The following is a 246863-nucleotide window of genomic DNA, read 5'->3' on the forward strand; positions in this document are numbered from 1 at the left end:
ATGGTAAACTACAGCTCCCAGGATTCTTTGGGGGAAAGCTGTGTGCTTTAAATGCGTGTGAACTATAGTATGGTGCATATACGTGTCTAACTGGGGTCTATTCACTTGAATGGGCTTACTCAGTAAAACCTAGTTGGATACAACCCAATGTGTCTACTTTAAGCAGGGGTCACATTGCCTACAACCCATTATCTTGACTCTCTTTAGTATGTTGGTGGGCAAGGCACTCTGTACTTGCTCAGAGGCACCGTTGCCGCCGGTTGGAAGGCGATGCCCTGGCTGACCTTGGCGCTCTGCCACGCGTTCCTCTTTCTCCCTTTCTAAAAATACCCGCCCCGGGCTCTTTAATGGCCCCACCCGAGGCTGGCGGGGGGGGGGGGTTGTTCAGTCGCTTTGATTGACGCCCCCGGGGGCCACTGGGGGGAGCGAGGGCGGGGCTGGGCTGGGGCAGGCTGTGGAGGGCAGCCGGTGCGGCTCAGTGGCCACCTGTGGGACCAGCGGCAGGGAAGACAGAAGCGAGGCGCGGGACAGGAGTACTTTGCCCCGGAGCTGCCACTCCGCGTCGGGCGAGATGCTGCGCGATCGGACGCTCCGGCTGCACTACGGGACTCGCATCGAGGTCGTCTGCGTGGTGGGCACCTTCCTCTCCACCGACGTCTACGGGTGAGGTCGCCGCTCCCGCTCCGCTTCCTCCCTTCCCCAAAAAGGCTTTGAGTCATCTGAGGAACAGAACCCCCCATTTTTAGGGGGCCCTCCTGTGGGGACCCCCTCCCCAAATACCAAACCCTCCCCAAAGGCACGCTCCTTTGGCCCTCCCTCTCGATTGCCTAGATTTGGGCAGGTTACCCCCCTTTCTGTTAATCCTCAATTGCAAACATTGCACACCATACCTTTAAAGCACCTGCCTCCCCCCCCCAAAAAAAAGAAGATCGTGGGGACTGCCCTTAACGGGTGCTGGGAACTGTACCTCTGTGAGGGGTAAGCTAGAGTTCCCAGGATTTCTTGGGGGAAGTCATGTGCTTTAAATAGACTGAGCCCTTCAGAATTAGTTCTTTATCTGCCCCTAGCAAGGCATCAAGTCTTTCAAAGCAGCCCCCTCCTCCATTACCCCTCCAGGACCCTAATTTATTTTTATTTTTGCTGGTTCATTTGCTAACCTCCAATATTGCCTGAGCACATCTCACACCTGGAACTCATGTTCCTTTAGATGTGGCAGCGCCCCCTTTCTACAACACACGCACACAGAACTTCACACTTTGTCTTTGCAGATATTGACACCCACTCTCTTCATTTCCCCACATTTTGGAGCCCCCCTCAGCGCACCTGCCCGCCTTCATTGCATCCCCCATATTTCTGTAGTCTCCTATGCTTTTTCCTCCAGAGAAACTCCCTGCTAGAGAGTAAGGGAGGGCCGAAGCTCAGTTGCAGAACACCTGCTTTGCATGCAGAAGATCCCAGGGTTCAATCCCCAATGACAGCATCTCCAGGCAGAGCTCGGAGAGACCCCCTGCCTGAAACCCTAAAGAGCCGCTGCCGGTCAGTGTAAACAGAACTGAGTTAGATGAACTGATGGTCTGACTCAGCAGCTTCCTATGTTGCAAAAGGGGGTGCGTTGCCACTGGACCCCCCCCCCTTTGGGAGTGGTGGCTTTAAGACCTGGACCTTCTCTTACTGTACGTTGACTTCAAATATATTTTATCAGCACCTTCGCCAATGAATTGGGTTTAGTGGGGTTGAAGGATTGATTTCTGTTGGCGAAGCGGTGCGTAAGGTTTTGAGCTACACAGCACTCTTTGTTGCATGGAACCTGGAAGCGGCTCTTGAGCTTGGGAAAGCCTGTAGCTTTTAAATGAGTTCGCTTGTAAATGGAAAGGGGGCTCAGGTCTGTGTGACCCCCTTGCTGTGTCCGTATGAGACCCAGTGTGGTGCAGTGGTTAAAGTATCAGGCTAGGACCTGGGTTCAAATCCCAACTCATCCATATGAAGTTCACTGGGTGACCTTGGGCCAGTCGCCATGTGTCAGCCTCGCCTACCTCACAGGGTTGTTGTGAGGATTCAAATGGGGAGGGGAACCTTATTAGCTCTTTGGAGGAAAGGTGGGCTATAAATGCAACTATAATGATTTAAACGACTAAATAAATACAGTGCCTTGCCACATCTGATGCATGTGCACAGTGGTCACTTTCTCACTGGGCTTGATGCTGTGTTCTGTGTGACATGCAACTCTGCGGAGTCCTCGACCGACTGCTAATCAAAGATATCGCCTACTGTGTTTTTCTACCATGGTGTGGGCTTTCCTGAGGCCGGAGACAGCGTTGCTGTGGATTCTAGAGCCAACAAATCTCCCTAGCCTGAAATAGGATAACCCAGCTTGCCTTTTGAATTGGCCGGCTGCAGGACCCTTCAGCTGTTGATCTTTTGGCGCTGGGACAGCTCCCAGCCTGGCATGGGTCTACACTTTTGACACCCCTCTTGCTGTCATTACCTACATTTAATTACTCCCACCATGAGACAGCAGCTCTGTGCCCCCACCCCCACCCCTGCTCAACCTCCCCAAGCAGGCGTCAAGATTAAACCTTGATCCTGGCCTTCTTGCCCAAGCCAGGGCTTCTCAGCTTTGTGCGCCGGGTGCTGGAGATGGAGTGACTTGTCAGGCCCTGGCGCTGATAGGGGAGAGCTGTCTTCACTCTGAAGGTTTCACTCTGAAGGTTTCAAGGATCCCAAGGGTTTACCCCTGCTAGTCTTGTTGAGACTCCAGGTGTCTTTTTGCCATCGCGCTCTGCCGCCATTGTGGCTCTCTCAGCACACCTGTCAGTCCCATAGTCCCAGGTGTGTGAGGGCCAGTGGGGAAAGGGAAACACTCTGTGCATGCTCAGAGGCCCACCTTCTTTAGGATATAAAGGAGCAGAGCCTTGTTGATGGTGAGTTCCGTTGCTAAATGCTAGCAAGTCAAAGAGCACAATCCTGTACACATTAAGTCTGCTGGACACAGTGGGATTAATTCTTACCCCCAGGAAAGTGTGCACAGGAAGGCACCTTGAATTCAGATTTCAGGGCAGTTACGCAAGCAAGAGGTACTCCTTTCAAACCAAATTTGTCTTCGTCAAAAAGGAGGAGACAAACAGCTTAAAGGGGGGGGTAGTGCCCTCCAGGTGTTGTAGGACTCCAACTGCCACTCCAACTGCCATCACCCCTGACCAATTTGGCCATGCTGGCTGATGGGAGTCCAACAACACCTGAAGGGCCACACTCGTTCCCCTTCCTTGAACTAGATCGTCACTTGCCTTCACTGCCCCTAGAGACCTCCATCCCTACTCTGCCTTTTTTTAATGCAGGGATGCATAACCTGTGGCCCTCCAGACGTTACTGGACTCGAACTCCCATCATCCCTAATTACCATTGGCCAGGCTGGCTGATGGGAGTTTCTGGAGAGCCTCCCAAAGGCTCCCCACCCCTGGTTTAAGGCAGAACCTTTTTTCTAAGGGCAGATCCACGCCATACGTTTAAAGCACAGGACTTCCCCCAAAGGATTCTGGGAACTGTGGCTTCTGCCTGTTAGAGCTACAGATTCCCAGCAGCCTTGACAAGTGACAGTTTCCATGATTGTTTGGGTGAAGGCAGCAGCTTTCGAAGCCTCTTTTGCTGAATTCCTGACTGGGGAGAGACGTTGGGGCTCAAGTGTACCTCCAAACCTCAGCTCTCTAAACCTCTTACCCCAAATCCTAGACATAGAAGCTGGTAGTGGTTCCTTGTTGGTAAAGAACACCAGGCAGTCTGCACATGCTCAGAGATTATGGCATCTTTCAAGACCCAGCTCTGGAGTTAAACTGTATTGAGTCGCAACTCTTTGGTTGCCTCCTTTGCCTATTCCTATAGGGCTGTGTGTACTTTTAAATGCTCATCCATCCAGAGAGAGCGAGAGAGCACAGTAATCCTGTGTGAGCCTCTCCTGTCACAGCAAATGCTTCTTTACAGCTGATTGTTCATTGTCTGCTCCCTGAATGAGGCATTGATGCCATGCTCTGTGCCAGGGAATCTGGAGATGCCGCGGTCCTGCACCTATTGTGTTGTGTGTAAGAGAGCTGTGTGTGTGTTTTTTAAGCAGCAGAGTGTGCAAGTCAGTAAAGTCCCGGGAAGCTGAGTTTAAAGAGCTTTATGAAATGTTTGCCTCGGTGGGATGAATTCACTCCTTCCTCCCTCTGAAATGACCTGACTTTGCCAGGCTTACCTTTATTATCGTTTCCTAGCCACACGGAGAGCTGCAGCTCAGTGTCAAAGCATCTGCCTTGCGTCCGCAAGGCCCCAGATTCAATCCCCAGCAGCTTCACCAGGTAGGGCTGAGGGGGAATCCTGAGTCTGGAACAGAGTGGCTGTTGGCCAGTGTAGACAATACCGAACTAGATGGGCCAATGGTCTGACTCTGTATAAGGCAGCTTCCTGGTTAATTCAGCCCTTTATTCAGAACCAGGAGGACTAGAAATTTAGTTGTTTTTTTTAAGGGAAGGGCAGAGCACATGCTTTGCATGGCGAAGGTTCCAAGTTCCCTGGAGGTTTCCAGGGAGCCCCTGCCAGTCAGTGTGGACAATACCAAGCTACATGGCCTGACTCTGCATAAGGCAACTTCCTTTGTTCCTAACTTTATTGTTATTGAAACCCAGCTTGTCTCTCCCCCAGTCCTTGCAGCTCTCATGGTGAATCTCTTTACCAACATGAGTTTTAGTTATTTATTTATAAATATATTTCTATACCACTATATTTCATTTCAAAAAACCTCAACAAATGAAAACCTTACAATAAAAACCTTTCAAATACAAGGTGAGCTGTTGCAACGAGACAACTGCCTGCATAAAGCCTGACGGAACAGTACTTGCATAGCTCAGATCTTGGGTTAAGCAAGGAGCTGCTTAGATTAGAATTTGCAAGCAGATTAGACCTTTCCATCTCCAATTTAAGAATTTTTAAAAATATGTTTTGCTTTTTGGATGTTTAGGAATGTAGTCCCACTGAACAGACTTGTTGAAATTAATGAACCCAATCATGCCCATTCAGTTCAGTGGGTCTGGTCTGAGTAGGGCTGGCACTGGATATAACCCTCAGGGGTATGGTTGACATGGCACTTAAAAATAGATGTGGGAAGCTTAGGGCTGTTATGCAATGACTCCCGAAAGGGTGAAGTGGGTGGGCCAGCCTGCCGCTGGTAATCCAAAAGAGATTACTCCCTCTGACCTTGAAGCCCACAGCAGCACTGGAAAGTAGCCCTGAGGGGAGAAATCAGGAGACTTACCATAATATTTTCATTCACTGGAAATCATGTTTTGTTAATCTGCATTGTCTGTAGCTACTCAGGTCCAACAAAGCTTATCCTGCAGATCTGAGGTCCTAGCTTTGAACTTGCAGCTCTAGATGTTCTAGATGTAGCTGAGATCTTGGAAGTCTTGAAAGGGGACTCTGCAGGCTGTGCCTAGCTGAGAATGTACCCGAGGAGGAGATAAACACAGTTAAAGTAACTCACATATTTCTGAGCTTTACAGAGAAGAGTACATTTATGAAGGAGCATACTAGACTTCCGTTCATGTTTACGAACATGGCTGTTTTGCATGGACGTATTAATACAGAGGCACAAGTCTGCTGTTGGCACTTGCCGTGGTGGGTTGTAATTGCAATGACTTCACAGCATTATTGCAAACACCTTTTCCTTTTTTAAGAAAAGTTTTTTAAACCTTTTAAAAAAATGGACCTGGTGCTCTAAAGTGATGCACCATGCAAGGTGGCTGCAACGCCTTCTTAATTTTCCCAGAATGCTTCTGGAGCTCAACGTAGGGCCCAAAAGCATTCTGGGGAAATTTAAGAAAATGTTGCTGCCTTGCTCAATGCTTCTTTTCTGAGTGCTGGGAGATGCATGTTGCCACCCGCCCTCTGCATGCACAGTCACGCACTTTGAGAAGCACAGACCCCTGGGTAAGCTGGTAGGGGATCACTAGGACAGCACGGGGGGGGGGAGGGAAGACAGATGTCACCTGGTCCAGGGCCCCCTAAAACCCAGAGGGTGTGTTTGAGTAAACTGTAGTTAGACAAAATTCTGTTATAAAGGGGGCCGGCTGTTTTAATTGTTTTGCATTTTATTATACTGTGATTAAGAAATGAGCTGATTTGTTTAATCTATTATGTTTTAAAATAAGCTTGTTTTAACTTGTTTTATTTGTTTTGTTTTTCCTTGAAATTTAGGGAATATTCTGTTTACATTATTAATGTTATGAGTCTTTCCTTGTATTTTTTGTACTTAATTTTATATACAATGTTTTTATTATGTTGATACTAAAGGGGATGTAGTGTTCAGTTCATCGTATTTTATTGATTGTTTTTTGTAGTTGCTTTAAGATGTTTTTATTTGTTGTACACCACTTAGAGTTTTATTTAAATACAGTATAAGCAGTATATAAATGGTCTAAATAAATAAATTACAGGGCAGCCTTGAGAGAGGGAGAGAGGGAGGGAGGGAGGGAGGGAGAGAGAGAGCACCCTTGGTTGGTGGTGCTGGCTTTATTGTGCACGTTGGGGGGCTGGATTCGAGGGACTTCAAACTCAGGGCTGAAGTCTGCATGTCTGTCTGTCTTGAACCTTCAGAAGCTTCCAGGTATATAAGAGAGAGAGAGAGAGAGAGAGAGAGAGAGAGAGAGAGAGAGAGAGAGAGAGAGAGAACGTGCAAGGCAGGAGATGGCAGCCATCCCCGGGATGCTAAGCACTCTAATGCAGCTGTGGCAGCAGTAAATCGCTCCAGCTAAGAGAGACATCTTTGGAAGCCGACTGGCTGTCCCAGCACAGGGTCTTTTTGAGCGCATGTGGATTGCTCTCGGTCTCTCTGGATTGATTTCCCCCAGTGTGGGACTGCTGAGTGGCACGCTGTACAGCGGGCAAAGCCGGCAAAGGAACAAGCAAGTAAGACTGGGATGTCCAGAATGTGGGGAAGGGGCGTAGCTCAGTGGCAGGGCCCCTGCTGTGCATGCAAAAGGTCCCAGGTTCAATCCCTGGCGGTGTCTTCTGATTGGGGTGAGAGAGACTTCTGCCTGGAACCCTGGTGAGTCACTACTAGTCAGTGTAGACAATATGGAGCTAGGTGGACGAATGGTCTCACTCGGTATAAGGCAGCTTCTTTATTTAAACCAGCCCTTTATTCAGAACAATGAGGACTAGCATCTTATTTTATTTTGAGGGGAAGTGCCATGGCTCAGCTGCAGAGCCACTGCCTTGGAAGCAGAAGGTCCCAGGTCCAATCCCCGGCAGCATCTCCAGGTAAGGCTGGGATTGTCTCCCTGGCCTGGAACCTTGGAGAGTTGCTGCCAGTCAGTGTAGACAGGCAGCACTGTGCCAGATGGGCCTGACTTGGTGTAAGTCAGCTTCGTATGCAGCTCAGAAAATATTGTCTGGATCAGAGAAGTGCCGGCAGCATTGCCAGATTAGTCTTCTGTGCCTCGCCGAAGTTCCGAGGCAGCCAGAAAAGACATAACCGCTGTCTTTCATGGGGATGATGAACCCACTCCAGAGGAGCCTAGTTCACCAACGCCAGCTGTTGTGGCTGACTTGCTGTGTGCCTAAGTTGACGTTGTTGGGGTTTGCATTGTTGAATGATCCTCCATCGAAATACATGTAGAAAACTCACACATCAGGAAGAAGATTTCTAGCCTAGCCCCGACATGCTAGTTTTCTGTGTCCGGGGATTTATTTCCTTTGTTTGTTTGTTTTTATTGTTTTTAAGCTCTCCCTTTTGTAACGAATAAACAAATCTTTGTGTCCTGGGATGATCTTCCTCCTCTGCATTTCTTTGTACATAAGGGTGACTGTGCAAAGATGGAGTTTTAATTTTGTTTTTTTAAATGTTTGATGTCTAAGCGCCAGCATCAACATTTTTTTTAAGTACTGGGAAATCATTTCTGGGTGGCCGGATATTTTTCTTGTTTGCTGTTCTAGGCACGGAACCAGCAGCAGCAAAGCAAGACCGCACAAGGGTAGATTGTATGCTCTCTGGGGCAGAGACTGTGAGACTTCGGTGTTCTGTCCAACACCTTCTTTTAAGGTCGATGGTGTCTCTCTGTACATACATCACCGACCTCCTTCATTCCTCTTTCTTACAGAGCAGCTCCTGTCGAAGCAGTAACCTTCGGTGTGAAGCACTCGGATGATGTTGAAGTGGAAGTCATTAGCAACGACCAGTCGGAGTATGCGCCAACAAATGGTGGGAAGCGATGGCCCCTGGACCCCAAGACGATCCTGAGGATCAAAATGACCTGTCCCAGCACTGAAAGCAATGATAATAAAGTGAGGCGCATTTTAAGCTCGCTTTTCCCCTGAGCATTTGGGAAGCTTGAGTCCCTTTCCAAATATCAAGACTTGTAGGATAATTATGTCCAAATGTACAGGTTGATCAGGCAGGCAGTATCAGGACTTATGGCATAACTATATCCAAATGTACAGGTTGATCAGGCTGGGCAGGCACATGGAGAGGCAGGGATGATCTTTAAAGCCGCGTTGATCCCCCTGACACAGCAGCATACCCAGGATAGGGCTGGCAAACCTGTGTGGCCCTCGAGACTATGTTGGACTCCCAATTCCCATCAGCCCCTGAAGCCAGCATGGTCAGGGATGATGGGAGTTGTCATCCAGAAACATCTGGAGGGCCCCAGGTTTCCCTCTCTGCATTAGAAGAAGGCAGAGTTGTGATGGGGGGATAGGTAGGGAAAGTAAAGGCAAAGTGTGGTCTGATTCAGGAATGAGGAACCTGTGATCCTCCAGATGTGGTTGGACTCCAGCTTTGCTCCGTTGCAGCAGCCAGCATGGCCAATGGTCAGGGATGATGATGGGAGTCAGAGACCAGCAACTCTTGGAGGGTCACAAGTTCCCCATCCCTGCACTGGGTATGCTGCTGCTTCAGGGGAACTGCTTCTGCTTCAGTCAAACTTCAGTCCTACTGGGAGGAAGGGCGGGATATAAATTTATTTAATAAATAAATAAAATCTCTCAGCATCACTAAAAAGGCCCTGGCTTGGGAAGGTGTGCAGCTTTATTCAGGGGAAAGCAGATGCAGACCCTTCCCTTACACCTAAAGGCATCTCCCCTAAAAATTAAGTCTGCTGTTTTGACAGTTACTTTACCAGCATAGATTGGAAAGCTCCGAGGTTGGCCTGATCAATGTATAGTAATGCTGACCGCTGTCTGGCACAATGTGTCTTCTAGTCCCTTTTTTATTTTCCTTTGGCTTTTCAAAGCTTTCTCCCAGCCATGTGTATTTTTTTCCTTCCCCAGGTGACCGTAGGCTATTTTGATGAGAACGGAGGTCACCACATTGACCAAGCTGGCGTTTTCCTGACTGGCATTGGTAAGTGTGGGTACACTGTCCCTGCCTGCCTTTTTTCCTGGAAAGGGAGACCCACAATAATCCTGTTTGATCTCTGCTTTCTATTGCAAATTACTACAGCTCTCATGGGCTACTTAAAAACAATCAGACAAGATCTCTGAGCTTTTCAGCTTTGCGATGTGATGAGAGAAGCTTCTTAACTGTCTCAGACAACTGGGTGGGGAGAAAAAAGCTGCTTCTTTGGCAGAGCCTGGCATACTTGTCACCCTCAACCCTCTGCCATATTAAATGTTTTATTAAAGTCACCAGGATGCAGTGTGCGGAGGAGCAAATTGGCAGAGTCTTCTGGCCATCTTCCCTGTCCATTTTCAGCTTTCTTAAGTTACAGGCCCTGAAACATGCACATGGCACATTGTCTCTGAACATGGGCAGAGTGCTTTTTTCCTTTCACCATAAGAGTAACCACAGCCAGCTCCCTGCAACTGGGGTGGCAGGTCTGAGCGTCCTTGACTGCTGTTCCTAGAGTAGCATGTTCTTGGGAGGGTATGGGGTCTCATCTAGTTAACATTCCTCAAGAGCTGGATTAAGAACATAAGGAGAGACCTGCTAGATTGGACTGGAAGGCCCATCTAAACCAGGATCCTGTCTCCCTCAGTGGCCAACCAGGCACCTCTGAGAAGCCAACACAAGCAGAGCCTAAGGGCAGTATTCCTGGCTGCATCCAGAAGGGCCGCAGCTCATTGGCAGAGCCCCTGCTTGGCATGCGGAAGGTCCCAGGTTCAGTCCCCAATGGCAGCATCTCCAGGCAGGGCTGGAGAGACCCCCTGCCTGAAACCCTGGAGAGCTGCTGCCAGTCAGTGTAGACAACACTGGGCTAGATGGACCCAGGATCTGACTCGGCATAAGGGAGGCTCCTGTGCTCCCGTGGTGGTGGCACTTTTATCTTTTTATCTCTCATTTTGCTCCTGCTGTTTTTCGAAAGCTGGGAGCTGGGCGCCGCAGCTTCTTCCGCCCCAGCTGTGCTAGTTTGTGTGACAGTCACTCCAGAGAAATCCTAGACGTGCATGTTGTTCCTCCCGTCGCCAAGGCAGCGGCAAAAAACAGTTTTCTAGCAGTGCAGGGACTGCCTCACGTGATGGACCCGAATGCCAGCAGGAAACTCGATAGTCGGCCCTCCTTGGATGGGGGATGTTGCTCGGTTCATGAATCAGGCTGGCAAGGGCTGTCCTTAGAAATGTTGCTCTTCTGGCCTTCTCCCCCCCCCCTTGACACAGCCCTCGGTGCTTCTACCCTTGAGGCACTGCTTTTCTGCATTTGGGGTGGGAGGGTAAGGTTAAAACGGGGGCTCTTGAAGCATTTTAATACAGCACTCAATAGGAATAGAGAGGAAATCTGTTCACATGTAAAGCCAAATCAAGTTTGCATTTTCCACAACAAGGGGAGAACCGAAACGCAGCCGTCCCTCGAAATTTGCACTTCTTCAAATGTTGCAGGGCAGTTCTCCAGCCCGGTCAGGTGTAAGACATGCATATCTCGGGGTAAAATATCTGCAAAAATGCATATATTCATAAAAATAGCATATCAAAAATGTATAATGCATAATATTAGGCAAAAACTCCATTGCATTGACACGTGTGGATAATACAGTATGAGACATCCATATTAAAATGCTAATGACTTTTTAAAAAAATCCACGAACTGATGTGGAAATGAACAGAACTGAGCTGAAGATAGGGCAAAACGAGAAACCAAAATGGACAGATTCGTCCATCCCCAACCATAATCCGGCTGGTCTCTCTGCCACGCGGCTGTTCAACGGCACAGGAGAATCCTTGGCTGGGCCGCAGAGTAAGAAGCGCTTGCTCATCAGGCTTGTGTACTTTTCTAGTGATTTCACTGGACGTTGATGCAGACCGTGACGGAGTGGTGGAGAAGAACCACCCAAAGAAGGTGAATTGTTTCTATATTTTAAAAGGGTTTCGCTCAGCAGCAATAGTTAAAATGTGGTGAAGGGGTTTGGGTGGGAACAGGAGGCAACCAGCTTGGAATCCCTTCTCGGCTTTCACCAACTGGGCGGCCTCCCACTGTTTGGGATGACAACTCCCATCATCCAGAAACGCTGGCCGTGCTGGCTTGGGGCTGGTGGGAGCTGCAGTCCTGAGCAGTTGGGGGCTGCAAGGTTGGCCAAGGCTGCGCTGAGGTTGCTTGCTGGCCCTGGCACCTGGTTGGCCACTGTGAGAACAGGATGCTGGACTAGATGGGCCACTGGCCTGATCCAGCAGGCTCTTCTTATGTTCTTATGTTCTTATGTTCTTATGAGAGCTGGGCCTTGCTTCCTAAGAGGAAGGACTGGGGGAGAAATGTTGGGATATATGGGGTTCAACTCCAACTTGTGGGTTGAGGCTGCATGGGGCTAAAGGCGTAGCTAGAGAGAAGACCTCTTGGTTACTAGCCTATACTTGTCCTTTGATCTCCTGCTGTCTCTTCCTTCCTGCTAGACTGATATGCAGAGGATGTTGATCCCAGTTCCTTCCCTCCTTCCAGCAGTCTTTCTTCTTTCTCGAGAGGGGAGCAGACATCTTTCCTTTGTCTCTCCTCTCAACTAGCATGAGGGCAGACCCTGGGATCAGAGTCTGCTGCTCCAGCATAGCTAGTTAGCTAGATATAGAACTCTTTCCTGTCAAGCATGTACTTCCAGAATAAAGTAGTTATTTCTTATTTTAAAGCTTAAAGCCTCTGTCCGACTAATTTGCAGGGAAGGTAGAATCTTAGCAAAGATTCAAACACACACACACAAGCTCGCTCAAAACTCTCCGTTCCGCTACGCAACTCTGCAGGGTCCTACAGGACATTGGGCCCAGCCTCTTATAAGAAATGTGACGCAGTTTGCATTTAAAGCCCAGTCTACCAAATCCACATCTCTCTGAAGCAATATGGGAACCGAAATGCAGCCATCCTTCGAACCTGCTCTTATCCAGATTCTGGATATGTTAAGGGCACCTATCAAGAGGAAATGTGCATTTAAGCAAATGTATTTGTGAAGGTCCTAGATACGGTCCCAAGCATTTCTAGGTAGGACTGGGAGAGACTTCTGGTCTGAAACCCAGAATAGCCCCTGCCGGTCAGAGTGGGCAAAACTGAGCTGCATGGACCCCTGGTCTGACTCAGTAGAGGGCAGCTTCCTCTGTTCCTAAGTGTCCGTCCACACCACCTGATCCCAGTCGGGTGCTTCCATCTCCAAGGCCTCGGTGAAAAGATAGCTTTCCTCTAAACCAATGGTCAGGGCAGGCGGGCAGAGAACCAAGTCAACTGGGGTCAGCCCTTGGAGCCTGCAAGGCATTTACATTACCAGGGGATGCCCTCTCCTTGGGAAGGACTGGGACACTGTACGAAAGGGATGCCTCTTTGTGCCCCTCAGTCCGTCCTTTGACACAGAGGTCTCCGTTCCCGGCGTTCCTCCAGGCTCCCCTGCTGGGCCGGTGATCCCTCTCTTGGCCACTGTTATCCACTGACGGAGCCTCTTACTCCCCTGGGCCAACCGGTGTATAGCGTTCTGCAGGGCTGAGCTTGCAAAGAGGAGCCTTCGCTGGAATCCAGTTTTGAGATGCCACCAAGGTGCTTTTTCAACATCAAACGTTCCAGCCATTATTTAGAGTTTGTGTTTTCCAGAGGGAGGGGGTGGAGTAACACCCTCTGATTAAAACTGGATGAACTGATTGATCAGTAAGCAGCCTTCAATAATAATAACATTAGTATTAGTACTAGTATTTATTAAATTATATCCTACCCTTCCTCCCAGAGGAAAAAAACAAGGGACAAAACACTAAGAACATCTTAAAAACAAAACATCTTGAAAAATATCTTTTTTTAAAAACTCTTTGAGGTCAGACCCTTGGCCCAACCAGCTCAGTATTGTCTGCACTAACTGGCAGCAACTCTCCAAACCAGGTACATTCCTGGGCCTACCCAGAGATGCTGGGGACTGAGCCTGGGACCTTCTGCATGCAGAGCAGATGTTCTGCTACTAAGCTATGGCCGTTTCCTTAAGACACGGCAATGCAGGAAGCTGCCTTAGACTGAGACACCATTGGTCTCTCTAGCTCAGTATTTTGTATGCTGACTGGCCTCAGTTATCCAGGATTTCAAGCAGGGGAGATGGCCAGCCCTACCTGAACATGCCGCGACAAACGGCAGCAAAAGGGTAAATCTGCCTGCTCAACTCAAGTGTTGCAATTCCAGGCAACGTGGACATGGGGTCCGGATGGGCAGGGCGCCATCCTGCTGGTGAACTGCGATAAGGAAAATCCATACGTTGGCGTGGAGGACTGCAAAGATGACAAAGTGTTCTGCAAGGAAGGTACACAGGATCCACCCCCTGATTTTTAAAATCCCATGGCATGCATGAAATTAATACTGTAGCCTTTGTCAGTCACCTTGCATCGCATGTCACTGATGCTTAACCCAGCTTTAAAAGGTCCTAGAATGGCCTTTCCTGAGGTTCTGCATGCTTTTGTTCGAGAATAAGCCATCTTGTTTCCCACCTCCCAGGGAGCCCTGGGAACTGTAGTCATGTTGGTGGGAGGGCAGGGAGCCCTGGGAACTGTAGTCATGCTGGGGGGAGGGCAGGGAGGCCTGGGAACTGAAGTGGTGTTGGGGGAGGTCTGGGAGCCCTGGGAACTATAGTCATGTTGGAGGAAGGGCAGGGCCCTCTAAGAGAATTCTCAGCACTTTTACCGAATGACTGTTCCCAGGATTCTTGGGAGGAAGCCGCAACTGGTGTAAAACCAATATACAGGTGTGTGGTAATACATCCTGAGCCTAGAGCAAAGGTAGCCAACATGGTGCCCTCTTCCAGAAGTTGTGGACTCCAGCTCCCAGCAGCCAACATGGCCAATGGTCTGGGATGATGATGGGAGCCGTCCTCCAGCAGCACCTGGCCAGCACTACATTGCCTGGCACGGCCTAGAGCATCTTTTCCCAACCTAGCGCCCTCCAGGTGTTCTTGGCCATGCTGGCCAGAGCTGATGGGATTCGTAGTCCGATACAACATCTGGGGAGCATCCGGTTGGGGAAGTCTGTCCTTGAGGAAGGATCGTGAAGAGGGTGCTCTCCCTATTTGCCGGGAACGGGATGAGGAGTGATAGATTGTGAGATAGTTTGAGGAGAGGATCAGTCGCAGAGGAGGAGAAGTACTTGAGGGGCTTCCAGGAAAATGGGGGCTTGAGGCAAAATGAGCTTGAGGGAGGTCTGAGAAGAGGCCATTACTTAGCATTGGGCTGGTGGGAGAGAGAAATCCGACTGAGTTTGCATTTAAAGGCAAACCTACTAACTTGCGCTTTCCGAAACCACATGTGAACCGAAACACAACCCTCCTTTGAAATTCAAAATTATCTGCGTTTTGCAATGTAGTTTTGCCAGCAGAGTGATGTGTACAAAAGGGCATATTCTCAGGGAAAGTAGGCATTTTAAAAAAAGTAGATTAGAGATGGCATACCACATTGCATGATACTGTGGTTTGCAAAAATATGTATATGAGAAGAAATTGGCACTAAAACGCTGAAGGATTTGCATGAGAATTTTAAAAACATTAAATCAAAATGTCTAGATGTGGAGGACTGAACTTAATGGACAAGTGAGAACAAGAAGTTGACAGGCCCCCCCCCCCATTGTCTAGTTGTGTTAGGGACACCATTTTGAGGTGATGATGGTTCCTGTGTAAAGATGTCAAGGCCCGGGAGGGGGGGAAGTAGAAAGAATGGGGGGGGGATCTGTTTTCTCCCTGGTTTTCCCTGTTTCCTCTCCAATTTTTCCAATGTTTCTGGGAGAAAAACAGAAAAATCTGGTAAAAAAAAATTTCTGAATTTTTCATTTTTCCCGGGCGTTCACATCTCTGGTGCTGTGACTCCCACACTTATGGTCCTACCCTTGACCAGCTTGGCCACTGGCACAGCCTCTTGTGGGCTGTGAGTGCCTCGCGTGCTGACCCCAGTCAAAGCTTTTTGTCTGGAAATGCCCTCGAGAGACGGCTCTGGATCCCAAACCCTGATGCGTATTTCTCTTCTCTTTCTCTCTCCTCTCCTTTCTTTTCATTTCCTGGCATCAAATGTCCAGACCTGGAAGACATGTCCCGCATGATCTTGAGGACGAAAGGACCCGACAGGCTCCCTCCCGGCTACGAAATGGTCCTCTACATTCCTGTCTCTGACTCCGACAAAGTGGGGGTCTTTTACCTGCAGAGTAAGTGGGGTGTTTCCTTCCTCCTCCCACCCATTGTGATGTTTCTTGGCTGCTGCAAGTGGTTTTCACACTCCCTGGCTCTTTCTCTCCACCACCCCCATTTTTTCCTTTGATGTTTGCTGTGAACAGGGCTGGCGCCAGCACCTGCACTCAGTGGGCAGCTGTCAGGGCTTCTGCATTGTTGCAGGGCCCACTGTTCATGTCTGCTGTCTTTTCTTTACTTTTTTCCCCCTGCCCTGGCATTCAGGATAGTTCTGGGGGGGGCAACTCTAAGACCCTTTTTAATTCCTACTATGCCCCTGTCTTCTCCTTGGGTTGCCATCACTGCCAGATCAGCCCACCGACAGAGAAAAGGGTCATTCCCCCCCACAAGGCCCGCTCAAGCCTAGAGCCAGCCCTGGCTGTGTGAATCTATCCTACAGCAAACTGTTACCCTGAACTGATTGAATTAAATGAAAGGTAGTGTGGCTGGTGCACTGGCTAGAGGAGGAAGTCCTGGGTCCAAATTCTTATCCAGCTATGAAGCTCCTGGAGTGACTTACCTTAGCCTGGCCTTCCTTGCAAGCAGTAGTGGCGACATGTCAGTGTGGCAGTGGAAACCACTTTGGGTTTTAGTCCAAACTTTCAAGGAACTGTCCGAGGTACTGAAACCTTTTCCAGGCATCCATATGAAATACGCTCCAATGCAGCCAGGCTAGCGAGGACTGAGGAGAACAGGCACGCCCGAGTTTTCCACATGGCAAAGCTTTTGCCATGTTGGAATGTCTCTGTGTGTTGTGATGACTTCTTTTGCTTGCCTGGATGGGGAGATGAGTAGAAACCTCTGACTTTCCCTTGCCTGGAATGTAGTTTCCTGTGCAAATGTAAGAGTCACAGACATTGCTTCTGTCTCTAACCCATCACTGCCCTGCGGCTCCTGGAAGATTCCCATGAGGCAATGTGGCGCTCATGCTGAAAATAAAAGGTTCTCCAGCCCTGGCTTTAGGGAGTATGAGCAAGATTCTAATGTGGACCCTGGAGTCACACTGATCCCCCTTCTCTTTTTTTGTCTGGGGGGCGGAAGACAGAAGGAAGAAAGGAGTGGTGGCTGCATCCCCATCTTTTCGGGGCCCCACAAGGATGGGGCTGGTCTATCTCTTCCTTCCTTCTCCCACCAGAAACAACAAGGGCACCTTCTGGCTCATCTCTGCTCCTTAGTGAGTTGATGTGCTGTTTTTAACCAATCCCTCCCCCCTCCACCAGTGCGCACGTGTCACATTAATTCTGCCACCAGTGGCTCATTTGTAGCAACAGTCAACTTGGGAATAAGTAGCATTAGGTCTGATGAGTCGTCAACACATCTAATTAGAAAGGACCCTGGTGTCTGCACCATTCTGGGCGCTTAATTGGCACCTGGGGATGGACCCACCGACAACTCGCCAAAAAAGCAGCCGATGCAATTAGAGCTGGCAGAAGGAAAGGGGCGGCATTTTCTGCCAGGGGCTGCAGAGGGACATGTCACTCAGCTGCACTCGCTCTCTCCATCAGGAGCAACTCTCTGAGAGATCCTGGGGAGACGGCCAAAGCCAGCGCCCAGGCTTACCTCTAGGGGACCTCTGTAGGAAGGAGGCTGGTCAGTTGCTTTCCTGTGCAATGGAAGGAGCAATTTAGGCAAAGCCTCGTCAGGGGCTCCTAAAATCTCCGATGGTGGAGGGCAATCTGACGTTAAGCAAAGCAGGAAGGAATGCTGTGAAAGTGTTTCGCGCCCTCCCAGCTCGAGGCTTGCTAGCCAGCATTTCCATTGATACTTTCCTAACTCCAGGTGTGTCCAAAGCCTAGGGAACAAAGGATCTCGTTTAAGCAAAAATTGGTGCTCAGTGTGGATGTGTGCATGGGTTAAGCCACAAATGGCTAGCTGAAATTGTCAAGGGCTTCATTACTTTTGTGAACTCCCTTGCAAAGCTGGCTTTAGAGACAGAGGTGTAGCTTAGTAGCAGAGTGCCTGCTTTGCACTCTTAAGGTCCTGGGTTCAACTCTTGGCATGTTTTGATTAAGAAAGGACTTTGGAGAGCAGACAGTGCAAAAGGCCTCCTTCATGCCTGAGACCCTGGAGAGGTGCTGCCAGTCAGAGTTGACAGCACTGCTCTAGAGGTGGACAGATAATTTGATCTGGCAATCTGTTTTTCAAACAGACTTTTCTGAAAAACTATTTGGGTCTGTTCTGCCTCCAGTCTCAGAGGTACATGGCAGAGAAGTGCCGCATTTGAGATGTTGTTGCTTAATAGGGCAGAAGGAGAAATTTGGTGCAGGTCTTATTTGCCGGCAAACCTACCCAATTTGGCACTTTCCGAAACAATACACAGCCATCCTTTGAAATTTGCACCCCTCCAAATTTTGCAGTGCAGTTTTCCAGCCGAGAAATGTGTGCAGAAATGCATATGGTAGGGTAATGTGTGCATACAAATGTGTATATTAATGAAAGCTTACAGAAATACACTAAAATTAGGGGAAACTGTACTGAAAAGCATGCATTAGGAGAAATTTGCTGATGAGTTTTCATGAGGACTTTTTGTTAAAATTGCAAAGCAAAGTGGAAATGTCCAGCACTGAACTTAAGACAGGAAAAATGAAAGACTGAAACTGCATCATAACAAAGTTGCTCTGTAATTTTACCACCGAGACTTAAGATTCAGACACAAAATTGTTTTTTTAATGTTTTTAGCCCAGATGGGGCCCAGGGAAGCAAACTAGAAAGACAAGGAGGAGGACTGCAGAGGCCAAGGTTGCCTCTGGAAATTTAGAGATTCTGAATCTGTCTTGGAACTGGGTGTTAAACATCTGAAGGTCAACTTTTCAAGGTTTTTCAGTGGGGAGCGTTTGGCTCTTCAACAGAGCTGCAAGGGTGGGTGGGTGATGCCCTCCCAGATAAGCCAACTTTGGGCACGACATCATTTTACAGCAGCAACAAGACACCCCATTTCCTGCATTTTGAGGGTCCCAAGGTCATGGTGTCATCATTTCATTTGGCCTTCTTAATCCTCCAGAGACGTCTCTGCCTGCTGGTGTGCTTGTTCTGTCTTTATTGCCGATCATAAAAACTGGATTTGGTTACAATGAGGAGTGTCAGGGGTCAGTGGAGAGGGTGGGGGGTGAAGAGGACCGCCCGTGTTGGAGAGAGAACGCTAGGATATTTGGCAGGCAGGCTGGAGGGCGGTAGCTGACGTTCCCCGTCACAAATGGAACTGCTGCTTTGAAGCAAGGCTGAGCAGGACGCAGATTGTGCAGATCATTTGGCAGCAGATTGGCAAGGGTTTTTTTACTCCTGGTTGCTTAGCAAAAGTCTCAGCTAAAAGGCTGTTTTTCTTTTTCTAAAGTTGGTTAATGAAATTAAAGTCATGTCCACACTGTGCACTTAAAGCACTCTTATGCCACTGTTCAACAGCCATGGCTGTCCCCCCAAAGTACCCTGGGATCTGTAGTTTGTTGCGGGTGCTGAGAGTTGTTAGGAGACCCCTTGTTGAGCTGCAGTTCGCAGCATCCTTAACAAAGTACTGCTCCCAGGATTGTTTTGGGGAAGCCAGGACTGTTTAAGGTGGTGTAAGAGTACTTTCAATGTGTATGGCATGGACGTGACCCAAGAAATCTTGCAGTGGGGAGGGAACTAGGTGTGGATTTTTGAGTGAAAGGATTGGGAGCTCAGTTCTGGTACCAGACGCTCTTCTCTGGACTGAGCACACGCTTTTGAGTGTGTGACTGCCACCACCAAAGCCCCACACTGCTCTTCTGCACCTGGCTCCAGCTGTGGATTTTGGGGTTCTCATAAAAAGCAAAGTGGACCCCACAAGCCCAAGCTCTCTGATGTAAAGGAACTGTAATGAAAAGAACTTCTGCTAGGCGGCCAGAAGGGGCCCTCCACTTTCAGAGTTTGAGGCTGGGGGAAGGGTTTCATCTTTGCCCGGGGCTCATAAGACCTCTGGGTGGGCCACTGCTTCGGAAATCTGGCAGTCACAAACAATAAACACGTATTTTTAAAAAGACTGTGATCCTCCCCATACCATGCCAGCCAAAGGCCCCTGGTTGCTAATAACAGTAGTAATAGCTGCTGATTCATAGCATTGCCACAATAAGTCATAATCGACTTGAAAGCACATAACAACGATTATTATTATTAATAACAACAACAACAATAATAATGCTTTTCCCCATTAGTAATAGCAGCAAAAGCAATTGTCCACAGTGGACAAATATGTGCAGATTCTCTGCATGTCCACAGTTCATGCAGGTACCAGAATTCAGGGGGTTTTTTTGAAGCTGTAGTATTATAATTATTTATTATTTCCATTTCTTCTCTACCCTTCACCCTAATATCTCAGGGCAGGTTACAGCAATTTAAAAATACAGTATATAAAAAAGGTTTAAACAAATTACAATCACAAGAATGAGGGGGGATCCCCCTAAACTGGGTTCACCTGAATGCAAAATGCTGGGGGGGGGATAAACCTTTTTAAACACGCACGGCCCTGTCGCTCCAGTTTCCTTTCAAAGAGCCCTACCTGGCTTTCTACCTGGGCTTACAGACTCCGTTTGTTTTGAGTCTTGAGGCCCAATTCTTCGCCTTCTCTCAAGGGCATTGGAGAGATTGGCAACCGGGTGAAATCTAAGACCCTGTCTTGGCCAGCTTGCCAAATACTTCTTCCCCTGGATTTAGTTATAGGACCTTGGCCCACTCTGGACATTCTCGTTTCTGAGCCAGCCGTTCAATTAATGTGTTAATTAGCTGGGCTAGGGGAAGCTGTTGCCTTCACCTCCTCAGTGCACATCCTGGATATCTGGGGGGAAACGCTCCTTTCAAATATGTAGATCTGAGTCCCAGCCTCTCTTGAACCATACCCCAGTCTTTTTTTAAAATGCCAGAGAATTATTAATATTAATATTATAATATTAATATTAAAAGAAAATTAGTCACTTGTTGCCTTAAGGTCTCCAAGCAACTCACAACGTTATAAACAAAAATAAATATATAAAAACAAAGCAACAGAACAACAGCAACCTCCCCCTGCAGCCGCAGGAAGTGTCAGCAGCATACTAATAACAGACGACCGTCATCTCAGCCTATCAAATGCCTGGGGGAAAAGGTATGTCTTTACCTGGTGCAGAAAAGATGTCAATGAAGGCGCCAGGCAGACCCCACTGGGGAGGAGCCACGATCGAAAAGGCCTTGTCCCTTGTCTCCACCCTCCGAGGGGGATCCTGGAGAAGGGTCTCACAAGAAGATCTAAGGGTCCTGATAGGTTCATATCAGGAGAGGCGTTCCAGAAGATGTCAGGGTCCTGAGAAGGGATCCACAGTTGAGCTGTGCTTTCCCTAACCGTGTTTCTCCCTGCTTTCCTCTGCCTGCAGATCCCTTCTTTGGCCAGCGCTACATCCACGTCCTTGGCCGGGGGAAGCTCTACCACGTTGTGAAATACACGGGGGGCTCTGCTGAGATGGAGTTCTTCGTTGAGGGCCTCCGCTTCCCGGATGACACTTTTGACGGACTCGTCACCATCCATGCCAGCCTCCTAGAGCCGGTCACTGAGGTTTGGCCAGGAGCAAGGGGGAGAGGTTGGGCGGGTGGGGGTGGTGAGGAATGGGGAGGCGCTTTCATCCTGGAAGAGGGTGTTTAAGATTATCCTTCATAAACCACTCAGTGGGATGTATCCAACTAAGGCCTACTGTGAGAAGCCCCATTGGAATTAACGGGACTCAGTTAGCCATGCCCATTAATTGCAATGGGCCTACTCTGAGTAGGGGACTAGCATTGGTTACAACCCAATGACAGGCCCCACTGAGCTCAATGCACCAAGGTGTAAAGGACCATGGGGCAGGAGTTTAGGCTAGGGGGTCCCCCTTTGACCTGAGATCCCAGTGGGGGGAAGCTTTGCTATTCCACTAAGCCTAGGGGTCCTGTCTCTCAACAAGAGCGTAAGACGTTGTTTTACGCCAAGTCAGATATTGGTCCGTCAAGGTCATATGTGGGGAACCTTTGGCCCTCCTCCGGATGCTGCTGAACTACAACCCCCGTCCTGCCTGGCCACTGGCTGTGCTTGCTGGAGCTGATGGGAGTTGGCATTGAGCAATATCTGGAGGGACATCTAGAGGTTCCCCACACTGCATCTCGCTTGTCTGCGCTGACTGGCAGGCGACGCTCCCAGCCTTGCCTGGAGATGCCATTTGGGATCGAACCGCAGATCTTCTGCATGCAAAGCAGGCGCTCGACTGCTGAACTGCGGCCCTTCCCTATAGCTCAGTGGCGCAGCGTCTGCTTAGCACGCAGAAGAAGCTTGAGGGAGACGGACGTCACTGCTGCAGTGCTCATTAACTATAGTTCAAAGCCCTAACGAGGTTGTAGACCAGCCTTGGCCAACCTGGTCCCTTTCAGATACCTTGGACTCCATTTCCCATCAGCCCCAGCATCATATAGCTGTGCTGGCCGGGTCTGGTGGGAGCTGGAGTCCAAAGCATCTGCAGGGTACCAGGTCAGGCAAGGCTGTTGCAGAAGATTATTTGGGCACGCACTTACGGCTGCGAATCTGACCAGTCCAAAACGGTTTGGTCAATGGGCCTGTCGAGCATTGGCCAAACGTTGTCAAACAACGATCAAGCATTTTTAAAACACTAACTTTATTATAACCACAACAAAAGCACATTGCTCATCAACAGTTGTGATACTTAATGCTAATAGCAAGTATAAATTAATGAACGTCTTGCAGGGTAATGTCACTATTTTTTTAAAAAATGAATTATTTGGATTTTTTTTAAAGGGTTAGGTAAGGTTTCCAGGTAAAGTTCCCATTAGGTCTGGGCTAGCTTTATTTATTTATTTGTTTGTTTCTATACCACCCCATAGCCGAAGCTCTCTGGGTGGTTTACAGCAACTAAAAACATCATTATCATTATCTTTATCATTACATTTTTAATGACATATATGTCCTTGATTTTAAGCTTCAAAGTGTTGGCCACAGAATGTTGACCAACAGTGCAGTTCCGTGAGGGAAGTGAAAGGTCTGTGTGGGTAAGGAAGCTAGTGATGGAGCCCATCTAGAAAGTATGATGTGTATTAATCAAATATATGCAGCCCAGTGAGCAGATGGCTATTAGAAGCTATGTTTTTATGCTGCAACACAGCCAGCAAGCAGTGCACATTAATCAGTAAGTCAGTGTTACTGCACTGCTCCCACTGTGCCTGGGGTAGTGCGTGCATTCCCTCCCTCCCCTTCCTCTGGCAACTGGTCTGGGTTTAACTGCAGAAAGAACTGCTGGTATTCAGCTCGACACTTCACTTCACACTCCTAACGTGCCAGTTCTCAGTTGGCAGGTGACGTTTGCTTTCAAGTCCCCTCTCTCTTTGTTTGCTCTTCAGCCACAAAGGGCCTACTTGATGTGTGCCTGCCTCCTTTTTTTTCCCCAGGGCAATATAAATTGTGGGCCAGTGAAAGAAAAGTCTGGTTTTAAATTAAGCCAGGTGGCCTTCTCATGTTCTCTTGCCTGCTGAAATGCCATGCATGACTCTCATGGGGCATGGCTTTATTGCTGCATAAAAATATAACTTCTGTTAGCCATCTGCTGATTTGGTTTCGTATCTCTAATGGTTCTCAGGGCCACCTGCCGCTTCCTTGGCAGCCTTCTTACCCATACAGACCTTTCACTTCTCTCACAGAAACTGTGCTGTTGGTCAACGTTCTGTTGCTGACTCCCCCCCCCCAAACAGTCAATTTTTTAAATTCTCCCACATATGGTTACAACATTTATTTATAAACTAATTAAGGCCCCCTCCAGACCGATTTTTCTTCTGCAAACATGTTATTGATACAGTAAGAGTGCACTCGGGGTTAGGGGTAAGTGAGAAATTCAATTCAGTTCACATTTCAAGCCAAATCTATCAAATTCACAGTTTACAAAACAATATGAGAACCAAAACAGAACCATCTTTCAAAATTCACACTTATTTGAATTTTGCAATATAATTCGCCAACTAAACAGTGTTTACAAGCATGCATATATCAGGGGAAAGTGTGCACAAAAATGAATATATGATGGAAAATAAGATACAAAAATGCATTATATGACAAGAAATGGTTTGCAAATTTGTGTCCATTAGTCAAATTTACCTACAAAAATCTGTTTATTAGGAGAAATTCTCACTAAAATGCTGGAGAATTTTCATGAGGATTTTTTTAAAAGCAAATTGCTGCAGAAATGTGAAGGACTGAATTTAAGATTAAAATAATGAGACACAGAGAATCAAAATTGACAGATCTTTTCATCGCTAATTAAGGGTGGATTTATACTGGACCACCCACACTTTGTTCCACTTTATTAGTTGTTTAGCAATGCTTTCTCAGTGCTTTTGCATTATTGCCATCTGGAGGGACGCTCTTGTAGCACAACATAAGCAGGACAAAAAATAAACCAGAACATTTGTGTTGTAAACAGTTATAGGATTTCAGCAGGAAACTCAGGGACTTGCACTGATTGGAAAGGAAGTGGAAGGTCCACCACAAAAACGTGGCGGGCACAAACAGTATTGCACGCAGGAGTGCTTATAACCACCCTGATATTATCATGAGTGCAAGTCATCATGAATGCATAATAAATAAATAAAAGGATGTTTGCGGGGGGGCCTGTCTGTGTAGGCTGGAATCCTGCCAATTGGGGGCTGATTTAGCCCACTCCTCTTTCCCTGCCAAACAGCTGATCAGGGGGCTTCTTGCTTTTTTTTTTTTTAAGGATCAGTCCTGGCTATTGCACAAACTGTTTGTTGGATTGAGACCCCAAGGTGTGCCTGCTAATTGAGGCATTACCACTGTACATTTTAAAGCTATATGCATTTTTTAAAAAATCCTTGCAGGGTATTTCACCAACCCCAATTTTCACTGACACTGTAGTCTTCCGGGTTGCTCCGTGGATCATGACCCCAAACACCTTGGCACCGGTCAACGTTTTTGTCTGCAGGTAAGGACCTAGAAAGGGTGGCGATGAAGTTTGGCAGAGGTGGCCCCCAACGAGGAACTTAACAGGAGGCATTTTTTTGAAGGGAGGCAGGATCTTAAAAACATCCAGTGTTTGTTTTCATTTTTAAGTAGCTTTTGCGTTCTAAAACAGGGCTGGATTTTAGGTTTTGCGTGTGTGGCAGTTTGGAAATGATTTGGGGAGGGCAGATTTCTTTTCTTTTCCCGGAAGCAAAGCACAACAGGGGAGATGTGACAACCTGCATCTGCAACTGATGGCATATAATGAAAACAATTTTATAATTATTATAGTTAATGTTTAATTTGAACAATAGGAACACAGGAACTTGAATGCTTAATTTTGAGTGCTGTTAATGACATTTTACAAGGTACAAGGGTGCAGGTCCTCACCTCAACTGACATAGCATCTAACATTTGTCACAGATAAGGCAATGAAGGAGCGAGAAGGACCATTGGTCGAGCATGGGCACTTTTTTAGGGTTGGCTGCAGGAGATATGGGGAATGGAAGAGGCATCCCTAGGCATGTGGGGGAAACTGGATGGAGCTCACAATAAAAGGCGAACCTCTCCAATCTGCACTTTCCGAAACAACACACAGACCGGAACGCAGCCATCCTTTGAAATTCACGCTTCTCCAAATTTTGCAGCACAGTTCTCCAGCCAAGAAACGCGTACAGGACTGCATATATTAGGGGAAAGTGCACAAGCAAGGGCGTATATCGGAGAAAATAAACATGCAAACATGTGCTACAGCTAGGGGAATGTGCTTTGCCAAACTTGGTATATTAGGGAAGGCTGCAAGACATCTCTGCTAACCATGGTACCACCTTGTCCTCCCTATCAGTGTGAAGGATAACTATCTTTTCCTGAAGGAGATCAACAACTTGGTCAGCAAAGCCAACTGTACGATAAGCGTCTGCTCAAGGTACATGAACCGCGGAGACCGGTGGATGCAGGTGAGCGGCTTGCCGGGGATGGCGGTTGGGGGCCGGGGGGCCGAGAGGCCGCAGCTGAGAGGCAGGTCTCTGCATGCAGAAGTCTTTTTGTCCCCCCCCCCTTTATTTCTGCCCTGCATTTTAGGACAAGCCCTCACCATGTAGCTTATCATTAAAAAGAAAAAAAGTTAAAGCCCCACGCCCCACTGCCAGCTAAAAGTTCCCAGGCACCATGGCTATTTTAATAGCTGTTTCATTACTTTAAAAATAAAGAGAAAGGTGAGTCAGTGTTTTCATTCAGATGACAAGTAAAAGATGCACCCTTTGCCCCTGGATTTCAGGGGTGGATGGAGTGCATGGTGCTCTTTCCTTTCCCTTCTGTTGCCTGGTTTGTTTGTGATTATTTGTTCATTTCATTCTAAAATTTTGATATTAGTTGTGATTTTAATGTTGTTGGCTGCCTTAGAACTCCTGAGAGGAGTGCAGAGTATAAATAACTCAAATGAACGAATGGAATTAAAGACTCTGCCCTCATGCCCCTGCCCCGCATCCCAGGTGGGAAAATAAACTGACATGGAGCAATTCACAGAGAGGCTATTCAACAGGCAATTCATCACTAACCAATAGAAAGAAACAGAACCTTTGAACGCTTAACTTTTATTCAAAATTGCCAGAGATCAATTTCAGAGGGTCAGAGACAGCATGCCTCTGAATACCAGTTGCTGGGGAATGACAGGCATAGGTCCCATCCACACCGTAAACTTAAAGCACATTTAACATGCATTTAATGCCCGTGGCTTCCCCCCAAGGAATCCTGGGAACTGTTATTTGTTAAGGGTGCTGGCTATTGTAGGTTTGTGAGGAATAAACTACAGTTCCCAGGACTCTTTGGAGGAAGCCATGTGCATTAAATGTGCTTCAGATGTATGGTGCCAATGTGGTCAGAGAGGGCCGCTGTAGGACAAGATGCTGCACTAGATGGGCTCTCTTCGGCCTGATCCAACTGCAGAGCTGCTCTTAGGATCTTAGGGCCTTTTTGCTGAATGGAACTTATGGAATAGACCTTGCAGAAGTCTCCTGGCTGTGGGGAAAGGCACTGCAAGTTAATGCAGCTCACTATTAAGTGACATGACATGACATGTTAAAAACCCCATTTTAATTATGCTTCCAGCTAATTGTGGAAAAGCAATACCTCAAGGGCTGTTGTTATAAAATAGTCCCTTGTTACATAGGGGCAGGGAAGAAATTTGGTTTGGTTTAATGAAAATCTACCAGATTTGCACTTTGTTAAACAACATGTGGATTGAAACACAGCAGAGTTTCAAAACTTGTACCTCTCCAAAGTTTGCTGTGCAGTCCTCTGACTCAAAAGTCGTGTGTGAGAATATGTGTGTATTAAGGAGGAATGTGCATTAAAATAGAGAATTTATTTCATGTTGGCGGGGGAAATTGTTGGTGACTTTTTGCCTACAACAATTAGAGAAAGGCACACTAAAATGCCAATTTTAGGTGAGGACCTTTTTTAAAAAAAAATTATCACAAACTGATGCAGAAATTGTGGCATCTGATTGGAAAAAAATGAGATGTGGAGAGCAACCATTGCTAGCAAGGAAAGATACGCGTCTGTGGTGCACGGGACACATTGGTAGTCTTTGTTGATTCTCCTTTCCTCCTCAGGATGAAATTGAATTTGGCTACATTCATGCACCTCACAAGGGCTTCCCAGTGGTCCTGGACTCTCCGCGGGACGGAGGCCTTAAACATTTCGCCGTCAAAGAGATTTTGGTAAGAGGAGCCTTTTTTTATTTTCTCATGTGTGAAGGAAGGTTGAAAGCGGCCTCCCCACCCCATACACTTTTATTTACAGTATTGAGTAAACTGATATACCACCCTCCCTCCTAAAGAGGCCCTGGTCAGCAGACACAATTAAAACAAATTTTTAAAATGTCAAAGCATCTTTTCAATAAAATTGTAAAATGCTTCTAGCCTCTGTGTCTCTGGGTAACCTGTTCCTCTGGTCTCAGTGTGGCATCACACAGGCATGAGGAGCATCCGCGGCCCTCCAGATGTTGCTGAACTCCTCCATTTTCCAGCATCCCTGGCCGTTGCCCATGCTGGTTGCTAGGGGGCTGATGGGAGTTGGAGTCCAGCAACACCTGGAGAGCATCATGCTGGCTACCCATCCTCTAGGCACAAAGGACCTGGCTCTGCAGCCTCAGGTGTTTGGCAGCAGGTGGCAATACGTGAACATTGACCCCACATGATGGAGGCCGAGCCCCACTCGTCTCCCCAGAGCCCCTGTGCAGTTTTCATTGGAGGAGTCACCTCTCCCAGCCCTACCTGGAGATGCTGCCACTGGGGATTGAACCTTCCGCATGCAAAGCAGGGGCTCTGCCATGGAACTATAATCCTTTTCCTAAAAAACAAAGCATGCTTATAGCCCTCATGATTCTGAACGAAGGGCTGACTTAAACAGGATAGGCAGCTGCCTTGCACTGAGTCAGACCTTTGGTCCATCTAGCTCAGTGTTGTCCACACTGACTGGCAGGGGCTCTCCAGGGTTTCAGACAGGTTTCTCTCCTAGTCCGACCTGGAGATGCTGCTGAGGGCTGAACATGGAACCTTGTGCATGCAAAGCTTGTGTTCTGCTACAGAGCTGTGACCCTTGCCCTTTGGATCCACGGCAGCTTAGAAGGGCTACCCAGACTTTCTCACTTGAGGGATAGGACATCCTAGAGTTGGAGCATCAAGAACAAGTCAGGGGTCTAAGCCTTCTCCCTGTAGCTGGACCCAGTAGCTTGCATCAGGCAATGTCAGCCAAGGACAGGCAGAAGCCCTTGCCAGCAGTCTGATCAGAGAAGCCTCCAGACTGGGGGGCAGCCCTTGGCAGCCCTTAGCCTCCTTTGCCCCAAGTAAGGATTCATGCTGTGGGATGCAGAGCTGCCCCCACCCGCTTGAACCTCTCGTGAGATCTCTGTGCCCCTAAAATTTGGGGGAGAGCCAGCATTTGGCCGGTGCCACTCCTTGCTGCTTCCGCGGCGTTGCTGGTAACTGGAGACACTGTTGGCACCGACTCCTTTACCGTACGTGTCCACATCGGAGAAGGTTAATCACTTTTAAATGTGGCAAAATCTGTCATTTATCATGCCTCGAGTGAGAACAAGCAGTCCCAGATTTGTCATGCAGGAAAGGAACACCACATTGATCTCTTTGCTCTTTCTTTCCAAAGAGAAGATAGTTATTCTTCTATCTCGCCCCTCTAAACAACAACAAAATTAATAGCATTTAGAAGAGCAGTTTCAGACTCTGGAGTGGCTAAGCATATTATATTCCAGTCGTTTTGCTTTGAAGCCTCTTCTAATCCCCCTCCTGTCTTTTCCAATCTCATTTTCCAGAAGGGACACTTTAGCCAAACTTCCCTCCTCCACTCCTTTTCACTAGCAAAGCGTGTGTCTCTCTGTAAGCCTTTGGGGGCCAGCTTAATGGAAAATGAGATGCGGGAGAATTAATTTATTTGCGTAGGAAGACTTGGCTGAAGCCCGTGGAGCAACCGGTTCTCCTGCGATGGTCGAGCTGGAAGAGGGAACTGGACCTTTTTGTTTTTAAGGTTGTTTCCTAGAAATTCCAGGTCTTAATTCGGCTGCTTATCCCTTGTGCCCTAGAGAGAATTGATCTCTTGGAGGGCAACAGCAAAGGAAGAAAAGTCAAACAGTGCCAATGAAAAGTCCTTTCCCCTGCCTCCGTTCAAAGCTGGAAGCATGGCTGCCATTTTGTATTGGAGGAATGTAGCTCTCCAGTTGAATTTACATTCATATGTAGGACGCATCATGGAAATAACTGCTATATACCAAGTGAGGGCCCTTGACATTTCCTTTGCTCTCTGTGGACTTTGAAATGAGGCTCCAAGTAGTTTCTTTCTAAAAACTGTATCCCCAAAATTATATCATACAAGGCGGCCTTTTAGAAGAGAAAAACTGCATTTCAGCTAGGCTGTCCCCAAGAAATATGGATGGTCAGTTGCCAATCTCTTCATTGCCACACAAAGTTTTAAAATATTGACCACGAAAACAAATTTCTCCTTTTGAGGAGTAGCCCTGCTTTGCATCTTCCTTGAGTGTGTTTGCTAGAGTCCTTGAACTCTGATAGTGTCTCTTGCGTGCCTGGACGGAGAGGGATGTGCGAGCGTGTGTAAAAACTAGCCTACTGTACTATGGTAACATTTGCATACATTGCTCCACCCACTTTTGCCTCTGGGCTCTGCCCATCCCTGGCAGGTAGTGTGGCCCTTGTTCTATAAGAACTTAGAGGAGGAGCACCTTAAACTGCTGGTAACAGTTCAGGTTTTCCTCAACCAAAACAAGCTGGATGAAAATGCCAGGGTGAGATTTTGGAGCTAGTGGAACTCTGCTTTACTTGAGGCAGAAGATTTCATAGGCCTGTCCACAAAAGCCTTCTGCTGCCACGATAAAACCTTTGTCTTTTTTAAAGCAGTGTTTTTGTAACTTTGCTGATCCTTTTCGCCACCTCGTGGGGTTCATCATGAGCTCGTATGGGTCTCTTGCAATATCTGAATGCATGTATCTACAAGCCTCTAACTATCAGAGATATTATGGATTTGGTGTGAGATGGTGCAAGAGGAAGTCTCCTCCGCTGGGCCTCGGAAGCAGTCGGTCGTGAGGGAAGGCAGGAAGAGGAACTGCAGAGTGATATGCAAAGAAGGCTCCGTTCTCGCACCTCCCAGAGTTAATTGCACCTCCAACATTTAGGAGAAGTAAGCAGAAGCCAAAGCGCTAACCCAAGACATCCTCATTCCTGCATAAATCATTTTTATGACAGTGTTGCTCTTCCCACTGCGCCAACCAGAAATTGTGCCATCTGCCTGCACCAAAGAATGCCCCTCTTTTTTCCTTTTTTTGCCAAGTGCATTCCAAGTGCAGCATAAACAAGATGGAAACGTGGCCTGTGATGACCCAGAGAGCTGCCACAAGAGGCAGGAGACCAGGTACCTGCCTCATTCAAACAAGTGGCACCCAGCTCCATGTGGCAATTCCTTTCTCCTGTCCTGTTGGATCTCGCAACATGGGTGAATGGAACAGCCAACTACTTTTGCTTTCCTTTTAAAAAAAAATATGCATGTAATGCCTGATTCTGTGACTTCTTGAGAAAGCACCTAGAAAAGTAAAAGAGAATGGTCTGGACCATGAGGGTCCATCAAGCTCAATATTGTCACCACTGACTAGCAGCAGCTGTCCAGGATTTCAGGCAGGCAGTTTTCCTGGCCTTGCATGGAGATGTTGGCCCTCCCCTTCCCCCAAAAAAATATTTAAACAATTTGTAAGACTATGAAACTATAATAAGTTTAAAAATAAAAAGCAACTCTCAGGCAGTGCAATTACTTCTTCAGCCAAGTATTGTGTAAAACAAAGGATGTACTGGGGTGAAGTGTGCTTATAAATGCATTAAGGAAACTAACATACAAACAGGCATTATATTAGGGGAGATTGCTTTGCAAAAATGTGTAAATTAGGCAAGATTGCATGCAAACCTGTGCAGATTAGGGAAATGGGCACTAAAAATGCTGATGGGTTTTCAAGAGGAGGTGTGTGTGTGTGTGTTTCAAATTGCAAACTGATGTGGAAACCTGAATTTAAGGTTGGAAAAATGAGAGACAGACAAGCTGAAACTGACAGACTTGCCCATCCCTACAAATCCACTTTAAAACAACAACAAGAAGTGTGGAATAAACTGTTGATTAACAAGAAGAGGTGTAAGCACTGCACAAACAAATCAGGATGGATGCTCATTGTCGTATAATCTTCCCACAAAACAGATCAGGATGAATGCTCAATAAACTCTGGATAAAATCTAGTCTCTGCATAAGGACTGGGCAAGCAAATCAGGATGAAGGCTCAGTAAACAGATTGTCTGATGAGGCCCCAAATCTCACCTAGACAATTGATAAAATGTCCATTTTTTAAAAAAAACACCACCCAATTCTCCCCTGGTAAATCCCTTTTCGGCAAGATATCAAGGTGCTGTCTTCTCCTTCAGAATAATTACAGAAATGCACTTGTCACACTGGTCCCTTCTGCAGTCTCCATACCATGAATTCACAAGAACACATCACGATTGGTGTCAGACACAAGGCCGCCCTAGATATCCTTGAATGAGAAGAGCAGACCTGCCGCTGCCTCGTTGGGTGTTGGGTCAGGATTACTGAATGACGAAGGATTAAGGCACTGAAATGAATATACTGAGTCATTCTGAAATCTATTTGTGAGTTAGAGGTGGGAAGAATTCATGTGGGGAGCTATTGTAACGTTATCCAAGCAAGGCTCCTCCTTTTTCCAATGGCTTCCTGACCACATGGCGTTCCAAGCCCACAAGATCTTTAAGGAAAAATAAATGTTTTGCCCAAGGAACAGGGCGTTGGGAGGCACACAGTTCCTTCCTGGCTGCTGGATGAAGACGTCAAGCTGCCATCTGCTGCTCCTTGGCTGGTTGGCGCAATCTCCAAAGTATCTTCTGGCAGAAGAACAGGGCCCTTCCAAGATGCCCTTCACTTCACCGTCCAGTAACTTAATCATGGAGATGGGATTACGTCTTGCAAAGTGGGTTCAAACAGCCTAATTTACTGCCAGGCCATTTTCCCCCAGTGCATTCTCCTTTTAACCTGGATCCTTTTTGAATTTTCTCTGGTGTCCTTCCCACAAGCCTATCTTAAATCTTTCCTGCCCTGATCATTATTTGCCTTTCTCCAGCCTCTGCATTGACCCATAATTTGGGGATATTTAAATTGTTTGGGGGATGAGGCACCTGGCAGGTGTGGGAAGAGATTCATGGCCATTACAGGCCAGTGGCTCTTAAACCAAGAGCAACCTCTCCTCTTCTCTCATATCACAATGCAAACCCTGCAATGGTCTTTGCATGTCCTGTTCCACCACTAGAGATGCAGAAGAACTTTGCTTCTCATTTCAATGCAAACCTACCTAATTCACCCTTCCCAGAACACTACACAAATTGGAATGCAGCCATCCTTCGAGATTCACCCTTCTGCAAATTTTACGGTGGAGTTCTTCGACCAAAACAGGTGGACAACAGTGCGCATGTTTGGGGAGAAGTGTGTAGTAAGAAGATGCATATGTGAATGAAAATAACCACTTCCACGCTCTGTAAAAAATGGAAGTCTTTTTTATATAAACAATATGAACCTCTATATCTGAAATTATGAACCTCTAAGTGTTTTTGTCCCTTTTTGAGCAGGGATTTTTAAATGACTAAATGGCTTGTTCCCGTTCTGCCACTTGCATATCTTTCTGGCGTTCACTTGAACCTGTGACATCTTATCCATGCAAGACAGGTGCTCCTTCTTCCCAGCAGTTGCTGGTGACGAGCTTTCAGCACAGGTTCTGTGCTCATTCTTTCCACCACGCCCAAGATCGAGGCAGGAGCCATTTGGGTCCTCTCTCGGGCAAGAGAGAGTAGGCTGCCTGGAGTGATTTCCTTGGGTGCTGAAACATTTTTTTAATTGGTGGCTTCTATGGGAAGTTTGTGGAAGGGCCATAGCTTGGGTGCAGAGCACCTGCTTTGCATGAAGAAGGCTGGGATGGGTGAGGAATTTGATTCAGTTCACATTTCAGGCTGAATCTAGCAGATCTGCACTTTCTGAAACAGTATGAGAACGGAAACACAGCCCTCCTTTGATATCCGCACTTATCCAAATTTTGCAATGCGGATTGGCAACCAATGTTTACAACAATGCATATTTAGAGGAAGGTGTGCATAAAAATGAATACAGGAGTGAAAACAACATACAGAAATGCATGATTTGAAGAGAAACGTCTTGCCAAAATGTGCAATTAAGCAAAACTGCCTACAAAATTGTATTTGTTAGGAGAAAATTGCACTAAAATGATGGAGAATTTTCATGAATATTTTTTTTAATTGCAAATTGCTGCAGAAATGCAGAGAACAGAACATAAGATTGGGATAATGAGAAACTGAGAGAGAACCAAACTTGGCGGATCTTCCCATCCCTAGCAGGAAGCCACAGATTCAATCCCCAACATCTCCGGGTAGAGCTAGGAAGGTCTCCTGCCTGAAACCCTGCCAAGCCACTGCCAGTCAGTGTAGGCAGTACCAAGCTAGAAGGACCAATTGTCTGACTTGGTATACAGCAGTTTCCTATATTCCGGCTTAAACCAGTCTTATATTCAGAGCCATGAGGACTGGAGTCTTGCTTTACTTCTAGCAATGGTAGAGCACCTGCTTTGCATGCAGAAGTTCCCAGGTTCAGTCTCCGACAGCGTCTCCAGGGAGGGTTGGGGAAAGACTGAAACCTTGGAGAGCAGCTGCTAGTCAGTGCAGACAACACTAAGCTAGATGGGTCAAGGGTCTGGTATAAGGAATCCTAGAATAGTAGAGTTGGAAGGGGCCTATAAGGCCATCAAGTCCAACCCCCTGCTCAGTGCAGGAATCCAAATCAAAGCTTCTTATGTCTTAAGGGAAGGGCCACAGCTCAGTGGCAGAGCATCTGCCTGGCATGCAGAAGGTCCCAGGTTCAATCCCCAGCAGAATCTCCAGGTAAGGCAGGGAAACATTCCCTGTCTGAAATGCTGGAAAGCTGCTGCCGGTCAGTGTATTATTATTATTTATTACATTTCTACCCCACCTTTCTTTCCATGAGAGAAACCCAAGGCAGCTTTACATATGGTTCCCAGGCGGTCTCCCATCCAGGCACTGACCAGACCTGACCCTGCTTAGCTTCAGCAGGGAGCTGGCCTCAAGTGCCTTCAGACCATTGCCTGGGACCACTGTTATAGGCCCTTGCAAGTTCTCCCAGCCACTGGGTGCAGCTTGGTGGGTGGCTGGCCTTGAGCACTGTTTGCAGTAGACTCTCTGTGACTGGGTGCATGAATTCTTGTCTGTTTCCCCCACACGCAGGGCCCAGATTTTGGCTATGTGACCAGGGAGCCCCTGTTCGAAGTGGTCACCAGTCTGGACTCCTTTGGAAATTTGGAAGTCAGCCCGCCGGTGACTGTCAATGGAAAGGAGTACCCTTTGGGGAGGATCCTCATTGGAAGCAGCTTCCCCTTGTAAGAGATTTGAGGAAACCCATTCAGAAAATAGGGGCTGTATCCAGCTACATCCTACTTGGAGTAGACCCATTAAAATTAATGGACCTAAGATAGTTAGGTCCTCTGAGTAGGGCTAGCATTGGATGCAGCCCTAGACAACCTGAATGTCTGGTTAAAAAAAAAAATTAGCACCTACATCATTGACCGTGATCCTCTATGACAATGGCAGGGAAGCTTTTTCCAGCCCGAGGGCCGTGTTCCCTTTTCAGGAGCATTCTGGGGGCCACCTGCCAGCAGTGGATGGGGAAGAGGCAGCTGTGTGTGGAAATAACTGACAAAAATATGAAAGACCAATATGCAAGGCCAGCCCAGACATGGTCCTGCAAAGGACAAGATGCCCCCTCGCTCCATTCAGTGTACCGAAGCTGGCTAGACAAGCAGTTGAGCCTCACTTGGACACAGCAGTGGGAATAGAGTCCTCCACCCCTCCTTGAGGACAGTAGGCTAATTTAAGGGGGTCAGGGATGAGCATGTGGCAGACGTGGCTCTGAACCCCAACTGAGGGGAATGGCGGGGGGGAGCGGTGGCTGCCGCCCTCTAATATCTCCCACTTGCAGCAAATGCCTCGCTCTGCCGAATTATAGAGGTGGCCATATAATTATGTTTCCAATTTTGCACACCCCAGTGGTCCCCAGACTTTTTTCTCTCCCACAGACCACTTGAAAATCACTGAGGGGTCTTTGGCAGAGCTCTTCCATGATTTTTCTGCCTGTTGCGGCAACTGTAAGGCACTGTACGCTTTTCAAATTGCATTTTTATTGCTTCTTTCATTTCTTGAATCTTTTTTAAATTGTATTGCAGCCATTTGCATTCCGTAGGAGTCAAAAGGTGATGCAACAAAACACGATTGTAAAAAACACAAGAAGCAAATCGAAACTAGTATGAACCTTTGATGCCAACCACCAGAAAGAAGCTTGCTCAGCACAGTTGGGGAACCCCTGCTTTAACACACCATTCCCCCCCTCTTCCTCCTCCTTTTATGGGGGAATGTAACCCTTTTCAGGTCGGGGGGGCGAAGGATGACCAAAGTGGTCCGGGACTTCCTCTATGCCCAGCAAGTCCAGGCGCCGGTAGAGCTCTACTCGGATTGGCTGACCGTGGGCCACATGGACGAGATTGTGACCTTTGTTCCCGTCCCTGGCAAAAAGGTGGGCAGCTCCGTGGATTTATTGTCAGGATTTTATTTGGGGGGCTGAGCAACAGTCATTTAGAGCAAAAAAGGAGGGGCTGAGCTGGAGGAGCCAAATTGCACATGCTCTTTTGTATCTTTACATACTCTTGTTCACTGCTTAGATATTCTATATCAAGTAGTTTCTAAATTCTTGCAAAAATGCTTACTGTGTCTCCTAGTAAACGTGCAGGAAAACATAACCCATTACAGCCTTCACCAACCTGGTGCCCTTCAAGCGTTTTGGACTTCAGTTCCCACCAGCTTCAGCCAGCACCGCTGAGGTTTAGTTCAGGGAGAGAGAGATGACAGATGCATGACGATTATATATGTGATTTTATCACTGTTTTCCCCCTTCTCTTCCCTGTTTCTTTTCTCTCCAAGTAATATTTATTTATTTAGAAACGTATGTATATAAAACACCAGGGTTCTGCAAAACAACATTGTATGCTGTGCATTGGGTTGTATTCAACTAAGTCCTGCTCAGGGTCGACCCACTGAAGTTAATGGACCTAAGTTAGCCATGTGAGCCATCTGAGCAGGAGTAGCACTGGATATTATTATCTGAACAAATATTTTTTCCATGCTGGCTCACAGAGAAGGGAGTTCTGAATTGGTCCATAATAACAATAATAGTGTTGTTGTTCATAATAATAATGGTTATTACATTATATACATTAAATAATTTAATTAAATAATTACAGTTATAGACATTAAATAATTATATACATTAAATAATCTTTATATACATTATTATTATTAACATCATCATTATCATTATTATTATTGGTCTTCACATGTACTCCGGCCCCCATTCTGAAATTTACCTGGTCCCTTCCACCCTTTTTCTCCTCCCAGCAATTCCGCATGCTGATGGCGAGCCCCTTTGCCTGCTACAAGCTCTTCCGGCAAAAGCAGAAGGAAGGTCATGGGGAAGCCATCATGTTCAAAGGTACGGAACTGAGTCTTGCCTTCTTGCCAGGGGTGGGGGAGGAATTCAGGGTGGTTCACTTTTTACAGGCGAACGTCCCTGATTTGCATTTTCAGAAACAATCCACGAACCAAAATGCAGCCGTCCTTTGAAATTTGCCCTTTGAATATTGCGATGCATTTCTCTCGCCGAGCAAAAATGCATTTAAAGTGTGCATAAAAATGAATATATTGATGAAAATAATGTACAAAAAATGCATTACGTTATGGAAAATTGCTTGCAAAGATGTATTCATTAGTCAGAATTGTATACAAAAAAGTGTTTATTAGATGAAATTCACACTAAAAAGCTGACAAATTTTTCCTGAGGATCTAAAAAAAACACCCCAAATTGCTACAGAAATGCAGGGAACTGAATTTAAGATTGGAAAAAATGAGAAATTGAGAGAACTGATGATGACCTCTCCATCCCTATCTCTGCTTGTAGAGTTTTGCCCCTGCAGACACACCTGGCGGATCATGTCACCAATTTGCCAGCTTGGGGGTGGGGAGAGGATTGAGACAGAGATGTCTCAAAGACGGCTGCTGCGGTCATCTTACATCCTAAGGAACGGAGAGGAAGGGCCCATAGTTTGGATGCTTGTGGTGGCGGTAGGCCTTGTGGGTACTGGCTGTAAATCATCCAGCCACCTCATATGGGAGAATCGGATCTCCCTGCTGTATCAAGCCCCACAAGGGGACCACCTGCCAAGTGCGAAATGCATCCCCCAGACACTAGGAGCTGTGCACGTTAACAGTGGCGGCATTACAGAAGTACCAGGATCTCCCCTCCCCACACGGTCGGCATTTTGGTGGATCTACCCAAGCAGGTGATCTACCATGCTCATCTAGACTGTAGAGACTGGGCGCCTTGAACACCAGACTTCTACTTCCTCAACTGTCTGGAGCCACCAGGGCGTGTCTTGAGGTTCAGAGCATTCTCCCCAATGTGGTTCATTTTGTAGCTCTAGACTCTGGTGCCTGGCACACCTCGACAACACGAACGATTCCCATGGATTTCAGGCGTGCTTTAAGGGACCAAGGGACCCTGCATTCATGGAGGCGAACTTTGCCCCAGGCGCCAGGCTCTGGCTGCAGCAGCCGGAGAGTCAAGATCTCTCACGAGCTTCCCAACGCCTTCACATCCTGTGAATGTTTTTACTGTCTTAACAGCTGCACCGCCTCTCCTTTTTTTTTTTTTTTAAAAAAAAGAGAGACGAAGGCTCAGCATGGCCAGCTTGGAATAAATCATGACACTTTCCAAGCCATTAAGGGAGGTGGACAACCTTCTTTCAGAGCCTGCAGGTCCTGGCTGCTGTCTGGGACTGGCTCCTTAGTTCTGGGAAGCGCTGTGCACCTTCTTTGCAGGCAGAAGGTCCCAGGTTCAGTCCCCGGCATCTAAGCGCAGGGCTGGGACTGCCCCTGTCTTGAAACTCTGGAGCGCTGCTGCCAGCCAGTGTCGACTGTAGTAAGCTAGATGGATCAATGGCCAGACACCATTTGTGAGTTTCCTGTTGAACAGGATTACTGGACTAGATGGGCCGTTGGCCTGACCCAGCAGGCTCTGCTTACGTTCTATTTAAACTCAGAACCATTGAGGACGACAATCTTTCTTTTGGGGGGAAGGACCGTAGCTCCGTGGCAGAACACTTGCTTTGCATGCAGAAGGTCCCAGGTTCAATCCTCAACAACACCTTCAGTCAGCGCGGGAGGGCTGAAACCCCAGAGAGCTGCTGCCACTCAGTATCAATGATACCAATTTTGTAGACTCCAGTTATCTGCTTGGAAGCCCTTGCCTCCCTCTGTAGATGATCCATAGCCCCCCATAACATCCCCCCCAAAAAATACCCCTTTACCTTCTGCTGTGAGATACTGTTTTTTCCCCTTGTGTTGCCATGACACCTATTTCTTGTGCTGGAAGCATTTCTGGTCCAAGATGCCCTGTTTTCTGGGGGCGGACGATTGCAATAACATTAGGGGACTTTCTCCCCAAAACGGAAGCAGTGACACCACTGCACCCAGCCCCACGAGCGGCTTTTGGGAGTGAGGTATGTGTTGTTTTTTCCTCTGCCTTTTGTCCTTTCAGGGTACACCGGCACAGATACAAAACGCGTCACCATCAACAAGGTCCTCTCCAATGAGATTATGATGCAAGAGAATCAGTATGTACAGGTACGTCCTTGTCAAAATAAATAAATAAATAAAATCAAAGCGTACTTAAATCTGGTGTCCTTAATATACTCTACATCGGGGCTTGCCTGTGAGGTCATGGTGCCTGTGAGGTCTCCCCTTAGTGTACACAAAGCCTCTGAGACCCCTTGGCCGTTAGGTGTTTGTAACAGATACATTGTTCTCCCTTGAAAAATACATAGAGCTGAAGGATGAAGTTGGGAAGAGGGGTGCTCTTTCCCACTTCCTCTTTCAGCTCTATGTACTTTTCAGGACTTCGATTAATTTTGCAGGATCTGACTTTTACCTAGATGCCTTGAAAAAGCAAAGTGTATGTCTGCCCTCACAGTCTCTGTCCTTTTTGGGGAGGGGCGCAAGGTGAAGGAAGTGAACAGGAGGGGTGGCAATAGAAGTGGAAACCATCTCTGGTGGTGGGGGAGGCAGGGAGGGAGGAGGAAGGTGGGTTGCAATGAAATGCTGGTGCAAACTTTCTGCTTCCTGCAATGCCAGTAATCTGAGGTCACTAAATCTGCACCTGTTCCCTCCTGAACTTTCCCCAGCGATGCATCGACTGGAACAGAGACATCCTTAAGAAGGAGCTGGGTGTGGAAGAGAAGCATATCATCGACCTTCCAGCCCTCTTCAGGATAGACAAGCAAGGCAAAGCCATGGCTTACTTCCCCAACATGGTGAGAATCTTCTTCTCTCTCCCCCACCTCCCGGCTTCCTAGTGCCTGGCTGAGTCGGTGCCCTGTCATGCCGTGCTGCGTGACACCGTGCAAAAGTTTTGAGAGCACATGAAGACCCTGAATCAGCTTTTCCCCGACCTGCGAATGGATGGGAGTTGTCTGAAACAGCTGGAGGGGCACCTGGTTGAGAAAGCCTGAAATGGACCAAATATCTGAAAGGTTGCCTCCTTCCCTGCAGACCCTCTCAAGTGTTAAGATCAGCAGGAGGGGGGCTCTTGGTAGTTCCACCGCCCTCACAAGCTTGGGGTGGTGTTGGTGGCCCAGGAGATGGCATTCTTTGTCGCAGCTCCAAGCTTGTGGCACTCCCGCCCCACAGAGGTGCGCCTGGCACCTTCACTGCACAGATTCCATCATAAGCTGAAGACACACCTCTGCACCTTGTCCTTTGACACTTGAGATTTGTGTTTTCAGGACCCACCCTATTCCTGTGACCCTAGTTTGTTATACCTTTTGTTAATACTGTATTTTTAAATTGTTTTCTGGAGCCTCATTGTGAAAAGCGGGTAAGAAATCTCATAAATAATAAAACACTGCTAATGATAATATTATTACAACTCTGAACTTAGAAGATCTGAACAGGGTGGTTCATGACAGATACTTTTGGAGGTCGCTGATTCATAGGGTCACCATAAGTCGTAATTGACTTGAAGGCACATAACAACAACAACAACAACAATAGATTGTATCCAACTACTGTTCTACTCAGAGGGGTCTACTCGGTCAGACACCTTGGACACAACCTAATTATTATATGTCATCATTATTTATTAATAATGGTTTGCACAGTCTCTAGGGAAATATCTTTGCTCAGTGGTTGGGCACACATGCTTTGCATGCAAGAGGTCGCCATCTCAATCCCTGGCAAATCTCTAGTTTTTTGCCCATGGTCAGAGTAGACCAGCCTGGGCTGGATAAACCAATGGTTAGACCTGGGCAGAAGGCCTCTTTACTGACAGCATTTGGGTCCCTTCCAGATCTAGTTTCCAAAATGTTGGGTCAATTCTATCACTATGGAATCCTGTTTTCCTGTGTATGTATTCTGAAGCCTGAGGGTGCCTCTAGACCAGGAGCAGGGAACCTTTGGCCCTCCTCCAGAAGTTGCCGAACTACAACTCCCATTTGCCACAGGGATGATTATGGGAGTTGTAGTTCAGCAACATCTGGAGGGCCAAAGGTTCTCCACACCTAAACTGTTGCTATTTTGCGAGACAGATTCGAACACATACTTGAACTTCAGGTTGGCACAATAAAGCGGATTAAAGCGCTCTGTTGCCTCAGCTTAGCAAATCTTTTTACTTTTCGCACTTTGGAAAGTGGTGGAGAGATGGACTGACAAGTGTTGGACGAGCACATGATAAAATGGGAAGACATGTGAATACCCTCCAGGCAAATTGGGGTGAATATGGGATGAAGGCTCACTATACCTAGAATTGCCCCCCAAATAACTTGGAATGAATGTAATAAATAATAAATTTAATTTCTGTGTCGCCTATCTGGCCAAAGGCCACTCTAGGCGATGTACAAAACAGTTAAAACACAATGAGATAAAATACAATAATACAATAAAAAACAGTATGAGAATAATACAGCAGCAACAATATTAAAACAGGGTAGGAGGCATTTCAGTCACAGTAATTAACCCTCCCCGGAGATCCCAAAGGCCTGTTGAAAGAGCCAGGTCTTTAAGGCTTTACGGAATACATTTAGGGAAGAGGCATGCCGGAGATCTTGTGGGAGGGAGTTCCAGAGAGTGGGGGCCGCCACTGAGAATGCCCTCTCTCTTGTACCCGCCAATCTAGCTGTTTTTGTCGGCAGGATTGAGAGAAGGCCTTGAGTGGCTGATCTTGCCGGGCGGCATAATTGGTGGCATTGAAGGCGCTCCGTAAGATAAACTGGGCCGAGACCGTATAGGGATTTAAAGGTTAATACCAACACCTTGAATTGGGCCCGGAAAACAACTGGAAGCCAGTGTAGATCGAACAATGTGCAGGAAAGAGCAGACACGGGGTTGTATCCAAAGTTCGTCCAACTCAGAATAAGCCAATTAAAATTAATGGGCGTGACTAAGTAAGGTCCATTCATTTCAGTCCGTCTACTCTGAGTAGAACCTAGTGGGACACAACTTCTAGTCTAACGTCCGTAGAAGTTTGTGCAAACTAATCAGGATCCATGCTGGATGACCAGGTTGTCTGGAGAAGCCCTGAATTGTTATTTTTTTCAAATAAAAGATCCATTCTTGCCTTTCCCTAAAACAATCCTTCCCACCCTCTTCTCCCTCCTGCGTGTAGGTGAACATGATTGTGCTGTCCAGGGACCTGGGCGTCCCGAAGCCGTTTGGGCCAATCATTGAGGAGGAGTGTTGCCTGGAGCAGCACGTCAACACCCTGCTGGAGCCCTTGGGGCTGGCGTGCACCTTCATCGACGACATTTCCTCCTACCACAAGCAGCTGGGAGAGGTCCACTGTGGCACCAACGTCCAGCGGAAGCCCTCGGCTTTCAAATGGTGGAATGTTCTGCCCTAAACAGAGGGTGCTTGGCTGGTTTGGTTTGGGGCAGGGGGGAGGCAACTGTTCATCTGAATCTTCCAAGGGTAGCTTCTTTTTCCTGTCATTTTATATTTCTTTGTTTCGCTTGGGGAATTAATTGATCAGGTTACTTTTTTTTTTTTTTTTAGCGTGTTAGGAAGCATCCCGATGCATTTGTGGGGTTTTCTTGTTCGCTAATAACTTTGCGAGTGCTGTGTGTGTGTTTTTCCCCCCTCTTTTGCCCACTCGTCACCTTCAGTAAAATGCCATCCTCCTTTCTCTGCACATGCAAGAGACCCAAAGCCCATTCCATACTCTGTGTGTGCGCGTGCATGTATGACAGCCATTTGGGAGTTATGGCAGCTGGAGATCGTGGTTTATATCCAGCCAAGTCTGACTCAGAGTAGGCCCATTGACATGAATAGACTTAAGTTAACCATGTCTCTTTATGTCAATGGGTCTGCTCTGAGTAGGGCAAACATTGGATGCAACCCACTGTGTATCTGGTTTGGGGCATTATATATACATTTTAAAAAGGATTATAAGAAATGGAAGCCACTCTCTTCTAAGTGGAGGGTGATTTGAAATGTGCTAATAAAAATGAGGAAAAGGCTTTTGTTGGTTCTTTTTAAATATATAGAGATGGATTGATTGATTTGATTTTTGCAGAGCAGTCCATCACTTTTGGTGGTTCTTTCTGGTTCCACATTGCATGCACTTAAGGTATTAAGCAGCCTTCCCCAACCTGGTGCCCTCCTAAAGTTGCTTGACTATGGCTGTGCACATGCCAAACATTTAAAGCACATCCCACCCAGCCCCTCCCTGGCAAAGAATCCTGGCACTGTGCTTTGCTCCCCTCACAAATCTACAATTCCCAGGATTCTTTGGGCATGGAGGAGCATCTGTTGATGTGCTTTAAATGTATGGTGTGGGCACGGCCTCCAGTTCCCGTCATCCCTGACCATTTCATTTGTTGGCTAATGGGAGTTGAGAGTCCAAAAGATCTGGTGTCCTCCAGACTGGGGAAGGCTGGTAGGCAAAATGTTCTGCCATGCAGTTTCCTGCCACCTAGGGTTGCATTACACTGTACCTTTTCTCTAAAACTTCCTTTCAGTAACTCCCTTTTGAATATACATAGTCACGGTGTAGTGGTTGCTAGTTCACAATATTCGAGTTAAACTTTATCCCCCTGGTTTTTTTTCAGGCCTGACTGCTTTTATTAAGAAGTGTTGATTACTATTTTTGCATTTGCAGCAGTAGCTGGCTACTGACGATTGGCAAGATGCTTTTTTAAAGGGCTACTGTTTCTTTAATCAAAAGCTTCCTGCTTTGTAGGATCTCTTCCTTTTTATTGTTTCCTGTGCAGCAAAGATGAGGGTTAGTGATAGCCAGCTGCTGCTCACTGTTCCGGTTCATTTCCTCACCCCTCCTGTTCCCCCCCCCCACTCTATAACAGAATAGCACTATTTCTCTACAAAGAAAGGCAAGTAGACTGGAAGCAAGCCACTAGTTAAGTAGTGTGCATGTATAAAAGCTGACTGCTGAAGGAGTGATTCATCCCTACCTCCCCAGCCATGCTGCACAGGAAGCTTTTAATTACCATTGCAAGAAATCTGTGCTGAATGGAGACTTACTTGTGAGGTTCCCCTGGTGAACAAGGGAAAAGGCATGGGTGCAATGTAAAATGCCATGTGAAACCTCTATTTGAATTCAGTTTCTAGCTGATTGGAGAAAAGCGCTAAGGAGGTCCTACTGTAGAAGCAATCCTCTGACACAGAAAGTAGAAACGCACATGGTCCTTTGCAGAAAGACCTGTGCATTTGACCCTATCAATATGAAGTTTATCTGATGGAGATCAGATGGGCCAGTCCCCCACCTCTCAGGGCAAAAAAGTACACCTTCCCACAAAGAGAGGTGATGGAGCGTGTGAATGTGTCCTCTTCTCACAGGAATTATTTGTATGCCTCATGTGATTATCTCGATATGACACACGGAGACGAGGCCACCTCCAGAGGCCCTGGCGGGAGTATTAAATTAAATGAATGAGGGAGATCAGATCAGATGGCTGGAGTCGAGGGGTGATCTGAGAAGGGTCCCCAGCTGCCATAAAAAATAAATGCCGCCCAGGCACTTGAGCAGCACCGATGACAGTAATGTCACTCAGCACTGAGTGATGGAATCAAATTTAGTCCCTTTTCTTTCCAGTGATGATAAACTGCTTTCATAGATCCCCCCTTCTTCCCTCACTCTCCCCCTCCCCACAGCCACTACATGTGAGGCCCACTGGTTGGCAGAGTTTGCAGATTGTGATGACCTGGCTGTCTCTCCTGTGCAAGCGCCAGCTCTGTGAAATTGAGATGGCAGCCTGGAGATGGAGCGCATAACTCGGTGGAGCCGAGGTTTGGGGGGGAAGAGGATAGGGTTATCCACCACTAGCTGGAGTTGCAGCAGCTGAGTTTGACTCCTCTAGTGATCTATACAAAGCTCAGCCCAAATGAGGGGGGGCTGCTGTCTTGCTTCAGAGCCAGTGGGGCAAGACCAGTGCTGCCCCCTTCTGCAATGTGCATGCTAATCCCAGAAGCCGCCCCCTGGCTTTATTGACACAAAACATTTCTTCCAAATGAACAGTCTTCATGATGCCTGTCAAGGCATGCAAAATATTGGCAGAGGACTCTGGCCAAGCGAGGAGGGGGCAGAGCCGGACTTGCACAGATGAAGAGGGGGAGGTTGCACCCTCTCATGAGCCGCAGAGTCCTGTTTTTTGATACTGCAATCTCACAGCTCCCCTGTCACGGTGGAAGAGGGCGTGCAGGAGCCCGCAAGCACTGGAAAAAATGGGAAGGACCAGAGTACTTGCTTTGCATGCCAAAGGTCCTGTGTTCAGTCCCCAGATAGGCCTGGGAATGTTCCCTACCTGGAGAGCCTCTATCAGTCAGTGCAGACAGTCTGAGCTAGAGGGACCAAGGGCAGCGTCTTATGTTCCTAGTTAAATCAGCCTTTTATTCAGAACCATCAGGACTAGAAGCTTGCTTTATTTTTTAAAGAAAGGCCTACAGCAGCCTTTCCCAACCTTTGGGTGCCCAGATGTTGCTGAACTACAGTTCCCATAATTCCTGACCATTGGCCGTGCTGGCTGGGGCTGAGGGGAGTTGTAGTCCAGCAACATCTGGGGACCCAAAGGTTGGGAGAGGCCAGCCTACAGCTCACCTGCTTTGCATGCAGAGGGTTCAATCATTGGCACTGCCAGGCCATTACGAAACATTTTGCGCGCACACAAAAAAGCATTTCCCATTTCAGCACGAGCATCTTGCAAGACCCGCTCACCTCTATTGCACGTCAAGACAGCCTTGCTGAACTCAAGCCTTTGCGTAGCTTAGCTACTGAGCTCTTTTGAGATCCGTTGCAGTTTATGGTGTCTACGTTGCAAGCCACAGCTCGAGCGGAGCCAGCCAAGTTGCTGCCGTCCACATTTGCTGTTGGACTCCCAGCAGCCAGCGTGGCCAGTTGCCAGGGATGATGGGTGTTTGAGTCCAGCAACATCTGAACGGTTGGTTGCAGGTTCCCTATACCGGCACTAAAAGAAGGCAGCGTTGCAATGGCAGTCGTTGGGACAGTAAAGGCAAGTGACGGTCTAGTTGAATGGATGGGGAGCATGTGGTCCTCCTGGTGTTGCTGGACTCCAACTCCCAGCAGCTCCAGCATGGCCAACGGGCAAGGATGATGGCGATGACCAGGTCCAGCAACGCCTGGGTGACAGTGTGGCGTAGTGGTCAGAGTGTTGGACTAAGACCTGGGAGACCAAGGTTCAAATCCCCACTTGGTCATGAAGCTCACTGGGTTGACCTTGGGGGGGGCAGTCGCTGCCTCTCAGCCTAACCTACCTCACAGGGTTGTTGTGGAGATTAAATGAGGAAGGGGAGAACCGGGTATGCCACCTTGAGCTCCTTGGAGGAAGGATAGGATAGAAATGCAATAATAAAATAAAATAAAAAATAAATACTGGCAGCCCCCAAACTAGAGAAAAATACAGCAAAGCCTTCACTCTGCTGCTGCGTGAATCGTCACCGGGTGTTTTGGCATGTCTAGCCAAATGATCAAAACAGAGATGCTTCACAGCCCTCGGAGACACATCTCTCTCCTCGTCTCTCCAGTTTAATTGCTCCCTTCGTTTCAGAGGCAAGCAGCTGGCCAATGGCACTAATTAGGCAAACACTGCCCTCTTGTGGCCAGCTTGGGCAATGAGGTGCAGGGGTTAGCGAAAGGGAGTTAGCCTTTTCACTGCACATGGAAAGCTTGGACCACCCTCACCCCCTGCTGCTTGCAGTTGTCCAGAGTTGCTGGAGGCATTCCTCTGGCTACCACATCTGCTTGTTAAAATTAAGGGTGGGCTCACTTCGCCACTGAGCCGTAACGTCCTAGCAGATGGCAGGCAGGCAGGAGGGAGGCAGGGGAGAGAGAGGAGAGGCTGGAGCTGATCTTGTTCTTGCTTCTGAAGTACACCTCAGCAGAACCCTGCTGGATCAGACCTAGCTAAGGCTTTCTGGGGCTAGGAAGGACTCCCCGCCTCAAATCCTGGACAGCTGCTGCCAGTCAGTGTAGACAATACTAAACAAGATGGACCAAGCATCTGATTCAGTAGAGGGCAGCGTCCTAGGTCTTAAGCTAGGAAGAGAGGGGCAGGTGACCACCACAAAAGCAAAGTCCTTTTTCATTACTGCAGAGCCATTAAACCAGAAGTGGGGGGCATCTGCGGCCCTCCAGATGTTGCTAGACGCCAACCCCCACCATCTTCCCTTGATGTTTGGCCAGGCCAGCAGCTGCTGGGGCTGGTGGGAGTTGTAGTCCAACAATATCTAGGCCACCAGGCTCCGTGTCCCTGAAGTGGACTGTCACTTACCTTCAGTGCCCCTAGCCACCTCCATCACAACTCTGCCGCTTTTTAATGCAGGAATGGAGGACCTTTGGCAAGACTTGGCTAGGTTTCTCAATGGTCTGACTCACTCTTCCTAATTATTATACCTGGGCTCCTACTGGGAGGAACGGCAGGAGAGAAAATTAATAAATAAATACAACTTCAAGGGCCTTGGCCTAGCATACATGTTCATTCAACTCATTCTCATGATTCTCGCAACAGCACTGTGAGGCGGGTGGCGCTGAGAGGTTACAATTGCCCTACAGTTGCCCCCATGGCAGGGGAGGGGAACAGGGGTGATTTGAACCCAGGTTCCCCTAGTTTGAATGACCCTTGAAATACTCAACGACTCCACACTGTCATTCTGCACCCCCCACAAAGCATCGAACGATGATTTGGGATCCAAACGGTCCATTTATTGCGCGGTTTCTTGGTTTCCTTCACCCCCACCTATTTTCCCCCTGGCCTCCAAACCAGGAAATCAGACCAATTAATCAAAGTCTGTACAGACACACACAGAACTCATTCCCATTTAAACCAATGGGGGGGGGAGGTGAGCTTTTGTTTTGATACATGCACGCACACACGTGTAGCCCTGGAATCTGTGCCATGCGGATTTTTGCCGGCTTGGTGGGAAGACGTGTCTGCAGCTCTGTTCCCTTGCAAAAGTGCCCCAGCCAGCCCACAGAACCATCACCAACTACACCATAAAGCTGCATGGGTTGAGGCAGACCCAGAAACGTCATAAACTCCCAAGCGAGAGCTCAAGTCTCATTTTCCAGAGAGGTTGTTCTAGCTCTCCGCTCTGTGTCCTGGGTGGAAAACCCCGCTCTTCAGGGTACCCCCAAAAGGAACCCTCTGCTCTCACCCGCTCCCCTCGATAGCTCCAGATAGTCAACGATAGCCACGCTCCTAACGGCACCATCCCCAGTTCCTCACCCAAGGGTGAGAAGGACGACCCCTTAAATGCGGACGGTGTTGATTCGGAGTGGCTGCACGTTTTTCCCGTTGGCGTGGCTCTGCCCGGGGCTGAAGTATGAGCAGAGCTTGCCAGGGAACCTCTCCCGGAAGGTGTAAAGCCAGGACATGTCGTCGGCATTGTAGAAGATCAAGAGCCCCTTGTCATAGTCCAAGAAGACCCCCACCTTCTCCAGCTTGCTCTTGACGTTCAGCCGAGTCCAAGGTTCCGTGCAGGCGCTGTACTGGTTGCCGTCGTGCATGACGATGCAGTAGAAGCCGCGGCTGGGCTGGATTTGGATGCTGCCCTTGCGGGTGACGGCTTCGTGCGCCAGGCCAATCATCCACTGCGTCTTCTCTGAGACCACCACCTCCCAGTAGTGCACCCCGCCCCCAAAGGCCTCCAAGCCCAGGACCGACACCTCCACATCAAAGCGCTTTGGGGAGTCCTGGAGCGGCTGCGGGTGCAGGTTGCCGTAGGCCACGATGGTGCAATCGTCGGACAGGATGAGGCGCTGGTGAGCTGTGGAGGGGTCCAGCGTGAGAGTGGCGGGCACTGTGGGAAGAGGAGAGAACAGTTCAGAACAGGCACTAAGGACAGTCCCTATGCCCAACTTCCAGCCATTCCTGGACTACGATAGCCTATTCTCAGTTACCCAAACTCTAATAAACTACGGTCTAAACTACTTCCAACATGCTATACATGGGGCTGTCCTTGATGACTGTCACAGAGCTGGTGCAGAATGCTGATGCCCAGTTATCATGTGAGGCAGCAAGAGGGGAATCGCACCACCCCAATCCTTAGAGCACTGCACTGGCTGCCTGTGAGATACCAGACCCAATTCAAGGCATCGCTACCAGTTTGCAAAGCCCTGAATTGACTCGGAACCCAAGTGGGAATGCAAAGCTCTGAAAGTGTGGCCAACATATCAAAGAACATCTTGCTGGCTGGGCAGGGGTTCCACACACACACAAAAAAGACAACAGAGAGAGAAGACTATCGAACAATATTCACAGGTGCCGTAGACAGATTCTCTGGCAGATTTACACTAGATCTAACAACAGTGTGACTTTTTCCACAGGAATCAATATTGACAACAAACTCCTAGATTCACCATGAGGTCAGAGGTAAACCTCCTATTCTTTAATTCTACGTCTTCCAGCACCCAACTCTGATAATCATGTCCATTAACTTCAACGGGTCTGCTCTGAGTAGGACAAGCACAGGATTCAACCCCTTTCAAGCCATTTAAAGTGAGATATTTTGTCCCAGACTGTATCTGCTACAGCCTTGAAATTGTTTTTATTTTTAAATATGGTTTTATTCTGGATTTTTTATAGGTAAATTAATGTGGGATGTTTTATATAAAACAAACTAACCCACTCACCTGGGTGGATGTCCTGGAAAAGAGATTTCCAGATGGTATACTGCAAGGGTCCCATGTACTTGGAGGTGGGGAAGTCCTCGTATGTCAGGTTTGTTTCATGGATCTTGCCCTTGAGTCTTGGAGAGGAAGAAGGCCAGCGGTTAGCCACAAGAGCTTGTTTTGTTCATTGCTTTGCCACATTCTGCACTCACCCAAACCTGAACTGCTGTAATCTGGATTGCCTGCCTTCCACCCTGTCCACAAGTGACCTCCACTTAGCCATCTCTATAGCCCAGCCTTCCCCCATCCTGGTGCCCTCCAGGTGTTTTGAACTACAACTCCCATCATCCCCAGCAAGCACAGCTATGCTGCCATCACCCCCAGCAAAATACAGGTGTGTTGGCTGTTCTAGTCCAATGGGAATTATCTGGGGAAGTCTGTTCTAACCCAGGTCATTTAAACTTCCACCGCTGTCACTCATCCCTGCGCTCCTGCATACCTCTCTGACAATGATGCGATGCCAGCCAGGAAGGCGTGCTTATCCACCTCGGCCAGCCGCTCCTGGAGGATCTGGCTGCCCTCCTGCACTTTGCGCAGCTGCTGACTATAGCGCTGCATCTTCTGCTCGATGTCCGTCAGGGTCCGGGCAGTGTCAGCCTCCAGCTCCTCCAACATAGCCTTCTGGCGCTCACGCAGCAGGCGATGCAGCCGCTCAAATGCCTCCCCAATTGTGGCCCGCAGGCTCTTGGCAGAGGACTGAGAGGAGGGGAGGGAGGGAGAGAAACACAGGCAGGTCACAGATGGGGCTTGACTCCCATGACAAAGTCCCAAACTAACTAGCTCCTATTCTGACTACTGCAGTGGCAACAGACAAAGCGGTGCTAAAACGGATCTAAAACAGCCACAGTTGCTGTTAACCCCACTTGGGGGGGAGACTATACAAGCAGCAGCACTATTCCTCTAGCACAGCCTCCCCCAACCTGGTGCCCTCCAGATGTTGTTGGACTACAGCTCCCATCATCCTTGATTGTTGGCCATGATTGGCGATGATGATAAGGACTGGAAGAGACCTCCTGCCTGAAGCCCTGGAGAGCCACTACCAGTCAGAGTCGACAGCACTGAGCTGCAAGGACCGACTTAGGGGCAGAGGAGCCTGCCTTCCATTATCATCTAAGAGCCAGGCACGGGCTTGTGACTGGCCACTCCAACCAAAGCCCAAACCGCCCTCGTAATGCCCCAGCCATACCTTGGTCTCAGCCAGTTGGCGCTTCAAGAGGGCCAGGGCCTCCGTGTGGCCACGCTCACTATCCCGCAGCGTCTGAAGCTGCTCCTTCAGTTCCCGCTGAAAGAGACGCGCGACAGCAGACCTGATCAGTCACGGGCAGTGGCAACAGCCTCCCCATAGGGACGGGACACCCCAACCCTTCCTTGCTTGAGCCCTCCCAGCACAGGGCAAAATCTGGGTGTGTCAGCTGGGAAAGGCCTTATCCAGGAACACAGCCTGACTTGGCCAAGATGGCAACTTCTTCCGCTTGGAGAAGATGCAGCTGTGAGTGAAGAAGCCCAGCCGCGCTGCCCTAGGAGAAGCCCCACAATTTCCCTCCAGGTCCAGGGAGTGGGAGAAGTACAGAGGCCACCTTCTCCGTACAGCATGCAGTTAAACTACAGGACTCCCCACCACAAGGCACGGTGATGGCAGCGCCAACATGGGCGGCATCAATGAAGCGGGAGAAGGCGATCAATGGCTACTAGCCATGATGGCTGTGTTCTGCCTTGTGCTTCTGAAAACCAGCTGCTGGGTCCCACAAATGGGGAGAGTTGCTTTTGCACTCAGGTCCTGCTTATAAGCTTCCCTTTGGGGGCATCTCATTGGTCACTGTAACAACAGGAGGCTGGACTAGATGGGCCCCTTTTGGCGTGATCCAGCACTGCAGGGCTCTTCTGATGGAAGCTGCAGTATATAAGCCCCCAACCGCAACCCACACACTTTGAGGACCTGTACAGAAGAAGACGCACAGGAGCAACAAAAAGGCAGATTCACAGGAATGAAATGAAGAATAATATTGGCAGAAGGTACCAAAACAACCAAGGCCACCTGAATAATAACAAACACAAATGCAGGCCGAGATCTCTGTTGGAATTCTATTGAGCAGCGTAGTGGAATGAAGAGTACTGAGGGAGCTTACGTGTGTGTGTTTGAATCTTTGCTAAGAGTCTACCTTCCCTGCAAATTAGTCAGACAGAGGCTTTCAGCTGTAAAATAAGGAACTACTACTTTATTCTGGAAGTACATGCTTGATAGGAAAGAGTCCTATATCTAGCTAACTAGCTATGTTGGAGCAGTCTGCACTGGTCCCAGTGCAGCTCTCATGCTGGTTGAGAGGGAGAGACAACGGAAAGATGTCTGCTCCCCTCTCGAGAGAGAAGAAGGAACTGGAACTGGGAAGGTGGGGAGGAACTGGGATCAACATCCTTTGCATATCAGTCTAGCAGGAAGGGAGGGACGGCAAGGATCAAAGGACAGGTATAGCCTGACAACGAGGAGGTCTCCTCCCTAGCTACCCTTTTTAACCCCATGCAGCCTCAACCCACCAAGTTGGAGTTGAACCTCATACATTCCAACCATCTCCAGGATTCGAAGCAACAAAAAGAGTTTCAGCCCCGGAGGCCTCGTCCTGTGTTTACTGGAGAATTGTTCTGTTATCTACGTCCGCTGTACTGTTTGGTTATTTTCAGCGCTGTGTATACAGTATTCCTGTTTGTCATCATTTTGTTATCCAGCGGCCTTGGTTTGTTTGGTTCATTCTTCCAAGGGTACTCCTCATTCGGCTGCTGTGGTGTTGCCTTTTTAGTTGCACACACTGGGAACTTCTGTTTTTGTCGTAAAACCTACACCAGGTTAAGCCAAAGGCTCTTTCAGGCCGGCGTCCCTCTTTCTCACAGCTAACTGTGAGAGGCAGGGCATGAGGGCAGGAGCCCCCCCCCGCCCGCCAGGGCCTACACACACAGAGGGAAGCAGCTGGCATTTTGAGACAGATGGGTCTTTGAACCTGGAGGTCCCATCGGCGGTCACGGCTAACAGCCACAGCCAGACCTCTGTGCAAACCTGTGGCATCCTTTTCGAAAAACAGGCAAGCCCCTGACCATTGCAAGGATCCCGGTCTGGGACTTAACAGTGTGCCTGCTGGTGCAAGCCCCTCCTTCGTGGGTATGACAGCTTCCTCCCACAGCTTAATTCAGAGGCACAACAGGCACTCCCCTCCACTTCCTTCAGGGGCACAACAGGCACCTTCTCGGGCTCCTACGTGGCCGCACCGGGGCCCTCCTCCTCCTCCCGGAGCCTCTTCTGGTATGCAACACAGCCACCCCCTCCCCCGGGGGCACGGCGAGCAGGCTCGCCCTCCTCTCCCCGCCGCCGGCCGGCGTGCGCGCGCACCTGGAGCTCCTCGAAGGCGTCGTCGAGGCTGGTGACCTGGTGCTGCTCGTGGACGGCGGGCTCGTCGCAGAAGAAGCAGACGACGGCGCGGTCGGTGAGGCAGAAGAGCTTGACCTTGGCGTGCTCCTTGGCGCAGGCGAAGGCGGCGGCGGCAGCGCCGCGCTGCTGAGCGCTGAGGATGGCGTCGAGCGGGAAGGCGGCGTAGCGCTCGACGATGTTGGCCAGCTTGAGGCTGGGCGCCAGGGCCGGCTCGGCGAAGGTGCGCCGGCACTCGGGGCAGTCGCGGGCGGGCGCCGCCTGCGCCTCCTGCCGGCTCCAGTGCTCCGTGATGCACCGGCGGCAGAAGTAGTGCTCGCAGCCGAAGCTCACCGGGTCCTGGTAGATGCTCAGGCAGATGGAGCACAGCAGCTCGTCCTTCAGGCTGCATGACGGGCCCGACGCCATGGCGCGCCCGCAGGAGCCGCGTCCCCCTCCGACAGGCGGCCTCGCCTCTGATGCGCAGAGGAGGAGGCGGCGGCGCGGGCGCTCGGCTGGGCCTCCTGCAGGGCGAGAGGGATGGAGAGGTGGCTTCGCCTTCGTCGCCGCTTCGGCTTCCTCCTCCTCCTCTCCACCTTCGGCTCCTCCCTGCGCCCAGCAGCGGCTGGAAAAGGAGGAGGACGGAGGTGATGCTACTAGTGAGCGCGGGCGGGCCGGCGGGCGCTCCGCCTTCCTTGGCGGACAAAGCGACCCCTCCCCTGCCGGCCGGGATAACAGGCTAAGGACAGGGACCGGGCGCGCGCGGGGGAGGGAACCTGCGTGTCCCTCCAGATGGCGCTGAACTGCAGCTCCCATTCGCGTCGCTCCTCACCCTTTCAGCCCTTGCTGGATGGATGCCAGGATAGCCACAGGCTCCCCGACCGCGAACTAGACCGTCACTTGCCTTTACTGCCCCTAGCTATCTCCATCACTCCTCGGCCTTCTTCTGATGCGGGGATGGGGAACCTGCGCCTAATACTGGACCCCAAGTCCCATCATCATCCCAGACTATGGGCTGTGCTGGCTGTGGCTGATGGGAGTTGGAGCCCAGCAACGCCTGGAGGGCCACAGGTTCCCCCATGCCTGAGCTAGACCATCACTTGCCTTTAATGAAAGTAAATAAAATACATTGTATTACATGTATTTTAAAGTCTGTTTTTATGATGTTTTAAAGTGTTTTTAGTGCAATTAATATTCTGGCCACTACCACCAACGCTAGCCAAGACCAACAGGAAGCAATAAAACTGGCAGGACTTGTAAACAGGAAAATGTTAACTAACACTGGAAAGTTTCTTGCTGAATAGGACCTGATTCTTCTGAGCAGGGCCAGCTCCAATGCTGAGCTAACACCACATAGCCAAACCCAACTCAAAAAACCCGCAGGCGGAAGCACAGCAGTTCTCACCATCAGTCTTCAGCAGAAACAGGGTCCTAGGGGCAAATTTATTTGGAAGGAAATGCTTCTCGTGCCACATTTGTCTTCCCTCCTCATCCTTTTTTCCTTTTGTGTCATGTCTTTTTAGATGGGAAGTCTGAGGGCTTGTTTGTTTTTTACTTGATATTTACGTAAGCCGATCTGGGAGCATTTCCAGCTGAAGTGCATGGCATAAATGCTTTCAGTAAAGGGATAACGGGAGTTGTAGTTCAGCAACATCTGGAGTGCCAAAGGCTCCCCACATCTGCTTTAAGTAAATGCTAATAACAACATTAAATCCGGTCAGCCACTGTGGGAAACATGATGCTGGAGTAGATAGGCCGTTGGTCTGATCCAGCAGAACTGTCCTGATGTCCCTACACAGGGGTCCACTACTCTTCCCTTGTGACACGATAGCCAGGGGAGGGGGGTATGCTACCAGCGTGAGCCGCCCCAGTGCATAACTGCTGTCTACCAACCTCTGATTTGCCACACACCATTGGCTGTCTCAGAGCAGCTGCATCTGTGGAAATACCAGAACCAGATGCATAAAGTGCTGGTTATGACCCCATACCTTGCTTGACAGAAAGAACGTCTGCCCTTTTAGGGCACATCAGAATAGCAATGGAGTCTGATATGCAGTGTGCGTTGGTGGAGCATCGCTAATCCCAAGGGATACCCAGGCCACCAATCAGGGCAAAGGCTACGGGTTTGTTATGGGATGCTGAATCCATCCAGCTGCCCTGGTGAATAGTACCTTCACTGTTTTGAGGGGCCGAGGGACACATTACCCCAGTGGAAAGCAGTTGGAGGCCGCATTCTGGCAATAGGTGGGGCCAAGCCCCAAAGTGGCCAGGGCCAGATGTACACACAAATCGCAGGCACCTATGCAGTTAACACACACAAACAAAGAGCAAGACTAGGGCTTGGGAGTTGGGGGGTGGGCAGAGAAAGGAAAGAGTGTTTACAGAAAACAATCAGCCTGCCCATGGAAAATGCAGAAGTGACCCCTGAAAGCAACAAGGGTGCAAATGGCAGCAAAACCAAGGATCCCTGCTCCTTCTACCTTTGTATAAACATTTGTGGTATATATTGTTTGTAAACAAATAAAAGTGCTGCCTGAATTCAAGTCAATGCAGCAGAGGAGCGGAGTTGAGAGAACTGGCTCTTGCTGCAAACTGCATGTGGGGGGGTGATATTCAGGCTGGGAATTCAAGGACAGACTCTGATGTGCGATATTGACAGCAGGCTACATTGCAGGTTTGTTGTGAGCTATTCCCTCAGCCCAATCCCTAACTTTCAACAGGGGTAATTATACAACTGGAATACACTTGCAGGATTGTTGTAAGCTCTCTTTAAGACTCAGTCTGACCCCATGGTTGGCAATATTTACAGTGAACTACACAGCAGGGCCATCGTAAGCCATTCTAAGTTAGGAAGTGCATCTGTCTTTTGTTAGAGGTGGGGGGCAGGAAGACACTCATTTTCCATTGAGATTCAATCTATGAACGTGGGAGATTTAGAAATGGTTTTTCCAAAGTGAACCAGAAATCCCCAGGCCAGGTGTTGAACCATGTCACTCTTCAATTTTTTATCTCTGACAGCCCCAGCTCTCTGTTTAGGACGGTGTTCACGCGCCCCTTCCGTTAGAATCTCTATGGTTCTTGGCGCATGCGCCGCGCGGCACTCTGCCTGTAGCTCGGTCGCTACATGGATTCAGGCGGCCCCGCCCCGCCCCCCATAGAGATGCGGGGAGGGCGATGAGTAGAGCGACCACCGCGCGTGGAAAGAAAGCTCCTTCTTCTCTATGCTACTTAACCCCTGCGCATGCGCCGTTTTCGGCTCGGCGGCCATCTTCCTTCGCGGGAGGAGGAGGAAAATGGAGCCCGGCGGGGTCCGCCGTGAGAAGGTGCCGCCGCTCCCGCCGCCGCAGCAGGCGACCCCGCCCAAGATCAAGGACGGGCCCAGCAGCCGCCTTGAGAAGGCCAAGCAACGCGCGGCTCAGCAGGAGCTGAAGCAGCGGCAGCGGGCCGAGGTGGGCGGGGACGGGGGCGGGGCTATGCTAATAGAGACCTGGCGACCGTTTCTCAACTGCTCTGCTGTCGCGAGAACTGACGAGAAGCAAGAGGGAGGGGATTCCTCCGTTCTGCGTCATTGCGGCCCGAGGGACCCCCTGCCACTATTGTTACTGTCAGGATCATAACAGAACACATAGACGTTGATGTTGTTTTAGTTTATTGTTGCTTTAATCGTTTTTTAAGTGTTTTTAATTATTATTATTATTTATTAAATTTATATCCCACCCTTCCTCCCAGAAGCAGCCCAGGAGGGCAGACAAAAACACTAAAAACACTCCAAGACATAAAGGCAGACTTCAAAATATATTTAAACAAAACAACTTTAAAAACATCTTAAAAAGCAATTCCAGCAGACATAGACTGGGATAAGGTCTATACTTACTGAAACTGTTTTAACATTTTTTATTGATAACTTTAATGTTTCTTAGCGGGTGTGTTTTTTTACAATCAAGCAGTATATAAATGTTTTAAATTTTAAAAAACGATTATTATTATTTATTGGACATTAGTCACTTGTCACTCAAAGGTCTCCAAGCCAATTACCAAAAACAAACACAAATATATTAAGCCATTTAAAAAGTTATTACCATTGAGGGCTGGTTTTGTGTATATATGTGTGAATGAGTGGAAAGGGGAGGCTTCTGATTTTCATTTCCAGGAAGGGTGTGTTAGGTCCAAACCCAACCAGGTGTGAGCTGAAGGGGTGGAAGCCAAGCTATGTTAACACCCCACTGAGGTGTGTTTGGCATCTTCATCGTACAGTTTTCGGCAAGTGCTGAAAATGCACCTCTCCATCCTGGCCTGTGACACCTGAGGTGTATGTTTTCAGGACCTGCCCTATTCCTGTGATTGTAGTTGTTTTAACATTGAATTTTAAACTGTTGTAACCAGCCCTGGGACCTGCTGGTGAAAGGTTATTTTTATTAATAATTATTTTTATTAATAATAATAAAAATTTATCTAGTAATTTGCATGCCACTTCGTGCCAAAACAGGCTTCTAATTCGTATGCAAGCAAAAAAATCCAATGACACAGACACAGAAACTGTTCTTGTTTGGCCGGCAGATCTACGCCCTCAACCGGGTGATGACTGAACTGGAGCAACAGCAGTTTGACGCCTTCTGCAAGCAGATGCAAGCTTCCAGTGACTGAGGGCGAGCCACACTCCAGACAGGCCGGTCATTTATGTCCCATGTGTGGCTTCCCTCAAGGACCAGCACTTCTGCACCCTGGGCCACAGTCAGTGGCCTGGCAGAATGGGCCACCCAGGAACAGGGGGAACTGGCCAGCCTCTGCTCCCACCAGCTGACTGCCTTTAGCCACCATCTACAGCTTCCCCGACAAACCCTCTTTTCTTGAACTACTGGCCTGTCTTTGTTAAAATGGAGTTCCGTTTTATAATTATATTTATTACTTTGGTTTGAAAAATGAAGTTATTGTGTTTTTTAAAAAATAAAGCCTGCCTCTATGAGTTTTATAGCTGGTGCCTTCTGTTTTGGACTACGACTCCTATCAGTCCCAGCCAGCAGTTGTAAAAATGCTTGTTCTGAGGGGAACACAGCCATGGCTAGCTAGGTCTGATGGGAGTTGTAGCTCGATACACCTGGAGAGTACGAGGCTGAGAAACGGCGGTGTTTCGAAATATGAGGAGCCCCTTTCATCTTTGGTTAAGGCCATAGTGAGCCTATCTAGTCCTATACCCTCTAGCCAGTAATCGTGACCAATCAGGTGTCTCCAGGCAGCCCACAACAAGGACGCCCACCTAAAAACTTGGAATTCTGAGGTACACAGTTCTATGAAACTGTTGTGGCCATTAGGCATGAGAATGGACTATCGCACAGCAGCATTAGGTAGAATGTCAATAGCCAAAACGGAACTGAGCCAGATCGGGCTGCCCTCTGCCGTGATGTTCTTTCTGGAGGCAGAGAAAGTGGCCTATCAGTGGCCCTCGGTCACCTGACTAGTGGCAGACCCCTTGCTTGTTTTGGTTGCCCATTTTTGCACCTTTCCCACAATACATGTTTTTAAAAGGATATCGCTGCATCATTCCGTAGAATCTCACGAAGTTGTATCCAGTGGTAGTCCTACTCAGAGTAGACCCATTGAAGTTAATGCACATTGCCTAGCTTACGATTATGTATAATTGCATAGATGCTGTTGGAGGTCGATTCATAGGGTCCCCATAAGTCGTAATGGACTTAAGGCACTTAACAACAAAGAATCTTGGGGCCATCCTACGCTTTTATTCTGTTCTTCCTCCACCCTTCCTGGCTGCTGGCCAATCCTGTCATTTCTCCTTCAACATCCTTTGTGCCAAGGTGTCTGTACTCCGAACATGTGCAGTGCTGTTTGCTACGCCCTTATCGGCCTTGCCTTCTACAATTTCTATTGTCCATTCAGACCATTTTTTATTTTGTGCACACCCAGACACATGCCTAAGTCATAGAATTTTGGAGCTGCAGGGGACCTTGGAGGTCTTCTGATCTGACCCCTTTACAGGAATCTTGCAACTAGCATCCATAAAAGATGGCTGCCCAGCCTCCAGGGAAGGAACACCTGCCTGCTCCTGAGACAGACTGTTAAATCTGTATATAATCTCCCATCAGATTCTGAAACAAACTGGTTTAAATTTCTTCCATGTGGCCCAGACGCTCTACTCTGGGAGGGCCTATATGGCTCTCTTCCTCCCCCTCTCCCATAATCCTCCCATTTCCCTCTTGAGAGCCACTTTGCAGCGCTACTCCCAAGGAACCCCTTTCTACCCAAAGCACGGGGGGGGGGGAAGAAAACCAGGAAATGATCCTCATGGTTTATTAAAAAAATTATTCCCTCCCCCAAAAACCCAAAATTAGTTTCAGATGAACATTTCCAACAAACACAAAGTAATATTCAAACAACTATACAAGGTTCCCAAGTATTATTTCAGTGCCATGATCAATTAAAAATAAACATCAGCAGTGCTCCCTGGCAGAATTTGAAACTCTGGTTTTGCAACAGCACATCTAAGATCCATACAGATAATTTGACAGGGGTTCAGCCTGTTGTAAAAGCTATTAATTTTTAGACCACCAAGCCTTTCCATGAATGAAAGAGGTGACTATTCTGCGGGAACAACTGGCCGATCTGTTAAGCACAGCAACAGTCTCTGACATGTCTTGTGTCTCTGATGGTGGTTCGAATCATTCTGGTCCCTGCTCAGACTTCTGAGAACAGCAGAGATCCACACACAAAGTACCTCTGTGCAGTCAGAGACTGTACTGTTGTGACATGTCTGCTGTTGGCCTGCAAACTGAAGATGCCAGAATACTGCATCCTGCTCCTCAAAAGGTAACATTTGTTCGGCCCTAAAACCTGCCACCCAATTTGACTTGCCTGCTGAAGGGGCTCGTCTGCAACAAACAGCGGCTGAACCCCACGGTGACAGGGAAGTTGGCTGGAATCTTATCTGCTGAAAGCAAACAAATGCTTCCCCAGGCCCGAGACTCTGGCTGACTCCCCCCCACCTTCAACTTACTTATCAATAAAAGTATTTATATGCCGCCCTCTTGCAAAACACATCAGAATGGTGTACAGCAGCATAAAAATATGTAAAAGTGATATTTCTATGTAAGTCGAGGAACAGGAGCCAGAATTGAGAGCCTGGGCCACGCCTGGTTGTGCAAGCCATGAAGGACATTTTTTGTGGAGCTGACTTCCCCCCTCTTCAGATGGCTTGCTTAGGTGCTCTTTTTGTACAAGAAACATTAAATACTAAGGGGCTACTTCAATTGCCAATTTAAAGCAGCCATATAGCTCCACTGTTGGAGGCAGGATGCCTTGGATACCAGCTGATGGCAAAATGCAGGCAGGCAGAGTGCTGTTGCGCTCAGGTTCTGCTTGCAGGGTTCCCTTAACGGCCACTGTCAGAAGAGAATGTTGGACTAGAATGGGCCTTTGGCCTCATCCAACAGGGGCTCTTGTGAAGTTCTTGTGAGACCATTTAGAATCAAAACCCGTGAATACCCCGATTCTCCTCTTATCCTGCCTGCCTTTGGTCGTTCGGTGATCAGAAGACTCACCACTATATCGCAAGGAACCCAAATCGCCAGAGAGCCCCTTCCAAAAGGAGAGTCACACACAAGGGTCTCTTGAGGAAGCCCTCTGCTCCCAACCTGAAGACACTTAGGAAGGGCAAAGAAGTCACTGCTTTCTCATCAGACAAGCAGAACATTTTGGCCCCTGGGGGAGGGAGGAGAGGGGTCAGTGTGACAGCGCTCCCCCTTCCCTCGGGGCCAGATTTGTTCCCACGAGCAGTAAGATTTGATTCTGTAGCACTGCATCAAGGCTCTCGAATTAAAAGCTGCAAATCCCAACTAGTTTATACAGTACAAATCCAGACACTTCCTTTAAGAAGACTTCCTGGCAAGGATGCCAGTGAAGAGGGCAACGATCTGCCCTGGATTAGTCCACAGTGAGATCAGGGGAAGCCCAAAAGGGAACAGGTGAAGAGATTTGGAAGCCAAGTCCCTTAAAAATAAAATAATAACATGTAAATCATGGACTAAAAAAATAAAAATCTAAAAAACAAATTTATCCTCTTCAAATCTATACATACATACAGATATATATATATACAGCATGCATATAAAGAATCTGTATATTCATATCTACATCAAAGTTGAGGCTCGGAGTGTTAACCAAATCAACCGTTGTGCTTGTGATGTTCCTACTTATAGTGTAAATATGGTAAGCGCTGGGAGTCGTCTTGCTACAAGAGGGAGGAGGCACCAGACATCCAGTGGCGTATCTTAGTCGCAAGCTGACATCGAGGGAGAAGAATTATTCTTCGGTCCAAAAGGAGTGCCTAGCAGTCGTGTGGGGACTGAGCAAGTTGCGCCCATACGTGTGGGGACGAAGATTTACAGTGACAACGGATCATCGAGCATTGTTATGGTTACAGACTAAATCATAACACTATGCTGCAGAGGTGGTCCTGGGCTCTACAAGATTACCAGGTGGACTTCAAGTTCATAAAAGGCAAGGACAACGTATTGGCCGATGGACTTTCAAGGCAGGTGGCCAGGACTGCAGTGACGTGACCCAGACGTGGGTGCAAAAAAGACGTTTTCCCCAAAGAGACTTGTTTTTTATTGTTAACGTGTCGTATGAATCCTAGAGCAGGAATAACACTTTGCTGTTATTTTAAGGGGGGGGAATGTGATGTTCCTGCTTATAGTGTAAATATGGTAAGTGCTGTTTGTATAGAAGATACATGGTAAGTGGAGTGAAAGAGGAGGGGGGAGTACATGAGCAGTAGAATGCTGGATGATTGGCTGAGCGTTTGAATGGCTGGGAGTATAAATGGAAGAATGACAGTTGAATCTAGGTGGATGTTGGGAGTGTGAAGAAAGAGGTGTTTGAGGGTGAAGGTCAGGAGTGTGGAGAAAGGGAGTTGGAGTTCTGATTAATAATAAGTCAAGTACAAAACAGGAATAGATGAAACCATACGCTTGTGAAACATTCTAAAACTAATCTTGTTATTTCTGATATTTAATAAATACTTATTTGGTTTACCAAAGGCCTGATCCTTGGCTGGGGGATATACATACCAGAAGGGAGGGCAAGGTAATTACCAAGGCTGAACAGAAACAGTATCTAATGGTGGCAGCGGTGAAGGGAGGAATAATAACAATTCAAGTATCCAGAGCAACCCAAAGTTGTATGCGTTATCTATAAAGATACAAGGGGGTTGGGAACAGCATAAGCACACAGTCACAAAAGTAACCAGCTAGAGAGAGACTCAGGCAAAGTCTCTGGGAGTATTGGTTATAGGACGTGACTGGTGGTGCTGCCTAGCAGGGGGATCTAGTGAGATCTGTGCTAGAGCAGAGTGAGAAACCATATAAAGGATGGTCCAGACTGGTGGTATCCCTGGTGGTGCCTAGTGAAAGGCAGTAGCCACAAGCAGGTGGGAACCTGACAGGGAGAACCAGGGAAGGACGCCACAGTGCTCCCCAGGAACCCAAGTCTGCCCAGGATGGAAATCGCAACTGCAGAGACCTCACAACCATTACGTTTGAGTCAGGGTGATGGAAAGCTTTAGTAAGGCTTTAAGCAACGCACGGAGGTTAACACTGGCTTCCACCAGTTTCAGCTCCCTGGAAGGGCTGGCCTGGGCGAGCGGCTGCAGCGTGGCGTAAAGCTGTTGTCAATCCACGCACAAGACCACACGGGCGAGGTTAGACTTTATGGCTCCACAGGGCCGTAGGAAAGAAGATGTACGATGTGGACCAAATCAGATAGTATAGCGAAGCAAAGTGGGAGGCAGAAAACATCACCATCAGAATTCCTGGAATGACAGAAAGAGATTTGGACGAAGGAGTATTACTATTGCTGCTGCTGCTGCTGCTTCCACCACCTCTCACCACGCCCAGGCCAGCAAACACATCAACAAAACATTTTCGCAAACAAATTAAAAAAAACACATTCTAAAAATAGTTAAGAATGTTCTAAAAAACTGTTACAGTTAAGTATCCTATGATTCTATGATTCATCCTAAAAAAAATTGCAGATGAAAACATTCTTCTGTCCAGTGATGCAACAACACACGATTCTTCCCAAAAACCACCAAAAATACACAGGGTGGTATTCAGTGTTAGCCCTACTCAGAGGAGATCCATTGGAATTAGTGGCCGTGACTAACTTTGGTCCATTCAATGGGTTTACTGCAAAGGATTTAAGTTAGATGTAAACTCATGTTTCCCGTCTTTGTTGCTGTTATGTGCCTTCAAGTCAATTACGACTTATGGCGACCCTATGAATCAGTGACCTCCAAGAGCATCTGTCGTGAACCACCCTGTTCAGATCTTATAAGTTCAGGTCTGTAGTTTCCTTGATGGAATCAATCCATCTCCTTCCTCTTTTTCTACTCCCTTCTGTTTTCCCCAGCATTATTGTCTTTTCTAGTGAATCATGTCTTCTCATGATGTGTCCAAAGTATGATAACCTCAGTTTCATCGTTTTAGCTTCTAGTGACAGTTCTGGGTTAATTTGTTCTAACACCCAATTATTTGTCTTTTTCGCAGTCCATGGTATCCGCAAAGCTCTCCTCCACCACATTTCAAATGAGTTGATTTTTCTCTTATCCACTTTTTTCACTGTCCTGCTTTCACATCCATACCTAGAGATCGGGAATAGCATGGTCTGAATGATCCTGACTTTGGTGTTCAGTGACACATCTTTGCATTTGAGGACCTTTTCTAGTTCTCTCATAGCTGCCCACACCAGTCCTAGCCTTCTTCTGATTTCTTGACTATTGTCTCCATTTTGGTTAATGACTGTGCCGGGGTATTGATAATCCTTGACAAGTTCCCATCTTTGTTTATCTTTATTTGGGTTTTTTTGGGGGGGGTGACACTGTTTTTCACCAAAGGGCCCAAAGTGGTTTCCAACGATTAAAATACAGATTAAAACCACATACAATTTTTTTAAAAATAGAGTATATAAATAATACACTCAGTACAAAAAAACAGCATCCAACGTTAGCCTTACTTAGACTCACTATCGCAGCCCACGTTTTTGGGTTCTTAACCGTTTTGGGGCCACAGACCCGCTTTGAGAATCTGATGAAAGCTAGGAACCCCTATAAATAAATAAATAAAATTCATTTCCTTGCACTGGAAATTGGGGTGGGTTTCTTTTTCTTTTTACACCCGATTCACAAAGCTCCTGAAACCCATCCTGGCACCCCCTGGCGCCACAGGTTAAGAACTCCCACTTTAGACACACCAGCCTTTGATATTACACGGTAGGTCTACAGCCTTCCGGCTTTGAGGGCTATTCCTCCCCTGTGTAATTCACAATTTACACAGACGGGGGACAACAACTAACTTCTGGGTTTGCTGGGACAGCCCTCTTGCCTTATCGCCTTCCCGGAGCTCAGCTGCTTCACCTGGGATGAATCTCTACTTAAAAGACTTGTTGAAAGAGGGACGTCTTCAGTAGGCATCAAAAAGAAGACAGAGATGGCACCTGTCTAATATTTGAGAGTTATAAATTTATATCCTTCCCTTCCTCCCAGAGAAGCCCAGAACTGGGGTCTGGAGGGCCACAAGTTCACCACTCCTGCTCTAACCACTACACCACACTGTCTCTTGAAACTTGAAATGCAAAAGAAAAACACAAGGGGTGGTGATCTGCCAGGGAGCCTCGGCTCTGCACTCACCTCCTGCAAAGATGGCTTTCTTCCAAGACTGGGACTCCAGCACCTTGTCGTGAGGGTAGAAGCCCTGGTCCACCATGAACAGAATCATCACCATGGCAATGATGCGCATCACCACCAGGTTGCCCCCAGTTAGGAGGTAGGTGGCCGCCAGCACAGATGCTCCGTAAGGGCAGGGCAGCCCCCGATACATGAAAGGGATCCCTACGGGTGAGGAAAAGGGAGACAGTGAATCAACTCTGCAAGGAGATCCAGGGGGGACATAGCGGTTGTTAGCACTCGTGCACAGGAGTCGCTGAAGGGGTGACGTGCAAAAATATATCTATACAGGACCCAGGAGGTGAAAATGTGCCGTTCTGGAGCTCAGCACTATATCCACAGCGAGAGGCCGCAGACTCCGATCCTTCAAAGGCCCATTAGAATATGCACATGGCTATTTGCAGCTGGAGCACCCAGATTCCGAAAAGGTGGACAAATTATTCTGGCAGGGTTTGAGTGTATGCAGAATCCAGAATCTCAGTGGTGGCTGAGGACTCCAATGTCAGTGGGGCAGTGGAATCCACTGCAGGTTTTAGTCTGAACTTTCAAGACACTGTCCAAGGTACTGAAGCAGTTTTGAAAGTCTGGACTAAAACCCAGAGCAGATTCCACCGCCCTACTGACCGGAGCCGCCAGTCGCCACTGCAGCATCTTCTGGAAAGCTTCTGACTTGCTGGCACAACAGAAACGCAAACACACGCACAGAGTTGGTTGTTTCTCATACACCCTTCTGCACAGCTAGCACATTTCTAATTTGGGGAAAAAATACATAGCTCATCTGAATGTCCCTTATACCTGCATGCTCATTTTGCCCCTACAGAGAACTGGTGCAATTAAAATTAAGAAGTTCTTGTAATTAAGATCTTGAAGTTTGCTTCTTTCCACCTTGCTCTTTCTGTTTTTCCTTTTGTGTTTTTTTGGACTGCAAATCCAAGGGCAGTAACGAACAGTAAGCTCTTGTGAGACCCTTTTGTTATTGTTGAAGAAGTAGCATTTCTTGTAAAAAAAACCTAAATAAACAAAATGTTTTGACCGCATGGCAGATTATTTACTTAAAATCAGAGTTTGGAAAATTTGCTTTTTAAAAAAACGAAAACAAAATAGACACACAACACAAGCTGCAGCCCTCTAGGAGCTAGTTCCAGGCACTGAAATCATGGCTGCGGACAGCCTTCATTCAGGGCCCTACAGCCAGATGCAATGTGGCCAGTCTTGATGCCAGCTGTGGCCGAGAACTCACCGCTGGAGAAGAAGCACAGGCGCGTGAAGACAGCCAGCACGTACACGATCACCAGCAGCCCGTCGAGGATTCCATGGGCTTGTAGGAGGAGGGCGGTGGCCAGGCCAAATGAGGTAAAGTCAGCGAAATCATCCAGCTTGGCACCTGCAGAATGTCAAGAGACAGGCACCAGTTAGGCCTAGATGGGATGAGGCCAAACAATGTCGGAATGCTCCTAGTTACACATCTGAGAGGCATCCAATTAGCAAATTTATTTGTTATGAATATTTGTGACTCCCTCCCTCACCCACACTTCAGAAGAAGTCCCAGGGAGGGGTACAAGATGAAGAAGGACAGAGTCACGTCTACAATGAAAAAATGCATAAAACACCAGTCCAATACAACCAATATGGCATCAGATACAGAAACTGAGGGCCTGAGCGCAACAGCAGGACTTTCCCCACTTGCGATTCCCAGCAACTGATACACAGAGGCATACTACCTCCAACCATGGAGGGCAATATATTTATTTACTAGCTGCCTCATACTAAGCATTGCTTGGGAATTCTAAGGAACCAAAAACAAATCAGGGCAGTTTTGTAAGATTCAGTCTGTTATCTTGTTTAAAACTGGTGTCCAACCATAGGCCAAAACCTGTTCCTCTGTCTCAAGGACCAGCCTGCAAAATTGGGTTACGATCCCTTAAGAGGTATCCACGTGCACAGTGGACAGCTTTCCAAAACACAGAGTAGAGATTTAAGGAATCCGTCCCTAGCTTTCCACCAAGTTTTACTGTAAAAATAAAACATACAATCTCCAAAATTTAACACACAGATGAAAACGCCAGAAATACGACAGCAGCATTCACAGTGCAAAGACCTCCTGAAATAAAAGCTTTAACCAGGCACCTGAAATTTAACAGGGATGGTGCTGGCCTGATTCCTAATGGATGTAAAGCCATCATGGCTAGCAGCCATTGAGAGCCTTCCATGCAAATTTCTCTTATTAACACCCTCTTAAGTTGGTGGACATCACTTCCTCCTGCTGTAGTGAATTCCAGAGTTTTAACTATGCGCTGCATGTGCGCAGATCCTCGTTCACTTGCTAAGCAAAGCGGTCAAGAGCTGATGTGTGAAGGTTGCAAAGAGGAGGGGACTCACCCAAAGCAGAACAAGCATTCAGCTGCCTGGCAACAGCACCATCTGCAAGGTCAAGCAGGAATCCAATCAGGACCAGCCAGCACGCATAATGATATTGCCTGGAGGGAGGGATAGAGAGAGTCCTGTTAAGCATTGCCATGGCTACCACACTCAGCAACCAGAGGCTGCCTTGCCATTCCCAAAGCCGCCAGGCAAGAGGTCAGCACACAAGGTGGAGATCAGAGCCACCGTTGTGCTTGCCCCCTTGCCCAGCTCATGCTCAGTGGCGCATGACTGCACAGAGGAAAAGTGTGTGCATGCATGCATGCCTCCTCATCCTGCTGGAACAGGGCTTCCTAAACACATGTCTGCGCCCTCCATGCCTGATACAGAAAGGCCTGTCTGTTAAAAATAAAACCAAAACAAAGCCAGATTATCATGCCTGCAAAAAGGGCAAATCCAGAGAGATCCTGCTGTAGCTCCGTGGTAGAGCCACTGCTTTGCACGCAGAAGGTCCCAGGTTCAATCCCCAGCATCTTCAGGGTGAGACTGGGAATATCCCCTGCCTGAAACCCAGGAGAATTGCTGCCAATCAGTGTAGACAATACTGAGCTTCTTGTTGTTATGTGCCTCCAAGTCGATTACGACTTATGGCGACCCTATGAATCAGCGACCTCCAGGAGCATCTGTCATGAACCACCCTGTTCAGATCTTGTAAGTTCAGGTCTGTGGCTTCCTTTATGGAATCAACCCATCTCTTCTTTGGCCTTCCTCTTTTCCTACTCCCTGTTTTCCCCAGCATTATTGTTTTTTCTACTGAATCATGTCTTCTCATGATGCGTCCAAAGTATGCTAACCTCAGTTTCATCATTTTAGCTTCTAGTGATAGTTCTGGTTTAATTTGTTCTAACACCCAATTATTTACAACAGTCTGACTCAATCTAAGGCAGTTGTATATATTCTTATAAAGGACTGCTTTCTGAGGCTTGCCCAACAGACATAGTAGATGAGCAGTGACTCTGCCGTGGAGCTTTCTAACAGAGGGGGGGAAATCCCAGCTTCAATCTCTGGTGTCTCCACACAAAAGAGAGACAGGGTGGCAAGACTTGTTATGATTTATTACATTTATACCCCACTCTTCCTCCCAAAGGTAGCCAGGGTGGCAAATGCACAAGCAATAAAACAATTAAAACATCTAAAAACAGGTACAAACGCAGACTGGGATAAGGTCTCTACTTAAAAGGCTTGTTGGAATAAGAGGAAGGTCTTCAGGAGATGCCAAAAAGACAACGGAGATGGTGCCTGTCTAATATTTAAGGGGAGGGAATTCCAAAGTTTCGGTGCCACAACACTAAAGGCCCGCTTCCTATGTTGTGCGGAACCGACCTCCTGATAAGATGGTATCTGCAGGAGGCCCTCACCTGCACAGTGCAGTGATCATAAGGGGTGAGACGATATTTCAGGTATCCCGGTCCCAAGCTGCGTAGGGCTTTTCCTCAAACGCTCCAGGAAGCAGCAACCGGTTAGAGCAGACGAGGAAGCCTATATCAGCAAGTGCAAAACTGCACCTTGGCCAAAGGCACCTCTTGCCACAAAGAAAAAGTGTCCTTGCAAGGCTGTGGCCACTCAATGGGACTCTAAAATCTTTCCAAAAGAGGTTCTGGACTCCGACTTACCCATTCAGGCTACAGAGGACAGAGGAGAGGCCCATAACGAGGTTGGCCATGGAGATGGAATTGGCGACATTCTTGCGCATGAACTCCACCACCTGCGCCCGGCCAGCCTGCTCACTCAGGAACAGCTTCTTGGTGTACTGATATATACCTGCAAGGTGACACAAGAGGGCATGAGGGGGGGAAAGCAGGGGAAATCCCAGTCGAGAGGCTTCCCCCGTGCCAAGCAGAAGATATTTAAAGGCATAGTAGGTCCTGAAGAGAGGGAGGCAGACCAACGGATCAGCATGGAGGCTGCGGTAGTTCCACCCCGCCGGCTCTCGGCCAATCCTTTAGAGGGGCAGTTGGAAACAGGCCAATGGGGAGCTGAGCAGAGGGGCTGCAAAGAAGCCTGCCCCAGAACACAGACTTTCCGGTTGGGGGGGTGAAACAGAGGGACAATGCTGTTCGTTCCTGTGGCTGGCTAAATAAAGCAGAGATCTGCCTGGCCTTAAGAGCTAAAACTCTATTCTTAGCTTGGCCCTTTGAATATTTTTTTTTTCGGTCAGCCCAAAAAGGCAGGAGAGGAAGGAAGAACCGGTGGATGTTTCGCTTGCTGGAGCCTCTGCGTCAGCCACCAAGCAGCCTCCAGTTTTGGATGGTGTTAGGTGCTTCCATGATCTCAGGCGCTCCCGTTTTCTGGCTCCCCTTAACAGCTAGGCATGCTCAACCTACCTCCGTGGCTGCATCTTTCCTGGGCAACACCACCCCTGTGAGGCTGGGTGTGATTTAAATTCTTTTTATGCTTTTTCTTATATATATTTATATATATATAAATATAAAATAGCACACAGCCTGCTGAGAGCTTCTTGCAACCCTAGCTATCCCATCTCCTTGGTCACTGGGCCTTGCAAGTCTTTGGCCATTGCCTCTTCTCCCTGGGCATCCGTTGGCAAGCACCGTACTGGTGAATCTCGCTTTCTAGGTGCCTGCTTGCCACTAGCATTACCCTCTCCTAGGGAACCCTTTCAGAGCCAGGAAAGGCCCACGGCGGCAAGACACTATGCAGAGTTGCAAAACCACAGAGGCCCCAGGAGGTGGGATTTCCCCAAATGCACCAAGCCTCTGGTGCCAAGCTGGCTTTATGCTGACCTGTCGCAAGAAGCATTTAAGGCTTTGCAGAAGACAAGGAGGCAGCAAGATGAGTGGCAGGCAGGCCACATGCAACAGCATGGCTTTACTCGTGGTCCCTCCATCCCACTCTCAGCCCATCCCACTAGCTTCTGTTTCCCCCACACCGTGACAATTCCATACAGACAGACATGTTGTTTGCATTTTAAAAAAGCACCTTATTCTTAATAATGCTTCTACTCTTAGGCTGCATCTATACCATACATTTAAAGCACATTCTCCTCTCCCCCAGGTCAAATCCTCCTGGAGCTACATTTCCCAGCACTCTTAAGAAGACTATAGTTCTCTGGATTCTTTTTTGGGAGGGTGCTTTAAACATGCATTAAATATATGGGGTGTATGCAGCCTTATTCTCCCCCCAACCACCCGCACCCCATTACCATAAAATTTACACTGATTTTTTAAAAAAAGAAAAAAACCCAAACACAATTTTTTAAAAAATAAAAAACTGACAGCCCCACTCCTTAAAACTACAATTAGCTTATTTTATAAACCCTAGGAAAAGGGCTACTCTTGAGAAAGTGTGAGAAGGGACATGTCCTACTAGTGTGTTTTGCACCCTGCCCTGGTCGTGTTTCCAAATCCCGGAAAGTTCGCGAAATTCTTCATCTGAAAGAAAACAGCAGATCAGAGCAAAAAATAAAAAAAATCCCCCATCAACGTGAAATCTGGGCTGACCAAACACACACACAGGCACGTGCACGCACACACACACTCCTCCCTCTCCCACCCCCAGGCGCCCAGTCGCATGGAAGCATCTCCATCCTGCCTCTGTCCAAAGTCAGCCCAATGAAAACGCGGGGACCACGTTTTGCTCCTTCAAGAGCTGTGCAATTGTGTCTGCTCGTGCGTGTGTCTTTTGGTCAGCCATCACCTTTCTTTCTTCCTTTAAAAAGCAACAGTCCAGGCTCTTGAATAATAGCGACCCATCAACTCAGAGCATCATGCTCACCACCCCAGACCATGATGGCTTTTAGGGGCAGACTGCAGGCTGTCTCCAACACCAGCCCTACTCAGAGAAGACCCATTGGAGTTGACGGACATGGCCGACGTAGGTCCTTTCATTTCAAGGGCTCTACTCTGAGGACTTAGCTGGAGACAACGTGAGGTAGAGCCCCTGCTTTGAACGCAGAAGGTCCCCTGGTTCAACGTCCAGCGCCTCCAGGTAGGGCTAGGAAGGACTCCCCGCCTGAAATCCTGGGGCTGCTACCAGTCAAGGTAGGCAATACTGAACAAGATGGACCAAGCGTCTGATTCAGTAGAGGGCAGCTTCCTAGGTTGTAAGGCAGGAAAGGGGGTAGCAGGTGACCACCACAAAAGCAAAGACCTCTTTTCATTACTGCAGAGCCATTAAACCAGAACTGGGGGACATCTGTGGCCCTCCAGATGTTGCTAGACGCCAACCCCCATCATCCTCCATGACTTTTGGCCATGCCGGCTGCCAGGGCTGATGGGAGTTGTAGTCCAGCAATATCTGGACAGTCACCAGGTTCCCCATCCCTGAGCTTGACCATCACTTGCCTTCACTGCCCCTGGCTACCTCCACCACAACTCTGACGCCTTGTTATGCAGGGATGGGGAACCTGCAGCCCTCCCGTTGTTGCTGGACTCCAACCTCCATCATTATCCCCGAACGATGCTGACTTCTAATGGAGCCCAACCACATCTGGAGAGCCATATTAAAGAACTGGGGGCCGGGAGAGGTTCAACCAAAGGTTCTTTGCTGTGTTCCTTCCCCATCATCTCCTGCCTTGGAAGCCCATTTTGCAAATCAAATGTTTAAACGCAGCCCACTCCAAAAACGTTTCGTTATATTCAGCTAAATTTTATTTATAGTAGTCCCACTGGACTAAAGCTACTCATGTTCATTAATTTCAATAGGCTTATCCTGAGCAGGGCTAACACTGGGTGCAGCCCTTTGTGATCCAAATCTGTCTGGTAGAGAATGACCAGCAGTGCTGCTTGACTTGCAAGAGCTGGCGCTTAATGCAACACTAGCCAGCTCTAGTTTGACTGATCAGCTTCTTCTGAGCTCAAAGCTCTCTCGCTCACTCGCGACGGGGAGGGCGCTTCCAAATGACCTGTTTATTGAGCATTCACCCCGATTTGTTTGCAGGGAGATTAGATGATGTTGGCTATTTATTTATTTCAAGATTTCTGACCCACCCTCCACCATAAGACCCAAGCTATAGAAAACACAGTTATAAAAACAGATAAAATCTTTACAGTTAAAAAACGCACAAAACCTTCCCAACAGGAGCCAAGCAATACAGTTTGATTTAGGGCAGATGGGATTGTGGGGTCCAACTGCACCTGGACAACTGCTGCCCCATCTGTGGCTTATGCTGTGGGGGCTGGTGCTTCAGCCTAGCGTATCATAACAGCACAGCGTCTACACGTTTGTTGTCGGCAGACGGCATTCCCAGCCCTACCCTGGAGACGTCAGGGTCTGAACCAAGGATCTTCTGCAGGCAAAGCATGTTGTCTTCCACTAAATAATAGTGTTTCCTCTGGTTGGGGAGAGATCCTAACTCAGTGTCAGGGCCCTTGCTGTGCATGCAGAAGGTCCCAGGCTTGGCTCCAGGTAGACCAAGGGTCTGGCTCAGTGCAAGATGGCGTCCTGTGTTCCTACGATCGCAGGGTCCATCTGCTGGGAATGGCCTCTCGGAGACGGTGGGGAGCCGCTGCCAGTCCCAGGTAGGCACCACAGGACTAGAGTGGCCCACGATCTGATCTGCACAAGGCAAGCTTGCTATGTTCCGCCTTGCATTTGCAAGGACTCGTGGAGGGAGGGTGAGCACTCTTGACATGAGCTCATCGCTAATGTGTCACATGCAAGCCTGACCCACCCGTTTGATGGGCCGAACCCTGAAGACCAATTTCATGTTACTAAGCAGTGACTCAGAGAGCCACATGCCTGGATTGCAGACCGTTCCACATCCTCTAGCATTGCACAGATGAATACGAGGACGTTTGTGTGGTCAATTGCCACAAGCCCTGTTCTCTCAACAGAGATTGCTGCTTGAATGCCGCGTCACCCACCCTGCAACCCAAAAGGACACCACCCTACACTGCTCTCCACCCTTCCCAGCCTGGGCTATAACTCCTACCACTGATGGGAATTGTAGTCAAAAACAGCCAGAGAGCACCAGGTTGGGAGAGGCTGCTGTAATCATTTACTCTGCAATCATCTATCCCACACTAACTCCAAAAACAAGGGGTATTTGCAAAGTGCAGTTATTTTATATTATTATTATTAATAATAATAATAATAATATTTATTATTATTATTATTATTATTATTATTATTATTATTATTATTATTATTATTATTATTATTATTATTATTTAAGATGTATAACCTTTTTTTCTCAGCTTTCTTTCTAAGGCCTAGAATCAGTTATATTTGCACCCGGACTATGCAGTCAAAGTGCTTTGCATGCACTTTCTCTCACTGTAAACCTTACAAGCAACTCTGTAAGGGAGGCCAGTACTTGTATGCCTAGATTACAGGAGGCCAAGGCTGACAGAGAAGGAGTAATGGGAACAGCAAGATTCAAACCAGGGACATACTGGTTTGGAATCTGATCAATATGCAATATAATGGCTCTCACTGTTGGTTTAGAAGTTCAAAAATATTCAGCTAAGTTTACCGTCTCAGCAGGCATTTATGATGTTCTTCAATGGGTGGGTGGGGGTCAAATCCAGGTAGGATGTATGTGCACCTGCTGATCCCCTCCCACCCCCCAATAAATTATCCCCAACAAACACAAAGGAAGGACAGGATTAAATTGGGATTCTCCCTGATAAACAGAGGTAGTTGGAATAGATATTGCTCAAGTATATATTTAAAAAAACCCACAGAGATTGAAGGTGCTAGGAGGAGCCCGCAGCACAAATTGTTATACATATATGACCCACCTGCATTACCTCTCCCCCCCCTTTCCCCAAATGCTTCACTATCTGCTTATTTATAACTGCACTGGAACAATTAAAATTCAAAAATGCACCTGCATGCTGTTATTTTATTTATTTTAAGCCCCAACCACAGACAAACCGGACCACACCAGGCATTACTTTGGAAGGAGCTCTAGGATTTTTGTGCAATAAATAAATGGATTTATAGGGTTTCCCTCCACAACATGGAACAAAGTTGGGTCCAAACTCATGCCATTTGTGGAGAACTTCAGTATTGATATTATGCTGCATTGCAGGCATGGAGAACCTTTGGACCTCTAGATGCTGCTAAACTGCAACTCCCATCATTCCTGGCCGTTGGCCATGCTGCCTGGCACTGGGGGAAGTTTTAGTTCAGCAACATCTGGAGGGCCAAAGGTTCCCCACTTCTGCTCTGTCATATTTTGTCTATGGGGCTAACAGGCATTTAGAAAGTGAAACAGTCATTAAAAAATAATCATCATCATAAGTCAGTTCAGATTCGTTCAAGCTCAGAAGAATGATTTTTTGCCCAGGATCACAGAGCTCCATGGGAAACCTTCAAGAACAGAGGGAGGGAGGATTGCGGGGGACCAGAGAGGAATAGATTTGGCACAGAAGGGTGTTCTCAACTGCTTTATCTTCCTGCCTTTGCAGGAAAAAAATACCCACCCAGATTAGCTTGGCTCAAAACAGCATTTGCAACAAATGGATGCTTGCCTTTCCTACTGGCGAAAGGGATTTTGCCTTTTCCAGACCACACAGTAAACCCTGGAATTATAGGGCGGTGTCCAACTAAGTCTTACTCAAGAGTATACCCATTGAAATGAATGACCCTTAGTCAGCCAGATCCATTAATTTCAATGGTTCTACTCTGAGTAGGACTGACATTTGATGCAACCCACATTCCTGAAGCGCTTGCTTTTCCCAACGCATACATTAAAATCCAGACGCAGAGACTGCCCTGAATCAAAATCTATCCATTGTTGTTAATTATTAATTTATCATTAATATTATTAATAATCAGATTTCTCACCCCTTCCCCTTCATCACAGGGTGGGTTACAACCATTTAAAACTACAAAATTAAAACCAGTTTCAAACTAAGTGCAATCAAGAGAACAGAGTGGATCCTAAAGGCCACGGTGAAGAGGTGCATCTTCACCATATGACAAAAACGGCACAATGAAGGTACCAGGCACATCTGCGTGAACACCACCACTCAGGGGCTGCCACACTTGACTTCTCATAAATCAAGGCGCAAGACTCTTGTTTTTGCCACAACCATCTTAACACGGCTGGCTCTGTCTCTCTCTGGAACATTTGGTTCCTCTCTGGTTCCCAAGCTGGGTGAGGGGATGCCAGGAAGGGGTTATTCCATCCATTAAAAACCATCCAAGAGTAAGGAGCAGCCCAGAAAGGGTGATATGGGGGGGATGACTCATTTATACGTGACACTCACCAGAGGGGGGAGACACGATCCACATCTTTGCTAGATTTCAAGAGGATGTTGCACTCCTTTGAAACTGTTGAGACAGAGGGAGGAGGTTAGCAATCTGCAGCTCTTATCGTGAAGGATTCCAGAGGATGTAGAAGCACATTTAAAGCACTTCCTCTTAGAATAATAATAAGAATAATAAACAAAGGGCAACACACCAAACATATGCCATTAAAACAACAACAATACAATATCAATCCTGGGAACTGTAGTTTTACCCCTTGCAGAACTACAGTTCCCAGTACCCGTCATAAACTGCAGTACCCAGGATTCTTCTCTTTTTCAGGGGGGTGGGTGGGGCTCTAAATGCATTTTAAACATGTGGTGTGTATGCAGCCAAACAACCACCGAAACACACATACTCACACCAGGGTAGGTTTCTGTGTATTAGTAGACAAAGGAGGAGATGCACCACCCTTGCCCCAGAGAAGTTCAGAAGACGGGCAACTGGAATCATCCTGGCTGTAAAGACCAGTCATTGGCGGAGACGCGATCTCCAAGCCCTGATCCAAGCCCCTCAATACGGCAGAGCACTCGTGTGGTCAAAGAGAAGCACTTGCCACACACACCTTCCCATCTCCAAATTCCTTCCCTAAGACACATCGGAAGTCACATGACATTGCAGCAGAGGGTATGTGTTGGGGGGGGAGAGCAGAGAGAGACGGCCAAGGGACAAGGCCACCCACGGCATCCCAATGCACCTCCCGACCGTTTGTCACCCATATCACATTTCTGAAACCCCGGTTAAGAACATAAGAACATAAGAAGAGCCTGCTGGATCAGGCCAGTGGCCCATCTAGTCCAGCATCCTGTTCTCACAGTGGCCAACCAGGTGCCTGGGGGAAGCCTGCAAGCAGGACCCGAGTGCAAGAACACTCTCCCCTCCTGAGGCTTCCGGCAACTGGTTTTCAGAAACATGCTGCCTCTGACTAGGGTGGCAGAGCACAGCCATCATGGCTAGTAGCCATTGATAGCCCTGTCCTCCATGAATTTGTCTAATCTTCTTTGAAAGCCGTCCAAGCTGGTGGCCATTACTGCATCTTGTGGGAGCAAATTCCATAGTTTAACTATGCGCTGAGTAAAGAAGTACTTCCTTTTGTCTGTCCTGAATCTTCCAACATTCAGCTTCTTGGAATGTCCACGAGTTCTAGTATTATGAGAGAGGGAGAAGAACTTTTCTCTATCGACTTTCTCAATGCCATGCATAATTTGATACACTTCTATCATGTCTCCTCTGACCCGCCTTTTCTCTAAACTAAAAAGCCCCAAATGCTGCAACCTTTCCTCGTAAGGGAGTCGCTCCATCCCCTTGATCATTCTGGTTGCCCTCTTCTGAACCTTTTCCAACTCTATAATATCCTTTTTGAGATGAGGCGACCAGAACTGTACACAGTATTCCAAATGCGGCCGCACCATAGATTTATACAACAGCATTATGATATCGGCTGTTTTATTTTCAATACCTTTCCTAATTATCGCTAGCATGGAATTTGCCTTTTTCACAGCTGCCGCACACTGGGTCGACATTTTCATCGTGCTGTCCACTACAACCCCGAGGTCTCTCTCCTGGTCGGTCACCGCCAGTTCAGACCCCATGAGCGTATATGTGAAATTCAGATTTTTTGCTCCAATATGCATAATTTTACACTTGTTTATATTGAATTGCATTTGCCATTTTTCTGCCCATTCACTCAGTTTGGAGAGGTCTTTTTGGAGCTCTTCGCAATCCCTTTTTGTTTTAACAACCCTGAACAATTTAGTGTCATCAGCAAACTTGGCCACTTCACTGCTCACTCCTAATTCTAGGTCATTAATGAACAAGTTGAAAAGTACAGGTCCCAATACTGATCCTTGAGGGACTCCACTTTCTACAGCCCTCCATTGGGAGAACTGTCCGTTTATTCCTACTCTCTGCTTTCTGCTTCTTAACCAATTTCTTATCCACAAGAGGACCTCTCCTCTTATTCCATGACTGCTAAGCTTCCTCAGAAGCCTTTGGTTCATCGGGTGTGCAGCCTGGGGGTCGCTGAGTGCAAAGCCCGTCCTTGCGCAGGCGTGAGAAGCAGACAGAGGCAAGAACCAGGTTCAGGAAATGTGCAATGGGGAAGCGGGGAGGGGGGGAAGACAAGTTGTTCTGAACTCTGTGTCCCTAGCAATCCAAAGTCCTCCTGGAAACAACTTTGCCCTGTTCTCCGATTAGGAAAAGAGGATTGCTTCAGCCATATCTCATGCGCCTTGTGTCTCTTGTGCACTCTCTCACACTAACACACACACACCCCAAGTCTAGCAAGCCTGCTCCCTGTTGCAACACCTACAAAGCTGCCTTCCAGCAGATCAGACAACTGACCCACCTAGATCAGCACCGACTACGCTGACCAAGAGGCCTCATTCTGTGACTTTTCACAGAAGCCTACAAAATAGCAGAGTTCTTGGGAAGCTGCCCTGCCACAGGGTCTCTCTAGCAGGGCATTGTCCACACAGACTCCCCAGGATTTCAAACCAAGGGATGTCCCCTGCCCTACCTGAGCGATGCTGCTGGGGACTGAACCTGGGACCTTCTGCATGCAAAGCAGGGGCTCTGCCACTCAGCTATGGCCCTTCTAAAGATTCTAGTCCTCATGGTTCTGAATAAAGGGTGGATTCAAACAGAAAACTAAGAAGCTGCCTTATCTGGAGTCAGACCGCTGGTCCGTCCAGCTCAAGACTGTCTACACTGACTGGCAGCATCTCTGGGGGTTCCGACGGCGGTCTTTCCCAGCCCTGCCAGGAGATGCTATGGTGTTCTACCCCAGAGTGATAACCTTTTCCTTAAGAGATCGGAAACAGCTTCTTTCCAGGGTTGCAGGCAGGAGACTTTCCCAGGGATGGATCTGAGGACCTTCTGCATGCAAAGCAGGTGTCCTACCACTGAGTGACAGCCTCTCCCATGTTCATGCAGCCCAGTAGTGTTCAGGAGGCAGACAAGCTGGTGCCTCTGGGTGTTGATGGGCAGGGTGGGTAGTCCAACAACTCCTAGAGAAGCCTCAAGTTCCTCATCCCTGAACGAGGCCATCACTTGCCTTCACTTCCCCCAGCTGCCTCCATCGCAACTCTGGCCTTCTTTCCAGAAAGGAATGGAGAACCTGCGGCCCTCCAGATATTGCTAGACTGCAGCTCCCATCATCTTCCCTGACCATTGGTCATGCTGGTTGCTGGGGCTGATGGGAGATGAAATTCAAGGACGCTGCACAGGAGCATCACTTGCGTGCAATAGTGTTGCAGCAAATTCAGAAGTGCAGGGTCCCTTCGTGAGAGTCACAGCCATGCCCCTCCCCCCCCTTTTTACTGCTGCGTTGAGAATGAGATCCTTGTTAATGCCTTCTCTCATAACAACAGACATCCCTAGGAGCCAAAAAGCATGAAAGGAAAGAGTGTTTGCTATTGAAAAGAGTCTTTTCAGTGGCCGACTCACCTCCTTCCACTCTGATTGGCTCCAGTCAGCAGGAAAGGATAAGGATGTGTGTGAGGAGACTCTTCTCAGTGGCTAACACGCACCCGTTTCATACTGATTGGCTTGTAGGATGCTGGAGACACAGGGGCCATGCGCCCAAAAAAGTAAGGGTTAGGGTTAAGACCCCCAACGACTACCCCCCTGCTGGCGTGCCCCCAGCCTGCACAAGACAAAGGCTCTGGGCCACCTCGCCCCTCCTTTAAAGGGCCTCCCATGAGAGAAGGAATTAGAAATCCTGCCACACATAAAGGGGGAGGGAGGGCTTTCACCCACCCCATCTCCTTATCGTCATAGCAACAGGGGAAAGCCAACTTTGCAAAGACAAGCAGCAAATGTTAAGGGGCGTTTTAGAAAAAGGCATGTCTGCAAAAAAACCCACCGCTTTCATTTCTGGGGCTGAAAGAATGTAGGACGAGCCCGAGGTGTGTTCATCTCGTTCAGCACCCTGCTTCCCTGAGGGGAGCAATGGGAAGCCCACAGAGGCGGGCAGGAAAGCAAGAAGATTGAGAGATAGTCTGCCTTTGAAGCGGGAGGCTCCACTGGGCAACCTCAGCCAGCAAATTCCTAAATTCACAACCCGTCAGGGAGAGTCCGTCCTCTGAGCAAGGGCATCCTCTTGCCTGACGGGGCCACACCGCCGGCCGCTTCTTTCCTTCCCCTTGGAAAGCTTTTGGAGGGGGCTCTCACCGTGCCGGCGGCGTCGGCGCTGCCCACTATACCGCTCATGGCCAGGCAGGTCTCCCGGTCCGCCTGCCCCCAGGAGCGGCGGGGTTGGGGGAGAGGGCCGCCGCCGCCGCCGCTCCTCCCCCTCCTCGTGGAGGCGCTCCTGGCGAAGGCTCCGCGCTGGCCGTCGAGGCCGAGACTCCGGGCGCAACGCGGGGAGCGTCGTCGGGCCGCCGTGGCGGGGGCACCCACCGTCCCTGCCTGCCTGCTTGTTGCGTCAAGGGCGCATCACCGCCGGCTCGGGAGGGCCGTCGCAGGCAGGCCAGGCCAGGCGGGAGCGACGCTGCTCTCCAAAGCGCAGCGCCCGGAGCGCAAGGAGGTCCCCGCGGGCTGCGCGCTTTCCAGGGAGGCGATCCGCCCCCCCGAAAAAGCCCGCAGAACGGGTCGAGGCGCTGGGATAGCGCGCGCACTCACCGCCTCGATCCAGAGCGGTTCCGTTTCCACGCTCACCTCGGGCGATCGATGCGATCCGGCGGCAGCGTCACCGCTTTTATGCCGCACATCCCTCTCTGCTCCCTCCCGCGCTCCGGAAAATTCCACAGGAAGGGGCGTGGCTGGGGGAGGCGACCCCACCGAGCCTTTCCCTCCCTCCTTCCCCCCCAAAGCCGGGCAGGGCGCCCGCCAGCGCTCCGCAGCCCGGCCTGCTCGCGCTCTGTCGCCTCCCCGCTCCACCGTCGCATTTCGCAGCTTTGCAGGCGGAGAACCGCGCTGGCCTTGGGACCCTTGCCCGTTTGCAGGTGGCCAGGAGGAGCCCCGCTGCGGGCCAGGATGCAAAAGCCCGTGGTGCAAAGGCTTCCGCAGCGCGCGCCCCTTTCGCGTAGCCGCGTTAGGCAAGGAACGGGCTCGGCGTTGCTCCCCTTTTCCCCCCGCATGCAATGCGGGCTTGAGCCTTCAGAGAGGCTAAATAAAAATGTACGTTGGTTCTGCGGGGCTCAGACCGCAAGGGACAAGCACGCTTTCCGGGGAGAAAGCCCCACTGAACGTGAGTAAAAAGGACATGGCTCCCAGCAGGCATCGTCAAGCTGGTGCCTCGCTCCAGAGGTTTTGGACTGCAGAGTTGTCTGGAGGAAGGCACCAGCTTGGCCGAGAAGGCTGATCCGTGAGGCCTCCATTGGCTTGCGTGGATGAGCGGTGCCTTCCCAATCTGCCTTTGCTTGCAGCAGGTCAGTTCTTTACAAGGGGGGGATCTGTACCTCACACCCGCCTACCCAAACATTCTTGGACTCCCATCAACCCTGACCACTGGCCCTGCTGGTCCCACAGCATCTGGGGGGCAGAGGGTTCCTCTCCATGCTTCACAATACTATGCACTTTTAATACTTTCCTTCATCTCCCCCCCTCGCGAATATTTTTAGGTGGTGCTTCTGTTTACCACTCTGACCCTGCTGTAAAAATGTGAATAAGCAAAGTTGCTACCTTTATGCAAACTTTCCCCTGGCCCATTTATTTATTTAACCCCTTGTGTATGCGGTTTGACTCAATTTTTTTAAAAAAGGAAAACTTCCATGAGCAGTTTACAAAAGATGTTTAACTTTATCCATAAGACGGTTAAAAACATTTTTAAAATGATGAAAGCAGCAATCAACTAAAAAGGCGAAAACGTGTCAGCAACTGTGTGTCTGGGTAGGCTTGCCTAAACAAAAAAGTTTGGAGTTTCCCAAACATCAGCTGCTGTTCCTGCTTGTCTTCTCTGCAGCTTCTGAGAGACGTTCCTGGAGTCAAGGGGGACAGAAAGCCTCCCTGGAGACCTTTATTAATAAACCTGGTTGGAGCTGGCTGTGACGCTGCTTACAAACTCCAAGCCCTCCTGGCAGTCCTTCGTTGCTTGCATTCACAGCATAGCTCAGGCGGCCTGCCCGGCCCCTGGACTTTCGCCCGGCACAGCAAGGGGACCCACTTTCCCTGCAAGACTCTTCGTTTCCTCTTCCCAGACAGGAAGTTAGGGCATGGATTTGCGTCTCTTTCAGCAAGCCTATCCAGACCAGATGCAGGACAGACACCATCAAACATAGTTGCATCTGTTTTAAATGTTTTGTTGATTTTTCTCCTTGTTTTTAATCATGGTTTCATGTATACCTGGGTTGCATCCAGTGTTAGTGTTGGACGTGACTCACTTAGGTTTTTTCATTTCAACGGGTCTTTGCTGAGTAAGGCTGCAATCCAGTACACACTTACCTGGGAATAAGTCCCACTGAACCCAGTGGAGCTTTCTTCTGAGTAGACATGTATTAGATTGCAGCCTGGGGCTTAGTCGAATGAACCTAAGGTAGTCATGCCTATTCAATGGATCTAATCTGAGTAGGACTGGCAATAAATGCCACCCAATGGGTCTACTCTGAGTGGACCTTAATTGGATAAAACCCTTTGATTTTAATTGGTTTATGTATTTTAGTCATGCTTTATATGAAATTGGACTTGTACGCTGCTTGGAGAGGGGTTGAGCAAGCACTTTATATTATTATTATTATTATTATTATTATTATTATTATTATTATTATTATTGGGTTATGCCCATCTAAGTCTTAGTGGCTTAGCGTAAGGGCCATAGCTTCAGTGACAGAGCACCTGTTTTGCATGAAGAAGATCCCAGGTTCAGTCCCTGGCAGCATCTCCAGGTCGGGTTGAGTATATCCCCAGTGTGAAACCCTGGAGTGCTGCTGCCAGTCAGTGCAGACAGTAATGAGTTAGATGGACCAATGGTCTGACTTACTCAGCATCCTTTTTCATTGCCTCCAGTGGTTTGGCTGAATTTCTGCAAAGCGGGCATGGCGAACATCTGTGGCCCTCCAGATATTACCAGACTCCAGCTCAGCAGCCAGCAGGACCAATGGTCAGGGATGATGATGGGCGTTGCAGCCCAGCCCCGTCTGGAGGGCTCAGCCCTACCCTAAAGCATACCTTTGTATTTGAAGATGTCAGGCACCCAGGCTAATATTTCAGAGCTATGGGAAAGGGGTTAAAAAAGCAACCTGGCAGACATTTGTGGGGCACTCAAATGCCAGAAAATGGGAGGGAAGCTAACAACGAGATGGCCAAAGCCTTCCAAAGGGGGCGAGTCTCTGCATTCCAGTTCAGCAAAGATCCAAAGGATGCCTGCAATAAGGAGGTCATTCAGGAAATAGCTGCGCTCAAGGCCCATCAGGTAATCTCCTCTTTGCTTTGCACAGGAAAAGCAATGAGGAAAGGGGGAAAGGTCTACAGCAGGTACCTTCACAGAGTGAAATCCCGGAAGGGTCAGTGAGGGGTTTTCCCCTCTCTGACCCTGAGGGGGCCATCTGATGAGGTGAGCAAAACCCAGGCCTGCTCTCCACTCCCAATGAGCTTTGGCAGACAAGGTCATCATCGAGGTCATGTTTGTAGAGCATCGATTGCTGATAAGCCAACCAGCCCACTGTTAAATCCTGGCCAAGATGGCAGAATTCACACTGACGGATTTGTTTGCTCGTTTAAAATGCTGTTGTACTGCCGTCCTCAAACACCCGCATTTTGGCCACCTCGTCCGGACACAATCAAAGCAACCTAGCGTGAATTGAGCAAGCCAAATGAAGTTGGAATGCTGGAGCGTTTTTACACCCCTTGCGGAAACTTCATGTCCACAGTCGAGAGGCCGCAGTGAGGGGAATCTTTTTCATCCCGAGGGCCACATTCCCTTCTGAGCAAACTTCCAGGGGCCACATGCCAGTTGTGGGTGGACCCGGCAGCAAAAGTGGGCGGAGCAACAAATGCAAATTTTAGCCTTGTGCAAAAGGCTAGTTTCCACACGCATGCACACACTCACACACCCGTCTGTCCTCCATCCAGGAAAACGAGTCATGAGCAGAGTTCAAGGATGCCTTCCAGCTAGGCAAAAACACTCAAGGAGAGTGCAAAGCAGGGCCAGCAAAGGGAGTGGCCTGGGGAGAGTCCTGAAGGCCAGCTAGAGGGGTCTGGAGGGCCGCATCTGGCCTCTTGGCCTAAAGTTCCCCACCCTGCAATAAAGGCAGCCTGCATGCTATGGTTGCTTGTATAATTTACAATGCAGCGTACATGGGAGGAGGAGATTGTGCTGTCCTTGGGGCAGAGAGTGGAACCCTGGAGAGCCGCTGCCTGGCAGAGCAGACAATAATGAGCCAGGTGAACCAGTAACCCAACTGGATAAAAGGAAGTTTTCTGTTTAAATCAGGACTTTATTTAGCCCCATGTGGACTAGAATCTTACTCTAATTTTAGGGGAAGAATCACCGCTCGGCGGCTGAGTGCCTGCTTTGCATACAGGTGGTCCCAAGTTCAGTCCTTGACATCTCCAGGTAGGGCCGGGAATTCCCCCTGTCTCACAACGCTGTAGAGCCGCTGCCAGTCAGCGTAGGCAAGACTAGGCTAGATGCACCCAGGGGCCTGACTCTGTACAAGGCAGCTTCCTATGTTCCTTTATACAGAGCCATGAAGACTGGAATCTCACTGTACTTTGACAGGGAGGGCTGTAGCTCAGTGGCAGAGCAACTGCTTTGGATGCAGAAGGCCCCAAGTTCCATCCCTGGCAGCATCTCCAGTTAGGCCTGAGAGAGATAGACAGTACTGAGCTAGGTGTACCAACGGTCTGTCTTAGTAGAAGGCAGCTGCCTACAACCCTATGAGGAGGACTAGGTGGAAGGGACCCCCCCCCATGCAGAGTGGGGTCCCCGAGGGCGAGGAGGAAGTGAGTATCTGCAACAGCAGATCCGGCCTGGTCCTGTGTACACTCTTTACTGCTTCCATGTGATGGATGCCATCATGATATGGCAACCTGCCACGTGAATTGGCCCTGTGGAGGCCTCTGGTGGCCACCCCGCATGACCTCCCTTTGTTCCACTCAGATGACCTGGGAGGGGACCCTCTATAGGATTTAATGTTTAACACGTTTTATATTCAGCAAAGTCTGGGGCTGTGTGTGAAATGTCACAATCACCCACTTGGCAGCTGTGATAAAGCAGCGGCTGTAGCCCAGAGGGTGTCCTCTGTGGCCGGCAGTGGGCACCCGGGGGGGGGGGAGCTTTCAGCCACCCCCACCTACCACCCCACTGTTCATCTAGGAATGTTCATCTAGGAACTGTTCATCTAGGAATGGAAACTTCTTTCCATAAAGCCTCAGCTGGAAACGTGAGCCGCAGTTTGCAAAAGAGGCTTGCTGCACGTGATTATGTGTGTTCAGGAGACATTTAGAAATATATGTTTATGTTTATCATTTTAAATGTGTTGTGTGAGTCAGCTGGAGGCCTTTGGGTAACAAGGACCAGGAAGTCTAATAAATAATAATATTTGTCTCTGCCGTCTTTTCGGCACCCATGGAAGACCTTCCTCTTCCAGCAAGCCTTTTGAGGAGACACCTTTATCCCAGCCGGCATCTGTATTGGAATTGCTTTGATTTATTTATTTGATTTATATCCCACCCTCCAAGCAGGAGCCCAGTGTTTCTTTTAAAGATGTTTCTAAAGATGTTTGTATTGTTTTAATACTTGTCGTTTGCCACCCTACAACGATTTGGCACTCTGGAACATTTTAATTATTATTAAGATTAATATTAACTCCTTTCTATTTTTCTACCACCCTTCCTCCGAGGAACTCAGGGTCAAGTACATCCTTCCCCCTCCAATTTTATCCACACAACAACCATGCAGGGTAGGACAGAGCAATAGCGAGTGCGTGACTGGCTCAGGTCAACGGATGAGGACGCAACAGGGTATTGGAAATGTTTTACTTCTTGTAGTTTTTCTTTAATAATTGTAATTGTTCTATATCCTTGCAGCCCACCCTAAGGCCTTATGGTGAAAGGTGAGTAAGAAATCCATTCAAACCAAACCACAGCCCATAGCACTTTGCAGAATCTCGGCTGCGGCCAGAGGAGGGGGACGCTGTGTGCTCTCCTTGACTCTCGCAGACCCAGTGAACCCAGAGCCCATCCAGTGTTTCCTGGCAAGACTCCCTTCAACGGGAAGGGGACAGATTGGCACGATCCTCTGGGCAGGCCGAGTGAGCTTTCGCCAACTGTTTGTGCATCTGATGAACGTGCACTAATTTGTCTGAAGGGTTCCCTCAGGAAGTGTCTTCTAGCCTTAGCCGACTGGTCCTCTCCTGGAATATATACCCTCTTGACTGTGCATGCCAAAAAGCTGACAGGCCTGCACAGTAATCCCAGCCACGGCAGGAAAGGAGAGTGTCTGCTTTGCACACAGAAGGTCCCAGGTTCAATCCCCAGCATATGCAGATAGGATGGAAAGATCCCGCTCCAAAATGCTGGAGAGCTGCTGCAGGTCATAGAATCATAGAGTTGGAAGGGGCCTATAAGGCCATCAAGTCCTAATGTCCTCCCTGCACAGGAGCATTCCAGGGCTGTTCCTCTCAACACTCAATGGAACTGCCTCTCTCTCTCACACACACACACCTCACAGGTCTCGCCCCTCCACTCTTGTCAAGGGCAACCTGTTGTGTGTGGATCCTGGGTCAGCTGCCATTTGCTGGGAAGGTCTCTGTCAGGGCAGGTGGCCCGCCGCCCTCATACGGCGATGGGTGTCACAGCCCCTGAGCAGCAGCTCTCGCCCATCACGGGGTTGAGGGAGACGACTGCTACCGTGCCCTCCCCCTGCTGGCTCCCTGCCCCTCCCCCTCACGAGGTCAGGTGGCGCGGGGTCCTCCTGCTCCCGGCGCAACTGTCAACCTGGGAGCAGCAAAGCCCATGCTTTTCAATGGGTAGACCTGGGGCCCGGAGAGTCAACGCGTTTCAGTTGGTAGACCTGGCATCCGAGCCGCCCATGCAGTTCAGTTGGTAGACCTGGCGACTGAAAAGCCCGTGTGATTCAATGGGTAGACCTGGAGGCCGAACAGCCCATGTGGTTCAATGGGTAGACCCAGGGGCCAGAGAGGCAATGTGTTTCAATGGGTAGACCTGGAGGCCGAACAGCCCAAGCGGTTCAATTGGTAGACCTGGGGGCCGAAAAGTCAATGAGACACCAGGTCTACCAACTGAACTGCATGGGCTTTTCAGACTCCAGATCTACCCATTGAAACGCATGGGCTTTGCTGCCCTCAGGCTGACAGTTGCGCTGGGAGCAGGGGAACCCGGCCCCCACACGGAGGACCCTGCGCCGCCTGCCCCTGTGAGAGGGAGGGGAGCCGGCAAGGGGAGGGCAAGGCAGCAGTCGTCTCCCTCAACCCCGTGATGCGGCGAGAGCTGCTGCTCAGGGGCTGTAACACCCACCACCGTACGAGGGCGGCGGGCCACCTGCCCTGACCGAGACCTTCCCAGCAAATGGCAGCTGACCCAGGATCCACACACAACAGGTTGCCCTTGACAAGAGTGGAGGGGCGAGACCTGTGAGGTGTGGGTGGGTGTGAGGCAGTTCCATTGAGTGCTGAGAAGAAGAGCCCTGGAATGCTCCTGCGCAGGGAGGGCGTTAGGTCTTCAGAAGAGGCGTGGGGTGGCATCCAAGGCTGCCTTTGCAAGTCAAGGTCCTGAAAGAGGAAAAAGCTGCTGCTTAATGAATGCGTTGTTCTGTGCATTTCCATTTCCATTTTATTCCTTGGAGATATGTACTGCTAGTGTAGGCATGTGTTGAATTCCTTGTTGGCTTTTAAACAATTGATGGTGGTTTTATTAGGCATTTATTGTCTCTATATCTTTTATATATTGTGAGCCGCTCTGGAAATAGTAATGGCAAGATGGGTTGTGTGTGTGTATATATATGTGTGCATACACAAATCCATTCGACGGGACAGGTTATTTTGACTTTCGATTTCTACAAAGAAACACACCTGAAATAAAGTGTCTTCCAAGTAAAAAATGCCCAGGATTGTACTGTTAGGGTATCCTTTTGTATTTTTATATTCTGTTGTCAGGCAAAACTGTTTTTCAACAGGAGACTGCAATCTCCTTTGTGGTGGAAGTTCCTCAAAAAGCTGGGTATAACTTTTGAAATAAAGTGAAATCATCATAAAGGAAAATAAAATACTCAGAAGCGAGCCCCATGGGGTTCAATGTGGTTTACTCCCAAGTAAAGTGGATACAGGATTACAACCTGTGATATTTAGACTCTGTTTACGGCTCTGACGTAATTGTGTGTGTGTTTGTGCCTTCCTAGTTAATTCATCAATCTCTGCCCTTCATTTAAGAGCAGCTTTGATAAGCCTCCCTGATAAACTAGCCTTATAACCTTCTCCTCTCCAGTCCTGTCTCACAAACTACCTCCCGAGGGATCCTCCCCCAACCTCCAGCTCTTCCCGGGCTCTTAATTACTTAATGAATTTACATCCCTTCCCTTCCCTGCAGTAACATTTTCCCGAGCAACTCAGGGAAAAGTCAAACAACAACAACAGTGGCACCAAGGTCACATCCACAGCATGCATATCAAGCATGTTTCAAGCACGTGGCAGAGATCCCCAAAGAATCCTGGGAAGTGTAGTCTGTTAAGGAGCTGTGTGAGGGGGCAAACTACAGCACCCAGGATTCTTTGGAGGAAGCCACATGCTTGAAATGAGCTTATCTTTAAACCAGACTGGAAGCAAAGAGCCTTTCAAATAGAGGATGCCTTCAAGGAGGGCTCTCTCTGACATCACTTCAAAACAGAGAACTGACCTCTGTGAAGTAGGGCACACGGCCACCCTGGCCAGTCCGAGATATTTTGCTGCAGGAGGTGAAGGATGACACAGTGTCCCTTTCCATTCCAGGTTTGGAAACCAGCTAGACCAGCAGTTGAATCCTACATCAACAGCACTGGTGAAGAGACCGCATCCTGCATAGCATCTGAGGATAGGAGAACCTGTTTCCATTGCTCCCCATTTTTCATTTTTCCAATCTTAAGTTCAGTTGTCCACATTTCGACATCAGTGTGCAATTTTTTTTAATAAAAGTCGTCATGAAATTTCATTAGCACTTTAGTGCGAATTTCCCTTAATGCAGGTGCATGCAATTTTGCCTGACACATTTTTGCAAAGCAATTTTCCCTAATATAATGGATTTTTATATGTTATTTTCAATAATATGTGCATCATTTCTATAACTGTCCCCATTTTTGTACACATGACATGGCCAGAGAACTGCACTGCAAAATTCGGAGAAGTGTGACTTTTCGAGGACGGCTGTGTTTCGGTTTGGCTTCAGAAAGTGCAAAGTAGGTTCACATTTGGACTGGATCAAATTTGTTCCAAATCCTTGAGCATGCCTAACTGTACTAACAGCAGGCTAGTTTGGGGGACAGGGAGGCAGGCCAGGTCATGTTGCATAACCCCTCTGCCCTCTAACAGAGAGGAAGAACTGGGAGGGGCACATAGGAGGCGTAGCCTGGAACCGCTGCCCCTGCCCAGGATCTGCCACTTGAGGCAGTTGCCTCGCTTGTCTAATGGCAGAGACGGCCCTGTGGTCACCCCCCTTGCATGACAGCGCCACTAAGAGCCTCACTTTGGAAGGAAGTTTCAAAGGAGGCTGGTGGAACTCCCTACAGGCAAAATCACCCAGTGCCGGAAAGCCACTGTGCTAAAAAATTGGAGAAATGAGACTGTACACACCAAATATTTATAGCACACGACTTCCCCCAAAGAATCCTGGGAACTGTAGTTTATCCCTCACAGAGCTATCTTTCCCAACACTCTTAACAAACTACAGTTCCCAGTATTCTTTGGGGGAATAGGCCATGTGCTTTAAATGTATTATTTATTATTATTTATTTATTTAACATTTATAACCCACCTTTCTTTTTTCATGAAACCCAAGGCGGCTCACATATGGCTCCCAAAAGGGTCCCCCATCCAGGCACTGACCAGACCTGACCCTGCTTACGTGCCTTCAGACCATAGCTGATGGACCAATGTATGGTGTATATGCAGCCTGAGAAATTGAGAGAAGCCAAAATGGACAGATTTGCCTGTTCCTAGCCACCGTGGACCCTTGTGGCTTTTCCTTGGGCCCTACAGCCACAAGCCACACACTTTGGGAGCTCATAACCCTAAAGAAACAGCCTTGGCCGCCTCTAGCGACGGCTGGTGAAATGAGTGCCAAGTTCCTAGCCCATCATGCCTCCCGAGGGTGCTTGATCTTTATTCTTCTCTTCCTCAGCACCTCCAGAGCATGTGAAAACAGTAAAGGCGGCAGAACATTTGCGGCCATAAAGTTATACAGCCCTTTATTTAACTTGGCCAGGCTCTGAAGGCAAATATCACTGCCCGTCGCCAGGGATGGGCGAATCTGGCCTTTGCTGTTTCTCTCCATTTTTTAATCTGCTCCAGATTTCCACGGCAGTTTGTGAATTGTTTTTTTAAAGTCCTCGCGAAAATTCATCAGCGTTTCAGTGTGGATTTCTCCTAAAGTGCACGCATGTGTGCCTGCAAGTTTGCCTTATATGCCTGTTGTTGCAAAGCAACTTTCCCTAATAACGTAAGAGCCCTACAGCAGCACCTGGGTCAGGCCGAAGGGAGCCCCTCTAGTCCAGCCTCCCGTCCTTACAGTGGCCAACCAAGTGCCCCCGTGGGAAGCCCACAAGCAGGATCTGAGCACAGCAGCAGCAGCCAACTCTCTCCACTTGTGATTCCTGGCAACTGGCAAATTGCCTCCGACAGTGGAGGTAGAACATAGCCACTGATAGCTTCATCTGCCATGAGTTTGTCTAATTCTCTTTTGAAGCCATCCAAGTTGGTGGTCATTGCTACTCTTGGTGGGGAAACTACTAGCCCACGGGCAAAAGGGGCATCTCTGCTCAAGTCACTAGTCCCTTAAGAGGTGGCTCTATGTGCGTGACAAAGAAGGCGCACACACAAAACCTTGTGGCTCAATAAGGCCGCAATCCTAAACCCACATACCTGGAAGGACTCCCGAGTAAACATCCTCAGATGGCTCTGCAAGTCCATGAAGGGAGAGGCCTTATCTCAGTGGCAGAGCATCTGTGTTGCCTGCAAGAGCCCTGCCTGAATGTCCCTGCCTGAATCCCTGCAGAGCGGCTGCCAGTCAGTGTAGACGATCCTGAGCTAGAGGGACCAATGCCTAACTCTGCATAAAGCCACTTGCAATGATCCTGCGCCTTCGCAGGGGGAGACCCTTTCATGAAATCTTGGAGGGCCACTGCCAGTCAGTGTAGACAGTATTGAGCCGGATGGACCAAGGGCCTGACTCGGTAGAAGTCCTCCTTGCGCTGGCATTGACAGGAGTGTGATCCAGGAGATTTTATTTTGGGATGTGAGGACAACCTGGAATTCTTGCAGATCCGGCTGCATCTGATGCGCCCCCATCCCGTTTTCAAATCTTGTCACTTTTCCCCCCTCCCCCCATGTCCAGAACCCCACCTCACCCTCCCATAACTAGGCTAATGATAGGACCAAAGGCTGACAGCCCTCCCCCCGCGCAGTACACAACTGCTGTCAGCTTTTAGCAGAGAGACACAACACATCATCAGCCACAGCAGCGCACACGTGTTTCAAAGGTTTGGCGTGGATGGCAGCCGGGACTTTGAACACTGGGAAGCTCAGATAAAAGGGGCTTTTTGGTCCTCTGCTTGCTCATTAAGGCAGGGTGGGAGGACAGCTTAGCAATTAACGAGGGGCCAAAGAGGCATCTGAGCAATGCGCAGGTTTGGGCGATGCTCGACCGCTTGGCACAGAGCGTGGTACATTTCCGGCACGTGTGGCCCAGGCAGCTCCCAGGAATGCCTTTCCAGCAAAGGTCACTTCAGCCTGGGCTGTGACCCTTTTCCGCTTAGCAGGACAATCACTCTGCAGTGCTGATTCTGCACTTGCTGTCAATCCCCAAGCCAAGGTCAAGGCCTCTCCCCAGCCTGCTCTGGGGCAGAGGCCAGAAAGAGGTCCTGATTCAGAGGGACATGCCTCGTGCACAAGTAAGGGTGGGTGAATCCCTCCATGCCAGTTTCTCAAGTTTCCAATCAGAAGTTCAGTTCCCTGCTTTTCTACATCAATTTGCAAGTTTTACCAAAAAAATGAGCATTTTATACAATTTTATAAAATGGGAAGTTCATAAAATTATGCAAAATTATGAATAATACTGTATTCCGTTTTTGTCGTGTTTTTTGTTGTTTGTTTGTATATGTTTTTGTGGTCTTTTATTATGATATATTGTATTTTACTTTGTTTGTTCACCGCCCTGAGAGCTATTTTTGCTAAGGGCGGTATATAAATCGAAATAATAAATAAATAAATAAAATTATGCATGGCATGGAGAGAGTGGATAGAGAGGCCTTTTCTCCCTCTCTCATAACAGTGGGACTCGGGGATCGTCCAAGGAAGCGGAATGTTGGAAGATTCAGAACAGACAAAAGAAAGGATTTCTTCACAGCCAGTCCACACACTTTGCTCTCAGTAGCGCAGGCAGCGCCCTGACATGTTGTGCTGTCCGTCAATGTCCCAAAGAATGTGCCAACCAATCGCCTTCCTCATGTGAGTCCCCCGCCGCTGGTGGGGGCTCCTGGTTCACTGGGTTTGCTGGGGGCCGGCGCTAGCTTGACTTAGCCCACAGCCGGACAATCCAATGCAGAGCTGTCCCTTGCCAGGGACCGTAATAAAAAGCCTCTAGTGCCAAGGCATTCTGGTTCGGGATGTGCTTGGCCTCAGGCCGCCACACCACTGGTGGTGATAAACATACACTCCTCTGCCAGCTCCCTCTGGCCCACAGCTGACACAGTCATATAAGGGGCCTCTGAGACGGATTCGCACGCTGCACACCCTCCTCTTCCTGAATACGGCAACCGCTCCTCCCTGGTTAGGAAACCCACACAGGCAGAGGCAGTGGCGGCCTGTAACCTTTCCACAGGCCAAAATATTCACTGGGGTCAGCCCTGCAAGCTATGAATAGTGTATTCCTGGGCAGGGATGACTCAACACGCGGCTGCCTTATTGTTGCATGGGGCACATTGATTTATAGGAGCGTAGGAAGCTGCTGTATACAGAGTCAGTCCTTTGGTCCATCTAGCTCAGGATTATCTGCACTGACTGGCAGCAGCTCTCCAGGGTTTCAGGCAGGGAGTCTCTTCCAGCTCTGCCTGGAGATTTTGCCGGGGATTGAAACTTCTCCATGCACAGCAGATGCTCTGCCACTGAGCTGTGGCCCCTTTCCACGGGCATAAGAAGCTGCGATATACCCAGTCAGACAACTGATCCATTGAGCCTGGTATCTTCTACCCTGATTGGCAGCAGCTCTTTAGGAGTTCAGACAGGATTTTCTCCTACCCAACTGGAGATGCCAGGGATTGAACCTGGATCTTTCTGCATGCAAAGCAGATGCTCTGCCCCTGAGCTACGGCCCATCCCCTTGCTTCTCCTCACTGCGGGGGAATCCTTCAAATGTGAGGTCTGAGGCTGGCTCCACACATTAGGTGGTCGAATGGATGTACCGTGTGTGACCACGGCTGAATGCTTCCTCACCACCATACACAACATATCTCCCTGCAAGGAAAAAAAGCTAGTTCCTCAGGAAAAAAGTTTCCAGGCTAGTTTATTAGATTTCTACTAGCATGGGTTTTAAAAAAAAAACACGGCGAGGCATTTTTAAAAAATCTGATCTTGGATTCTGGAGTGATATATTTCATTGGACCACCTCAGGATGAGGCCACCTCAATCCCCATTCTGTTTAGAGAAGGAGACTGGATGGGCGGCCAAAGTTTTACTTCCATACTGGGAATGGGGAGAGTGACCTCTCGTTTAGCAGGCTCATTCAGGGCTCAAGAGAAAGAGCCAGGGAGCTGCCGCCACTCCGTGTTTGCCACTCGGGGCAGAATCCTCACTCTGCCTAACAGTCAGGCCGGCCCTGGGCAGGAATGAACAGGAAGAAGAAGGTAGAGAAGGAGAAATAGACCCATGCAGTTTGGCCCGTTTGGGCTGTGAACCAGTATCCCGATAAAGGTGTTTCCCGAATAAGCAAAGCCTCCTGAGGACAAGGGTGTTGGTGTTACATGCTGAAGAGGTTGCGACACACTCCTAGAGATCAAATTTACAATAAAATAATTTTGTTGCTCTCATAAAGAACTAAAAGCAAGGGTCAGGATGACTCAGGGCCAAGGCACAAGGAGGTCGTAAACACTGGTGTGCAAGAGAAGATGTCTCTTCCTCTCTGAGCCCTGAGCAGATCTAAGGGGGCAAACATTTACTGGAGCATAGAATCACAGAATCATAAAATAGTAGAGTTGGAAGGGGCCTATAAGGCCATCAAGTCCAACCCCCTGCTCAATGCAGGAATCCAAATCAAAGTGTTCCCAACAGATGACTATGTAGAGCAATCTCTACACAGAACAAAACGCCTTTCTGGATGAGACCCACGGCCCCGCTGGGCCAGCACCGGCTCCTCAGAATCTTGTCTCCCTAACCCTAAGTCAAGCAGGTACTCACCAGAGGCCCAAGCAGGGAACGGTTTTTTTGGGAAGGGCTGTGGGTCAGTGGCAGAACATCTGCCTTGCATGCAGAAGGTCCCAGGTTCAATCCCCGGCAGCATCTCCAGGTAGGTCTGGGAAAAACCCTACCTGTCACCCTACAGAGCTGCTGCCAGTCAGTGTACACAGTACTGAGCTAGTTGGACCGAGGGTCTGATCAGGTCCAAGGGTGCTTCTTGATGTCCTATGCTTTGTGACATCCTGTTTCTAATCCTGAAAGTGGCATTCAGCCATCATGGCTGGTAGCCAATCTTCCTCCATGAATTTTCCTCATCCCTCTTTCAAAGCCATCCAAGTGACCAGCTATTGTCGCATCTTGTGTCGGGGAGTTCCACAAGCAGGGGTGTGGTGGTCCAGGGTCTCGGGGTATTAGACCCTGTACTTTTTTGAGACCAAGGTCCCAGCAGGGTCCCTGTGTCTCCAGCATCCTATGTGCCAATCAGCATGAAAGGGGAGTGTGTTGGCCACTGACAAGAGTCTTCTAACATGTTTTCTTGTCCTTTCCTGCTGACTGTAGCCAATCAGAGTGAAAGGAGGTGAGCCAGCCACTGAGAAGAGTCTTCTCAGTAGCTAACACACTCCCCTTTCATGCTGATGGGTTCCTAGAGACATCTGTTGTTGCGGGAGAAGTTGGACATGGAAAGAACTGAGGAGTGTGGAGATGACAATGGGGAGCAAGCGAGTGAGTGAGGGGGCGTGGCTGTGAGGGGACGTGGCGTGGCTATCATGAAGGGACCCTGCACTTCTGAATTGGTCACAACACTACTGTCCACAAGTTAATTCTGCAGCACATGGCAAGGGACTTTCTGTGATGCCAGCTTTCCTGTTAGCCTCTTATTTTATTTTATTCTGGTTCCTGCCCCAAACAGAGAGATAAAAAGTGCCAGAGCACTGGTGTGTTTAGGCTTGGTCTGATGTGGCGTGGCATGGCAGGACAAACACAAGCTTCCAGAACCAACAGGCCTACGACAAGAGACAAAGAGCTCTGTGGTGCTTGAGAACATGGCATGCTCTTTGCCAAGTACATTTCTAGGCAGAGCAAAAGGGCTTCCAAAAGCCTACAGAGGAGGAAAGGGGTTACCTTTAATCCCCTGAAAGCTTGTGTGTTGCTCTGATGAGTTAATCACATTTCAGTCACAATCAAAGGCCTAAAAAAGGGAGTTGTGTGGCCCAGAAGAGATCCAGCAGGTGAGAGGGTGCTCCGTGCCCTCTAACACCCTGATGTTCCAGGGAAAGGGCACCCTGCTGACGTTATAGAAGGTGCCGGGCTCTGGGAACACAGCCTTGATGGCAAGCAATGTCTTGGCCTCGATGCCCCCAGTGCCTCTGCCTTGCAAAGTGATAAGCCTGGCGTGGAGGCAGAGAAGTAGGAAACAGCAAGTGAGAGATCTGGGCATCGATGCCTCCGGGCTGGGCTGGGCCTGCGTGCCAGAGTGTGTGTGACTGGCATGGGGGCCTCTATTTTTATCCTGCCTGCCTTGTCTCAGGACTCCGGAGTTCAGAGTACAGTAGCAGAGGCACCCCAGAGGCATCCAAAGGCTTCCTGGACTTATCGGTGGAATCCAGCTGGAATCCAGCACCCCCAGGCAGCAAAAGTACCCCTCAAGTGTCTGTTAACTGTTGTTATTCCCAGGCATTCAGTAATAAATAGGGCAAATGGCAGATTAGTAATCTATTTAGAATATAGATAGATTGCAGGAAGACGGGTGTTTGTGTAAGAGAGGGAGAGAGAGGGTTTGGGAGATGGGAAGAAATGCATGTTATTGCAAATGGCCAAATTAAGAATGCAAGAGCTTTGCTGGATCAGACCAAGGTGGGTCCATTGAAAACCAGCATCCAGTTTCCCACAAGCAGCTCATCAAGGCAACAGCCTCTCCGCCCCAGACCTTCTGTTTGTCTGTGATGCATTTGTACATAGACTATTCCTAAGCATGGAGGTTCCACTCCTAACATCATACCTAATAAGGCAGACCAGAGGTCTCCTTTGGGAAGAAAGACAGGATGTAAAAAAAACTGGTGCCCTACTGTAGGATAGATAGAAAGATAGATAGATAGATAGATAGATAGATAGATAGATAGATAGATAGATAGATAGATAGATAGATAGATAGATAGATAGATAGATAGATAGATAGATAGATACTTTCACACAGTGGCAGCCAGATTCTTCTGGGAAGCCCACACAGCAAGACCAAAAGATAACAGACCACCCCCTTTGCCTGTCTTTCAGCGACTTGTATCCACAGAGGTAGACTCCCCCTGTGGATGGAGGTTCTGCTATCTACTTCCCACAGCTGATAGCTGCCTGTAGACCTGCTAGGAACATCAGAAGAGACCTGAAGCTGGATCAGCCCAAAGGCCTACCTAGGCCTGTCTTCTGCTTTTGGAGTGGCCAACCAGATGTCCCAGAGGGATGCCCACGAGCAGGGCAGGGCCCTCCTCTGTTGTTTATTCCCCAGCATCTAGTCCTCAGAGGTAGACTATCTCTGACCCTAGAGGTTCCATATAGGCATCATGGTTATTAACGACCATTGAAAGATCTACCCCTCCAGGGATTTATCCATTCCCCTTTTTCAAACAAGCTAGTGGTCAGGATGTACCTTTTTGGCCAGCCACACAAAAATGTCCTCCCTGCCCCCTGCGTTCAGCACACTAGGAGTTCTCAAGAACCCATTTCTGTTTTCAGGTTTCAGCCATGGAACATGTGAAACAATTTTTTAAAGGTGTTCCCCAGAGCATGCAAAGTGCCATTGCACACCCGTAACCACAGCCGGGGCATAAAAGGAACAGCTCCCAGATCAGAGAAGGTGAGTGATGGGGAAAACTGGAGCCAGCGCCTCTCGTTTTTGGTAAACGAATGCCCTGCCAGAAATGGTGCAAGGATGCAACTCCGCTCTGAGTCTTCTGCAAAAAGGGGTCTGTGGTCCCTTGAGTGGTGCTACTGCCACCTGCTGGCGAGAGGCCTTGTCTGCATCTGGATGGGAAAAGGTAGCCTATTCTGCTGTGCTGTAAATCCTTTCCAAGTAGGGGATTGATTCTTTTCCAGGTGTTTTCGACTGCAACTCCCAGCAAAGGCTGGATTCTATGCTGAAATCCAACAAGGCCAAGATATTATTTTGGCTCCACAGAGGAGCAAATGTCCACCAGGGAGGCCAAATGAAGGAGCCAGGATTTCCAAGGGGTTTACAGGAGACACTGGCAGAGGGTGTGTGTGTGTGTGTGTTGCATTTAACAGCAGACAAGGTCAAGCAAGCACACAAAGGACATCACAAGCAGGGTCTTTCGACTGCTTTATTCTGGGATGAGGGAAGTTCCACAAAAGGCAATCAGGTCATCACGGGTATTGAGCAATGGTCTGAAAGAAAAAGAGTAATTTTTCAATATGAAACCTAGAATGAGGCTCCATCCATGCTATACATTTAATGTACTGGGTTACCACTTTAAACACTCCTGGCTTCCCCCAAAGAATCCTGTCAGTTGTAGTTTGTGAGGGGTGCTGGTAGCTGTTTGCAGATCCCCTGTTCCCAGAGCTACAATTCCCTGGGAAGAGGGATTGGTTGTTAAACTGCCCTGGGAAGCGGACTGAGGGTCACCTTTGCATCCTAGAGGCTGGATGCATATGGCGGGGGTGGCATCATCCCTGTCGGCTGCTTCGCCTGACTGATGAAGGCATCTTCCTCTTTTCACCTTGCAGAAAGACGTTGCCCCTGGGGAAGGCGTGGCTGGATAATCTAGAGCTAACTACTTGCCTGCAGACTCTGTTTTGATCCCACTACCAGGTGACTGGGCGGGTAAGGATGGTGGAGAAATTCAATTCAGTTTGCATTTAAGGCCAAATTTTTCAAATTTGCACTTTCCAAAGCAATATAAGAACTGAAACTGAGCTATCCTTCCAAATCTGCACTTATCCGAATTTTGCAACGCAGTTCTCCAGGCAGCTATGTCTACCCCAAGTACCAAATACTGGAGAGAAAGAACATGGCGAGGCAACGGATCCTAAAGGCATCCAGCTGGACACAGGACTGGATAGGCGGCCTTGTCAAATTTGTCAAATTCATACTTTCCAAAACAAAAGGAGAATGGAAACTCAGCCATCCTTTAAAATTTGCCCTTGTCTGGGTTTTGCAATGCAGTCCTCTAATCAGGAAATGTTTACAAAAATGCATATATTAGGGGAAAGTGTGCACAAAATGAAAATATTGGTGAAAATAACATACAAAAATGAGTTATATTAGGATAAATTGCTTGCAAAAATTAGTAAAAACTGCAAACAAAAATGCATTTATCACAAGAAATTTGTACCAAAATGCCGAAGAATTTTCATAAGGATTTAAAAAAAATCCACAAAGCGCTGCAGGACTGTGTTTCTCTGAATTTAAGATCTGCAAAATGAGATCGCGGGAGAACCAAAACTGGGAGGTCATTCCGTCCCTGTTGGAGGGGGAGGGGACAAAGCCCTGAACATTTGGAAAGGGCTGAACAAATCGTTCTCAATCACCATCACCACCACCGCATCTCAGCCACGCTCAGGTGTGCTTCCGAGCGTGGAAGCAGCCAGTGACGCCACAACTTTAATTTTAATTGTAATTGTATTTTAATCTTTGTCTTAACCTTGCTTTTAAAATGTTTTTATAGTTGTATTGTACACACACTCACCTGTATTTTAATGTAGTTTTATTCTGTTGTACACAGCCCTGAGAGCTTGTTGCTAAAGGGCGGTCTAAAAGTACAATAAATAATATAATAATATAATAATAAGAAGAAGAATAACTGAAGAGCACTTACTTCCTGGATCCAGCCGTCGAAATCAGAGACGCGGGTGAAGACAGTGGGCTTCTTCAGGGCGTTGCAGCCCAAGGCGGAGACAAAGCTAGCAATGCCATGGACTTCCCACCTTCCCTCAGCGGCCTGGCAGTTGAGGGGTCCGCCAGAGTCACCCTGGAAAAGAAGATCCACCCAAAATAAGCCCTGAGATGAAGGCACTCAAGGGAAAGCCGGTGTCCTCCGGATGGCCTTGGACTCCAACTCTCAACAGCCAGCATAGCCAGAGATGATGGGAGTTGTAATCCCGCAACATCTGGAGGGTGCCACGTTGGCTACCCTCGGCTTGGTGACCTAACATCACTTTCTAGCCTTTCAGGTGTTGCTGCAAGACTCTCCCGCTCCGCCCTCCAAGCGCCAGGCCTCTATTTCCTCCCGGGCTCACTGACTTACGTTGCAGCCAGCTCGGATGTCTCCGCCAGCGCAAATCATGCTCTGCTTGATGACCCCTCCCCACCAGTCCCGCTGGTTGCAATGCTCGTTGTCCACCACCGGAAGAATGGCCTGCTGGAGCTTGGATGGGAGGGGGCCGTCGGCTGCAAAGGAAAGCAACACTGGTAAGAGCTGGAGGGGCCTCCAAGGGTCAGGGTGAAGCAGGTCCGCCCAGGGAGTCAGTGAAATACGGATGGGGAACACCTGTGGCCCCCCAGATTTTGCTGGGCTATAATTCCCACTCTCATCTCTGACTGCTGGCCAGGTTGCCTGGGGCTGGCGGCTGCTGGGAGTCCAACCATGTCTAGAGGGCCACAGATCTTTCCCATCCCTGAACAAGACAATCACTTGCCTTTTATTGTCCCTGGCTACCTCCATCAGCACTTATTTTAATGCAAGGGCATGGAATCTGAGGCCCTGTGAATGTCGCCAGACTGCAACTCCCATCGTCATCTGCAACCACTGGCCATGCTGGCTGGAACTGACAGCAGTTGGTGTTCAACAACATCTGAAGGACCACAGATGTTCTCCATCCCTGAACAAGTCCGTCACTTGACTTCACTGTCCCCAAGCTACCTGCATCAGAACCCTTGCCTTCTTTTAATGCAGAGGCAGGAGACCTGTGGCCATCCAGATTATGTTGGACTGCAGCTTCCCTCCTCAGCCCTGGCCATTGGTCATCCTGGCTGACTGGAGGGCCACAGATAGCCCCCAGCTCTGCCCTAAATGTGGGGTGTAAGTTCAAGGGAATAAATAAGAAAGAAAAGGATCCCTTCAAAGGGATTTCCTGTCGAAATCCACATAGAGATACATAAAGAACTGTGTGCCAAGCCAGATTATTTGCCAGCCTCAAGCAATGTTGCCTACACTGTGTGGCAGCATCTCTCCAGGATTTGAGAAGGACCCTTCCCATCACCTGCTACCTGCTTTATTTTCAAAACTAAGGATGCTGGAGATTCAGCTACGCAGATGCTCTACCGCTGACCCCCCCAAGTTTGCCACAGGTCTTCCTGAGGACAGGGGTGGGTGGGCCCTTGTGGATGTGTGTGTGTGTACCAACACCCATGCACCCACCCCACGAGTGCTCTGCCTCCCTCTCCCATACCCCTATGACAAGGGTGAAATCACGTACTGTAGAGCCGCCCCCAGCCACTGATGTAGCAGGGGTAATCGTTGGGCAAAACCTCCCCTGCAGGGGGAAGGCAGGCCAGCTGCACCTTGTCATTCAGCTCTGCGCTGTGGGACAGCTTCAGCAAGGCGATGTCGTTGCTGGAATCGAAAAGAGGGAAACTCACAGAAAGCACTCGATGTTGGACGGCTCTTGGGTCCGGCCCAGAAGTGTCAGCAAGCGCTTCAACCCCCTCAGAGATGGAGCCGGGTGCGTGCATCCAACCCAGGAGATGCTGCTTCCTTACCCGCAGGCCGCGCAGATGGAGATCCATCGGGGGTGCACGAAGATGTCCTCAGAGTTGACGGGGATGTGCTGCTCGGAGCCCTCTTCAGCGCTCATGTCGTATTCGCCCAGCACCACCTTATAGGTCCGGGATTTGCTGGAAGTATGGTGGAGAGACACAGTGGCGGTCATGATGAGGGAAGAGGCCCCTGGGAGACTGCACTGGGGCATGTCACCTGGAGACCCTGAAGCTGTGGGAAGGTGGGGAAAGACAGAAGGCCCAGCTCCCACCATGCGCAAAGTCACCCTGCCTGAAACTGGCACCCAGGCTGCTGGACTTTCCATGGGAGGGCCTGGTCTGATTCATGCTGGGGGGAAACTTCAGCGTCCATCATGCAGACCCCGCCCCCAGCAGGGGAGTCTGCATTTATAAGCGAACTGACTTAAATCACACTTCTTGAAACAACATACAAAGTGAAACTGAGCCGACCTTCAACGTTCACCCTTCTCCACATTTTGCAGCGCAGTTCTCCAGCCCATTAACATGTACAATCATGCATAGACTGGGGTAAAGTGTCCGTATATATTTGTGGAAATACAACTATGCACGGAGGAGAAGGCTGTCGATGGCTCCTAGCCACAATGGCCATGTTCTCCCTCCACTGTTGGAGGCAGTGAGCTTCTGAATGCCTGCTCCTGGGAACAGCAAGTGGGGAGAGAGTTGCTGTTGCATTCTGGCCCTGCTTGTGGGCTTTGCATTGGCGTCACCTGGTTGGCCACTGTGAGGACAGGACGCCGGACTAGGTGGGCCCCCATTGGCCTGATCCTGCTACAGGGCTCTTCTTAGCTTCTTCTGTCGCATTGTATTGGGGGAAAGCGCTTTGCAAAACTGTTCATCGCAGGCAAAATCGCACAGGAAGATGTGTATGTGAGGAGAAATTTGCACTCAAATGCTGGTGAATTTTCATCTGGAAACTGATGTGCAAATGTGGAGCTTTTGACTGAAATTGACAGATTCACCCTTCCCTACCCACTAGGCAAGCAGCTGCTTCAACCAGCCACCCACCACACACACACACACAGGCAAAACCACGCCCACCCGTTCCTGCTTACGAGATGCAGTGTGCTGCTGTCATAACCCAGTTGGGGGCAATGAGGGACCCCCCGCAGGTGTGACGGAATTCGCCGTCCTTCTCATACTGGAGGGAGATCTGCAAGGGGGCAAGGGGGAGAGATGGGGAGGTTAAGACACTTGGCCAGCAGTGCCCCCTGCAGGTGGGGGTCCCCGCATAGGGTCAGCTGCTTTGATTCCCTCAAGCGTGCCTTGCTGGCCTTCTGAGTCGCAGGCCAAGTGCTGCGGAAGGGGGAAGCAGCCATTTATTTATAGACCACACGGTTTGGTGCCAAATGCTTTGAACCTCCAAGAAAGCCAATCAAATACTGACTTTTTCCCCTTGCAGTTTTGATGATTTCTATTATGGCTGCTGATTTCAATCTCTCACCTTGTCCTTCTTTTTTTTTTTTTACCATGAATATTTTTATGCCACTTGATGTCAACGAAGCGGTATGTTAACTCTTGCTAAGTAAAATACTGTAAAGGAAGAAAATCCAGGTGGCCGAGGAGTCTGGCAAGGGAGGGCACTTGCTTACCTGCCAGGGCCAGCTGTAGGGGATGGCGTCTTCGCCGTTCACCACCCTGGCATTGGGGGAGTAGACGGGCAAGCCGCACCCGGAGGCTGCGGGGAGGAGGAGGAAGGAGGAGAGCACAGGGCGTCAGTGGGGGTGGCCTGATTCTGCCAGGCGCGGCAGAAGCACAAGACTGGGGCGCAGGAGGGCCTCAGGGTGCCTGCCTGATTCCCCCTCCTTGCCTGCGCTTGACTTCCCCCTTTCTTCCATCCAGCCAGGCCTGCTGTAACTGTTCTTCATATTGGATTTTGAATTGTTGCAAGCAGCCCTGGGACCTGCTGGTGAAGGGCGGGTGATAAAACGTAATGATGATCTCTCTTTTGCAGGAACCTCAGGCACAGGGGCCAATCGCAGCCCTCCAGCTCTCTCCGTCTGGCCCTTGGGATGCTCTCCCCAAGCCACGCCCCTCCTCAGCCACACCCTTTCTCTCTACAAGCCACGCCCCCACCCCAGCCCTGCTTTGCACCCTTCTGGATTTTTTCTTTTTTTCTTTTGGCCTGTCTAGGACCGATCCTTGGACTCTGACCACGCCTCTGGATGGAAGACAGAGAGGGGTTAGTGAGTGTGTGCAGAAAACCAGCCTATGCAAAATCTAAATGTGTGCCCCACCCACGTTTGCCTCTGGCCCCACCCACCGCTGGCATGTGACCCTCAGAAGGTTGCCCAGAAGGGAATGTGGCCCTCAGGCTGCTTGGCTCCATCCCTTATTCTCAAGTCTTCCCTCTGGCTGAGGCCTAATTCAGCGGACAGCGGAGCAGCAAGATGGGAAACAGTTAAAAACTCCTAAAAGCAACCACCTACTCTCAAAAGTAATAATTTCAAGGTGCCCAGGACAGGTCTTTCAGGTATCAAATGCCTGGGTCAACAGGAACATTTTCAAATGTCTCAGTAAATTTAATAATGAGAGAGTGACGCACCTCACCAGGGAGGGCATTCCACAAAAGGGGAACCACCACTGGAAAGGCCCTGCCACGGGTAAACATGAGAGAGAGAGAGAGAGAGAGAGAGAGAGGGTTTCTTACCACCAGCCACCAACAGAACAGGTATCAACAGCACTAGCATCTTGACAGGGGCGGCTTACAGGCACTGCAGAACCTTTAATACTCCCCTTTATCAGCTGCAACAGCAGGAAGTTTGTGTGTCCAGCAGCCAAGGCCGTTCTGGGGGTGGGGGAGGTCAGCCCAGACCTGGGCAGGTGCCAGGCAACAAGAGGCCCAGCTCATCAGTAAAAAAGGCAGATGGAAACAGCCTGATGAAACTTGCCCACGTTTGGCCAGGAACGCAAGGGGGCAGATGATTTCTTGGAAGCTCCGGGCAAGAATGGAGAAGGAGTTGGCCAGGCTAGTGGGCCAAACAGTCAGGAAGGCTTAGCCCGCTGTCTGCATTGCAGTTCAGGAACTTGGATAGCTCAGGAATTGCCCCGCTAGCCAGTTTGCACCATTGTCATGTTAGGGGGGAGCAGTTACACATTGCCAAAAAAGCAAGTTTGCATCACCCGAGTAAAGGGGCACCCATTTCCATAAAAGTGGCATATGCCACTCCTGTGCTGGCTTTAGTCCAGGCATGGTGAGGGTCAGGATGCAGCCCTTGGGAGCTCTCTGCCTGGTAGTCAGGACTTTCCTATATGCCACTGAGTGGAGTGGATCCTTTTTTTTAAAAAAAATCTAATATGAAGCCAATAACTTTTTTTGTATGAAAATAATTTGAGATGTAGATAAATAGGCTGAAGTAAGTCTAGCTGTTAATTTTAATGGGTCTCCTCTGAGTAGCACCAGCATTGGCTACAACCCTTTGCCATGTATATAAGAACATAAGAAGAAACTGCTGGATCTGGTTAGTGGTGGCCCCTCTAGTCCGGCCTCCTGTTCTCACAGAGGCCAACCAGGTGACCCAATGGGAAGCCTCAAGCAGGACCACAGTGCAAGAGCAGCGCTCTCTCCCCCCCTGCGGCTTGTGGCAACTGGCATTCAGAAGTGTAGAGTGTAGCCACCATGGCTAGTAGCCATTGATAGCTTAATCCCCCTTGAGATCTACGAAAAGAATTTTAAAAACAGGGACAGGAGAGAAGCAGCTTCTTTCACAATAACGCAGATTGCGCAGTTTGGGAGGCAAGGAGCCCCTTTCCTGCGACTGAGCCCTGGAGAGAGGCCAGTCTGTTCCCCCAAAGTGGAAACTCCCCTGCGAGGGAGAGCAGGTGTCCAAGGGAGGAGGGGGGGTTCTGTTAACAATTAACAAGCAACCCTGGTTCGAAAAGGAGGCATTTTTGCAAAAGGAGGTGCCTGCCCCGCTGCCACGTCCACAAGGCGATGATAAAAGTCTGAGGTGAAGGCCGACATCTCCCCACGGGGCTGGATGCAGGAGCTGAACTTGATTTACGGCATGCAGGGAGGGGATTGGCCCTCTCTCGCTCTGGAAACTCTTTGGGTTTTCTTTCTCACGCAGGAGGGAAATGTACATTTCCATGTGAAAGGGTTCCCCAAATTCTTCAGTGCAGAGGTGTAGTCGTCCAGGTCTCAGGGGGTCTTAGACCCCATACTTTTTTGGCAATGGGGTGCCAGCAGGGTCCCTATGTCTCCAGCATCCTACAAGCCAATCAGCATAAAAAAAAAGTAAGCCATTGAGAAGAATCTTCTAACATGCTTCCTTGTTCTTTCTTGCTGATTGGAACCAATGAGAGTGAAAGGAGGTGAGTCGGCCACCAAGAAGACTCTTCTCAGTAGCTAACATTCTCTTTAATGCTTATTGGCTCCTAGGGATGTCTGTTATTGTGCCAAGCTCCATGCAGAGCTTGGGAAAGTTACTTTTTTGAACTACAACTCCCATCAGCCCAATCCAGTGGCCATGCTGGCTGGGGCTGATGGGAGTTGTAGTTCAAAAAAGTAACTTTTCCAAGCTCTGCCATGGCCCTGAGAAAGGGCCTGCTGGGAAGCCAACAGGAGTCCAAAGTGAACCTGAGCTTAGCCCACCCCACCGAGGAGACTGGGAACAGGTGGAACTCTGGGTTTCTTCAGCCACCGTCCCAGCAGAAGACCCCCAGTAAGGAACAAGTACAGGCAGAAGGCCTTGAAGATTTCTTCTTGTTGCAATTCCATGTGTGAGAAGAGGATGAGAGTCTGTGAAATGAAGTGGACTGCCTTAAAGTTGATCCTGACTTATGGAGACCCTATGAATAGGGTTTTCATGGTAAGGGGCATTCAGGGGGGTTCACCATTGCCTCCCTCTGAGGCTGAGAGGCAGTGACTGGCCCAAGGTCACCCAGGGAGCTTCATGGCTGTGTGGGGATTCGAACCCTGGTCTCCCAGGTCGTAGTCCAACACCTTAACCACTACACCACACTGGCTCTCTCTGGTCTGTAGCAAGGGCTAAAGTCAAACGGACTGCCCTCCTGTTGGTTCTGGTGGTAACTGGGACTCACTGATCAGCCTTATTCCTATGGCACCCGTGGATCAAGGGACCTTCTGTGTTTCCTTCCCTCAGGAGGATCATTCCAAACGCAAAGGACACCAGTTTGCAAGACACACAATTGACCCCATCCCTGCAAATTGCCCATTCAGGAGACCATCATCGATTATGAAAGAGACTCTGCAAACTCTTTTGTCAGTTTCCTCGATTCAAATCAAGTGTCCCTTTTTAAGACAAAACCATCCAGAGAGACCAAGTCAGAGTAATCAGCCACAGCAAATTTACAGTAATCTCTCCGCCACCCCACCCCCCAAGTCCACAAAGCCACAATGGATAATTTGTATTGTATTGTGGAACAGCATCTTTGCTGAGATGCAGGACAGATCCCCACTATTTGTACTTTCCAGAAAGAGTTGAAGGCAGGCATTTTTATTTCGACAAGCTTTTCCAGCTTAATGAAAAGGTCTCACACCTTAGGTGTTTAGATTGCATTGTTTTAAACCTATCTTGAGTTGTTTCTTTTTTGTAAGTCATTTAAAAACTATTTTTAGTCTTGTTTATGGTATGTTTATCAGTCTCCTTGAGATTCATGCAAAAGGCAATTTGCAAATTGCTACCAGGTGGCTGTTTTTCATGGCAATATAAATAAACGTTTTTAACTCATTGGTAAATGTTCTGGGGTTAACAGTGAGCAGCGAAGAAGACAGGTTTGCTGCTGACACCAAATTATTCTGGGTAGTCAAAGGAAAAAGGAATTGTGAGGAGCTCCCAAACGGATCACTCCAAACTGGGCGAATAGGCAGTAAAATGAGGTTCATAGAGGATCAGGCTACCAGTGAGGACGCCTATTTTCTCCCTCCCCTGTCGGAAGCAGTGTGCCTCTGAATGCCAGTTGCTGGTGATCACTAGTGGGGAGAGTTGCTCTTGCGCTCAGGTCCTGCTTGGGGACTCCCCATTGGGGCATCTGGCTGGCCACTGTGAGGACAGGACGCTGGACTAGGTGAGCCCTCTTATGCCTGATCCAGCTGTGGGGCTCTTCTTAAGTTCTATAATGATGGCCACCAACTTGGATAGCCTTAGATGCATTTGTGTGTGTGGTTTTCTTTTCACTAATATGCGTTATTTGTTTATTGTGGGTATTTACACACTGAGTGATCTGGCTCAGTGTAAGGCAGCTTCCTGTGTTTCTATTTAAATCAGACCCTTGTTCAGAACTATGAGGCCTAGCATCTTATTTTGTTTTAGGGGGAGGCTGTAGCTCAGTGGCAGAGCATCTTCTTTGCATGCAGAAGGTCCTGGATTCAATCCTCGAGCACTCTAAGTAGAGGTGGGAAAGACCCCCCTGTCAGAAACTCTGACGGGCTGCTGCCTGTCAGTGCAGACAGCACTGGGCTAAATATACCAGGATGATGCCTCAGTATAAGGCAGCATTCCATGCTCCTTTGCTAGAGAAAAGAAAACTTTTTGCACCTGTAATTTTGATTAGCAGAAACAACAAATCTTTCTTGAAACATCCAACAGGGATGACCTGAAGTCGGCCCTTGAGAATGCGAACAAATGGTCAACAAGAGATTGCCTCTGAGCATAATAAGAGTGTCTCATCCTTGCCTCCAGCCACAAGAAGACCCCAAAGGCATCCGGAGTAGGCTGAGGGGGGAGGAGTCTCTCCGAGGCAGGGGCTCAGGGAACGAAAGGCCAATTCTGATTTTCATAGCCATTCATGGTAATGTGGAATTCTGTTGTGCTTTTTTAAACTGCCACGCAAAAGCCTGGTCAGCTGAAGTGCGGGGGGGGGGACTTCCTGATGTTTTGTGCAGATCTTTGGTGAGATAAGCAGCAGTTATGCATGAGTAACCACCGCCTTCCCTCCCTCTGCAGCTCGGGAAAATCCCCTTTGCTTGGGCTGCGGGTTAGATACTTTTTGGGTGGCTAATCTGTGGCCCTCCAGATGTTGCTGGACTCCAACGCTCAGCCATCTGCAACAGCCAGGGTGATCCCAATGGTTAGCTATGACACATACACCCCGCATTAAAAGAAGGCAGAGTTGTGATGGAGGTGGCTGAAGGCAAATGATGGTCAGAGTCGTGATGGAGGTAGCTAGGGGCAGTGAAGGTAAGCTATGGTCTAGGTCAGTGATGGGAGACCTTTGGTCTTCCAGGAGTTGCAGGATTGCATCTCTGGCAGCCAGCATGGCCAATGGTCAGGGATGCTGGGAGTTGGAGCCCGGAGTTGGGCTCCTTTTGGGAGCAATGGTGGGATATACATTTAATAAACAAATATCTGGAGAGCCACAGTTTCCCCAGCACGGCATTAAAAGAAGGCAGAGTCACAATGGAGGTAGCTAGGGGACAGAAAAGGCAAGTGATGGTCTAGGTCAGGGCTGGAGGACCTTTGGCCCTCCAGGTGTTGTAGGACTGCATCTCTGGCAGCCAGCATGGCCAATGGTCAGGGACACCAACGGAGCTGGAATCCAGCGATAGCTTCAGGGTCATAGGTTAGCCACCCTCCACTTTAGAAGATCTCTAAAGCCAATAAAAGCTAAAAGTCAGGAACAGTCTCCTCCGCAGCTGAGCGGGGCCATTTCCCCTTGAGCAAGACAGAGGGGGAGAGTTCAGCTGATGGGGCGCCGCTTTGCAAGCCACATCCACCCTGCCTTGTGCTTCCTCGATGGCGCTGCCTGGGACCCACAGCAGATGCCAAGGCCACTGGGGTGGGGAATCATTAACCATCGCAAGGCTGGGAAAGTTACGCTGCAGCCAGCTGGGCAAGCAATGAGGGGAGGGGGAATAATTGGGGAAGAGTGGGGGGAGAGCCAGCTCCGGAACCAAAGTGGCAAGAACAGGCACATCTGGCTTGGGGGGAGGGGAGATGAAGGGAGGCCAGGCCAGGCGCTTCTTGGACCAGGCAGCAGGTCAGATGAGGAGCCTCGGGCTGGCCCTACTGCCTTGGGAAGCAGAAACCAGGAGGAGGCACTACCTGCCCCACTGTTCTCCCTAAGCTATCTGCTCTGCCTCTCCGAAGCACCCCTTGGGCAATGGTGGGGGATGCTGCCCCATTGATTCAGCTGGGGATGCCATCTTGCCCTTTGCCTCAGGCAACAACATGTCTTGGGTTGGCCCCCCCAGAAGGAGGCTGGGTGGCCGGGCAGGGCTGGAGCCCATCAGGAGTGGGGAGTGGGCAAAGGATAGTTCACTGTCTTTCAGTGGAGGCTGGCCCAGGAGGGTGAGTGGGGCAGTGCCCAGCCAGCCTACGCCTATCCTCACCAAGCCTCCGCCTGCCTGCCTCTGCACTTAACAAGTGGTCCAGGAGATGGCCCTGCCTGTCAGCTTCCTCCTCCTCCTTTCTCCTCAAATCAATATGGATATTTGTTTGTTTGTTTGTTAAAATTACATTCCTCTCTTCCTCCCAGAAGCAGCCCAGGAGGGCAAACAAAAACACTAAAAACACTCTAAAACACCGTAAAGACAGACTTTAATATTACAACAAAACATATTTAAAAACATATCAAAACAAAACATCTTTAACATCTTTTCAAAAAACTTTTAAAACATCTCAAAAAGCAATTCTAGCATAGATGCAGACTGGGGTGAGGTCTCTACTTAAAAGGCTTGTTGAAAGAAGAAGGTCTTCAGTAGGTGCCGAAAAGATGACAAAGATGGCGCCTCTCTAATATTTAAGGGGAAGGAATTCCACAGGTTTGGTACCACAACATTAAAGGTCCAGTTCCTGTGTTGTGCAGAACGGACTTCCTGATAAGATGGTATCTGCAGGAGGCCCCAGTTCAACCCCCGGCATTTCTAGTTAAAAGGATTGTCTAGAAGGTGATGGAAAAGACTCTCCAGGCCTGTTCACAAGGCTTCTTAATGTGAGATTGATGCTACTTGCATCCCCTTTTAATTCACAGGGTTCACATAACGTTACAGGCAAAGAGAAGAGAGGACACAGTTTTTCCCTTTAAATCCACATTAAACCAATCCAGGAATAATGCGAAAAGTGAAGGACAAACCATCTCCGCTTCGCAACATTACTCCATGTAGGCGCTTTGCTTCCACTTTTTTGCTGGGCAGGTGGATCCTTGCTTTCAGATACTCCCCTTTCTCCACCCACTAAACTCTCCATGAATTCCATTTTGCTTCCGGTCACTTAACCAGCCACTTCCCTCTCCCTTGGAGTTTGCTATAGCCTTCCTTCCCCCCCCAATCAGTTTCATGTCAATTGCACCCCAATGCTCTGCCCTCAGTGGGAGAGGCATGCAATTGACAAGAAACACTGACAAAAACACCCTTCCCCTTCTCCATTAGCAATAGTGATTCACCTGAGGGAGTAAAAATGTAAATTTGGAGGCAGGGCACAAACAGCGACACCAATCCTTCCCAGAGGAACACTGGCTGTGTGAGTGGACAACAGCGGATTTGAAGGTAGGATGTATCAAGATGGCAAAAGCTTCATCTTTACTACGTCTTTCAGCTCCGTGTGATCAAGACCAGTCTGTCTCAGACCCTGGAGAGCTGCTGCCACTCAGAGCAGGCCATATAGGGTAGACAGACAAAGAGTCTGGCCTGCTCTAGAAAGTTGCCGACGTTCCCAGAACCCCTGTTGTGGGTTTTCTTAAAAGGACAGTCCTAACTGGGGATGGGGAAAGACTTCTGATTCAGTTCTCATTTAATGGGGGATCAGCCAAATCCACACTTTCCAAAACAACATGCAGACCAAAGCAGAGCAAAATTTGCCCTTCCCTGAGTTTTGCAGTGCAGTTCTTCAGCCATGTAATGTGTAGAAAATGCATGTCGTGGAGTATAGCGTGCATTAAAAAGTATGTATTTGTGAGAATAAAAAAAATGGACTGCCTGCAAGTCGATCCCGACTCATGGCGACCCCACGAATGGGGTTTTCATGGTAAGGGGTATTCAGAGGTGGTTCACCATTGCCTTCCTCTGAGGCTGAGAGGCAGTGACTGGCCCAAGGTCACCCAGGGAGCTTCGTGGCTGTGTGGGGATTCGAACCCTGGTCTCCCAGGTCAGAGTCCAACACCTTAACCACTACGCCACACTGGCTATGCCTGTGAGAACAACAGGTGAAAATGCATTATATTCAGGGAAATTGCTTTGCAAAGATGTGCATACTGGGAAAAACTGCATACAAAAACGTCATATTAGGAGAAATTTGCACTTTAATGCTGATGAATTTTCATGAGGACTTTAAAAAAAAAAAGAAACCTGATATGGAAATGTGGAGAACTGCTTATGATTGGAAAAATGAGAAACTGAGATAAACCGAAATTGAGGAATTTGCCCATCCCTGCGCCTAATTTCTTTTGTTCGCCAGGAGATGTCAGCAGTGAGTAATCTTTCCTACAGCAAACTTCTCTTATCCAGTAGGAACATCAGGAGAGGCCAGCAGTTGGATGAGGCCAAGAGCCTACTCAGGGTAACCCCCACCCTAGTTCACCCAGCGGCCAAGCAGAGGTCTCCGGGAAGCCCACAACCAGGACAAGAGACCCTCCTGTTGTTGATGTCTCAGTCACTGGGATTCTGAGCTACAACGGCCTTTGAACGTGGAGTCTCCATTCAGCAACAATGACTGCTGGCCCCCGCCAACTGTGCTCCTGCCACATCATGTGGCAACCATGTGGCCTGGTTGGTGGTGACGCCACCAAGGGCTGCCTGGTTGGCGCTGACCCACGACAGGGCCTTATTAGTGGTGGATCCCCGTTTGCAGAATGCCCTCCCCAGTGAGGTGTGTCTGTCTCCATCACGACTGACTTTCAGGAGGAAGCTGAAAACTTTCCTTTTGCCCAGGCCTTTTATGGCTGAATGGGACTGTTCCTGGAAACCTGAAAATTACTGAGGAAATAATGTTTTTAAGTTGTTTTTATAATATTTTAACTGTGTTTTTCATGATGTTTTGGAATTTTTAAAAACTGTTTTTAGTATGTTTTTCTTTTCTTTGTTAAATTGTTTTGTTTATGTTTGTCACCCTGGGCACTTTTGGGAGGAAAGGTGGGATATAAATTCAAACAACAACAACAATAATAATTCTATAAATTAATTGTGTGAAGAAGGACTCCCTTCTGCAAGTCTTTCACAGCCACCCCGTGAACATGGTGCCTTTCAGGTGTTGCGAAGCAGCAAGTCCAGAATGCTCCGCCACGTGGGAGCACCCCAGGAAAGTGGGAAGTGTTTATGAGCAGAGATGGATGGGATCTGGCAGCAGCTGGGCAGGAACAGGGTCTGGAGAAGCTGCCTTCCTTCACAGCGGAAGGTGGAGGCAGTGCACTCGGTCTGCTGGGTGGATCTGTCTTGGGGTAACTACCTGCTCCTGCAATCAGACATTTCACACTCACTCAGCCAGGAAATGCAAAGTTAATCATTAAGGCACAAGCTGGCCTCCAGTTTGTTTGGTGTTTTACAGAGCAAGGGGTGGGGGCCGATCTCTGGACCCTTTGCGGGAGGAGGGGAGGGGAGGACCAGGCAGAGCAGGCACCTAAAAGCGTAAGAAGAGCCCTGGTGGATCGTGCCAAAGGGCCATCTAGTCATGCGTCCAGTGGCCAGTCGCAGCCGGCCAGATGCCTCCGGGAGGCCCACAGGAAACAGCCTCTCCTGCTCCCAGCGCTTCCTCTGAACCTGGTGGTCCCGTCCGGTCACTGCTTATGAGCATGACCGATAGCCATTGAGGGGCCTGTCCTCTGAGGGAGGTGAGGAGCAAAGGGCATACAAAGAGACAGGGCTTTTTTAAAAAAAAACTTTGCTTGATTCTTCATTTCCAAATATATCCGGCATAGGCTGGGCTACAGAGCGGAAACTCAGAGTGGTCAGGATGGATTGGATCCGGGTTTGCTTTCCTGCACCACCCCACCGTCACAGAGACAGGATGCAGGGGCATTTTTACATATTTAAAAGAGGCAGGGCATAGACCTATGATGTAACTGTGCATAAAGCGTGCATGTGCTCCCTGCGTAGGTATAGATACAAATTTAGGCCTCTGCTCAAATTTAGGGGGTGGGAGGGTGCAGGGTCTCACTGGCTCTGCAGCCTACACAGCGACTCAGTAAGCAAAGAGGGTGGGGGATGGAAGGTTTTTAAAAAATGGGGAAGGGGCAAGAGATCTGGGCCTCAGGCCCCCTGGGCCACCCCCTAACTAACAGCAGCCCTGACAGGATAGCACACTATGATGAGAGCCGTTAGCCGTTTGGGTTGGGATCTGCAGAGTCCTGGGTTCAAACCTCACCTCTGCCACAGACTCCAGTGAGTCACACATACTCTGAGCCTCAAGGGCTTGAAAAGGAACATGGCTTGCCTCATGGCATTCCTGAGCAGATGAGCTCAACGGAAACAGGAACAGCAGCAGGGAGAGGATGGGTTGCTGACCCACAGCCTAGCTTGAAAGCAAACCCCGTCTCTGGGTCTCCCAGCCAGTCTGGTCAGGTGCCTGGTCACAGCGACATGGTTCGACCCGGTTTTTCACTGGAAATGGGGAAGAGCAAGCCCTAATGCAGCTGCTTCGGACTACAACTCCCATCAGCTCCAGCCAGCCCGTCCGTGGAATGCAGGGGGTGACGGCAGCATGGCTGCGCCGGCTGGGAGCTGTGCAAATGCAGGAAGGAAACAAGCAGTCAGCAACCAACCACTTGCTGCCCTTTGAGGACAGCCAAAGACAGCTGCCTCCCTCCGCCGAAAGGGTAGGACCGGCCCTCCCGAAGCAGTGAGCCCTCACATTGGCAGTACATGGCTTCCCCCGCACTAAAGAATCGTGGGAACTGTAGTTTCTGAAGGGCGCTGGGAATGGGAGTTCTGTGAGAAGTCAACGACAGCTCTCAGGATTCTTTGGGGGAAGCCATGCGTTTTCAATGTGTGTTAAATGTGCTTTAAAAGTATGGTGTGGATGGAGCACAAAGGTCTTACGGAAGACGGGGAACTGTGCCTCCTCCCCCCCCCGAAAAGATCCTGTGCCTCAGCTCACTCTGGCTCTTCTTGACATCAAGACTACCATAGCCCTCTACCCTTCTGGCTTGGAGGGGTCTGGCGTGCAAAAGAGGTCTGGGGGAGGCACTCTTTCTTCTCTTGATGCCAACTGCAAAAATATCTACTGTGGAGGGTTCTGTTTCCCCCTGGATGCCATCGTCCAATACTGAGCCCGGGGTTTCTCTGAGGTGGAGAAAGCGCACTTCGCACATGCTTAGGGGCATCTTTCATCTTCTGCAGGATTGAGGAGCCTCAGGGCTGAGGCACACTAAATATGGCCCTCCTGGCCTCTCTGTCAGGCCCTTGGGACTCTCTGCAGACGCACCCCTCATGGGCCCTGCTTTGCAATCCCCCAGGGCTTTTGCTATAATCTGTCCTTGCACTGTGATAATGCCTCTTCCTTGCCCTGATTTTTTTTGGGGGGGGAAGGAATGTATGAGCAGTAAAACTCTTGACCTTTGCCTGGCTGGAATGTAGCCTACTATAAAAAGTTTATTTATTTATTTATTTAGATTATTTCATTTATATCCCGCCCTTCCTCCCAGCAGGAGCCCTGGGCAGAAAAAAAAGGTTAAGGGAGGCACACCTCTAGCTGCACACACTTTTAATGCTGCCCCTTGCTCACCTCTGGCATGTGGCCCCTGGAAGATTTCCTGAGAGGCGATGTGGCCCTCGGGCTAGGGTTAGACGTCAAGTTTTCCATGGAATAAGCCAAGGGGTGCAAAACAGGTCCCTGAGTTGAGCTCTGGAGGAGCCAGGGAGAGGGTGCACTAAGTTTTACTCAGGGCAGGGCCACTGGAATGGACAGACCTCCGCTGGCCGTGGCCATTACTTTCACGCAGGACTACCATCGGATGCGACCCTGTGCTTTTCTCAGTCTTTGGTCCCTGGGGGTGGCTGGGCAATGCCAGCGGGACCCTGTCAACCACTGCCTTCACTTGCATCTATACATGCACAAGGAGGTGCGCCCTGGGCCTTTTACGTGCTTAGCAAAGCCCCCTACAGCTTCTCTGCAGTCAGTTTTGCCCTGGACCAGTCCTCCAACTATGCTTTTGGCCCAGTATGCTTTTGTTCCATTCCTAGGGCCTTGCTAGGGAGCGAGCGTGTGTGCACAGCAGACAGCTGGTATTTCTGTAGCTGGTGCGTTAGATACCGTGCACCCACCCAGGCCTCTCCCATCCAGAGTACGTTCCTGGGTCATGGAGAAGGCAGCCGCAGCCAACAGGTGTGAAGGGCTTAGGGTCAGGTAGGAGTTTCCGTCCTGGGCAGAGGGGTTTGCGACAGGGCTCCCCCCCCGTCTGTCTGTCTCAGGATCCTGGCCCATGGCAGGCAGCAGCTCCGCCTTTCCCCAACCTGGCGCCCTCCATAGGTTTTGGACCTCAACTCCCAGCCAGCATGGTTAGACCTACAAAATGAAAACGAGCCAATGGGGACCCATCTATCTAGTCCAGCCTCCTGTTCTCCCAGGGGCCAACCAGATGCCCCCAAGGGAAGCCCCCAAAGCAGGACCTGAGCGCAACAGCAACTCCCCCTCCTGTGGCTTCCAGAAACTGCATGATTGTGTGGCCTCACAGTCAAAATACAGAGAGCAAAAACAATTCCATATATATATATATATACAAACAATTTCAAATCCAGCACAGATAGACTGGGACGAAGATATCCACTTAAAGGCTTGTTAAGAGCCTAAGTGGAGCCCGGCTGCTGGATCAGGCCAACGGGGGCCCACCTAGTCTGAGATCCTCTTCTCACAGGGGCCAGAGTCCTCTCTGGGGAAGCCTCAAGCAGGACCTGAGCTCAACAGCAACTCTCCCTAGTTGTGATTCCCAGCAACCGGCATTCGGAGACTCAGTGGTGGAGGCAGAACACAGGAATTGTGACTAGCAGCCTTCGATAGGCGCCTAAAACAGAAAAGAGACCCTGGACATCTGCTGATAGCAAGGGCCTGACTTGGTTGAAGGCAACTGCCTATGTTCTATTTAAATAGGTTCTTTATTCAGAACAATGAGGACCAGAAACTTTCTTTATTTTGAAGGAAAGGACCAGGTGCTCAGTGGTGGAGCACCTGCTTTCCACATGAAAAGGTCCCAGGTTCAAACCGCAGCACCATTAGGTAGGACTTCAAATGTCCTCTGCCTGGAATCCTGGAGAGCTGCTGCCAGTCAGTGCAGACAATACTGAGGAAGATGGACCAAGGGTTTGGCTGGGTACCCGGCTGCTCTCTGTGCTCCTCAGGGTGACCACGTTATTTTGAAAGCCCCTCAGTGACTTGCCCTGGGGGGAAAACCACAGAAAGAAGAAATGAAATAGTAGCCATTTGCCGAAGTCCAAAACCAGCTGCCCAAAGTGGCTTCGCTCTGCCTAAATTCAGGCCCTGAAGAAAACAGCCAAATCCATCCCCAGCCAGCCCTGCCACCAGACAGGGTGAGGCAAGCGCCTGGGGTGGCGGCTCCTGGGTGGGTGCCCTCAGGTGCCGCGGAGAATCTTGAACGAAGCGGAAGAGTCAAGACAGGCAAAAGGAAGGTGATTCGCTCCCACGGGCGGCTGTGGCAGCCCCTGCCGTGGCTGGCTTTCAAAAGAGGGCTAGAGAAAGTCATGGAGGCCGCTAAAGGCTATCCGTGGCCACTAGCCACAATAGGATGGCTGTTTTCTGCCCTCCACTGCCAGAGGCAAGAGGCCTGTGAATGCCAGAGTTGCTCTTGTGCTCTGCTCCCCCTTTCCAGCCTCGCGTTGGAGCACCTGCCTGGCCGCCGTGACAGCGGGACTCTGGACTAGACGGCCATTGGCCTGATCCAGCGTAGGACTCCTCTTACGTTGGCGAGGTAAGAATCAGCTGCCAATGTGGCCAGATTTTATGCACAGATTTTTAAATAATTTTTATTTTTATTTTTTTGTCAGGGCGGAGGGCCACCTTTGCAATGAGCAGGCTCTGTCCCATTTTGGCGTCAAGTCTCCTGGGGTGGGTCTTGGGAGTCAGCCAAGGTTGCCGGGAGGGGAGGGGAGAGAAGGGGCCAAGCAAGGCGGCGGGGGGGGGGATTGTACTGCCTCCTGCCGGCCGCTCCGCCCCTCCCGGTCCCAGCGCCATCGTCCCGTCCCTCAAACTCCAAGCCAGGTTTGCCGGGCGGCCGGGGAGGCTTGCGGAGCTGCCGTGATTTCGGGCGGCGCTGCCTGGCGGAGGCGGGCGGAGGCGAGGCGGCAAGAGAAGGGAGGGGACGAAAAGTTTTGCTGGGACCGCGGCGGGCTCGCCCTTTCGCTCGGCTGCGCGGGGACCACGAGCTGCCAGCCGGGAGGGGACGGAGGCCCATGCGCGGCCAGGGACTCTCCGGCAGCAGCAGCAGCAGCAGCAGCGCCGTCTAAGAGCCGACGGAGGGCCCCGCGGGCGGCGCGCACCGCAGAGCGCCGGAGAAGCAGGGCTAGCCACCGCGCCGTCCGCTCTGCCAATGGGCGCCGGGAAGGAGGCTCGGCGGCTTCACCGCAACGGCGGCCCCGCGACGGCGCGCTCCTCCGGCCACCGCCTCGACGTCGCCTCCTGCCGCCGCCTGTCGCTGCTCCTGGCCGTCGCCGCCGCGCTCCTTGGCGTAAGTGGAGCTGGGACGGAGGGTGGCAGTGCCTGCGCGCCAGGGACCGTCGGGGGGCGCGGGGAGGTTGGAGACGGCGGGGCTACGCGAGGGGCTTTCCCTTCGTCCCGGACGGCTTTGGGTGGGGATGGCGGCCAGCCTGCGTGCCTGCCGGCCGGCCGGCCATCCCGCCCCCCCTCGGCCGTCTAATTTTAAACGGGGGACTGGAGGCTATTCATGGCGCGGCTGGCGTCGGCGGGCTGCCCGGGCCGGTTTGCCGGGCACCTCTTCGCCACGTCCCCGGTGGAGTTTGGACCATGCCTGGGTGGAGGGCCGCTCCAGATTGGGGCGGGGGGGAAGGCACCTCGGCCGGGGCGCCCTCCTCCATCTCGCCGGCTCTAAATTTAAACGCAGACGGGCGCAGAGAGCCCCGTAAAAATAACTGCCTTAAAATAACAATGACAAGAAGAGGCCCTCGCTGGAGCTGCCTCAGCGCAGAGTTGGCCTCCCCGTCTCACTTTGGCGAGAGCTGCGACTGGGCAGCCCCGCTTACGCGGAGGCGAGGCGAGCTGCCCTGGAACGGGGAAGCGCTGCGTGTTTCTACGCCAGGGATACAGAAAAAGCAAAGGGAGCCCCAGACTCCTCTTTGGGGAGCCCCGTCCAGCAAACAGGGCGCACTCCTCCAAAGGCAAGCGCTGCCCCACGGGTGGCCTCCCTTCCTGGCAAGGGGGAAGGAGAGGAAGGGGGTGGCCTGGGCTGCCGGGTTTGTGGGGTCGGCCTCGGAGCCCCACCCGCCCCATCTCCACGGGGTGGCCGATCTGGAATTCCTTTCTGTGGCAACAGGTTGCCACTTGTGCCAATGTGTGGTCGTGATCCCCCCCCCCGCCACCCCTTCCTCGCTTTGGCACCGGTAGCCAAGGGCATATTGAGCAGCCTTGTGCTGAGTCAACGTCTTGGTTCCTCTAGCTCAGTACTGTCAACGCTGACTGGCAGCAATGACTCCCCAGGGTTTCAGGCTGCAGGACATTCCCAGCCCGACCCGGAAATGCTGCCGTTGGGGTTGAACCTGGGGCCTTCTGCATGCCAAGCAGATGCTCTGCCCCTGAGCGAGGCCGGCCCGAAACACCAAGGGGGCCTTTCCAACACCCTTTCCCGACTTTGCTTTGCCAGATTCTCTCCTGCTCCACTTTTGGAAGGTGCTCTTTCCATTCCTAAGCCATGAGCTTCTGCCTCCCAAATCTGAAGTCCTCTCTCTCTCTCTCTCTCTCTCTGTTCTTTGGCTACCCGCCCCTTGGCACGCGGCTTGCACAGTCTCAGGGTCTTTGGCGCCCCACAGCCTGGCCCTGGCAAGGCCCTGCCACCCTCTCTCCCTCCGCCCTGCTCACTCTCCGGGGCTCTGGGCAGCCCAGCCGCGCCTGCCCACCTTTCCAGCCGCTCAGCCGGAGCGCTGTGCCATGGGCCTCTTAACAATGGGATGCTTTGTGCTTGGGTTTCCGAAGGGTTATGGGAAGACAGAAAGGGGGCGGGGGGGGGAAGGCACACCACCAGCCACTCCTGCACCTCATTGCCCCAACTGGGCCCTTTCCTCGAGGGCACATTCCTCGAGGCCTCCTGTGGCATGGCGGGCCACGCCCTTGGCAACTTGGCAGCAGGCTGCCCCTGCTGGAGGAAGGGGGGCAGTTGGGCACAGACGTTTACCTGCTTCTGGGGGGGAGCGAGGAAAGGGCCTTGGGACGTGTCAAGGAAACCTGGGCAGAGGAGGGTCAGACTGGCACTCCAAAGGCCTGGCGTGCCTCTGGGCCTGGCTTTAGGGAGGCCTCTCATTGTGCCATCAGTGGCTGTGGGATGTTACACAGGGAGCTGCCAATACTGGCTCAGTATTGTTGACACTGGCTGGCAGCGCCTCTCCAGGGGCTGCCCCAGTCCTGCCTGCAGACACCTGGGACTACCTGCATGCAAAGCAGGTGCTCTGCTGCTGAACCACAGGCCTTCCCCTGAAAATGGAGTTAAGGTTCTCGTCCTCATGGTTCTAAATAAAAGGCTGGTTTTTAAATAGAAACACAGGAAGTTGCTTTATAGTGAGTCAGACCATTGTTCCACAGAGCTTAGGATTGCTGACACTGACTGGCAGCGCCTCTCTGCAGGGTTTCAGGCAGGGAGTCCTTCCCACCCGTACCTGGAGATGCCACCAGGGATTGGACCTGGGTCCTTCTGCATGCAAAGCAGGGGCTCTGCCACGGAGCTACGCCCCCCCAAAGGACTGCCTCTCTCTTCCTCCTCCTGTCCCTGTGCCTCCATCTCTTCCCTTCCACCCCCAGTTTTCGGGGGGCCTGAGCAGCAAGTGGGGGTGGACGCGCCTTCGTGGGGGTGATTTCCTCCCCACTTTCCTGACACTTCAGACCTCTTCCTTCTCTGCCCACCCCTCCAACGCACACTTGTCCCAACTTGTTTTCTGTGTGAGCCCGGCTGGTCGGCAACCCCCTTGCTTGTGGAATTTGGAGGGGAGGGGGAAGAGGAATTCTCTGTCCCAGGGTGGGATGCTGTGTGAAGTGGGGGGGGGAGAGAGAGAGGAAATGTGAGGCGTGGCAGAATTTCAGACACGGCTCTGAATATAACCCCTTGGCTACTGTGCTGGCAAGGCAAGGCACTCCCTTCCCCCCCCCGGACTTATTTGGGGCCTCAGGTGGCCAGTCAGCAACCTTGGGATGGGCAGCCAAAGCTGGGGGTGCCCAGAATGTGCCAAAGGGCCTGGTGATGTGTGTTTGCTGGCAGAAGAGGTGGCTACCTCTGAGCATGCACAGATAGTGCCTTTCCCTCCTAAATACCAGGCTGTCTGTGGTCAGGGCACAAGGCCTGCATGCAGCTTTCAGAGCTGACAACTCTGACCATTCAAGTTGGGAAGAGGTAGAGAAGTGTTAGCACACCAGTTCCCGGGGGGGGGGTTCCTGCAAGGGAGGAGGTCCTCATAGAAGTGCCCCCAAGACTGGAAAATGGCTGTTCCTCCAGATAACATCAGAAGCTGCCTTAGATTGAGTCAGACCTTTGGTCCACCTAGCTCAGTGTTGTCTACACTGACTGGCAGCAGCTCTCCAAGGTTTCAGGCAGGAGTGTCTCCCAGCCCTACCTGCAGATGCCGAACCTGAAACCTTCTGCATGCAAGGCAGACGCTCTGTCACTGAACTGTGACCCTCTTCCCAAAGATTCTAGTCCTCATGGCTCTGAATAATGGCCTGCTTTAAATAAAAAATACAAGACGCTGCCTTAGACTGAGTGAGGACTTTGGTCTAACTAAGTGTTGCCAGCACTGAGTGGCAGCGGCTCCCCAGGGCTTCAGACATGGAACATTCCCAGCCCAACTGGAGATGCTGCTGGGGGTTGAACTCGGGACCTTCTGCATGCAAAGCAGGTGCTCTGCCACTGAGCTGCAGCCCTTCTGAAGAAAACAGGCGGGCTGGTGTGAAGAAAACCCTTTCCCTTGCTCCCTGAGGGTGCCTTTCCCAGGGGCTAATGTGGTGTCTGTGTGAGACTTTCACAAGCTCTCTGGAAGCTGGGTGGGCTGTGTTGTTCAGTGGTGAGGGAGATGTGCTCTGCACATGCTCATGTCATTATTATTATTTCTTGCATTCGGGAAGCGAGGCCCTAGTGTTCAAATGAGACTTTGAAGCAGAGCCTTCTTTGCTCTTATGGAGCCTTGGGTGGTTCCTGTCTGCCCCGATACTCCCTGCGCTGTGCCGTCTCAATGGATCTACTCTGAGTAAGGTTTAGTTGGGTATAACCACCTGTGTTTAATCTCATACTGTTCAGCTCAGTGTTCCAGAGATATCCAAGGAAGACAGTTTGTGGCTGATGTAATGGAGATTATTTAGTTATAGATTGTACCGTTATTCTTGTTCATGCATTTTAAGTAACTGTTTTTATTGTGTTGCTTTTATGGCGTGTAAGCCACTTGGAGGGCCATGAATTTGGTGGCTTGTATATGCCATACAATACATAAAATCACACAGTGGAAGGTGATCCACTGGTGGATCTCTGGCCAATTTCAGGTGGACTTCTTAGGGATGGGAGGTTCCCCAGTCCTATACTATTTTAGGCTGCAATCCAATATGCACTTACCTGGCGGTAAGTCCCATTGAATCCAGTAGAGCTTACTTCTGAGTAGGCATGAATTGGTTTGCACTGTTAGTCTCTAAGGTTCCAGAAAAGAATGCTGGACCAGCCAGGTCTTGGTCTGGTTCTTATGTTCTTAAGCAAGAGTGTGGGTTCAGGATCACTGATTGACTATGCCTTAACTCTCAAGGGATCCTGGCTTTGCACTCTTGCATAGCAAATTTTGAAATGCATCTGTGGACTGTAGGGGTTCTAGTTTTTTTTAAAAAGAGCAACCAGCCCTCCTTTTTTAGAGGGTGCTTTGTGTCATCCCTTGTATTTTAATTTTGCCTGTTTTCTCTGTTTTGCTGGTGTTCCCCCTGCATCTATTTGCTGCCTAACCTCACGAGAGAAGCATATATGTGTTTGGCAAACATATATGTGTTTGGGATGCTGGATTAGATGGGCCCGCTTTGGCTGGGCCCATCAGCAGGGCTCTTTGGCTGTCCTTATGTCCGCAGGGTGTGGCTTGCAAAGGGAACGTGGCAGGCTCTGAGTTGAGGCAAGGGCTTGCCGTGCCTGCTATCGCCGCCTTAGTGCATTCCTCAAGGGGGCAGGTGGGGGGGGTCTGTGAAGCATGACTTCTGGTCCATAGCCACTTTCCTGCCCTGGGCGTGTGCCACTTGTAATGGCACAAAGGGTTAAACCACAGCCCTTTTCTTTCCTCACCCCCACCCCCACCTTGAAGAGAGGGTAAAGGGCACCAAGGAATGCCTGATTAGCAGGGGGGCCCTGCAGGCCGGAGCGCCCACCCAAGGCTTGCACGTTGCAGCTTGGGTGCAGCAATCTGATCCTATGGAGGGGGTGGCCGAAAGCAGATCAGGCCAGGGAGGGCTTGAGACAGCCGATGGCCTGAGCCAAACGAATGGGTGGCGTCTTGTGGCATGCCTGCAGCCAACTCTTCCCTGGCTAGCCTGGATGGGCATGGAGATGGGCAAGTTTGTCCCGGTGATGTAAACAAGAAAGGCCAGCACGTGCAACTGTGCAACCCAGAGGAACTGCTGGCCGGCATTGTGGCAAATCCTCAAAGGCAAGTGCTCTTCATTGCAAGCCTCATAGCCACACCGCAGTTGCCATGCCCCTTCTAAGGCTAAATGGCCCAAATTGCATTTTTGACCTCTGCAAACATTATTATGGCTTTGAGACCCTGCCTGCTCCCCCCCTTGACCCCCAAGGTTTTAGTTGAACATCCCACCTGATGAAGAGCTCTGGTGGACTCCGCAGCTTGCTCATTCTTGTGTGACGTCTTGGCCGGTCCACAGAAAGGGACTTTGGGATTTATTTTATTTTATTCCTCAAACCAAAAGCAGCAGTTGTCATCCCTTTGCTGTGCATGCTAAGGCCCACCTCCCTCTTCTTTTGCTTAAGCTGATTGGGTGGGATTCTCTCTGAGAAAAGTCGATCTGGCAGGCAGAGGATTGGCAAAGAGTGCTTCTCCTCCCACCTTCCTTGCCTAAGCGGCCATCTGTCAGTGTTGCTGTTCTGAGCAGAGGGTCAGTCTAGATGACTTCTAGGGTTCCTCCCCACTCTGTGATTTAATGGGACTCCAGCTCTCCAGAGTCTCTCCTCCCCAATGCCTCTGCTATGTCCACATGAGCCATTAGACTTCAGTTGAACAGACCCTCAAAGCACTCCCTGCTTTCAGTTTTGCTCTCCCTGAAAGTGTTTTAGTATGATTCTCCATAGTGTGGTTGCTGACACCCTGCCCTGCGACAATGAGCTGGACTCAAGAGGTGCCCTCTGACCCTCCTTTGCTTAGGAGAGATCTCTCTTACGCCCTCTCACAGCTCCTGAGACTCCATCCCTGCCAGGATCTGTCAAGCTCTGGAAGAATTCCTAATCTGCCCATAATACACCTAGAGATGTGAAGGCCCGGAAAAATTCGGGGGGATTTCCCCCCATTTTTTTTGGTGGTTTTTTTTTAAAGGGGGGGAGTAGGTTCTCCCCCTTCCCCAGAATTTTCCTTGTTTTTTTTCTGGGTCTTTACATCTCTAAATACACCCATCGAAAGTTGGCTGTTCTTGCAACGGGCACCACTGGGTGTAGGATCGCCCACCCAAATCCCCGTAACATGCACCAGATCCCCTGACTGTTGATGTTTGGGCTTCTATCCTGTTTCCCCCATGCACACACATCCACTCCCACCCCTCCATCTTTCCCTGTGGCAGCTGCTATTTTTGAGTGTGCCCTGAAAGATAAATTAGGCACTGTTGCTCGGGAGAGGAATGTCCCGATGGCTGGTCCAAAGCCCAAGCAGAGAATAGCTGTGGTGATGTGAAAGCTATTCAGAGCAGGACTGGAGGGGAAAGGAGGTGAAGGCTGGTGGTGGCCTAAGGAAAGCTGCTGAGCCTCTGAACATGTGCAAAGTGGGCATCTCCTCCCTTGGCAGGCTGCCTTTGCACCTCTCCACGCACAGAGAGAGACCAGACTTCCCTGCACTTCCGCCAAGGGTATAGCTTTGGCAACGAACCTTGGTGTGTTCAGTTTGTGCACCTTCTCTTGCACCAAGGAGCTGTTCTGCCCTGAGAGACCCCTGTCCACCCCGCACGTGCTGACCTTCCCTAAAGTGAGTGAGGTGGGTGTTTTTTTGCCAGTTAAAGGCTCACTGCTCAATTTAGTGGGTCTGTCTCTGCTTTGGATTTTGGAGAGTCGTGTTCTGGGAGGATGCCCCACTAAGAGTCCATTGAAAATGCAACGCTTGGGTGCAAGGTGGGGGAAGACTTGCTTCCTGCTCTGTGCCTGGAACCCCTGCTTTTCCTCTTCACCCACTGTGGGCACCACTGCAGAGGCTCCTCTGCTGCCCCAGAGGAGTGCATGAGCCCAAGTGCGCAAAGTGGGTCTTGCCTCCACTGTTGGAAGCAGGGTTCCTCCATGTGCCAGCTGCTGTGACCCACATGTGGGGGGAGTTGCTGTTGCACTGAGGCCCTGCTTGCGGGCTTCCCATAATGGGCATCTGGATGGCTACTGTGAGAACAGGAGGCTGGACTGGATGGGCCCCTGTTGGCCTGATTCAGCTGCTGTTCTGATGTTGGGGTGGCATAGGGTAGGAGAGCAGCCTTCTGGCTCTGTTGCCATTTTGCCCCAGGGTGGGGTGCTGTGCCTGTTTGGCTTTTGCCATCTCGCTAGAGATAAGCAAACCCTTCACCTTGGTGGTGGAGAGGATTAGAACCAGCTTCCTTGTGACTCTGGGGCCACCCCAAGCTCTGGCCCAGGCCCAGGGCTGTTTCCCACCCCTCCCGTGTCCGAGATCATCCCCCTCCCCCTGCAATTCGGCTCCGCCTAGTTATCCTGAGGAGACGAGGCATATTAGGACTTGTTGTGACTGGGGTCAGTGGGCACGCCGCCCGCTCCCCGCACGTTGGCATCTGGGTGCCAAGTTATGCACTGTGTGTCTGGTCTTGGCTGAAGCCCAGGCTCTCTGGCTGTTGGCCCACGAAGGAGGGAACGGACATGGCTGGGTTGGCATTGCCCCCGATAACAAAAGGAGATGCTATCGCACCTTGGCAGCAGGAGCTGAGGTGAGGTGGCGAAGGCACGACTCTGCCAAGAGCAGTTTGCTCCATCGCCTCTCTTGAACCCGGTCTTCCCTGCAGTGGAGGGTTTGGGGGCTGGTAGGGGTAGGAAAGGAAACACCTTCAAGGCCTGCTGATGTCACCCGGCCTTGGTGCTCAGGAAACAGCCAAGGACAGGGCGGGGGTCACATTCATAATCTCTCCTTCCTTACTTTTGAGAGCTCACCATCGCTGTCCCTTAGCTCAAATCTCTTGGGCTCATTTGGCCTTTCCCCAACCTGGTGCCCTCCAGATATTTTGGACTACCAGCTCACATCTGGAGGGCACCAGGTTGGCATAGGCTGAGAGGACCAGTTGCCTACAGATCCAGTGATATCGCAGCCCCTCCTCCCTGGAAGAGGACTCCGGTCTAAGGACACTGGAAACTGCCTTCTACTGAGTCAGAGCATTGGTCCATCTAGCTCAGTATTATTTACACTGGCTGGCAGCGGCTGTCTAGGATTTTTGGCAGAAGGAGGTGCCAGGGATTGAACCTGGGACCTTCTCCATGTGCTTCTGCCACAGAGCCGGTGCCTCCCACTAAAAATAAAGTAAGATTCTAGTCCTCATGGTTCTGCTAAAGGGCTGATTTAAATAGGAGTGAAGTTAGCTGCCTTGTACCGTGTCAGACCCTTGGTCCCTGTAGCTCAGTACTGTCTACACTGACTGGCAGCAGCTCTCCAGGGTTTCAGGCCAGGGGTCTTTCCCAGGCCTGCCTGGAGAGGCCACTGAGGACTGACCCTTCTGCATGCTAAGCAGGTGCTCTGCCAGTGAGCCGCGGCCCTTCTACGTATCTAGCTGAAGCCCTTCTCGAGCCGGGCCTCCAGCCAGTGCAGTTGTTTGTTATGCTGGCTTTGGGCTGGCTGCCCTCCCCATCCACCCTGGCGGATCTGCTGCTCCAAGGTTGACATGTAACATTAGCCATGCTTGGCCCAGAGGAAGCAACTGGGCTGCTGTTACGCTCCTTCTCCCCCCCCCCAACTCTGCGTAGGAAGCTTTTGCCAGAGCCTCAGCTCTTGATGTGGTGCTATCGCACGGCGCTCTGGGCACTTGGTTGAAAGCAACAGATCCGTTCCCCTTCTGTCTAGACAGGAGGGCAGTTGGGAAGAATCGCTCTTCTCCCCAAAAGCCAGATCAGCCCCAAGATTATCCGGCTGTGCTGGCTGGGAGCTGTAGTCCAGCAATGTCTGGAGGGCTACAGGTTTGCCATCACTGAACTAGGCCGTCGCTTGCCTTTACTACTCCCCACGTTACCTCCGTCATGACCCTTGTCTCCTTCCACATGTTGCTGAACTGCGACTCCCGTCATCGCCTCTGGCCGTCGGCCGTGCTGGTTGAGGCAGGTGGGACTTTGAGCCCAGCAACATTTGGACGTACACAGAGGTTCCCCAGCCCTGATGTAGGGCAACCTTCCCCAACGTGGTGCCCTCCAGCTGCTCTGGACTGCAGCAGCCATCAGGAATGGTGGTCATTATAGTCTCAAACATCTGAAAGGCACCTGGCTGAGAAGTCTGTTTTCAATGTCCCTTTTACTTGGCCCTCACATTTCAGAATATTTACACTCCCCGTGGCAGGGCTAGGGAACCTTTTTCAACTGGGGGGGGCACATTCCCTTCTGGGGGCCACATGCCAGCAGTGGGGGGGCAGAGGCAAAAGTGGGCGGAGCAACCGCTGTAAATGTTGCCTTTCTGATAGGCTCGTTTCTACCAGCACTCAAGCACGCCTCTGTCCTTCACCAGGCAAAGCAAGAGGCACAGTCTGAGTTGAAGGACACTTTCCAGCTAGACAAAAACAAGCACTCGGGGAGGTTGTAAAGCTGGTGGGTGTGGCCTGGAGAGAGTTCTGAGGGCCAGGCAGAGGGGTGTGGAGGGCCACATTCCGGCCCCTGGGCCTGGGGGTGCCCACTTCTGCTCCATGGAAAGCTTTGTGCAGAACAAAGGCCAGAGGGAGGGTGGGAGTGCTGAAAGGCGAAGGACTCTGCACCCTCTTGGTGGGGACCCTGCGCCCAGCGCTAAGCCAGCGCTTTACGCAGCCAGGCTCTCCTTCCCCTTCGGTCTTCCCACCGCTCCTGGGGAACAGCAGAGCTCCTAAGAGGGGCCGTGCGTGCTCCAGACACTGCAGGGAGCTCCCAGATGGACTGCGCAGCCTTTGACGCCGCGCAGAGGCCCAGAGGAAGACCAGCAGCCTTGCTACTTACGTAAAGTCGCCCACTTTCCAGGGAGGCTCATCTGGGCTGCGTTAGAGACCGTCTTATGCAATGGGGAGGCTGTGGGGGAGGGTGGGGGGAGCAGCGGCTCTGAGGCTTCTGGAGGCAGCCCAGAATGGTGGCCAGTGAAATGATCCAGTCACGCTTGGCAAACTCAGCCCGGGTTGGGTGTTATCTTGCAGAAAGGGAGAAGGGAGTTTTGTGTGGTGTTGCTTCCCTCCAAAGAGAGTCCAACCAGACACTAAATTTTCATTGCCAGGGCTTTGATTGCAGGTGTTGACCTTCCTCCCACACGGCCATCTGCAGTGCCACTAGTCCTCATTGCCAGCGCCCACTGGCCCCCAGTGTGTGTTTGGCTGGAATTTCCAAAGCTGTGCGCTGCCCTACAATGTCTGTTCACTGTCCTGATTTTCAGGATGCCCATCAGTTCCCCTCCCATCCCCCCCTTTTAGGATAATAATACCCTTGCATAAATCCATGCTGTGCCTGCATCTGGAATAGAGTGTGCGGTTCTGGTCAAAAATGATATCATTGAGATGGAAAAGGGCAAGCAAAATGATTTAGGGCATGAGTGGGGAACCTGCGGTCCTCCAGATGTTCTTAGGCTCTCATCAGCCCTAGCAGCCAGCATGCCCAGTGGTCAGGGACGCTGATGGGAGTTGCAGTTTAGTGATATCTGGAGGGCTGCAGCTTCCTCAGACCTGTATTAAAAGGACGAAGAGTTGTAATGGAAGGTAGCTAGGGGCAGCAAAGGCAAGTGATGGTCTGATTTGTGATGGAAGGTAGTTAGAGGCAGTAAAGGCAAGCAATGGTCTAGTTCAGGGATGGGAAACCTGTGGCCGCCCACGTATTCTTAGACTCCCAACTCTCATCAGTCCTAGCAGCCAGTATGCCCAATGGTCAGGCATGATTGCAGGAGTTGGAGTCCAACAGTTGTTCCCCAGCCCTGATTTAGAACACCTCCCCTGTGCAGAGGAGCTGCTGAAGCACCATCCCCCAACCTGGTGCCCTCCAGATGCTTGGGATGACAGCTCCCATCAGCCCCAGCCAGCGGAGCTGTGTGATATGAGGGGCAATGGGAGCATCTGGTGGGCTGGCAGGTGTGAGTCGACGGGATGTGTGCAGAGTCTACACGTCCTTTGGTCTCTCATGCTGCTCTGGCTCCTTGCAGGGCAGCCCAGCGTCTCTGTCCATGGTCACGTAGGAGGCCATAGAGCTGGGCTTTAAACTCAAGGAAAGCCCATCGCTCAGTGGCAGAGCCCCTGCCTTGCACGTGGAGGGTTCCAGGTTCAGTCCCCGGCCGTATCTTTGGCTAAGACTGGAAGAGACCTCTGCGTGAAACCCTGGAGAGCAGCTGCCAGTCAGAGTAGACAGTACTGAGCAAAATGGACTAATGGCCCGATTCTGTACAAGGCAGTTTCCTATGTTCCTGTTTCAGTCAGCTTTTTATTCAGAACAATGAGGACTAGAAGGTTGCTTTCTTTTTAGGGAAAAGGCTATATACATAGCTCAGTGACAGAGCACCTGCGTTGCATGCAGAAGGTCCCAGGTTCAGTCCCCGGCAGCATCTCCTGGTAGGGCTGGGAATGTCCCCTGCCTGAAACCCTGAAAAGCAGCTGCCAGTCAGAGTAGACAGTACTGAGCTAGATGGACCAAGGGTCTGCCTCAGCATACAGCTTCCTGTGTTCCCATGCCCACTCTTGCGGGGGTCACGGGGGCAGAGCACACAGCAAAGTGCTTCTGATCCACGCTGGCGAAACTGTCTCCTCTTTCGATGGAGGGAGATCAGGATGGCTAAGATGATTATTTATTTATTTATTAAATTTCTATCCCGCCCTTCCTCCCAGAAGGAGCCCAGGGCAGCAAACAAATGATAAGACCCTAAAAGCGTCTTCTAAAGCATCTAAAAAGTCAAACATCCTAAAAAAAAACTGAAAAACGAAACATCTTTAAGAAAATAACTTTAAAAACATATTTGAAAGCAGTTCTGGCACAGATGCAGCCTGGGAATGAAGGTCTCTACTTAAAAGGCTTGTTGTGGAAGAGGAAGGTCTCTGGTAGGTGTCAAAAAGACAACAGAAGCAGCACTGGAAACTGAGTCCATGATGGGACAGTTGAAGGAGCTGGCTATGTTTAGCCGGAGAAGAGAAGATTAAGGGGGAGACATGATAGCCGGCTTCAAATATCTGGAAGTCTGCCTTGCAGAAGATGGAGCAGGCTGTCATTCTCTGAGTTGCTGCAGACGGCAGGACTGGAACCGATAGCCAGAAATCTCAGGGAAAGGGGATTTTGGCTCAACAATAGAAGGGTGAGAGCTGCTCAACAATGGGACAGGCTGCCTCAGGAGGTGGTGGACTCTCCTTCGTTAAGCAGGGGCTTGATGGCTCACCTGTCAGGGATGCTGTGGTTGCAAGATTCCTCTTCTGAGCAGAGGGTCAGTCTGGATGCCATCTAAGTACATTTCCAGCTCTATGATTCAGTGGGATCTGGGACTTGATGCGGTGTCCTTGTGGGGCCAAGTCCCTTCCCTGGTGGTGTTTTGTGCTTGCAGGGCTCCTTCCTTCCTAAATTCTCGCAGAGAGGCCCAGCCAGCCTCGCTCAGAGGGATTTGTTCTGCTTGCAGACAGGATGTTCTTCGGCCAATGGCGTGAGAATTCCAGGGAGGAGGTGACAGGCGGCAGGCGAGAGAAATATGCTACTTCCGGTAACTTGAGCACCCTGACAGCAGGGGCTCCTTCCCTCCCCCCCCCCAAATGCACTGCCATGGCTGACAGGTGCTGGGAACTTTTTCTGCTCGGTCAAAATGTGGAGACATGCAGAGGTTACAATCTCCAGTTGTTAGAATGAAAGTGGCATCCTTCTGTGCAGGGAATCTGCCCTCTGACCAAACAGGATAGGGCCTTGACAGACATCTGTCCTGTTAACTTGTTCTCAAGCTGTGTCTCACCTGCTTTGCGTGCAGAAGGCTCCGGGTTCAATTACCGGCAGCATCTGGGCAATGACTCCCTGCCGGGAACCCTGGAGAGCCTCTGCCAGTCAGTGCAGGGAACACTGAGCTAGAGGGACCGAATGTCTGATGCCGTATAAGACAGCGTCTGTTATTCTAACATTCTGCCACCTTACAGAAGACCTTTGAGCCAGGCAGGCTGTGAGGAAAGGGATGTGAGTCACCTCCGAAAAGAGATTGTAGAGCTGGGAAAGGTCCAGAGAAGGACAACCACAGTGATTCAGGTGCTGGATTGATTCCCGTATGAAGAACAGTTGCAAGATTTGGGCCTTTTTTCATTTCGAGAAAAGGCGGGTATGAGGCACCCCGATGGAAGCGTGTGACATTATGCATGGCGTGGGGAGAGCGGAGAGAGGCAAGTTTTCTCCCTCACTCATAACACTAGAATGCGTGAACATCCGACGGAGCTGAAAGTTGGAAGGTTCAGGGCAGACCAAAGGGAGGACTTTTTCATGCAGCGCAGAGTTCAACTATGGAATCCGCTCCCCCAAGAGGCAGCCACGGCCACTGGCCTGGAGGGCTGCAAAAGAGATGTAGACAAACCCCTGGAGGAGAAGGCTGTCCATGGCTACTAGCCACCATGACGCTTTTCCACGGGGGGAGGCCTGTGCCTCTCAATCCCAGTTGCTAGAAACTGCAGGAGGGGAGAGTGTGGCTGATGCTCGCATGACCTGCTTGCGGGATTCCCACTGGGAATTTACCCCAGGCATGGAGAGAAGGGCTCTAAGAGGCCCACAATGACTGTGCAACGCAGGAGGGTGTGTCAGGGGAGGGGAGATCTCCTTGCCCCTTCCCAGTGTGGGACCAGGCCTGGGGGCTCCCCAGTGTCTCCGTCTCGGCTGCCGCCTGCCTGCCTGGGCATATTTTTGACCAGCAGGGAACATGGGCTATTTTGGGGAGGCTTCTGCCCGATCTGTTTTCATCCATGGTGAGCGTTGACCCCTGTATCCTGGCACGTCCGTGTAAAAAAAAGTCTATCGGTTGGCTCCTCTGAGTTCAGATTATCATTGCGAGGACTGTGGCTCAGTGGCAGAGTACCTGCCTTGCATGCAGAAGGCCCCAAGCTCAGCCCTCAGCAGCAGCTCCAGGGGACAGGGCTGGGGCTGTCCCCTGCCTGCAGTTCTGGAGAGCCACTGCCAGTCAGTGTAGGGAATACTGAGCTAGATGGACAAAGGCTGTGACTCAGCATAAGGTGGCTTCCATTTAAATTGGCCCTTTATATAGAACAATGAGGACTGGAATCTTTTGAGGTGATTAGCTGTAACTCAGTGGCAGAGCACTTGCTTCGCGTGCTGGAGCTCCCAGGTTCAATCCGCAGCATCTAGGGTGAGGGCTGGGAATGCCCCCTGCCTGAAACCCGGGAGAGCTGCAGTGTAGACAGTATTGAGCCAGATGGGCCACTGGTCTGATTCAGTGGAAGGCAGCTTCCTATCTTCCTGTGCCCCGGAAAGGGCTGTGCCTCAGTGTCGACCAGTTGCTGCACATAGTATTCCAAGGGCAGTCGCACCGTGCGTTTGTGCAAACACCTTGTGATGTGGGCAGTTTCCTTTTTGAGCCCTTTCCTGATGCTTCACAGTGTCCCATTTTGAGGTCCGGCGACCGGAACTGTGCCTGTTATCCCAGACGTCATTCTCCCATAAATCTGGCGCTGAGGGGTCCCTGCAGAAACAGATATCTGGTCACTTCCTCTGGAAAGTAACTTTGAAAGAAAGAGAAAATCCCCGTAGCAATGGTGATTAGTCCACTTTTTGAAAATGGTGGGGAGGACGTGGCCAGATGGATATTGGAACAACCAGACGCAGATTGGTGGGGGCTGTTGACTGAGATCAGGGGGAGGCCTCTGTGGCAGGATGGGGGGTGCAGAGGAAGGGGCAGCTGCCTATCTCTGTGTGTTTGCACATGCGCACGTGCGGCGCCTATGGCCCTGAAGCGCAGAGGGCTGGAGGGGGTCAGGATGTTGCCAGTTCCTTGGCGGAAACTTTTCTTTGTCCAGTTGTTTTCACAAGCCTTTGGAGCCTCAATCTCTGCCCTGGAAGTGGAAGGGTCTCATTTTTGGAGGCCAAGGATAATGTTTGTGCTGAGATGGGATGGAAATCCGACTTCCAGGAGGCAGATAATTAGAGAGGAGCCTCTTCCGAAGGGAGGGCCGTTTTCTTTCTCTCTTTTCTCCCCAGAACCAGCAGCAATGACAACCTCCCCTTTGGGTGCCTATAGATGGGGGAGCAGAATGGCACGTTTAAACATCCATCCCTGCCTGTAACCTGCAATAACAGCTGCAACAAGGAGTTCACCGCATGGGCAGGAATGCCCTTGATGTGCCTGGTCTTTGTGGCTGGCTGGGATGCAAACTATATTTTTCTCTGCTTTGATCCACTCTTTTCGCGAGGGAAGACGCGTGGGAGATTTCTGGTTCTAGGTGTGGCATGGAGAGACCAGGCTATTGGAGATGGAGAGGCGTGTGCGTGTTGTGTATGCTTGCTGGAGCTGACGGGAGTTGTCCTTCAACAACGTCCAGAGGGCCGCAGGCTCCCGCCACCTGGGCTAACTAGCAGAGCACCTGCTTTGCATGCAGAAGGTTCAATCCCCGGCAGCATCTCCAGGTTCCTTGCCTGAAACTCTGGAGAGCGTTGTTCTTCAACCGTGGGTCCCCAGATGTTGCCGGACGGCAGATCCCCTCCTCCCTGACCATTGGCTAAGCCGTCTGAGGAGGATGTGGGTTGTTGTCCAACATCATCCGGGGATGCACAGTTGAAGAACGGCGGTGTAGACAATACTGAGCTGGACAGGCCAACAGCCTGACTCAGGACAGGCAGCTTCTTCTGTTTTTATGTTCCTAGAAACCCTCCCCACCCCAGCGATGCACTCCTCTCTCTCTAGCTGTTCACCTTGGCTGCTCAGAATGCCCTGGTCATTTCGGTGGTGCTGATCTGTTTGCGTGCAACGGGGACAGTCAAATGAAAGAGCCCAGCATTCTTTTCAAGTTGTCCGTCTTGGGGCCGGTTCCTCTCTCCTCCTACACTTCTCTTGCTAATTTCTGAGCCTTGTTGTCCAGGAATCTCAGTCCTTCCTCCAGGAACTGCATTTTGACGACCCAAGCAAAGGTGTCCTGCAGTGAGTGTTGGAGTCCGGGGTTCCCCTCTGTGCCGCCTGCTTCCTTGTGACCCACGATCCTTCCTTGCCAAGGCTGCAGAAGCCCCTTCCTCCTCCTCCTCCTCCTCCTTTGGAGCAAGGGACGTTGTTTGCCTATGGGGGTTGTGTGTGTGTGTGTGCTTTCTTCTTGATTCAAGTCCAGTGTTTACTCTGGGGCCAGAGGAAGATTGATGGTGGCGCTGAGCAATTCATTTCCTCACCTTCCTGTGTGGGGTCCGCATAAAGTGTTGGAGAAGGAAGCACATTGTTGTCACCTGGCAACCTGAAGAGGTTGTCATGATGTTTTCTGGAGGGGAGTCAAGTGTTAAGGAGCGCGCCTGTCTGCCTGTCTCCTTCTTCAGAGGAAGCCTTTAAGTGAGTCAGCAGAACTAGGAAGTATTAAGAGGCTGGGAGGGTGAAATGCACATAGAATATGTGTTTTGCCTGCAGAGGGTCCCGGGTTCAACCCCCGGCATCTCCAGGTATGGCTGGGAAAAGGCCTTTAGTCTGAAACCTGGAGGAGCTGCTGCCTTCAGTGTAGATAGTTATGAGCCTCAGGGGCTGACCAATCTCTCAAATTCAGGTTCTCCTTTTTGGCGGTCTTTGTCCCACTTTCACATAACTGGCTTTATCTTTAGGATCATTTAAAGATGACAGTAGACGGCGCGCCAGCAATAAGCAGAATCAAACAAAAAGTCCTAAAATGGCTTTTGCTGGCTGCCTAAACACCAGCAAAGTATGAGATAACTGCATGCATCTGGGGGCCAGCTCAGATAAGGCCCTGCTTCCAACCACCACCTGTCTAATCTTGGTGGGAGGGGGAAGCTTGGAGCAGGCCCTCTGTCAGTGACCTCCGGGTGAGTAGGCAGAGAAGGTGGGCCCTCGGATTCCTTGTTCAGTTCCTGCAAGGAAGTCATTTTGTTCTCTCTGGGAATCCTTTGACCTCTTGCGCTGCCTTGGAGGGGGGGCATTCATGAATCAAGAACCAAGAGTTAACGCAGGACCCTGTGCAGTCAGGTCTGTGCTAGCGGGGGGGGGGGAGAAAAGGAAGGGGGTTAGAATCGTAAGGGCCCCTCCTGCTTGCCAGGAATCTCTCCCTCCATAGAGTTGCCACTTCAGCGGCTTCCGCAGGACAATTTCTGGAAACGAGTCAAGGCTGCGAGAACCTGGGGTGGGGTGGGGGACAGGTCTCCCGGCCTTTAAATAGCCAAGCAATTAGTTATGGAAATAGCTGCCATTGTTCTGATGAGCGGCTGGACTACTGGGTGGGCGGGAAACTCACTTTTTCCAGGCGGGGAACGGAACAGGGTGCAGGACACTCGGTAGAAAGGCAACGTTTGCAGGGAAGGGCCGTAGCTCAGTGGCCGAGCATCCGCTTTGCGTGCTGCAGGCCCCGGGTTCAATCCCCAGCAGCATCTCCAGGCAGGGTTGGGAGAGACCCCAGTCTGAACCCGTGGAGGGCTTTTGCTGCCACGCAGTGCCAAACTCTGTCTGAGATGATATAAAGCTGCTTCTTATCTTTATGTTTTCAATTAGCCATGAGGACTAGGATCTTACTTTGTTTTTAGTGTAGAGGTGGTAGCTCAGTGGTAGAGCACCTGCTTTGTGTGCAGAAATCCCCAGCAGAATCTCATCTCCGGGTGTGGCTGGGAGAGACCCCTGCACAAAACCCTGGAGTGTTTCACTGCCAGTCCGTGTGGGCTGTACTGAGCTGGATGGACCAAGGGCCTGACTCAGTATAAGGCAGCTTCCTGCATACCTAAATTTCATTGTGGCAAGCCGTGGAATTACCAAAGTGTGTGCCGGTCCACTGAGGCTTTGGATCGGGTGCCAGCATATCTGTGGTGCCTGTTGTTTTGTCTCCCACAGTCAGCAAACGAATATGTGTATTTGAGTGAGTGAAGTATGTGTGCATGTTTCTGGTTACACAGCCTGAATCTCTGCAGAAGGTGCTGTTGAACTCTCCTCTTTGACCTTTGATCTCTATGAAGAAAAGTCTAGTATGCCATTAGTCAGTATATTGGTATATATTCAGCTGCCCCCAAGTGTTGGGGTGCAATATTTTGGCTCTAACCATATGGACTTACTTCCCAGAGAATAAGTCTCAATATATGGGGAGCCCTCTTCAACCCAAAGGCCAAATTCCCCAGTAATGGGTGGAGCCCAGAGGCAAAAGTGGGCGGAACAACAAATGCAAATTTTATTGTTGTTATTTATATTGTTAATAGACCACTTACTATTGAACAGATCTCAAAGGGGTTTACATAAAAAGAAAACCAGATGCATAAGTCTGCAATTTAATTTTGCAGTAGGCCAGTCTCTACCCACATTATCACACCCATCTCTCTGACTTCCTTCCAGGCAAGCAAGGGGTCTGATCAGAGTTCAAGCACACGTCCCAGCCAGGCAAAAAACACTCAAGGATGGTGCAAGGCAGGGCCAGCGAGGGGAGTGGCCTGGGAAGAGATTCCCGAGGGCCAGACAGAGAAGCTTGGAGGGCCATTCAATAGGGCATTCTTCTTAGTAAGTGTGCAGAAATTGGCAGTGCGTATCAATCATAGAATCGTAGAGTTGGATGGGGCCTGTAAGGCCATCCAGTCCAACCCCCTGCTCAATGCAGGCATCCAAATTAAAGCACCCCCAACAAGTCTGTCTCCAGCAGCCTCCTGAATGTCTCCAGTGTTGGGGAGCCCGCCACCTTCCTAGGTCATTGGTTCCGTTGTCCTACTGCTCTAACAATCAGGAAGGTTTTCCTGATGTTCAACTGAAATCTGGCTTCCTGCAACTTGAGCCCATTATTCTGCGCTCTGGGATGATTGAGAAGCGGTCCCGGCCTCCCCTGTGAGACAACCTTTCAAGTGCTTTCAAGTTTAGTCAGTACATTAGTCATTTCGAAAAGGACTGGGGAGCCTTTGACTCTCCAGATATTGCTGAATTCCAGCTCCCATCAGTCCCAGCAAACATGGCCAATGACCGGGGTTGATGGGAAATGTGCAGCTGGAGGGCCAAAGAACCCCCCCACACCTGATTTTTTTTTTTAAAAAAAATCCTTGTTTGTTCCATGCAGGAGCAAAATGCCCCCTCTGCTAAGGCAGTGCTTGTGTCATCTAAAACAAAAACAAATAATTTTGTTTGCTTACATATTAAGATTTGTGCTCAAAAATGTTTTGCCAGGATGGTTAATGTAACCTGGCAAAATAATGCAATTTAAAAAAATACAGAGCAAAACTAAACTTAAAATGCCTGAGGGTGGTTGTTTTTAAAAAACTCTTTGCCCAGTGCAGAAGACGTCTTTCTTTGGTATGACTGTTTCATTCAGCTTTTTATCAAATGTGTAGCTGACTAAAAACACAGCACTATGGATAGTTGAAGGCTGCTGTAATCTCTCTCCTGAATCTTCTCCGTATGCTTAATGAAATCTTAAATTGATTAATTTGGGTGCCAGCGCTGAGTGAGAGTTGATTAGGTGCTCCAGGAGCCTGATATAAAAATCCAGGCACCCAAAATGTTTAAAACTGGATAAGCACCTTCTCTCCCCCCCCCCCATTGGTGCACCCTGCATATTCTGGCTTGCGGGTCCTGACTCTTGCCAAGCGGGTTGGGATGGGTGCCATGCGCTTCTGCCGCAGCGGCTTCTGACTTGGGACCCAGATCCCCAACCTGAGCTCTGGGCCGCCTCTCTGAGGTGATTCCCTTCTCGGATGCCTCAGCGCGGGCCAGAAATCAGCATGAAGTAAATGTTTCCTGGCTGCAGGGAAGAAGCAAGCAGGGAAACTCTTGCACAGAGGAAGAGAGGGGGGAGGAAGCGGGAGTGTGCCTGTGCGCAGGCCTTGCTGTCCACGCTGTCAGCTACGTGAAGAGCTGCCCGTCAAAGGAGCATGATCACTCCCTACTTGTTCCTCCTCCCTCTCTCCCTAGCCAGTCGCCCTCTGTGCAGTGCCAGCTGCCATCTCTCCTCCCTCCCCGCTTCTTCCTTTGTAGCTGGTGCCAAAGAAGTCTTTCGTCCTGGCTTTCTGCTTGGCATTCTTCCCTCTGCACCGCAGGGCAGGAATTTCCTACAGTTCTCGGTGACTTACCTGCCTCCCTTGCAGCGCACAACCGCTCTCTCTCCTGCGACAGCATCTGCCTCCAAACCACCACCTCCACCGCCCCCGCGACGCCCTTTCAGGTTATTTATGTCATGCCTTCAGAACGTCGTGCCACACGGGGTTAGGAGCTGCATTAGACACAGCTGCTTGGAGGATGCATCTTCCCTGAAAAAACAACACCACCAAAATACAGCACATACCGTCTTACAAAACAAAAAAGCGATTGGGGGGGGGAAGAACTCAGCTTCTGGAACGGGTGGGGCATGACAGAGAGATGGCTCAGAGGTAAAGCCAATTCCGTGCCCGGAACCGACACCAGACGGTAAACCGTGGCTTGCGAGCAGCTGACAACGTGTGATGCGAACCATGGTTTGAAACTGATCTGCAAGATGTAGGTTGGTGGCTACTGTCTGAACTGACGAAGTCCCAGTACGAGACACCCGTTACTTCCCCTTTGGGGCTGTTTGGGGGTGCCTTTAGGGGTTCTCGGTGGAGGTAAGAGGAATAGCACAGACTGTTGCCTGCTTGTATATCCTGAATGCCAGCTTTGCATGCAGAAGGTCCCCAGCAGCATCTCCAGGCAGGGCTGGAGCCGGATGGATCAAGGGTCTGGATCCACATAATGCAGCTTCCTATCTTCCTAAGGGGAAGGGGCACGTCTCGTGGTTCCCCACACAGCCCCTGAGGTCTGGTTGGCCTTCACCAGGGACAGAGCCTTCGCCGTGGTAGGCCCTTCCCTGTTAAACTCCCTACCACTAGAGTTTCAGCAGGAACCATCCCTGCCTTCTTTTAGACATCTTCTGAAAATGGTATTGTTTAGACAGACCCTCACAATCTGATTTTTTTTTTGTACCCAACTGGTATCTCCTGCCCGCCCCCTGCTCTCACGAGCTCATGATCCACCCGCCAGTTTTCCCCGAAGTTGTCGGAGGACAATGTTGGAAGAGACAAGGCTGCCCACATGTCAATCACCTGACATCACAATAATGTCAGGTGACCGAAAGCCAGCAGAAGAGGACTCTTTGCATCGCCAGCTTTAATTGAAGCTGGTGATTTAGAGGAGCATTTTTACCTTTGTGGTGCGAATTAAGCTGCACCAGAGCAACATCACTTGCTTGCCAGCTTGACTTACAGCTCTACACTGATGGGCAGCAGCTCTCCACAGTTCCATGCGGAGGTCTTTCCAGCCCTACCTGGAGAGGCTACCAGGGATTGAACCTGGGACCTCTGCACGCAAAGCGGGGGCTCTGCCACTGAGCTAGGCCCCTTCCCAGCAGAGCCCCATTCAAGACACTTCTGCAGGTGCTGACATTTTTCTCTGCTTGATGCATGAGATGCATTTCTAGGTCCTTGGTGGCCTCTTCCCTCACCCAGAACACCGGAATGTAAAAAGATGCCTTCCCTTGAGCCAGACCCTTGGTGCATCTAGCTCAGTATTGTGTACTCCGACTGGCAGTGGCTCTCCAGGGTTTCAGACAAGGGAGATTCACAGCCTTACCTGGAGATGCTGCTGGATATTGAACCCGGGACCTTTACTTCCCTTGAGATACATACAGGAAGATGCCTAAGACTGAATCTGGCCCCTGGCCTATCTAGCGCAGGGTGGTCTTCACTGATTGGCAGCAGTTCTTCAGGGTCTCAGAGACGGGTCCCTACCTGGGACCTTCTGCATGCAAAGCAGGCGCTCTGCTACTGAGCTAACGGCTCTTCCCTAGGGAGCAGGTGGGTGAGGATTCCGTTGACCAGCTCTGTGCCTGCAAGCAGCCTGGCCGCCTCCTCCTCATTCTGTCCTTGCAACTTGGGAGGGGGCTTTGTTCAGCTTTTTCTGAATCCAGCTCTCTCTTTCTCTCTCTGCCCTTCCGTTCCTCCAGGGTGGGCTCCCAGGCTGGTGTGGCTTGTTGGTGCTTGCAGCAGGGTGGGTGGCCAACAGCCCTCTCAACGGTGCTGAGGGCAGTTCCTGGCTGGCTCACAGGAGCCTCCGCCTGGCACAAGCTATGGGAAGCCGGGGAAGCTGGGCTCGATGTGGAGGACCGGTGCTCCCTGGCACAGTGCCCCGTTGGCATTTGCCATCAGCATGGCCCGCCGACTCCGGTTTCTCCTCTGCCTTTTCACGCCCTTTCTGTCAGGCCGGCACAATTAAACCCCCTTTTATGTCTCTGGACGTATGCTTTGTCCCGGGACTCTCCAGCCTTCAATAATGCGCCCAGCAATCTTTGCACAGGGAAATGCTGCCATGTCAAATTCCTGCCATGGTCTGTTGGGCGGTTTTTCCCACCTGAGCAGGGAGGGCACCGTTCAGGTCACAGGGCTGGCTGTGCAGGGCTGGGGAGCAGGTGGAGAATGGGCATCCCTCCAAGATCACTGCCGAGGGTCCTGGGAAGCAGAATGAGATCTAGCAGCTGGAGGGCCGAGTCAGGAGGAGGATTATTTGTATCGTTTCAGTATATTAGTCACTTGACCCATAAGGAGTCTCCAAGCAACTTCCGTCATTGTTTGCATTTGTTAGTCGCTTTATACAAAGCAACTTAACAGCAAGCGAAGACACAAACAGACGGAATCAATGAAAGGCCAAATTAAGGAACATCTTGCAGTGCAAGATTCCTAAAACTCTGATCCAACCAATCAAAAAGGCCAAGTCCTGCCCCCACCCCAGTGAAAGATGAACACCACAGAGAGGCTAAGTACCACCAAAGGCCTGGCTGAATAAAGTGTCTTAAGATGGCACCAGGTGTGTTTCCTTGGGGAAAGAATCATCATCATCATCACATCATCATCATCATTATCTTTATTATTAAATAGTGCCAGGGATTGAACCTGGGACCTTCTGCAGGCAAACCAGGTGCTCTGCCACTGCCTGCCTTCATATCCTGCCAATCTGTGGCAAAGGCCCAGCCTTGCCCTGGCACTGGAGCGACTCTGGAGCCTCATCGCTGCAGGTCGTGACTTGGCCCAGCATGGCGATGTTTGCTTCGCTTTCATCCCGGGCTTGACCTCATGTCCAAACAGGCACCCTGCTTCCAGCTGCAGCGAGCTGAGGTTCAGTCTGGGAACATTGCCGCTTGGAACCGTGCAGGTAGGGGACACCCTCCAGCCCTCCCACCTCCCCTAGGGCCTCTCTCACGTTTCCTCTTCCCCGCTCTTAGTTTGCTGCAAGGGCTGCCTCTGTCTGAGGTTGGGCAGAACCCTCTGGAGTTTGGTGGCGCAGCGAGCAGATATGGCTCTGGAGGGGGGAGCTCTCCTTCCCTCCAGCTGTCATGGACTTCTGGCTCTGAAGGGCCTGATTCCCTGGCACAGAGCTCTCCCCCCCCCCAGCTGGATTCTGCAGTGAGGCTGCTAGAGCGCACAGGCAGAACGACTCTTCCCAGCTTTTAGGAACGCACAAAAGGGTGAGCAAAATTATGAAGGGGATGGAGCATGTTCCCTATGAGGAAATGGTGCAACATTTTTAGTTTAGAGAACTAAGGGGAGGCATGGTAGAGGTGTATAAAATCATACATGGTGTGAAGAAAGTGGACAGGGAAACGTTTTTCTCCCTCTCGCATAATGCTATAACTTGGGGACATTCAATTCAGCTGAATGTTGGAAGGTTCAGGACAGAGAAACAAAAGGGCTGCTTCATGCTGTGCATAGTTAACTTATGGGATTCGCTCCCACAAGAGGCAGTGATGGCCGCCAACTTGGATGACTTTAGAAGAGGATGAGACAAATTCGTGGAGAATGTGGCTATCAGCGGCTACTAGCCAGGATGGCTCTGCTCTGCCTCCACAGCCAGAGGCAGTATGGCTCTGGATACCGGAGTTGCTGCTGTTGCCCTCCAGTCTTGCTTGTGCACTGGTTGGGCACTGTCACAACAAGAGGCTGGACTGGATGAGCCTTTGGCCTGATCCAGCAGGATCTTCTTAGGTCCTGATAATGGGTGAGGATTTGCTGCCGGAAGAGGAGGTGATTGCTTTGAAAGGGGGATTAGTCAAAGGCAAGGAAGATGGAGCTCCATCAGCATTCTCCACCTCTCTTACTTGTTTCCTTGGTCACGCAGCAGATGATGGCTAAATGGAACTCCCAGGTTCAGGGACAGTCTACCTCTGAATCCCAGTTGCCTAGGAGCAACTATGAGACATGGCTGTGTCCTCCTTTTCCTTCTTGTGGGCTTCCTGGAGACATTTGGCAGGGTGCTGGACTCCGTCCCTTGCCATGATTGCATAACCTCTGGTTCTTGGTCCTCAATCAGGGATGGAGAACATCTTTGGTGTCCAGATATTGCTGGACTCCATCTACCATCCTCCTCCTGACTGCAGGGGCAACTTCTGGAAGGCCGCAGGTTCCCTGCTCGTGAACTAGGCCATCACTTGCCTTCGCTGCCCTTAGCCACCTCCATCAAAACTCTGCCATCTTTTAATGCAAGGATGGGGAACCTGTGGCCCCCCAGATGTTGCTGGGCTCCAACTTCCATCATCCCTGATCATTTGTCATGCTGACTCTAGTCGTGCTCTTGTTGGAGCCGAATGATTTCTGGAGGCCTGCAGATGGTCCACATTCCTGCTCTGGATGGACCAGATCAGCTTTGAGAACCACATGCTTGCTCCTTGTTCCCTGTCAGGATAAAGTCACATCCGTGCAGGGGCCAGGGGAAGATGCGGTGGTCCGCTTGCAAACTCACAGCCTGGGGCCCCAGAGGACAGTGGAGAGAACAGCCAGCATCCCTTCCTGCCTGGCTTGGAGGTTAGCAAGATCTCCAAATCCTGTCACAGGGTTCCTCACAATCTACCGTGGGAGGCTAGCTAGGAATGAGCTCATCACCTCTCCCCCCCCCAGCCACCCTCTCCCCCTCCTCAGAGATGACTGTGTTTCTTAGCAATGTCTACAAGGTCCCTGCCAGGAGACTGTTGCAGCTGCAAGGCAGGAGGAAAGGGGGGGCGCCGGCCGGAGGGGGGGGCTCTCCTGTGTGCAGTGGATGGCGGCCAGTTGGCCATCTAACCCTCCAGCAGAGATGCTGCCGGGACGCTCATTGGTGGGCCCTCGTTGGCATGCGCTCGGCGTGAACGCGGTCACCTCCCTGAGCTGTTCTGCAGATGCTCAGCAGAGCCTTGTGTAACTGACCCAAGTGCGCATGAATGCACGCAACATGGCCTCACACAGGGGCGCATGACTCGCTGTGGGTTTTGCCCTTTGCCTTTTCTGGCTGGCTGCTGCATTTCTGAGACCCATCAGGGCTGGCGCTGAGATGGGATGGTGCTCTCCGTCACAGCGGCCCTACGCGCAAGAGCGTTGCTGCTGTTGCTGCTGCTTTAGGGTGTAAAAACAACCACCACCCCTGTTTTGTGTGTTGCCAGATGCTTGGTTCTCAGCTGCAGGGCCTTTATTCCCTGAAGGTATTTTATTTGTGTTTTCCACGCATACAAAAATACTTTAAATCCTCTGCCAAAACAACTCCTCTTTGACTTGGATCATGCAAAAGTTGCATCTCGCCATTCTGCATATTCTTGACTGTGCTTCTAGTCCTCATGAGAGAGGCGCACAGAGCTCCCGAAACACCTCCGACTCCCGACTGCTCTGGCTGCATTCAGCCCTTCCTCAGTTCCTGAGATTGAACCAGGCATGCCTCCAACTGGGAAAGGGCCTGGCTTAGTGGCCGAATGCCTCCTTGTATGTCAAAGGCCCCATGTTCAATCTCCAGCAGCATCTCTAGGCAGGGTTGGGAGAATCCCCTCCTTGAAACCCTGAAGAACTGCTGCCAGTCAGTGTAGACAATACTTGGATATATGGGCCACTGGACTGGCTCCGTATAAGGCAGTGTCCTATGTTTCTATGCCTTCCAGTTTATCACAGTCATAGGGTTGTCTCCAACTCAGAGTAGACCCATTTAAATTGACAGACATAATTTCATCTTGATGTCAGTGGGCCTATTCTGAGTAGGACTAGCACTAGATACAACCCATAAGGGCTAGAAAGCTGTTTATTAAAAAAAAAATTGAAAGCAGTGAGCGTGAATGCGGTTTGTCTGGTCTCCTTCCATCTGTTCTGCCTGCTTCAGAAGAATGTGATGGGAAAGCCAGCTGCCTGCTCTAGGAATGTCCGCTCGTAATCTAATAAACAGGCTCCCTGGCTCCTTTTGCTTTTGAGACGGTTTCTCCTCTTATCTCTGTTTACCTGGTGTTAGCTTCTCTCCTTCCTAGAGCAATTGACTTCTCTGCCACTACGATGACTCACAGAACTGAGAGCCTTGTGGCAACTGAAAGATAACGAATTTATCACTGGAGAAGCGTTCTCCCGATAAATCTCGTTCTCCCGATAAATCTCGGATTTATCAGATATGCGGAGGGTTATCCTCAGTTTGCTGACAGAGAGGGATACAGAAGGAAACAAATTGTAAACAGTGAAGTCAGAAAGCCAGGAAAAGGCCAGAGGCCCCGTCTGTGACATTCCCATGCAGAGATCAAATGTATACAAAATAAGCGAACCATTCACAACACCGGTAACTGGTAACAGTGTCATTTTCCTAGCTTTGCTATGCCACAAGCAGTGAGAGAAAACCCTGATCTCAGCTGAGCCCTAAACAAGTAGAGCCAAATTTGCTAATAAATTCTAGTCTCACATTGAAGACTTTTGATGAGGAGTGGTGATGCTTTTTAAGGAGAGCAACAGAGTGCGCCGGAAGACCTTTCTTGAGTATCCTCTTGAGTGTCCGTTTCATATTTTGTGCGGAACAATCTGTTTGCCTTGTCTTGGCAGGAGAAGGGCACTGTTGGCAAGTGATGGCATGTTTTATGTTGGAGGATGAGCAGATGAACGAGCCCCTGATGGTTGGGGCAGATGGGATTAGGTGTTGCTTGAGCTGTTATGAGGATTCTTTTCAAAGAGGTTCTCTTGTACTACAACAATGTTGTTGTCCTAAACTCCGAAGAGGAGAAGATAAACTTGATTTAGAGTTTCCTGTTAAAACCTGTGGCCCTTCAGATGTTGCAAGACTCCCAGCTCCTCTCAGTCCCAGCCAGCATGACCAATGGTCAGGGGTGATGGGAGTTGGTAGTCTATTAACCTCTGGGGGCCCACAGATTCCCCCATTCCTGCATTAAGGAAGGCAGAGTTGTGATGGAGATAGCAAGGAGGCAGTAAAGGCAAGTGATGGTCTAGTTCAGGAATAGGGAAGCTGTGGCCCTCCAGATGTTGCTGGACTCCAACTCCCATCAGCCCCAGCCAGCATGGCCAGTGGTTAGATATGACAGGAGTTGTAGTCCAGCAATACCTGGAGGTCCACAGGTTAGACACTCCTGCATTCGTAAGTTCTCTTGGTTGGGCCCAAAGTCTTGTTACACACATGGGCATCTGCAGCAAATTAGTTGACATCTGGCTTGATTTATGGTGGACAGAGAGAGAGAGAGAAAGAGGAAAAAAAGAATGTTTGGGATTGGTCACAAATCTAATGCGTCTTTGTTGCTTTTTGCTTTGTGGCCTTTAAAAAGCTCCCTCCATGGTAGTGTTTGTCATGGGATTGTTTTATTGTGTATTTGAATTGTGCACTTTAATTATGGATGCTTGCAATTATTTTGATGTTTGTGTAATTTGTTTTTGTACTTGTAAACTACTTAGAAGCCTGTTTGGGCATTAAGTGGTATACAAACGTAATAATAGTAAAAATTATTATTTATTTATTTATTATTTATTTATTATTTGATTTATATCCCGCCCTTCCTGCCAGTAGGAGCCCAGCTTAATATATTATCTTCTTTTTCTCCTTCTCCTTGATGTGGTCCCATCTGTGGAACACCCTCCCTGTGGAACATTTCAGTGCCAGGTTAAGACTTCTACATCTGCCCAGGCATTGTTAAGTCTTGTTACATTTGAATACGGTGATTTAAGCTGCTCTCTTAGCTGCCTTTAGTTTGTTGACGGCACATTTGAGCATGTGCTGATAGTTTGTTTCGATGATTTGGCTGGTTGCTTTCTTTCTTAGGTCCTCTACCTGGCCCTGGTATGCATGCTGGCAAAGGGGGTAGGCTAGACATATTTTTAAATAAAGGAATAAAGAAAGAAAGGAGGAGGAGGAGGAGGAGGAAGAGAGGAAGAAGAACCAAAAGAAGATGATTTGGGATACATTGTTGCACATTGGTGCTGGAGTGTCCCAGGCTCATGGCATCCCTTTTGTTTGCACCCTTCAGCTAACTTTGCTCCAGACATAGCAGGCAGGCAGCTCCGCCCCCCGTAAACCTCTCCCCCCAATAAACCCTTCTTCTCCCCCCCCCCGTGACCCCACTCACTACACGCGTCTGCGCACACCCACCACACCTCCCTCCTGAGAATGGCTGTTTGGTTCTGCACTCCACTGTTCTCCTTTGTACAACTCCTTGATCTTCAGCCCCTTATCAAAGCCGCTCCCCGTCAGTCTGGCTGTTTCGGCGTTTGCTTTTACTGGCTTCGGAGGGCTCTCAGCTCTGCTGCTTGACTTCAAGTGCCCTCTGCGTGGCTGCGCTCTGCAGCCTGGGCTGCCCTGGGCTCCTGCTGGGAGGGCGGGCGGGATAGAAACCAAATAATAAATAAATAAACAAGCCTGTCCTCGGGTTGTTCACGTTGTTGCTGGTGCTGTCTCAGTTCCCTCTCTGCTGTGCCCTTCCAGGCCTGTTTTCTCCCTGAGTGGCGCTGATGGGGGTCCCAACCACCTCTTCTCTCCCTGCAGCCGTGGGGGGGAGGGGCTGTGGCTCAGTGGCAGAGCAGCTGCCTTGCGTGCAGAAGGCTCCAGGTTCATTCCCTGGCAGCATCTCCCGGTGGGGCCTGCCTGAACCCCCACAAAGAGCTTCTGACAGTCAGTGCAGACAGTACTGAGCTGGAGGGATCACTGGCCTGACTCTGTATAAAGGCAGTTTTCTAGGTTCTTATTTAAACCAGCCTTTTATTCAGGCCTATGAGGACTAGAATCTTGATTTACTTTTAACGAAAGGATCACAGGTCAGTTGTAGAGTCCAGACATTGCATGAAGACGGCCCCACGTTCAGTCCCCAGCATTTCCAGGTAGGGCTGGGAATATCCCCTGACTGAAACCCTGGAGAGCCTCTGCCAGTCAGTGTGGACAGTACTGAGCTAGAAGCACTCAGGAACTGACTCGGTATAAGGCAGTTTCCAATGTCCCTCTTTAAATCAGCCCTTCAGAACCATGAGGACTGGGACCTTGCCTTCTTTTTAGGGGAAGAGCCATCGCTCTGTGGCAGAGCACCTGCTTTGTGTGCAGAAAAGGCCAAGGTTTAATCCCCAGTGGCATCTCCAGGTAGGGCTGGGGATGTCCCATGTCTGGAACCCTGGAGAGCTGCTGCCAGTCAGTGCAGGCAGTACTGAGCTAGATGGACCAAGGATCTGACTCATATAAAGGCAGCCTGTTGTGGTGGGATGACAAGTGGCAGAGCTTTTTGCAGCCCCCTTCTCTTCTCTGCACGTCTCTAGAGGAAGATCAGCAGGATCAGCGCCAAGGGCCAGCTCATCTGGACACCTGCTGGGGGCCCACACCCCAGCAGGGGACCCACTGACAAGAGCCTCTCCCTCCAGACCTTCTCCTCCTCCCCTTCACCACGGCAACCTGCTTGCTTGCCTGCCTTGCCCTGACCCAAATGCCATGCTGACCGCCTGCGCGCTGGCCCTCTGTCTCGCAGGCGAGCAAGGGGGAGCAACCGTGAGGAAGAGGAGGAGTGGCGGCAGTGAGAGGAAGACTCCGCAAGGGAGGTGGGGGACCTGGTTGGCCACTGTGAGACCAGGAGGCTGGGCTGGGGCGGGCGTTGATCTGGTCCAGCTGCTGCAAGGCCCTTCTGAAGTTCTTTTAGGGCAAGATCCAGAGAGGGTGGAGATGGTGCCTTCCTGGAGGAATGAAGAGGGGCAGCCATGCTCAAGACCTATTGCCATGGGGTGGGTCTGGGCTCAGCCCTTTTCTCCTCTCAACCCAATTCTTCTCTGCTTTCTGCTCTAGGGGGCTCAGGCCTCCAAACGGCTGGGGGAGACCTTGTTCCCAGATGACACAGAATCGGAGGCGGTGGTGCGCCAGCACTGGAGGAGATACGCGGAGCTTTCCGACGATGAAGATCTGCTAGCAGACGAGGCATCTGGAGGTGAGGGGTGGCATTGGGGGAAGTCTTCCTCCTGTGCCATAGCCAAAGCTCCGGGCTGTGGGGTGAGGTGGGGCAAACATTCCCATGCTCCTTTTAGGGCACTGGAGACTCTCCTGCCCCTCTGTGGTGCTGTCTTTCCTTGAACTGCAACCCTGCTTGTTTGCTCACAAGTGGGGGGGATTCCCCCTCTGCTGGATCTTAGAGAAGAGGGGCCAGGACTCCTCACTGAGCCCTGTACGGTAGTGAGGGCTCCACGGTGTTCCATCTCTGCTGGTCCATTCCACGTGGACTTGCTTGCTGTTTGCTGCCCCTTGCGGTTCTGAGTGTTGTTTCCGACGCAGGTGACACTCAGCCTCCCTCTTGCTTTTCCTTGCAGATGAGTATGGAAGCGGCGAGAACGGCAGCGGGATGGTCTCCCCAGACACGCTTCTCACCACCATCAGTCCCCTCTTCCCCACAGGTAAGAAGCAAGCTAAGCCTTTGTCCGGTGGTAGGGCACAAGCTTCGTGTGCAGGAGGCTGCGGGTTCAACCCCTGGCCTCGTCTCTTTTGAAGAATCTCAGGCTGTGGAGCTGGAGAACACCATGGAGAGCTGCACCTTGCAGGAAGTCCTGGGTTGGGCGGACCAGCGCTCTGGATTAGGGAGGCAACTTCATGGGGATGGGTGGGCAGGGATGGAGGAGGAATTTGTTTCGGTCCACATCTTAAAGCAAACCAGCCAAATTCACTGGTCCTGGACTTGTATGTGCATCAGAATGCAGGTATCAGCCGGATTGCAAACTTCTGTGGATTTTGCAGGGTTTGACTCCAAGAAAGGCAAACAAAAGCTCATCTTTCACAGGGGAAACGCCAAGAGGTGTTTTACAAAATGTATGTTTTCAGGGAAAGGGTGTACAGTGGAGGAGAATGCTGTCAATGGCTACTAGCCACAATGGCTACGTTCTCCCTCTGGTATGCCTCTAGATACCAGTTGCTGGGAATCACAAGTGGGAAGAATTGCTGTGGCTCTCAGGTCCTGCTTGTGGGCTTCCTGTCAGGGCATCTGGCTGGTATCTGCGAGAACAGGATGCTGGACTAGATGGGCCACTGGCATGACCCAGCAGGCTCTTCTGATGTTCTTACCATTTAAATGTGAATTTTTCATGCCTCTTTTTTTCCCCCAAGTCTGTAAAAAGGGGCCGGTACTAATCATATCTGAACACATGCAAAACTCATAGGGAAATAGGTTGATTTCATCCACCCTTAGGGATGGGTCTTGACTCAATGGTTGAAGAGTGTGGGTTTTGCATGCAGACAGCTTTAGGTTCAATTCCTGGAATCTCCCAAGTTCAGAAGGATCTCTGACCTCAGGGATGCAAAATGCCTCTTTTCCACCCATGTTTCCCTGGAGAGCGGCTGCCATGCAGCTTGGCTGCTCCTGGAGTGAAGAATACTGGTCAAATTGCATCTCCCGATGTCTCTCTGCACCAGACCTTCCTTCTGAGCTTCCTTTGGGGTGCCTGGTCTGTGCTGGCTTGTGGTATGTCTGGATCGTGCCACTGAGGCTAGTTGGTTCCAGATCTTGCTCTGAACTGTGGGCAGGAGAGAGGCCCCCGGGGAGTTTTGCAGAACCGCCAGCCAGACAAGTCTCCACCTGCTCCGTCATGATCTCAACATGACCAGGCAAGCAGTCTGTGGGGGAGAGTTTTTGGAAGGGACGGAGGCCTCTGTCTGTCCGCCCACGTCAGTGAGGCCAAAGAGAAGGACTGCCCCATTGTGCTGGGATGAAAAGCCCCATGCAGCCGTTTTGGAAGATTCTCCCAACATATGTGTCTGGGGTTATTTCCAGCTTCCATGTCAGGAGGGAAGTAGCAGCCCCTGCCCTTCTCTGCTCCTCAAGGCCAACTAACAGGGAATACTTAAGAGGCCAGATTCTGCCTTCCACCTTAGGTTGGCATAAGGAGTGCAGGGTCACCTCTGCTCACAAGTGAGGCTGCTGAGATGGTTTCTGTTGCCCAAAGTCTGAAAGAGCCTGGAGAGTATTGTTTTTAAGGGAGGGGGCATAACTCAGAGGCAGAACACCTGCTTTGCATGCAGAAGGTCCCAGGTTCAATCCCCAATGGCATCTTCAAATAAGGCTGGGAGAATCCTGCACTGGCTAATGAGTGGGAGGGGTAAAATCTTGCAGGGAGTAGGGGTGTACAGCCAAAAGGAGCAGAATTTAACCCCCTCTGATCAGCGGGGCCTAAATCCTGCTCAATTTGGCAGGATTCCGCACAAACCCTGTCCTAAACCCCTGCTAAAATGGAGGGGGAAGCCTTCGATTTAGTAGTGCCTTGTGAGGTGCTTTGAAGCCCAGACTTCAAAGCACCTTGCACCTGATGCCCTTGTGATGCCAGGTGAGTGACAGCTCTCAGATTTGGCCAGCGAAGCTGATCCTGATAAGGATCTAGCCTGTAGAGCCAAAAAGGTTCCCAAACTTGTCTAAAAAGGGGGCGGGGAGATCTGGGCCCAGATGCAGAAGGGGGCTGAGGTCATGTTGGTGCAACAACCCTGCACTGCCTCAGCCTGTTCCAGAATGTCTGGGCGTGGGCGCACACACACTTTATTTTAAGCATTTCCCCGCCTGTCGTCCCTTATTCTGACATTTGGGTTGGGGAAGCCCCAGACCGTCCCTGCGGCCACAAGACATGCCAAGGAGCGGCAGGTTCCATGGGGCAAGTCCCTTGGAGTTTGGGCTTCAGGACGGAGGTGGATTTTTCCCCTTATCTGTGTGCCAAGGGAGCCTGACAAGACTGGTGGGGAGGTCTGTAATCATCCCTACCTTGTTTTATTAAATAACAATGGCAGAACGTGTGTGGGTAGGTGAGATTGGCCTCCACACAGGCCTTCCTCCAAATGCACAAGACGTTGCCCCCTCCCCGCCGCCAGGGTCAGGTCTTTGGGGCACGTTGTGGGCCTCAAGTGTCTCCCTCAGGCATTCCCTGCAAGCCTGGCCTGCTTTAAGATCAGCCCAGTTCTGGCCGACAAGTGGATTCAAAGTTGCCTGTTTTTGTGTTCCAGGCACACAACTTGTGGGCTACTGAACTGTGCTCATTCTTAGCCTAAAATGACAGACCCCCTCTGCCTCCCTCCTGGCCCCTGCTTCCGCTGTTTCTGGCCTCGTCCCCCATTTCTGGAGGGGCTGGGGAGTGTGCGCGGTCGGGTGGGCGCTCTTGGAAGCAAGCCTCATTGGGGAGGAGAGCATCAGTCCCGGGGGGCAACAAGACAACCGGCCATGGGGCAACCAGCTCTCCTGGCTGGCCAAGGGGGGCAGTGGAGGCCATGCAGATGTGGAGCAGGGGCTGTGAGAGGGAGCTTTTGGGGGGCGCTTATAGCTGAAGGTAGTAGGCGGGTAGGATAGTAGCGTGCCCAGAATCCCCCTGGGATCTTTCTCCATTTGGCCCCTGTCCTTCCGCCCTTCCTTCCAAATTTTTCTCCTTCCTTCTATTTCAATAACCCAACAATCTCAATAAGCACATTTTCCATCCTTCCTTATGCTCATGGTTGGACACCACAACTCTGAATAACTCTGTCTCCCCATCTTCCCATCCTTCCTTCCAAATTTGTCTCTTCCCTTCCTTCCTTCCTTCCTTCCTTCCTTCCTTCCTTCCTTCCTTCCTTCCTTCCTTCCTTCCTTCCTTCCTTCCTTCCTTCCTTCCTTCCTTATTCTTCTCTTCACTGCAGACCTTCCACCTCCTCCTGCTGTGGGGCTCCCTCCCCCTGCAAGCATGACTGTCTCCGAGACACCAGATGATGACTCTCTGCTCAGTAAGTGGTCAGCCCCCCCCTTGCCAGGCATTGTGGGCTCCATGTGAGGAAAGCCAGAGACTTCAGTCCCCAGCAGTGTCTTCACGTAGGGCTGGGAAAAACCTGGAGAGCTGCTGCCAGTCAATGTAGACAATACTGAGCTAGATGGACCAGGGATCTGACTTAGAATAAGTTCCTATATTTTAAGGGAGGGGCTGTAGCTCAGTGGCAGAGCCCCTGCCTTGCAGGCAGAAGGTCCCAGGCTCATTCTCCGGCAGCGTCTCCAGGTAGGGCTGGGAATGTCCCGTCTGAAACCCTGGAGAGCTGCTGCCAGTCAGTGTAGACAATACTGGCCTAGATGGACCCCAAAGGTCTGACTCAGTATAAGGCGGCTTCCTCTGTTCCTATGTAAATGGCACCTTCCAGGCTGGCTCTTTGCTTCAGGGAAACATGGCTGGCAGGCTACCACCTGCTGCGTTGGAAATGAAGGTGAGGTTCCGGGGTCTTTTCCGGCAGCCCAGGCTCCCAGGGCCTTGAGCCTGCCTGCTCCTAAGGGTGGTGCAAGTGTGAAGAGTAGACATGCATGCTGCGGGCCAGTGAGTGGGAGGAGGCTGGGGCTGGTCTTGGCCTCCTTTGCAGCCTCTCCAAACTATCTCCAGTCGGATGCGATTCCAGCCCAGAACCCGTTGGGCGCCCGAGACTTCTCCGGGGAAATTAAGGAGTGGCTGGAACTGAGTAGCCTGTCGTCCAGGGCAAGGGGCACCCCTGGACACCTGCATGGTCATTACCCCCACACACCCTGCATTGCCCCACTGCGGCAGCACTGTGGGCCGCCCTGTGTGCAAGAGAGGGGCCAGGCCAGGCAGGCTGACTCAGCCAACAGGAAGGAGCCCGGGGGCTTCCTTACTCTGTGTGTGTGTGTGTCTCATTGTTCTGCTGTGCGGCTCAAAGTGATTTCCCCAGGCCCTGGCGAGGGAGGGAGCGAGCGAGAGGGAGCGAGGGCGCCTTAAAAGGAGCCAAAGTGGCAGTGCCGATTTTTATGGCTGGAGCAACTGCGGGACGGAGTGACACAGGGTGGGGATTGGGGGGTGCTGAGCCCGGCCGTTCCTCCTTGCCATGCAGGCAAATAAATCTCCCTGGTTTTCTGGCCAGCTCTGGCTCCGTCATCCTTGCCCTGCTTGCTTTGCCAGCCTACATGAGAGCAGAAGAAGAGCTCTGGGGCTGGGTCAGGTCAGTGCCCCATCCAGTCCGGCCTCCTGTCCTCCCCGTGGCCAACCAGAGACCCCAAAGGGAAGCCCCAAAGGGACCTGAGGGCAACAGCAACACTCTCCCCGCTTAGGATTCCCGGCAACTGGCATTCAGAGGCAGGCTGATTATGGAGGTGGAACATAGCCATTGGGGCTACTAACTGCCAATCGCTTATTGCTAGCCTCTCCCCCTTTCAGTCCCTCTCCCCCAGTCTGCAAGGGCCCCATCTTGCCAACCTCCCCACCCCCTGAGACTGCTTTGGCTGGACTGTGTGCGTGTCTGTGTTGCATCACGGCGGACTCTTTCCAGGCCTTGTGGCTGAGTCCGTCTTCCCTCCCAAGCCCACATCTGGCTCCCCAGATGTGCTCTGGGCCCTCTCCCAGCCTCATCCCCAGGCGGGCAGAACTGGGGCAGGGTCAGCCTTGACGGAGCTCACGGGAGACGGCAGAGCGAGCCTGCCCTGCCATGGGCTCGGGTGGACTCACCAAACCCGGCCCCCACCGCAACGGAAAGCTTCTGGCTCTCCTGCCTGCTCGCCTTCTCCCTTGCCTCAGCTGTGTTGCAGCTGGCCCAGCAGAAAGGAAGTGGCACTCTGCACGCGATCCGAGGAAGCCCTTTGCTTGACCATTCCTTCCCACATACCACAGTTTGACTTCTGGCACGAAAAGGTTCGAGAGGATAGATTAATCCCCTGGATGAACGCTGACAGTGGGAGCCCACTCCTGTTCACCTCCCCACAGAGCCTGGTGTGAAGGATTTGCACGTGGTCATGGCAGGCAGAGAGGGAGACTGGGGGGTAGGGCAGGCTTCAGGGTGAGAGAACGGCCCCTCCTCATCTCCCCCCCACCAAAATGTCCCCCACCCCAAAGGTTTGGGTATTAGAAAGTGCTGTTTGATCACAGGGGTATGGCACATTCTTTGGGGATGACTTTGCAGGCGGGTGGGGCCCTGGGCAGCGCTGCCAGATCACAGGGGCATGGCAGGCTATGGGGCCTGTGAATGGGGCCTTTGTGTGGGTCAGACAACAGGCCCCCCTGTGTGAACAGGCTGCGTTGGAGAGGGGCAAGCGCCCTGGCATCCTTTCCTGGGAGAGGAGGAGGAGGAGGAGGGGAGGATTTGCCCCGTGATGCTTCTGCAGCCAGTCTTGCCCAAATTAACCCCAAGATGGTGGTTAGGGAGGATGAAGCTACCAGTGGCTACTAGCTCACGTTGTGCTCTGTCTCGGAGTTGCTGTCTCGCTTTGGTCAAGTCCCTCGCTCTCTGCTGTCTGATCTGTGCGATGGGTGGGAGAGAGGCCATATGAAGCTGTCTTACCTCGCAGGGCTGCTGTGTGGCCAGCCACAAGAAGAATCGGGGAATACTTTTTTTTTTCATTGTAAGAAGTGCAGACTTAAATTGCCAAAGGCGTCCACACAGCGAAGACGAACGGCACCCAGCCTGGGGCGAGGCTGCTGTTCTTCCCGAGCAAAGCTGCCTCTCCTTCCAATTCCACTCCATGGAGGGCTGGGCCAGTCCGCTGCAGGCATGGATTTGGGCTCCCTCCAGCTGAGGAGGCACCTGCAGCAATGCAAACATTGACCGCCCCCCCCTTGTTGCTTGGCCAGCTTTGCAGCTGGGGCCTGGAGCCCCCACCGGCCAGTGATTCTGGCAGGCAGCCTATGTGAAATCTGGGGGTGAGGAGACAAAAATCCAGCGCCTTCTGTCTCTTCTCCTCCCTGCTCCCCCCCCCTTCGGGAAGGAGAGGTTCTCGGCCGGAGCCTGGGATCTGCATTCCTCTCTGAGGGAGGGGCTTTAATCTTCCCTCCTCTCCCTATCTAGAAAGGGTTTGTGAGCGTGTGTGGGAGGTCAGAAGAATGTCTCGTTAAAGCTATCGCTTGGCATCCTCCGTTTCGGGGTGGGGGGAGCTCAGTGGCATAGTTGGGTCCTTTTGTTTGAGACATACACACACACACACACACACTCGCATCCAAGCAATGTGCTGCGGTTAGTGCTTTGAAATCCTTCTTGGCACACACACCCCTGCAGTGTCCGCGGCTTCCATTTTGCATGTGCAGGAAGGCGTTCACGGGTGTCCGGCCTGAGTGAGCAGTCAGTGTCGGAGGGTGCCCACTCGCTTTCTCTGTCGCCACCTGACGGCCTTCACAGTTGGGTAGCCCGTATCCCAACGCATGCTTAGGTAGGGATTGTCGTTAGTAACTGCAGTCGTGACTGAGCAACCGAGGGGCGAGGCAGGGGGAAGGGGAAAGTCTTGTGCTGGATTAATTAACTGAATGAATGAATTATGCCAGATTAATTCATTAATTGCACTGACCTCCCTCCTCCTGTTCCTCCTCCACTATCTTCCCTCCAGTCTATTTCCGGGCCCTGGTGAATTTCACAAAGTCCATTGACTACAGCTCGCATCTAGACGATGTCAACTCAGAGGAGTTCCAGGACATCTCCAAAGCTGTGGTGGACACGGTGAGTCCCCTTGGGACATTGCTACCCTTCTCTGAACTTCTAAAGCCCTGTACGTTTGGCAGCCCGAAGATGAAAATAAGCATGCCATTGCCCCCAGTGTCTTAACATCTGCCGGAAAGTCCCCACTCCTTGTTCCGTCCTCCGTGGAGTTAAGAATGTCATCTGCCACGCAAACAGGGCCTTTTCGGTAGTGATCCCATAGGATGTGCTCCCCTGAGAATTCCCATCTCTGTTCTTAGCAGATCTTCTTTTGTAGAGTTGGGCTGCACCCCTACCATATATTTAAAGCGCATGCCTTCCCCCAAAGAATCTGGGGGAACTGTAGTTTGTTAAGGGTGTTGGGAATTGTAGCTCTGTGAAGGGTGAACTACAGTTCCCAGGGTTTTTTGGGGGGGGAAATAATGTGCTTTCAATGTATGGTGTGTATGCAGCCTTAATGAAAACACGTCATGTTTGGTGATGTGTGGAGAGACTCACTGCTCTGTATAACGTTAAATGCATTGTTTGACAATGTTGTAATCAAACCTGTTTTGTCATTTTATCCGTTTGTGTTATCTTAAAAGATTGTTTAGAAATATTGCACGTAGATAAATAAGTAAACTTTAAAATGAGCCACAAGCCGCCCTTTACAACAACTTGCTGCTCTCCAGCTGTTTTAGACTACAACTCCCAGCAGCCCCAGCTGATCATATAACCATGCTGGCTGGGGCTGATGGGAGTTGTAGTTCAAAACAGCTGGAGGGGACCAGGCTGAAGAAGGCTGCGTTGCGGCACAACAGGAGGTCTGGTGGCCCATCTTCGTTCTGGATGCAGTACGGCCCATCCTTCACCCCCAAAAATGTTGCCGCTGCAAAACTCTTTGAGGCCCACAGAGGCTGGCAGCCCAGGGGCGGGGCTCTCCTCTAGCTGCCATGGAGGGCTATCCAAGGCTCCTCTGTGATCACACTTTCTCTCCCCAGCTGGAGTCTGAATACTACAAGATCCCTGGTGAGCAGGTGGTCAGTGTGGTCTTCATCAAGTGAGTCTGGGTGTTGTTTCCAGGTTGCCACAGGGCAGAATCTGACCCCCACAGGGACTTGCATTGCAGATAGAAACTTGGACCCGGTGGTATGATATTCTGAGAGCAAGCAGTGGGTAGGGGTGGGGTGAAGAAAGACCTCAAGACCCCCCCCAAGAGCTGCTCCAATGTTTAGAACGGGTGGGGATCCCATCACTGCCTCTGCACTGGGACCATCTGGCTGCCAGGGCTGAATGGAGTGGGGAGTCCAGCAACATCCGGAAGGCCGCAGGTTCCCCATCCCTGTGTGAGACCATCACTTGCCTTTACTGCCCCCAGCTGTCTCCATCACAACTCTGCCTCCTTTTAGAAGAACTTGCCCCTGCATTTTCTTGTGGTGACAATGAGATCTGGTAGCTTGCTAAAAAAAATTTAAAACTAAACTAAAAATTGAGATGTTTTAGGAGTCCAACAATGTCATCACCAGAAAAGAGGGTTTGGGGTGGGACCCCTCCTTTTCCCAGCGTTTGCCGCCATTTCCTCCACTTCCGCCCTGCAGGGAGATCGACGACTACATCTTTGTGGAGCTGGACGTGGGCTCTGAGGGGAACCTGGACGAAAATCAGATCCGTGAGGTGCTTTTCTCAGTCATCGAGAGCGGCTCCATCGCCTCCTACGTCACCTCCACGTGGGGATTCCAGTTCCGGCGCTTGGGAGCAGGTAAACCAGACTGGAGCGTGTGTGTGTGTGTTAGATAAGGGGGGGAGTTTATTGTGGGAATGGGAGTTCCCCCCCATTAACTCTCTGTTTGCTTTCAGCCCAAACTCCACCTCCCCCCATTGCAATGGAGTCACCAGGTGAGTGTGGTGTCAGACAGGTGCAAGGAGACCTGGAGGCTCCTGGCTGGCAGCCTGGATAGAGAAAGAGGGGAGGAGAGGGGTGTGGGGCGGGGAGCCTTTACCTCTTGCTCAAGTCCAGGGAAGCTGGATCTGTCTAACACGCACGCACGCACGCACACACTCCCTGGCTCCACTCCACAACAGCTCCTTGGAATCCAAGCCAGAAGAAAAGAGCAGAGCTGGTTCTTGCTCCAGGGCTCAAGTTTCACCATCTGTGAGTTCTGGACAGCTTGATCTTACAGATTTATAATAGGGAGGTTTCAGAGCAACCCTCTGCAGCATCTCCCCCTTACACACACGCACCCCTACCCCACCCCTCCCCACCCCTCTTCCTGAGTTAAGACTGTCAGGAGAAACCACCTCGCACAGCAGCAGCAGGTTTCCCACAGTTGCCAAACTCGCGACCTCAGGCAGCCTTCCCATACCAGATGTTTTTGAACTATGACTCCCTGCAGCCAACGTGGCCAGTGGTCAGGGAGTTGGAGTCCAACAGTCTCTAGAGGGTGCCAGGTTGGGGAAGGCTGCACCAGGAAGGTCATCAGCAGGGCTTCAAGGCAACAGCCTTCCCCCTCTTGGTTGTCCCTGGCCCCTGATGTTCACATGTAGACTGTTCCTGTACATGGAGGTTTTGTTCTTAACTAGCATGGCTAATAAGAGCATAAAAAAGACCCCTGCTGGTTCAGACCAGAAGCCCAACTAGTCCAGCATCCTGTGCTCAGAGTTGCCAAAGAGATGCCCCGATGGGACACGGGGCTTGAGCGAACAGCAACGCTCCCCACTTGTGATCTCCACCTACTGGTATTCAGAGTCAGTCCGCCTCCGATAGTGGAGGGAGAACATAGCCATTGTGGCTGGTAGCCCCCAATACCCTTAACCTCTTCCATGACTTTGTCCAGCCCCCCCTTTCAACGCCATCCATTGCGGTGAAGCAGATCCCGTCTGTTGGATTGGCTGTTTGTGAAAACAGGCCTGCCAGTCAGGCGCAATGGCCAACCCTGGATCCCAGCGTCAGGAGGAAGATGTCTCTGAACCTTGCATATGTTTTCTTGTGTCCACACCCCCCGCACACGCACGCAGCAGACCAGTATCGACTGCCTTCCGTCTTCCCCGTTTCACAGCCCTTCGCAAGAGGGGAGCCTCCGGGTCACCTTGCACTGATCTGCTTGCCTTGTGCCGGGTGTGAGTGTGTCAGAGACTTTTGCTCCAGCGGTCGCTGTTCTGAGTCCCTCCCTGGATCGTGCCAAGTGGAACGGGAACCTCTTGTCCCAGCTGAGCTGCACCATGCACAACTGGGGCCTGCTGTCAGCGCGCTGCTTCCTGCTACTCCTGCGGGTGTGCGGTGTGCCGAGCCTGGCTTGTGGCAGCGTGGCGTGTTTGGGGAAGCGGCAGAGCCCCTCCTTTGCATGCAGAAGGTCCCGGTTCAATCCCGAGCAGCATCTCCAGATAGGGCTGGGAAAGGCTCCCTGTCCGAAACCTTGGAGAGCTGCTGCCAGTCAGTGTAGACAATACTGAGCTCAGTGTACCAATGGTCTGACTCGGGATAAGGCCCTTTCCTAGGTTCCTGCCAAGTGCTGTTGCCACTGAGCCGGCAGAACAAGGGCCAAGCCAAGAATCTTCTGGGTCGGCAGCTGGAGAGCGTTGACGGGTGATACCCCCCAATGGCCAAGGCCCAGGGCTTGACAGACACATGCCATTGGCCCAAGGCCAGGGGAGACGAGGCTTCTCCCTCCACCAGATTTGGGGACTGTTGGCAACAGCAGGTGGGTCTAGAGGGAGAAGCCAGAGGTAGCTCACAGTTGCTGCACAACTGTGTGGGCCGCTTCTGCCTGCCTGGAGGGACCCTTTGCCTGGTGACTGCTCGTGCTGCCTTGCAGACGAGCCAACCCCCCCCCATCCCTCCACCTGGGAGGTTCTGATCTTTTGCCCGTTAAGCCCAAGTGTTTTCATGTTTTTTTCCCAATCAAGAACCGAAAGCCAAGACGTTGGGTTACATCCAAGGCTAGTCCTACTCAGAGTAGGCCCATTGAAGTTATTGGACGTGGCTAACTGGGCTAGCGGATGCAGCCCGTTATGAGGGTGCAAGAATTGCCTTGAGCGTCCCCAAGCCTAAAGGCAGCTCAGCTGAACGCCTGTGTGGCGGAAGCCTGACCTCTTGGCCCGTGCTTGCAGCCCCCTAACCGTGTGCTGTGGGTTTTGGAGCGTGCCTGGCCCCTAACAAAGCCTGACGGGGTTCTGCTTCCCAGCATGGGAGGGGAGTGTGCTAGCAGAGGGGAGCAAGGCACAGAAGGAGGCAGAGTTGCTCGGCTGTGGGGCTGGTGCTCATTCGCAGCGTGGCGAATCTTCACCACCACGGTTGGGCAGAGCATGAGGGTACTTCTTTTATTTATGGTGACAACTTATATACCACTTGCTTGCAGTTGTCCGTTGTCCAAGAGAGGGCCCCTGTCACAAGGCAAGAGCTCCTTTGAGGGAAGGGTCCTTGCTCAGTGGCAGAGCACCTGCTTTACATGCAGAAGGCCCAGGGTTCAGACTCCAGCAGCATCTCCACGTAGCAGTGGGAAGGACCCCCTGCCTGAAATCCTGGAGAGCTGCTGTCGGTCAGTGTAGACAATACTAGCTAGATGGACTCGGGATAAGGCAGCCTCCTCTGTTCCTTGCAATGTGCCATGCCCCACTGGACCCCAAGAGATCAGTGAATGGGGTTGTCGGGGTTCAGTCCTAGCCATACCTCAGACCTGAGGAGCAGCCCCTGATGGCTGGGGTGAAGGGTGTAAGAACGGCTGTCTCCATCAAGGGTGGGCGCGCAACTCCAGCCACAGACCAGCTCAGAAATTAGCTCAGCAAAATAAACCATTGAACAAAAGCACCAAATGTGGGTGGGGGGAGGAACTCCTGTCAATTCCAAGCCCAGTCTGGACAGCCTTGGGCTTCTGGTGATATCTTCAGGCCCCCTGACAGGGTATGAATTCCGCCACATCAACTCTTACCCAGCTGGTGTGGTGGCAGCCAGGAGGAATGGAGGGGGAGGGAGGCAGGAGAGAGGGGAAGAGATTGCTTTCCCCACCATCATCATGTGACCCCTGCAACCGTTTAAATGAGCTTGGGGGGACAGAGGGGGAGGACTGCATTCAGAGCCACAAGAGACCTATCAAAGGGGTGGTGGCAACAGCATGGTGTGGTTTGCAAGTGTGCTAAATTTGTATTCTGAGCTGGATTATTGCAGCGTTGCTGTGACGTTGCTCATCTCCATGTGGGGAGGGCTCAAGAGTCGAGCCAGCTTCCCCCCACACACAATGAAGCCACATCACGCCTTACATTTAAAGCTCTACAACTCCGCTTTAAACAGTCATGGCTTCCCCCACAAAGAACCCTGGGAACTGTAGTTTGCTGAGAGGAATTTTTGGGAGACCCCTGTTCCCCTCGCAGAACTCCAGTTCCCCGACTTCCCTGGGAAGAGGGGTTGACTGTTAAGCCACTCTGGGAACTGTGGGACTGTAAGAGGAATAGGGGGTCTCCTGACAACTCTTAGCAAACTACAGTTCCCAGGATGCTCTGGAGAGAAGTCAGGGCTGTTTATAAAAGCGGTACCTTCGCGCTTTAAATGCAAGGTGTGGATGCGACCACTCACACACGCTTCATGCCTCACTCCGTGTAGTGGCCCTGATCCCCACATCTGCTTTCAGTCACCCCAGTTGTGCGTGCCTGCACCGCCGAGGAGTTCAAGTGCCGTAGCGGGGAATGCATCACCAGGGAGTTCCTTTGTGACCGGCGACCAGATTGCCGTGACATATCAGACGAGCTGGACTGCGGTGAGCATGAATGTGGCTGGAAGGGGGGGGGTCGGGGTGAGGGTGGTGCAAGGGGTGCAAGGAGCAGAGAATTCACAAGTGGCCAGCATCTCTCCCCCTGCTTTCTTCCCCCAGAGTGTGGGGTTCACCCTCTTTTCTTTCCCCCTGCCTCACCCCACAGCTGAGCCAACTCCCCCCGAGTGTGCTGAAGAGGAGTTTGCCTGTGACAGCGGAGAATGCATCCACCTGGAGGGCCACTGCGACGGACACCCCGACTGCGGGGACGCCTCCGACGAGGATGGCTGCGGTGAGGGGCAGGAGGGAGGGGCAGGCCCTGGTGGAAGCTGACGCTGCCCCTCTTTTGAAACCTGGTTTTGGAGGGTGGTATCCCAAGCCGGCCCTCCTTAGAGCAGACCCGTTGAAGTCAATAGGCACAACTAACTTTGGCCCAGTAATTTCGACAGGCTGTGGGTAGAGCCATGGAAATTAATGTGAGAATAGGATGCCACACTGGCTTGGTCTGGCTGCCAGGCTCTGGTGTCATATTAAGGGCCCGGTGCTGATGAGACTCGCAATAGAAGGCAGTCGTTCTGGGAAAGGGAGGAGGGGCGGGGAGGCAGCACCCCTTCCCCAGTGGTGAACTGCTGAGGTGAGGCACAAGCGCTGAAGTTGGGGTTTTTATAAGGCCTGGTGGTCAGGGGTTTGTCTGCGTGGGCCTGGGCTTACGGGTGGTTTGGGGCATCAGAGGTAAGGGGGCTGGAGCCCACTGGGAACCCCCCATTGGAGGCTCTCCTGCTCTCTGACCATCCTCCACCACTAGGCCTGGTTCCCCCTGACACTTCCTGTTCTCCCCTTCTGAAGATATTACAACTCCTCGGCCACCAGTCACCTCTGCACGGCCAGGCACCACCCGGATCCCCGCCACCACGCCACCGGTGACCACCCGCCGAGTCCCGGTCACATCTCCTCCTCGGGTCGTCTCCATCAAGCCTTCGCTGTCCCCGGAGCTGCGCCCGTGCCGGAGGGATGAGGCCGTCTGCTCCAACAAGCAGTGCATTCCTCGGGACTACATCTGCGACGGTGAGAGGGATTGCCACGATGGAAGTGACGAGCTCAACTGCGGTGAGTCCCTGTTGCGGAGGCTGCAGCAGCTTAGGAAGCAGCCTTCAGCTGAGTCAGGCCACTGGTCCATCTGGTTCAGTATTGCCTACACTGACTGGCAGTGCCTCTCCAGGGTTTCAGGGAGGGGACCTGCCCATCCCTACCTGGGACCTTCTGCAAGCAAATCATACTCTGTACTGCTGAGCGAAGATCGTTCACTATAGTGAATCAGACCTTGGAGCCATCTAGTTTAGTATTGTCAGTGCTGACTGGCAGCAGTGATCCAGGTTTTCAAGCAGGGGGCATTCCCAGCCCTACCTGGAGACGCTGGGGATCGAACCTGGAACCTTCTGCATGCAAAGCAGGTGCTCTGAGCCGCAGCTTATCAGTGGAGAGATTCAGCGTCAGCCTGGTGGGCAGCTAGGGACTAGCTCAGCTATCCCTTTGGTCAGGATTGCCATTCCATGGGGCAAAGGAGGGCCTGTGGAAAGAGGGGAGATCCTGCAAGCAGTGCCAGCTTGTTAATCCTCTCTCGCTTTCCCGGACAGGCACCCCCAGCCCCTGTGAGCCCAATGAGTTCAAGTGCCGGAACGGGCACTGCGCCCTCAAACTCTGGCGGTGTGATGGCGACAACGATTGTACGGATGGTTCGGACGAGCTGAATTGCCGTAAGCATTTCGGAGCACTGCTGAGTTTTCCCTCAGGGTAGTTTACAAAAGCCAAAACCTGTTGGGTTCTAGCCAGCTAAGTCCTGCTCAGAGTAGACCCATTGGAATGAATGAAGCTAAGTTTGTCACGTTCACTCAGTTCAGTGGGTCTACTCTGAGTAAGACTATAGCATTGGATCCAGCCCATTATAAAGTACAAGAATATTCCATTAAAAACAACAAAAATGATCAAACCAAGACGGGCTCAGCAGATAAAGACATCAGAGAGGAAATTACCTTCCCAGTTGCAGGAAGAGTCTGCAGGAATAAAGAAGTTTTCATAATCCGGTGAAACTCAGCAATGGGGAGGGGTTCAGATGAGCTTCACGGGGCAAAGCATTCCATAGTTTGGGTGCTACCACTGAAAAGGCCCTTACACCTCTGTCATAGCTGAGAATGGGAACCGAGAGAGACCACTGCTCTACAGGCACCTGGAAGATCTGTATGAGACCCGGCACCTGCTCTCGTCTGGCACCTGTGGCTGTTCAGATTTGGAAGGGTCTGGCTGGTTTATGCCAGCCTTAGCTGAGGCTGATGGGAGCTGTAGTCCAAAACAGCTGAAGGGCACCACGTTGGGGAAGGCTGGTCTATGCAAGCAAAAGTTGGAATCCTTTTCTGGATGGGCTGCGGGTAGGCCATTAGGGCTGGGCATGCCCCGTTTTTCCATGTCAGATGCCCACTAATGCTCCTCTTCCCTCCTCACCCACCACTCCACAGCCACAAAGGGCCCCGGGGACACGTGTGCCCCCGACCAGTTCATCTGCGTGTCTAGCCGCACTTGCATCCCAGCAAGCTACCAGTGCGATGACGAGGCGGATTGTGAGGATCGCTCGGACGAGATTGGCTGCAGTGAGTGCAATGGGGAGCCAGAAGGGCATGTGGGGGAGGGTGGGCAAGATGGAGGGGGGTGGCGTTTTGAAGTGGTTGCTGTAACTGCTGGGAGGTGAATGCTTTTGTGTGTTGTGGCCAGGGGGTGGGGTTGTCTCATCAACTGCTCCGAAGAATAGTCATGCTGGATCATACTGATGTAGGCCCCTCTACCCCAGCGTTCTGTTCCCAACAGAGGGCAGCTAGATTTCCCCAGTAAGGCATAGGAAGCTGCGTTGTTCTGGGTCAGACATTTCTGCGTGCAAAGCAGCTGCTCTGCCTCTGAACTATGTCCCTTTCCTTAACAATAAAGCAAGCTTGTAGTCCTCTTAGTTCTGAATAAAGGACTGATTTAAATAAGAAGCTTCTTTGTCCCAAGTCAGACTCTTGGTCCATCTAGCCTAGGATTGTCAACCCTGACTGGCAGCAGCTCTCCAGGTTTTCAGACAGGGTGTCTTTCCCAGCCCTACCTGGTGACGCTGCCAGGGATCGAACCTGGGAGCTTCTGCATGCAAAGCAGGTGATCTCTAACTGAGGTTTGGTCTTTCCGCTAAGATTCCAGTCCTCGTGGTTCATCGCACAAGGCTGTGCGCCCTAATCAAAGCCAGAGGTTGCATTTGCATGCTGTGGCAATGAGTTCCATAGTCTTGTGTGTGTGTGTGTGTGTGTGTGTGTGTGAGAGAGAGAGAGAGAGAGAGAGAGAGAGAGAGAGAGAGTTTTTCCTCATTCTTGTCCTCCCTGCAGCCCCTCCGCAGGTCATCACGCCCCCAGAGGAGTCCATCCAGGCCACCACTGGGGAGACAGTCCGGTTCACCTGTGTGGCTGTCGGCGTGCCCACCCCCATCATCACGTGGAGGCTCAATTGGGGCCACATCCCAAGCAGCCGCAGGTAAGACGGCGGTCCAGGCAGGCACCTCTCCCGTCCGCCTTCTTCCAGGGCCTTTGGGATACTCACACTCTCCATCTGCCCGCAGGGTGTCCATCACTAGCGAGAATGGACGCGGGACGCTCATCATCCAGGGCGTGAAGGAGGCCGACCAGGGAGCCTACACCTGTGAGGCCATCAACGCCCGCGGGATGGTGTTCGGGATCCCTGACGGCGTGTTGAGCCTCACTCCTGGCCAAGGTAAGCTGGAAGAGGGGGAGGTGTGGAGCGGGCACTTTTGGCAGGCACGGACCTATTAAGGCTGTCAGTGGCTACTATCCACGATAGCTGCGCTCCGCCTCCATTGCCAGAGGCAGCATGCCTCAGAATGCCAGCTGCTGGAAAGCGCAGGAGGGGAGAGTTGCTGTTGTGCTCAGGTCCTGCTTGCAGGCTTCCCTTTGGGGCATCTGGTTGCCCACTGTGACTAGATGGGCTCCCTTTGGCCTGATCCAGATGCCAGGCTCTTCTTAGGGTCAATTGGCATATCTGTCAGTGAAGGCTGATCCATTAGAGCACCAGTCTTACCTACTTACAAGTGGCCTTGCCTATCAGCTGCTGCTGCCACCTCAGTCTCAGTGTTGGCCCTTGCAGGGAGGAGGAGGAAGAGGATGGAGAGAAGGCTCTGTCTGTCATTGGCTCTGGCTCAGCCAATCATTGGCTCTGGGTCCACCTTCTGTTGGGCTGCCTGCCTTCCGCCCCACCAGTTTCACTTCTATCTATCTATCTATCTATCTATCTATCTATCTATCTATCTATCTATCTATCTATCTATCTATCTATCTATCTATCTATCTATCTATCTAATGCCTTGCCCTTTCTCCAAGAAGCTCAAGGTGATGCTGTTGTTTACATTTTATGTCTCTTCTCCACATAAATATGTTCCAAGTGGTTCACAACAGTGCCACAATGTTGCAAATTGGTACCTTTTGGCAATAACAATGAAACATTAAATCACTTCAGGAGCGTAACAATCCAGCAAATAACTCCGTTTGATTACATGAACATTGCAACATTTTAAATCTGTTGTAAAACTAGCTGCCAACGTAAACGTATCCGTTTAATGACAAATTTGAGAAACGTTCCAGTGCAATTATGGGTCAGCAATAATATGAGCAGCAGCTGCTAGATGGATGAGAAAGAAGGTGCTTTTATCAACCAGCCTTGGGGGTGTAATCTGAGCCAGCCTCAACCCCAGGACTTATTTTCAAAGCAACTGCTCAGACTTGGAGCACCTGAGGAAGAGTAATAAAAATCGTAGTGCCCCTGAGCATGTCCAAAGTACAGGGTTTTTTAAATTGTGCCTAGAAGAACAAACCCACACAGGTCTGAGGTAGCTGGCAGGGACACCCTGAGTGAGTTGGTTCTTTTGTAGAAAAGCATAAACAGGCTGAACTTTAGGGGAGCGCCTTTGATCTCTTGACTCCCGTCTCCTTCGCCTACGCCCAGGGCCTTGCCCCGAAGGACACTTCCACATTGAGAGGCCCTCCAAGTGCCTGCCTTGCTTCTGCTTCGGGGTTACCAAAGCTTGCCGCAGCACCAGCCGCCACCGCCACCAGATCCACCTGCGTTTCGACACACCCAATGACTACAAAGGTAAGGCGGCGGGTTGAGGAAGCGGGGGACCCCGGCCACTTCAGCCCTAAGGAGGGAGGCCCTGAGGGCAGGGGGAGCTCTTTGCAATGTTGCTCTTGTAACAGCAGCAGCAGCAGTAATAATAATAATATTGAAGTAAGTGGTGGGTAGGACTTTGCAGTTACAGAGCTTTGCAATTATCATCCTAAGAGGAAGGCTTGCTGCAGGCAGTGGGGAGGTCTTCTTGTAGTAGTATTGTTGTTGTTGTGTTGTTGTTTTATTATTGTTTTATTATTATTATTATTATTGCTGCTGCTGCTGCTGCAAGTGATGGGGAGGTCTTTGCAGACTGTGCTGAGCAGGTCTTGGCGTTCTCGTTGGTGCCCACACCACCTGGCAGAGCTTTTTTGCTGACCTGGCCTGGCCAAAGAGAGCGATGCGCGTGCGTGCCGGCAGATGAAGCGGATCCAAGCTGTGCAGGGGCTCAGCTTGCCCTGATCCTGTGAACTGGAGATAGCAGAGGTGGAAGCCGGGGCCCTAAAGCACATGCTCTGCTGCTGAGCTTTGCCCCCCCCTCGCAACTTGAGGGAGGGTCTCAGGGAGAGAAGGGTCTTTCCCCACTGCTTGCCACCTGATCCTTTTTTTACGGGGAGATGCCAGGGATTGAACATGGAGGTCTTCTGCCGCTGAGTGCCGGTCCCTTCAGGAGAAGAGAAGGGCCCATTTTGGTTTAGGCCAAGGCAACATAGAGCACTTGAGAACAATGCCTCTGAGCATGAGCAAAGTGCTGAGTGACACAGCCTTCCTGGGAGAGCCGTGGCAAAACTCTGCCATTCTTGTGTTGCTTCCCCTGTGTCATTTCTGCCCCACCCCCTTTCTCAGGTGTGAATGTGACGACGCCCTCCCAGCCTGGCACCCTACCCCTCTCCTCAACGCAGCTGCAGATCGACCCCGGCTTGCAGGAGTTCCAGCTGGTGGACCTCTTTCGGCGCTTCCTGGCCCACGACTCTTTCTGGACACTCCCCAGACAGTTCCTGGGGAACAAGGTGAGGAACGTCGGAGGCTGCCTGATGCAGAGTCAAACCCTTGGTCCACCTAGCTCAATATTGTCTACACTGACAGGCAGCAGCTCCCCGGGGTTTTAGACTGGGGTCTGTCCCAGCCCAACCAGGAGATGCTGCCATTGAGGACTGAACCTGGGACCTTGTCCATGCAAAGCAGCCACTCTGCCCCTGAGCTATGGTCCTTTCCTTAAAAATAAACCACGCTTCTAGTCCTCATCATTCTAAATAAAGGGCTGGTTTAAACAGGAACCTAGGAGGCTGCCTTATGTCAGACCATTCATCCATCTAGCACAGCATTGCCTACTCCGAGTGGCAGCAGACCTGCAGGGTGTCAGACAGGAAATCTCTCCCACCCCTGCCCCGGTATGCTCGAGACTGAACTTGGGGCCTTCTGCATGCAAAGAAGAAGTGCCACCACTGAGCTATGGCTGTTTCCCATAGAAGCATTGCCAGGTTGAGAGTGGAGGCGAGCAGCAGCCTTGGAAGTCCCTGGGGGTGTCTGCAGAGGGGGGAAAGGGGCAGCCCCCACCCCCATGAGCCATAATCCCCAGATTTCCAACTTTCGTTAAACTTTCATTACATTTCAACTTTCATTTTTAAAAGAAGAGAGAAAAAGTTTCCAGCGTTTGTAGAACTGAGATATGAGGCCAAATGTGTAGGCAGGATTTGTCTCAATTTTGGGGGGAACAACTAGCCCTGCTCTCCCGTTCAGTGTTTTACTTTGCCCCATCCCGCCCCACCCCAGAAATATCCCCCTGGCCATCCATAGAAGACACCCAGCTCACGTTGGTGCTGAAAGAGTGCCTGGCTATTTGTGGGGGTGGGGTGGGGGTCCAGGCTCTTAGTGCATAGGGGGAGGGCAGATTGCAGAAGGGTGGGGGGGTTCTTGGAGGAAGGGTCTGCCGCAGTTATCATAGTGCATGGGCTGCCTCATGCAGAGAGCGGCAATGGCAGATGCGCCCCTGCTTGCCCACCCTTTGGATTGCTCAAGTCATCCTGGGTGGGCAGCTCTGATCCCTGCCCTCCCCCCACAATGCCCTCCTCCCAATGCCTGCAGGTGGATTCCTACGGTGGCTACCTCCGCTTCAAGGTGCACTACGGGCTGGCTCGGGGCCAGTCAGAGCCTGTGCAGAAGCCCAACGTTGTCATTGTGGGCAACGGGCAGAAACTCCTGTACCGGGTGCAGGTGCCCACCCAGGCCTCGGTGGTGAACCAGCGACAGATCCATTTCATTGAGGTGAGCGCAGCTGTCGGGTCAAAAGGGAACCTAGTCCAGCCCAGTGCCCAAAAGAAGACCACAGACCACCATGGCACCTCTGATTCTGTTCTCGCTGTGCCCCACAGCACAAATGGGGTATTTATTTATTGCATAGTTACTTCACCTTTCCTTGAAAAATTGGGGGGCACACAGACAGCCCCCCTATATCCTCACAACAGCCCTGTGAAGTAGGCTAGACCAGGAGAGCATGTGAATGTTAATCCCACTTCAAGTAGATGCATTGAAATGAATGGACACGACTAACATAGGTGCATTAATTTCAGTGGGTCTACTCTGAGTAGTTTAGGCAAGTGAGAAACCGTTTACCTTTACTTGTTTTGTAGTTCTCTTGTTTTCTATAATATTGCTTAGAGATTTGTATTAAGTGGCATACAGATTTTAGAAATAAATGAACAAATTTTTAAATTATTATTTCCAAGATTGGTGGTGGTTAAATTTATCGCCCTTTTCCAGCAGGTTCCAAGGTGGGTTACAATAGTTTAAAATTCAATATTAAAAGCAATTAAAACTAATTACAGTCATGGGAATAGGGTGGGTCCTGAAAACATACAACTTGAGCAAAGGCCAGGGTAAAGTGGTGCATCTTTAGCAATCACCGAACACTGCACAAATGTGCCAGCGTGCCCCATCCCAAGTGATCCTGGGGGAAGTCACAGCAACAGCCATGATGGTGCCCCCCCCCCAGCAACATGCCCTCCTCCTCCTCTGCACCATCTTGCGTCTCATCTGCAGGAGAACTGGGAGAAGGAGTCAGGGGCCCCCGTGAGCCGTGACGAGCTGCTGCTGACTCTGCAGAACCTGGAAGCCGTCAGGATCCAGACGGTCTACGACAACCGGATGGCCAGCGTGGGGCTGAGCGACATCGTCATGGACACCACCACCACAGAGGCCACTGGCCTGGGCGTGGCGCAGAGCGTCGAGGAGTGCAGGTTCGCCAGGGCTGAGGCAGTAGGGGAGCCCTAGAGATGTGAAAGCCCAGAGAGAAACCAAAAAAATTGGGGGGAAACTGTTCTTCTCCTTTTCACAATTTTTTCCTGTGTTTTTCCTTGGCCACATCTCCAGTAGCTCTAGGTGGAGGGTGTGGGTAATTGAGGTGTGGACCAGCCTGCAGTGTGGTGGTGGTGGGGGGTACATTCAGGTAATCCCTACAGAGAGTAGACCTATTGAAATAAATGGATCTAAGTTAGTCATGCATATTAATTCCAGCAGGTCTACTCTGAGTATCCACTGTTGGAAAGTCCATCAGAATGGGGGCTTTCCGGCTGCTCTTGAAATCATACCTCTTTAGGCAAGCATTCCCCTGAACTTGAACTTCCTGATTTAATTTTTTTTAAATGACTAAGGTGTTTATTTGGCTTATTATACTGTATTGTTTTAATTATGGAAGTTTTGGTGGAATTATTTTATTGTGTGTTTTAATTATGTGGGTTTTTTTATAATTGATTCTATATTTGTAAACCATTTAGAAGCCATTTTGGCATGTAAACAGTATATAAATTAAATAATCATAGTCCTACTCAGGTTAGGCACACTGACATTAATGGATATGACTAAGTTAGGCCTATTAATTTCAGTGGGTCTTTTCTGAGCAGGACTAGGATTGAATACCACCCTGTATGCTTCATTCAGGGTAAACCTGGCTAGTGGGTCAGATAATTTCCTTACCTTACCCTCATGGGCCAGGGCTGCCAGGTGAGCGGGGCTCAGAAAAGAAATGTATGCAGTGAAGACTTTCCTGGCCATGTCACTACTAGTGGAGCCTTTCCTAGGTGGAAAGAGCACTAGACTTAATTGAACAGCGCGGAAGTGTAGTGAAGAGCAAAGGGTGGTGGTTATTTCTGTAGGAGGCAGCAGGCAGGCTTACTGCCTTTTTCCCTCACGAACAGAGTTAAAGGGCATTTGCCTGGAGATCTTGTTAGTGCAAAATGTTGCTTGCTTCGGTTTTTGGATTAGGATTGGCAGCGGAGCCCAGAACTCCATAAAGGTCCACTGCCAGCTCTGAAAAACACAGGAAAAGTGGTCGAGTCTTTTTTTTTTTTGAGAGGCACAAAAAACGCTTTGGGGGGGATATTTGGTTTGCAGGCTGTTTTAGCTACTCACCCCTGCCTTAGAGAGCTGTAGGTCCCATCAAGCTGCCTCTCATTGCCACTCTTTTTGCCCGCGCTTCCCCCTCCGCAGGTGCCCCGTTGGATACTCCGGTCTCTCCTGCGAGCAGTGCGATGCCCATTTCAAGCGGGTGCCCGGCGGCCCCAACCTGGGCACCTGTTCTGGCTGCAACTGCAATGGCCACTCCAGCTCCTGCGACCCATTTTCCGGCTACTGCCTGGTAAGTCGTGGAAACGGGTGGGTAGAAGGTGATGAGGGCTGCTGTGGAAGTGGTGGTGGTGGCTGGGAGATGGAGAGGGCTTGGGCAGGTGGGATTTGAGGAAACATCCCCCCTTACCTCACTTTTCTGTTTGGCTCCTCTCCTTCCGCCCAGAACTGCCAGCACAACACAGAGGGGCCACAGTGCAACAAATGCAAGCCAGGTTTCTTTGGGGACGCTGCCAAGGGCACCCCCACCGCATGCCGCCCCTGCCCTTGCCCTTACACCGAAGCCCCCCGCAGGTGAGTGAGCAGTGGGTCTTTGCTGTGGAGAGCGTGCTCGGAGTCTATTTTGCATGGCCCCATGAGGCGTCTCCACTCTGCGCATGCCACGCCCAGTGGCGAGTCGGCTGGTTTTGTGGTGAGCAGATTTGGACAGGATGGCAATGCATGGCTTTGCAGTGGGAGTTTGGGGAGAGGGGCACACTCTTGGGGGGGGGGACACTAAACCTGCAGGATAGTATGGTGGCCGAGTGAGGCCAGATTCATAAATTATCTCCAGGAGCACCCTACCGTATGTCCACTAAGACTAGGGCCTTTAGTGTGGTGGCACCTGCCCTTTTGGAATGCCCTCTCAATGCACACCAGGCTGGCCTACAGTACTGGCATTTAGACTTCTGCTCAAAACTCACCCGTTCACCCAGGCATTCTCCGAGGGGGTGATCTGGCTATGTTGATGCATTCATGTGATCTACTGATTTGTGATAATTCTTGTCCTTGTTTTATGAATGTCACTTTATTGTTGATTTTATGCTGTTCATCACCAGTGTGATTTTTTCCCCTTTAATATTGGTGGCATAGAAATTGGTACATGTAAATATAGATTACAGCATCTCTGAAGGGTGCACGCCACAGCTGTGTGGCCACCTCATGTGTGAGCCGGCAGCTGTTCCCGTCCACGATCCAGGCCAGGTTGGGCCAGGTTGGGGATGCCCCGGTGGCTTTCGTCCCCGGCAACAGCCACCTCCGTGGGACACACCTGCGGACCGTGACAGTGCTCTCTTCTGCTTTCAGGTTTTCCAAATCCTGCTTCTTGGACACAGACGGGCAAGCCACCTGCGATGCCTGTGCTCCCGGCTACACAGGACGCCGCTGTGAAAGGCGAGTGGGCCAATGCTTGCTTGTGTTTAGTTTATTTTTTAAAACTGGTCTATAGCAACACGATGGGGGTCAGTGGAGAGAGAAGCTGAAAACGAGCATTCGTCAGCTGCCCCGAGTATCCTGCAGGGAGGGGCTTTGCCTGTCCCCTGCAGTTTATCCTTTCAGCTGGGGTCATCCCAAGGGCCCTGCTGTGCTCAGCAAAAGAAGACTTTCTCTACAGGCCCTCTCTGCCCCCCTTGTTCACATTGCACACACCGATGGTGAAGCCAGCGCAGGAGGGGCAAAGGAAGCTGTCTTATACCAAAGCAGGCTCCATCTAGAGCAGTATTGTCTGCACGAACTGGCAGCCGCTCTCCAGGCTTTTCTCCCAGCCCTATCAAGAGACACCAGGGAATGAAGCTAGGGCCTTCTGCTTGCAGAGCAGGGGTGCTGCCACAGAGCTATGTGCCTTCCCCATAACAGCAATGAAATGCTCTTTCAAATAGCGTGAACTGAACTAGACCATCACTTGCCTTTGCTGCCCTTAGCTGCCTCCATCATGATTCTGCCTTCTTTTAATATAGGGATGGGTCACTTCCAGTCCTCCAGATGTTAGTAGGCTCCAAGTCCTCCATCACCCCCAACCACTGGCCATGCTGGCTGTTGGGGATCATGGGAACTGGAATCGAGCAATGCCTGGAGGGCCACTTATGTCCCCCATGCCTGCCAAGAAGTGATTCCCAGGGACTTTCATTGAAGCTGCCCCCTCTCTGGAGGACAGTCCTCTAACTTGGGATCTTCTCCCCCAGGTGTGCTCCTGGCTATGAAGGCAACCCCATCCAGCCAGACGGGAGGTGTGTCAAGACTGGTGAGTGAAACCTTTGAACACGTGCACACACACACGTCTTTTGGGACCCTTATGTGGGGCAGGTCTGACTCCAGGGCCAATGCAACTCTGCTTCAGAGCAAACAACAGACATGATTAAATTGGGCCGTTAATTTCAGAGGTCTGCTCCGAGGAGGGCACAGGAGGCTGCCTTCCGATGAGTCAGACTGCTGCTCCATCTAGCTCAGTATTGTCTGACTGGCAGCGGCTCTCCAGGGTGCCTTCTCAGCCGAGACAGACCATTGGCCCGTTTAGCTCAGTATTGTCCACACTGACTGGCAGCAGCTCTCCAGGATTTCAGGCAGGATTCTCTCCTAGCCCTACCTGGAGATGCCAGGGGTTGAACCTGGGACCTTCTGCGTGCCCAGCAGGGCCGCTGCCCCTGAGCCACGCCCTTCCCTCTGAAGGGGCATGGGGACACGGCAAGCTCCTTTTGCAGAGTCAGACCACAGGTCCACCACCTGGCAGCGGCAATCCAGGCAGGGGGGGGGCTCTCCCAGCCCTGCCTGGAGATGCTAACGGGGACTGAACCCGGGTCCTTCTGCATGCAAGGCAGGGGCTGTGCCACTGAGCTGTGGCCCTCCACCTCCCCCTTCGTTGGACATGACCCCCTGCCGCTGACCTCTGCATAAGCCTGCATAGGATTGTCTCATGCAGCAGAGAGGGAGAGACTGGCAGGAGGAGGCTCTGGGCACTCCCGAGGGGGTGAGCAGGATCCTGCACGTGGGGCTGTGCATGTTGTGCGTCCGTCCATTCCTGATGCGACATGATGAAGCTTGTTCTGCCGCGGTGTGTGGAGGCTGGTCAGGACATGCCTTTGAGGCCATCTGAGGGGAGCACGGGAAAACTGCCTTCTACTGAGTCAAGCCACTAATCTGCCTAGCTCAGTAGTGTCTGCACTAACTGGCAGTGGCTTCCAGGGTTTCAGGCGGGGGGCTTTGTCTCAACACCAGCAACAGCTTAAACGCTTCCTCCTGCAGAAAAAAAAATGCTGAAAAAAGAATGGGGGGGCTTTTCAGCATGCAGAAAAAGGACGGGGGAAGTGGGTTTTTTTTTTCTCAAAAGGGCTTTTTGTGGGCTTAGCTCTGGTACTTGTCACAAATTCCTGGGCTGAGCCTCTGTGTCCCTGCACCCTGTTGCTTAGTGTGCCTCCGCCGGCCTGTGCACTATTCTGCCTCTGGCTCTAGCTGCTGCTTTTCAGGGTCATGGAAAAAATCCAAAGTGGAGCTGTTGGACTACAGCTGCCATCCCCCCTGACTGCTGGCCATACTGGCTGGGGCTGACGGGAGCTGTAGTCTAAAACAAGGGTTTCCAGATGCAGACCGCCAGCGGTCCGTGCGCTTCCTTCAGGTGGTCCGTGGCATGTCTGCGTTAAATATTTGTGTTGGTTGTTAGTTTTTTTATTTAATTTTTTTTGCTTCTTCTGTTTCTTACATAGTATATTTTATTGTACTACAGTCTGAATTCTAGTGACGCAAATGGTCATACAATAATTGCACTGGGAATGACAATTTCTACATCAGGCAGAAAAATCATTAAATGGCCTGCAAAGACTGTCTGGGGACCACGAAACCTTCTAGAGGCCACCCGGTTGGGGAAGGGTTAGAGTCAGGTCTTAGCCAGGCTGTGGAGGAGAATATCTGCTCTTCTCTATGGGGTTTCTCTCTCCAACCTTCCTTTTCCTCCTTGCATAGGGCAGCCGATTGTCCCTTGTGATAAGCGAGGGAGCAGAGAGGTGTCAGACGGCACATGCCAGTGCAAGGTAAGCCAGGCCGTCACTTGGAGGTACGGTCACCAAGACGCCCCTCGGTCAGGTGCAGCAAGATGGAGGAAACGGACACCGGGGAGGGGGGCTGTGGTCAGTTTTGTGAAATGGGAAGGCCCCAGATCTTTTTGGGTCAAGAGTTTGGTTTCTGCATATTATTATTATTATTATTATTATTATTAAGGAGCAAGTTGTTGTACACTAGTGATTCCAAAACTATGGATTTGTGGTTGAAGACAGGAGACGGAATGCAATGCATAAGAAATAAAAGAATAAATAAAGACACAATTTAAAATCATACAGCGTCTAGCACAGAGCATGACAATTGCTACAACTGGCTGAAAAATCATTTAGTGGTCCTCCAAGACCCTCTGCAATTTTCAAGTGGTCTGTGAGGGGGGGGGAAAGTTGGGGAGCCACTGTTGTTGACTACAACAGCCCCGTGAGCCACAGCCACCATTAGAGTTGTAGCCCTAGACGTCTGGAAGGCACCAATTTGGGAAACGTTCCTTTGGAAAAGGCTGGAAATTTGAACCCAAAGCTTTGGATGCCTTCAGAGGACCATGAAATCTAGGGGCCAGGGGTCCATCTCCCTTGTTTCACTCTGCTGCAATGCTCTCTCCAAACTCTCTCTCTCGCCAGCCCAATGTCATGGGACATTCGTGCAATGAATGCGCCATGGGAACTTTCCACCTAAGCCACAGGAATCCTGACGGCTGCCTCCGCTGCTTCTGCATGGGAGTCTCACACCAGTGCGCCAGCTCCTCCTGGAGCAGGGACCAGGTACTGCCCCCTTGTTCTGGAAAGGACAGGTCCTCCTATGTAGGGCCCAGAAGCACCAGTTCAGGGCACAAGCTCAGCCCACAAATCCTGTTTTGCCCCAGCCCTCCACCCTTCCTTGCCCCGGCCCTCCACCCTTCCTTTCCCTTCTGACAGCATGTCTTCTCCGGTCCCAGGTGCGGGTAGGGTCTGAGGATGCCGAGAGGGCACAATTCAGCCTCTCCAATGCAGCCAGCAGCCGAACGGTCAGCGAGGGCATCCGCTTCACTGGTGCATCGGAACTCACTTTCTCCTCCTTCCCCACTCTTCCCCACGACGTGTACTACTGGGTGCTGGCAGAGCGCTTCAAGGGAGACAAGGTGCCCTGCTCTGAATATTTTTAGGCTTTAAATAGAAGCTGTTTAAAGAGAAAGAGAGTCATTTGGAAGGGGAAAATGTTGGGCGCAGATTGGATTGGGGAGCACACGAGACTAGAGAAGATTTTACTCAAGGTCAGCGGGGGCTTTGAATGCCACTAAGGTGCAGGAAATGGAATGCCGCATGCTACCTAACATCAAGTCTGGCATTTGGTCCAAAGAGCTTAGCATTGCCTACACTAACTGACAGCAGCTCTTCAGGAGTCTTTCCAAGCCTGGAGATGTTGGGGATTAAACCTGCACCACCTTCCACATGCAAACTAGGTGCTCTGTCAGCTGAACTGTGGCCCTTCTCCTAAAGATACAGCCACATTCTAGTCCTCATGGTTTTGCCTAAAGGGCTGATTTAAACAGAAATGTAAGAAGCTGCCTTAGATTGTTACCATTTATTGTTATCATGTAGTAGATTTGTCAAAGCAGACTGTTGGTGCATCTAACTCAGTATTGTCTACACTGACTGGAAGCTGCTCTCCAGGGCTTCAGACAGCAGATTTTTCCCAACCCAGCTTGGAGATGCCACTGAGGATTGAACCGGGAGCCTTCTGAATGCAGAGCAAGTGCTCTACTGCTGAGCTGCAGCCTGTTTCCCAAGTGAATGTCTCTGACGCTGCCTCCCTGTGCATGTGTCTCCAGGTGACCTCGTACGGGGGAGAGTTGCGCTACACCATCACCCACGACACCTTCCCGGGCGCCCCGCTGCTGCGTGGCCAACCTGATGTCCTGCTGCAGGGGAATGGGATATTCCTGGAGCACGTTGCTGAGACAGCCCCTCTGCCCGGGGCACCCACTGCTTTCACAGTGCCCTTCCGGGAGGTAAGACTCACCGTCCGGCTGCCAGTTGGCAGGTGGATGCATCCTTTCCTAGAAAGGTGGGAAACAGCTTTATATGGAGCCAGACCACTGGTCTCTCTAGCACAGTGTTGTTCACTGACTGGCAGTGGCCCAGCGGGAGGATTTCCAACATGTCTGGAGATGCCAGGGGTTGAGAACATGAGAAGAGCCTGCGGCCTCAGGCCAAAGGTCCCGCTCCAGGCCAGCCTCCTGTTCTCCCAGTGGCCAACCAGCTGCCCCAATGGGAAGCCCACAAGCAGGACCTGAGCGCAAGAGCAACTCTCCCCTCCTGCGGCTGCCGGCAACTGGTTTTCAGAAATGTACGGCCTTCGACCTTAGAGGCAGAGCATAGCCACCATGGCTAGCAGCCATTGATAGCCTTTTCCTCCATGAATTTGCCCAGTCCTCTTGGAAAGCCATCCAAGTTGGTGGCTGTTGCTGCCTCTGGTGGGAGCCAATTCCGTCCTTTAAGTGTGCGGTGTGAAGAAGTCCTTCCTGTTGTCTGTCTTGAATCTTCCAATGTTCAGCTTCGTTGGGTGTCCCCAAGCTCCAGTGTTACGAGAGAGGGAGGAAATGTTTTCTCTACCCGTTTTTTTCATGCATAATTTTATTCACCTCTGTCATGTCACCTCTTACTTGCCTTTTCTCTAGACTAAAAAGCCCCAAATGCCACAACCTTTCCACATAGGAGATTGAATCTGGGATCTGGGGATCATGCAAAGCAGATTCTCCTTCCTCTGAAAAGGTTGTAGTCCTCACGGTTCAGAGTCAAGGTCTGATTTCAACAGGAAGCTGCCTTCTATTGACTCAGACTCTTCATCTAGCTCAGTGTTGCCTACACTGACTGGCAGCAGCTCTCCGGGGTTTCTCTCCCAGCCCTGCCCTGGAGATGCTGGCAGGGACTGAACCTTCTGCATCCAGAGCAGGTGCTCTGCCACTAAGCTATGGCCCTTCCCTGCCACCCTGCTGAGGAAAGCCCTGACTGGCCTCGGAGATGGTTACAGGACCTTCTGCCATCTTTCCCCACTCCCTTGCGGGACCGTTTTTTCCTGCACCTGACCTGACCTGGCGGACTTAGGGGGAGCAGACATGAAAGGGGGAGGATCCTCACCCTCCTGCCGCTGTCCCTTTCAGCAAGCTTGGCGCCGTGCCGACGGGCAGAAAGCCACGCGGGAGCACTTCCTGATGGCCCTGGCTGACATCGACGTCTTCATGATCCGAGCCTCCTATTCTGAGCGGCCGGCGGAGAGCAGGTAAAAGGGGGGAGTCTGTGTGTCTGGGGCTAGCTGTGGAGACAGACCAGGGAGGGGGAAGAATGGCAATGGCCTGTGCCGGATACGAAGGCTCTGGGTGGGCCGGTCTCGGAGAACCAGGCAGGGTGGAAGGAGCGATGGCACTGGACTGGCGGGGCAGGAGGTGGTGTGAGTGTTGCACACTGTGCGTCAAGGTGTGCCTTGGCTAGAGGGAAGGCGAAGAGTGGAAGAGATCCCTGGCCCTTGAACGATGTTTCCAAAAGGTCCTGCTTTTGCTTTTGGGGAGAGGGGAATCGTCTTAGGGTTGTGTCTGTGTTTTCTTCCTACTCAGAGTAGACTTGTTGAAATGAATAGGTATGACTAACTTAGGTCTGTTGATTTCACTGGGTCTACTCTGAGTAAATACTGGTTGCAGGCAGCCCTTTTTGTTTTGTATTACATCATACTGAAGTTTTTCAGTGCAACATACTGAATTGCTGTTTTGTAATGGCTTTTTTGGCTTTTATGTTTCTATAGTGCTCTACACAACCCTGGTTTTTTATGAGAGGGTGGTGCAGAAATGTTTTTAATTTATAAACAAAAGAGCAAACAGTATTTGTTGTTTTTCTAAACCGCTGTTTAAAAAATACTGTTTTAGTACTGAGTGCTATATAAAAGGCATTAGATGGACAGATCTTGCCACCAGTTTAACCTTCTCCTGGGCGGAGAAGATTCCAGGAGGGCAGATGTCCTTTGGTGCCTCCCTTTGGCCACTGAGGACAGGATGCTGGAGGAAACAGGCCATGGGCCTCATCCAGCAGAGCTCTCTCACGTTCCCTGGGTGAAGAGCCCTTTTGCTCACCGCGGCTGCCTCCTCCTCCTTGCAGGATCTCTGGCATCCACATGGACGTGGCTGTGCCACATCCCACGGGGCTGGACCCAGCCTTGGAAGTTGAGGAGTGCACCTGCCCACCAGGATACCGCGGGCCTTCTTGCCAGGTGAGCGGAACCATCAGCGCGGCTGTTTCTGTTTTCAATGTTTGGTGGGGCAATTTAGTTTTGGTACTTGTCAGCCGTTCAGAAGCCTATGGCATATAAATTAATTAATAAATCATAACAGCAGCTCCCCACCCCACCCCACTGTGCACTGGGGCTGCTCTTGCCCGCACTCCAAAATCTTTTATTGTCTCTCTGGCCAAAAGAGAGAGAGAGAGAATCCCCCTGCAAGTGTGAAATTGCCAAATGGGTATTCATTGACAAGTTTGATCTAGTGAAGGTCTGAATCAAGACCAGGGTTTCCCCATCCCAGTACAGAAGAATCAGCGTAGCGGGGCAGGGAGATGTCTTATTGCCAACTCTTCTGTTGTGGGCGGCCTCCGTGCTCCTCTGCTCTACGTTTGAGTTTTGTATGAGTTTCTTTCTGCAAAGGCATCTGCCACCATAAATGCCCATGGCACTTCCAACCTCAATGTGTGAGGGGGAAGGGCGGATCAGAAAGCCCCTCTTAGGACATGGAAATCACCCACCCACAAACCCCATTCCTGAGCTGAGACCTGCCTCTTGCCTAGGATTGTGACATTGGCTACACACGCACCACCAGTGGCCTCTACCTGGGGACCTGTGAGCCCTGCGCCTGCAGCGGCCACGCAGCTGAGTGTGACACTGAGACGGGAGACTGCCAGGTGAGACTCCCTGGGCAGGTCAGTGGGGAGGGAGGCACCTGGTTGTGGGAACAGGAGGCTGGACTCGTTGGCCTGACCTACCAGCCAGCTTCATCTGATGGATTTTCAACCGCACAGCCGTTTAACGAAGCAGCAACCTCAGGAGGTTCGAATATGTCAGCCTGTGGCGGGAGGCGCACGTGGGCAGAGGAGGGAGGTGGACCACGAATGGGCTTTTTGCCAGGTGCCCCAGCAACGCCTCTCCCCTCTTTGTTTCCAGGACTGCCGGCACAACACGGAAGGGCTTCGGTGTGAGCGCTGCCAGCCGGGATTCTTCGGCGATGCCCGGCGCGGGACCCCCGGAGACTGCCAGCCATGCCCCTGTCATGGGCCATACTTTGCCAGCCAGTAGGTGCTGCGTACCAGCCTCTCAGCAGTCCTCCGTGCCCCTTTGACTATGGGGGGTGAGGGAGGTTTGCCCGCTTCTCACTCACTCTCCTTCTCCTCTCCCAGACCCTCCAAGACCTGCTTCGTAGACACAGATGGGCAGCCCACCTGCGACTCCTGCGCTCTGGGCTACATCGGGCGCCAGTGTGAAAGGTAGGCCGGCTGCCAAGACTCTGCCAACCCCATGCCCACCCCCACCCGGGGCCCCATCTGCCCTCCCCTTATCTACAGAACTCTTGATCCAGTACCCCCGTCCATCATTGGGCTGGATCTCCCAGCGGGGGCTGGGGAAGCTGTGGCACTGCATCTCATCATCCTACCATTGGCCATTGGCTGCTGTACAGTGGTAAAATTTGCACCTGTTGCTCCACCCATTTTTGCCTGTGGCCCCGCCCTCCACTGGCACGTGGCCCCTAGAAGGTTGCCCAGAAGGGAATGCGGCCCTTGGGCTGCAGAACCCTTCCCTGTTGCAGTCCTCCAACCCCTGGAAGGCCACAGGATCCCCCCCAGCCAAGTTCAGAGTGTTGGGCCTGCTTAGCCACAAAGCTCTCACAGAGCGGCCTTGGGCCACTTCACTTTAACTCCTTAACCTACCTCGCAGGGTTGTTGTGGGGAATAAAATAGGGTTGGGTGTTGCCCTGAACTCCTTGGAGGAAATGTTGGGAGTCCAAATGGGGCCAGTTTGGATGCTGGCCTGAGGAGGGGGGGGGCTGCCCTTGGCCCAGGTGGTGGCTGAGGATCCTCAGAGTCCTCATTCCAGAAGCCAGGGCGGTGAGGCTGGGGGGGGGGGCTCTGGAGGGGGCATGGGCTGAAACAGACCCCCATGCGTCAGCCTCTCCTCCTTCCACGCCCTTTACTCCAACCTCTTCTCTTGGAGCAGGTGTGCGCCAGGCTACGTGGGCAGCCCCAGCCGGGGCCAACCCTGCACAGGTGAGACCGGCTTTGGGGGCTGAGGGCGCCATGAAGCAGCAGAGACTGGGGACCCATGGCTAGGCAGGTTGACCATTTCTGGTGCCCAGTTAGAAACACCCGTGAAGGATTCCATTGAAGCCGCCTTTGCCAACCTGGTGCCCTCCAATTGTTATGGACCACGTCTCCCAACATGGCCTTGCTGGCTGGGGCCGATGGGAGTTACAGCCCAAAACATCTAGAGGGCACCAGGTTGGCAAAGAAAGCTAACTCTGGGCTTAATTTGCTGCATGTCTCACTGAGGATTGACCCCGGTACTTAGTTCGGGTGCCAGCCCTGGAACACATGGAGTGACCATAGCAAAATAAGAGGGTGTTCCTGAGCTTATCCAGAGCGCCTTTCCCCTCACTCTTGAACCGTGCGCCATGTGCGCCTTCACAGATACGGGTTTGGAGGGCAAGGTGAGGGGGGGCCATGAGACAGCACAAGGGGGAGGAGGCGGGCATTCACCTGCCAGGAACTGAGTGCCCCCCAGCACTTCCTTTCCACTTCCCCCCTCCCTCCACCTGCAGATCCGGACACCAGGTGCCACTGCGACCCACACGGAAGCATCAGCAGCCAGTGTGATGCCAGCGGGCAGTGCCGGTGTAAGGTGAGGCGGGTGCAGCTTCTGCAGAGGGCTTTGGGGGCAGTCCAGGGGGAGGGCACCAATCAGTGTGCTTTCTCTCCCCACCTCAGAAGCCCATTTCTCCCTCCCACCATACATGCACACACACAGAGGCCGCTCCCAGAGAAAGCACGCACAACTCTCACAGTTTCCGCACAGCCGGTCATCTGCTTTCTCCAGCTACTGTTTCGTTAATGGGAAATCCTTCTTTTCCCCACCTGCTTGTCTGAGGGGTGTGTGTGCTTTGCCCTTCCACAGCCTCACTCCAGGTTTGGGGATCCCATTTCCCAGCTGCACGCCACGCCACCTCAGCCGGCAGCAGGGCCACTACCTATAGAATCCTAGAGTTGGAAACAGCCATCAAGTCCTCTGCTCAATGCAGGGATCCAAATTAAAGCATCCCCAACAGGTGGCTGTCCAGCCCTTTGAACACCTCCAGTGTTGGAGAGCTCACCACCTCCCTAGGTCATTGGTTCCATTGTCATACCGCTCTAACAGTTAGGATGTTTTTCCAGATGTTCAGTTGAAATCTGGCTTCCTACAACTTGAGCCCATTATTCCGTGTCCTGCACTCTGAGATGATCGAGAAGAGATCCCGGCCCTCCTCTGTGTGGCAACCTTTCAAGTACTTGAACAGTGCTATCATATCTCCCCTCAATGCCCAGTTCTTTCAGTCTCTCCTCATAAGGCTTAGTTTCCAGTCCCCAGATCATCCTTGTTGCCCTCCTCTGAATGCTTTCCAGTTTGTCTGCATCCTTCTTAAAGTACGGTGTCGAGAACTGGACACAGTCCTCAAGAGGAAATTAGATCACTCTGTAGGAAAACTTTCTGATGCCCAATACAAACGGATATTTTTCTGATGCTGATTAGCCAAATTTTCCAAATCAACGTTTCCCAGAAAACCCTTTTCCAGTACCTCACAGCCTTTGCATCACAGCTGAATCAGTCCTTGAAGAGTGCTCTCATATCTCCCCTCAGTCTTCTCTTCTGAAGGCTCAACAGGCCTACTTCTTTCAACCTCTCCTCACAGGGCTTTGTTTCCTCTCCGTTCCGCTTTCCGCTCTGCCCAGCCTGTCTCCATTTCTCCTTGCAGGCCCACGCGGAGGGACCCTCCTGTAGCAGCTGCCGCCCACACCACTTCCATCTGAGTGGGGAGAATCGGGAGGGCTGCCTGCCCTGCTTCTGTATGGGCGTCACCCAGCAATGCACCAGCTCCTCCTACTATCGGGACCTGGTAAGGGGAACATCCGTTTTTCCTTTCCCAGCTTCCCGGAACTGCCTCCCTGTTGGCCTTGCCCTTTCCTGAGCTCCCTCTGTTGTTTCCCTGCAGGTCACCAGCCCCTTCCTTCCCGGAAGCTCCCAGGGCTTCTCACTGGTCAACCGCCAGCACACCACCCGCATCCAGACCGGCTTCACAGTGGAGATGTCCCCTGAGGGCCCCCAGCTGTCCTACGGCCACTTTGGACAGCTGGGGCAGGAAGCCTACCATTGGCAGCTACCCGAGACCTACCTGGGGGATAAGGTGAGGTCTGCGCCGCAGGTGGGGAGGCGAGAGTGAGTGGGGGGGTGGGGCTTTCCCATCACACCCCAAGCAGTGGAGGTGAGGGAAACACGATCACGCCTGCATGGAAGTTTGGACTGCTGTGGGGTTGACCCACAGATTGGGTGCTTGGCTGAATGGTCAAGGCTCTTCCCTACTGCAAAGGAAAGAGGCAAATTTGAGAGAAAACAGACAGATCAGGAAGGACGGGAGCCAGGAAGCTGCCTCAGAGCAAGTCAAACCATTGGGTCCATCTAGCTCAGTATTTTTTACACTGACTGGCAGCGGCTCTCCCAGCCCTACCTGGAGATGCTGCCAGGGATTGAACCTGAGACCTTCTGTATACAAAGTGGGTGCTCTGTCACTGAGCTGTGGCCCTTCCCGAAAAGAGAGAGTGTGGTGTAGCGGTTAGCATGTTGAGCTAGGACCTGGGAGACCCAGGTTCCAATCCTCACCCAGCCATGAAGCCCACTGGGTGACCTTGGACCAGTCACTGCCTATCAGCTTAACCTACCTCACAGGGTTGTTGTGAGGAATAGATGGGGAGAAAGAGAACTATGCATGCCACTGTGAGCTTCTTGGAGAAAAGGCGGGATATAGGGGATGATGGATAGAAGGGAGGCACTTCCACAACCTGGCCATTCCCGGGGTTTTCTCAGGAGAAAGCCATGCAAACTAAACAAACGTTGCTTCTCTGGATCACCTTCTCATGCAGTCAGCATGCATGGAAGCCTAGACTGCCCTGCCCTTGCCAGGAGGATGGGGCACCTCTCCCGGGAGGCTGGGCGCCCCCGGATGCCCCACGGCCCTTTCGCCCCTTGCCAACCCCAGCAGCACCCGGGCAAAGACCTCTTGGCCAAAGCAAGCAATTGCACGGGGGGATGGTCATCGAGGCATCGCCGACGGAAAGCAGGAAAAGGCCCTGGACTCTGTCGGCAAGGTGGAGGCTGTGAGAGGAGAGACTGAGGCGTCTTTTTGGGGAGGTGAGGAGGAGGAGGAGAGAGGTCAGTGAGCGTCACCCAGGCAGGCAGGCAGGCACAAGGCCGGGATTCCAGAGACAGGCCTCCCTTGTAGCTTTGCTCCTGCATATGATAATTCTGCCTTTGAATTTGTTTATTTTTTGGGGGGGAGGGAGGCAATCCCTTGTCATGCCAGCTCATCGCCACCAACAGGCTTCCTTTTTGTGTATTTGTCTAAATAATCTGTCCACCTTCAACCGTCTTGTCTCAGCGACCGTCACCACTTCCTGTGGCAGGGAGTTCCGTAGGTGTAAGTGTGAGTTGCATGAAGGCGTGCTTTAAGTTGCGAGGGTCTGTAGTGGGCACCTGGATGGAGAAGGGTCAGAGAGGGGCATGATGTATTCTGTCCAGCTCCGAAAGCTGCCGAGACCCCCTTCCTGTTGGCTGGGATGCCTAGGGTGGGCAGAGAGGGGCCGCCTCGTGCCCAGAAGGGACATGGCTCTGTGGTTGGCCAGCGGTGGGGCTGAATGTATTGGAGGGGGGAGCGTGAGCGACAGACTCTCTTCCTTTATTTCACTTCCATCTCTCTCTGTCTCTCTCACTCTTCCTTGTCTTCTGCCCAGACTATCAGGCAGAAGGAGACTTACTTTGCCCGGATGCGCCGTGCCCACAAGGTAGGCCGGCAGATGCCCATAATGGAGCATGGCATGATAGGTTCATCTGCCTCTGGAGTGTGCTGTTGTTTTCCGTGGTTCTAAATCAGGGCGCAGGGAGGGAGCTGGTGACTGGCTGGCTGGCTGGCCCACCGGCCAGAATCCAAAGCCTCCATGCAGCCTCCGATATCACGCGGTTCCTGCCCAGAAGTCGCCGGACTGTGCCCGCCAGTGGCCGAGTAGGTGACAGGCACCAGGTTGGGGTGTGTGGAAGCGAAAAGCAAGAGGATTCTTGGGGGCGCGAGAGAGTTGTCCTGTGGCTTGTACGTTGCCCGAGGTGGCTGTGATGCTGTGGTCAGAAGCCACAGAGTTTGCTCAGCACAAGACGCTGCCTGATACCCTGTCGGACCCTCAGGACTGTCAGCGCTGGCTGTCAGCGGCTCTCCAGAGTTCCAGGCAGGAGCTTTTCTCAGCCCTGTCTGGAGATGCTGCCGGAGACCGACCCACGCAGGGGTTCTGCCCTCCCAACAGCATCTGTGGCTTTGGGCAGACAGACAGAGAGTGCGTCCTCATGTTTAGTGTGGCCTGGGTGAGGCATCCTCCCTCTCGTGCATGCGCCTATGCCCGTGCTTTGCCCCCTTGTGCCCTCAGCAAGTCCCCCCCCCCAGCCTGGCAGTCTGGCCTTATTTCCTGTTCGTAACAAACGTTGCCTCCCAGCTGTGGCTTTTGTGTTCCTCCTGCTGTTCCCCCTCCCCTGCTGTGCTGAGCCCCAGAACCAAAAGGCCCCTGCATGGGGTGAGGGGGAGTGTTTGGGGGGTGGGAGTGGGAAGCCATCAGCCCTGCAGGGCTGGGAAGGAGGCTGGCTAGCTTTCACGCCCCCCCGCCCGTGTCCCCTCCCAGCACAACTCCACGTCCCTCACAGAGGAGCAGCTGAGAAAGGATGTGGCGGCTGGCCGGATCCCTGGCTCCGTGGCCTCCGGCAGCAGGGTCAGGCGAGGCACCCAGGTAACGGATGCCGAGGGCAGCTGGGCCTGGACCGGTCTGGCTCCAGTTGGAGTGGCTGCCCTGGGCTGGACAGCTGTTCGGGGGTTTGCCCCTCAAGGATGCTCAGCAGTTGCAAGGCGGCAGGGAAGTGCCCACCAGCCCCTTCTGGGTCGCAGGATGTTTCAGGAGAAGAGTTTCTGTGGGGAAGGGTTCTTGCGCGGGGTTGGGGGATGCGACCCCCCCCACATCTATCCACCATGGACTTTGCCTGTACTTGGCTTGCCCTGTCTGCCCCCCTTCTCTTTCTCTTTCTCTTTTCCCCGTCTGTCCGTCCTTCAGGCAAATGACGCCCAGATGAGACGTGATGCTGAGATCTGGGAGATGCTGTCTCACTGGCGGGCCTCCTCACGCACGGCACCCCCTTCTCCTCCTAAGGAGGGGGGCACCCCCAAGCCCTCACCAGCAGGACTGCGGACTCCCTCTGCTGCCCAGGTGGCCCCTCCCAGCCCTCCTCGCTCTGTCGCTTCCTTGGCCAGGGCTCCTCTGCTCCCCCCTTCTCTAGCTGCAGCTCCCGGCTCACGCCCTCAGGTAACGGTCCTGACCTCCTTGGGCAGCATGGGTGAGTCCTTCCACCCTTCCCCTCCTTCCGTCTTTCCTCCCTTCTTTTTCTCCATCCTTCTTTCCCTCTGCCCTTCATTCTGTCCATTTGTCCTACCATCTGTCCTTTCCGTCCACCTGTCCTTCTGTCTGTCCGTCCTTCTTTTCCATTCCTTCTGTCTTTCCTCCGTCCTTCCATCCTTCCTTCTCTTTCCATCCTTCCTTCTGTCCAGCTCCCCGTCCTGCTTCCCCTTCTCTCCGACCTTCCTTTCCTCTCTTTTGTCTTCCCATCCTTCCTTCCTTGCCCCCCTTCTCTCTCTCTCTCTCTCTCTCTCTCTCTCTGTCACTGAGCATCTTCTCTCGGCCTCAAACCAAAGGGACAAGGACTCCTCCAGGGACGGTCCCAAGACTCCTCCAGCAATCTCCTTTCCTCCTCCTCCTCCCAGTACCGCCTCAGGGCATCTGAGGCTCAAAAGGTACCCACAAGCAGGCAGGGGGGGGGGAGAGGGAGAATTGGCATGCAGAGGTCTGTGTGAGGAGGGCAAGGCATCGCCATCAGGAGCAGGAAGGGAGGCAGAAATGTCCAGTCATCTGGAAGGCATTGTTTTTTAAAAGGCAAAATGTTTGGGGTGGGGTGGGGAAATGTGTGCAGCATTTACTGGGCACGGGTGCCAAGGTCGCCTCTTCTTTCCACCTTCCGGCTTGGAAGTGATCATTGCTTTGGGCAGGGCTCATCCCGTAGATGCCAGGCTCATATTTGCAGGGCATTCAATTGGGAAAATTTGACTCTGTGTCTCTTCTCATCCATTCCTTCCCTCGCTCCAGATTTCACAGTTTTGCTTACTAGGCCCTGGGGAAAAAAACAATTGCTCCCCCTTTCCCCACCAGTTTCTGTTTTGTTTCCTGCACTGGTTGGGAAGCACCTGGAGCAGGGAGGCAATTTCTGGGCTCTCCTGGGATTCTGCCCCCAGAGTGACCCACTGGCGATGCTCTCTTGCGGGCAGAAGCTTGGCAGCCCCAAGTGGCTCTGTGATGCCGCCTGGTCTGAGAACCCGCCTCCCCCCCAGCTGGTGTGATGGTGGCCCTACCATCCCTTAGGGTGGGGAGGGGAGGGTGTTCCTGTTGTGGCTTGACTGAGTTGTGGCAATGCACCTGTCCTCCACCTGGCGCCCTCTAGACGTTTGGACACCCAGTGCCCATCAGTGCCAGCCAGCACAGCCATGTGATGTTGGGGCTGCTGGGAGTTGTAGTTCAAAACAGCCGGAGGGCATCAGGTTGATGGGGAAGGCTGTTGGAATGGTTTCTAGGTGAGATGGGGCTGGTGGTGGTGGTGGCTGAATGACTAAAGTAGATCAAATGGGGGAAAGGGCAGTTGTGCCACCCCTGCAGGCTTGGCGTTTTGGGGATCTTTCTTGGGAGTGGGCTGTGGGGCTGTGCTTTTCCTTACATGAGCACTGGGCACCTGTTGTGGCATGCGCCTGGGTGCTCTGAGATTCGCCTTTGTCCGCCAACCAGGCTTCACTCTCCCTCTGACTCTCCCTCTTCTGTCTCAGTACTGGTTGCTCTACAAGGGCTTCTCTCTGCTTCCTGAAAACACTTTCTACTGGGAGTTGCCGGAGCCCTTCCGGGGGGACAAGGTAATCTTTCCTGTATAGGGAGGCTGCAGGGTAGGGGTACCAGCCGCTCCAAGGCTCTGTGCATGTGTGTGTGTGTGTAAGAGAGAGAGAGAGACCCAGGTTCAAATCCTCACTCAGCCGTGAAGCTTGCTAGGTGACCTTGGTCCCAGCCTAGCCTACCTCATGGGGTTGTTGTGAGGATAAAATGGGGGTGGGGGGGTCTGAGAAGAGCCATGGGTTGTATCCAGCCAGGTTCTACTCAGAGTAGACCGGTTGACCTTAATGCTTCTAAGTTAGCCATGGCCATTTTCAACTGGTCTACTCTACAAGTAGGACTAACATTGGATACAAGCCCATTGACACCACCCTGAGCTTCTTGGAGGAAATGCAGGATACTTTTTAAAAACTCTTCCAACCCTCCCAAAAAAGATTTTTTACAAATAGCAGCTAAAGTAAAAGTCAAGAATTTGCAAAAATGTTCCTTTTGATTCATGTTTAACACTTGTGGGCAGAGCGAAGACCTGCAAAGTCCCAGGGGGGACAGTGGGATGGCACGGCCTGACGCTTCTCATCCTGAATTTCCAGGTTGGCTCCTACGGGGGGCGCCTTCGCTACACCCTTTTCTACAACGCCGGAGGAAGAGGCAGCCTGCTGCCAGATGCGGACGTGCAGATCACCGTAAGGAGAAGCGCCTGCATGCTCAGGAGAGGGCTGGGATTGGTTGGAGAGATGGAGGAAGGCTGCCCCTAGAAATTGCTGGCTGTTGTGTTGGCGTTGGGTGCGATAGGGAAATGTTGCCAGTAGCAGAGATAACAGAGAGAAATGGGGGGGGGAGTCATTCCAGTGAACAAGACCATCCATGGCTACTAGCCACAATTGCTCTTTCCTACCTCCGCTGTCAGCAGGACCAGTCTGCCTCTGGATGCCAGTTGCTGGGAATCACAAGCGCTGCTGGTGCACTGCGGTTCTGCTTGGGGGCTTCCCATTGGGGCATCTGGTTGGCCACTGTGAGAACAGGAGGCTGGACTAGAGGGGCCACCACTGGCCAGATCCAGCTGCAGACCTCTTTCTTAAGGTTCTTATAAAAAGCGCTGGAATTGTTCTGAGCGCAACTCCTGTTGAATGCAACCCGCGTCTGAAAAATGTAATTAAAGTGTGGCCAGCCTCTCCTGAATGGTGCTGAGGTGGCACAGCAAGAATTAATAATAAAATAAAATAATGTAAGCTAATCGGGGGTCTGGGAGCAGCTGAAATGGCAAGGGCTAAGGCCAAGGGAGAGGAGGGCAGCAGCTGTAATGTAATGCTCCTGTTTACTGGTTTTACATTCTATTTCTGTTCGGCTGACATTGCTTGTCTTTATCTTACACACCGCGTAGAGATTCCAAGAATGTTAAGCAGTTTATCAGTGATTTAAAGAAATCAAAATTAGAATCCACCTCCGCACAGACTCACCAAACGGGCATGTCATCCTCACTAGGCCTCATTTTCCCCGTCTGTAAACTGGGAACAGCAACGGCCTTCGGGGAGAAAAGATGAAAAGTTCAGGGAAGGAGTGCTACATTGCCATTATGAAGGGACGGGAGGGTGTCTGCCGACGTGATATGCACACGGGGAGGCAGTTCCTGTGTCTGCAACAAGATGCAGAGGTCTCTTTCTCTCTTGGGGTCTCCCCAGGGCAATGACATCACTCTGGTGGCCTACCTGTCTGAGCTGCGGCCCCGCGAACGCAAGAGCTTCGAGGTCGTCTTCCGGGAGGTGAGGTCTGGCTCTATCACCCGTGTCCTGCCGCTGGGTGACCCTTGCCTCTTGGTGACAACGAGGCTGTGGCTCCTCCCTGAGGAGAAGAGAGTCTTGCTTGTGGCGGGGAGGCAGGCTGCACAGATGCTGCCCTGGCTCAATACGGCAGCCGTTCTCAGCTTGTCTGGAGAGAGGAGTAGGAGCTCTGGACAAATGCCTACCTGGGCTTACGGTCCCTGTTGCTTGAGGACGTTTGCTGTGCCAGTCAGCCTGCAGAATGAGCCAAGCTGGGTCTGCCCCTCATTTTACAGGGCACGGCTGCCATAGCTGCCATCAGCTGCTGCCACCATTCACCCCCAACGCTTCCTTTGCCCAAGCCCTCTGCAGAGATGACGCCTCCGTCACCCCCTTTTTTGCCAGTGGCAACTTCTCCCCCTTTTCTCCCCAGCAATACTGGAAGCGGCCAGACGGGCAGCCGGCCACCCGGGAGCACTTGATGATGGCCCTGGCGGACCTGGACGAGATCCTCATCCGCGCCACTTACTCCACTGACATGCTGTCGGCTGGCATCACCGGCGTCAGCATGGAGTCCGCCGTGCCTACCTACACCAGCCTGCCGCGGGCTCTGGAAGTGGAGGAGTGTCGATGTCCACCAGGATACCAGGGTCTCTCTTGCCAGGTGAGCCACTCTACTGGGCCGGACTGGGTGTGGAAGCTTGTGGGCACCGTTGGCTGATGCCTTCCCATGTCTCTCCCTCCCTTGCAGGATTGTGCAGCTGGCTACACCCGAACGGGCGGAGGGCTCTACCTGGGCCACTGTGCGCTGTGCGAGTGCAATGGGCACTCGGATTCCTGCCACCCGGAGACCGGCGCCTGTTCGGTGAGGAGCCCTTATAGGAAAGTAGGGAGCTGCTTGGCGCCGAGTCACACCCTTGGTCCAACTAGCTCTGTACTGTCTACACTGACTGGCAGTGGCAATCCAGGGTTTCAAGCAGGAGACATTCCCAGGTCTACCTGGCGGTGTCAGGGATTGAACCAGGCACCTTCTGCATGCAAAGCAGATGCTCTGTCACTGAGCCACGGCCCTTCCTTTAAGACACAGGAACATAGGAAGTGGTTTAATGCAGAGTCAGGCTGTTGCTCTGTCTAGCTCAGTCTTGTCTGCACCAGAAGTAATCAGCGTGGCGCCCTCCAGATTTTGTTGTTGTTGGACTACAATTCCCATCATCCCTGACCATTGGCCGTGCAGGCTGAGGCTGATGGGAGTTGTAGCCCAGCAGCAGTTAGACAGGTGCCACAGGGTCTCTCCATTTCTGGCCCACACTGGCTAGTAGCAGCACTCCACGGTTTCAGCCAGGGATCTCCTCCTAGCCCTATGGTCCCTGTGGCTTGGGGGGCCTTTACTGTGCCAGTCTGTCTGCAGAATATGCCATTCCCACCTGGAGATACTGGGGATTTTGAACCAGGGACCTTTGTGCTGAAATACTTGTATCTGTTGCAAGGCGTGACGTCTCAGTAGCAGACACTTCCCTTGCATTGTTTAGATGTTATGGAATCAAAATGAAGGCCCAGGAAAGTTAAAATACTAATCTGAAAACTCCCAAAATAGCTCTGTGTGTGTGTACGCATGCGGTAGCATCATATCCCACCCCGGCCCTCCCCACAATCGCCTTCCTTTCGCTCTCACCCTCTCTTCCCCCACAGAACTGCCTCCACCAAGCTGCCGGGGAGTTCTGTGAGCAGTGTGCCCCTGGATTCTACGGAGACGCCACTGCAGGCACCCCAGAGGACTGCCAGCCGTGTGCTTGTCCACTGCTGGATCCAGAGAACCAGTACGTTGCTGGCTCATTTTGGGGAGGGATTGGGCGGGGTGGTGGAAGGGCACTCGGGGTTTGGGGGCAGGCAGGCTCTAGATCAGCCTTTCCCAACCATTGTGCCTCCAGATGTTGTTGGACCACAACTCCCATCAGCGTCAGCCAGCATTGTCAATGGTCAGGAAAGATGGGAGTTGTGGTCCAACAACATCTGGAGGCACTCTGGTTGGGAAAGGCTGCTCTAGATGATGGTGATGGTTTTGACAATTTATATACTGCTTAATTACAATAGTCTCTAAGGGGTGTGCAGTTACCTCAGTACAATGACAGAACTAATCAGCTGAAACGATAAAGTCCGAGTGCAGTCAAAAGGCTTGCCGGAATATTTTTTTTAAAAAAAAGTCTTCAGTAGGCGCTGGACGTTTAAAAGGGAGGGGAGGCCTGTCTGACCTCAACCTGAAGGGAGTTCCATAAAATTGGGCCCATAATACTGAATGCACGAGGCTGCTGGTGGATCCGAGCCATGCATCGGAACTGTGGGGGCCACTAACAGTGACTCCCCGAAGACATCAATGGCCAGGTGGAGATATAAGGGATCAGGCTGCCCCAGAGTTATCCTGGGCCCACGTTGTTAAGGGCCGTGGAAATTAATGCAACAAATTCGTTAATCCTTGTGGCAGCGAAGGATGGAATATGCTTTGGCTAAGCCCTCCTGTGTTTCTTTCCTTTCTTCTTTGCAAGGTTCTCGCGGACGTGTGAGAGCCTGGGGGGCAGAGGCTACCGCTGCACAGCCTGTGAGCCCGGCTACACCGGCCAGTACTGCGAACAGTGAGTGTTGGTCTCCTCAGATGAGAGAGAGGGGGGGCCCTGCTTTGCATGCAGAAGGTCCCGGGTTCAATCCCCAACAGCCACAGTCGGGGCTGGGAATCTCCCCTGCCTGAAACCCTGGTTGACCACTGGCCTGGGTCGGTACAACACAGCTTGCTATCTTTCTATGTAAACGAGCCCTTTATTCAAAACCTTGAGGCAGCCTTTCCCAACCAGGGTGCCTCCAGATGTTGTTGGACCACAACTCCCATCAGCCTCAGCCAGCATTGCCAATGGTGGGAAAGGCTGCGAGGACTAGAATCGGACTCAGTGGTGCAGCAGTTGCTTTGTGTGTTGTAGAAGGTTGCAGGTTCAGTCCCTAGCACCTCCAGGAAGGGCTGGGAGGCAGCCAAGGCTGAAACCCTGGAGACAAGCTGCCAGTCAGTGTAGACAACACTGAGCTAGATGGACGGGTGGTCTGACTCAGTACAAGGCAGCTTCCTACTTTCCAGAACTGCAGAGTTCTGTGTGGGATGTTACATATAAAGCATTTGAAATGGACTGACCTTATAACTTGAAGCCACCATCCCTGCAATCCTGTGGCGTGCCCCTCACACTTACCCCTCAGACTGGTTGCTGTCATAGCCGCTGGCCAGTCTGTTGCCCTCACCTGTTCCTCTTGCTCCCTGCTCAGGTGTGCTCCGGGCTACACAGGGAACCCCAACGTCCCTGGGCAGAAGTGTGTGCTCTTCGGTGAGTGAGAACGCCACATCGTTAGCAGGGAATGTTTGCTGTGTGTCAGAAGATAAGAAGAGCCACGTAGCTGGGTCAGGCCAAAGGGGGCCCCTCCGGTCCAGCCTCCTGTCCTCACATGACCAGCCAGATGCCCCAAGGATTTATCTAAGCCCCTAGAATCATAGAATCATAGAATCCTAGAGTTGGAAGGGGCCTTGTAGGCCATTGAGTCCAACCCCCTGCTCACAGCCTTCCCAGGCGGCCATCACCACACCTTGTGGTAGCACATTCCAGAGTTTAACTGTGCTCTGAAGAACTACTTCCTTTTGCCTGTATTGAATCTCACAACATTCAGCCACGTTGGATGGCCCTGTTGGGTTCTAATATATTAGAGAAAAACTTCCCAACTTTTTTCCACGCCAGGCATAATTTGATGCAAGTTGTGATCATGTGTTGAGGATGGGTTACATGGCAATTGGACCTTCCAGACTCTTGTGGGGGTCCTACAGGGAATGGGGGAGAAGAGAGTGGGGGGGTGTCTGCCCTCCTCCATCAGAGTTGGGGTGACTGGTGGAAACTGCAGCCTCTTGAGAAAAAAATAAGTGCATCCTGGTCCTCAGCACCTCCTGCCCCCCCAGTGCCGGTGCCGACCCGCTCTCTCCTCCTCCTCCTCAGGGGTTCCAGACCAGCCACCCCTCATCGTACAAGTGCACCCCCCACGGACCGCCGTGTCAGAAGGCAGCGAGGTGAACCTGCGCTGCCACGTCAGCGGGGCTCCGCCCCATTATTTCTACTGGTCCCGGGAAGACGGGCGCCCTGTGCCCAGCACCGCCCAGCGCAGACAGCAAGGTGGGTTCCTGCCAGTCGGTAGGCAGATTTGCTGCTCCCCTGGCTGGGCACCCATCCACACCATGAGCCTGAGTCTCTGATTCCCCTGGGAGACTTTTGTTTTAAATGTAGATTGTGGTTTAATAGTGTCGATAGTTTGTATGCTTGCCCTGGGATTCTGTGCAATGACCGGGGGTCTAAAAGTGCAATTGATCAATAAATACTCGGCTGGATGGTGCAGTGGATCTGCCCTTGGGATAAAGCAACTGCATATATATTCACGTGCTGGCCCATCGTGACACATCCGTAATCTCCTCCCAAGGACAACTCCTTGGTTCAAGCGGCCAAGAAGGACTTGAAAGCATCTAATGCTAGTCCTACTCAGAGCAAATCCATTGCAGGTTAACAGACATGATTAACGTAGGTCCATTAGTTTCAGTGGGTCTGCTCTGAGGAGGACGTGATTTGGATACAACCCACAGTCAAGTCCTTGGGCTTCCCAGCTTGGTAGTCAGTCCCTGATTAACATCCCCCCCGCCCAAGGTGGCCGGGCTATTTCTGAGGCGGCGGCTGACATGTCCCTCAAATCCTGTCCAGGGGTGGAGCTCCACTTCCCCAGCATCCAGCCCTCTGAAGCCGGAGTCTACATTTGCACCTGCCGTAACCCACAGTATAGCAACACCAGCCGGGCCGAGGTGATCGTCACAGGTGAGAAGGACTCATGGCTGCAAAGGATCATCCCATGCTGGGAGGGAGATGGGGGAGCAGGAGGGGTGTCCCATGTGAATCTGGACCTGTGTCGCCAAATGGCCTCTTCTGGAGCCAACGTGGGGTAGGCCTTGACTAATATTAATTATTACGTTTGTTAGTCACTTTGTAAAAAATAAGCAGGGCCGGTGCCAAAAGGCGGCCAGGTCGGGCCCTGGCCAAGGGTCCCTGAAGGGCCCCTCATTAGAGTGGGAGAGTAGCACTTTCCTTCCACAATCGGCAGCAGGGTCACTGCCGTGGATCGCAGGGACGGAGCTTTCAGGCCGCCCACCCGTTTGCTTGCTCCACCTACCTCTCTCCTGTCTTCTGCTGCTGCGCACTCTATGTGCGCAGGACTGCCATCAGCCAAGTTGGCAGCAAAGGCTTCTTTAAGGTGCTAATGCCCCTACTGCCATCTTGGTTGATGGCAGGCATGCGCGCGCACATAGTGTACCATGCATGCATGCCATCAACCAAGATGATGGGGGGGCATCAGCCCCTTAGGGAAGCCTCCGCCGCCATCTTGGTTGATGTAGCCCTGCGCATGCAGCGCGCACAACAGCAGAACAGAGATAAGTGGAACAGGCAGGAGCCCGAGTCTGGGGCAGGCTGGTGCCCAAGGGTTCAGTCATGCCTGGTGCCAGCCCTGAAAATAAGGGTGGATCAAATGCTGGTACAACTCAGCAAAGTTAATGGGCATGACTAACATGTGTTCAGTGAATAAATACATGAACAATAGGTCTGCCCTGAGTAAATCTTAGCTGAGTACAACCCACTGAAATTAATGGAGATGGCTAACTTGCCTTCATTAATGTCTGTGGGCTGTCTCCAATGCTAATCCTACTCAGGGTAGAACCACTGACGCACATGGACATGACGCACTTGGGTCCATAATTTCAGTGGGTCTGCTCTGAGTAAAACTGACCTGGATACAACCAAATAGGTTTTTGCTTTTGCTGCCCTGAGGGAAATCCCAGCGCTCGGAAACCATTATGGCAAGTCAGCTCATCCGAACCCAAGTGGTTGTATTCAACTAAGTCCTCCTCAGAGTAGGCTTATTGAAAGTTATGAACCTAAGTCAGTCATGGCCCTGAACTTCATTGGGGCTACTGTGAGTAGGGCTGGCACTGAATACCACCCAAGACAAAACACAAACAAAATCAGTTAAAAGCCACACAGCTTAAATGCTGTGTACAATACAAAATTTCTAAAGTGCTCATCCAATAGCCCAACAGGAAGGACACGTGCTGTCCCACCTCCATAAAAGATGAGCAACAGTAGAGGCTAAATGAACTCCCAAAGGCCTGGCTGAATAAAAATGAAAATAAGAACCTGGCAGCCACGGCGCCAGGCATGTTCTCCTAGGGAGAGCCTTCCACCAACAGGGGGGCCAGGGTGCGGGACAGTGGCAGAGAAGCACGCAAACTCTGGCAAGGGAAAGGGACGTGGGCGAGTCTGTCACGCTCCTCTCTGTGCCCCCACAGAGGGCCCCAGCAAGCCCATCACGGTGACTGTGGAGGAGCAAAGGGTGCAGAGTGTGAAGCCTGGGGGCGACGTCACCTTCGTATGCACAGCCAAGAGCAAGGTGAGTCCTTTGTCGTCTGTCTGTGTGAGTGTGAATGCCAAGAGTGGCTCTCCCAAGGAGGAGCTGCCATTTGGGCCTCCATCTGCTGCTTGACCTCTGCTGGCTCCCACCTGGCTCCTCGTGCCAGTCTCTCATTGGCACAGACATTTGTATTTACTTACTTATTTGACACAATTTATATCCCATTTACGTGGGTTTACATAAAGTATAAAATAATAGCAAGCCCTCGTACCTGGTTTTGCTCAGGAATTCTAAGAAACCAAAAAATCAGGGCAGTTACGACAGCAGTGGCTCAGATCCGTGCAGTTTTGAAAGGCGCAGACCGCCATCTTGATTCAAAATGGCATCCAGTTGTATCTAAACATAGATGAAAACCTGTTCAACGAACCATCAAGCAAAATTTGGTTGCGATATCTTAAGTGTCCAAAGGCGTAGAGAACAAACAGCTTTCCAAAATATAGATTCATTTTTTAAAAAGATACTAATAAAAACAAGTTGATGTAAGATTATCAAAATGAAAAGAGAATCAGAAGTCATAAAACACTGCATGTTAAAAACAAGTAAGCCTAACGATCGTACATGTTGAAAAAGTGCTTGTCTTCTGGGCTGTGAGTTTGGACCCCAACTCTCCTCCCCTCCCTGTTCCTGCAGTCTCCGGCTTACACTCTGGTGTGGACGCGACAGAACAATGGGAAGCTGCCCAGCCGGGCCATGGACTTCAACGGCATCCTCACCATCCGCAACGTGCAGCCGGAGGACGCCGGCATCTACGTCTGCACCGGCTCCAACATGTTTGACATGGACGAGGGAGTCGCCACTCTCTACGTGCAAGGTAGGCAGCAGGAGGGTCTGCCCTTTGGGGGCTCAACGGCTGCAGGCACAGCGGGCTCGTGGCTTCACACACCCCGTCAACAGGCTGGCCCTGCGGCCCTGGGCTGACCACGGGGCATCTGGACACATGCTTCTCTGCACAGACACCAAGAAAGGCGGTTTCCGCTTGTGCTCGTTGAGGCAAATGCAAGGGGATGATGGAAGGGGTTTGGGCACTGGGATCCAAGGCTCAGTCAGCCCCTTTGTCAAGATTTCCATTTGGTTCAAACTTGGGAGTTCTGGAGGCATCCCTACACCGGCTGTTTTATTGAGGTATCTGGCCTCCGTCGCTCCTTCCACCGTGCGGCTGAGGCAAGCTAATGTCAATCAGCCTGAAACGATGGACAGGAGCCTTAGTTTGCTCCAGACACTTTCGGGGCCAATCCAAATTGCACAGGAGGTGGGACGCTCGCTCGGAGTTGGCTGACTAGAGTTTTCTAATCCACAAACGTCGCAGGGACCAGAGAGGCAGGTTTTGCTTAAAAATGTATAGATAATAGCTCAGTTGGAGAGTACCTGCTTTGCATGCAGAAGGTCCTGATCCATGTCTGTAGGAGAGCTGATTCTGCCCTGGAGCCGTTGCAAGGGTCTCTATGCACCCACACTCTTTCAAACAGTACCTTGAGTACCTGGAGGCCCTTGCGATGGCTTCTAAGCAGAACCAGCCCAGCCCCCCAGCCTGCCTGAAGTTTCTGTGAAGCCTTCCCTTAGCATGTTCTGGCACGCGGCATTGTTTTCACGCCACTCTCCCTCCGCCGCTCTCCCTTGTTTTCAGCTCCGTCTAAGACTCAGATGTTCTATGGACCCGTAGAAGTGGTGGAAGGCCACAGGCCCTGTAAGTCCGTCTGGCCGCCACTGCATGTCCCAAGCCCATCGCTGCAGATTGTGATCCCCACCCCTCTGGTGTTGGTGCTCTTTTTACATCTTTCTGCTACTGTGCGTGGGGTTTGTCGGTGTGATGGGCTGTGGACCCTCCTATACACACCCACCAGTTTGCTCCAGGGTCATTGGCGCAAAGCGTGCAGTGGGGCAGGCTCCATGTGTGGAACACACTTCCTTGGTGCATGCTTCACCTCTAGGGCATGGGGCACATCAGTTTGCATGTGCATGGCATGGTTACTTTCCTGGATCTGTGGTCTTGGGGCACGGCACAGGTGGGGCTCAGCACATTCGCCCTCCTCCACCACAGCCCTGAAATTGCTGCAGGCAGGTGGCCTGGATTCTCCCCTGCCCCCGGCTTCCCAGATCTGCTTTAAACCTGCTTCTTCCCCCTCCAGCTGCACCTGCCGTCCACCCAATGGCCACCATTGAGCCCTCACAGCTGAGTGTCCAGCCAGGCCAGCCGGCCGAATTCCGCTGCATTGTAACGGGAAACCCAGAGCCCACGATAGAGTGGATTGGTAAGGGCCACACACACACACACCCAGCTAGCTTAAGCCATGCCCCCATCTCTTCTCCCCTTTCTTAGGTGTCCACGGGAATTTTTCTGGGGTGGGGGCAAAGTAAAACACTAAAGGGGGGGGGCAAACAGGCTGTTTTCTCACAGAAAACAAGAAGAAAATTGCCTGGACAACTTGCCTCATATCTCAGGTTCTACAAATGCTAGAAACTTAAAACTATTTTTTTTAGAAAAAGGAAAGCTTGGAATCTGGATTTTGGTTCATCCAGGGGAGTGATTGCTCCCCTTGCCTCCCCTGTGGACACCCACCTCCCCTTCCAACATTGAGAAGAGCAGGGAGGGGTCTTGGTGTCACTGGGGACCACACAGATGGAGCTGTCCCTCCAGCTTTGCCTCCAGGCATGCACCTCCCCAACATACAAACGGCAGCATTACAGGATAGGGTCACACAACTCCGTTTCATGCCAGGGAGTTGTGTGGAAGAGTCTAGGAGTCAAATCACCAACCTGGCCCTCTGTACCATCCTCGTGTTTGCCATTTCCACTTCGCAAGAATGACCAAATCCTTTTACATCCAGCCTCTGTGACCGTGGAGCTGTGCTGGTGAACCTCTTCTCTCTCTCTGCATTAGGGGGACAAGGGGGCGTCATCTCCCCAAAGGCTGTTATCCGGGGTGGGATCCTGCGCTTCCCAGCAGCGGAGCCCTCTGATGAGTCCCAGTACTTGTGCCGTGTGCGGAACAGCGCCGGACAGCATATGGCCCGTGCCTTCTTACAAGTACACAGTATGTCAGGCCTGGGGGAAGACTGGGCAGTGCTCAGCGTCATTCTGTCTGGCCATCTGTGGGGGGCCAAACATACCACTACAGAAGAAGAGCCTTGGCTGTTGGATCAGGCCAACGGGGGCCCACCTAGTCCAGCATCTTGTTCTCAGAGTCGCCAGTCAGATGCCCCCAAAGGGAAGCTCTGCAAGGAGAACCCAAGTCCAGCAGTGACCCTCCCTGCTTTGTGATTCCCAGTAACTGGCATTCAGAGGTGTGCTGGTCCCGACAGTGGAGGTAGAGAGCAGTTATTGCCAGTAGCCACTGATAGCTGCATCCTTCTCCTCCTCCTCCTTCAGTTTGTCTAATCCTCTTTTAAAGCTGGCCAAGTTGGTGGAAAGTCTGAAGCCAGCGCAGCTAGTAGTAGTATCTGATGGGTGGGCCCCTTTCTCAAATGGGAAGCCAGCCGTCTTTCTCTAGTGCAGGAATGGGGAACATCTCTTGCCCTCAAGATGTTGCTGGACTACAACTCCCAGCAGCAGGCATGGCCAACGAGGAGGGATGGGGATGGTGGGAGCTGAAAGTCAGCAGCATCTGGAGGAGAGCCAAAGGCTCCCCGCACCTGGCCCAGCATCTTGGGAGGCCTCCTGCTTTGGGCCGCCAGGTCCTGGGAGGGGCTGGGGAACTGGCAGGAGGAGGGCTGACCTGCCGCTCTGCTATCCCTCAGGTGCTAGCGTTCCCCAAGTGCAGGTGAGCCCGGAACGGACGGAAGTTCAGGAAGGCAGCACCGTCAGGCTGTATTGCCGGGCAGCCGGCTCTCCTGCTGCCACCATCACCTGGGAGAAACAAGGAGGCAGCTTGCCCCCACAGGTAAGGCTTGGAGGAGGGGGAACGGCAGTCTTCCCTGCTGTGGGGAGATTTCCCCACCACCGTAAATGTCAAGGTTGCACAGGAATCAAGAGGACAGGTAAAAAGAGTGCCATTGGGCAGGGCAGGGGGAGGATGGTGTTAGTCAGAAGCCATCCATGCTTCATTTATGGTGTCTGCTTACTCAGTGGTGAGGCAAAGGCACTCCGCACATGCCTAAGGCTGCTGTTGCCTTCACTACTCCTTCACGTTGGGCTGGTTTACATGTTACACTGAACATAGGTGAAAGCCATATCTGGGCATGAACAAGAAGCACTTGTGTGAAAGAGCAGGCACTTGCAGGTGTGCAAGCTGCACACTCGTTGTACACACGCGAGTGACCGTACAAGTGTACCATTTGACTGAGCTGGCAGCAAAGGGGAGATGTTAAGTAGAGGAGGTAAGAAGGAACACCCCCAGGACCCCGTCTCAGTGTGAGACTGGATAAGGGGAGGGTCTTCCCCGTCTGTCCAGGCTCCAGCAAGCCAGTGGTGGGGATCCCTTCCCGCCTCCTGAAGAACTACAGGAGGGAGTGAAGCCGCTGGTTGGGAGCAGCCAGTCCATCTCAGGACCTCCATGCTCTTCACCTCTGGGACGCGGAATCTCAACAGCATCATGTCCCACACACACCCCAACCCAGATAAGCCCCCCCCAATGATGTGGGGTAAAGCCAGTGAATGCAGGTAGCTCAAATGAGTAAGTGGACTCAAATACCCGGGGGCGGGCAGCTAGACAAAAACCTGAAGCCAAGAGAGCCTGATCTGCAGGCAGGGGGCTTTCCCTGGCTGACCAGCCAGACTAGGAAATTGCCTTGGAGACGCAACCCCACCTTGCCCAACATCCTATCCCTCATTGAGGCCGTCGCTGTTCGACTCTTGTCTTCCAGGCCACGCTCCTGGAAGAGGCCCGGGCTAGGGCCTTCATGCGCACAGCTCGGTGAGGCCATGAGATGGTTTCTCTTTTCAGCGCTCCCTTTTGCTTCCTTCCCTCCTTCCTTCCCTTTCTCTCATTGCCTCTGGGGCTGCCCCTCCCCCTCCTATCTGTCTCTCTTTCTTTCTCCTTCCCTGGCTAGGCTGTCTCCGTCTTTGGCTTCTTCCACTTCCAAGGTGACAGCCTGGAGGGTCTCCGGCAACGGATCCAGGAGCTCCGGCAGGTAGCCGTTGCATTTGCATGAGCCTCTCCGTGGCTTCCTGTTGCTCTGCCGCTCCCACAATTCCCCACTGACGTCTCTTTCCTTTCACACGTCTTGTCCCTGCGGGTGAATCTGTTGGTTGCTCTTTGTTTCTTCCACTCTTCTGTTCAGTTCTTCACATTTCCATATCAGTTTGCAATCCTTTTTTTTTTAAGTCCACGTGAAAATCCAGCATTATTTTGGTGTGGGTTTCTCCAAATTTCTGTACAATTTTGTCTAATGCTCACATTTTTGCAAAGCTGTTTTCTCTCATATAACTCATTTGTGTACATGGTTTTCACTAATGTGTGTATTTATAGGCACATTTTATACTTGTACGTGTGTTGTGTGTATGTTACCTGGCTGGGGAACCGCACTGCAAAATTTGGAGAAGGGCATATTGTGTTTCAGTTTGTAAATTGTTTTGGAAAGTGCAGATTAGGTAAGTTTGCCTTTGAACGCGAACTGAATCCAATGTGTGCCCCATCTCCCCCTATTCTTCAGTGGGGAGGAAGGAGGTCTTCTCTCACACTGCCATCTGCCCCTGGCTTCACTCACTCACCCACCAGCCAACCCCTCCTGCGTGTGGCTCAGAAACCACAAGCCACGGGGCTTCTAGGGGGAAGGGGGCTCAGCTTCCCTCCCTCTCCGCTGTGGCTGGAGCAGCCTGCTGTCCTCCACAGTGCAGTGGCTGCTGGTGGATCCTATGTCAGTGGGGCAGTGAATCCGCTCTGGGTTTAGTCCAAACTTTCAAGGAGATGTCCAAGGTACTGAAAGTGTCTCTGTCACCAACAGTGTCGTTATCGTAGCAAACAAGGTCTCCAGGGTGGACATTTCTCTTCTCCCCGACTCTAACCTTAACTTGGTGTATTGGGTTGCTTATTATCTACAGTGGGGTTTGTACCCTGCTTTCCCCCTTCAAAACGGAGGTGTCCAAAATGGCCAATGAAGCCTTTGCCAAGACGGTCTCCTTCAGATGTTTTGGACTCCCATCTCCTATCTTTCCCTGCATCATGGAGCTGAGTCCAAATCACCTGGAGGTCACCAATTAGGCAGACACCAAGCCGACAAAACAAAGATCGCAATAAGCCAAAAATAATATAAAATAAACGTGATTCGTTCAAATGTGTTCATGGAGACTGGCCTCTGCCCAGCCACCATCAAGCACCGCAGCCCTTTGTGTGCTGCAAATCCTTGGCTGTTTCTTAAGTGGCTTCTTTTTAGCATTGCTCATTAACCATCTGATAAGGGCAACTTTTTGCACACCAGAGGCCTGTGCCTCCTTCCAGCCCCTTCTCGGCATGGCATGCGTGGGTCTTTGGAGCTCAGCCGTGCCACCAAACTTACCCAACGCCTCTCCTCCTTCCCATCCGCAGTCCCGTGCAGAGAGGACAGACATCGCCACCTTGGTCATACCCTCCATCGCGGCTGCCGATGGCGGGGTGTACCTGTGCGTGGGGAGCAGCGCAGCGGGAGTCGGCCAGGCGAGAATCGAGGTGGTGGTCCTTCGAGGTGAGAAGTGCTTTTTCTTTTCAAGCTACGCTCCATGTGACGACCTCAACAGGAGGTCCAGACGGGGCTTAGGAAGCAACGTGGCTCAGAAGGCAGTTCTGAGGAGACACGAGGGGTGGGAACTTTTGCAGCCCAATGGCCTGATGGACAGCCTTTGAGGGCCGCATGCCAGTGGCAGATGGGGCCAGATCCAAAAAGGGGCGGAGCAAGAGATGTGGCTCTCTTACCTTTTCATAGTAGGCTGCATTCCAGCAGGGCAAAAGTACTTGAGGAGGGTGTAGAACAAGGACAGTAAGGGGTGTGGCATGGGGAGAGGAGGCGTGGCCGAAATAAAATCCTGAGGGTTGGATGGAGAGGCTTTGGGGGACACATTCAGGTCCTGGGCTTGACATTTCCTACCCCCATCTATAGATATAGATATATAAGAAGAAGAATGGGTCTGCTGATGGTCCTTAGCCATGATGGTTAGATGGAACCTCCATGTTCAGAAGCAGTCTACCTCCGAATGCCAGGGGGGAGCAGTGGAAAGGGGCTAGTTGCTCTCATGCCCTGCCTGTGGGCTTCCCAGCAGGGCATCTGGTTGGCCTCTATGGGAAAACTTAAATGGACTCACCTTGGCCAGGTGCAAGGGTCTCCTTATGTGCCCCCCTTTGCTTATCCTTACAGCTGCAGGCGTTTCCCCGGCAGTGAAGATCGAATCATCTTCATCTTCAGTCATCGAAGGGCAGACCTTGGATCTGAACTGCATCGTGGCCAGCCAGTCAGCTGCCTCCGTCACATGGTACAGGCGAGGAGGGGCCTTGCCAGCCAACCACCAGGTACAGATGCAGCTACTGGGGACTAAATCTGGCAGGCATCCATTGGCACGCTGGCACACAGCCACCTCCAGGCTTCCCTAGAGCAGGGCTTGGGAAGCTGTAGCCCGCCTGATGTTGCCGGATGCCAGATCGCAACATCCCCAGCAACCACCATGGCCAGCAGCCAGGGGTGATGGGGATTGTAGTCCAGCAATGTGGATGGCCACTGGCCCCCCATCCTTGCATTAAAAGGTGGAAGAGTCGCGATGGAGGTAGCCAGGGGCAATCCAGGCAAGTGGCAGCCTGGTTCAGGGATGTGGGATTGGTGCCCCGCTGGATGTTGCTGGACTCCAGCTCTGATCAGCCCCAGCAACCAGTGCAGCCAAGGGTCGGATGATGATGATGATGATGGGAGCAATACCTAGAGAGCCACACCTTCCCTGCCCCTGCCCAACTGGGAGAGAGCCCTTGGGGCATTCTGCTTTACGGCAGAGTTTGTTTTGTGGGGAGCAGGAACAGGTGGTGCCCATCACTTGAGAGGGAAAGTGCAGAGGCTGAACTGGTAACAGGGAAGGAAGGAAGGAGCCTTTATGCCTAGGTAGCGCCTGATGCCCTTAGATTGGCACAAGCTGACGTCATCGCCTCCCCTTTGGGGGACGGCCATACAGCTCTGTGACAGAGCCCCTGCTTTCCATGCAGAAGGTCCCGGGTTCAATCCCCAATGGCAGCATCTCCAGTTAGGGCTGGAAATGTCCCCCGCCTGAAACCCTGGAGAGCCGCTGCCAGTCAGTGTAGACTATACTGAGTTCCGTGGACTCTGTTTGAGGCAGTTTCCTATGTTCCTATTTAAATAATCCCTTATTCAGAACTATGAGGACTAGAAGCTTGCTTTATTTTTAGGGATCCTAGCTCAGCAGCAGAGCATCTGCTTTGCATGCAGAAGGTCCCAGGTTCACTTCCCAGCAGCATCTCCTCTTTTCCTAGGTCCATGGTCCTCTTCTGCGGATCCTGCTAGTTTCTGCCGCTGACTCGGGCGAATATGTCTGCCGTGTCAGCAATGGAGCTGGCCCCAAGGAAGCCTCCATTATGGTGACTGTCCAACAGGGGCATGGATCCTTGCACGGTAAGGTTCTGGGACCTTTCCGGTGTGACCCAGGACATGCCTAGGTGGAATCTTCCCCTGGAGCAACTTGCTGTGGTTGATTCCAGAGAACATTCTCCTTTCCTTGCGTTGCTGTCAGAAGGAGTCACCAGGAGGCACAACTCTGTATCTTTAGGGTTGCAAATCTCCTGGCCCTTCCTCCCCCCCCTTGTTTAAAAATTTCTGTCTTCTATTCCTTGTTAGTTTATTTAGTTCAAAATATAACAAATTTTAAAATAGTTGTGTGGTTTTTTTGAAGCAGACCCCCTCTCCCCACCCCATGGGTCAACTTTGACAGGCAGGTGGGACCGCCCACCCATCAGTCACCTGACACCATCGTGACATCAGATCACTGGCAGGTTACCTGTCAAAGTTGGCCTGCAAGGTGGGGGTGGGAGATGATCTGGCCTTCTGGGCCAAAAACATTCCTCACCCCTGATTCGGACGATGCATTGGCCGTAGGGAAAAGGGTAATTTGTGGGGAGAAACAGCCCCAAAGGCCCCTTTGCCTCTAGAACTGGAAGGATGACAAAGCCTCTCACAGGGTAGAAGAGGGGACTACTTACACTCACTCACTCACTCACTCTATGGACCTGCTGAGAGACTCCTATTTTCTTGAAGCTGTGTACCTCTGTTTAAGAGATGCAAACATCAGGCAAGCAAAAGATGGTCTCTCTGCAACTTTCCTGTGGGCTTCCTAGGAGCACTTGGCTGTCCCTGGTTGGAAACAAGATGCTGGGCCTGTAAAGTCTGACCTAGCCAGGCTCTTCTTATCTCTGCAGAGACCCCTCCAGTCAGAATCGAATCCCCATCACCTTCTGTCACCGAGGGGCAGGACTTGGACCTGAATTGCCTTATTGCCGGCCATTCGCAGCCCAGGGTCACATGGTACAAGCGAGGGGGGCCACTCCCAGCTAATCACCAGGTACGGAATCGGTGAGGCACGTGGCTGATGTGCGCCTGGCCTGCTTGTGTTCTGGGCAAAGGCACACGCAGCCATTCCATGGGGCTGAGCTTGTTCCTTTGTCCCATTCCCCCTTCAGATATCTGGCTACCACCTGAGGATTCTTGCAGCCACGGCAGCAGACTCCGGCGAATACGTGTGTCGGTTGAGCGATGGCGACAGCGGTGTGGTTCGAGAAGCCTCAATCGTGGTCACCGTGTACAGCACCTCCCAAAGTGAGCCAAACGTTTTGTCACACACACACCCTGTGGTTAGCAGCGTCAGCTCCAGGTTTTTGGAGAGCCCTTGGGCAAGGAGCCCTCCCTCAGGGACTGTAACACCTCTTTGCAGCAGGTCCAAGGTGGACCAGCCGTCTGACTTGGTATAAGGCAGCTTACTTATGCTCCTCTTTCTGACTTCCCAGCCTCAGGAATAACCCCTCCACTGAGGATTGAGTCTTCATCGCCCTCGGTCGTCGAAGGACAGACCTTGGACCTGAACTGCATTGTGGCTGGCCAGGCGGACGCCACAGTCACATGGTACAAGCGAGGCGGGTCCCTGCCAGCCAGTCACCAGGTACACAGGCAGTGTGGTCTGGTCAGCCAGCATGTTGGGTATCTGAACTTGGGGATTCTTCCCACCCTGTCCTGCCCTTGCTGGCTTCCCAGAGACAGGGTGCCATCCCTAGCTCAGTGGCAAAACACCAGCTTTGCATGCAAAAGGTCGCAGGTTCATCTCCAGTAAGCAGATGATGGGGAGGACTGTCTCCTGCCCAAGACCCTGGAGAGCTGCTACAAGTCAGAGTAAATAATACCAGGCTGGATGACCAACGGTCTGATGTGGTACAAAGCAGCTTTCCGTGCTCTTTTGACATGCAGTCCTTGCTGAAATAAGAGAAGCCCCCATCTGTATTGGCATCCTGACGGCTTTTAAAGACACACCTGTTTAGACCGGCATTCTCCTGACCCAAGTCTCCTGTTTTAAATGCTCTTTTTGTTCCTGTCTTCTTGTAACGGGAGTGCTTTATTGCACATTTTAATCATGGTTGTTAATATTTCAGTGTTTAATGGGATAGTTTTTTTGTGTATTTTAATGATGGTGTGTTTTTAATTATTCTGTATTTTAAAGCAATGCTGCACAGTTGGCTTTCATGTTTTGTAAACTGCTTAGAAGCCATCTGGGTGTTTAGCAGGATATTAAATTCATTAATTAGCTGATATTAGTAATGATGATGAGTCTGCCTCTCCCCTCAACTGCAGATCTCTGGTTCCCACCTACGCATCCCACAGGCCTCCATGGCTGACTCGGGCGAATACGTCTGCCGTGTCATCCTGAATTCCATCATCAGGGAAGTCTCTGTCATTGTCTCCCGTACCGGATCTGTCCCATCCAGTAAGCATCAGCCCTCGCCAGAGGGACTGGGAACATGACTTGGGGGGCACCCGCCATTGCTTGTGGACTCCAATTAGCGTGGCTCTCAGTTTTCTTTCTTCGGCCCCTCCAGCCTTAGGCATCACTCCCTCCATGAGGATCGAGGCCTCGTCGCCTCACGTAGGTGAAGGGCAGACCCTGGAGCTGGACTGTGTCATTGCCCACCAGGAGCAGGCCATGGTCACATGGTACAAGCGTGGGGGCGCCCTGCCAGCTCACCACCAGGTACGGGACACCTATCCAGGGGTCTCCTTCGCATTTGGCCAGCTGTTTGGTGGGTGGGTGGCCTCCCTGAGCTCTGATGTGAGTCTTGAGGTGCCAGGTTCAGTCCTTAGCAGCATCTCCGGGTAAGGCTGCTAATATCTTCCTGCCCGAAACCCTGGAGAGCCGCTGCCGGTCAGTGTAGTCATTACTGAGGTTGATGGACCAACGGCCTGCCTCAGCGGAAGGCAGCCTCCTGTGTTTCTGCACATGCTGGCTGGGGGCTGATGGGAGCTGTAGTCCAAAACATCTGAGGCTGGATTAATTTAACCGATCAGTTATTGGACTACAAACTGGTACAGTTAACCAACCAAAATTTCTTTAAATCAGGTGACAACCTTTGTAACAATAACCACTCTCCTTTCCAGGCCTTTGGGTCCCGTTTGCGGCTGGTCAAAGTGTCCCCGGTGGATTCTGGCGAGTACGTTTGCCGCGTCAGCTACGACACTGCCACCCAGGAGGCCTCTGTCTTGGTCACCATCGGGCAGGGTGGCACAGACTCCTTCCGTAAGTCAGAGATGGGGAAGGGCCATAGGACCTCAGTGACGAGCGCCTGCTTTGCGCGCAGAAGGCCCCAGATTCAGTCCCTGGCAGGGTCTCCAGATGGGGCTCAGAACGGCTCCCTGTCTGAAACCTTGGAACAGCCACAGCCACTCAGTGTGTAGACAGTTCAAGCTAGATACCCGCCTGCATCGAGCGTCATCTGGATGGGACAGGAAGGAGGGGGGGGAGAAAGGCAAGAGGGGTTGTGTCTCTCTGATGCTTTCAGCTTTCCAAGGTCTGTCATGCAGGAGAGGACTTGCTCCCAACTCTAACCCTTCCCTCTTTTTTGGCAATTCAGCTGCCGGTGTGACTCCCCCGGTGCGAATCGAGTCTTCCTCGACCTCTCCCGCTGAGGGTCACACACTGGACCTGAAGTGCATCATTGCAGGGCCTGCATTGCAGGCCAGAGTCACCTGGCACAAGCGAGGAGGGACCCTCCCTGCCAGTCACCAGGTACGGATTCAGAAGTGCATCGCAGCTCCACCCTCCCCGGATCTGCAATTTCATGAGCACAGCATCCTGCTCTTAAATTTGTGCCTCAGCCTAGACTTGAGGACTCCAGGCGCTGAGCAGGAGGGGAAGAAGAGGGGAATGATCCAACGCCCTGGTGCCCTTCTGTGGTCTTCCTCACCGGCCCCCACCTTGCCTCTTTCTCTCTCTCCCTCTCCCCCCGCCCAGGTCTCTGGCTCTGTCCTGCGCATCCCACAGGCCTCCACAGCCGACTCCGGGGAATACGTTTGCCGCATCAGCGATGGCACGGCCATTCATGAGGCCTCCCTCATGGTCACCATCCAGGGTGGCAAGGGCTCCTCCTTCTGTAAGCCCCGGCTCTCTCCTCTGAAATGCTGCCCTGTGAAAGGGGTTTGAAGCTGTGTGGAGTGGGGATAATGTACCTTTCATGAGATGGTGAAAGTGTGATCTGGCAGCTTGGTGAAAGCACCGTACATGGGAAACTCTCAAAATCTCTCTCTTATTCTTCCACTTTCTCCAGCTGTGGGTGTCACCCCTCCAATACGGATCGAGACCTCCTCAGCGTCTGTCGTCGAAGGACAGACAGTGGACCTGAACTGCCTGGTGGCGGGTCAGTCGCAGCCAAGGGTCATGTGGTACAAGCAAGGGGGTGCCCTGCCTCTCAACAGCCAGGTAGGGGGGGGGAATTTGAAGCCTGTGCAGGTTAGGAGTTATGGGGTGGAGGAGGGGGGTGCCAATTGCATCAGACTGGAGGGTTCCTCCCGTACTCCACCAAAAAGCCAGGAGGAGGGTGCTCCAATCCAGAGAGAGAATTAAGGAGCCCAAGGCAGCCATTAAACCAGGGATGGAGAAGCTGGGTCTTCCAGATGTTGGTGGATTCCAACTCCCATCAGCCCCAGCCTGGATGACGTGAGTTGGGAGTCAAACAACATCTGGCAGGCCAGAGCTTCCCCATCCCTGAACTAGACCGTCACTTGCCTTTACTGCCCCTCGCTACCTCCGTCATAACTCTGCCTCCTTTTAATGCAGGGGTGGGGAAGACCTGTGGCCCTCCAGATGTTGCTGCACTACCAAACTCCCATCATCATGATCATCCTTGGCCATGGGCCATGCTGGCTGTCAGAGCTGCTGGGAGCTGGAGTCCGACAACATCCTGAGGGCTGCAGATGCTCCCCTGACCCTACATTAAAGGAACACCCTCCCTGATAAACTGTAAAGGGAGCGGCGGCTCCATTTGCTCCCAGCATTCGAAGGGAACTGATCCTTCCACCTCCTGAAATTTCTTTTCTCCCTTTGCACAGATCCATGGGTCGCGTCTCAGGATCCTGCAAGCCTCGGCGGCCGACTCGGGCGAATACATCTGCTATGTGAATGATGGCACCAGTCCCCTGGAGGCCTCCGTGATTGTTTCCATCCCCAGCAGTGGCGGCTCTGCTTTCTGTACGTGAAAGCAGAATCCTGCAGGGCAGATAGATGCCTGGGCCCTCAAAACTCCAAATCTGCACTTTCCTGGCTTGGGAAAACCTCCCCACCTCACCGCCCAAATCTTGAAGCATGGGGTGTTGCACCCTCTGTACATGCTCAAGGCATCTGGCTGGCCAACATGAGAACGGGACACTGGACTGGAAGTGCCGCTGGCCTGATCCAGCTGCTGTGGGGCTCTGCTGATGTCCTTATGCTGGATCAGGCCAAAGGCCTATTCAGCCCAGCACCCTATTCTTATGGTGGCCAAGCAGATACCTTGAGCATGTGCAGAGGGTATTTCACCCAACTACAAACCACAAGAGAGTATTTTTTGTGTTCTTAAGCCCCATCCTTCCTATGCCACCCACACACAAGAACCCAACAGCAGCTTGGAGGATATGTGGGGTGGAGGGGTGCTATAGCAAGGAGGACTTGCAGACACACCTGTCAAGAGATCCCCATCTTTTCTTCCAACAGCCTCCGGCGTCATCCCACCGGTGAGGATTGAGTCTTCATCCTCGTCCCTTGCAGAGGGACAGACCTTGGAGCTGAACTGCCTCGTTGCTGCCCAGTCACAGCCCAAAGTCACATGGTTCAAGAGAGGGAGTCCCCTCCCAGACGATCACCAGGTATGGACAGGCGAGGCCCACCGACTCATTTCTCCCGCCCCCTGCATCTGTGATCTTTTGGGGAGATTCTGGCAGGCATTGAGCTTTCAAGGAAGCTGCTCCTTTACTCCAGGGAAGCCTGGCGAGCACATGCATGCATTGTTTGCTTGTGGTTTGATGCTTCCCACTGCAGAATTTCCAGCAGGCTGCCTCAGTGGGAGAGATAGGAAGTAAGACTCATTCCATCAGCTATGCTGAAAGTCCAGCTCCATCAGTGGCCTCCTGTTTCCATCCCAGCTGGTCATTATAAGAGCTGCTATTTAACCTTGAGAATTGGTGCCTGGGTCCACTTTCCCCGTGTCCCATTTTCCTTTTGTGACGTGTCTTTTAAGATTGCCAGTCTGTGAGCAAGGACTGTCTTGTTTGCAGTTCCTGCCCATGAACACAGAAAGGGTGGAGTGCCTGCAGAGGCTGCTGTGGAGGTGCTAACTCAGTCCTGGGCAGTGGAGAAACCAGCCTTCCTTGTGCACGCACACGTGCATCCATGCAGGCAAATCGGTAGCATGTCCCTCTTTTGCAGGTCTCTGGCACCCGCCTGCGCATCCCACAGGTCTCCTCCGCCAATTCTGGAGAGTATGTCTGCCGTGTCAGCAGCGCTGGGGTCACTCAGGAGGCTGCGCTTGTGGTCACTATCCAAGACAGTGAGAGCCCTTCCCATTGTGAGTCCTTTCTCTCTTTCCTCTCCCTTTCTGCGCCCAGCCCTCCTAAATCGGTGTTGCTGCAGTGCTGATCTAGGTAGACTGAAGAACATTCCCTTGGGGAGCCTCGTAGCTCTAAGGCTCCCGCTTTCCCCCCCCCTTGCAGCTTCAGGTGCTGTTCCCCCTCTGAGGATCGAGTCATCGTCACCCTCTGCTGTTGAAGGACAAACCTTGGACCTGATGTGCATCGCCCCAGGCCAGCCACATGCCACGTTCACGTGGTATCGGCGAGAGGGCCTCCTGCCTGCTGGCCACCGGGTATGAAGATAGCCCAGCCCAGAAGGCGCCTTTTGGCAGGGGGAGAAGGGAGGCAGAGTTCGCCCATGTGCTGAGCAAGGCAGAAGCACTGCGGGTAACAGGGAGTGTTGGTGCCTTTGCACATTCTTGGGTGTGAGGTGGGGAGGGAGCCAGAAAGTTGCCCACAGTGAGAAAATGTGCCAGGACAACTTGGGTGGAAATGTCAGGGAGGGGGCAGGGAGGATCAGGACAAGAAGACATCAGGATCCCCCTGTGATGTGATTGTTTCATCCAATCATCTCTTCTGGGCACACAGGTTGCCAATGCTCATCTGCGGTTGGTCCAGCTCACCCCAGCCGACTCTGGGGAGTACGTGTGCCGTGTGAGTGGGGGAGCAGCCCCACAAGAGGCTTCCTTCGTGGTCTCTGTCCTGGCCAGTGCCAGTGCCGCTTCCCGTACGTCTGAGGTTCCTGGGGGGCGGGTGCAGGAGAGTTGGGTGGGTGGCTCCAGTGGACTGGCCTCACTATCTCTCTCTGTGCCCGCAGGCCTCCAAAGCCCCGTTATCTCCATCGACCCACACAGCACCGCCGTGCGCAGAGAGGCAGACATCACCTTCAAGTGCCGGGTCCATGACGGCGCTCAGCCTGTTGAGATCACTTGGAAGCTGCCCAACAACCAGCTGCAAGGTAGGGGCCTTGCCACTGTCACCTGGCCAGTAGCCGCTATCTCGGGCTATAATAGAGGAGGGGAGTGAAGGGTCGCAGGGATGCTCTGTCGGTGCAGCGGAGAGAGACTCTCCTCTCCTGGAATGTTTCTGCCCTGGCTGGTCCTTGGATCAACTTGTAGCAACTAAGATCTTGAACATGAGTTTGCTGCTTTCCTCCGCCGCACCTCCCAGCCCCATTCACCTTTCGTGGAACTTTCTCCAACTTTCTCCAACCTCATGGCCTGAACCTCCTGTTTTAATGGGCCTGTCCCATTGCCTATCTTTAAAACAAACACCCACATTTAAAATGTGCAATAGGACAGGGCCATTAACAATTCCATCAAAACATTAAAATAATGTTTTGATGGAATTTTTATTGTGTATTTTAATCATGTGTGTTCAACATTGTGTGATTACCTTTATACTCACAAACTGCTTAAGCAGTATGGTTTGTATCCATCTCAGTCCTACTCAGGGTAGATCCACTGAAATTAATGAGCATACATTAGCCAATTTTACTAACTTCAGTGGACCTGCTCTGAGCAGGAATAGCACTGGGCACAGCCCACTCTTAAGTCAATAAAGGAAAGCCAGCCTGACCGAACTTTCCCACTCCCTGCTACAGATAACGTGAAGATCAGCCCCAATGGGTCTGTGATCACCATCTCCAAAGCGCGCCCTCAAAACCAGGGCGCTTACCGATGCGTCGCTTCCAACCGCTTCGGGGTCGCCAACAGCGTGGTCAACCTGGTAGTGCATGGTAAGTGGAGAAGGGAGAACTGCTCAGGAACCCTCTGGGTCCATGGAAGCCACCAGCTGAGGCGAATCCGTCCATTTTGCTGCTGCTGTCACTGTCATCATAACTTTATTTATAGTGTCATCTTATATCTGCCGGTGACTCGTGTAGTACACAAATGAATATTAAAAACATGCAACAATAGCAGCTAAAAGCGTTCACACTAAGCACCCTCCATGAGGGCACGTTTTCCGTCAGTGAGGCTGGTGCCCATTGGGACTGGTGGGGCAGAAGCCCAACAGTAGGTGGAGCCATGTGCTAGTTTTGTCTCCATCTTCTTCCTGGCTGAGTTCTGCAAGGGCAACACTTAAGACTGAGGAAGAGGAGGAGGAAGCTGGCAGGCAGTACGACCCCTTCAACAGGTTGTGAGGAGGAAGGTGGGGGGCTGGCTGTGGGCCGAGTGAGATTGGTGGGGCAGTGCCCCGCTTGCTCCTAATGGAGCAGCCTTCACTGCATCCTCGCCCTAAAATTATCACAAGCAATCACCATAAAACACCAGGCGGCTAAACAGCGTCTGCCAAGCAAGCGAGAGGCAGATATATCAAAAATGCATTTTTGCTGTCGGGGCTATCCATGGCTTTGTATTTTTGTTGCTAGACATTGTTGTGAAGTGTGTGGGGATTGCTTAACTGTGTATTTATTGAGATGTTTTCATTAGTTTATTGATTATGACTATTTGACTATTTATTTTTGTTTTATTGTAACTGCTAAAATTATGCAGGGTTTGGGTTTTTTTTAATTTTGTGAGCTGCCTTGAGCATAGCTAATGGAAAGGCGGCATACAAATAAGTAAATGATGGTAATGATGATGAAAAGCCAAATGCTTGGGATGTAAAAAAGAAGAAGCAAAGCCTGGGGTCGAAAAGGTGTTGCACTTGGAGCCAGGCGCACCTCCTTAGGAGAGTGATTGAAAAGCAACAGCAGGGAGCCAGTGCAGGAAAGACCCCATTTTCTCTAGCCACCCTCTGCACCTCTCTTGGGGGAACTACTGACGGTAAAAGTGCCTGCCCAGAGTGGACAGAGGTGAAGGCATCAGACATCAACAGACGTGGAGCTAACTGCTAATGTCCACTCTGCTTTCTCTGGGATAGCTGCTCATTCTAAGCTCTCATCTCTTCCCAGGGCCACCTACAGTCTCGGTGATGCCAAAGGGCCCCGTGGAAGTGAAGGTGGGCAAATCTATCAGCCTGGACTGCTTGGGGGCAGGTGAGCCCCAGGCCCTGGTGCGCTGGAGCAAGGTGGGCGTCCGGCAGAAGGTAGAGCACCAGAAGATGATGCCGCAGGACAGCCGGGCCGTGCTCCAGGTGGGTCGGAGATGCGGGACTAGATGGGCCTTTGCCATCCACCCAAGAAGGGGCAATCCCTGGTCCCACCAACAGCAGTAACCCCTTTCCCTGGGCTTTCACCCCAGATCTCATCCGCAAAGCTTGAAGATGCTGGCACCTATGTCTGCATGGCCCAGAACACCCTCGGCACTGCAGAGGCGCAGGTGGAAGTGAGCGTGGAGGCCGTGCACGGGAAACCTGGGGCACCCGAGGTCCACGTGAACCCCACGCAGACGGTAGTGGTTGGGCAGACTGCTCGGCTCCATTGCTCTGCCACAGGTAGGCAGGTGGGCCGCCTTTTTCAGCCCAGGGGCCATATGCTAGTGGCCTCATGCCAGCGCTGGGTGTAGCCAGAGCCCCAAAAGTGGGCAGAGCAACAGACGGGATTCTTAACCTTTGTACAGCAGGCTACAATAGAGAGTCAGTGTGGTGTAGTGGTTAGGAGTGTTGAAGCAGGGAGAGCTGGGTTCAAATCCCCACTCAGCCATGAAGCATGCTAGGCGACCTTTGGCCAGTCACTGCCTCTCAGCCTCGCCTACCCCACAGGCGAGCAAGAGGCATTATCACTGTTGAAGGGCACGTCCCAGCCAGGCAGAAGAACTTGAGGGAGGGCCAGCGAGGGGTGTGGGCGTGGGAGGAGGTGCTGCCTAGGGTGAGTCTCCAGGGCCAAATCATAAGAACATAAGAAGAGCCTGCTGGATCAGGCCAGTGGCCCATCTAGTCCAGCATCCTGTTCCCACAGTGGCCAACCAGGTGCCTGGGGGAAGCCCGCAAGCAGGACCCGAGTGCAAGAACACTCTCCCCTCCTGAGGCTTCCGGCAACTGGTTTTCAGAAGCATGCTGCCTCTGACTAGGGTGGCAGAGCACAGCCATCATGGCTAGTAGCCATTGATAGCCCTGTCCTCCATGAATTTGTCTAATCTTCTTTTAAAGCCGTCCAAGCTGGTGGCCATTACTGCATCTTGTGGGAGCAAATTCCATAGTTTAACTATGCGCTGAGTAAAGAAGTACTTCCTTTTGTCTGTCCTGAATCTTCCAACATTCAGCTTCTTGGAATGTCCACGAGTTCTAGTATTATGAGAGAGGGAGAAGAACTTTTCTCTATCCACTTTCTCAATGCCATGCATAATTTTATACACTTCTATCATGTCTCCTCTGACCCGCCTTTTCTCTAAACTAAAAAGCCCCAAATGCTGCAACCTTTCCTCGTAAGGGAGTCGCTCCATCCCCTTGATCATTCTGGTTGCCCTCTTCTGAACCTTTTCCAACTCTATAATATCCTTTTTGAGATGAGGCGACCAGAACTGTACACAGTATTCCAAATGCGGCTGCACCATAGATTTATACAATGGCATTATGATATCGGCTGTTTTATTTTCAATACCTTTCCTAATTATCGCTAGCATGGAATTTGCCTTTTTCACAGCTGCCGCACACTGGGTCGACATTTTCATCGTGCTGTCCACTACAACCCCGAGGTCTCTCTCCTGGTCGGTCACCGCCAGTTCAGACCCCATGAGCGTATATGTGAAATTCAGATTTTTTGCTCCAATATGCATAATTTTACACTTGTTTATATTGCATTTGCCATTTTTCCGCCCATTCACTCAGTTTGGAGAGATCTTTTTGGAGCTCTTCGCAATCCCTTTTTGTTTTAACAACCCTGAACAATTTAGTGTCGTCAGCAAACTTGGCCACTTCACTGCTCACTCCTAATTCTAGGTCATTAATGAACAAGTTGAAAAGTACAGGTCCCAATACCGTTCCTTGAGGGACTCCACTTTCTACAGCCCTCCATTGGGAGAACTGTCCGTTTATTCCTACTCTCTGATTTCTGCTTCTTAACCAATTCCTTATCCACAAGAGGACCTCTCCTCTTATTCCATGACTGCTAAGCTTCCTCAGAAGCCTTTGGTGAGGTACCTTGTCAAACGCTTTTTGAAAGTCTAAGTACACTATGTCCACTGGATCACCTCTATCTATATGCTTGTTGACACTCTCAAAGAATTCTAATAGGTTACTGAGACAGGACTTTCCCTTGCAGAAGCCATACTGGCTCTGCTTCAGCAAGGCTTGTTCTTCTATGTGCTTAGTTAATCTAGCTTTAATCATACTTTCTACCAGTTTTCCAGGGACAGAAGTTAAGCTAACTGGCCTGTAATTTCCGGGATCCCCTCTGGATCCCTTTTTGAAGATTGGCGTTACATTTGCCACTTTCCAGTCCTCAGGCACGGAGGAGGACCCGAGGGACAAGTTACATATTTTAGTTAGCAGATCAGCAATTTCACCTTTGAGTTCTTTGAGAACTCTCGGGTGGATGCCATCCGGGCCCGGTGATTTGTCAGTTTTTATATTGTCCATTAAGCTTAGAACTTCCTCTCTTGTTACCACTATTTGTCTTAGTTCCTCAGAATCCCTTCCTGCAAATGTTAGTTCAGGTTCAGGGATCTGCCCTATATCTTCCACTGTGAAGACAGATGCAAAGAATTCATTTAGCTTCTCTGCAATCTCCTTATCGTTCTTTAGTACACCTTTGACTCCCTTATCATCCAAGGGTCCAATTGTCTCCCTAGATGGTCTCCTGCTTTCAATGTATTTATAGAATTTTTTGTTGTTGGTTTTTATGTTCTTAGCAATGTGCTCCTCAAATTCTTTTTTAGCATCCCTTATTGTCTTCTTGCATTTCTTTTAATCTAATCAAGGGGCTGCGCCTTCCAGGCAAGTCTTTTGTGTTTGTTGTTTTCCCACCTAGAACAGCCTGACCTTTCTTTAACCCTCTTTTCGCTCTGCTGCTTAACTCGCCTTGACGCTTCATCAGCTGGGGCTCCCTCTAGCTCGTGGAGCAGCAATCCAGGTGCCTAGAGGGCTGCGTTCGATGTAAGGGATGGTGACCACACAGTTATGGACAAGAGGTGGGGCTGAACCATGGGCGATGGAATGGGGGGCAGACGCAGGGCTCCAAATCATCGCTCTCAAGAACAGAGTGCTGCTTAACTTGGGCTGCGTCTGCACCATGCATTTAAAGCTCTGTGCTACCACTTTAAACAGTCATGGCTTCCCCCAACGAATCCTGGGAATTAAGGATGCTGAGGATTGTTAGGAGAGCCCCTATTCCCCTCACAGAGCTGCGATTCCTCCCTGGAAAGAGGGACTGATTGTTAAACCACTCTGGGAATTATAGCTCTGTGAGGGGAATAAGGGTCTCCTAAGTTAGCTCTCAGCACCCTTAACAAACTACAGTTCCCGGGATTTTTGGGGGGAAGTCAACGATGTTTATAAAGTGGTATAATACTGCTTTAAATGTACAGTGCAGATGGGTAGCCTGCGCTCTCTCTCTACTTCCAGCCACATTCTGCATTTAGGGGTGAAGATCATTCAGAGTCCCTGGCGCTGGGCTTTTCCATCCAGGCTAGTCTGGCCAAACCCATTGCCTCTTCCTTCCCAGGTGACCCTGCTCCTGCCATCCGCTGGTCCAAGCTGAGGGCCCCCTTGCCCTGGCAGCATCAGATTGTCAACGACACCCTCATCATCCCCCGGGCGGCCCAGCAGGACTCTGGGCAATACATCTGCAATGCCACCAACTCTGCCGGCTTCACCGAGGCCTTCATCATGCTGGATGTCGAAGGTAAAGGGGGTTGAGGTCAGGGCATTCTGGAGCGTGCCCAGTGGAGGGCAGCCCAGATGGTGAGGTGTCTGGAAACCAAGTCCTTCTCTCCGTCTCCCTCCCCAGCACCACCGTACGCCACCATCCTTCCAGATACGGTATCAGTGCAAGCTGGTGAGCTGGTGCAGCTGCAGTGCCTGGCCCACGGCACACCGCCTCTGCGCTACGAGTGGACCAAGGTCAACGGCAGCCTTCCCAGACATGCCGTGGTGCGTGAGAGAGTCTTGCAGATCAGCCCTGCCGCGCCCCATGATTCGGGCACGTATCGCTGCCATGTCAGCAACAGGGTGGGCTCTGCAGAGGCTCTCGCCCAGGTCCGAGTGCAAGGTGAGGCTGCATGAAAAGGTTAGCTGTGTAGCAGTGAGCAAAGGGCAAAGGCTTCTGAGGGGAGCTGGGGGGGAAGTAGCCTCACGTTCAGCCAGCTGGGCACTTCAGTCAAGCAGTGGCTTGGAGACACTGATTCCATGGTTGCAGTGCCATCATGGAAAAGGCCCTGCTAGATCTTTCTTTGTGCAGAGAAGGAGCCCGGATCAAGGCCTCTCTGGTGGGCCCTCAAGAGTAGGGAGCTTCATCCTCTTCTCCGTCCCCTCACAGGTCGACCTGGAGGACCTCTGTCCATCCAGGTCACCCCATCGAGTGTCACGAAGGCTGTGGGTGGCACAGTGGAGTTTGTGTGCTCCGTCGTTTCTGGAGAGCCCCGGGCACGGATTGAGTGGTTCAAAGAGGATGGGGAGCTGCCTCCCCACCACAGCATCAGCAATGGAGTGCTTCGGTAAGGGTTAGGAGCCTGCAGAGCGAGGTAGCAGGGAGGGTGGAGGGGGAACAGGACAGAGGGAAGTGCAGAAAGAGCAGGGGGTGGGGAATTGCTGGGGCATATATGGCGCCCAGAAGGGGATCTTTGATTTGCACCATGTGGACTTGCCCCAACCTGGTGCCTTCCAGATGTTTTGGATGACAGCTGCCACCAGTCCCAGTCAGCGCAGCTGTATGATGCTGTGCCTGATGGGAGGAGTTGTCCAAAATCTCTGGAGGGCACCAGGTTGGGGGAGGCTGTGCTGGACCTATACTCCAAGGCTGTCTCTTTGCAAAGGGAGGGGCTTTCAGACCAGGCATGCAGGGCAGCAGGTGTAGGTCAGAGTGGGGCACTGTGTTTTGAATTGCTCCTAGGGCAGGATGCACTGGGCATGATTCATGGAGTCTTCCTTTTGCTGCTTCCCTCCAGGATCGAGAAATTGGACCGGGGGTGCCAGGGTGTTTACTCCTGCCGGGTCAGCAGCCCCTCCGGCCAGGCCCAGGAAAGTGCCAGGCTGACTGTCCAGGGTAAGTGGGAGTGGGCTGGCTCTCGACTCCCTTGGAAGCGGTGGTTCTCCATGGCCACAGGGAGAGCAGCAGCAGGGGGCAGGGGAGGGGCACAGCAGCCAGCCAGTAGGGCAGAGGAAAAGCTGTCCTGGCTGGAATCTCAGTACCCATGTGGCTCTGCCTGACATGCGTTCTGCTCATTCTCTGTGCTCTTGGTCTCAGCCTTCTGAACTGCGCTAAAGCCACAATCCATTAAAAGTAAACCGTAGAATTCCCTCCAGAAGGCTGGAGAGCTTGCTCTTGGGATAAACTCACCCACTGTTCACCCAGTATCTGCCCTGACCATGAAAGGCCAGAGGGCCGTACTCTGCCATATCTCCAGGGGAGGGGAAAAGAAGGAAAGGAATTCTGCACTTGATCAGCGCCTGCAACTGCACAACAGAATTCCCCCCAGCAACCTCCCCTTAGTTGAAATCCTCATGCCCGGATGAGGGCCAGTCTCTTGCCCACCAAACCCGAAGCTCCCCATTACCTCTCCCTCCCTCCCCTCAGCGCTGCCCAAGGTGATGATCAACATCCGGACCTCAGTGCAGACAGTGCTGGTGGGCAATGCCGTGGAGTTTGAGTGCCTGGCCTTCGGGGACCCCAAGCCCCACGTCACCTGGAGCAAGGTGGGCGGGCGGCTGCGCCCAGGAGTGCTGGTGAGCGGCAGCATGGTGAAGATCGAGCGGGTGGAGCAGATGGATGCCGGGCAGTACCGCTGCACGGCCACCAACGACGTTGGCACGGTTCAGTCCCAGGTCATCCTGCATGTCCAGTGTAAGTACCTGCCAGGCGAGGGACCCACTCTCTCTCTGTCTCTCTTCATCCTCCACCAATTTAACAAGTCTGTGTTTTCTCTCCCCTATAGCTGTGCCCCACATTGCAGCCCAGCCAGAAGTGAAAGAGGTCTCTGTGGGGTCCGTGGTGGTCTTTCCTTGTTTGGCCTCCGGGTTCCCCGTGCCGGATATCACCTGGACCAAGGTGCTGTGCCTTCCTCCCAGAAGGCAGTCATGGGAGGGCTTGTGGGGAGGTAGCTGAAGAACAGGGACAGCCTCTGAGGCAAGCAGTGGGGTTGCGCCCACAGCAACCCACCAATCAGCATGGGTAGACAAACTGTGAAGTGTTGCTTGCTGGGTCGGCTTGCAGGGTGGGCTGTCTGCAGGAAGAGCCTGCTAAGGGTCCTGGGCCACTCTGTGTTCCAGCTGGAAGGAGACCTCCCGAAGGATGTCCGCATGGAGAGCAACATTCTGACCATCCCTTCCGCCCGCCCAGAAGACACCGGCATTTACGTCTGTACAGCGTCCAACCGGCAAGGGAAGGTGACGGCTTTCTCCATGCTCAAAGTGCGAGGTGAGGGCGCCAAGTCGGCTTCTTTTCCCCGATTCAGTGTTGTTGTTGTTAATTCACCACTTTTCACCCACAAAGAATGTCCCAAAGCAACTTATAGCAGGAGTGTTCTATGTTCAGATCGCCTTGCTCCAGTCAGCCATCTGGCTGCTGCATTCTGCACTAACTGTAGTTTCTGGACAGTCTTCAAAGGCAGCCCCACATATAATGTGCTGCACTAATTCTTCCCCACCCCCAATTCCACTGGGGAGTAGTCAAGAGAGTGGACAGGTAAATCATCAAGGGGGCTGCTGTTCACCACAGGCCTGTGGGGTTGGAAACGTCGTCCTTTCGGGATCTCCAGATTTGAGGTTGGAGGCTCATTTCTTCCTCTTCCTCCTCCTCCTCCTTCCCCTTGTGGGAATAGATATGCAGGTGTGTACTGGTTGTGGAGACTGAGTCTTTAACAAGTGGCTGCCATAGCTGGGGTGGCACTGGGGCCATTCCTTCCTGTTCACTGCCCTGGGGGTGTTTGCTGCTTTGAATCCTGATGGAACCTCTGAAAGGCCCAACTTCAACCTTTAATGCCTCCCATTCAAAAGATCATGAATAGCTGGGCTGAGAAAGTACTGTCTTTGCCCGAGACACCATGAAGAGCAGCTGCCAGTCAGAGATGACAACACTGGGCAAGGCAGGCCAGTGATCTGACTTAGTCTTGACCTCACATGTTCATCTGTCACAGACACCCCTGGCTGAGTCTCGTTTGCGGGCCAGGAGTGGGAGTCCTGAGGCTAAACTGAGGGGGGAGGCCGCTCAGAGACTAATGCGTAGCCAGGCCTTCCTCAGAGAAAAGGATACGGAAGTTGGGAATCCCAGCAGTTGCCCAGGTCCTCATTCCCTGCCTCTGCCCTTCCTCTTGATTGCAGAGCGGGTGGTGCCATATTTTACCCAGAATCCTCAGTCTTACCTTGTCCTGCCAACCATGAAAGACGCCTACAAGACGTTTGCGATAGAGATCACCTTCCGGCCTGACGTGCCTGATGGTAAGAGGAGGGGCTGGGCCAACAGGAGAAGCCCCTGGGAGCATGACTGTTCCCCCCCAAATAGGGAGTCCAGAGCTCCCCACACGAGTCTATAGATTTTTCTCGGGTACAACAACCCACCTTCCTCGTTGCTGACGGAGGCCCGAGCACTTTCCTTCCTAGGTATCTCTCACTCAACACTCTGTTTTCCCACTTGCCTTGCCTTCCTTTTACCTTTCCCTCCATCTCTCTCTCTCTCTCTCTCTCTGCCTTCCCTTCCCCACCTGTCCAGCTCTCATGCTTTACTCAGGTAAGTCGCATCTGTGCTGGGCTGCTGCTTCTTTCCCCAGCCAGTCCTAGGCGCCTCTCCTAACCCCTCCAGCAACAGAGCCTTGTGTGTGTTTGTGTGTTGTGAGACGTGTGCCCGCCACATGCAGCTCTTTGGCAAACTAACCAGTTTATTGGGAAGTTGCCGTGTGTTCAGCCAGGGCGCAAGAGCCTCCCCGTTCACCCACCCCACCATCCGCCTAACTCCTTACTAGCCGGGCTGCATCTTTGGGGCCATGCCTAACCCTCCACTCAGTCAGCTTCCTGTCCAAGGGGTGGCACGTCCACCTTCCCAGGAAGTGGCGTTGTGTTTCATCCCAGGAACAAGAAGCGCGGGTGGATCCTGGGATCCTTTCATTGCACTGTGGGGCCAGACCCGCCTAGCTGTAGGTTTGGGCAGCAAACGCAGTGTGGCACTGACACGTCTTTGGACTCTCTAAGAGTCATGTTCTGGTGAGGCAGCAGGCGCTAGTTTCTGTGGCTCACACATTAATAAGCCACCCATGTGGGTCCTAAAAACGGGCAGAGTGATCCTCCGCTCTCAGTTCTGAGCCTTGCATGGAGTTGGGACCTCAGCCAGGTCCTCTTCCCCAGGATGTGAAACGGTAGCTCAGCTGCACAATTCCCGATGCTGCGGTTATGGGTTGAGCAGCCCACACGTAGCAGTGGCCACTCACGTCTCCCTGCTCTGTGCCTTTGGCAGGGATGCTGGTGTACAATGGCCAGAAGAAGAATACAGGCACCGACTTCGTGTCCTTTGGACTGGTGGGGGGCCGGCCGGAGCTCAGGTGAGATGCTGTGACATGGAAGGGGGCGTGCCAAAGGGTGTGCACCAGGAAGCACCTGATAGCTTGGCCTAAGCAGCCCCTCTTGTGGCTCCTGGGGGCTGTCCGGCCAGTAGATAGATGCTGGCCTTTGAAGAGTCTCTTCCTCGCTGTCCCTCTGTGCCCGCTGGCACAGAGATGACCTCGGAGAGCCTTTGGATGCATGGGATGCAAAACTGCAGTTTGCCAACTGCAGGATGAAGCTCTGTGGCTCACGTTGCCTTGTCTATTTAAGCGCCCCCTTTTTTATGTGAGGCATTAATTTTAGAGCCTATTTATCATTTCCTGCCCATGAACCCAATTATGTATGAGGGCCTCTGACGCTGATGCGGTGAGTGTGTAGCTGCAACTTGGGCAAGGAGTTTTGTGAAGCGATGTGCCCGATGCTCACAGGGTGAGAGGGAGCGGCCATCGTGGCGCCGTTGCCCTTCTGAGCTATCTGGAATTACAGGTTCGACGCCGGGTCTGGCATGGCCACCATCCGCCACCCTTCGCTCATCAAGCTCGGCGAGTTCCATACCATCCGGCTGTACCGCAACCTCACGCAGGGCTCCCTTGTTTTGGACAATCACACCCCTGTGAACGGTACATCCCAGGTGAGTGGTGGGCTCAAAGGGAAGGGGGAAGGGGATCTGCTCCCCCAGGGACCACCTGCAGGAAATCTCCATCGTGCAGCTGGTGAAAGTGGCAAAGGCTCCACAGTCCTCAGCAGAGCTGGGACAAATATGGAGGCTTCGATGGGCTCTTAGGCACTGTTGGGTTGTCAACTGAAGTGTGTCCTCAGCACTCCCACTCCAAGGGGTGGTCTTCAGCCACAGTGGCCCGAGTCTCCTATGGCCCCTCCTGCAAGGACTGTTGCTGAGTGGCAGAGCATCTGCTTTGCATGCAGAATGTCCCAGGTTCAATCCCCAGCAGCATCTCCAGATGGGGCTGAGAAAAACTCTTGCCTAAAACCCTGAAGAGCCACTGTCAGTCAGTGCAGACTGTACTGAGCTTGATGGACAGACTGGTCCAACTCTATATCTGGCAGCTCTCTATGACTCTATCACGGGCACTGAGCTAAGAGGGAGGCCCCAGCTTGCACAAAACACAGCTGATAAAGAGCATCAGAAGAGCCCTGCTGGGTCAGAGTCCAGCATCCCATTTCCCACAGTGACCAATCAGATGCCTTTGGGGAGCCTTCAAGCAGGGTGTGAATGCAACCACTGCCTCCCACGGTTCCTCCCCAGCATCCGGTGTTCTCAGGTAGACTGCCTCCAAGCATGGAGGTTTGGTTAAGGCAGAGTTTGTGGGGCCCTCCGGATGTTGTTGGACTCCTGTTCCCATCAGGCCCAGCCAGTGAGCCCCAATGGACAGGGGCAATGGGAGTCCCAACAACATCTGGAGTGCCACAGGTTCCCTGCTCCTGCATTAAGCTGTCAGTTGTTCATATTCTCCATTGAATGTCTGATACTCAGAACACGAGACTTCTGCTAGGCCAGACCAAAGGCCCTTGCAGTCTACCATCCTGTTCTCGAAAGTGGCTAGCCAGATGCCTCTTGGAAAGCCCACAAGCAAGACATGTTGTTCTCTCCCCCCCCCTCCGGTGTCTGGTATACTGCCTCTAGACTTGGAAGTTCCATTTACCTCTAATAACTAATAGACCTCTCCTCCTCCAGGAGTTTGTCTAACTCCCATTTAAGGCCATCTAAGCCACATGCTGTGGCAGTGAGTTCCATAGATTAATTTTGTTATGTATTGTGAGTGTGACAGTGAGCGGGCCAAAATGGTGAAGCCCCCACCCCTGCAAACTAGAGTTGCCTGTGGGCACCCATCCCTGCAAGTTTTACATTTGCTGTTCCATGTCTCTCCAGGGCAAATTCCAAGGTCTGGACCTCAACGAGGGGCTGTACCTGGGCGGGTATCCCAACTATGCAGCTGTTGCAAAAACAGGCCTCAGCAGTGGCTTCATTGGTGAGAGTTACAGGATGGCCAGTGTGGTGCCACGTGGCTGGCTGCAGGGGGTGGGGTGGGGTGGGCATCCTAAAGAAAGCTGCTCCACCCATCCCAAATTGCCAGCACTTTTGAGGAGTGGCTGGCCTTCCCCTTCACCAGGAAAAAATGTGCATTAGTTTTTTCCAGAACTTGTTACTCTAAGTAACAGATAGAGGCAGTGTTATAAAGGGCACTCTCTGAACCACTGAGGGGGGCATTATGTTCCTGGCATTGTTACCCCTCGAAAGAGTTCAAGGTGACGTGCATGGTTTCCCATCCGCCCCGATTTCATCCAAAGAACATCCCTGCAAGGTAGGTTAGGTGGAGAGTGACTAGCCCAAGGCCTCGCCCAATGAGCTTCATAGCCAAGGGGGATGTACACCCCTGGGCCTTCCCAGTGCCACCCTGACACACTGACCACAGCACCACTATTGGCTCTGCCATTTGCACATGTGGGGGTATGTGCTCCAGGTATGCAGCTGCCTCACAGAGACCTCACCACTGCTTCATGGGTACCTCTTCCTCTTTTCACCCCCCAGTTAATTCCTCCCTGTTGCTCCCGACACAGCCGACCCCGTTAATCTCTCCCACAACTTCCCCTCTCATTGCTCTTTCCCCCCACCCTTCAGGATGCGTCCGGCAGCTGATCATTCAAGGAAAGGAGGTGATCTTCAAAGATCTTGACCTGCAAGCTCACGGCGTCTCAAACTGCCCCACGTGCCAGGACCGGCCGTGCCAGGTAGCTCCCTGTAGGTGTGGCATCAAAGCTCCATAGAGGGAAGCCGAAATAGTACCCACAGCCTTGTTCATCACTGCTTTTCCTGTAGGAAGTCCCCTTAGCGGAGGCCCTGGTTGCACGTAGGGCAATTGGGGCAACTGGCCTTAACGGCACTTGCCTTCCCTTCTCTTCTCCCTCCTTGCCAGAACGGAGGTGTCTGCAGGGACTCGGAGAGTAGCAGCTACGTGTGTGAGTGCCCGCAGGGATTTGCCGGGAGCAACTGTGAACACCCCCAGGCCTTGCGCTGTCACCCAGGTAAGGCACTGTCGCCTCCCTCCCATTTCTTGGCATTTGCAGGGTGCTGCTTTTTCTGTTCTGCCTCAAGTGTGGTGCGTCACGGAGCAGGGATCAGAGAGTGCATCACTCTGGTTCAGAGTAGCTGGGGCTAGGCGCTGTGCCCTGCTGAGCCACCAGAGAAGGGAGCGTCTGGAAAACTGCAAAACTAACAGTCATTCCCAGAGTTGGGCCAAGATGCTTCTGATTGGCAGGAGGGCATGTGAGACTGGTTTGAAGTATACAAGCCGTAGGGCCTCCAGCTCAGTGGCGGACTGCGTGCTCTGAATGTAGAATGAATCCCTGGCATCTCCAGTTTAAAATTAAGCAAAAGTAAAAAAAAAGGCCTCTCTCTGCCCAGGAGACCTGCTGCCAGTCAAATAGAGGCTATGCTGGGCTAGAGGTACACTGAGCTAGCAAAAAGCTGTAGCTCCGGGGTAGAGTGTCTTGCTTTGCATGCAGAAGGTCTCTGGTTCAGTCCCTGGCAGCATCTCCAGGTGGGGCTGGGAGAGACTTCCTGTCTGAAACCCTGGAGAGCCCCTGCCAGTCAGTGTGGACAATACTGAGCTACATGGGCCAGTAGGCCTGACTCAGTATGAGGCAGCTTCCTGCCTTCTTGTGACCATCCTGCTTTTCCACAGCAGTCTGAGCTTGACTTCTCCCTCAGAAGGGAGAGTGCCACTGCTGCCGCACTCAGGTCCTGCTTGGGGGCTTCCCACTGGGGCATCTGGTTGGTCTCTCTGAGAACAGGATGCTGGACTAAGGCCCCTTCGGCCTGAGCCAGCAGCCAGGCTCTTCTGATGTTCTAAAGGTTGGTCCCATGGATTTGCGCCAGGCCCCTTTCCGGCACAATTTACAAAGGGGGGGGAGGGAGCCCTGACACACAGCCCTGTGCCACGCAGAGCCTTGCCAGCTAACTCTTACTGTCCTCACAGAGGCCTGTGGTCCGGATGCCACCTGTATTAACAGACCCACTGGGCAAGGCTATACTTGCCGCTGCCTCCTGGGGAAATACGGAGAGAAGTGTATGGAAGGTGAGTACGGGGGGCACGCCGGCCCAATGGGCAAGGCAATGCTGCAAGTCCCAGCTCACCCCCCACCCCCACCTCTTTGTTGCAGGCGTCACCGTGACCACACCCTACTTTCACGGGGGCGATGCCTTCATTTCTTACCCACCCATCACCAACATCCACTACGAGCTGCGTGTGGACATTGAAATCAAGCCACTGTCCCCTGATGGCCTCATCCTCTTCAGTGGGGGCGACGGTTCCCCCGTGGCAGACTTTGTCTCACTCAACATGGTCCACGGGCACTTGGAGTTCCGCTATGAGCTGGGATCAGGTAAGGGATCTGCTCTCCATCACGGACGAGCACCCCCACGTACACACACAATTCATGGAGGAGGAAAAGGCTATCAGTGGCTACTAGCCATGCTGGCTATGGAGAACCTCCTGTGTCGGGAGGCGGTATGCCTTTGAATGCCAGCTGCCAGGTATTGCAAGTGGGGCAAGAGGTGAAGTTGCACTATCCTGCTTGCGGGCCTCCCACTGGGGCACCTGGTTGGCTACTGTGACCAGAGCGGGCTGGGCTAGATGGACCTTCCTTACACGTTCTTAACATGGTAACTCTGGAGACATTTCAAATAGCTCATGGCATACAATTGCCACAGGCAGACTTTTCCCCGCCTCAACCCATCCCTCTTTTAGGCACAGCCATCCTTCAGAGCACAAAGCCCCTAGAGCTGGAACAGTGGCACAAAATCACAGCAGAGCGCCTGAACAAAGACGGCACTTTGCAGGTGAACGATGAGCGGCCCATCAAGAGGTCCTCGCCTGGGAAAAGCCAGGGTCTAAATCTCCGCACTTCCATGTACCTGGGTGGTGTGGACGACATCATCAAACTGCCAGCAGCTGTCAACATCTCTAGTCACTTCTACGGATGCATCGGGGAGGTGAGCCACATGGTGCAATGGCAAGGGGAGAAGAGCTGCTGGTGGATCACAGCAGGGAGACGCTGGGGGCTGTGGACTCTTGAGTTCAAAAGAATTAGGCTTGGGCCTCCTGTCTCTGGGAACGGAGCAGGGCTGGGGATCAAAAGGCCCAGGGCTGAGATTTCCCTGAGCTCCCCCTCTCCTCTGGGGGGGACAGTCGGCATTCCCCTCCTTGGAACACAAAGGGGGTTGGCTGCTGGGGCGAGTGCCAGGTCCCCCAAAACGAGATGCGACTGGGAGGCCGTTTGCATCCTCTCCCTCCAGGTTTCAATCAATGGGAAGAAGGTGGACATTTCATACAGCTTCCTGGAGAGCCGCGGCATCTCGCAGTGTTTTGACAGCTCCCCTTGTGACCGCAGGCCCTGCCAGCATGGCGGCAAGTGCCTGCTGACTGGCGAGTATGAATTCCAGTGCTTGTGTCTGGACGGCTACAAAGGTGAGAGTGCCACAGGTGAAGCAGGGGTCGTGGGGACTCATCATGGCCAACAGAAATCCCAGTGGCTTTTATTCCTCCCGTTTTGGAGCTTTTCGCACTTACATCTGCGTGGCCGGCACCCCTTTATTTATTTGTTTATTTATTACATTTATATACCGCCCCATAGCTGAAGCTCTCTGGGCGGTTTACAGCAATTAAAAACAATAAAAACAAATATACAAATTGCTTCACCCCTGCCCAGATCTCCCTTTCCATGCCTCTTCTCTCCGCTGTGGCTTGTAGTGCCTACCCCCTGCATGTTCACGGCAGTGTATTTCTGTCAATCCCTCTCTCTCTCTCTCTCTCTCTCTCTCTCTCTCTCTCCAGGGGAGCATTGCGAGGTGTCTGAAGTCCACTGCCAGCTCCAGCATCCCTGCCTCAATGGGGGCACGTGTAAAGACACAGCATGCATGTGCCCCCCGGGCTTCCTGGGATTATACTGCGAACATGGTAAGTCCCAAGGATTATGGCTGCCCAGAACATGGACTGGTAGCCCCATAGGGCAGTCTCCCCTAAGTTGGGCATGTGCAGAAGGGCCTCTCTCTGCCCCACTGTTGGGCAGAATCATCCTGCCCCCGCCAAACCTGTTTTCAGGAACAGAGTGGTCTCCTATGGGGTGCAGTACATAAAGCAAGTGCCCGTTTCTTTGCTACACAGATGCATCACAGCACCAGTCGAGTGCCGAGTGGACTCACGAGGGCAGCGGGGGAAATGGTACGTCTGTCTACCTCTTGTCTCCATCTGCATCCTGTTCTGGGGTGGAGATGCTGCCTTGCAACCCTACACTTCTAGTGGAGGGCAGAGAAGGCATCTCTGTGAGTAGGGCCTGCTTGGATCGCAATGTTATCTGGCACCCCTCTCTTAGGGCAGAGCTGCATTGATATCCAAAACCATTTGCTAACCCACCCACCCTGAAACCAGTGCAGCTTCTCCAAGCCACTAGTCCCCCTATCTCCCAGTGGGGGGTGGTCCATTGGGGCAAATGGGTCACTGCCCCATCAGCCTCACTGTGCCCTCACCCAGTCCCCTCCTGCCTGCCTTCTTGTTTACAACCAGCCCGGAGGGCGGCAGCATGGCCTGTCAGCTTCCTCTTCCTTAGGCTCAGTGTTACCCTTGCAGAACTCAGCAGGGAGGAGGAGGAGGAGGAGGAAGCTCTGCCTGCCATTGGCTTTGGCTGTGCCTACCGTTTGGACTCCCAGCATTCCTCCCCTTCACTCCCAGTGGGCACCAGCCACCACTCCCTCAGGCTGTGGCCACAAGAGTAGGGTGCTGACGTCACAGCAGTAGGTGCCAAGACACCAACGTAGACCAATTCTTTTTTCCCCCATGTACCAGATGCCCCTGGCCAGTACGGCGCCTACTTCCACGATGGTGGCTATGTGGCCCTTCCACACCACGGTTTCCCCAGGAGGTGAGAGTTGCCACCGATGCCATGCCTGTTGGCACTCCCCACACACTGTGCCCATGCTGAGTGGCACTAGCAGCGCTAGGCAAGCTGCCAATTGCCAGTTCCTCTGGAGGACGGGGCCAACGCAACAGGAGTTTAAGGGAGGGGGGGCTGCAAGGCCGCTGCACTGTGTGAACCTAAAGACAAGTGGAACTTCTCCAGCTGTGAGCCTGTGAATGTGTGGTAGTTATGCTGTAAGTGCTTCATGCTGAAAGAGCCTGCTTCCTCCTTCCCCTTTGGCACACAATGGGGGTATGCAGGGAGAGTCCCACCCCTTGGTCTTTTGTTGTTGCAGCTCCCCTGATGCACCGGAGACCATTGAGCTGGAAGTGCGCACCAACTCCCAAAGTGGGCTTCTCCTCTGGCAGGGCGTGGTGAGTGAATGAAGCAGCCCGAGCTACCCTTGAAGCATGAAGCGCAGCCAGAGGAGTCATAGGAAGCTACCTTAGGCTGAGCCAGGCCATTGGTCCATCTAGCTCAGTATTGTCCACTACACAGGGGGCAGTGGCTCTCCAGGGCTTCAGGCAAAACTGAGCAGGGGAATAAAAATGCCAGCAGTCTTGAAAGTGTTTCTGAGGTCTCTTTGCTGTAGTGCCACCGAATTAAAAAAGAAAAAAGTGGAACTGTTTGTGCCAAGTCTCACGAGCAGTGCCATCTGGATCTCTTGGCACTGTGACGGTCAGCAGGATTTAAGGGGGTGCTCTTCAGCTGCTGCAGGCACAGCCGCGGCTTGTTCTGCAACGTGGCAGAGGGGGGTTCAGTCTGCAGAGCTGGGAAGGAGGGTGACTGTATAACAGCCAGGTGAAAAGGTGCAGCAGGCTCAGTCTGTTGCATGACCGCATGTGGGTTGCTCCAGAACTCTGCAGAAGGGCGGGGTCCCTGCTGTTCCCTGTGCATACCTTCAAATGATGCATGTTTGAGGCTGCTTTCGCCCAGCACCAGAGGACTCGGCATGTCTTGCACACGCCTGTTGCACAACCATTGCTGAGGCCGATTTCCCCATCTCCAGGCAGCTTGTGCCCTTGCTGCTACGCATGATGCTTTGCGCCTCACTTGCGTGCCTTGTGCTTCTCTCTCTCTCTTTTCTCAGGCAACCAGGGAGGCAGGCCTTGAGCAGCATGTTGCTAAAGAGGTATTTACTGACTTGACTTGATTTTGTGGTACTGTGAAGAAAATGCTAAAATGCATGAGAGGGAGCAGAGGGAATGGAGCATGGGGGACTGGCTAACCCAAGTACAAGTCTGTGTGAGTGTCTGGAAGAGCTCACTGCTGCGCTGCTAGAGGGGCCTCAAGAAGCTCCAAGTAAGGCTCCAGCATTGCTCAGATTGTCTCGCCAACCAGCAGACAGGTGAGTGATAGAAAAGCCAATCAGAAGATGAGCCATCTGTTCCAAAGCCTTCAGACCAGGCTCTCTGCTAACCTTTCTGATCGGACAAGTATCCATGGGCTCCAGGGATGCCTCTCTCTCCCTATGGGAGGATCCACCAATGTCATGGTGACACCACCTCCTAAGGAATGGAGCAGGCAGAACAGACAATGTTTTGGTCTTTGTCACAGGAGGAAGGAGAAAGCGGGAAAGCAAAGGACTTCCTCAGCCTTGGTCTGAAGGATGGGCACCTGGTGTTCAGGTGAGACTGCATTAGACCCGAATGAATTGGCCACAGCGCATTGGGGCCGTGGAGCAGCTGGTCCTCTGATACTGACCATGTGTCTTCTGCAGTTACCAGCTAGGAAGTGGGGAGGCGAACATCCTGTCTGAGGACCCAGTCGATGATGGCGAGTGGCACAGAGTGACAGCTATCCGGTGAGGGCAGCTGTGGGAGCAAGGATGGGGAGATACGCTTTGGCTGTCCGTAGTGCAGCAAGCCCACAAGTTATGGGCTGGAGAAAGGCACAGGCCCTAGACCCAGTGCTGTAGTTAAACAAGACAGGCCAAAAAGCAACTTCTGTGCTACTGGGGGTGGGGGATCCTTTCACCCAACTGGGTCCAGCCCTCTCATATTTCCCTGTTGAAATTGTCCTCTGGCCAGATCTCCAATTCCTTGCTGGTCTATGACCGTAATAAAGTGCTTTGATTTGATCTCCAATTCTGTTCCTGTGGGCATGAGGTGGCACATGCGAACACCACGCAGCTCCTTATCCATGATCGTTCTTACTAGTCCAGCCACACTCAAAACCATTGTGGTCTTTCTGACACGCTCTCCTGTTCCTTCTCCAGGGAAGGGAAAAGAGGCTTCCTTCAAGTGGATGGCGATGAGATGATAACTGGAGAATCTCCCGGCAGGAACGTCATGGTGAACACCAAAGGTCGCATTTATATAGGTAAGTACTTTTGTCTCAAGAGAGCTGAACTGCTTTAAGGGCTTGGATGCATGTATTTTGGGGGGAACAACATGTTACATTTAGTTTCTGACAGCCCTTATCTCAATTTTTCTTTCATTACTGCTTCATCTGTTTTTTATTTCTTAATGTTTCATTTCAACATTGATTACAATAGAAATCCAGCTTGTCTTCCGAAGCTTGCAGCTTTTGGTTTTTTCCATCCAAATGACACAGAATGTACAGGTGTTGTACTACAGCCCTGTGGCAGCAGTCCTGCTACATTTCAGAAGGCTGCCCAGAGGACCCCCATCCTCTTAACCTTTCCATTACTTTAAGCTTCAAATTGGACAGTGTCAACGTCTTGTCACTTTCGGAGCATTCCCAGATTCCCCCCCTCCCTACAGAACGTTCCCTGGAGGATGCATCCGTTTGCTAAACAGCACTGTGTATTCCTCTTGCTGGTTTCAGGAGTTCCTCCTATGAAGAAACCAGGAGAAACACGAGGAAAGGATTTTAATTCATTTTTCCATTTGCGTCTATATTTTCCTTAAGAAAAAATAGAAACAAAATCTAAGGAGGAGTGCATTTGTTTTGTTTTAGACATGAAATGGGGAAGGCTGGAAGACAGTGGGGAGTCTCTAAAAGCATGATGCAACCTCTCAGCAAAGGAAGGTTGGGGAAGGGCTGTAGCTCAGGGGTTGAGCAACTGCTTCACATGCAGAAGGTCCCGGGTTCAATCCCCAATGGCAGCATCTCCAGGCAGGGCTGGGAGAGCCCCTGCCAGTCAGTGTAGACAATACTGGTCTGGATGGACCAATGGTCTGGCTCAGGATAAAGCACACCCCCTTGTTAGACATGACAGCAACAGTAGCAAGTGACTTGGGGGTCTGGGATGTGAATAAATGGATAGCCTTACGAGGACCTAAAAGGCTGCAATTCTCTGAAGGATCCTGTGCAATTGAATAGCATGGCCCAAGGGAGGGAGTCTGCATCAGAGATTATGGCGAAAAGCAAACCCTTGCTCTCCGCTGGGCTCCTCAGTCCTTCTGGTGACAAGGGGAAGGGGGGGGAGGGCATCTCCCCTTAAATGACACACCAGCTAACTGAGGGCTGCTCTCCCTTCTCTCCACAGGAGGAGCACCCAACATCAACACCCTGACGGCAGGAAAGTACATCTCAGGAATTACAGGGTGCATCAAAAACGTGGTGCTTATCAACGACAGGCCCGGCCAGCAGCCCCAGCAGCCAATTGACCTGCACCACCACTCAGAGGCAGGCCTCAACATCCAGGAGTGCACCTCATAGGCCAGGCCCGCCTCTTAAACACACTCCTTGTGATTTATTTTGCCCATCAGGCCAATTGAGAGACATCTATTATTGTTATTTTATTGTTATTATTATTAATAATTTTTTAAAGAAACACACACACACACACGGTGCTTTGCTGCTACCAAAAAAGCGGGGGAGGACTGGGAGGGAGTTGGTTTGTGAAGGGGTTTTGTGTGTGTGTGTGACAGACCAATGGGGCCACTTATGGCCTGCCCTGCCCTGCCCTGCCCCCCCAAGCCTTTCCCAGCCCTCGCAAAGAAGGACAGAGAGTGACGGCAGAGCAGACACTTAACAACTGGACAGCTGCATCCATGGGAGAGGGACTTGGGATGGGTGCTGTGCCCAAGAGTTCTTCCAGGAATGCCGGAAGAGAGGAAGAGTACTTTGGATGCACATGCCAGGCGGGGGTGGGGGGGGTGTTGACTGCAGTCTCTCGCCTTGCGCCATGAAGGGTGAAGATGCATATTTGAGGCCAAGGGGTGGGTGAGGTGACCCCATGGCTTCTCTGCTTCAGCTGCTGGGCTGGGCCAGGCAAGTTGTGACCAGATACCACCACCACCACTGCCCCCTCCCACTTGCAGGGGGGAAGGGATTCTTCTGCTGGGGGGAAGGAGGAAGGGCCCCCACTCCTTCCCAGCATCCACCATTCTAGCCAGGTTAGGGTTAATAGGAGTGGGGTGTGTGGGAGGTCTCTTGCCCTTGACCCCAGCTGCAGCGAGGCTTCTCAGCTAGATGAAGTCTGAGCTTCCTGTGTTTTCTAGCGATGACCCATCCTTGCCCCACGTGAGATTATGTGGTGTTGGGTTTAAACCCCCCCCCTTATCTGGACTCTGAGATTAGGGCTAGGCTGGGCTGGTTCTGAGTGTCCTCCCCTCCGCCCTTTATACCTCCATGCCCCCCCGTTCCTTGACACAGCGAGCGCCAAGCGCTGCCTGATGCAGGTAAAAGCCACAAGCCTGCATTTGGCGTTGCCCTGTGCGCTCCGGCTGGGACTGAGAGCAGGAGGGCCCCCCACCAAGGAGGCCCCAAAAGTGCCTGAAGAGCCACAAGGCAGAGATGGGCCTCGCTGCTCCCAAGCCTTTTGGTGCCTTTGCAAGGATGGGGCCTCTAATGGATCCCCTCCCTCTTTTGCAGCCTAGTTGTAGCCAGCCAACCACTCCTGGTCCCAGGGTCTGGCAGGGCTAGGTAAGGAGAGGCAGCTGGACCCACACTCCGGTTGGAGCCTTATCCCCCCCCCCCCACTGCCTGGCAAGTGCGCACATGTGTCTCCCTCATCAGCATTTCAGAGGATCAGTCTGCTCCTTTTCATGGATGGGTGTGGGAACAGTGTGTGGTAGTGTCTGCTTAGAAGGGGAGCTGCTGCAAATGGGCTTGCCCCTCCATCCCTCCCCACACAGCAGCTCCGACCTGCCTTCTGTGCCACGGGAGCCGGAGTGCAGGAGTTCCCATCCAGCGTCTGAAGGAAGGCAGTTCTTCAGCAGGTGCCAAAAAGAGGCAGAAGGAACTGATCACAGCTGGGGAAAGTGGGATTCTATGGCCTTCTCCCAGTCGCCCCGTGTTGCCCCTACAGCCAGTGATGCTGCTACCGCCAAGCCGACAATGGGGGCCTGAGCTTCTGGCCTCCTAGGATTCCACTCCAGCTGGGCTTCCACATTCCTTAATTGTGTGGCTGGCTTCGGTTTGGCCTGGGTGAGCCTTTGTGGCCAGTGTCTGTGACTCCTGTGCCTTCCCACTTTCTTCTAGAACCAGAATTGTACTGCCTGGGAGGCACTGCAGTGCTCATGATGCTCCAGAACTTGTTCCTGCCTTTGCTTCCCTGCCTTGCCCCCCCATTTGCTCTTTCTTTCTTAAATAAATGGTGCTGAACCCCAAGTGCTTGTTGAGTCGGTGGCTCCCTTTCTGAGCAGCTGAGGCAGCTTTTCAACAGCTTGGCCCAAGGCGAAATGAGAGCAGGAAGACGTGGGAAAGGCTAGCGGGGGAAATGCAATACTGATCTCTGTGCTGACTTTCATACTGGTCACGAGTGGCAAATCGGCTGCACGCCCAGAAGGGCCTGCGGGGAAGGGCTGCAGCTCAGTGGCAGAGCATCTGCCTGGCATGTTCAATCCACAGCAGAATCTCCAGGTCGGCCTGGGAGAGACACGCCGGAGAGATGCTGACAGTCATTGCAGACAATACTGAGCTAGGTGGAGCAATGGCCTGGCTCGGTGTAAGGCACCTCCGTTCCTAAAGAAATAAAAATCCCCTGCGCTCCAGTCATTTGCTTTTCCCAACGTGTTCTGCCTTCAATTATCAGGATGTTGGGAAGGAAGATTCTGCGCTAGGCCCCTTCCGCTGTCATTGTCCAGGAGGGTTCTATTTGCAACCCACAGATAAAGGATTGTCCTGCGATTTAAATACCCAAATTTTGAAGTGTAACATTCCCTGTATGTTGTCCGTGATGTTGTCCCTGGAACCAGGTGCCCAGATTGGAACGACACTATAAGCCAAGGATGGGGGAACCTGTGGGCCCCTCTAGATGTTCTTGGGCTCCCAACTCCCATCGGCCTCAGCCAGTGCAGCCAGGGGTGATGGTGGGATGGAGGGCACAGGCTTCCCACCTGTGCATCAAAAGAAGGAAGAGTTGTGATGGAGGTCGAGGGCAGGCAGTAAAGGCAAGTGATGGATTTATGAGGGAGGTAGTAGGAGCAGTAAAGGCAAGTGACAGTCTAGTTCAGAGATGAAGAATGTGTAGCCCTCCAGATGTTGGACTCCCCAACTCCCAGCAGCTGCATATAGCATGACCAATGGCGGGGATAATGGTGGGAGTTGTAGTCCAGCAACACCTAGAGCAGGGGCTGCCAACCCTTTTGGACCATGACTATTAAGAGTGGTAAAAGAGTGCTTTAAACGTATGGTGTAGATGTGACCCAAGTGTCTCGTGGCTTTGCAGTGGAGGCTGAGTGAATTTAGAAATGATGACACTGAGGGAAAGAAGCAGCGTCTCCTGGCATCTTGTATCACTGGGAGATCAGCCAGGATGCAGCTCTGCTGGGCATCTGTCTGCATAGCCCCATCACGCCTCCGCCACCCACACCCCTTCTGACCCACTCTCTGAAACTGGCCAATGACACACACACACATGCCCATCACAGAGGAAATGCAAGTCACACGGGTGGCTCAGCGCTTCCATGTGGAGTCACCTTGGGGGGCTCCCGGTGGGCGCAACTGCGTGTGCAGAGGTGACAGGCAGCACAGACAGAATTGCAGCCAGGCAGGTACCTGCAGGCGCCGACTCTCCAAACGAACCAGCCTGGGTTCCAGCAGCACCAGAACAGCAAGGCTACACCTAAGATGGCGGCCAGCGAGACAAGGAGAGGTTTGCGTTTGTCTGCAGAAGAAGATGACCAGTGAGTGGCAGAACATTTGAGCCAACCACATTCCCTGCCATCTAGTTACTCCAGGTACAGTACCTGTTTTGTCCCAGGGGGCAGTGCCTGGGGGCAGGAGCTGGCTCTCCTGGGGTCCTGCACAGGTCACCTGACTTGGAAGGACATTAACTACAGAAGAGGCCTCAGCATTCAGGGGTGGCGGGGGCGTGGTTGAGCCTGGGGTTGGAAAAGGAGCAAGAGTCAAATACAACAGCCTGTATGCTGCTGCCTGGTCGGCCCATGGAACAACCAAAGCAGACAACGCACCCACCTCCCTTTCCCAACAACCATTGGGGCTGCTGCACCCCCCCCAGGGGCTAGTATTTCCGCACAGTCTCGCTCCCAAGTTCCCACTGCCCTTCTCCCTTGCGCCTCCAGCCAGCTACTTCCTCAGCAACCCACAGATGGAATCACAGAATTGCAAGGGATCTTGGAGGTCATTACTGATTATTGTAATGCGCTCTACGTGGGGCTTCCCTTGAAGATTACTCAGAATCTTCAATTGTTCAAAATGCAGTGACCAAATTACTGGTTGTTTTCCATTTAAATCTTGTACAACTCCTGTTTTAAAACAGCTGCATTGATTTGCCAGTTTGTTTTGGAGATTAATTTAAGCTGCTTGTCCTAGTGTTTAAAACCCTAAACTACTTAGGCCCCCAAGATCTAAAGACCACCTCCTTCCCTACAGATTCTCTCAGCAGAGAGATCAGCAGAGGGGGTCCTTCATAGTTCCACTGCCCTCAGAAGTTCAGGATGGTGTTGCTGGCCTAGGAGAGGGCATTCTCTGGGGCAGCGCCTAAGCTATGGAATTCCCTTCCCCACAGAGCCGCATCTGGTACCTTTATTGTAGATGCTCCTCTCTACGCTGGTCTTTGACATGTGAGATGTATATCTTTAAAGCCACCCTATTTGTGTGATTGTAATTTGTTTTAAACTGTTACTCATAGAATCATATGTTGTATTTTAAATTGCTGTGACCCACCCTGGGATCTTAGGATGGAGGGCGGGTAAGAAATCAAATAAATCACCACCACCATCATCACCCTAGACCAGCCTCCTGCCCAATGCAGGATGCTTCTAGCATCTCTTAACAGGTGGCTCCTTTGCCTCTGTTCAGATACCTCCGCACGGCTCTCACAGCTGCGGAGGTTGCAGGTTCTTACTCAGCCATTCAGCCCCACTTTCTCATTTTTAGTTTTAAAGTGATGACCAAGGAAGGGCCCTCCCCTGATCCCCATGCCCTTCCCTCTTTCCTCCTATAGACACACCAACCTTTGCACCAGGCTGGGGGCTGAGCAGCCTGGTCTGTGCCATCCCCGCAGTTGTCCACATTGCTGCCATCACAGACTAAGCTAAGAGGGATGCACTTGCCATTGCGACAGGGGAAATAGGACTCCATGCTGCAAGTTGAAGCATCCAAGCCTGCAAGGACAAAAGGCTGTTGTAATGATGTCAGAGCAGCATGTCCAGCTTACAAGGGAAGCTGGTCCATTAGGGCAAATGCTCTGCCATCTGCCCACCTTTTTATTTACATCAACTCCAGAGGGTGGCCCTGGCCATCAGCTCCCTCCTCCTCTTTAGTTTCAGTGTTGCCCTTGTCGAACTCAAAAGGGAGGGAGATTTGGGCCAAGACTAGAATGAGGTGGCTCCACCTGTCATTGTATCTGGCTCCACCTGCTGGCTCCACCTGCTGGCTCCCTGCCTTCCACCCTACCAGTCCCAGTGGGCACCAGCCACCACTGCCAGCCCAGCCTGAACCCGGCTGATGAAGCTGCTTCCCACCTTACCAGTTCGGAGGGAGGTGAAATCACCCACAAAGTCCACACGAGGTTGCTGGCCGCGGGTCACAAGCCGTAAGGTCAGGAAGTTACCAGTAGAAAGGATGGGCCTAGGGATGTTCCTCCCACACAGTGGGGTTCCCAGGGGCTTGGCAGTGTGGTTTTTACCATCATAGAACTGCACATAGGAGCCTGCCATTAGGAATGGACGGATCTGTCAGGTCTGGTTCTTTCAGTTCCTCATTTTTCCAATCTTAATTTCAGTTCTCCACATTATTCATGAAAATCTGTCAGCTTTTTAGTGCAAATTTCTCCTAATAAACACATTTCTGTATGCAGTTTTGACTAGGATCATGGAAGGGTCCTATAAGGCCATCCCGTCCAACCCTCTGCTGAATGCAGGAATCCCAACTTCAAAGCCACACCTTACACATTTTTGCAAGCAATTTTCCATAATACGCATTTTTGTTTGTTATTTTCACTAATATATCCGTTTTTATGCACACTTTCTCCCAGTATATGCATTTTTGTAAACATTGTTTGGTTAGAGAACTGCATCACAAAATCCAGAGAATTGCAATTTTGAAGGATGGCTGTGATTCAGTTCTTGTACTGTTTTGGAAAGTGTTAATTAGGAAGCTTGCCTTTAAATGTGAACTGAATTGAACTCCCTCCCCGTCCCTACCTGCAGTGCAAGGGTCAATGGTCTCCTGCTCCCTTCTGGACTGGAGGGAGCCCAGGGTGTGGTGGTCCTTGCTGGCATTGCTGGCTGGCATGCTGGAAGGCAAACGCACCATGCTGTACACCAGGAAGAAGCGGAACTGGAACTGGACCTTGTCTTGGAGGGACGCGGCCTGCATGGTAAGCGGGCAGTCAGTCCCAGCTACTACAAAGTAGTAACGCCGTGAGTCTCGGTGGGAAGTTAACACCATCCCGTCCCCGTGGAGGGTCTGGCCACAAAAATCAACCACACTCACTGTTGGAGAAGAGAGACCAGAGACTGAGTCATCAAGCAAGACACAAGGAATCAGACCTGCATGCCCCAGCCCACTTCCCTTTAAGACTCTGCTTTTGCTTGGAGATGCCCTTGCCTCATGTCATGACAAGTTTTTATGGGTCGCAGAACCCCTCAGAGCTGGTCTGGCTCTTAATGGGCCTCATGAACCATAGCAAAAGTTTGATTAACAAAGCAGGTAATCTGCCTTACTGGCTCAAACCAAGGTGGGCCCATCTCATTCAAGATTCTGCTTCTGATAACAGATGACTCAAGGAAGCTCACAAGCAGGACATGATGTGACAGCCTCTTCACCTTTTTCTGTGTTTTGTCCCCAGCATCTAATGCTGTAAGGTATACTGCCTCTGAAAATTGAGGTTTTATTTAGCACTAACTGTCATAGAACTATCCTCAATGACAGTTTTTGTTAACTATATGATGTTTGCAATTAACATGCTGACAATGTTCAATGTTTGTTACAGGCTTTGTTTTTAAATTAAGTTGCTGGAGGTTTCTTGGACAAGTAAGTGAGTTCAGCCTAATTTTTCTGTCACTTGGCTTGTATCAGCTTGTTTATATTTGAAAAGAGACCACCAAGTCAACCAAGCATTTATCAGTGGGCCAGAGACAAAAAAATCCTTCTACAAATGTATGTGCTGTGACTCACACTGCTGAAATTATTTACTTTATTAATTACACTGCCAGCCCAGCATGTTGCCATGGGCTCATCAGTGATCCAAAGACTACCTGGGATGCCTGTATAACCCTGAATGACATCCAGGGGGGTAGCGTTTTCACTGTCGGTGGCACCAAAAAGCAGCACAGTCTTATGGCTATTTGAAGATGGTAAGAGATTTATTGCGGCATAAACTTTTGTGGACTAAAGACCACTTCTCCAATCCACAAATGTTTATGTCACAATAAATCTCTTCGTCTTTAAGGTACTACAAGGGCCTTTTGTTTTTTAATCTGAAACAGCTTCAACTAGTGCTTCAAATACCAGGCACTCGTTAATTTCACTCCTTTTCACCATTAACACGAAACAATAAACAGCAGCACCTTAAATTTGTGAATTCTGGCCTCCTTCTCCTCCTCATTTACACACATCCTAAAGTGAACAATGCAAAGCTATATACCAGAGGTCGTCTCTCCCCACCTCTGCCTGTCACGTCTGGAAAATTTGAGCATTTTGTCACCAGCGCATTCTGGCTTCTCAGTGAATGAATAATGCCAAACCTCTTAATTTCTTAGCATGTAAATGTAAACGTATCGCCTTCAAGTTGATTCTGACTTATGGCGACCCTATGAATAGGGTTTTCATGAGGCTCAGAGGCAGTGACTGGCCCAAGGTCACCTAGTGAGCTTCATGGCTATGTGGGGATTCGAACCCTGGTCTCCCATGTCGTAGTCCAGCATCTTAACCATTACACCACACTGGCTCTATAATTTCGTAGCAGGATCTCAGAATATCCAATTCAATCCAAATTATTAGCTCAAAATTGACAGATTCGGAGAAGAGCCTCCGGAGATGGGTGTTTATCAGCTTCAAAGTTACAGCATTTGAGGTAGCTGCTATGTTGGCATAGCGTAGGGACCTTGCAACTGAGTGGTTAGAAACATGTCCATTTGTCTGTTAATGCCACCCAGTCTTTATTATTTATTATTATTTATTAGACTTTTATACCGCCCGACTAGCAATAGCTCTCTGGGCGGTGAACATGGCAATACAATAAATGACACAATATAATACAAAATAATACAGTCTAAAATCAATACAATAACATTTTTAAAATTAAATCAATTTAAGTTAAAATGCTTCAGAGAATAGTTCTTTCCAGACCTGGTTTCCAACTTGCAATGTAGTGCCCATGTTAACATTTCCATCGGCTGTTATTTCTTCCCACAAGTCTTCCTCTCTTTAGCTAACCCCTCCCTTTCACACTCTCCTGGTTTGTTTCCTGCCTCCCTGCTTTTTCTTAAAACAAAAGCTAAAAAGAAAAGGAGTGTGGGTGCTGTACTATGGAGCAAGGTACAGCCCAGATCTACACAACAAAAAGCAAAGAAAAGCGAGAGAGGAAATTGATATGGTGGAACCTTGATTCATCAAAAGGCAGTCTTTAGCTTCTTTCCTGCAGAGCATCTTGTGTTTAAAGGAGCTACGCTTGCTACCTATTGTGACTAAATTATTTGTTACTGACTGTAAATGCACCCTTTTTAGCTTTCTCCCTACCTGCCCTGCTCGAAATAACAGCCTCTGCAGCTCCTAAACACAGATCCACATTCCTTTTCTTAGATGTTGCGTCCTCCAAGCTCATTTTAAAAGATAGTTTTTAACACAAACCACAAAAGAGTCTTTGTGGCTCTCTTAGCACAGGCTGCCAAGGACAGGTCTTCAAATGTCTGAAAAGCTGTCATGAGGAAGATGGCTGCTGAAGCACCTTGATAGCTCCTTGAAAGTTCAGACTAAAACCCAGAGCAGATTCCATTGCCCCACTCACATGGAGCCACCAGCTGCTAGTGAGTAAGAGCAGTCCAACAGTGGGGCAGGCTGCCTGAGGAGCTGGTGGCAGCCCTTTCTTCACTGGAGCTATTTAACATTGGGACAACACTGAGTTATGGCCCTTCCTCTTAAAGCTGAGGCTGGATGATCATCTGTCAAGGATGCTGTGATTGCACCCTGTGTTGCAGATCCTGCATGTAGCAGGGCATTGGTAGATGACCTCCAAGATCAATTCCTATGATTCTATGAGCATCTCTCCTGAGGCAATAATCACAGCACTTTGGGGCAATTTTTTGGTTCAGCATCCACAATCCAAGTTATGTTGTCTGCCACTCTGTAAAATCAGCAAGGTGAAAGAAAAGGCAGGTAAAGACCCTTAGGATACCTGGAAGCTACACCAACCATTCCTGCAGGCCTTTTAACTCCAGGTCCCATCACCTCCCATCTGGCAGAAATTTGGCTTTAGGGGCCAGTGTCAATCCAAGCCTTGAGCGCAGATTCCCTAACAGCCCCACAGGGAAACTGAGGAACTCTCTAAAAGCTTCACCCTACCTGTCTGCATGGCCGAGACTGTGAAGACCGCAGCATTCCAGAGAAGCAGGCATTTTACCCACACCTGCAAGCATCCTCCCTGATTGGGTTTGCCTATCTTTGCATTCATCATGTTTGTTTCGGGAGCCCCTGTGCACTAGGCTATGGCGGAAGAAGAGGCGGAACTGTGTGAAAAATGGTAACAGCTGTGAGAAGCAGGGCTGAAGCTGACCCCATAGCCCCTGGTGAGCAAATCTAGCTGGGGATTGCTTTTGCATGTCCTGACAGGGGAACAAAAGGAGAGGCTGGCAAGCTTATTGCAAAAAGATCCCATCCTGGTGTATTTTTTTTTTTTTAATGGACACAATAACTCCAACAGCTTGACTTTTGCCCTGGTTCACCTCGGCTTTTGCAACCACTGTGTGCACAGCTAAGTTGCCATGGGTGTGATGGGAGACATATGGAGCAACACAAGCATCCAAGGTCAGGCAATAAAACCTGATGCCTCAGGAATCTCGAGCCAGCTGCTGGCATCACTGTGTGCCAGCTCACGCTTTCTGGGCAATCCCTTGCCCGAGACTGGCAATTTTGAAATAAATGCAAGATAAATTTAAACAAAGCCAGCCAAATGGGAAGGAAAAGAACCAAGAGACACTGGGCTATATCTGCTGTGCTGTGTATGAGGATGGTGCCCTGCCTTTGAGCGCATGTTAATAGTGCTGCGGTAAAGTGTCTCTGGTCTGCTTCCAGTAGTTTGCAGGTATGATTCAATCATTTAGGATGTGCTGTTAAGCTGGATTTGGCAACAAACCCACGTCCAATAAACCTTGGAATTTTTGTGGGAAGAAGTGTCAGGGAATGTACTGGAAAGTATAGGATAAGTGACATCAGGAAACATCACATAATCTCCATGCAAACGAATCATGCTGTATGTGCATGAGCAAGTGTGCCTTCTTTTCCTCTTTTCTCTCTTAAGACTTAGACTGTGTCAGACAATCAGTCCAGCAAGCTCAGCATTGTCTACACTGGCTGGCAGCAGCACTCCAGGATTTCAAGCAGGAATCTCTCCCAGCCATACCTGCATAAGAACATAAGAAGAGCCTGCTGTATCAGGCCAGTGGCCCATCTAGTCCAGCATCCTGTTCTCACAGTGGCCAACCAGGTGCCTGGGGGAAGCCCGCAAGCAGGACCCGAGTGCAAGAACACTCTCCCCTCCTGAGGCTTCCGGCAACTGGTTTTCAGAAGCATGCTGCCTCTGACTAGGGTGGCAGAGCACAGCCATCACGGCTAGTAGCCATTGATAGCCCTGTCCTCCATGAATTTGTCTAATCTTCTTTTAAAGCCGTCCAAGCTGGTGGCCATTACTGCATCTTGTGGGAGCAAATTCCATAGTTTAACTATGCGCTGAGTAAAGAAGTACTTCCTTTTGTCTGTCCTGAATCTTCCAACATTCAGCTTCTTGGAATGTCCACGAGTTCTAGTATTATGAGAGAGGGAGAAGAACTTTTCTCTATCCACTTTCTCAATGCCATGCATAATTTTATACACTTCTATCATGTCTCCTCTGCCCCACCTTTTCTCTAAACTAAAAAGCCCCAAATGCTGCAACCTTTCCTCGTAAGGGAGTCGCTCCATCCCCTTGATCATTCTGGTTGCCCTCTTCTGAACCTTTTCCAACTCTATAATATCCTTTTTGAGATGAGGCGACCAGAACTGTACACAGTATTCCAAATGCGGCCGCACCATAGATTTATACAACGGCATTATGATATCGGCTGTTTTATTTTCAATACCTTTCCTAATTATTGCTAGCATGGAATTTGCCTTTTTCACAGCTGCCGCACACTGGGTCGACATTTTCATCGTGCTGTCCACTACAACCCCGAGGTCTCTCTCCTGGTCGGTCACCGCCAGTTCAGACCCCATGAGCGTATATGTGAAATTCAGATTTTTTGCTCCAATATGCATAATTTTACACTTGTTTATATTGAATTGCATTTGCCATTTTTCTGCCCATTCACTCAGTTTGGAGAGATCTTTTTGGAGCTCTTCACAATCCCTTTTTGTTTTAACAACCCTGAACAATTTAGTGTCGTCAGCAAACTTGGCCACTTCACTGCTCACTCCTAATTCTAGGTCATTAATGAACAAGTTGAAAAGTACAGGTCCCAATACCGATCCTTGAGGGACTCCACTTTCTACAGCCCTCCATTGGGAGAACTGTCCGTTTATTCCTACTCTCTGCTTTCTGCTTCTTAACCAATTCCTTATCCACAAGAGGACCTCTCCTCTTATTCCATGACTGCTAAGCTTCCTCAGAAGTCTTTGGTGAGGTACCTTGTCAAACGCTTTTTGAAAGTCTAAGTACACTATGTCCACTGGATCACCTCTATCTATATGCTTGTTGACACTCTCAAAGAATTCTAATAGGTTACTGAGACAGGACTTTCCCTTGCAGAAGCCATGCTGGCTCTGCTTCAGCAAGGCTTGTTCTTCTATGTGCTTAGTTAATCTAGCTTTAATAATACTTTCTACCAGTTTTCCAGGGACAGAAGTTAAGCTAACTGGCCTGTAATTTCCAGGATCCCCTCTGGATCCCTTTTTGAAGATTGGCGTTACATTTGCCACTTTCCAGTCCTCAGGCACAGAGGAGGACCCGAGGGACAAGTTACATATGTTAGTTAGCAGATCAGCAATTTCACATTTGAGTTCTTGGAGAACTCTCGGGTGGATGCCATCGGGCCCGGTGATTTGTCAGTTTTTATATTGTCCATTAAGCTTAGAACTTCCTCTCTCGTTACCACTATTTGTCTCAGTTCCTCAGAATCCCTTCCTGCAAATGTTAGTTCAGCTTCAGGGATCTGCCCTATATCTTCCACTGTGAAGACAGATGCAAAGAATTCATTTAGCTTCTCTGCAATCTCCTTATTGTTCTTTAGTACACCTTTGACCCCCTTATCATCCAAGGGTCCAATCGCCTCCCTAGATGGTCTCCTGCTTTGAATGTATTTATAGATTTTTTTGTTGTTGGTTTTTATGTTCTTAGCAATGTGCTCCTCAAATTCTTTTTTAGCATCCCTTATTGTCTTCTTGCATTTCTTTTGCCAGAGTTTGTGTTCTTTTTTATTTTCTTCATTCGGACAAGACTTCCATTTTCTGAAGGAAGACTTTTTGCCTCTAAGAGCTTCCTTGACTTTGCTCGTTAACCATGCTGGCATCTTCTTGGCCCTGGTGGTACCTTTTCTGATCTGCGGTATGCACTCCAGTTGAGCTTCTAATATAGTGTTTTTAAACAACTTCCAAGCATTTTCGAGTGATGTGACCCTCTGGACTTTGTTTTTCAGCTTTCTTTTTACCAATCCCCTCATTTTTGTGAAGTTTCCTCTTTTGAAGTCAAATGTGACCGTGTTGGATTTTCTTGGCAATTGGCCAGTTACATGTATGTTTAATTTAATAGCACTGTGGTCACTGCTCCCAATCGGTTCAACAACACTTACATCTCGCACCAGGTCCCGGTCCCCACTGAGGATTAAGTCCAGGGTTGCCGTCCCTCTGGTCGGTTCCATGACCAACTGGTCTAGGGAATAGTCATTTAGAATATCTAGAAACTTTGCTTCTTTGTCATGACTGGAACACATATGCGGCCAGTCTATGTCCGGGTAGTTGAAGTCACCTATTACTACCACATTTCCTAGTTTGGATGCTTCCTCAATTTCATATCTCATCTCAAGGTCTCCCTGAGCATTTTGATCAGGGGGACGATAGATCGTTCCCAGTATTAAGTTCCTCCTGGGGCATGGTATCACCACCCACAATGATTCTGTGGAGGAGTCTGCCTCTTTTGGGGTTTCGAGCTTGCTGGATTCAATGCCTTCTTTCACGTATAGAGCGACTCCGCCACCAATACGTCCTTCCCTGTCCTTCCAATATAGTTTATATCCAGGGATAACCGTATCCCACTGGTTTTCTCCATTCCACCAGGTCTCCGTTATGCTCACTATATCAATGCTCTCCTCGAAGACCAAGCACTCCAGTTCTCCCATCTTGGTTCGGAGGCTCCTAGCATTAGCGTACAGGCACTTGTAAGCAGTGTCTCTCTTCAAGTGTCTTTGGCACTTGTGGTTTGGCCTGTGGTAATTTTGCTCTTCTGAATTTATATCCTGTGCCCCTGCTCTCACAATGCCTACTTCTAGGCCTACCCCTTTTAAAATTTCATCATTTCTTTGGTTTTTATCCCAGGGGGGAGGTTTATTCCGAACCGGACCTTTCTCAGCTCCTGTCGGGTTTCTCCCCTCAGTCAGTTTAAAAGCTGCTCTGCTACCTTTTTAATTTTAAGTGTCAGCAGTCTGGTTCCATTCTGGTTCAAGTGGAGCCCATCCCTTTTGTACAGGCCCGGCTTGTCCCAAAATGTTCCCCAGTGCCTAACAAATCCAAACCCTTCCACCCGACACCATCGTCTCATCCACACATTGAGACTGCAATGCAGATGCCAGCTATTGAACGTGGAACCCTCTACATGCAAAGCAGATGTTCTGCCACTGGGCTATGACCCTGCTCTTTTTTATCATCTTCTTACCATCTTGTTCTTGCTCTTTTTCTCCTTTACTTTCTCTTCATTCTTCCACAGACCGCTTTCCTTTTTCTCTATCTACTGCTCTCTTCCTCCAGCATTTTTTCCTCTCACTACCTTTGTGGTGTAAGGTGTTGGACTCTGACCTGGGAGACTAGGGTTCGAATCCCCACACAGCCATGAAGCTCACTGGGTGACCTTGGGCCAGTCAATGCCTCTCAGCCTCATGAAAGCCCTATTCATAGGGTCGC

At 51.3% G+C, this 246863-nt stretch overlaps 7 protein-coding genes and 1 long non-coding RNA gene across 33 annotated transcripts; 4 read left to right on the forward strand and 4 right to left on the reverse strand.

Annotated features, from left to right (window-relative positions):
- Positions 1–457: 457 nt before the first annotated feature.
- Positions 458–42842, forward strand: PADI2 (peptidyl arginine deiminase 2). Its single transcript, XM_061601197.1, has 16 exons — positions 458–663; positions 8130–8313; positions 9298–9370; positions 11238–11299; positions 13589–13706; positions 15461–15586; positions 20966–21144; positions 24456–24559; positions 25421–25532; positions 27189–27296; positions 34455–34606; positions 35652–35796; positions 36675–36768; positions 38872–38957; positions 39515–39643; positions 41992–42842. The coding sequence occupies exons 1-16, from the start codon at positions 572–574 to the stop codon at positions 42223–42225; spliced, it is 1998 nt and encodes a 665-aa protein (XP_061457181.1). The 5' UTR covers positions 458–571; the 3' UTR covers positions 42226–42842.
- A 4692-nt stretch (positions 42843–47534) lies between these two features.
- On the reverse strand, positions 47535–53746 carry TRIM62 (tripartite motif containing 62). Its single transcript, XM_061601619.1, has 5 exons — positions 52901–53746; positions 50711–50806; positions 49964–50220; positions 49486–49601; positions 47535–48653 (listed from the first exon to the last, which is right to left on the reverse strand). Exons 1-5 carry the CDS (start codon positions 53729–53731, stop codon positions 48103–48105), a joined length of 1851 nt encoding a protein of 616 aa, XP_061457603.1. The 5' UTR covers positions 53732–53746; the 3' UTR covers positions 47535–48102.
- A 2279-nt stretch (positions 53747–56025) lies between these two features.
- Positions 56026–57878, forward strand: SVBP (small vasohibin binding protein). 2 transcript variants are annotated; one of them, XM_061600724.1, is made up of 2 exons: positions 56026–56364; positions 57402–57481. In XM_061600724.1, exons 1-2 carry the CDS (start codon positions 56137–56139, stop codon positions 57435–57437), a joined length of 264 nt encoding a protein of 87 aa, XP_061456708.1. In that variant the 5' UTR covers positions 56026–56136; the 3' UTR covers positions 57438–57481. The 2 variants fall into 2 exon arrangements, with proteins under 2 accessions (XP_061456708.1, XP_061456707.1); XM_061600723.1 differs by having other exon boundaries at positions 56051–56364; positions 57473–57878.
- A 3078-nt stretch (positions 57879–60956) lies between these two features.
- On the reverse strand, positions 60957–80029 carry TMEM269 (transmembrane protein 269). 9 transcript variants are annotated; one of them, XM_061600719.1, is made up of 8 exons: positions 79908–80013; positions 75245–75308; positions 70392–70456; positions 68681–68828; positions 67026–67123; positions 65887–66030; positions 64611–64811; positions 60957–62735 (listed from the first exon to the last, which is right to left on the reverse strand). In XM_061600719.1, exons 4-8 carry the CDS (start codon positions 68758–68760, stop codon positions 62626–62628), a joined length of 633 nt encoding a protein of 210 aa, XP_061456703.1. In that variant the 5' UTR covers positions 68761–68828; positions 70392–70456; positions 75245–75308; positions 79908–80013; the 3' UTR covers positions 60957–62625. The 9 variants fall into 9 exon arrangements, with proteins under 9 accessions (XP_061456703.1, XP_061456699.1, XP_061456700.1 ...); XM_061600715.1 differs by lacking the exon at positions 70392–70456 and adding an exon at positions 78732–78843; XM_061600716.1 differs by lacking the exon at positions 70392–70456 and adding an exon at positions 78732–78843 and having other exon boundaries at positions 79944–79999.
- Positions 80030–80095: 66 nt separating this feature from the next.
- LOC133372660 (uncharacterized) lies at positions 80096–91448 on the forward strand. Its single transcript, XR_009759524.1, has 3 exons — positions 80096–80475; positions 85075–85187; positions 88169–91448. It is a non-coding gene; the product is annotated as an uncharacterized LOC133372660 (long non-coding RNA).
- A 5688-nt stretch (positions 91449–97136) lies between these two features.
- Positions 97137–103265, reverse strand: CELA3B (chymotrypsin like elastase 3B). The gene is made up of 8 exons (XM_061600770.1): positions 103216–103265; positions 102158–102243; positions 101621–101718; positions 100530–100664; positions 100247–100383; positions 99076–99218; positions 98647–98799; positions 97137–97216 (listed from the first exon to the last, which is right to left on the reverse strand). Exons 1-8 carry the CDS (start codon positions 103253–103255, stop codon positions 97196–97198), a joined length of 813 nt encoding a protein of 270 aa, XP_061456754.1. The 5' UTR covers positions 103256–103265; the 3' UTR covers positions 97137–97195.
- A 13429-nt stretch (positions 103266–116694) lies between these two features.
- Positions 116695–234701, forward strand: HSPG2 (heparan sulfate proteoglycan 2). Of its 17 annotated transcripts, XM_061601693.1 has the most exons (106): positions 116696–117134; positions 147187–147325; positions 147702–147785; positions 151030–151113; positions 154691–154800; positions 155760–155818; positions 156357–156517; positions 156616–156654; positions 160380–160505; positions 160666–160791; positions 161346–161606; positions 162134–162253; positions 163010–163141; positions 163904–164048; positions 164134–164285; positions 165531–165677; positions 166539–166702; positions 167778–167957; positions 168732–168928; positions 170178–170325; positions 170479–170606; positions 171378–171464; positions 172253–172311; positions 174024–174091; positions 174737–174877; positions 175051–175233; positions 175924–176103; positions 177256–177374; positions 178241–178352; positions 178922–179035; positions 179295–179422; positions 179528–179614; positions 180342–180391; positions 180943–181022; positions 182131–182271; positions 182368–182559; positions 183808–183846; positions 184160–184210; positions 185090–185194; positions 185513–185761; positions 186148–186246; positions 187324–187407; positions 187972–188064; positions 189061–189141; positions 189572–189802; positions 189890–190003; positions 190828–190955; positions 191679–191765; positions 192439–192497; positions 193155–193328; positions 193905–194015; positions 195539–195639; positions 196291–196471; positions 197285–197344; positions 197787–197909; positions 198539–198691; positions 199395–199537; positions 200646–200726; positions 202121–202256; positions 202923–203074; positions 204038–204176; positions 204977–205119; positions 205238–205373; positions 205562–205713; positions 206397–206529; positions 206642–206793; positions 207198–207336; positions 207671–207825; positions 208051–208189; positions 208364–208515; positions 209145–209283; positions 209785–209936; positions 210496–210634; positions 210780–210931; positions 211227–211365; positions 211456–211596; positions 212242–212376; positions 213535–213716; positions 213824–214016; positions 217183–217362; positions 217468–217728; positions 217996–218173; positions 218624–218721; positions 219253–219519; positions 219611–219723; positions 219945–220092; positions 220995–221111; positions 221383–221400; positions 222121–222205; positions 222693–222837; positions 224095–224194; positions 224845–224954; positions 225140–225248; positions 226202–226300; positions 226386–226607; positions 226973–227217; positions 227521–227692; positions 228059–228181; positions 228389–228445; positions 229067–229142; positions 229474–229552; positions 230269–230310; positions 230736–230806; positions 230899–230982; positions 231397–231500; positions 232633–234701. In XM_061601693.1, the coding sequence occupies exons 1-106, from the start codon at positions 116997–116999 to the stop codon at positions 232803–232805; spliced, it is 13704 nt and encodes a 4567-aa protein (XP_061457677.1). In that variant the 5' UTR covers positions 116696–116996; the 3' UTR covers positions 232806–234701. The 17 variants fall into 17 exon arrangements, with proteins under 17 accessions (XP_061457666.1, XP_061457671.1, XP_061457668.1 ...); XM_061601682.1 differs by having other exon boundaries at positions 116695–117134; positions 185090–185761; XM_061601694.1 differs by lacking the exon at positions 200646–200726 and having other exon boundaries at positions 116697–117134.
- Positions 234702–235911: 1210 nt separating this feature from the next.
- LDLRAD2 (low density lipoprotein receptor class A domain containing 2) lies at positions 235912–242073 on the reverse strand. Its single transcript, XM_061601945.1, has 6 exons — positions 242064–242073; positions 238703–238993; positions 238027–238209; positions 237512–237661; positions 236282–236416; positions 235912–236199 (listed from the first exon to the last, which is right to left on the reverse strand). Exons 1-6 carry the CDS (start codon positions 242071–242073, stop codon positions 235976–235978), a joined length of 993 nt encoding a protein of 330 aa, XP_061457929.1. The 3' UTR covers positions 235912–235975.
- Between the last annotated feature and the right edge of the window lie 4790 nt (positions 242074–246863).

This window comes from Rhineura floridana, chromosome 18, assembly GCF_030035675.1.
Source record: "Rhineura floridana isolate rRhiFlo1 chromosome 18, rRhiFlo1.hap2, whole genome shotgun sequence".
NCBI classification, from domain to species: domain Eukaryota; kingdom Metazoa; phylum Chordata; class Lepidosauria; order Squamata; family Rhineuridae; genus Rhineura; species Rhineura floridana.

Bases quoted from the DNA above. Each gene is read 5' to 3' on its own strand.
- PADI2 (XM_061601197.1), top strand. From the start codon at position 572: ATGCTGCGCGATCGGACGCTCCGGCTGCACTACGGGACTCGCATCGAG. The intron at 664-8,129 runs GTGAGGTCGCCG...TCTTTCTTACAG, and splicing joins CTCTCCACCGACGTCTACGG to AGCAGCTCCTGTCGAAGCAG. The intron at 34,607-35,651 runs GTAAGAGATTTG...AACCCTTTTCAG, and splicing joins ATTGGAAGCAGCTTCCCCTT to GTCGGGGGGGCGAAGGATGA.
- TRIM62 (XM_061601619.1), bottom strand. From the start codon at position 53,731: ATGGGAGCTGCAGTTCAGCGCCATCTGGAGGGACACGCAGGTTCCCTC. The intron at 50,807-52,900 runs GTGCGCGCGCAC...CGTCTCTTTCAG, and splicing joins ACGCCTTCGAGGAGCTCCAG to CGGGAACTGAAGGAGCAGCT. The intron at 48,654-49,485 runs GTGAGTGGGTTA...CTCTTCCCACAG, and splicing joins TTTCCAGGACATCCACCCAG to TGCCCGCCACTCTCACGCTG.
- SVBP (XM_061600723.1), top strand. From the start codon at position 56,137: ATGCTACTTAACCCCTGCGCATGCGCCGTTTTCGGCTCGGCGGCCATC. The intron at 56,365-57,472 runs GTGGGCGGGGAC...TTTGGCCGGCAG, and splicing joins AGCAGCGGCAGCGGGCCGAG to ATCTACGCCCTCAACCGGGT.
- TMEM269 (XM_061600714.1), bottom strand. From the start codon at position 75,269: ATGTGGATCGTGTCTCCCCCCTCTG. The intron at 68,829-75,244 runs GTGAGTGTCACG...GTCACCTTGCAG, and splicing joins GATCGTGTCTCCCCCCTCTG to GTATATATCAGTACACCAAG. The intron at 64,812-65,886 runs GTGAGTTCTCGG...CCTCACCCGTAG, and splicing joins CCTGTGCTTCTTCTCCAGCG to GGATCCCTTTCATGTATCGG.
- CELA3B (XM_061600770.1), bottom strand. From the start codon at position 103,255: ATGCTAGTGCTGTTGATACCTGTTCTGTTGGTGGCTGGTG. The intron at 102,244-103,215 runs GTAAGAAACCCT...TCCTCCCCGCAG, and splicing joins TGTTCTGTTGGTGGCTGGTG to CCTCCGGGTGCGGCTTGCCC. The intron at 100,384-100,529 runs GTAAGGAAGCAG...TTTCGATTCCAG, and splicing joins TCCATCTGCGCGGCCTGCGG to CAACGACATCGCCTTGCTGA.
- HSPG2 (XM_061601682.1), top strand. From the start codon at position 116,997: ATGGGCGCCGGGAAGGAGGCTCGGCGGCTTCACCGCAACGGCGGCCCC. The intron at 199,538-200,645 runs GTAAGGCTTGGA...TTCCCTGGCTAG, and splicing joins GAGGCAGCTTGCCCCCACAG to GCTGTCTCCGTCTTTGGCTT. The intron at 203,075-204,037 runs GTACAGATGCAG...CTCTTTTCCTAG, and splicing joins CCTTGCCAGCCAACCACCAG to GTCCATGGTCCTCTTCTGCG.
- LDLRAD2 (XM_061601945.1), bottom strand. The intron at 238,210-238,702 runs GTAGGGACGGGG...TCCTAATGGCAG, and splicing joins CATTGACCCTTGCACTGCAG to GCTCCTATGTGCAGTTCTAT. The intron at 236,200-236,281 runs GTACTGTACCTG...CTTCTTCTGCAG, and splicing joins TGCCCCCTGGGACAAAACAG to ACAAACGCAAACCTCTCCTT.